At 37.6% G+C, this 236,269-nt stretch overlaps 4 protein-coding genes and 5 non-coding genes across 12 annotated transcripts; 2 read left to right on the top strand and 7 right to left on the bottom strand.

The window, feature by feature from the left end:
- Positions 1 to 5,258: 5,258 nt before the first annotated feature.
- TRNAH-GUG lies at positions 5,259 to 5,330 on the bottom strand. Its single transcript has one exon. It is a non-coding gene; the product is annotated as a tRNA-His (tRNA).
- Positions 5,331 to 7,112: 1,782 nt separating this feature from the next.
- Positions 7,113 to 7,184, bottom strand: TRNAH-GUG. Its single transcript has one exon. It is a non-coding gene; the product is annotated as a tRNA-His (tRNA).
- A 397-nt stretch (positions 7,185 to 7,581) lies between these two features.
- On the bottom strand, positions 7,582 to 7,653 carry TRNAH-GUG. Its single transcript has one exon. It is a non-coding gene; the product is annotated as a tRNA-His (tRNA).
- Positions 7,654 to 8,013: 360 nt separating this feature from the next.
- Positions 8,014 to 8,085, bottom strand: TRNAH-GUG. Its single transcript has one exon. It is a non-coding gene; the product is annotated as a tRNA-His (tRNA).
- Positions 8,086 to 8,406: 321 nt separating this feature from the next.
- TRNAH-GUG lies at positions 8,407 to 8,478 on the bottom strand. Its single transcript has one exon. It is a non-coding gene; the product is annotated as a tRNA-His (tRNA).
- A 1,928-nt stretch (positions 8,479 to 10,406) lies between these two features.
- LOC100893834 lies at positions 10,407 to 48,898 on the top strand. Of its 2 annotated transcripts, XR_972743.2 has the most exons (9): positions 10,407 to 10,537; positions 10,624 to 10,669; positions 37,633 to 37,872; positions 38,840 to 39,031; positions 39,649 to 39,780; positions 40,668 to 41,975; positions 43,444 to 44,187; positions 44,606 to 44,842; positions 44,895 to 48,898. XR_972743.2 is itself a non-coding variant. In XM_003726168.3 (8 exons), the coding sequence occupies exons 1-8, from the start codon at positions 10,457 to 10,459 to the stop codon at positions 44,746 to 44,748; spliced, it is 2,886 nt and encodes a 961-aa protein (XP_003726216.1). In that variant the 5' UTR covers positions 10,407 to 10,456; the 3' UTR covers positions 44,749 to 48,898. The 2 variants fall into 2 exon arrangements, 1 of the variants encoding a protein (XP_003726216.1); XM_003726168.3 differs by having other exon boundaries at positions 44,606 to 48,898.
- Positions 48,899 to 54,798: 5,900 nt separating this feature from the next.
- LOC100889633 lies at positions 54,799 to 80,851 on the bottom strand. 3 transcript variants are annotated; one of them, XM_030979691.1, is made up of 9 exons: positions 80,835 to 80,851; positions 64,641 to 65,687; positions 63,728 to 63,902; positions 63,088 to 63,227; positions 62,358 to 62,393; positions 61,237 to 61,338; positions 59,323 to 59,467; positions 57,949 to 58,127; positions 54,799 to 57,075 (listed from the first exon to the last, which is right to left on the bottom strand). In XM_030979691.1, the coding sequence occupies exons 2-9, from the start codon at positions 65,652 to 65,654 to the stop codon at positions 55,990 to 55,992; spliced, it is 2,877 nt and encodes a 958-aa protein (XP_030835551.1). In that variant the 5' UTR covers positions 65,655 to 65,687; positions 80,835 to 80,851; the 3' UTR covers positions 54,799 to 55,989. The 3 variants fall into 3 exon arrangements, with proteins under 3 accessions (XP_030835551.1, XP_030835550.1, XP_030835549.1); XM_030979690.1 differs by lacking the exon at positions 80,835 to 80,851 and adding an exon at positions 70,294 to 70,565; XM_030979689.1 differs by lacking the exon at positions 80,835 to 80,851 and adding an exon at positions 70,298 to 70,565.
- A 148-nt stretch (positions 80,852 to 80,999) lies between these two features.
- LOC548618 (methionine adenosyltransferase) lies at positions 81,000 to 95,984 on the top strand. The gene is given in 8 exon segments (NM_001123501.1): positions 81,000 to 81,154; positions 86,328 to 86,405; positions 91,295 to 91,417; positions 92,023 to 92,135; positions 92,972 to 93,112; positions 93,961 to 94,362; positions 94,786 to 94,919; positions 95,424 to 95,984. Coding segments are annotated over 8 exon segments (1,179 nt in total). The 5' UTR covers positions 81,000 to 81,069; the 3' UTR covers positions 95,527 to 95,984.
- Positions 95,985 to 101,449: 5,465 nt separating this feature from the next.
- On the bottom strand, positions 101,450 to 185,049 carry LOC581484 (extracellular matrix protein FRAS1). Its single transcript, XM_030979140.1, has 62 exons — positions 184,922 to 185,049; positions 172,445 to 172,534; positions 167,191 to 167,350; positions 166,102 to 166,235; positions 165,195 to 165,278; positions 164,496 to 164,600; positions 162,882 to 162,939; positions 162,045 to 162,178; positions 158,878 to 158,967; positions 158,109 to 158,256; positions 157,386 to 157,523; positions 156,719 to 156,859; positions 152,022 to 152,165; positions 151,381 to 151,521; positions 150,475 to 150,615; positions 149,677 to 149,850; positions 149,022 to 149,162; positions 148,387 to 148,530; positions 147,693 to 147,857; positions 146,570 to 146,713; positions 145,347 to 145,490; positions 142,195 to 142,335; positions 141,720 to 141,860; positions 140,831 to 140,971; positions 139,643 to 140,322; positions 137,720 to 137,879; positions 136,849 to 137,027; positions 136,331 to 136,453; positions 135,336 to 135,677; positions 134,699 to 135,002; positions 133,887 to 134,286; positions 132,859 to 133,154; positions 131,990 to 132,180; positions 130,731 to 130,967; positions 129,960 to 130,140; positions 129,086 to 129,274; positions 128,484 to 128,603; positions 127,569 to 127,873; positions 126,798 to 126,938; positions 126,113 to 126,361; positions 125,569 to 125,661; positions 124,644 to 124,794; positions 123,877 to 124,103; positions 122,088 to 122,355; positions 121,562 to 121,642; positions 121,008 to 121,177; positions 120,180 to 120,303; positions 119,338 to 119,549; positions 118,704 to 118,851; positions 117,647 to 117,852; positions 116,880 to 117,036; positions 116,232 to 116,432; positions 115,226 to 115,413; positions 114,662 to 114,745; positions 112,983 to 113,902; positions 112,431 to 112,558; positions 111,723 to 111,883; positions 110,824 to 110,936; positions 109,949 to 110,115; positions 107,962 to 108,167; positions 107,012 to 107,158; positions 101,450 to 106,246 (listed from the first exon to the last, which is right to left on the bottom strand). The coding sequence occupies exons 3-62, from the start codon at positions 167,261 to 167,263 to the stop codon at positions 105,680 to 105,682; spliced, it is 11,682 nt and encodes a 3,893-aa protein (XP_030835000.1). The 5' UTR covers positions 167,264 to 167,350; positions 172,445 to 172,534; positions 184,922 to 185,049; the 3' UTR covers positions 101,450 to 105,679.
- Positions 185,050 to 236,269: the final 51,220 nt, after the last annotated feature.

Here is a 236,269-nt window from a genome sequence, read left to right as displayed (position 1 = left end):
TGTTAATTGATCTGAATGTATACGCTATCTATCCGAAGCTTTGCTTCGGAAAGATAGCTACATCCAGATTGTCTCGGAAGTGATAGTTTGTCCCATCACCTTCACCAACATTAATTATTTGCTTACCATCTGCTACGTGATTTTGGTAGACAGAACAGTTGAATAATCAGCTTGTAAATGTACAGAATTCAAGAAAATTACCCTACTACATGTACTCACATGAGAACACATAATCTAGTCCTGCGCGTGCGTAGAACTTATCGGTATGTGTATTGTGCATCTCGTTACTTGTGGTTTTTCAGTAATTTTTGTAATGTTAGTTTTCATTTGACTGGTCCAATCAACCCATCCGCTTTTTTTTCTTCCAAAAAGCAATGCCATTATCAGAACTCAAGATTGGCTTTCATCATAGAACTAGGCAATATTTAGTGTTTCAGGCTTTCCAGTGAGAATTGATTTGATAGCTCTTTTGTGCCACAGAATTTACTGAAATTGGCAAAGTTTTTAAAAGTATCTTTTTTTTAAAAATTGCTTGTAAAATGCTTCCATGTATACATTGCATATGTGATTTAATAATTGTTTTGTGTTATTAAGACTGGAGATAGATTATTTATGTATGTAGAGGTGTCATGGTCTAGTGGCTATGTCACTGGACAATGGATCGAATGGTTCACGGTTCGAGCTCTGCTGCGGCACTAATGTCATTTGGCAAGACTTTTATCTAATTTGCCACACTCGACCCGGTCTGCTAGAGAGCCATAAAAGCAGCTTTGCTAAAGCTGGGGTAATAATTGTGGAGCGCCAGGAGTGTCAAATCTGACAGACATGATCACTGTGCAAGAACGCACTATTGTTATTATTATTATTAAATGTATTGCATCAATAGACCACTGTGCAATTGGGTTGTATATCAAACACTACTACCCTTGTTGATTGGTGAAAATGATGTGCTAATGATGTCTTGATTTGTTGACATGCAGCATGTAATGTCAGTCCACAAAGTCCCTTGTGGCTGGCACCAGCAAAGTTCAAGTTGGGTATCAAATTTGTGCAATGTATGTTCATACAAAAATGATAACATCAAATTATCATACATTCTCGTGTTTAATTTTTTCTCTAATTCTCATGATGGTTTTTACAACGCAAGTATCGCTTTAATGATTATAGTGAGATAAAGTGATAGTTTGTGTGAAAAGCCGAGGCCACCATGTATTTACCGTTTCACATTTACTTTATTAGTGATACCGGTAAACAATTAGTGAAAAGCATTCACAAGGATGAAATGTGGAATCGGCGTCAAAATCAATAGTTGTATCTGCTTGCTTAAAATGCTGTAAAACTCATTCAAACCCTCGTGCTTGTAGTTACATCTCGGACCAGGGTATGTTTTCATTTGCAAAGCAAACCACTGCCTTTTAAGTTCTATATATCATCTACTGAGTAGCAAAAGAAACTAATTTCTCAAAATATTGAGATATCGGTAATGCTTTTCTGGATACCGGTATTAGTTTCAACAGTGGATATAATTTTGTTTATTGTATGCATGATGTTGTGGTCTAGTGGCTAGGTCACTGAGCTGTGGATCACAGGGTATTGGGTTCAATTCCCTGCCACAGCATTCAGCAGACATTTAATCTAATTTTGACTCTCTAGACTCGGGTGAGGTAATGGCTGCCTGCAGGAAGAAATTTCTCAAATGCCCCTGTGCTTTATCAGGGTAGTGATGCGAAACTTAGAGCGGTGTAACTATGGTAACTTCATGTATGCACCTATATATGCACCACAATATGACAAGCTTTTGTTTGAATGCAGTCGTTTCCTCTATCATTCTCGAAAGAAAGTCAGATATTTACATTGCCTTTGCTGTTGCTGTCGGTTGGTCCATGCAGTAACTTCATTACCAGGATATCATTGGGTTTTCCATGTTATCTATGACTTAAATACATGTTTATCTATTTATTGTACATGTATTTAGCTGTATCGTGAATTCATAAGTTCACATATTACTATTCAGTCTGCATCATAATATTTTACATATATGTATGTAGCATAGAGAATTCTTGAGTTGTGTTTATTCCATAATTGGTCGCAAGTAGATAAACCAACCAATTAAATGCAAATTCATTTAAGTTTTTAAACAAATGAATAGTATATATAAGAATTTTATTAATTTTAATAGTATTAATGTAATCATCTTCTTTTAACTGTTGGTTTGAAAACCTTGAGTGAATTTTTTATATTATATTATAATATAATTATAATTCTTTCAATAATCATGATTTAATTACTTTGTAACATAATTTATTTTCTTGTAATTTTAACCATTAATTGCCAAAGGGATTGTAAAACTTCGCAGTGCTGGTAAACCTTCATGAAATATGGTCTCAAGTTTAAAGGGGAATGTATTTATTTTTAAGATGTGGCTCCAGATAATGACAAACTATTTGTTATCATACCTTTGATCATAATTATTGCAACTCAAACTTTTTGCATGATCTCTGAGTGTGTGTCTCAAATTTTCAACTGCGCAAATTCTTTCAAGAGCTTTCATCAGTTTGTGTTAGATTTGGTTTTTGGACAGTGATTGAATGTAGTGGAAATTTGTACAGCTTTTAGAATATTTAGACTACCGTAAGGATATATAGTGGAGTCGAATTGAGGCATGTATGGTTATAATACAACATATATTGAAGAAACTTCCATTTTTATTTTTGCTTGTAAATTTATGTATACTTATTATGAGGCACGATGACCATCATGTCATAGAGCTAAATCAAATCAAGGTTGAATTCCCCTTGAAGTATGTGAAATAGTTTAATCGGGATGAGTGTTCAGCTCGTCATGGTTAAATCCATTGTTTTATATTCATATTCTCTTGAAACTATTAAATATTTGAAATAGGTTTAAAGTAGAGGGCTGGGTATATGATGTTTTAATTAATATGTTAGTATTCAAGAAGCAATTACATTGAGGAGAATGTTTTTCACAGTTGCAGCTACTTTTTAATTGGACTTGTAATATTTTATTTCTTTAAAATATTTCCCCTTTCTTTCTCCTTCCTGGCATGCATGGTAACCTGTATTATATTTTGCCATAAAAATGTTATTTGTTTTAATAGTTGACTAGTGAGATATTTTTGCATTAGCAATAGGTTTATGTGTTATAGACTACTTAATTAGAAAATTCTCAGGTATAATAGTTTGATGTATAGTGAATCATGTTTTGCCATATCTGATTTAAGTCCTGTTAAATTTTGAAAGAATCATTTAAGAATCAACCAGAAAATTCTGTTGTTAGATATATTGTTGAAACAGTACGAATCATTGCAAGCTTAAACTGTATTTGTTTTAAATACAAGCTATAAAAGTGATATTTTCTTAGATCATCTTAATTTAAACAAAAATTCTCAATTGCAGTAGTCGTATTGGTGAAATATTGTAAGATGCAATAGTTAAAATAATTTTCACTCTTTAGTCAGTACTTTATGTAATATTTTGCATTGTACATACTTATGATATGTGTTAATGAGATATTATAGTTATCTCAAAGGAGTCAATATACTTACTAATGAATGCTCTTATATGTTTTAACTGTAGATATGATTTTTTTTCTGCAGAAAACATATTTTTTAAGTTTGGTACTTGAAAAGTACCATATAGGTATTTTTCTTGTTGCTTTATGTCTCTCTCTGATTGTTGGTCTATATATCTTGATGTTTGCTTAACTCCCCCCCCCCTCCACCCCACTCTCTCTCTCTCTCTCTCTCTCTCTCTCTTCCATCTCTTTTTGAGTGTCCTTTCTGTCTCTCCTGCTCTCCATCCTCCCCTTTTCTCCCTTTTCCCCAATGTTTTCATTATAAGACTATTTACTTATGCTAATAGTTATACTTAACTAACTTCATCAATAATGCCAATGTTTGCATCTTTTTGTTATCACTTTAATTATTCTTTTATAGACATGTACTAAATCCTACTTACAATATGCATAGATATTTGTGTAAGTGTATGCAGTATGCATGAATGTGTGTGTTTGCACCCTATTTATTTTGAAGTGATTCTTAAGCGTTTATGTGTTACCATAGAAATTGTAGAAAGTAAGAATTGTATTACTGAATTTGGCCCTAAGCTTAGCCTTCATGCCGATTTATTTTGTAGTAGGCATCCTGTAAAGGAACAAATTGACTAGTTCACAAAGTTATTCAAATTTATGTGTACTTCTCCTGCAACTGTTAGTAATGACCACTCTATTAGGGCATGGTCGCATACAAGCATCAACAATATTGATCTCACATCCACTATATGTGTTACTTATAACAGTTTTAATCATTATATATTGTCCAAGTTATTATTCATGTGTGACCAGCAAGAGGCTTGCCTAACAAAGCAACAACTATTGTTTGCAACAGGTCAATGCAATTGGTCTTGGGTATAAGCTTCTACTGATTAAGAATACATTTGTTGACTGGTCTATTTTGTATGGAATTGAAACATGTCTCTGTTTTCTATTGTATTCTTGTATGATGACTGTTAAAAACTGTTTTTATCTATATCAGTGAATGGTCTGTACGAAGGTCCACAATAAAAGATGAATGTTTTACAGACAACGTCTGCCAGTGAACTTATTATATGTCTGTGAAAAATATAAGCCTAGAGTAGTGTTCTGTAGCAGGAAGAAGTTGGTGTCTTGAATATTGCCACTAAATATGGCAAGGAGATAGTTGGCACAACTGGAAAGGAAAAAGTCTGGGTTAAACCTTCAGGATGATTGCTGGAGACAACACAAACACACATTTTGAAGAGATATATTTTCTTTTCTTCACCCCCCCCCCTCTCCCTCAATCTTTCTCTCTCTCTCTCTCTCTCTCTCTCTCTCTCTCTCTCTCTCTCTCTTTCTCTCTCAATCTTTCTCCCCTCCCTGTCATATTCTCTTTTGTATTTCCTTATTTTTAGTCATTTGATGCTCCGTTATAAAATTAAATCGCTTTGAAACCGATATCAAACTTATCCATAACACCACAAGATCTTGTGAACTTTAATTTTCTACGTTTTCTGTATTTCTGTAATATTTATACAATATTATGTCTACCACGGTCAAAATGAAAAATAAAGAACTCGCTTATGAGGGGAGAATATATATATGACTGTGTGTGTTATACAACAATAACAACAACAACAACAACAGGAACAACAACAAACGGTCTAATATTATTTTATTGATGACCAAGAAGAGGAAAAAGCAACAACAAAAAAGTTCAAAAATGCCGTGACCAGGATTCGAACCTGGGTTATTGCGGCCACAACGCAATGTCCTAACCACTAGACGATCACGGCTGGGTTCTGATAACATGTTCAAACTTCAGGTATTTATACGAGCCCGAACTACAGATTTATGCTTGTTTAGCACCTGTTCCCACCTCTCTCTCTCTCTCTCTCTCTCTCTCTCTCTCTCATACTAACAATAACGATAACAACAAAAATGATAATGATGATGATGATAATAATGATAATAATGATAATGATTTTGTTTACCCAGAGAAGCTTCAATGCTGTTCTTCATGAGGGCCCTGTAATTACTATTGCCCCGATTACCCTGGTGGGAAGTATAAAATGTGAATCAATGTCTTGTCAAAGGACGTTAGTTCCCGGCTGAGTTTCGAACCTTCAACCCTTGGATTGAGAGACAAGTGAATGAACCACTACACCACGACAGGTCCACACCTCTCTCTCTCTCTCTCTCTCTCTCTCTCTCTCTCTCTCTCTCTCTCTCTCTCTCATACTAACAATAACGATAATAACAAAAATGATGATGATGATGATGATAATAATAATGATAATAATTTTGTTTACCTAGAGAAGCTTCAATGCTGTTCTTCCTGAGGGCCCTGTAATTACTATTGCCCCGATGATTACCCGGGTGGGAAGTATAAAATGTGGATCAATGTCTTGCCAAATGAAGTTAGTTCCCGGCTGAGTTTCGAACCTTCAACCAGTGGCGGATCCAGGGGGGGGGCCGGGGGGCCCGGGGGGCCCGGGCCCCCCCCCCCCCTTGAGAAAAAAATCATGCAAAATCACGCGATTTTCACCTTTTTGGGGGGTTGGGCCCCCCCCCCCCCCTGGCGCTCAAGGGGGGGGGGGGGGTGCAAATTAAAAAATTTCGAGGACCAAAAAAAAAAAATTGTCACTACCCCCCCCCCCCCCCCCCCCCCCCCCCCCCCCCCCACCCCCCCACTGAGCGACTTTTCGGCCGGCGCGATTTTCAAATTTTCGGGAGCAAAAAAAAAAAAAAAGTTGGGCCCCCTCCCCTAAGAAATCCTGGATCCGCGCCTGCCTTCAACCCTTGGATTGAGAGACAAATGAATGAATGAACCACTATACGATGACAGCCCCACACCCCTCTTTCCCTCTCTCTCCATCTTTCTATCTTTTTGTTATTCACTCTTTCTTACTATCTTTCAAACTACTTCTCCCTATCTCCTCTCTCAATCATTGTGGCTCTCCCGTGAGTCCCCTCATCCCACTCCCGTCATTTCTTTCCATTATGATAAGGATTAGGACAAGATGGATATTGTAGAGGAAAATTGACATTATGGCGTACTTACAAAATGAACTTACGAACTTATGAACATAGGCATACAGATTACATTTCTCAGTGTCGGATGGGGCAGTTACTGTAAAAATGCCAACTTACAAGATCAGCCAAGACTTTATCGATATCCCAAAAGGGAATGTGCATAAGAAGGAAAAAATGCCGTGACCAGGATTCGAACCTGGGTTATTGCGGCCACAACACAATGCCCTAACTACTAGACCCCCAGGTTCCCGTGTTGTGGTAGTAATTGGACTCATTAGAGAGGTAAGTAGTTCCCCCCCCCCCCCCCACTCTCTGTCCCACTAATTTTTTTGTAAAATAAATGTAAATCGCGAAATATTTACAGTAATGGTATTTCATACCTGTACGGTGAACCTCGATCTGTTAAAACTTCTTAAAAAGATATGGTATATGTTTTTACAAAATAGGTGCTTTAATTCGAGCCATTTCAGTTTACAAAATAGATCAATTTTTATCTCTTTGATGTTTATCAAGAATCTAAATTCGAAAAAGGACAACAAAAATGCCGTGACCAGGATTCGAACCTGGGTTATTGCGGCCACAACGCAATGTCCTAACCACTAGACGATCACGGCTTCCACTAATAATTTATGTAAAGTTGTGGTAGTGATTGGACTCATTATAGAGACGTTAGTAGTCTCTCTCTCTCTCTCTCTTCTCTTTCTCTCTCTCTCTCTCTCTCTCTCTCTCTCTCTCTCTCTCTCTCTCTCTCCCTATATCCCTCTCTGTCCCAATATTTTTTTTGAAAAATAGTCAAAACATAGATCATGAAATATTTACAGTGATGGTATTTTTTTTTTACCTAAGCCTCGATCTGTTAAAAACAATTTAATATCGAAAATTGTTTAAAAGATATGGTATATGTTTTTTTAAATAGGCGCTTCAATTCGAGCCATTTCTGTTTTCAAAATAGATCCATTGATATCTCTTTGATGTGTATCAAGAATCTAAAATATGGAAAAGGAAAAAAAATGCCGTGACCAGGATTCGAACCTGGGTTATTGCGGCCACAACGCAATGTCCTAACCACTAGACGATCACGGCCTCCACTAATATGTTTTGCAAAGCTTTGCTCTTGATTAGAATCATTATAGAGAGGTTAGTATTCACACACACTCTCTCTCTCTCTCTCTCTCTCTCTCTCCCTTTATGTCCCATTATTTTTTTGTAAAATAGTTCAAAGTCAAAACATAGTTCGTGGAATATATTTACGGTGATGGTATTTTTTACCTGAGCCTCGATCTGTTAAAAACAATTCAATATCGAAAATTGTTAAAAAGATATGGTATATGTTTTTTACAAAATAGATGCTTCAATTCGAGCCATTCCTCTTTACAAAATAGATCCATTGATATCTCTTTGATATTTGTCAAGAATATAAAATAGGGAAAATGAAAAAAAAAATGCCGTGACCAGGATTCGAACCTGGGTTATTGCGGCCACAACGCAATGTCCTAACCACTAGACGATCACGGCTTCCACTAATATATTATTCAAAGTTGCGGTGGTGATTGGACTCATTATAGAGAGGTTAGTATTCTCTCTCTCTCTCTCTCTCTCTCTCTCTCTCTCTCTCTCTCTCTCTCTCTCTATCCCTTTATGTCCCAATATTTGTTAAAAGTCAAAACAGTTCGTGGAATATTTACAGAGATGGTATTTCTTACCTGAGCCTCGATCTGTTAAAAACAATTTAATATCGAAAATTGTTTAAAAGATATGGTATATGTTTTTACAAAATAGATCCATTGATATCTCTTTGATGTTCTAAAATATGGAAAAAGTAAAAAAAAAAAAAAATGCCGTGACCAGGATTCGAATCTGGGTTATTGCGGCCACAACGCAATGTCCTAACCACTAGACGATCACGGCTTCCACTGATAAATTATGCAAAGTGCTAGTGTTTTAGTCATGCTAGCTCAGCGTTTGCCCACTGAGAACTTTGCGTACGCACATACAACAACTCAACAAGTCGAGGCTTGGTATTGCTTTAAAAAAAAAACAATATACTGCTGTCTACTTAAGATAGCTCATCACCTGTTCCCTAAACCGCTTTGCACCTGTCGCCCTCATATAAGCTCACAACATGTGCTGCGCATGTGGAGTCGCAGAAGAGTCAACGTACGTGAGTGGTCCGTCGTGCGCTCTACAGCAACAGCGCTCCACTCTCATTGGTCGGAACTTTTCATCACGCTTATTCGCATTGCTGTTTGTCTCCCTCTTTTGGCAGTGCATGCGAGAAGAAAAAAACGCCACAAAAAACACGAGTTCGAAAAGTCACTGGTCGGAATTCACTGGTCACTGGTCACTGTTCAATGAACTGGAAATAAACGGGTGATTAAATTCGTACTATCTCTCTCACCTTCATCCATCTTGCTTTCCCTCCCTAGTGCCTAATAACTCTGCCCGATTTCAGACTTGTATTCTAATGAATAGGCCTAATTATCCTAGACGAGAGGCTTAATAATGCTAGGCCAACCAAGAGAAGTGATATTTATGGCCAATCTAAAGGACATGTTTATTGAGTTTGATTTTTTGTTGATAGCTTGACGGTGAAATTGCAAAAAGTTCACTTGGATTGTAAGAACATGAAAAAGTTGGAAAAACCTTTGCAGTTTAAAAATATTGGTATTTTCAATATTTATGACTGAAAACTTTACCTCCTCGTATACTTATGTTCACTCACTTTTAAATATAATTTGATTCAGAGAGAGAGAGAGGGAGAGACAGAGGAGAGAAGAGAGAGAGGGAGAAGGAAGGTGAAGAGTTTTGTAAAAGAAAGATGCAGGGAGAGGGGGAGGAGGAGAGGAAAGAGAGAGAGAGAGAGAGAGAGAGAGAGAGAGGGGGGGGGGGGGGTTAAGAGAAAGCTAGATAGACATTCATTTGTAAATAATAAATGATATAGAGCGAGGGTGTATGTGTATGGGAGAGAGAGAGAGAGAGAAAGAGAGAGAGAGAGAGACAGACAGACAGACAGACGGACAGACACAGGGAGAGAGGTAGGCAGAGAGAGAGAGAGAGAGAGAGAGAGAGATAGACAGACAGACAGAGAGAGAGAGAGGTAGAAAGGCGGTGTTATTTGAACATGTTATTATGTCAACATAAAAACTATTTACGAAACATTCCAGGAAACAATGTTTTCCGCATCTTTTCTAAGTGTGTTTTTTCCGCAAGAGAAAGAAAAGAGGGATTAGCGATTGACGGAGGCCTGGGCCTTTTTAACGAGACTGAAAAACAATTTGGATAATCCGGTTCGATCAGAATTCAACCGAATATACATGTATAGGCCTATTTTATGATGAATTAAAACTAAGCAGGATACTGAAGGGGGGGGGGTGAGAAGAGTCTGAATGTCAAGAAATTTATAAATTTGTCCAATTGGCCTTCATAATTATAATAGGCCAATAAAGGAATTTGGTGAAAAAATGACAATGTAAAAAGCGAAAAAGATGTGTAAGAGAAAAGATAGAGATGGGGTCACAGGAGAGGAGAGTAAAGCAGGGAGAGGAGAAAATGAAAAGAAGAAGAAAAGAAAACATAAGGCCATTATAGGAAAAGCATAATGATAAATGATTATCGAGAAGCGTAAAAAGAAGAAGCAGTTGATATGCTTGGAGGAATAACATACTTGAAAGAGAAAATATTGGCCTACTCATGTCAGCAAGCCCCGCCTTAGAAAATGGGATCGTGAGAAATTAATGAATAATATGGCATGACTCAAGCGAACCACCAAGTTGTTTACCTCAACCCAACAAAAGCTCTTTTTTCAGGAGTTGTTTTCGCCAAAAAAAAAAACCAGCGCGAGAAGCTTGCTATTGTGGTGCGATTATGGGGCACGGTTCAACGGGTTATGGTTAGTGCAAGTAGTAAAATGGCGGACACACGGAGCACCCTTTTGGAGTGCTCCGTAAAAATCCGGCAAGGGAGAAAGGTAAGAGTTCTTAATCATCTTCTTGGATTGTTCTAAGTGATCATTACGATTGGATCTAACACTTCTCCATTTTTCTTTTCTTCTAGTGGAAAACAAGATGGTGTGTGATGTCGAGACAAAGTCCAGTTTCGGGTGAGTGTGCTTGTTTTTGTACCCTCCTTCACTCAGTATCAACTTGTTTTTTGGCACCGGCAATCCGGTCTATTTCGTTCATAATTGGGTACCGTTCCGTGATTCAGAGTGGTTATAAGTTTCTTCTTTCCATAAAATATTTAAAAATGGACGGTTTAAGATACTTTTCTAGTGACATATTTCAAAGCTGCCATAACTACAAAGAGTTTGAATAGTAGTAATACCCTGTTGGTAGACGGCCAGCTGCCCGGCGAAGCCGCGGTGCATGCATGGCCCACATAGTGTCGAAGCACTGTTCACATTGTCTCTACAGATGGGGCTGGGAGACAAGTGGCCATTTTGGCGTTTTGCCATCACATTTTCATTGATGACTGCGCTTGTTATGTGTGTATTAATGGCAGAAAAGAAGAGTAACAAGAGTGTTTTGCCTTTAAAATTGGAATGATCAAGTTGTTTTGAGTAGAGCATGTAGTAGTGGAATCATTGTTAACTTTCAGTTTGCAAATGTTTTGATTGCGTATTGATTAATTGATGTTTGATTTGGTGGGTGAAAAGGTGCATTTACGTCACAAGACTAGAAAATTGATTTTTCAAAAAACAAGTAAAGTAACAGATTTCAGGTATTGACTTTATGGTTTGACAGTGTATATTCATGATAATAGTCCATTTTCCCCTAAAAGTAGACTATTTGTGGTCTAATCCAAGTTAACATTATAAACAGATTTCTTTTTGTAGTTGCTGCTTTTACATGTTATTGATATCCATGTGAATGCACCAGGATGCAATCTGTAGAAAATTCTGTTTTGAATTACTTTAATAGAAATAAATTTTTGAGAAACGATAGTTTGGAAAATGAGATATGATTAGATAGTAATATTTATATAACATAGACTCATTATCAACTCAAATATAGTAAGGGGACAATACACTGTATATAAGACTATATGTTCTAGTAAAACGTAATAATTTCTCAACTTGCAGTCCTTTTGGTAGTTATGATAAGGGAATTTCAGACTCTAAATGGGAATGATACAATACATGTGCACTGGACTTCTGTGAGATGTTCATTCAAATACTGTTATGAAATATATTTTGCTGTAATGAAATTATTCTGGAAATGGTAATAATTACTGTTCCAGAGGAATTTGAATAATAATTCACAATACTTGAACAATAGCAGAAAAGTCAAGCCTACAACTCCATGAAAGCCGATAGAATATAGTCTAAAGAGCAAGAAGAGTATTATCTCATAATTATTACCCCAGAAGACAAAGTTAGCACCCTTCTGGCTCTCAACAGAATACAGGAATGATTTGACAGTAATATGAGTCAGATATTCTGGTCCAAATTTATCCAGCTTTTCCTTTTTTGTTATGAACTGAGCATCAAATTAAGAAAAAATAAAAGATGATTTAACTTGTGCATATATGTACATGTATACAAATTTTCATAAATTTATGACATGGAATATCTGTATCCAAATAAGGGAGTGTACATCATTATACCCCTTCCAAAATTGGGTTTTGACATAATAGTGATATATAATAACTTAATTAAACTCTTGTATCAGTTTCATTTGTTACCATATATGCATATATTTTAGGCTTACAATCCACATGTTCAAAAACTTTAGGACTTGTAGTTGTCCAATTCCCCTTTGGCCAACATCTCCATTCTTGAGCTTTTTATGTATCCCTTCCTTTCTCTGTTGATACTGTAACGATCATTCTATTTTCCCCCTTTTTGGTAATATATTGCATTAGAACGGTAGAACCAGATGCATTTATTGTATTTGACCTTACATGCCTAATAAATGAGGTGTATAATTTAAACAAACAAAACAACAATAACAACTAAAGGAAAATAAGTACAGTACAGGTATGTATCCACATATTTGTGGCAAAATAAAGTTGAATACTCTGGAGGTTTTTACAAACCAATGACCCAAATGTCAATATATGACGCTGTTAACCAGGGCTAACCCTGAGATGCCGTAAACATGCTATGAATTGACTTTTGTACACGTATCTAAAACACAGACAGGACTGCTAAGGTACATATATGTACAGTCTACAAATGTAGCTCATGTGGTTTGTCTGTATTTACTCATATATAACATCATACTTGTTGAAGTATGCCGAAGGTCAAAGGTAGCGTCCATGCATGCTATACAAACTTCTTTCTAGATCACTGATGCTCAGATAAAGAAACATTCTGCGCAAATAAAAACTTAATATGTTGAGAGCAAAAAAAGTATTTAAACAAAAGTAAAGACTGTTTGATTTAACTCTTGTACACATATGAACCATTGTTGAAAGAAAACTTTTTGGTAAATGTAAATATTTTGTGGATTTGGTGGTGTAATTGCAAGATTTTCATTCGGCAAATAAAAACATGTTTCTTTACTTTTAGTTTTTACCGTGATAGCTCTTTTTGCATTTTTTCAGGGCTAAATCGCTCACCATACCAATGTATTTTTTCACTGTCACAAATAGTGATGAGGGATTGCAAAGTTTTTAGTCTGTCTCAAACAGAATTGTCTATGTAAAAATACCATAATGCTTGGTGAATGCCAGATTACTGTAGTTCAAAGGGGGCATCCTCGTCATACAAAATTTAACGAGAATGATATTCTATAGTCAAAGTAAACCAGATAATTTGAGATGAAATATCGTCATGTTTATAGAACAGAAGTACATGTACAGTGTAAATGTTATATTTACAGTGTACGGTAGGTATTTCATATACGGTACTGATTGTAGAGTGCAGGAGTTGTGATTGTTGTATCATCCGTTGGGATTTTAGAGCCAAAAGGGCTTAAACTCTTTTAAATAATATGGCCTGGTTTCATAAAACTTGTTATCAATTACAAGATACAATAATTGTTATAAGCTACTGACATCCTTACACTTTATTGGCTATAAGCAGCTTTGTCATAGATCTACAGTGTATGGCACCTGTTATTAATAACAAGTTTTATAAAAACAGGGCCCAGAGTTAATGCCTTTTTGGCTATGAACAGACATTTTTGTTGACCCCTCATTCGACATAAATTTGCTTTCTTAACTAGTTTCCTTGTTTATTTTATTGTATTCATATTATCTGTAACGTTACCCTTCTACATGTATTGATATATATATTTTTTAATACTCTGTATGTATTGTATATGTTTTTTTTTATGAAGAATGAAATAAATACCATACCATACCATACCATACCATTTTGAGAGCTATAGAATAATGCAGAGGTAAATGCAGTTCTTTATTTTTCATACATTAATAGCAAAGAGAAAATTGTTAATATTGAATGATACTATCATGAAAATTTCTATAAATTTTATAGCCAAAATAAATTTATTTGCTTGCCCCTGGCCATTCGGCAGACATGCCTATATACAGCCATTGTCAGAGTTATTAATAAGCATTTACTGGGATGCAAGAAAAGTTAAAAAAACATTAATGTTCAGTGATAGTTGTCATTGCTAGTGGCAGGAGGAGAATTTCAAATCACAATGATTTGATTCCATATAAATGTTAAACCCCAATTTATCCCATGATAAATTCTACATGCTGCATTTTCTAGGAGTTACTGTTTGATTTGATATTTAGTCTTCTAAAGTACCATAAAGTACCATTATTTGACTATAGAATAAACTGCCATCATATCTTGGCAAGATATGTTTGTTAGAGACTGAGAGTGATGCTGGATATAAGTGCATAATGATAACATGGTGTTAAACCAATGCTTTTTGACATCCCCAAGCTTTTTATCCAACACCTCCCTGTAATATTGTGATAACTATAAATCAGGGACCCATTCCACAAAGCCTTTTTTCAATGACAAATGACAAAAATCAGTGACATATCTGCTGATAACCATTCAGAAGCAAGGATTTTCCTAGCACATAACAAAAACTGTCATGTGTCACTGATGACAAGTTTTGTGAATTGGGGCCCTGCCCTGATGATATTAGAGGGAAATATGAAATGGCTAACTAACTCTCAGGTAGATTAGTGAAATGCAGTGACACAAAAAAGTTATATTTTGTTATATATCTGAGTGAAAAAGTCTACATGTAGCTAACTATTTGCCTAATTAAGATAGTAAATGATTTGATCAGCCCCAAATTTTTTACAATGTCATTCTACTTCCATCTGATGAAATTATTATTTACAACAGTTGTGCATCTTGTGTTCCGGACGCGTCTTTTAGTGCCACAACATCTCGCTAAGTTACCTTCAAAAGTTTGGACTTATTTCAATGCCAACTTTCTGTTTTACTGCATAAGATGATTACTGTAACCATGTAAGATTGTTCAACTTGGCTAAGTTTCAATCAACCTTACTATTATTCTTTCCCCTGCGCAACATTACCATTCATGTTCCCCAAGTATTACTCATGACATTGGAAGGCTGGGTAAATATCTGGATTATTTGTGCTTCCATGCCTCCAAATACAACGTGTGATCTACTGGCACTATACAAGATCATGAACTCAAATATCATTCCAGCCGAATGCGCAACGAGCAAACGAACAGATCGGTCTTGTTTTCCTATATACCACTGCGAAGGGGTGATAATTTTGTAAGGAGGTATCTAGGATTTCTTTCATTGATTCGGTATAGGTGCCAATGTGTTTGAACATACAAAACACACAGGGGCTGTGGTTTTGTTGCAGGGTTAATCGTTGTGTGGGGTACCTCTAATGCTGAATTGGGGAGAAGTGAGCCGGGACGGGATGAAAAGGCACAGAGGGGGGAAGAAAAGAGAAAGAAAAAAGGTTAGGAAGAAAGAAAGAAAGCTAGAAAGAAAGAGAGAAAGAAAGAAAGAAAGAAGAAGAAGAATTAGAGAAGTAAGAAAGATAGAGCGGAGGAAAAGAAAAAGAGAAAAATAGAAAGGAGGGAAAAGAAATAGAGAAAGAAAGAAAGGAGGAAAAAGAAAAGGAGAAAAATAAAGAGAAAAGGAAAGAAAGGAGAGTTCAAGGAGAGAGAGGCAGCTTATGAAATAACCACAATGAGAAAAAGAGATAGGGATAGAAGAGGAATGAAGAGAGAGAAAAGAGAAAGAAAGAAAGAGAGAGAGAGAGAGAGAGAGAGAGAGAGAGAGAAAGAAAGAAAGAAAGAAAGAAAGAAAGGAGAAAAAAGAAAGTTATATCAAGAAGAGGGGTGCTATTTTATGAAGGAGAGTCAGATGCAGCAATTAAAATAAAAGGTAGCTTTGAATCAAGAAGAAAGGGAATATTTGGTTGAGCGAACGTTTAGTCTCTTTTTCTGACTTTTCATCGCAATCGTGACAATAATGGACAAAGTATGAACAAAAAGGTAAGAGAATGAACTAAACAAAATTATAAAAATAAGAGGATAAAGTATATAGAAATATCAGATAAGAATGACAGAGATCATGAGATGGGTACACGGAGAATGACAAGAGGAAAGAGAGAGAGAGAGGGAGAGAGAAAGAGAAAGAAAGAATGGACTTTTTTTGTTGGAAGGTGGGGGAGGGGGGTCAGAGAAAGAGCAAAAACCTCCCTGTTTGCTAAAGTCCAATCCATTGCTTTCAATAAAAAGCCTCTCCTTTGAATCGAAGTGTATATGCCGTGGGCATAGCATTTCAAGGTATTGTGAGGGAAAAGGGAGACTGGGGAACAAAAAAGAGCCTGTCTTTTTTTAGCACTCTCCACGCTCCTCACTCCTATTCTTTCTAAATACAAATAAAAACCAATGTGCATGGTATTTAGTACCAAGTTGGTTTTGTGCAGACATGCTTCAGCTATCAGGAATGATGTTGAGTAATTGTTACTGCATATAACTTGAGGTATATTTGTAAACCGTCCCCTGTGTACAGAACTCATTCCCTTGTAGGCCTACTTACCCCTACAATACTTCTAATGTTGATTTATAATTACTGTCTAAACAGGACATTTCTATGGTCGCTTTTGAGAGCACTAAGAGTAAGAGTTGCAACATTATGATATGTGCCACACTGATAGAATAGGCCAGTTTTGTAATGTAACCAAATTTATGCATACGGTGTATATATGCCTTTGTGAAGTACCTTTACCTTGTACAAATTGTTTCATTCACCTGTTACAAATGAATGTATCTTAATTCTTGATAGTCACCTTTAGTCAAAATTCAAATTGCACACATTAGTTGTTGCTAGGTCGGACAAATATACCCTTGCCCTACCTAGCAACATGTCATATGCAATTTGCATTCTGACTATTGAAACACATTTATTCAAATTAACAGGTGAATGAAATTATTCATATGAGGCACTTAAGTATAAGTTTGGTAACATTACAAAAATAGCCTTTTACAACGTTCTTCAGTATCATACATCTTGTACTGATCACCATTTTCTCCCCCCCCCCCCCCCATTGATATTAAACATCTCTGAGATTTGCATAGTGCAAATTGCAGATAATGAGATAACAATTTCAAAATGGTGAAATATTTTTTTTCTTCATTTGTAACAAGTTTAGAAATATGAAGATATCACAAAATAATTAACTTTGTACAGAATTAATTTTGAAAACCCTTGTGTCCAGCAAATTCTCCTTGTGCTGTAACCGTTCCATTTGTGAGGTCCGTTGTGAAATGTATGAGACATTTGCATGGCAGCCATGTTGTTGTGGAAGCGTGCCTTATGCATGTGTTCAAGTATGTGACAAAATTTCACCCTTGATATTTATAGGGGGTGTTTATTTTCAAATTTTCTTTCATATTGATTAGAGTATAGTTAATTCCTATTTTATTTGCTATTGAATAGTCTTGTGATTGAGTTGATTAATTTTCATATACACAACATTTGCACTTTGGTAATGGCATCACAAATACATGTGCTTTGTGTTTAGGAAAAACTTTATAAAATTAGGACCTTTCAATGTAAATGCACAAAAGTAGGTCTGTTACACATGTAAGATGAGTGTGCATGATGTTTTGTCTGTTTGGGGCTTGTACATAAACTCTGTGTTAGTATATATGAGCTAATGTCCTTCTGGGTCCAAAAAGACAATCTAATAGGTTATACTTCATATATGACAGTGTCACATTTCCCTGTGTGAGGTCAAAGGTTATCTAGGGTTAGATAGGGTCATAGTTCCACATCTAAAGTAGATGCATATCCCTGTTATATGTAGATGTTCTTGGTAGATTCTTTTTTTTCATTGCTATCTACTCTCTAAAAAAAATTGAGTGATCACGGACATCACTCCTCTGGAGAGTGAAAATGTAGTGAAAATAGAGTGAACATTCACTCTTTTCTTCTTAGAGAGCACTCTAAAATCAATCGATTTTCACTCCTAAACAAGTGATCACAGACGTCACTCCCAAGAAAGTGAAAATAGCACAGTTTAGAGCCAATCTGCACCAGTGAAGATGCATGAAACAGGTTTTTTTCTTCAAAATTCACCTTTATAATGATATTCTTTTATGGTTGTGAGTCGGGTCGGGGGTGGGGGGGGGTGGGGTCTGTACATGTAGGTAGGCTGAAAAGAAGAATCTCTCATTCTTTTCAAAGGTGAATAGCAGTGTCAGTTTTTTCAGCCCATTAACTTTGATTAGGGCTCCCAGAGAGCGCGGACATGCACCGTCTCCTCTTCATTTAGAATACCACACTCTGTAGAACTCAAAGGTATTCATTGCATGCTGGTCCCTGTTTCATAAATGGGGTATCTTGCTGAGTGGTGAATGCTTGCGAACGTTCCGAATTTGGATTTGCCAACTTTTTTGACGAATGCATGTTGGCAAAGATCAGGGTTTGCCTTAATGACTGTTCAAAATTTCTTTGCGACAATGAAAACTGTTTGCGAACTTTCTTGCAACCTTTTACAAACCTTTTGCAACCTTTTACGAAACCCTGGCAAAACCCCAATTCCCTACGTTCGCAAGCATTCGTCGCTCAGTGAGATACCCCCTTTAAGATTCGTTATCATTACAAACTGCTATAGATCAATGACAAATTTGGCAATCGTTACCGTCAATGCATTGATTTCAGTAGCTTATACATATGTATCAATTAAATGTAATTTGTTATTGACGACAGGTTGTGTAAAATGGCCCAGGTTATAAAACTGAATAATGAAGCTGAAAGCTGTTCGAATTAACTGATCATGCATTTGATGCAAAGCCTGATATATCATGGAGTTGTTCAAATCTGTTAGATTTTTATCAAATTCAAAGAAAGAATAAAATATTAAAAAAATTAAAGTGTTGGTATCCTCACACAGGTAAAATGGACTTCTATTTTTCTATTTTTCTATTTTTCTGCCAATGTCATTTCAGACTGATGTTGTTTGCATCATGTCATTTTGAATGTTATGAGCCCTTTGAATACCTAAGACATGGATGAAGTAGATTGATGGGTTAGCTGTTGACTCATCTGTAAAGAATTTGGAGGTCATTAAGATGTTTTTGTTTGTCAGAGACTGGCTTGATAATCTCCTCTAAACACTGAATTTTATAAGGTCTATGATTTCATCAGAAAATCTCGCTCGTTATACAGACCAGGGCCCGTCTTTAGAGTTAATATCATTCACAACTTATTTTGATTTATATCAATCACAACTATGTCGATAAGAGATAGGAGAATGCAAACTTGCGATTGATTGGAAGACTTACGAATTGTAACTCTTTGTAAGACGGGGCCCAGATCTATGTATTTCTGAGTATGAATTTTCTTCAATACTTTGGATCCTGGTCCATTCTTCTAAAGAGAGAGCTATTGAAAATGCCACATTTCCTTTTTTTTTAAAATCTGTAATTCTGTACATTATTATATTATACGTGCCTGAACACCTGCATAATTGACAGCAAGTTGCCCCAATATATCTTATATCTTTTATATTTAAATTACACTTTTTACCACACTTGTAATATAATAATTATAATAAAAAGAAATTTCTGGCAGCGAAGTGCCTAAATACCTACAAATTTGACAGCAAGGTGCCCTAATATATCTTATATCTTTTATATTGAAATTACACTTTTTACCACACTTGTAATATAATAATTTATAACAAAAGAACTTTCACAACCAACAACCTATTGAAGTTTTGCTGGGCAAGTAGATATTTCTAATGGGAAAATGGCTACCCTCTCAATTGTGAATGTCTTCAAGACATCAAACCTAATTGACGCGTTTCTTCAGAGATGCGCCCAATACTGTTCATACAAACTTCTGTGATCTCACTCACACTATGCAATCAGTGTAGGGTTAAACTCCGCTGCTGCCTAGCCACAAAGTTTTTCTTTCGTTTTCCATAGACTCTTTTCACATGAGTTCGTTCTGCTGCTAAGATCCAAACAAAACAAGAGCTTGGTAGTCTTAATATTTAGACCTAGTGATGCTTTCTTGTTCAGGTATGTCTCCTCTTATCAAACCGGTTGATCTGCTCTCAATTTAGTATTAAATTTATTATTAAAAATTCATGTATTAATTAAACAAAAATATGCTTGAATAGCGCTACAGTGTACAAGTAAAAAGACATTGCTTGATCCACCATGTACCTCTCTAATTATTATTTTGTCCGTATTAAGTTGATTCTTGACTGGTGCATAATGAAACTAGATTCTTTAGAAATGTTAATTACAAGTGTAGAACATTTTAGAAATGATGTTTACAAGCATTTAACAATATTCAACAATACATGTGTGGGTGTATATTAGCCTATTAGGGGACATTCATCTTGTATGTTGAAACTACTAAATGCTTGTGAAAAACACTGGACACCATGATGCTTAGTGAAAACAAAAAGAAATGAATTAATAAATAAATAAAGTAATTAATTGAAATAGACTACTGATATATGTAGGATTGTATCAATCCTACCATAAACAGGATCCCAAATTGATACAAAGCAAACATTCCAAAAGAGACACTTACATGAAACTTATGATTTTATTCTCTAAGAAAGTGATTAAAAAAGAAAAAGATCTGTATGGTATGGTATCTTAAATCTTTGACATACTTCATCAATACCAAAGAGCCATAGCAAAATTTAAGAAGGGATTCCAATTTTTTTTTTACAAGCTAGCATTAATAATCATCACTCTAAATACTTACAAATTGACACAAAACTCGAAACTGTGTTGTATTTTTCCTCTACAAACTACAAAGTTCTACTGCGTGAATAATCTTGACTGTACTACATAATTGTAAAGTGACTCAAGTGCAGCAATATATGGTGTTTTTTAAATGCAAACTTCAGAATAAATTTGACTGTAAACACTAATATAGGGTATGACTCAAATCACTGATGTGTGCTGTGTTGGACAGGTGGTTCGCTGAAAGCGCTTACGACAAAGGAATACCTCCATTTTGTAGGGGATTGTTCAAAATGAAAGTGGATTTCAACTTGGTGATTATGAACAATAATGCCCTTCTGTACTCCAATGGTGCTACTAAACCCATTTAATGAAATGGGCATTTCTATGATTCATGGTTCTACATAACAAGTACTTGAGTATGCATGGACATGTCCACCCACGATTTATGACAAATCTACTGTTGTGCAATTAAAGATCAGTTTGGACAATGGACATCACTCTATTTAACGTTCTTCTTTGTTATCATGAATATATTGAATTACATTCATACTTGATTCATTTGATACAATTTGATTTTGGTTAATACATGTCAGTGAAAAAAATACACGGGGGCTCGGGGCGAATTAGCCCCCGAAATGCCTAAAAGAGCCCCCGAAAATCAGAAAAGAGCCCCTGTAGTTTGCATAGAGTTCAATGCAAAACAAATTTTAGATTGTTATTTCATGCAGGCAAGCTTGAAAAGTAGCCCCCGAAAAATAAATATTAATTTTTTCCCTGATACATGTCCGGGAGTTAGTAGCTGTTACATGAGTATCAACTTTGAATGTATGCAAGTTTTGTGCACTATCTACATTATATGGATTTTAAATGAATTTGGTGATAGTTTGCTGTAATTGCCTGATGATCATGTCAAAATCATGTCAAAATCGCTTGGACATTAGATAAGAGATGGGACAGATAGAAAGAGAGTTAGAGAGGTAGAGAGAGAGAGAGAGAGGGGGGGGGGATAAGAGCAAAAAAGAAAATCCAAATGAATGTAGGGGAGAGAGGACAAGAAATACAGAAAAAGAGAGAGAAAGAATGAGAAAGACAGAATATACCGAGAGAGAGAAAGAGAGAAAGAGATACACAGCACAAGAAGAGAAAAATGAAAGAGATGGAGAGAAAGAGGATGAGAGAAAGACATAAAGAGAGAGAAAAGGATAGATATATTGGAGAGAGCACATGGGAGAAAGGACTAGAGACAGAGAGAAAGGAAGAGTAAAAATAAAGCAGTTCGAACGCCACAACTAGCGGAGCGGCCAGAGTGGTGCCTTATGTGTGACCCAACTTCCCTGTTTACCAGTCGCCTATTGTTTGCCTGCTTGCCTTCTATTGTCGTCGGAGACTCATGCATTCCAAGCATACATATAGTCACTGGAGTTGTTTGTCAGCATTGCCCGGCCGTGGAACCACCATTGTCCCACCTCAAACCGTCTTGGCTATTTTAAAAGCCTCCCCGTGATTACAGGTGTATTATGATGATGGTCGGTCGAGCGAGCAAGCAAGCAAGTGAGCGAGCTCAGCAGCTCATAGTGTGGAGGCAGTGATTTGCTGCTGCCAGAGGTTAAAGAGAAGGTTGAGTTCTGGGAAGAGGTGAAAAATAATTTGTGAGCGTTGTCATTTTTATAGTATGCAAGTATGGAAGAACATCAGATGAAAAATGGTCCCTGAAAAGCATGGCTCTTAAAATGCCTTAATATTCTGAATATGGCATGTAACATCATAAAAATTGGGACAGATTTTAATGCCACAAGATAGTGTAGCCCCTTATACATCTTTCTGTGTACAGTGCTTGTAACTTTACCAAGACTGGGCCAAATGTTTTATCATCTTGATGATTCCAGAACCTTGCACTTCACACCAATACTTGCTAGATGATCAACCTATTCTGATCGATTTCACTCTATTTCTTTCACAATGCAATTGCATTAGGGACCAGGGGGGTGTTTCACAAAGATCCTAAGTCGAACTTAACTCTTAGTTGGACTTAAATATTATGGAGAGCCATTTGTAGCATTATACTGAAATATATTCAAAAGCAAAAATTCAAGTATTTTAGACTTTTCATAAATTCCACATCAAGAACATGAAATATCCCATGATAATAGAAAATATGAATGATTTGAATTAACATTTTATGCCTTTTAAAATAACTTTTACTAAATAATTTAAAGGATGCTAATGGCTTTCCATAATTGTTAAGTCCAGAGATAAGTTCAACTTAGGATCTTTGTGAAACACCCCCAGAACTCAACTTTATCTTTAACATCCAATACCCCACTTTCCCTACTGTGGCTGGTTAAGAGCATTAATGGTGAGGGTGTGTGATGAGATGGGCATTGGGGATGGTCGGTCGATCGGTGGTTAGCATTTAATCCCTCTCTTACTCGGCTCATTTCATGTGACTAAGCATGTTTTAGGAAGCTTTATTTTAAGCTACCCATGCCCATTTAAGCATCCAAGGAGTATTAACTTTGATCAAAACAATTTTAAGGGAAAAAAAGAATCAAAACAACAATTAAGCGCAAGCTGATGCATGTATAAATTGCAATGACAGATTTAAGTTTATATTCTGATTCTGAGTTTATTCAATTAATACAACGTCGCCCATTCATTCATATATGTTTGAAATTCAACATATTATTTAATAGGATTTTGGAATGCATTCCATCATATTGATTAAGAAAAATAAAGTGTAAGTGAAAAATTACCATATTTTCTCCAATAAAACTTCCAAATGGGTGAGCAATTATTTCATTATCTTTTAAAATTCTAAACTTCATCTGTTGATGTATGAGGATTTATCAGTGCGTTCAATCTTATTGAAAAAATGTGTTAATATAACAATAAACATATTTTCTCCATCACAACATCCTTATAAGTGGGCAAATATTTATGCTATGTGACAAAGATTGTAGTGAATACTTTGAATGAATTTAATCAAAAGAAAATAACTGTGCTGCAGTGAGGTAAAGCCTTTTTTTTAATTGACAATATATTTATTTCTGTGTAATACTGTGGGTGGTAAACTATTGGTCCATATTTCCTGATTTCTTTGAAGTATATATCAAATTAGTCGAAAAATGTCTTTGATGATCGACACACACACACACACACACACACACACACACACACCTCCCTTACTTTCCTCGCCTCTCTACACAGTTGCTCGTTGACCACTTGTGCCATTTCGCACAAAACCATAAGAACCAATTAATGAAAGGATGTCTTTGTGCAACATGATGGCTTAGCAATATTACCCAATTCCATCTCCATGACAACTACTTTAATGCTGGTAACTGGAAACAATTCAATAATCTTGATGTCTTTGGTAGATGTAGATCTTTCACATGGAGGATGCAATGTGGCACCAGGAGATAATTTGTCTGGCATATAAAGATTTAATTTACAATTTAAAGCATCTCCTCAAAAACACAAACATTGACCTGTAGACACTGTAAACAAATTAACTTTATGCCTACTTAACAGTGAAAAATGCCTAAAACTCGGTTTTAAGTTTATTTATGACATTCTGAACAATAATTTCAGGATGTAATGCAAGGCACTGTTAGATTACATTTCAATTTAAAAAAATAATATTCAGTTGTTAGTTATATTTTACACAAATTACATGGATTAGGAAGAGTATGAGAGAAAATGCATGTAGAAAATAGGAAGGAAAAAAGTGTCAATTTTGAATTATCAATATGACAAGAATTTGACTCAATTTTTGCTGCAAGTCACATGCACTGCTCACTAAAATAATTATGTAACTGGGAACCTGCTTTAGCGACCACCTGTATAGATGAGAATGCATGCTCCCACATTATTTTTCATCTTTACCAGAAATAGATGTGTAAAACAAAAATTATTTCAACATCAAATTTTGCCTCCACGTAGATCCCTTTTTAATTGTATGTATGGCAACAAGGAGGGCACGGGTTTACAGTTCAACTACAACACAAAGTATGTTGACTCGGAGTATTGTGAAACATGGCATTTCTAGGTCTGATATACTTGCTAATCTTGTAGGCAGTTGGGATTAGTCATTGGGAAACAGTAATAGTTTGGTTCACACGGCAGCCTGACTTTAAGTTTAGACAACTTTAAGTTTAAGTCATGGTTGTAAACGTCAAAGTTATAGGGACCGCCCAGATGCACTCATGGTTACACAACTTTAAATCTACTTGAAGTTTAATCAACCAGATCTTAAGGTTAGCATGATAACTACAAGCAGGATGGGTCCTCAGTTGAAGACAAGTTATGTACCATGTGGATAGAAATAACTTTGAGGCTACACTAACTTGTAGTTAAAAAGGATGCTTTCTAAGCTTGTAGTTTAAAACTAGAATACTCATTTTTTTAGATTGTGTGAACCCTCAAAATTGTTAGTGAATTGTTTTCAACTTTCTTTTTTTTTCACAAAAAAGTTTAAGCCACAACACAATCGTGTGAACATTGCTAGTAATATCAAGGGCTGGACCTGAGCTTTCTGAAATCTTTGCTTGTGCATTCCATATGTAGCTTAGACTGTACTTAACCCTAAAAAGTGCTTTCTATTTCAAATCACAAGTTAGTATTGTGACAACTAGTGTCGTGACAATTTAACTGGGACATGGTTTATAAACTTTATATAATGTATGAATTCATGTAGGAAGTCTGTGACAAATATGGTTAAATTATGACGATTCATTATTCAATTGATTGATACTTCTAGTTAGAAATATATACATGTATAACAAGACTTTCACGAAATCATCTATTTCAGTACCCTATTGTATGTCCCATAGAAATCCTGTTCTGATTGCATAATAAACGTTGCTGTCAATGCAGTGTTAACACTGCATTCACCAGGTGATAGACGGTAGTATTGACATTTCCTGAAGATGATTTGTCAAAAGTCTATGCAACCATGGTGGCATAAACATTTACAATTCTTTTGACTACTGCTAGGGAAAAGTGGATAAGTACCTTGCAAAGCACCATTTGGATAGTGAGTTTTGTTTCTTGAGATCCAGAAGAACAGTAATTTATATGTTTTTTACACACAATAGACACCCTTCTGGCTTTCAAAAGACGATTTGTTCCATGTGAGCAGTTAGTTGGTTCTAAGAACTTTGTCTATGACATAAATATATTTTAAGCTTAAGATGAGTCCAATCCTTGTTTACACCAAAACGGCCTCTTCAAATGACCCCCAATAAAATGGTTAGACCAGCCTGGTATCATCGACAACAACACCAAAACATCACCCCTAATGGTCCTCAAGTATTTGTGTCGGCTACCTGTGAACTTTAATTTGTTTTGAGACACTTCATAACCAGCCCCATACAGGAAAACAGGTTTAACTAAAGTTCAAATAGCTGTGAAATGCCTAATCCTGACCAGTTTTAGCAAATTATGACTAAAAATAAGAAAGTTATGAATTTTTTAAGTTGGGATCAATCAAACACAAATTGGCAACACTGTGACTTATTGCTCTGTACAGAGATTTCGTACTTTCATTTTCTTTTTTATTGAAGAAAGAATTGATGTTGTTCCCAAACAGGGGTAGAATATGAATATATTTGCAATAATTCTATTTAATGTGCATGTATGATTTTAACAAATTCTTAAAAATTATAATTTCTGATTTTTTTTTTTAATACAGAGCAAATAGTATCAGGGGGAAAAAAAAATTGTTTTTCAGTAGTGTAAATACTGTAGCAGTCCAAAAAATTGACAACTTTTTTAAATGGCGTTTAGGCTGTGTAAATTGGTCCATATAGTGTAGGAAAATTGTCCAAGAAACACTTGCTAGAGCATGTGTTTTACACTCTGAATGTGGCAAATTTTGGGGGATATCTTTTTCATTCTTGTTCTTTTCCCACCTTATTTCCCACCTCACTCCACAAGCTCTCATACCTTGATTATAATTGGTAGTATGACTTTGTAAAATTATTTCTGCATCATTGGTGAACTTTGAGATTTCAGTTGAAAATAAGAATCCACTCTGCATATATTTACCAAATATAATGAACTATACTTAGTTCTGTGTAAACACTGCACAAATTCTCATAATATTGACTCTTCAGAACAACATGCCCTGTTCATATAACATAATGACATGTTTAGCCAGAAAATTATAAGTGTTAACACAACATAAGATCAAAGTATATGACAAGCAGTGATAACCAGGCATATTTTTGTTTATTTTGGATGTACATGTAGGCCTAGGCCAGCTGGCATAAAAACATAAAGATGTGTAAATATTTTGAAGTTCTAATTTATATCATAAATTTCTAATGCCATAATAAAATTCTATATATATCCCCAAATTGAAAAATTGATGAAAACGCTCACAGCTGTTTTTAGTATGCTTATTCATCTTTCACACATTATTTTTTGCCTACAAATAGCAAAGTTAGTATCAAATACTTTTGTGTTTTTCTTATAAAAATGATTAATGTGCAATAGTGTTTTTACAGCTCCTTGATTAAAAATGTTAAGATCCTATTATACTTGAAATATGAAAAATACATTTATATGATATTAAATTTGCAATATGTTCACATCATATTAAGATTAGTATCTAGGTTCACTGTTCTTACAACTTTCAAGCCATCTTTGATAACTTTTGGTGGTTACATTCAATCTTGTAAACCCTTAAGTCCATCAGGAGATGATTACTCATTTCATGGTAAAGCATTAGTTTATACTCAAATATATATTTCAACTTCTTGTATTTTTGAATGAATTATTAAATCTATAATAATAATACGCTAAGGCTCCGCGGGGGGCGCGACGTCTCCGCCGGCCTTTGTATTCTATTGTTTTTTAATGAGATCGCCGACCCAAGTTGGTGCAGCTATCTCCTCCTGAACCCTCCCCTCGGGGTACCGGTGCCCGGTGCCGTCGTCCGCGGGAGAGTCTACTCTAGCGAATTGGCTATACTCCGCCCGAGGTCCTCCTCCGTGTCGACGTCCAGGGCGAAAGCAGACGCGACATGCATAATGCAGGATATGCGTGACGACAGAGATACCTCATGGATATTCAACATGACATCCGTAGACACACGACCGATGACTGTCCACTCACATTAAGTTGCGTATTAAATGCACGACGTACAGGGTCGGGCTTACCCGAGTAAAGCATCTTTCTATAGGATATCCATTGTATAGTAGCTGCACGAGCCACAGAGATACACACGAAGCTTCCCGTCCACGTCCAAACTTAGGGACCTATTTCCATCATTATTGCCGCGATTTTTATATAGGTGTCGTGAATGGAGGTATGAAATGAAAGCTTATTTTGTGATTATTACGGCCATGCTACTAAATTTTGATTATCATTTTCTAAAGGAAAGTTTTCACAAGAAAACCATTGGACTGACAATTCAGTCGCAAGCTGCCTTCAGTCCTCACCCATACAGTACTACACACAGTGCAGTGTAACACCGGCACCGCGCACCGCAGGCTTCCGAGGCCTGCGGCGTCGGTGTTCGAGCTGATCATGGAGTTACGCTGGAGTGTGTGCGAGTTCGATCAGCTGAGCTGAGCTCGAGTCGAAGAGATTTGACACTTTGAAATTGTTATCTGTTGGTTTGCATCACGATTTCAATATAGTTTCGTGAATAGATTTACGAAACCTGAGCTTAGAATTAGTAAAAGTATTACTAATGTCTACGTTTTTAAACGACTGTCTGATTTTCTTGTGAAAATTTTACTTTGAAAAATGATTATCGAAATTCATGGTCAGAAATAATCACAATCTAGATCTATTAATTATGTTACAGTTCTTGCATCAAAGCAATGCATGAAAACTTAGTTATTGAACTAGAAAAATGTTTTTTTTTTAAATAGGCAATTAGACCTATGAAGTATTGAGCCTGAAACCTTCGCCTACTAAACAAATCTCAACAAAGTGTAGGCCTATCCTTTTATGAATTAATGAAAAAGTAGCCCCAGAAAAAAGAGCCCCCGAAAGTTGAAAAAGTAGCCCCCGAAAATTTCCCCAAAATTTGAAATGGAGCTCCCAAAATGAAAAAACTTAATTTTTTGCCTGCGCCCCCCCCTCCAGAATCCCGCAGATTTCCGCGGGTCCTGAGTTGAGTGTATATATAATATAGGCGTGGGGTCCACGGGTTTCAAGGGGCCATAAACCCCCAAAAGCTCGGGGGTTACGTTCTTCAAAGTTGGGGGGGGGGAGAGATCAGATCGCGGCGAGTTGAGTGTATATACAATATAGGCGTGGGGTCCACGGGTTTCAAGGGGCCATAAACCCCCGAAAGCTTGGGGGGTTTAGGCGTTTAGGGTCAGATAAGCATATTTTTAATACTTTATTTGTGACACTTGCGGGTCACTAATTGGCGTGGGGTCAATACATAGAGTTGCGTAGTGTTGCGTACCAACTACGCTGGCCTACGTTACTATATGCTGAGGGACGGAAAGAGGTACGCCAAGGTACAACAATTCAACATGTTTAATTTTTTTCGCGTACTTTCGGCGTAGAAACTTGACGCAGAAAGTACGCCTTTTTACGCAACAGTACGCTACCCTACGCCAGATCGTCAAAGCAGTAAAAGCTTTCTACACAGTAAGCAACCATAAGCAAACCTGTACGCCAGCCTACGCATAACCTACGCAGGGACTATTTTCCCATTAATATGCAGCCTAATTTCTGCGTAGTCGGTACGCCACACTACGGAACTCTACGCAGTTCCAGTGGCTTAAAGAATAACTACAGGTACAGTTGGATCGTTTTTTTTTTTTTTTTTATATATAAGGCCAAATTAAAAAAAAAACATGTTTAGCGTCCTGTTTTTTCGAAAAAATGGGAAGGAGGAGGCCCTTTTTTTTTTTTTTCAAAATGGCCGCTCCGTACATTTTCCCTGACACTCTGGCTATTTTTCAAGATGGCGGCCGACAATTTTTTTTTTTTCTTTTTTAAAAACAGAAATACAATTTAGCAGTGCTATTCATGTTTTTTTTCTTTCAAAAAAAAAAAATAAATAAATAAATAAATAAATAAAAATAGGAGGCGGCCCCCAAAAAGGAAGCAGGCGGGGACGCTGTTTTTTTTTTCTTTCAAAAAAAAAAAAAAAAAAATATATATATATTAAACAATTACAAAAAAAAATTAAAATTTTTTTAAAAAAATTTAAAAAATTTAAAAAATAAATAGGAGGCGGTCCCCAAAAAGGAAGCAGGCGGGGACGCTTTTTTTTTTCTTTCAAAAAAAAATCAAAAAATCAAAAAAATCAAAAAAAATTCAAAAAAAAAAAAATAGGAGGCGGCCCCCAAAAAGGAATCGGGCAGGGACGCTCAACATGTATATTTTTTTAATGGCCTGAATGGCAAGCAAAGTTCTTGGTGGTTTTAATTTAGACAGTCTCTATATATCTATTTACACCCCCGCCCCCCTCTAGAATCCCGCGGATTTCCGCGGGTCCTGCTAGTACATGATATAATCTGTTTAGAGCTAATTTTTTTTAAATTGTTCATGCCTTTCTGGCTACTAAGTACAAACATACTGTTAAATCAGTTGAAACTAAAAAGAATTAGGCACAAATACTAAGACCCCTGTTACACATACGTCTGAAAGTGGACTGAGGCCGGCCCCGGAGTCGGCTCGACGTATGTGTAACACCAACTTTTTTCGAAAAGCCGGACTGAGGCCAGGTGGACTCAGTCCACCTCGGGATGTGGTTTGAGGCCGGCCTCAGTCCCGCAATCGGTATGTGTAACACCAAAAGTGGACTCGAGCCGGCTTATAAGCGGAAGTGACGTAACCTGTATTCTTTGTTTTTATCATTCTATCACTCTCTCTTTCTGTCTTTCCTTATGTTATTCTTTGTTTTTATCATTCTATCACTTTCTCTTTCTGTCTTTCCTTATGTGAAATGTTTTTATCATTCTATCCTTTTTTCTTTCTGTCTTTCCTTATGTTATTCTTTGTTTTTATCATTCTATCGCTTTCTCTTTCTGTCTTTCCTTATGTTATTCTTTGTTTCTTCCTTCTATAACCTTCTCTTTCTGTCTTTCCTTATGTTATTCTTTGTGTTTATCATTCTATCACTTTCTCTTTCTGTCTTTCCTTATGTTATTCTTTGTTTCTTCCTTCTTTCATCTTCTCTTATGTTATTCTTTGTTTTTATCATTCTATCACTCTCTTTTTCTGTCTTTCCTTATCTTATTCTTTGTTTTTATCATTCTATCACTTTCTCTTTCTGTCTTTCCTTATGTTATTCTTTGTTTCTCCCTTCTATTACCTTCTCTTATGTTATTCTTTGTTTTTATCATTCTATCACTTTCTCTTTCTGTCTTTCTGGAGTCTGCCCCAACATCAGCTCGTGAAAAGGCGACGTGAGGCCGGCCTATGTGTAGACGCAAAATTGCGGGCCCGAGATCATGTGTAACAGGGGTTTGATGATCTCGAGGCGGCTTCAAATTGCCGGTGTGAGGCCGCCTCCGGGGCCCGCTTTAAAAGCCGACGCATGTGTAACAGGGGTCTTACATGGCCTCAAACAGATGTGCTTTAACATCTGTCCTGCCAAAGTCCCTATTTTCTTCCTTTGTGTGTGTGTTTGTGTGACTTTTCTTCTTTTTCTATCTCTCTTTCTTGCCTTATATACTAATTTTTCCTTGACTCTCCCACTTGCTCTCCTTTTCCTCATGGTGATAATTATTGTCTGTTTTCCACTCAATCTCTTTTATCACTCACTATATCTTCCCCTTACCCCCCCCCCCCCCCCCCCCCCCCCCCCCCCCTCTCTCTCTCTCTCTCTCTCTCTCTTTCTCTAGCTGCCCCATCCTCCTTCAAAAGGTATTTTAATTCTGTCTTCTCTGTACATCACCATCAACATGCTTCACTAAACTGTCTTTCCTTGCTAAATGTCATTCTTTCTGCACAAATATTTATCATTTTGCGTCTCTTTCTCTCTCTCTTTTCTCTCTTTCTCTCTCTCTCTTTTCTCTCTCTCTCTCTCTCTTTCACTCTCTCTATCTTCCCCTCTCTCTTTCTCTCATCTCTTTATCCCTCATCTTCTCTTCCCCATCTTTCTCCTATTCCTATCTACCAATTTTAGATCTCCACCCTTCCTTAAATTGGATACTCGTCGATCACCTGACCTTTTTTACACACGTACAGTTTACGTCATCATTAGCTCAAAAGCACATGGTCATTTAGATCCTAAACACCCCCAAAACCACTCTAAAAATCGAGTGGGAACACACCCGTGTCCTTCACTAAACGCGTGCTGCAGTGCCTGGCCCATGCATGCAGCCCGCATAGACCCTTATCACCTCCCTCTCCCGATGTGTCAATACACTTTCTGAACATGATCAACGAAGCAGACTTTGTACATGTTTTTCTCCCTGCTCCTCTCCACTCTACAAACACCATAAACAATCCGGAGAATAATCCTTTTATTTGCTTGTTTTTCTAGTCCGAGTCAAAAACAAGTTATTGTGCCCTCTAAATAGCTCGTTCGCTCGCGCAGGGTGAAAAACAAGCTCCAGCGGTCGGTTGGCTGCTCCAATCTGTTGTTGTACGGGACAGAAGTATCAGATTTATCTCCAAGATCTGTTTGCACGAGGCGGACTAGCACTGGTTTTAATTGATATGGTCCCATTCTTCTACCAGACTCCACATGTTGTTCGACATTGTTTGTGTCCTAAATAAAATAAAATAAAATCCTATGACCTTTCCTCCACTAGGAGATTACTTAAAGTTTCAAAACCATTATATCTTTATATTGTTGCATATAGTGTCTTGCTACTCTGTTACACAAGCGTCCATGACATGTGCCAAATAATGAACTCTTTGGATCCTCTTGGGTATATCTTCTTTTCTTTGTTTAATATTTTTTTAAATATTGATTCTGGAGATGGATTCATTTTTTTAAAATTGGGTCATCACATTAATATTTTCATAACAATAATCTGTATTATTTTCTCTCCTGACACCTTTTGTGTTTCTTTTAATTAGGCCTATTATGTTTTTATTAATCTTGAACATGAAAAATTAAATTAGGATTGGGCATTGGGAGAATAATTTGTATTGGTTGCAATTTTGGGCTTTTTATTAAGATTTTTGTTTTATTCAGCATCTAAAAACAATTGTGTGGCAAAGAGATGCAAGGATTAGTGTGATCTTATGTGTTTATATCAATCATATTAAGTCATTGATATAAATAGTTTATTGATTTCCTTTCAGGAAATATGATATGTAAGATTCAGAGAATTCATGCTTTTAAGAATTGTGAATCATTGATGCAATTTTAACTTTATGTTCCGTAGTTAAAACAGGACTTTGTGAAATAATGGGAGGTTTTTAGTTGTGAATTTTGTTATCAACTTTCGTTTCGCCGAATAGAAGTACTGAACAAAATATGAGACGTATTGTCATGTTTCTTATCGATCGCGAGCCATCGATACAATTCATTATGTTTCAAGCAGGCATCCACGAAAACAAGATACATTGAATAGGGGATTAATAGAAGCATAGACGAGGTGAACGGAGGAGGTGGTCCCCTGTGTGAAAGACACTGCACCCGGGCGGGGTCACGTTCACGTTTGATCAAACCCCAAACGGTTGTTTTTCAGGCTGCGCCATTCAAACCCGCTGATCCGTTACAGACAAAGCAAGGAAGAGAGAAAAGGGGGGTTAGCTGGTGGTGATAAACAAGGCCTTGGTGTTTACTGTAATCCATTATTGAAAAGCACTCATAGGGTCCTTCTGCAGGAAGGGACAATTTGGGGGGAGATGATTGAATTGAAATAGTGGAAATTGTGACCACCAACAGACTACAGTTTACCAAAATAAGATAGTTGATTGAATATACTCGGGACAAGATTACACCTGTTAATTTTTTGCATTGGAAAGATCATTAATGTTTGCTTTCGAAATCATATGAATGGTAGTATAAATGGAGAAATGGAGCATTATAAAATTCTACAAATTGTGTAAATAAATATATTACCCATAACATTTATGAAGCTCGAACAAATGTACAAAGTGGAATTTTGCTTTTAAATAACGAAATATTTCCCTACACTGGCTTACCGTACTTTTTTATGAGATGATTTTTTTTTAAATACAGGTATTGTTGGCATTTGTAGGTACAGTACATGGATGTACCATACTATTGCATGCAGATTTTGATATGTATAAGTACATTAACATGTGTATAGATTTAATTTTAGGTTATATTCGGTCTAAATTTCAAATTTTCTGGTAATGAATTTGCAGAAGGAGACACTCAAAGCAAGCAAACAAGAAATATATATTTTGAAGTGGTATCCATACCTATGACCACTCCAGTAACTTGATCTCAGTCATCATGGTGATCAAAGTACAACACGTTTTTAATACCGAAAGAACGTTAAAGGTAGACAGGATTGGTAGTGTTAATGCAAACTGCACTAAAGGATAGTACAGTCGAACCTGCTTTAGTGACCACCTGTCTATAAAGACCACTTTTATTGTCGCCCTTGGGAGGTCTTTATAGAGAGGTTTTATTGTATTAAAGAGAAATAGTCATGGAAAGCTATTATACTGCAGATTGTTTGCAATCAAACCTGCTTTGTATAGACCACATTTTTGTCTCCTTGGAAAAGTGCTTCTCATTAAAACAAGTACCGGTACTAAAGGAACCTGTACATAAGACCACTTGCTCTTAAAGGCCGCTTTTCTTGGCTTCACAGTTTCGATGCCAGCTGGTAATTAATAGGGATGGTTTTGAAAAATAATAGTGCATGTATACTTAAAGAGAAGGTTGAGTTCTGGGGAGAGGTGAAAAATAATTTGTGAGCGTTACTCATTCTTATTATGCAAGTGTGGAAGAACATCAGATAAGACATGTTCCCTGAAAAGCATGGCTCTTCAAATGCCTTCATATTCTAAATATGCATGTAACATCGTAAAAATCGGGGGCCGACTTTTTACGCCACGTGTTCGTGTAGTCCCATATACATCTTTCTGTGTACAGTGTTTGTAACTTTACCAAGTCTTGGCCAAATTTCTTATCATTTTGATGATTCCAGAACCTTGCAATACACACAAATTCTTATATGCTAGATGATCAACATTTTCTGGTCGGTTCCACACCGTTTCTTTCACGATGCAATCGCATTACCAGAACTCAACTTCATCTTTAAACATGTTTCGATTGGTGAGATTCATAGACTTCATACAAATTGGAAGGATGGTTATGAAAGTATTAGCCTACCCTTTCACATGCATATACATGTAGTACTAATGTCCAAAATATAAAAGAGAGATGTGGCTTCCATTTGTTTAAATGTCGACGACTCTCTTCCATCCATCCATCCCTCCCTTCCCTTTCTCTCTCTATCTATATCTATATCTATTTGTCAATCTCCCTCTATAAATATCTCTTTTCTTTGTTCCTTTTTTTAAAAATTTCCATTCCAAAAATAGTGAAACGGCAAATACTCTGGAAAAAACCTGTGCATTACACATGTACACAGTACACAATGAATTTGGAAAACTGTTAAAGTAAACCAGCCATACCCCCTAAACCAGACGAAAAATACATAAATTAGCTCTCTCCCATTCCCATAGTATATATTCTGAAGTATACAGAAGGTTGACAGTGTGTGTACCAGCTAGGCACAGTCTTCTCCTCACGTCTTTCTCTTTCTCTTTCTCTTTCTCCTCGAAAGATATCAGGTTTTGTAAACAATGTAACTTAAGAAACGAAATAGGAAGGCGGCTTGTTTGCTCGGTGCAGTTATCAGGTATTTGGTTTACAACTTTGATCTTGGGATATTTATGCAAGCTGCTGAAGAGACCAAAATCAGTGTGACAGGATGGTAACAGATTTTGCTCTTGATATTTTTTTCTTTTGTGGAAGATTAAAAGGAATAAAGTTACAAGAGCCAGAGAGATGTATTCTTATACACTGCATATATGAACTTATGAACTTCAGAAATATATGGCAGTTTAAATAAATTTTGAATGTTTTTAAATTGTAAATGAAGTTGAATGCCCTTTCATGCTTTTGGAAATAGGTTAATGAAAGATATGTAATCATAATCCAAATCAATGCATTGTTTATTAAACATTAAAACGTTTTGGACACAATGTTTCTGATGTACTATCACATTGTCTCTCTCATTTTTTAGTCCCATCAATTTATTTAATGAATATCTTATATTGTTTTGTCTTTTGGGAATATGAATGACAATTATGACATGTTATCTGCTATTTAATACCATGTGCTGTTGGTGTTTTAATAATTGTTTGATTAAGAATTTACAGTGTTGGCATTTTCCTTCTGAACAAAATATTTAATTGTGACAACAACAAAAAGAGCAATGAAAATTGTTGATAAGGTAAAATATGTTTTTCCAATCAGTTTAAACAATTAATTGATATTTAATGCAAGGTTTGTTTTTCCTATTTTTGTCATGAAATACCGCATGTTCATTCCTAAATTTCTTTTTTCCCTAATTCCCGCAATGATGTCATGGTTGCCCTCTTATTTACCTTCTGGGTAATCCGGATATCATTGTTTAAAGATAACTTCATAAATTTGTGAATTGGCCTCCTTTTCTTGCTTGGCTGCATTCGACTAATGCTTTGGAGTCGTAACTATCACAATTTGAATGAAAGCGTGGAAGGGGGAAAAAAATACTTGTTTACTCTTGACAAACATGAAAATAGCTGAAATGTGTGAAGTACTTCAATGTCAAAACTTTCCCATCATTGGAACTAACATGAACAGGCCGCTGGCATTGTTTGTTTGTTTAGCAAAGATGCATTTAAAAGAGACAAGTGAACTAATTTGTTGATACCCTTCAAGGGTAGGGCATACAGCTAAATTTAGGGCAAGAAGGTCGCTTGGAGGCATTGAATGTCTGGCAGCCTCTCCGTGTTAACCTTTTGATGACATTTTTAGAATTTTTGGCAAACAGTCATCAAGAATGTGTTTACATCTTGGGAATAATAATTACAATCTTTTAAAATGTGATTAAGAGGATTTTCCCCTGAAGGCAACTTCATTTTCTAAAGAGAAAAAGAAAACAAGAACTGCACAACATGTCAAATTCTTTATTTCAATTTATGATTGAGCAGTATTGGGGGGTAAGCAGTTTCAAGGCACTGTAAAGTGTTATTCTGAAAAGACTGAGAATTAATTATTGAGATTTTGATGAATATTGGGTGAGATTTCACATTGAAATTTGGGATGATTATCACATTTTCATTGATATATCTTTTTAATGAATAAATTATATACCATAATGTTTGTTACAAGTCAAACTATCACTAGTATCAACTTAGCATGGTTTCTCATCAAATAGCTTTCCAATATTATAACTTTTTAAGTTTCAACTATTATAACAATACTTCACAAATGAACAAACCATTTACTGTATCCAAAATAAGATTTGAATTACTGCAGGTTGTGCACTGTACATCTCTTAATAAAGGAATATACATGTCATGTCATTATCAGTGATATTTAAAAGAGTTCTGTAAAGGTACAAGAATCAAAGGTGCAGAGAGTGTGGTTATCAAAATATTATTTTATTTATGTAGATGTTGTAAAATGCGTTGAAAATTATCAACTAAGAATCCTGGTCTGAGTGTGCTTAAGAACGGGTAAAGAAACCAACTGTTGGGCATATTGAAGAAATATAAATTGACACATTATATAGAACCAACTTAATAAAAGTACCTCTCTATTTCGTGTATCTTTGTCATGAAGAAATTTTACCAGGACCAGAATGCCCTGTTAATGAAAGAGCATCTCTATTTCTTATTGCTTGAATTTTTGTCAACAACCGAAGTCACTCTGAAGTTTACAAAGACTAGAATGCCTTGTTAATCTCTATTTCTTCTATTCCTTGTATCATTTCATGAACAGCCGAAGTCATTCTGAAGTTCTACAAGGACCAGAATGCCCTGTTGAACAACAAGGAGCTGGGTCGTGAGCAGGTTTGCGTCTCAGCTGCCAACTACAATGGTCTGGAATACTGCTACAGATACCCCAAGAACATCCATGTCCTGACGATCGTTCTTTCCCAAGCCGTCATCTTGCTGTCGTTTGAAACTCATGAGAGGTTGTTGGAATGGTACCACAAGATAAAGAATACATTACCTTCAGGTGAGGATTGCTAAAAGACCCACTACCGTACACTACTTATAGCTACTTGCCCCCTCTATATAGCAAACAATTCCTAATCAGTGCCTTTTGGTCCCCCATGATCCTCTTTTTCTTATGTTAATTGATAGCTGATTTGATGAGATAACCACCTGTCAGTGACCTTGCAGGGAGGTCTCATACCCCTGGCCAAACTAGTGCAGACAGGCTTTAAATTCTTTTTCATGGTTTGTTTGCTGTCTCACCTTGCTTTGTCTCTCTTTCTTGGTATCATACCTTGTTTACTACCTTTGTGTTCCTCCTTGTATGTTCCTCCATTGCTCCACTTCTCATTAATCATCACTTTCTGTTTCTTTCACCTCTTCCCAGTGTTAATTTCTCTCTCTCTCTTTCTTTCTCTTATGTCTCTCCTTCCCTCCCCTTCTCCCTTTTCTCTCTACATCTCTTTCTTCTGTCAATCATCTTCGTAATCACATTACAACTTTCTCCTTTGCCCTCGTCTCCCCCTCCTCTCTCACTTTTCTTTTGCTCATCTCCATACTCACATTATCTACGTTACCTTAACTCGATGTAAACAAGATGTCATTATCCTTCTCTTCATTCTTCTCATATTTATTAGAATTTTGGATTAGTTTGAAATTACCTGAATGGTGGTCCTTCTACTTTAATCTATCAGTTTTAGGATATTTATATGTATTTCAAACAGAAAAAGTAGGATTTTGGGAGTATTATATATTTGAACCTCGAGTCTCGAAATGCTAATCCATTTCAGCAGCCCCTAGTTGTACTATCCCAGGATATTGTCTTTAACTTCTATTTCATTCTTGAAATTAAAAAAAAACACCACTGCATGCAAGCAGTCTTCCCTTTTTCTAAAGTAACTATTTACGATCATCTATTTACCATCTACTGTCAGCTATATATATATATATAATTATAAAATTATTTATCATTAATTATTTCTGTGCAGCTGTTGAATTCAAGATCAGGGTATCGATTCCCAGCAAGGGTAAGCTGCCCTCGGGTCGAGCGGCTTTCTACTTCTACAATAACCACTTTGCCATCACGCCAGAAACTCCAACCAGACTTATTTGTGCCTGGAATCTAAAGCATGTCATCCGCTATGGAAGCTTTGAAGGGGGATTCGCCTTCTCAGTCAAAGGTGAGAGATGTAGACTTTTTACTTTAATACATCCAGCATTGCTCATTTCTAGATCTACTTGGGGAAGTCTATAGTTGTAAGAATAATTGGTAGGATAAAGGATCTTGTAGGCATGAACTAACTGGCGTATCTACCACTTAGAATTGAATGGATATAGATCATCAAGGTTTAATACTTCATATAAGCTAGTATACCTTGATTGCAAAAAGATATTTCACTTAATTATTTTGTCATTGGTTTAGCATTGACTATGCTTACTTAAAATGATTCTTGGAAACAATTATGTGTTTTTTCCCCTGGAGGTCAATAGTATTGTGTAAATCTGTGTAAACTACATGAGTTTTATGATCCCTATTTCAATGGTGAAGTGTTATTTATAGGAATCCTTGTTTATGAAATGTTGTTTACTGAAATCCATGTTAATTGAAGTGTGAAATTTCAGTTTAGGGAGTTCACCATGACTGTGTCTTTAAGAGAATCATAAGAAACACACACATTCCTTCGGCAAATTGTCAACGTCATGTTCTTTTGCTTAGATTATGAAACAATTTGTTAATCCTATGAAATTTGAACATCTTTACAATCATCCATTCTTGTCCTTTCTTTCCTCGTGCTAGTCCTCCACTCTGCAAAGAGCAGCAACCATCTTCTTCTTGTCGATGATCCGGAAATCATCAAGAATCATTTCGATGCTGCCACGCTCAAACACTTGCCAAGTCGATGGTCCACTCATTCCGAACCAAATCCAGGTACAGCAAAAATGTCTTATTTTGTTCTGTGTACTTATACGTGGGGAGGAGAGCAGTTCAGATCAACATTATATCCTACCTTCAATTTGCCTCTTTCACTTTATCACTTTTCTTGACAATAGTTTGCAATCACAAATCCTTTTTCCTGTTTTTCATCTAAAGGATTCCAGCAAGTATTTTCAATGCTAGATCAGATTTTCTTTTCTGCCTAAAGTGTTGACAAATTCTTTCCTCAATTCTTTGGTGCTTAGTTCATGTGAACACAAAATGGAGACATTGTGTGTTCCAAACAAGTTGTACATTCATCCTTTGCATGCCATTAGTGGCAAACTCCGCCCCCCCCAAAAAAAAAATCAAAAAAAAAAATCTTCACATTGAACAGCATGTTTGGCGGCAAAGAAGGTCTACCTTTTTGCTTCCGGAAACCAAAACGACTACCTCTATCATAAGATTGATAACCATGGAAGATATTTTTCCCCCATTTTATCAATGCAATCACTCGAAGTCAAAATTTACTGAAGATTATTTGTGATGACTGCCCCAAAACACAGCGACGTGAAAAGGGTTAATCCTGAGTCTTTGTCATAAACTGCCACTTTATGAGGGATAGTTTTCCAATTTGTTGATTGCTCAGATATTTTTTAGGGTTCTCTGTTGAACGTTGCCTCAGGGCACCTGGGCTCCTTCCCGCCTGAAGAACTATCTGACACTATTAACCTATTTTCACAAAACAGGAAATACCTGTGAACAAAGTTCTGAAAAGGTGCAAGCTTGTGTTTTCCTTTCATCCTAAGTTTCATATACTCTTGTTTTATTGTGTATGGGGACATGTTTTGACAATGATATTAATCTGTTTTCATGTTTATTTCCTTTTCTTTAATTTTCAGCAAATCGTGATGAAGAGCAAGGCACGCTCGCTGCCGAGAGGCAAAGGTTACTCAATGCAAATGCCAAAGACATTAGATATGCTTCAGAACAAAGGGGGGAGCATGAAAGAACGATGGAAAGAATTTTGGAAAGAACGATGGAGAGTAAAGAAAATGAAGAACCGCATGAAGGAGATGCTCTTATGTCTGGAGCAGACCTGAATAGAAATATGCAGTTTCATTCAGATTTGAGAATGTCCAGAGAAGTAATTGAATTGTCAGATATGGGAATGCGAGAGAGCCAGTCGTGGACAAGTGTGGATAGAAGTGTGGAGGGAAGCTCTCAAAGTAGGACAGAAGGAAACTCGAGAAGTAATCTGTCGGGAGAGGAGACTGCGTTTGAGCATGAAATGTTGCTTTGTCCGCAAAAGAACACTCCCATCAGGGAGCAGGAATATGAAGTGATGGCTTCCTTTGATCATTATCGATCATCGATTCATGAGGACGTGGACAGTGGGAGGCCCTGTCAACATCGAAGTCACCTCGAAGGCAACAAAGAGACTCATTCGACGAGTCACAGTAGAAGCCATCGAGGAGGAGGAGGTACGGGTGGAAGCCAGAGATGTATCGAGGATCTTTGCAACACGGGCAGATTCAAACTGCCCCATGCAGCGACTCCGGATGAAAGAGAGTATGTCAACTTGCCAAGTCCGAAAAGGACACTCTCCAATACACTTCCCGCTTGTAGAAGCAAAAGGAGCACGCAAGTGCTTCTTACCTTGCCAAAACCTGAAACCTTGGAAAGCTTTAATTATTCGCCACCTTCTTCCCCTCCACCCCCTCCTCCTGTCCATAAACGAACACACAGCAGCTTCACTTCTCTGAAGGAGACTAGCATCCATGTAGGATTGTATCCAAGTTTAGATTTCACCGGGGACCCCTTTGGATCACTTCCAGAAGATACAAACATTCTTGTTCCTATTCCGTTTGACCACGCCACTCTAGTGAAACCCGTAGGTCCAATAGCAAGGTTAAAAAGGAACTCCCAGGACAGTGAGACTTCATCTTACATAGCCAGTGGATCGGACTATGACAGTTCTCATTACTCCAGTGCAGCAAGCTCGCGACACAACAGCTTCGATCGCGACACCTTCCTACTGAAGCCTCCTCCCGTGCCGCTCAAGTCGGCCAACCTGCGACTGCCATCCATCGAAACGCTACTGTCCAATCACCCTGAAAACTTCAGCAGTGAGAGACTGAAGATTGCTGGACTATCAAGAACTTCATCACCTTTGCAAGACAACCTGCCACCTATCCCACCAAAACCAGGTACAGTGAAATCTCTATCTAAATACTACTCAAGGGAAACAAGAATCAATGTCTTTATAAGCAGGTGGTCTTTATAGACAGGTTGCCCTAGTACAATGAAATCTGGATATAAAGACTGCTCAAGGGAAACGAGAATTTGTTTAGAAGTTAGGGTGACCAGGGAGCTAAAATCAAGAATATCTTTTGGTATTACAAAATAATTTTTGAAAGCATCACTATTTGCTCATTCAGTCGAAGAAAAATGGTTACTTATATGGCAGAGGGGAGATTCATCTTAATGAACAAAAAAATTGATTCCACACACCAATCAATTTTCCTGTTGGTGACTAGGGTACGCTATTGTTACCCTATTCTATCACCATGCAAAATGTTTAATGGCTGAATAACTTTGTGACAAAGAAGAAAACAAAATCTCTCTTTGATCATCGCGACCCTTTTATACCAATTTATAGATGTCCTGAAATATTGCACTAAACAAATTTTGTTTTTACACCTCATTAACTTGTCTGCCAAAGATAAGATTATTTCCCAGACGACTTGCCTTACAGAAATGTATTCGAAGCAGCAGTTGATCATTTACATGTACTTATCTACTATATCGTATACGCCTGTATGTTCTACCAAATTGTGAGATTAATCAGTTCATGATTTACATGTGTTTAGCATATACATGGAAGTTTATGGTCCTATTACTAAATACAAGTAAAATGATCCACAAATTATTGGTACAAATCAGTTGAATGTTTACTGTTGGGCAATTCCACGGTAACGGAAGGACACTCAGACAAGATTTTTGAACTTCAGGTTCATACTAAAAGAACTGTTTTATTAGTATAAGATGTGAAACAGTACAGATATAATACCTATATAAGTGCCTTTAATTCTCCCCCAAAAAATTGTCATTATAGTTAAGTAGTTTAAGAATGTGCATATTAATTATCTCGGTAACGGAAGGACATAAAAATGGACATGGTTTTTCCAGTTAATTAGTGTTTATCCAAACTTTGTGAAGTTGATGAAGCTTTCCACTTGACTGAAACACATTTTGTTCCCCATAGTTTAATACATACTAATAAAACATTTCTTTTAGTATGAACCTGAAGTTCAAAAATCTTGTCTGAGTGTCCTTCCGTTACCGTGGAATTGCCCTGTTTTGCTCATAGACTACATACCATCTATTCTACAAACAGAGGGCAATAACTCCTTTTCTTTATTTAAACAATGATGATGTTCTTATTATGTCTTATAATCCACAAGTTATTGGTACAAATCCGTTCAATGTTTACTATTTGGCTCATAGACTACATCTATGTTAACAATCTATTATACAGACAGAGGGTAACAACTCCTTTCCTTAATCTAAAAACTGATGATGTTCTTATTATGTGCAAATTTGGCTATTTTTCAATTTTTTGAACTGCAATTTCATCTAATAATTACAACTCTTGCCATTTTTTATATTTTTTAGATCATCTTCGTGGTAGACCACTCCCTAGAGGTCCACCATCACCGATCAGTCCGACTGGGTGCCCACCTTTCCTTCCTCCCAGAAAGCGATGCAATACTGTTCCTTCTTTCACAACCGAAGAGGGCGACACTGAATGGGTGGAGTTGCCAGACGAGAAAGATGAAGGTTACCTCATCATGAAGCCTGCCTACGACAACAAGCTCAAATCCATGCACACAAGAAGCAAGAGTGTACCGGACGAGGAAACGGCTCACTCCCAAACCTTGCCACTAACGCAAAGATCCTGGCAGATGCCTTCTCCAAGGATGCAGTCTCCAGGAACGCCAACCTTCTCAGAACCCTGCAGCCCCATCATGGAGTTCATCCCCCAGAGTCCTATCCACAATGCGGGAGACATGAGGATACAAACATTGAAGCGGTCGGCCACCATTGGTGGGTTTGGGCGCCGCGCGGTGCGGTCTCCGAGCTTCCTTGCAGGACGGCGACCTAGCCTGCTGAGGGGTTCCCGACAGAGGAGGTCATTGAGCTCTGATCCTGGCAACAGCCACAGGACATCGGACATCTCGCTGAACAGTGCACCAATGCCGAGGAGGAGAAGGAGCGATAAATATGGGTCTCTGGATATCAGGTCCATGAGTCTACTGAACACCAGGCTTGAGGACTTCAAGGATGAGTGCCAAGAGGTTCCTCCCTCGCCATCCAACACCACAGCCTTCTATCCTGATGACTTCCAACATCTCAAAGGTAAGGCAACACCAAAACTCCTAATTCTACATGTATTTTGTATGAAAGATTTGCATGGTGGGGAAATTCAGTCAGTAGAAAGAATATTCGGTTTTTAAAAGTCAGTAGATTTAATAAAACTAAAGTAAAGATATATATCTTATCTTTGGATTTCAAAGGATAAATTTAGATAAACAAATGATAATTAAAGTGTAGTTTTCAAATTGAATAAATGAATATTTATTAAAAAAGAACTACCACAAAATGAAGAAGAAAAGGATCGCTAAAACTAAAACCTTACTATAAAACTGCGGTTTTCTTTTACTATGACTAATGTCAAAATGAAAGTTATACTATATAACTTATGTATTTTATAACGTTTATAGCTACCTTGCATTCCATAAGTTCCATAACATGGTTCTTTGATCTTTTCTTACAGACGAGCTGGACAAGTTTGCTGGTCCCCTTTCTCTGTCACCTCCAAGCTCGGTGAACAGTCCTTCAAGGAGCCCCCCTCTGACACCTGCTTTCAGTGAGGAGAGTATCCATGATGAGCCAGACCAGATGCACAGTCTTCCGTGAGGATATTGTCTGAAGACATCACTGAAGGAATTGTCTGAAGTTATCCTCCGAAGACGTTGTCTGAAGACATCATCCAAAGACGTTGTCTGAAGACATCATACAAAGATGTTGTCTGAAGACATCATCCAAAGACGTTGTCTGAAGACGTCATATGAATACATCTTGTGAAGGCATCATCTGGAAGTGAGGATATTGTCTGAAAACATCACTGAAGGTATCCTCCGAAAAGGTTGTCTGAAGACATCATCCAAAGACGTTGTCTTAAGACGTCATATGAATACATCTTCTGAAGGCATCATCTGGAAGCATCATCTGAAGGAAACCTAGGAGGTATCATCTCAGGACATCCTGATAAAGCCGTTGCAACATGATCCCGCCTGACTTTCCCTAGAGGGATTGTTGAAGTAACACCATGCAAGTTGCGCTCAAAGTAATCCCCTAGAGATTTGTCATACATAGGCTGTATGACTATGGATCTTGCGTGACGAAAAAGCTTGTCTTAATGCATTCATTGAGTCAGGAGTAGTGTATTCCAGCACTTAGATCGATGCTGCGAAATGTAGTCAAAAGTCTATTCCTGCTCAGTGACTTTAAAGATCTCGTTAGCATACCATAGAATAGGACTGATTAAGGATGGTCAACACATGATTTCACTCTCAGCTGCAGAGCTGGTTACTGTCTGGTTTAATTGGAAAAGGTTCTAGGATGTTCCATCTGCTGCCCTCGATCATCAGCAATGACCTCTGCTCACGTCAATTAGAGCGTATTGCATATGCTTCTGTATTGTCCGAGGATCACACACATACTCGGGCACTCTAATTATTCACAGGATCGGCCGAAATTGCAAAGCAAGCAAAAGAGTAGGTCAAGACACAGCTCTGCATTTGTATGGAAGACACCATAAGTGTATACATGTACCAAATGAGAAATCTTATTCAGTGAACTTTTGTTTGACATCCATCTATTCTTCCGGGATTTCAAACATCACCAAAGAGTCGCTGTATGTTGGTCCCAAGCATCAATTTAGAATATTTGGTACAAATTTAGGTTGACAGTATTATATCTGCTGCAGAAAATAATATCAGGAGCTTCCTTTCCTTGATCTTCAGCTGACAATTAATGATACCTATGAATATTCCATGTAGAAGCTTTGCATGTATCCATGGAAACGTCTGTTACTTTGCAAGGGTACCACAGAATTGGTAATGTTGACACAGATTTTCAGCTGCATGTTGTCTATCTCTCAGCTGTAATTCATATACAGTGATTTGTCATGTTATGATTGGTCACATTTTAGCTTGAAGATTTGTTTCAATAAGTGTTCTTTTTCTTTTTTCTTTCTATTTTCTTTCTTTCTTCCTCCATTTACATGTACTTCCTTTCTTTTTTCTCTCCATCTTTCTTTCTCTCTTTCAGAAACGAAAAGTTGTGACAGAGGTTTCCATTCCATGAAGCTATAACTCTTCACTGGGGGAGGGGTATATTTCGCCAGATGTTATTTTTTTTCCTTTTTTCTAATGGCACCTTTAGCAAGAAAAGAATATAAATTGTATACCTTTATTCCTTACATTCTGAATTCTCTGACGAACCTCGAAGTCCAAGTATTTCATTCACCGTAGAAAAATCTGTTCTGAAAAAGCACCTTTAATTGCCTAGCTATTACACTGCCATTAATATTTATGTTGTATTGAAAACTAGCATTTGTATTCTCACAACCTTTCTATCTGAAATCCTGCCTAGAATTACAGTCATACATAGTTATTTTTAAAACTTGAAGAGACACCAGTTTTAAAATGTATCAACTGTTAAGATTAACCAGATAATGAAAGATCTCTTTACGTATCATTTGATGATTTAAGTCCACAATATATATATATAAACATCCATTAAAGGCATCTGTGAACCATTATGAGTTACATGTAGTATGCTTTCCAAATTTCCCAATATTGTGTTGTAATGCAAAAGATCAATTTTTTAATGTTCAAAGTGAGAGATATTCCTTGAATCATTGTGGGGTTTTGATGTCCCTCAATTTAAGTATTTATCTATCTGTTTGTACATAAACATGACTACTAGCTTGCCAAATGTCTGTATTCAGTTTAAGTTACATTATTAATAATATTAGCACGCAAGTCCAATGTGAGAGTATGTGTTTTTTTATTTTAATGTGAATCCATTTTCAGTGGAAGTTTCATTCTCTTTTTGATTGGACAGTTTTGTATCTTTAAAAGGGAACTAAAATATATTGTTCCAATTATTGAAACTAAGGAGAAACTTCCTTCTGGCAATTCAAGCTACCAGTCTATTTTTTTTTTAATTAAATGAAGAATATTGAGAGAGAAAATGGATATTCTTTAAATTATGCATCAAGGCTTGGAATATTATTAACTAGATATTTAGTTTTAACATTTGAGCTAGTTTCATGTACAAAAGGATTAAATTATTTGAAGTACTATTTTTGTTATTATACTTAACCGGAGCAGTTCACATCTTGTAATGTTATCCCAAGTACAGCATCATTACCCTTGATCAGTGTAAGCAGGAGGACATTTCACATATGGTGATCCTTTTACATCTTCATAATTCCATGACTTATAACAAAAATTATACCATTATCTTGCATGTATCCTTGATTTTATAAAAAAACGTTTTAAGACCCCCTATTTGTCAGGTACGTGCACACACAAAAAATCACTAGGGTCCTGTTTATATTCATAGGATCATAAGTATTAACTTTCTATGCAGACAATATTTTGATACATAAGTGATTATAGAGTGATTTTTAAAGTTTTTATTGCTACGTGTAATCAGGGAGGTACCCTAGTGGTGTAATTGAAGCATTCTATTTTTATATTCAAGTAATCGTGAAATAAATGGAGTGGTTATATTTCTGATACTAATGAAAATCATGTAGAATCTAGTCATGAGAAAATCAATACCAGTTTGAAATTCAGATGAAAATATGCATTATGATAAATTGTGCTCTTATTTTTCGTTACTACTTGTATGTGACTTGTAGCTCCAAGATATAAATGAAACCATTTTAATTACTCCTTTTATTTGATTAAAATATTAATATTTATGGGAATGCAGGGCAGGCAACAATGTAATTCTAAATACATTTGTACATGTATTTTTTTGATGCATTTCTGTGAAATACACAATTTTTTATCTGCAAAGACATATTAAAGTATACCATCAACATTTCTTTAATAATATTGAAGTTGGTTTTTTTAATATGATTTGTGTAATGTCTGAACATTTTAAGTAACATAGTGAAAAGTTTTACTTTCATCTCTGTCCTTTTTTATTTTGGTCTCTCTTTCTCTCTCTGCCCCCCTCCTTTCTATCTCTCTCTCATTTATCTCTGTTCACTCTTCATTCCTAAACTGTGACTGCTAATATATAAACAGTTGGAAATTTGAATTCATACATTTGCGGTTATGAATGTGGTCGACATACAAATTTTATTGATAACTTGATGTAAGGTGAAACCAAATTCATGTGGAAATTCATCAAAAGAGATGTTTTTAAGATCAAGTTGTAGTTTTATTTGTGTGCTTTGAAGAAGAAAAAATGCGTTCCTGTCTTTCAAACTGCCTTGTAGCAAATCTTGCAACCACTGGCAACGACATACAATGTATATCTGATGAATACCAAATTGCCTTCTTCTTTTCCAATATCAAGATCAAAATAAGTATGTACTCTGAATTCTCAGAGTAAAAAATGTGCATCATCTGCAAACTAGCTGCCAAAGAGGTCACAATTCTTCTTTTTCAAAAGCTACATTTTTTAAAACGTTTCATCTGCAATAATCAATGCTTGTATTCTTCTCATTATTTATTATTCGATTTCGAGTACAACTGTACAGGTATATTGTTTTGCACACAGTGATTTTTATAACTGTCTGTAAATCTAGCTGCCTTTTTTTAAATGCAAAATCTTTATGCAATTTTTGTAATGAAAATGTGATTTCCTGACTATATTCAGGCTGTACAATACTACTTCTGTATAATTTTGCTCACGCACGAGAGATAAAGAGCATAGTGATATGTTTTGTGTATATTTTGCAACACTTTTTTGTATTCTGTCCATTTTGTACTTCAAAGAAAGCCGAAAGAGATTTGCAAATAAAACTCTAAAAAGAAAACTTGAAGAAATGACTTTAATGTTCTTTATTTGTGTTGGAAGTGTTTGATGTATGTCGCGGTGGTTATACTGGCCCGTGTGTGAATAAGAGTTTTATAGATTAAGTTCTGGGCCCCGTCTTATGAACACTAGTTCGATTGATCCAACAGCGTCCTGGTCACACGATTGCATTAAGAAAGAAACAGAGTGGAAGTGATCGGAAAAGTTGATCATGTATTACATAAGTATTGGTATATCCTGCGAGGTATTGGAATCGAAAAAAGAAATTGGGTGAGTCTTCCAAGGTGGCACATGCACTCTATACAGAAATGCATATATATATATATATAGGACTTCAAATATGTGGCATGACAGTTGTGTTCCACAAATTTTAACTGTTACTTTTTCAATCATATAGTGATACTTTTTCCTCCTGAAACCATTAATTCAATTAAATCACTATATATGACGGTGGGAAATTATATCAGAAGACGGGATTAAAAAGGCACTTCTGGCAGCTGTAAATGACCTCCATCAAAATTAAAATAACGGATTCATAAGGGAGATTCCAAATTCCTCCAATTTTTACTTGACATTCTCCAATGTTTTAGCTTTGTGTTGCGTGTTTCATGATCCCACTTGACCTGCTTGTTAATGTAAAGCTTTGACTGCCGCAGTCCAGACTGTAAAGCTAGAATTGTTTGGGCCATCGGTGAAGGGAACTGTAGGTGTGTCGTAGCTCCGTAAAGGTAGGATTTTTGCTGTACGGTCTATCGGCAGAGGAAGGAGAGCTAGGATTGTTTGGGCCATCAGTGAAGGGAGAACTGTAGGTGTGTCGTAGCTCCGTAAAGGTAGGATTGTTGTACGGTCTATCAGCAGAGGATGGAAAGCTAGGATTGTTTGGGCCATCGGTGAAGGGAACCTGTAGGGGTGTTGTAGCCCCGTAAAGGTAGGATTGTTGTTGTACGGTCTATCGACAGAGGGAGGAAAGCTAGAATAATTGTTGGGGCCATCGGTGAAGGGAACTGTCAGTGTGTTGCAGCTCTGTAAAGGTAGGATTGTTGCTGTACGATCTATCGGCAGAGGAAGGAAAGCTAGGATTGTTTGGGCCATCGGTGAAGGGAACCTGTAGGGGTGTTGTAGCTCCGTAAAGGTAGGATTGTTGCTGTACGATCTATCGGCAGAGGGAGGAAAGCTAGAATTGTTGGGGCCATCGGTGAAGGGAACTGTAGGTATGTTGTAGCTCCTTAAAGGTAGGATTGTTGCTGTACGATCTATCGGCAGAGGAAGGAGAGCTAGGATTCTTTTGGCCATCGGTGAAGGGAGAACTGTAGATGTGTTGTAGCCCCGTAAAGGTAGGATTGTTGCTGTACGATCTATCGGCAGAGGAAGGAAAGCTAGGACTCTTTTGGCCATCGGTGAAGGGAGAACTGTAGATGTGTTGTAGCCCCGTAAAGGTAGGATTGTTGCTGTACGATCTATCGGCAGAGGAAGGAAAGCTAGGATTCTTTTGGCCATCGGTGAAGGGAGAACTGTCGATGTGTTGTAGCTCTGTAAAGGTAGGATTGTTGCTGTACGATCTATCGGCAGAGGAAGGAAAGCTAGGATTCTTTTGGCCATCGGTGAAGGGAGAACTGTAGATGTGTTGTAGCCTCGTAAAGGTAGGATTGTTGCTGTACGATCCATCGGCAGAGGAAGGAAGCTAGAATTCTTTGGGCAATCGGTGAAGGTAGAACTGTAGGTGTGTTGTAGCCAATAGCCATGTTAAGGTAGGATTGTTGCTGTATGGTTTATCAGCAGAGGAAGGAAATCTAGGATTATTTGGGCCATCAGTGAAGGGAGAACTGTAGGTGTGTTGTAGCTCCGTAAAGGTAGGCTTGTTGCTGTACGTTCTATCAGCAGAGGAGGGAAAGCTAGGATTGTTTGGGCTATCAGTGGAGGCAGAACTGTACGTGTGTCGTAGCTCCATGGTAGGATTGTTGCTGTATGGTCTATTAAGAGAGTTGCAGAACAGTCGAGGGGTAAAATCGTATGTGACATTGCTCCAAGGAAAGGCTTGTTCCTTAGAGTCAGCTTGGGGCGGCGTCCATCGATTATCCTGATGATGAGTGCCTTCCAACAAGCGGTTATTTAGGTTGAACCCTCTTTGGGACATGGCATACTCCGACTCTTGAGGCACAGGATGCTGCCTGTCTTGAGGTACATACTGAGCTCTTCTGGCCCTCCCGTCCACTTCTCTTTTCCTCTTCTTCGCCTCTTTTTCCCTCTTTTTCGCCTCTCGGCACTGCTCCTGTGCTTCTTTTAACACCCGAACTACATTCCTTATTTTTTCATTCAATGCAAATTGAACTTCCTGTCTTTTTTGTTTTCTTGTTTTTTTCTTCATCACTTTCTTCTGTTCCTTTGACATTGAATCAGTCACTTCCTTAGGAATGGGTGCTGCTTTCTCTTTATTTTTCAGAATTGCTGCTTTGAATTCTCTCTTCACCGCTCTCATAGCTAATTGTGCTGAATACTTTAATCCCTTTGCTTTGGCGAGGTCCTGTTTCACACTCATCATCTCCATATCTTGCGTTTTCCTTTCATCCGTGATTATGGCTGCTTCATCCTGCTTTGCCCAACATCTACCCTTCCTCCCACCGAAGAGACGTACCCTGGCAAACGTATGGACAGGGTTCAGAACCTTTTCCTTGCTAGTCTCTTCTTTCTTAATGCTGATGAATTCCTCCTTTTTTTTTAATGGGTTCTTCCTTTTTTACTCTTTCCTGTGAAAGCTTTGGAAGAAGAAAAGAAAAGAGAAGATAACAGCTTATGGTAACATCAGAAATGAAGCAAAATAAGTTACAAAGTTAAACACAGTTTATACTGAAATACTCAATTAGATGTAGAGAGTGCTTATCCAGCATCGTAATGTTCTCTAGCTGCTACATTGGGCAGTCTGATTATTTCCAGTTTGTATGGTATCTTTCAAAGATATATTTTTTTGATTAAAACCAATTTAGATGAAATAGCATTGTTACTATATTTGATTCCATAAAAAATGCTTGATACTTTGATCAAGCAACAACTTCACAATGGGGCTAAACCCAAGGATGTGATATTTACTTCATACTGAAATAATTAGACACAACTTCTGTACCACAGAGCCAGGATTAATTAGTAGACAAACAGCTCTCCATCACACACCATTTTTTGTTTGGCCCTCACATAGTCAAGTACGCATTTCACTAGGTAAAATATGTTTTGACTTCTACCTGACAAGAACAAAATGAAGCACCTTGGCATAGTGGTTCAAGCAGTGATCCTGGGAATGGAAAAACATCAGGATTACAATCAAGACGCACCCACCAATGCCCTTGAGGAACATACAGGATGCAACATAAATAAAACAAAAATATGATGTGCTTTGCTTTGAGGTTTTTGTTATAGCTTTTGCTACAGAAGTGGATAACGGTAATATTTCCTGCCCTTACCTTTCTTTTATTTGAGTGAGGCTGAGAATTTTTCTTTCTGATACTTGCTGTAGCTTCTTTCGCAACTGTTTTGGAACCCTTCTCTGTGACACCTGATAAATTTTCCTTTTTTATACATGTTGTAGCTTCTTCTGCGACTGTTGATGAACCCTTCTCTGTGACAACTGATGAATTCTCCTTTTTGATAATTGTTGTAGCTTCTTTTTTGATTTTTGTTGAATCTTCATCTCTGATACTTGTTGGTGTAATACCTGGGACACAAAATGAGGTTCACATTAAGAAAAACGTGGACCGAAACATACTTTTACTCGCTTAAAATGATAAAGATAGTAATAAAAATAATGTTAACAAAAATAATACATAGTTAAAAGCTCGTCCTAAAATTATTCATATCTTCTTCAAACGATCGTATCTAAACAATCAACATTAGCTTACAATCATTTTTCTCTGATACAATTAAGTGCAGCATGAATTGAGATACAATAGAGCTTTAAAACCAGTTGTAAATTGATTTTAATGGTCCATCGCACAGGATATGTAATGTAATGACTCTGGTGTCATTCTAAGCAGTAAAAAGACTTAAATATGATCAAGAGGGAATAACCAAGGAATAAGTGATGCTATCTCCCCCCCCCCCCCCCCCCCACAAAAAAAAACTGATTTCAAATCCTTTCTAACTAATATTACCCTATCCATGAATAACAACTTGATTCCAAAGCTTTTATTCTGTTGACTTCTGAACTCTCTCATTCCCTTAGACTTAGTTTGATTTATTTTCTTCTGCATTTTATACAAAATATGAACAAAGTTAAGTAACAAAGAAAAACGTTTAGAAAACACTAAAAAGTACTTTCTGACAATGAATCATAAATAAGCAAATATACATAACAATTATCATAGGAAAAAAAAAGATACAATTATTACAATATCCAGTTGTAAAGAGAGGAGAATCTAGCGCTTGTAAAGACTAGATATTGTGGAAGCTTACTCATGTGTTGAGAATGTTTACTTGATGTTGGTGGCAAAGTGATATGCACCCTTTCTCTCACTGCACGAATACATTATATCCCTCCTCTTCCTCCCATACCACCTTCCTCTTTCTATTCCTCAATCGTTTTATCATTATACCCCCCCCCCCCCTATTCCGCCACAATAATGTTTAAAGCAGGGCTCCCACTTAGCCGAGTTGGAGCCTTGAGTTATGGCGAGCTGGCGCGATCTTATGGCAAGCAGTTTTATCATTAAAACATATTTCTTGATATCACGAATTCAATTCTTGATATCACGAAATCGAATTCCTGAAATCACGAAATCGAATTCTTGATATTAATAATTACCATTGCTTTGCACCATAAAATTATTTCTTGATAACAAGAATTGATTTATTAATATCAACAAATAATAAAACGGCTTGCCATAAGATCGCGCCAGCTCGCCACAACTGGAGGTTCCAACTCGGCTAAGTGGGAGCCCTGCTTTAGAGTATTAAAGATCAAGTCGAGTTCTTGGTCCCGTCTTATAAACAATTGTGGTCCCCAAATTTTAACTGTTACTTTTTCAATCATATAGTTGTATCTATTTTAATACGAGGTCATTAATAGAGCCATACTCTCTTGGGGACAGGGGGAATACTCTTCCACACTAACCGCAAAATGATGAAGAAGAAGAAAAAACGCAAATTATGTTTCACCTCTTTTCTCAGGACTCGACCTTCTCTAAAAGGGAATACCCACCTTGATAGCAAACTACTTTAGAGGAGAGCAGGAAATCAGAGAAGTAGACTGGTGAAAGTTTGAATGAAATTGAACAAAAAATGAGAAAGTTATGAATTGATTAAAGTCGTAATCACTAGTACACTTCTGCTGTGAAGTTTAAATGCGGCAAAATATAATTAGACATGTATATATTTGACATTTGAATTAGTTCCTAGATAAATAACAGCCACCTATCATCAATTCACAAAGCTTCATGCCGCAAAATGTTGGGTTGTTATAGTATCCTCTCTAGCTCTCTCCATCTTTCTTCCTGTCCCTCTCTCTCTATATTTCTATAAATCTCTCTCTCTCTCTCTCTCTCTCTCTCTAGCTATAGCTCTCTCCATCTTTTTTTCTGTCCCTCTCTCTCTAACTTTCTATAAAAGATTTCTCTCAAGCTCTCTCCATCTTTCTTTCTGTCCCTCTCTCTCTTTCTATAAATCTCTCTCTCTCTCTCTCTCCATCTTTCTTGCTGTCCCTCTCTCTATCTTTCTATAAATATATATATCTCTCTCCATCTTTCTTTCTGTCCCTCTCCCTCTATCTTTCTATAAATCTCTCTCTCTCTCTCTCTCTCTCTCTCTCTCTCTCTCTCTCTCTCTCTCTCCATCTCTCTCTATCCCCTTCTATCTGTACATCTCTCTTGAAAACTTGAGAATAATTTATCAAAGTGCATATCAAAGAGAATACTACACTCTTATGCTGCATAATTAATTTTATTCAGAACTTGTGAGTATGAATTTCACCATACAAGGGTGAACTTAACATAAGTTTTTTTCTCATTCATATCTCAAATCTTTTACAATGTAACGCTAGGGGTCCTTGTAATACATAACAATGAAATAAAGTATTCCAAGGGGTAAAAATTAAATAATGATTTGTACTTATAACACCTCCTAGTTTGATAGAGAGCTGGACCTTTAATGATTCTTGAAATTAAAATTTAATACAAATAATCAGTAGAAAATATCCATATCAAATGCATCCAGCATTGAGCAAAATGTATGTAATTAAAAAGTTGAAAACGTTGGTGTTGTAAACACACTGGAGAAAGAAAAAAAAAATTGAATTCCTGCAAAAGATGAAAATTAAACTGGAATTGGCATTCAAATTGTTTTTACAAAAAAAATGCAATATTGTTCTGGTTCAAACATTACTTGTTGATGGAACTAATTAACTTAAAAAGAGAAATTAAACAGTTCAGGTAAAACAGGTTGTTGCTTCTTACAAGTTTGACCTACCCAATGTCCTGACATTTGCTTCACGGACATTAACTTATACTCATTCCAATATATGGGGTTGGGTTTAGAGTTGCTTCTGCAACAGTTTGTGTGATGGTCAAATTCGTGAGGCTTAATCTATTAAAGAACTGAGTTGCAAATTATCATCTAATCATTTCACTTTTCTAGAATTATAGAAAGAAAAAAAAGTTTTGAACATTATGAAAAGTTAAAACTGGTTTTCTTTATGGAACATTAACATTGAATTATCTTTATAATTCTACCAAAGATTGTTCTCATTGACTTTGAAGGTAACAATCTTTCATAACATGATACAAAAAGAAGTATCTATTCTTTTTTGTTATCTTTTCTCATTTTTGCTCCTTTTTTTTTAGCTATTACTATCAAAATATAACCAGAAACATTTGAAAATAGTTTGTTGCCGCTGTTTTTCTCCTGAAATCATTAACTCCTCTATCATCGAGATACAACGCAGGGAAATTATATTGAGATTAAAATGCAGGAATAAAATGTCGGGAGAAGGTAGAAACAGGATTCAAAAGGCACTTTCGGTAAAAAATAAAATATAGGATTCATGACGAAGATTCCAAATTCCTCCCATTTTCACTCAACATTCTTCAATGTTTTAGCTTTGTGTTGCTTGTTTCATGATCCCATTTGCTTGTTCTTACGTTTCCTTCTGTTCCGTTTCCTCTTCCCCTTTGGACCACTAAAGCTCTGACTGCCGCTGTGCAGACTTTCTGTAAAGCTATGATTGTTTGGGCCATCAACAAAGCCAGGACTGTTACTGTGTGGTTGCTCCATAAAGGTAGGACTGTATGGTCTATCAAGAGAGTTGCAGAACAGTCGATTAGTTAAATCGTATGTGGCATTGCTTCGAGGAAAGGGTTGGTCCCACGGATCAGCTTGGTGCGGCGTCCATCGATTATTCTGATGATGAGTGTGATGAGTGCCTTCCAACAAGCGGTTATTTAGGTTGAATCCTCTTTGTGACGTGGCATACCCCGGCTCTTGATGCACAGGATATTGCCTGTCTCGAGGTACATACTGAGCTCTCCTGGCCTGGTCTACTTCTCTTTTCCTCTTCTTCGCCTCTCGGCAAAGCTTCTGCGCTTCTTTAAACACCCTAGCTACCTTCCTTACTCCTACATCGGCTTCCTTTCTTTCTTTCAACGCCAACTGAACCTCCTGTTTTTCTTTAGATCTCCTTTTCTTCTTTATCGCATTCTTCTGTTCCTTTGACATTAAAGCAGTCACTTCCTTAGGAATAGGTGCGGCTTTCTCTTTCTTTTTCATTAGTGCTGCTCTGATTTCTCTCTTCACCGCATTCATAGCTACGACTGCTGAATGCTTGATCAGCTTTGCATCGGCAAGATCCTGTGCCGCATTCTCCGGCTTCTCCAATCTCTTGCTTTTTGCCTCTTGTTTCTTTTGCCGATTCAGTGCTTTCCTCTGTGCCTTCTTCTCTGCCTTCTTCTCTGCCTTTGTTGGTTTTTCTTCAGGCGCCCACACAATCTCTTCCATGTTCCTTTCACTCGGGAATATGGCATCTTCATCTTGCTTTGCCCAACATCTACCCTTCCTCCCGCCGAATAGACCTGACCTGACAAACGTATGGACAGGGTTCAGAACCTTTTTCTTGCTAGTCTGATCTTTCTCGATGAACTTGAACTTGAACTCTACCTCCTTTTCTTGAATGGGTTCTTCCTCTTTTTCTCTTTCCTGTGAGAGCTTTGGGAGAAGAAAAGAATGAACAAGATATTGTAACATCAGAAATGAAAGCAAAATAAGTAACAAGTTTAACACAGTTTATACTGAAATCCTAGATTAGATGTAGATAGTGCTTACCGTATTTGCCGGCGTAAAGGCCGCAGTATTTTTGGAAGATAAAACTTTAAAAAGTCGGGGTGCGGCACAAATTTGTACATATGGGACTACAATGACTGGTACTGGAAATTTCTAGAATAACTGTCTAGAATAACACATGTCTTACCAACAATGTTGTGTTATATTGTTGACATGAAGGGCAAAGTTTTATCAATCTCGTATATAAACTTCATAACTTACCAACCAAACAGTGCTGGTAGATCTAGATTTAAGTTCTTGCCATAGCTAAATCAACCTCAATCCTTGCAGCACGCGCGAGCCAAGCTATGGCGCTGAAATTAGCGGCCATCTGGCTTGCTGCTCATGGTGTCTTCAAAAAAGCACAACATTTTTCGTTTTTGTCTACGAAATGTCAAAATCGGGGGTACGGCCTTTACGGCGCTGCGGCCTTAACTCCGGCAAATACGGTATCCAGCATTTTAATGGTCTCTGCCACATTGGGCATTCTAATTATTTCCAGTTTGTATGGTATCTTTCAAAGATAAATTTTGTATGTTAAAATCAATTTAGATGACATACCAATCAACACACACTTCAGATTTAACAATATCAAAGAGCTAATGTTACTAAATTTTATTCCATAAAATATGTTTGATGCTTTGGGGAACATACAAGATGCAATATCAATCAAACAAACTTGTGCTACGCTTTGCTTCAAGGTTTTTTGTTATAGCTTTTGCTACAGAAGTGGTCAACTGTACAAGTACATGCACGTACCTTTCTTTTATTTGAGTGAGGCTGAGAATTTTCCTTTCTGATACTTGTTGTTGAAATCCCTGCGAGGCCTGATGAAACTCTCTTTGTGATATTAATTGTAGGTTCTTGTGTGACTGTCGTTGAATCCTTCTCGGTGATACTTGCTGAATTTTTCTTTGTGTTACTCGTTGGTGCACCACCTGGGACACAAGTGTACAGAAACATACTTTATTCAAACATGCTTACAAAAATAAAGATAATAATAATAATGTTAACAGATTTCATAAAATTACAAGTTCATCCTAAAATTAATCATATCTTCTCCAATCGATCATATCTAAACAATCAACAGTAACTTTTCTGTTTCACACAAAGATATACTTCATTGAAAGATACAATTAAGTGAAGCATGAATTGAGATACAATAGATTGATTTTTGTGTTACATGGCCAAGGACATTTTATGTGATGCCTCAGCTGTCATTTTAAGTGGTAAAAAGATTTAAATATGATTATAAGGGAATAACGGAGGAATAAGGGATGTTAAAAAAAATTTAAACACTTTCTAACTAATACCCTGCCCATGCATAATGACGAGGTTCCAAACTTCTAACCTGTTGACTACCGAACTCTTGCATTCCTGTAGATTTTACGTAGGAAACGCTCAGTTCCTGTAGGCAATGGGTTTCAATTCACACTAATCTGCTACAACCTAAATCAGGGTTCCCACAGAAACTTGAGAACCAAATTTCATGACTTTCCATGACCCATTTTTGCCTTTTTCCATAACCAGATAAGTACCAGTTTGTATGGGTGGGGGCATCCACCATACTGTGTACAAATACCAAACAGTGATATATATAATTCATGTTTTTCAAAGCCTCCGCCTCCCTGATCAACTTCCATGAGTTTCCAGAAGAGTATATTTTTCTATAACTTTCCAGGTTTTTCCATTACCGTTGGAACTCTGTATAAAGGGATTGGGTAACTTTGTCTCAGATTCTGAAACAAAATCCTGGATTTAGCTCATGCTGCAATGATAATTATAAACCTTTAGGTCAGTCTGGAACTCCATGACTTTTACAAGCCGATCGCCTGTATGAGTATCAAGATATATGTACGATTGGAAATCAAAACCAAATTTTGCGTTTTCCTAAAGGTTTTCATAACACTACAGTTTATTGGGGAAAATGAGTATGGTAAAACCGGTCACTCAAAGATTTTTTTTACTTTTTTGAGGCACTTCTTGATCATTTTGAAGCGCAATCTTTTTAGGGCTTCAATATTACACCATATCACAGGCACTGATAACACATAGAGCATGCATCTCAGATTTAACATTGTTAAAAAATGCCTTTAATGCTTCCCAAACTTCTGTTCTAAAAGGTAGACCTACCTTCGCGTTCTCTACAGAGTTTAAGGTATTCTGCATTCTTGTTCTCGGCTGGGTACACCATCTTCCCGATGTGCTTCCTGTCATACAGGCACACCTTGTCGTACGTAAACACAACAAACTCGTCAAACCTCCCGGAGCGGCAGTCCTGCAACGACACATCAAAAATATACCATAGTGAGAAAGGCTAAAGGTCACCTGGAGTTTTAGTGATGGGGAAATGCACCTTATAGAACTGTCTAAATATTTTTCTAATTGCTTTTTTTTGTAAAAGAGAAAATGGGAGAGGAGCTAGAAAGGTAAGTCATAAATTTGCCATTCTGTGTTTGACTGATAACAATAACATTAAAGTATACCAACCATCAAAAACTATTTTGCTCTGTGTATTATGAGTTCTATGTCACAATACTATACTGTACTATGACATGAGCTTCAAATTATTTCCATAAATAGATACTGCAAGTCTAAATTCACTCTAAATTAAACATAAAAGTGACTTGGGAGTAGACTAGACAATGCAATGCGCCTGTAATCCAGCTAACAATGGAAGTTACAAACTGATTCGGCCAACGATGCAGGATCGAAACAGAGTCACGTCTTTCGGATGGTGACGTTAAAAGGTCGGTCCTCAGACGTAAATAATCATATCTGATTGATACACATCTGTAAACACCCAATTAGACACACACACACACGCACACGCTCACGCTCACAAAGAATAAGGCCTGCACATAACCAAAGTCTAACTGGTCAAGGCTGTATGCTATTCTTTACTTTCTTCACACTCATTTACTGCTAACCTATAAAATGCCATTTTTCTGCTGGTATATTAAAACCAAATTAATATCAGGGTTGGCTTCCCCTTTAAAGACCTACCCCTATGCAAATACAACTTTATATCAATGAAAAGCTGATTAAATGTAGATTACATATATAAAGGTATAAAAAAACATTTCCCTTTCACTATTGCACAAGAGCAAATTAAAACCTCATTTTCTGCACCCCTCCAATCTCCAGTTAAGATGACATGTAGACCCATTCTGCTTGCCTGTATGGCTAAGGCAATGAGCCATGATTTATTAATGCAAGGTAATTGTGAATCTGCGTACTCAACAGAAGATCATGTCATCAAGGCAAGCAGATAGCTAGTTTGTGGGTCGACAACTTTCAATTTTTAAAGCTTTAGATTTTGAGTAGCTCCTCTGCCAGACACTAAAATAGCATATAATTGATATTATTGTAATCTATGGTTTACAAGCTTCTGTTGATATATAATTTATCCATTTTATTTGTTACTTCCAGACAAGCTCTTCATCAACAAGTGATCCATGCAAAGAAATGTATTAATGGATACCGTCTCTCTCTTAAAGGTACTATGTCCCTTTTGCAACCAACCTCAAATGCTGCAGAACTTTGCAGGAATTATGAATATGTCATGTATGTCCTATCTGTGAAATTTAAACGTTAGCAGTGTCCTCATATTCAAATTATGCAAGGAAACCTGTTTACTTGCTAGACTTCACTGTCAGACACTATTAGTGACTGACTGGTTTTTTTTCTTCTTTGGTAATAACATACATGAAAGGAGTTGTAAAGGGTACATGAGCATTTGTCTACATCAATAACCCACTTCTTGTGATGGCCAAGATTAAACTGATTGAATCTTTGCGCAGCATAAAACGTATGACCATTCGGTACAATTGTCTGAAAATCAAGACTATTACTTTTGGGCTCTATAGCCCTAAAGTCGATTTGACAACTAATAGTCGTTATTTTCCCACTTGAAGACGTTTTCAAGCCCCACCTTTTTTAGGGAAGTTCTAAATTAGTATTATCTTTCAAATGCAGTTGGAATTTAACTTTTTCATTTTTTTGGCCTGCAAATGGGACATAGTACCTTTAAGATCCAATACTTACAAAATATCTGTGGCCTTTCTTGCTGCAGTTACTACAGTACAGGTCTTTCTGCTTGGTTCTATGGTGTTGGCTGGAGGGTCTAACTATGGGGCCATGCTCCGTCTAGACAGGGAGTAGAAGGGGAAATACCTGTTATTTACATATACGAGATTGACATAATAAAATCATTCTAATGTAAGGGTGGAAAAGAAATAGCATAACAGATTTTTTTTCTCTTTTTTCCCAAAAACATTAAGATAATAAATGCAGCAAATGTGAACAGAGAATTTGGACAAATGGAGAAAAGAAGGAAGTTCAACGAAAGAAGAGAAAATTCGCTTTTACAAGTCGAGGAGCTGTGATGACTACTTTGCTAAAAATTGTTGAATTTTTCCAGTATGGTGAGCCCCACGATTAGAAATCTCATGTCATTGCTGATTTTAAAAAATTAACATTTCTTTGAAACACAGGTTTCTTAATAACAATATCCAAATATACATGTTATTTTTTTTGTCCAACAGTTACATTAGCAATATAATTTATTTCTAATTATTTATCATTGAAATGGCTCAACCCGTTGAACCGGCATTCAAACTGATGTAAAGTGGTATGTTCTCCAAAAATAATCATAACATTTATTCTATTTACATGTAAGATGATAAATAGAAAGATACTAGCAATACAAAGGTGCTGTGAAGTTTTTTCCCCCTCAAGTGAAATACTAAACAAATGAGAAGTGGAAAATAGTGTAGATTCAATCCTGGAAGGTAAATTCTAATAACGGCAACCTGCACTGCACGTGTAACACCTATGAGGACTGTGTATATATGATACACTCTACACACACGCTGTCTCCAAACAAAGCGTCAAGATCGATATGCCACGAACTATATTAGGTGGAAGGATTCTAGCGTAGGGGATTGTAGAGCTATTATCTAGCATTCATTGCAGATATTTAAACTACAGTTCACAGGACATTGTGGATAGAATACCAAACGATTTTGAACATATAATTCTTTTGATAGTACAAGGAGAACAACATAAGAATATATTTCATAACATGTTTCTTTCCCAATTCCTTTTTGCTACCCAAAATGTACATGAGCTTTAATGTCACAAATTAAAAATAATTAAGAACTTACTGTTAAATGATACTGTCTCCAAATGTCTGGGCACATCTGTTATGGAAAACAAAATTAAACACAAATTATTCAATGAAAAAATTGACCAAACACACACACACACCGTATTTTTAGGGTTGTTTTTAAATCTTAATACATACATGTAACAAAGAAGTTTGTCAGTGCATGAGTGTAATTAAGTTTTTACAGATACACGCAGGTATTAATCAGACTTGATGGTTAACATCTTAGGGCCCGTTGCATTAAACTTACCATTGATGGTAACTTTGCCATGTATGACAACTACCATGGTAACAGGACTCAACAGCCAATCAAAATCAAGGTTTCCATGGTAGTTACCAATTAGGTCAAATCAATCCAAATTGATATCAATCGCAAACAGATTGCAAATTTGCCATTGATCAATCATGGGCACCATAACACAAAGATTAGTTTGATTGCAATTTTACAATTGACTATAATGTCCAATCAATTGATTGAAGGCCTATGATTAATTAATCCATTGCACAACCAATTACTGAGCTCTGTGTTACAGGGCCCACATCTATTGCAATTCTTATCAAACAGGGTTCTGGGAAGCGTTTCACAAAACTTTTCATCAGTGACAAATGACAGTTTTTGTTATGAGTTACTGAAATCTTTGCTTCTGATTGGTTATCAGCAGATTTGTCACTGATTTTAGTCATTTGTCATTGAAAAAAGGCTTTGTGAAAGGGGTCCCTGGTCATACCTTCCGCAGATGTCCCTGCATCTGGCATCGGGTACACCTGGCATAGCGGATGTGTCGCTTGACCGGGCAAGCTCTGGACTGATGACCGGGCATGGAGCAGTTGAAGCAGAGCTGATCAGGGCAGTTTCGGTCAGTGTGACCTATCCAAAGAAAACACAATCATTAGAACATGCTCCTCAGCGGTTCAGGGTTTCCAAGTCGGTGACTAAATTTAAAGGGATCCGGTAACTTTGTCTCAGATTCTGAAATAAAATCCTGGATTTAGCTCATGCTGCAATGATAATTATAAACCTTTAGGTCAGTCAGGAACATCATGACTTTTACAAGCTGATCGCCTGTCTGATTATCAAGATATTTATGATTGGAAATCAAAACCAAATTTTGCGTTTGCCAAACGGTTTTCATAACACTACAGTCTATTGGGGAAAACGAGTATGGTAAAACCGGTCACTCAAAGATTTTTTACTTTTTTGAGGCACTTCTTGATCATTTTGAAGCGCAATTTTTTTAGGTCTTCAATGTTACACCATATCACAGACACTAATAACACGTAGGGCCGTGCATCTCAGATTTAACATTGTTAAGCAATCAATCCCCTTAATAGCAATCAGGTAAAACAACAAACAAACAAAATACATACCTCTTGTCCCACACAGTACACATGCGGGAATATGAAGAGGCTTTGGACATTCTGATTTAAGGTGCCCCATCTCATTGCAGTTATGACACCTGATGTGCTTCTGTCTCGACTGCACAAAGTAACGGCCCGGTGCTACATTCTCTCTGCCTTTCCACTTGCTTATCCTAGAAGTATCCTGTGAAATAGAAGCATTTAGAATAAAGAAAATCAATTACTTTTCAAATTGGATCTCACATTTCAAACTTAAGTGGTTTTAATGAATTTACTGTCTACTTTGTTTCAAAGTTAAACAAATTTGTACCACTCAATTTTTTTCACTGTGATCCTGGAAGAGTTAACAGCTGGTCTTACAATTTAAATGTCAATGCCACTGTTATGCAACAAACATGTATCATACTCGAATTTCTAACGATCAAAATAAAAATCATTTTCTAATGTAACAGTATGATAAATATTGTTGATTATTATGGCATTCTCAGCAATTTATTTATTAGACTGCCAATGTGAATGAATTTGAATTTTTGTCATTTTTTTTAATCCAAAGAAAGCATTCACTTATTCTGTAATAAAATAAAAAATAATAATGAAGAGATGTAGTCACGTCAATTATAACTTATTACTCAGATATTTTAAAAGTCATTGATTTTAATTTCAGTGGCTATGGTAACTTTGACCTAAAATTCTACTCTGAGTTAGTATCATAGAAAAATTTCTAACCCTGTTGTGATGGTTTTGTTCAAAGAAATCAAAGGGATACATAAAATCTACAATCAAAGTCAAAAACACATACATGTATAGAGAAAGATTTGGGATAAAGTAGACAACCAACTGTAGCTATTCTGGCACTGCTCAAGTAAACACAAAATATGAAAAGTGACAAGAGGTGATGAAAACCAATGAAAAGATCCCATACCTTTTTATCAGGTAAAGTCTGATCTCCCTTTCCTTCAAAGTGGACGTGCAAACCTTCCTCTTCACTGCACGACCCAATGACCATGCAGTCCTCCTCCCCACTGCTGAGGTCGATGATCTCGACGCCTTCCTTTAACATCGCTTTGGTCTTCATCCGCTCCGCCTTCCACCCCAGCTCAGCGCTGTCCTTTTCCCTGTGGACATCCTCTAAGGCCATACCTTTGCTATCCAGGAAGAACTCACCGCCATCCTTTAGAGGACGCTGTTTGGGTTTCGCAACGTCTTCTTCGCTTCTCTCCGACGAGTCCAACACCACAACAGAGCTTGACGAAGAGTCATCAGCAATGACCACCACCTTGGAAGTTCTGGACGAGGTGGCTGAAGGTTCTGTAGCCTGACGTGCAGAGGAAAATCTAGTCCGATCTATCTTGGTGACCTTTGTCCTATCCTCATCATCATCGGATGTTTTCCTCCACGATCTCTTCCTAGGGTTCCCCTCTTCCTGTTTCACCTTTTCTTCACATTTTATCTCTTGGGCTTTGGTTTTCACATCTAAGAAAATTACATCAGATCCTGAATCATCCTTCACGATGAAAACAGCTTTCTTCTTCCGGCTACTTTGTATGTCTGCAATACCATGTTTGGTCTTAGTTCTGAAGCTCACGTTGTACTTACTATCATTTCCTACTCTTCTCCAATTATTCTCCAAATCATCATCGTCGTCATCGTTATCGGAAGCAACCAGAAAGTCAGCAGTGTCCAAACTAGTCTCACCATTGTCGCCATTTCCGGGATTTACAGCTGGTGGGCTTTTCTCTATTCCAATATTTGACTCTGAGTCCCCTTGCGCGGTGCTTTGAATATTGTTGTCATTGCCGATGTTGTAATGAACCTGTCTATAGAGGGCATCCTCTGTGTCTGACTCTCCTGATCCCGAGTTCTGTCCTTCTGTCAATCCATAACGCTCCAACTCCACATCCTCCCCCGTTTCTTCACAGTCATCTCCACTATACATCTTACCAGGAAATGGACTTCAAGATGTTAAAACCTGAAAAAACAGAGGTAAAACATCAAGTTTGAGAAGCTTTCAGTCTCATCTGTATTGAAACCATGCATCATTGCAACATGAAATACTAATAAAGATTAAACGTGATGATAATGAAATGTCAAATCTCATATCAATAATTATTCATATTCTGGAATCAAGAACAAGACTATGTAAGAAATAGAAAAACATTGAAATATAGATCTTTACATCCTACCATGCCTTTGTCTACATGTATATTCCTAGTGCTCAATTCATAAGTATTATTTCAACTCATGCAATTTTTAAATCCACCATACCGTCATTAAATGAGACCTTCATCATGGACACTGCAAAGGTATACACAGTCCATCGTCTTTTTTGGTCAATTTTTTTTCAAAATCAGATCCCTAAGCCAGCCTTTTTTTAGGGAGGGGGGGGGGGGGGGGGGGGGGGGGAGGGAGAAACAAAATGAAATGAGAAAGAGTAATTGGCAACTCGAACTCATTTTTTTTTTTGCATTTCAGCCAGAACCAACATCGCAAACTCTCACAATAAATTACTAGAGTAGAGGTCAGCGTTTTTGTAATGTTAATCACACCTTCACTAATTAGCATAAGGAACACGTAGAATAGGCCAGTTTCGTAATGTATTCAGAGACCTTTAAATCGCATTACGTAATCGGAGGGTCGGACAAGCAAAGAACTCGCGGTGCGTAGCAGACTACACTCTGCGTGCATACCATACATGACTGTGTTCGCTAGGTGTGATTGTATCGTTTGTTTTCGCTATTTTGAGAGAGAGAGAGAAGAAAAAGGAGGCAGTTTCGAACTTGAATAATAAATATCTTTGAGATGTGATTTTGTTCTTCATACATTTGATCTTTAAAATCGCTGAGTCTTAGGCAAGAATAATAGAAAAGCATTGCTGGTACAGAACTAGCGATTCACATCTTGCAGCTAAACCTGTTCGGCCAAGTCCCCGGAACAGGCAGCGCACGATACCCCCTCAAAAAGAAGAAAAACGAGGTCGATGATACAAGCGACATTGGCTTGATAGCCAGTGATGAAACAGAAAGCGAAGCACCAAAATATAAGTTAGCTAGCCGATATCGGTAATTTCCATTCAATTTTGCATTTACCTTAGCTTGAATCTGAGTACAAATTTGGACGTAGAAATGAAAGAAGTGATGAACTATTTTCTACTCGTTCGCACACACAGTCACCTCTGCTTGCAGAAGCGTGCGCGCGTACCACATGTTCGTGTTCGTGTAGGCGCGATTCACATTTTCAAAATGAAAACAATTTTACGGATTAAAAAATGTTTGTGAAACGCCTCGATACGGACTATTTCAAGGCGGACGAGAAACGGCTAACGAGAAGCAAGCACTGACCGCAGAATCAATATTATTAACAAAAGCAACGAGAAATAATGACAATAAAGGTAATAATATAATAATATATATATATAAGGTCTTTGTTGATAAAATAATATTTATAAAATAATATCGTCCGATGACAGAGAGCTAGAATAAGAATGATGAATAATGATAAAAAAATAATTTTGAACGGAAAAAATGAAGAAAAAGAATGAACAAGGAAAAAGAATGATAGAGCAATGGAAAAAGTGAATAATAAAAGTAGGCCTAATAATAAAAAAAAAACCTTATGATGGCAAGGAAGAAGAATCAGGATGATGAATAATTTTATTGTTTAGAATAAGATTAGGAATTAAGTTTGATTTTCATAAAATAAAAGTTAATAGTATTAGACTACTATTATGCCGGACCTTCGTTATTCAACTTCAAGAAGCAATTATTATTATTTTAAAAAAACATTTAGAGGTCTAAAAATAAAATTGTTATTACATTTTCTATTAGATCTAGTCTAGACTTCTATTTTTTATTTGTTTATTATTTATATATTTTTTATTTTTGTTCAAGTTGGTCTTTTTGCGTCGGTTTGACCTGTATAATGTAGTCACGAGTCGCTATCATGAGCTGCCGAGAGCTTACTAGAGGGGGGATTGTACTCGGTTTCTCCAGGCCACATAATCTATGGCCATCGGGAAATATCAATCGAAAGTCTTCAAAACTCTTAAAAGCCTTCAGTTTTCGACGATCATAAATGCATGGTCCGCCATATTCTCTACTAGATAATTGAATATGTCATAGGTCCCAAAGTCAGGAATATCGTCAAACTTAAGGGAGGTATGTAACCAGTTCACTTAACGAAAATCCTGCCCGTTGTAATTTCCCCATACAGTCACGTCTACCGAGTGACACGGACCCCGTAGGTCAGGGGCTACGGGCAGGCTAGTCCGCTACTGCGGACGCTAATTTAACGAGTCTTTTCTCGGGTGTATACCGTAGTCGATAGGCTTGAGTCGGTACGGTCGATCACACCGGGACCCGACCGTTGCCGTCGGGTCCCGGTTTCGTTTTTTGAGAACCGGTGCTCCGAAAAAAAATAATGAAATATGTAAGAAATTGCAGTTTTGCACACCACTAAAATCAGTCCACCCTAAAACTTAAGTATTTAATTGTTACCAATCGTATTCTAGCTCATCCAGAATCAATCCGAACTGCTGATATAAATATGGGTTGCAAAGCAGTTCGCCCCATGGGGTTGTTGTTGCCAGCTGCTAGCTAGCTACTGTACTGGCCGGGTCTCTCGGCAGAATTAATAAATCAGGTTGAAAGAAACATTAATGTTTGAATAATAAAACGACTTTCTAAAAAGTACTTCTTTACAATATACCGATCGAATAATTTTTAAAAGACAAAATATATATTTTTTCTTTGATTTTGAACACCGCATGCTTCTTTTAAAAGCTGAAAATGACTTGGTAATCACAAGAAGTTTCGATACGGATAGCTGTTGCAATGCAAGTTCAGACTAGTCTCGGAAAAATGCGCAGTGCTCCTTGTTAGCTATAATGCGTGCCAGAACGAACCCAAACAAAGACGTGATCGTAACGAGAAAAAAAATCATTAAAAACTACGAGAGTACAATTGGAAAGACAACTACTCAAAATTATCGTAAGCAGATACATAACTTGGAGGAAGAATACAATAGTTGTCCAAGAAAAGCCACTTAAATAGTGATATTTAATGAGTTACTATAGGTACAATCATTATCGGAAGGGCCTGCTGCAATATATCTAAACGTGTTTAAATTGAACACGAGGCAAATACCGCCCTCTACGGTAAAAAGCAGTATAACAAAGGATTCGAGTATTTGCAGCAGGCCCCTTGCGATAAAAATGTACCCAGTTACTCCTCGATTATCACAATTTCTCTGGCATTTCTTGGGCGATTATTGAATTCTTTGTCCAAGTTATGTATCTGATTATGGTAATTTTGAGCAGTATATCTTTCCAATTGTGCTCTCGTAGTTTTTAATGATTTTTTTCTCGTTACGATCACGTCTTTGTTTGGGTTCGTTCTGGCACGCATTACAGATAACGAGGAGCACTGCGCATTTTTCCGAGACTAGTCTGAACTTGCCTTGCAACAGCTATTCGTATCGAAACTTCTTGTGATTACCAAGTAATTTTCAGCTTTTAAAAAAAAGCATGCGATGTTTAAAATAAGAGATAAATATTTATTTTTGCCTTTAAAATATTATATGATCGGTATATTGTATAGAAGAATTTTTTAGAAAGCTGTTTTATTATTCTAACATTCATATTTTTGACCAGATTTATTCAACCTGCATAAATCAAAATGGCGGCTCGATTGTAGTCTTTATATTTTTGCTCGAGTTTTTTACTTTTAGAGGCACGATAATGGCACTAAACATCGCCAATCATGGATGAATATAATGTCAAATGGAAGAATATTCCAATCTGTGCCGAGGTATGCATGTGTTGATTTATTTGACTGATAAAAATGTCACTTTTAAGGGACATACTGATGATATGCGCTTTTTATAGAGGCAAGTGACAAATCCTGCGAGCTGATTTCGGGACACCGGGTCCCGACCGGTGCAAGGCCGTCGGGACCCGGTTTATGAAAATCCCGACATGACTCAGGCCTAAGTCGAAACTCCTCTTTTTCTTAGAAAATATTGCAGCTGCCTGAAACTCAGCTTGATGAATGGCAAGTTGAAAGACATTTCCGGCCAAAACAGAAATTCATATAGGTCTATATACACGCAGTTTTGATAGAAAGATATGAATGCAATTTAACGGCAAGAACCGACAGTCTAATACACAATGCACAGATTCAAAATGGTGATTTGACAAAGCTTGTCGGGCTTGGTTACAGTAACCGCGCATTACGTAACCGCCGAAACTGGCCTATTGGAAGATAAGGAAATCAGTTTCACCCTGGCCCTGCCTCTGGTATCAAAATCTCACTTTCTCAGATTTTATTTTAATTTCTTCATCCTGGCCTTAACCCTTGTCGTTGACCGATTTCAAAGTGTATCGCACAAAACAGCGTAAAATTTAACTTTTCATCCACCAAATGATTACTAACACTTGCATTATACAATATTCAATAGGCCTACCTGTATCAACGTTATCGCAAACAATAAAATCACAATTTACTTCTACAGCTAACATTATGGTAGGGTATCCGAATTTCTATGTTAATTGTTATCGTGTAGCCTATGGAAAAAAATACCTACGAACACAGAATGTAGCATATGGGACTGAAGACTGATGTGAAGAGTGAGCGGTGCTTCAGACACTGGCCTTCCTACCTAGCTAGTCGATATATGACGGCATGTCATTCAGCAATTAGCCGCAATCTGGTCCATAACTCATGATGTTCCATGAAATTTGGCTTTATTTAGGCTAATATTTTGAAGAAAAGTTAAAATCTACGACCGAAACTTCGACCGCGTGACGTGATCCAATAGCAAAGATCAAGCTGTTCCTTATAAATATTCATGAGGCTGCGAAAGATGAATATGCATGAAAAATTGCTTGGCCTCCGATCCGAGCACAATTTTGCCAACACAGACCCTGCCCAAATCAAATCAGAGGCTACGAACGAAAGAGACAGAAACTTCGGTGTAGTAGTATTAATACTACAAGTATTCATCGCAACACAATGTTGAATATTGGACTTAATTTAAGATCAAAATGATTTCTACAAAAAAGAAAGAAACATTCTTATACCTCAAGAACAATTTACATGTCTGAGTGAGGTTGATGTAGGGCTGTAGGAACGAAAGGAAAAAAAGTATTGCGATGACAAATAGACATAGGCCTAGGGAGGCCTAGTCCTTTTCATAATAACACAATTTTCTTACAAATGTACTTCAAAAGGTACAGGCACTGCATGAAGTCCTATGTGATAGCGCCACGGGCAGTAAATTCAAGGAAAGCAAAATTTCATAATCTGTCGACGCAAATATTATGATTGAAAAGTACAAGATGAGATAATGAATAATGATTTACGGAACTGATATGAAAGAAGAAAGAAAGATCCTATGCCTTTATATGGTCCAGAATCTGACCGATTTAAAATTTGTTTTTATTAATCTCCACAGAGGCGGAACGCCCGGGGAGGGGGGGGGGGGGTATAGTCAGTTCAGTGCCGCCCCATACTTATTTAACTTTATGTGGCCCCTTTTTCTTTTTATGTGCCCGTTCCACATTCTTATACGTAATAGGTGCCCCTTAACTATCTCTGATAAGCGCCCCCTTCATCCACTTTTACTTTGATAAGGACCCTTTTCTCTTTTTAAGACGTGACACTGCCCTTCTAATAAGTGCCCCTTTTCATCTTAGATAAGTGTCACTTTATTATGACACGTGTCCCTTATCCTTTCCAGTGAGGAACACTTATTTTTTTTGCCCCCGAAATTAGAAAATCGCGACGACCGATGATTCGCTCAGTGGCGGGGGTAGTGAGCAACAATTCTTTTTTTCCTCTTTTTTTGCCCCCCGAAATCAGAAAATCGCGCTTACCAATAATTCGCTCAGTGGGGGAGTGGGGGGGGGGGGGGGGGGGGGGGGGGAGTATAATTTTTTTCAAGAAAAAAATTGACGGGGGGGGGGGGGTAACCAACTTAACATCCCCCCCCCCCCCTGCGTACGCGCCTAGGCCCACCCCTATAGTCGATTATGACTTAGAGCAACGTTATACCTATAATTTTCCCCAAAACTTGCTCGCATTTATACTTATAGTTGATTATTGTGTAACTTATTTAAGGTCTTTTCAGTCTTTCATGATGAGATTGTGCTTAAAACCCCATTAGGATTGTGTTTTTCCTCTTTATAAATATATTTTAATTTCGCAATGCGACCTCACAAATGCTACATTTTTTGCCTAGTTCTGTAGGTCTTAGTTGAGTATTCACACCATTCACACCAACTGCAAAGTATGATGCATCTTGGACCATGTAAAGAGAATATTGAAATCATGATGATAATGTAATCAGAATATAGGGATTTATATGCTTTGACGTTTTCCCCTTGTAATTTGCAGGTGCCCACTTTTCCCCCAGAAAGTGACAATATCCGTTGGTTCCCCCCCCCCCCCCCCCCCCCCCCCCCCCCTAACACACACTTTGGAAAACGCCCCGCCTCCCCTGGATCTCAACCAACGTCGCGCGATCTATTTTGCGTGGTCCCCGAAATTCTACGCCAGGCGAAAAAAAAAGGCTGGGCTTGGCGTACCATCGCTGTGTACAAATTAGTGTCCCTTTATAGAATCGAGGATCACGCCATCTTCGGCTAGCAGCAGGTAGGGGATGGAGAGATTGCGATATAAAAATGACACCGTCCAGATTCTGGAATATATAGCGTCAATTGTCAGTATGTGAGCAGGTACATACGTACGATTGATTGATTGATTTTTATTCGACAAGCTTCAACATACAACAATATACAATAATAACAGATCAAAAAAATCAGCTTGAACAGGATAACCCACGAAAGCTCGAGAGCTTATTTCCAGTGGGGTCCCTTACAGACATGTATAAAATTAATAAGTTAAAATAGTAATATTTACAGACAGATAAGAAAATTAAAAGAACTACTTATTAAAGATAATAATAATAATAACAACATTAAACTGATGATAGAAACGATATTAAGTACAAGAAGAAAAAGAAGAAGGAGAAGAAGAAAAAGAGGAGAAGGAAGAAGAGGAAAATAATGATGAATTTGTAGAATTTCTATAACGTACGAAAACATAAGTATATACAACATGAAAAAGTATGAACCGACAGAAGAATTAAAATTTCAATCATATAACATGTCATTCACTTCTCTTCTCTGACTGTCAAGTATTAGGTATTCCTTTAATTTCCTCTTAAAATGATCATAGTTTCCTATTTCTTTTACACCATTGGGAAGGGAATTCCAATGTTTTATGGCATTGTAATAAAACGAATTTCCAATACTACCTACTCTTTCAGGTAAGTTAAAGTTGAATCGTCTATTTCTTGTATTATAATCATGTACGTCAGTAACAAGATCGAAGTTGGATCGAATATAATGATTCGACCTAGTATGATATATTTTATGCACATGATGCAATACGAGTTGTTTTGATCTTTGGTCGACTTCAAGAAAACCAGCTTTAGAAAGTTCGCTGTAGCCAACATGAGTTCTTGGACCAGAACAGTTGATAAATCTCACCATTTTGTTCTGTATAATCTTCAACTTCTTTTGATCTGACTTGTTTATGTTACTATACCATGCAGGGTTAGCATAGTCAAATAAACATTGAATAAGAGCAAAACAGAGTGTACGTCTTGCTTTTAAATCCATACAACTTTGATATCTGTACAAAAATTTCAGACGAGAATTTGCTTTTTTTACAACTGATTCTACTAAAGATGAAAATGAAATTGCGCTAGCCAACTCAATGCCTAAATACTTCACAGACCCTTTTCTCTTGATTGCTTGATTATTGTGTGTCACTTTGAATTCAAATGACTTTTTAGAACTACTTTTAGAACAAAATAAAATGCTTTCTGTTTTTCCCAAGTGTAAAGAAAGCTTATTATCAGTCATCCAATCGACACACGTAGACAGCTGTTCACTGAGCTTTTCCTCAATATATTTAGGATCAGGATTTGAATAGAGTAGTACGCTGTCATCTGCGTACAATAATAGTTTGAAGTCTTTTATACAAATACACATATCATTTATATAACTTGAAAATAGAATTGGGCCTAAAATGCTTCCCTGAGGAACACCGCAAGTTATAGGCATTAGTTTGGAACGAATATCATGAATGGCCACTACTTGGTGCCGATTAGATAAGTAGGATCTAAACCAATCTAAACTTCCCTTATCAAAACCCATTAGTTGTAACTTCTTCAATAAGACGCAATGATTAACTGTATCAAAAGCTTTTTGCAGATCAAGAAGCACCATACCAACAAAGCGCCCTTGGGAAGTTTCTCTCCTCAAATAATCAGTCAAATGAATTAGACATGTTTCAGTCGAATAATCATGTCGAAAACCAGATTGAAATTCATAAATTATATCCTTTTCTTTGAAGTATCTTTCAATTTGAACACAGACCGATTTTTCTAGAATCTTTGATGCTACGCTTAAAACACTAATAGGTCTATAGTTGCTAACATCAGTTTTATCTTTCTTTTTATAAAGTGGAGTCACTTTTGCTATTTTCATATCCTCTGGAAAAGTACTCGTCAAGATAGATAGGTTCATTAAGTAACTTAGAGGCTTAAATAAAACCTTCGCACCATCTTTTAGAAATTTAGCTGGAATCAAGTCTAACCCAGTACTTTTTGATACATTCAACTTACGTAACTCTTTGAAAACAAATTGTTCACTGATTGGTAATAACTCGAAGCTGTTTTCACGTACACCTTTTCTTTCGTAAAAGTCACGAATACAATCATTGTCTGCGCTGAAAAAGTCTTTGGAAGGGGGGAGTTTGTCTACTAATTTGGCAGCCACATTTGTGAAATGAGAATTGAATTCATCAGCGATGGCCATCTTATCATGACATAATTTCCCATCAATTTTAATGACAGATTCTTGTTCTTTTCGCTTCTTATTTTTCAATCCTAAGCTTTTTAGATTCTGCCAAAGTTTTTTCGAATCTTGTTTATTTTCTTCTATCTTGTTTTGTAAGTAAACGAGTTTAGCCTTTTTCACCTCTCTTTGGACCATATTTCTTAATACTCTGTATCTTTTATAGAGCTTCTCATCTTTTGCTCTTTTCCTCCATTTTTTGTATACTATATTTCTCTCTTGAATTAGGGAAAGAATATCTTTAGTCACCCAAGTTTCTGATCTTTGTTTTATTCTTATCCGTTTCAGTGGCGCTATCATATTCAAATTTGAGATAAAAACATGTTGAAATATTGACCATGCCTCATTTACATCTGTACAGTCAGTTATTCGTGACCAATCAACAACAGATAGTTGAAGATTGAAAGACTCTTCTGTATATTTTTTCATGGATCTGATATCATTAGTCCTGTGATGACCTATAGCCAGTCTAACATTTTTCCGTGTACAGAAAGTAAAATAATGGTCGCTAATACCTAGATCAATGACACCACTTTGACTTATTTTATTTTCTTTGGTACAACCAACATGATCCAATAGAGAAGAACATGTAGGTGTAACGCGTGTTGCCTCTTTAATGAGTTGACTAAACCCATGAAGACTCAACAAGTCAATATATTTTTTAGCCAGTGGCGATTTGCGAAGAAGACAAATATTCATGTCTCCTAAAAGAATTATTTCGTCATCCTTCTTTAATGTATCAAGAATATTGGACAATTTCTCGATAAACAAATTGTTTTTCGGAGGTCGATACAGAACGCCAACAACAATTGGTTTTGATCTTGGTATAAGCAAATTTATCCACAGGGATTCCGTATCTCCAGTACTTATAGCATCCATAATATTAAATGCAATATCATTTTTGATATAGAAACATACACCACCTCCAGAGCCAGAGGATCGATCATGGCGTATGATTTTATATCCGTTTATTTCAATTTCTTCATCATTTATGGAATTGTTTAACCATGTTTCAGTGAAAGCAATAATAGACAGCCTTTTTCTTTTAAAAAGAATTCTAAGTTCCGATATCTTGTTTAGAATAGACCTCACATTAAGGTGTAAAAAATGAAGACCTTTAATTTTAAACTTTTCTTCAAATTCTTGAAAAAGAGAAGTGTTTTCATCTTTGAGGTTTGGCTGAATTATTCTTGCTATCGCTTGCTTTTCAGGTGTAACGCGCGTTACCTTAAAATAGTTTTCTTTTAGACTATCCTCGTTTTGGCTTTCTTTCTCTAAACAATCGTCAGTAAATATTGATTCACAAAAAGATGGCAGACAACATGTTAAACAATTCCACTTCTCATCAGGGCATTCATAATATAACCTGTGGTACTCTGAAAACCTGATAGCTTGACAATTAGTGTGAAACCATTTTTTACAATAAGAACACAGAAGGCCGTGTTGATTACATTTGACTGGCTTATCACAGTTCCCACAAGGGAACTTATATTTTCGACCGTCAACTATAATTTTCGGATCATCACTAGATTTTGTCAAACTTTCACTTAATTCAATACCCTTCTTACAAATTGAAGATAATTCGCCCAGTCTTTCATGTTCACCTTGGATGGTCTGAAGGCTGGTTTCAGTCGTGACCTCTGTTTGACTGCACTGAAATCCAAAGATCTCCCAGAAACAGCTTCGGCGTAGGACTTTACGGGGCTGCTTTTTTCCTCATCAGAATGAAGACTCTGGTTTTCTCGGTAGATGGCTTGATGCCGCCTTGCTCCAGGTTCACTGCCTGTAACTTGATCGGACGACCGTTGAGTCCAGCCATGGCCTCGTGTTGTCGATTGGTCAGCACTGTTGATGAGGTGTTTCAGGTTGCCTGCCAAGATTCGTTGACCGGCTCTGTTGAGGTGAACGCCATCACGCCCGAGATGCTGCTCGCTGATATCATTGTTGATGATGAGGCCCCATCTGTTCTCGCTGGCTGCCAACTCCATCAGATAGTTGATCTCATCAACCCGCTTCTTGTCCGCTTCACTCTCCCCTCTACGATGGATGATCGTAGAGACTGAGACGTTAAACCCCTCGGCAGCAACAGACTTGCCGAGGTCTGTGATTTGGTGGCAAACTTCACCAGCACCCTCAGAGATGTTGTTGGTGCCAGCGTGGATGATCAGTTCTCCCTCTGGCTTGAGAAACTCGCAAGGTGAAGAGGTGAAGATGTCTCTCACTTTTGCACCGGGAATAGAGACGCACTTCACGTTCTTGATGCGGGAGAGATGTCTTCCGTCAATGTGTTTAATCATGGAATCACCGACCACAATTACATCTCGTTTGTTACGGATCACACTATGTCGGTGGCGGTATCCCTCTATCTGCTCATGGTATGTTGGTGAAGTAGAAGTAATACTAGTAGGTGTTGACAAAGATCGGCCTGAGCTGTCATCAGTTGCGTCGCTGTCAACAGTTGCGTCGCTGTCATCAGTTGCGTCATCAGAGAGAACTTCAGGATGGGTGATGTTGGTTTTGGAGAACAACTTCAGGTGCTTGGCCTTGTATTCATGAAGTTGATCTTTCATTGGCATTGATACACTCTTGGCACTGTTGTCTGATTTCGTGTTATCGGATAATATTTCAAACCGGTTATGCGTTGCAATTGTCGGGAAATATTTGGTGGTAGGCCTAGATACTTGTTGTTGTGCCTTCAGATTCTCTACATACAGAGTTCGACTGACATGACTAACGACTGACCCCCTGTGCCCAAAAATAGACTTAGTGATAAACTTAGCTATACGTGGCGGTACCAAGCAAGCTAATACTGTACTTCAATCACACAAACGAGACCGAACACAGAATTACATTACTAGTAAGAGTTTCATTTCTAAAATAATTGTAATATAATCTCATTTCTAAAATCAAGCGATTTTTTTTTTACACGATTGATAAGAATATAGTGTTTTCATATTTTCTTTGTAAAAGTTATGTTGTATTTTTTATTTGTGGAAAAATATTATTATTTCGAACATATTTGTTTCTTTTGTTTTGAGTGGAAAAATATTTATAAATAAACTAAAAACAAAAATTACTCCAAATGGCCAAATATCGGTCCGTTTGGAATTGGTGTAGAGTCGGTTTTGCGGTGTAGATGGGATAGGATGGCAATGAGACTGAGATTATTATGAGAAATTGTGAAAAAAAATGTATATGTATGCTTCCCAGTCAACCTGCTACTCCTATGCACTTTAAGTTTAGTATCCAGGAAGAAACGATAACGTAGGCATATATAGAATAACTTATAAACAGTTTCATCACACAAAAAGAAAAAAAATCATCGATGAAAAAAAGAATTATGATTTTTTTATATATTGAATCGTGACCAGTGATGGTATTGTAGGACTATTTTCTTCCAAGTCTTTGTAAGTACCATTATTACCCCCCCCCCCCCCAAAGTCCCACCTTCCGAGTTTTCCCACTTGTTCCACTGCCCATAATTATAGCATATACATTGATCTCTGGATCGTAGGACGGACACTATTTCTCTATAGGGCGTGGCAGCTAAACGTTACCCGTCAAAAACACACCATGGATTCAGGGAAAGAGGGCGTGGCAGCTAAAAGTAAAAACAAACTTTGGAGGATCAACTTGTTGTTTAGACCTCTTCTGGGCATGGGCCTATACGTCTTTGATTAGAGTTCTGTTATCTGCTCGTAAATATTGTTTCAGGATTTTGTAAGAAAACCTAGTAGATTGTTGGTAGAACCATGGAGCTGTAAAGTAGAACTATATACAGGTTTTGATACAAATTGATCTTTGCAACCCGGCCCCCCCCCCCCCCCACTCAGAGGTCGGAATGACCGCATGCGTGTTGCCAAAATGTCCGGTAAAGGGGTACTTTTCGTGCGACAAAGTCCGGCCCGAGAATTGTAAAAAAAGGGGTGTATTTGACTTTTCACCCGGAGATTTCTTTAAAAAGGGGGTGTTTTTCTTTTTTTCTCTCATCTCTTTGGACTCCTGAGAAATTATTCCGAATTAAGGGGGGTACATTGAGCATTTTTCCTGATTTAGGGGGGTCTCCAAGGCAGGAAAAGCACGCGAAAAGCCCGCGAAAGGGGGGTTCGGAAATGTTGGCAGTCCTCAGATAGGGGGTGCTTTCAAAAAAAGGGTACGAGCATATGCGTACCCTGAATAACACTGAGTGGGGGGGGGGGGGGCCGGGCTTTGCAACGCTTGAATTCACAGTGAGCAGCGCGCGGATGAGCTTAAAGGTAATACAAAGTTTTGGTAAGGGGGTCATAAATTTGGTTTAAATGAATAATTATATTGGAAGCATTTGCGATCCTACAATATTCAGTGATCGTTGTCGCGGTTGAAATCGAGTCTAAAGTTATGAAATTGTAAATAATAAACTCTTTATGTTGTATAGCTCCCTCTCAAGGTCAAGGTAATAATTAAGCTATAAAACAATGTTTCTTGACTGAAATCGACTGATTTGCTATTCCCGTTTGGAAATTATTATCACAACTACATATTCTGAGAATTTCATGGTCGCAGCTACCATTGTACGGCCGTAGGCGCTATTTGAAATTTATCAAAATTTACCGGGAGCACCGGTAAATTTTTATATTCGATTTCTCTCGAAAACAGAAGTGTTTTAGGGGCTAAATTTTCTAGTGCTTATAATACATCCACAGGGGCATCCAAATATATCAAAATTGTAAAGAATCACTATCTACCTAACTTTCGAAATTTCCCAAAACTTTGTATTACCTTTAAATTCAATGAGCAATGACCTCCATGCAGGATCCAGGTACGCCGGCAATCAATAGAGGGGTCAGTTAGGGGTGTGTTGTCCAAGGGATTACATAACCGTGAGTCGTACGCATTTCATATATTTATTCAGTATGTTTGCACCCCCAAACCAGGAGTGGTTCTAGATTTTTTTTTTTTTTTTTTTTTGGGGGGGGGGGTTGATCCACCGCCCCCTCTTATCGATTTTTAACTGGTTGGCCAATAAGTATTCAGAGTCTTTGATTGGGAAATATAACTGTATGCTAGTAAGGTCCTTTAAGTACCCTACTTAAAATAAATATATATTATATAGACTATATATTTCATACAAAAATTATTTCATGCAATATTTTAAAGACCCATTGCACTACTTATAGCTACTTGCGCCCTCTATAATATCAAACAATGCCTAAGCGGGGGCCGTTTGTCCCCCATGGTCCTCTTTTTCTTAAGTTAATAGAGAGCTGATTTGACGATGAGATAACCCCCTGCCATTGACCATGCAGCTGCTATATTCTAATCCCTCCTGAAAATCGCGCAGACCGTTATTTCGACTCAACATACCAATACAAATACAAGACTGTCAACTTTGGGGAAATGCTTGGAGGGAGATCGTATGCATTTTTTTTTTTTTGCTTAACGGGAGGGGGGGGGGGTATTGGAAGGGGGTAGTGACTAGTGAGCCTTCCCCCTCCCCCCGTGGATCTCCACTTGTTTTAAAAATTCACAATCCTTCACTGTGGCGAGACACAGTCTCCCCCCTCCCTTAGCTAACTACAATGGTACATCAACTCATCTCCGCAGTGGCGGATCCGAGGGGGGGGGGGGGCTGCCCCCCCCCCTTCTGGGAAAAAAACGTTTTTTTGGGGGGTCGGTGCACATTTTTAAATTTTCGAGGACCAAAAACAAACAAAAAGTGCTCACTACCCCCCCCCCCCCCCCAAATGAGCGACTTTTCGGCCGGCACGATTTTCAAGTTTTCGGGAGCAAAAAAAAAAAAAAAAAATTGGGCCCCCTCCCCTAAGAAATCCTGGATCCGCGCCTGCATCTCCGCCCTCCGAGACGCTAGAGAAAATCTACATTTAATGTAGATTTTCTCTAGCGTCTATCCTATACATACGACAATGATGATTGAGGTGTGTAAACTGTTTTTAAGCAGGCGTGTAGCCAGGGGGGACGGTGGCCCCCCCCCCAAAAAAAACAAAAAAAAACAAAACAAAAAAGAGAGAGAAGAAAACAAAAAGAGGACGCAGGAGGAAAAAGGAGCAGACAATTGAATATAGACACATTTTTAATATTCAGACAAGGATTAAGAGTCATGAATGGTACTGGATATCTTTCTTAAGTTCTTCGTGATAGGCTACATGCATAGCCCTTTAAAGATAAAGAATAAAAGAAGAAGAATGTTAATCCAACCTATGCCCTCTCATCTCTATATCTTCTGATGATCAAGCGCCCAGGCCAGGCACTGAGCTTGCTGCTGATTGAGTCAACATCCAATCACAAGTCTCCGTTCAAGTCAGGTGACAGGCCTGACATGGGTAAATGGTCGCGTAATTCTTTGGTCTGTCTCTTTTACACGATAGCATTCGAAGAGAGAAGTACGGTCGCTCGTTCTTTCGCTGCAAGCTCATCTTGTAATTCCACCAAAATGGCTCAAGAAAACCACAACTCATCCGTAGCCGAGGGAGACACCTTCCTCTTCACATCTGAATCCGTAGGAGAGGGACATCCAGGTGAGCAAGGCTTCTAAAGTCGAAAATGAAGTGATTTTTGCGCGCTAGAGAGACCGGCTCATCCGAAATTCCCGGTTACTGCGCTGCATTCCCCAATTCAATGCATGCTCACGTACCGTACGCGTACGCTTAGCGAGCTAGCTGCCTTGGCGAGCCCGTTCACAGTTCAGTGCATGTGCATGCATTGGCAATCACAATGCAGTCATGTGTCGTGTGTTTACGTTTAAGGCGCATGCGCAAGTCATTGACTGTAAGTACAAGTTCAATTCAATGATGCAATGTACATCATGTGCACATGTTTATTGTCATGATTGTGTGTGGATTTTGCATGTTGTTGCCCATCCATATTTTGTTATGTATTCAATCTTTTATTTATATCTTTATCAACATGATCAACTCCTAATGCTCATGCATCAGTGATTATTATCTGATTATTAGAAGAAAAAAAATTGTCCACACTTTTGACGACCAAACAACAACATGATCATGTCATGATGAACACATAACCAGTAAATATTAGGTAAAATCCCAAAGAAAAAGAATTATTGTTCTTATTCTGCTATTAAGACTTCTGCAATAATATCAAATTCAATAAATGATCGGGACAGATTTAAGGTAATGTTGATCCTTTTCAAGTAAAATGAATGTTTGGATTGTTGAAGTAGTCTAGTCTATGTGAACAAATGTGTAAAATGGTTGTAAAAGCTTCCAGAAAATCAAAAAAGGAAGGTATTCAAGGTGACAAAAACAGCACTAAATATATTTGTTTGAAATCTTAGGAATAGATCTCTCACTCAGTGTTTAATATTAGAAAATTGAATAGGCAGAAAGGAAGGGTTCCTCAGAGACTACGGTATATTAAATACTAATTCTGATAGTCGTAGATCTAGAATCTCTATTCACATTTCTATTCAGATGTTTATTTTTCTTGTTGATCACAACCAAATATAGGTCTAAATCTGTGTTCTCTGATATTTTTTGATATCCTTGAATTCAGTTTAAAAATACTTTTGGAGCTTTCAATATGTACGAATCGCTTACCGCTCCAAAGTATTTTTCTTTTTCGATGCTTGAATTTACCTTTTTGTCCACCAAATTTTCATGGCAAAATTTTACTTTCCAGTAAATTGTATCATAATTTGCAAGAGGATGTTGTGTACATGTAAGACACATTTCTGCAATAATTTTCAAAAAAAATATGTTTGAAGTCAAATATTTCTAAAAGTCTAAGTGGAAAATGTGTATTGGCACAGGATACAACTTGCAGGTGTCCAATATGTGTGGAGCAAAGTTAGTTGGGTACTGAAGTTAACATCTTTCAACTATAAATTTTGGGTTGAGCCAAGAGGTTTTTGTCCTAAACGATGTTGTTTTTTCTGGATTTTTCTGGATGTTCATGCACGCATCTTCTAGAGTACGGAGACACACCCCCTTATATTTTGTGACGTATTATACTTTTATTTCTAAACCTTGCTTGGAGCTTCCAGGTGTGAAATCTCTCTTGGCTCCTGCAATTCTTCTTTTGTTCTGATAAGGGAAACTTGCATGTGCTTGTTCTTGAAAGAACAAATTATTGATTATACAGCTATTATGCTTACCCCTCCCCCTTTGGGAGACATGTGCCTGTGTCACTACTTGAAAATGAAACGTCATCAGTTATCAGTTTATCACTGAGTCTTCATAGTAAAGCACAAGAATCAATAAAGACTGCAGTAAAATAAATAGCTAAATTCATGCCGTGCTGAGCTGGAATCATTCCAAACTTTGTAAACATTGTAGAAGGTTAGATCATAAACTGATTGGACTTTTGGCAGCCCCGGTTTTACCTCCCACAACTATTCTCATTGGGTTTCTCTAAGTAGAAGTGCAAACACAGTGAATGATCATTGTTTAATATCACCAAGAAAAAGGTAATAAGATAATGCAATCTGGTTTAAAGTGGTTCTATGTGACCTTTCAACCCTTCAAAATATACATAAAAACCTGCTTTAAGACATCACATGTACTCCGTAGTTCTGTGTTGTAAGTTCTATGAACGTGCTTTAGACACCTTTGGTCAAAGGCACCTTCCGCTCAGTTCAAACATCAACTAATGAGGATGAAATAAGGCCCTACCAGATGGGATAAAGACGATAAGATGGCTTACCAAAAAATGCTGGCTCAGCAAAAAATATTTGTCTTGGCATGGTTAGTCACCTTAGAGGATTACCAGGTCTTTTTCTTGGTATACTCTAAAGAAAAGTGGGTGGTTTATTTGTAGATTGTGACAGAAAGATAAAGAGTGAACTGACAAGAGAATTAAAAACTAAAAAGAAGGTTTTGCCAAATTCAAAGGAAGAAAAGAGATCTTGAATAGAGGCATATCGTGACATTATTTTTGAGGAAATTTTATATTTTAGAGGGGGCGTTTTGAGAGGTGGGCCTTCCATTCGACTTCGAAATGCACTCATACATGATGCATTTAACCTTCCAGAATTGTTTTAGGAAACGAGTTATGTTAAAAACAGTTTGAAAAGAAATGAATACCTAATACTTACTCATACAGAAAAATTGCATTGGTCATTTTTGATGGATATTCAAATTGATGTATACATGTACATGAACAACCACTTCATATTTGAAAAATTTGTGATAACAAGTTATTATTAAAGTTGATTGATTTTGTAGTCGCCTACAGTATATCTGAAATAATATCAACAACGTGGCTTTGTTTGAACAGTTTATGATTTGTATTTTAATAGATGAAAACAAACAGTGGTTGAACTTTAACTTCTTGGCCACCTGCCAAGCTAAGTTTAAAAAAATGTAAACAAAAAGTATGCTGCGCAATCAAACTCGTCTATTAACGATTAGTCATTGACGTTGGCGTTTTCTAAAAAAGCAAAGCATATATTTACAAATACGAAACCATGGGTATGACGTTTATCAACTTTAAGCTGACATCGGACCTACTTTCAGAACTGCTGAGCCAGCAAAGATGTCGCAATGTTTTGTATTTTTAATTTTTTTTTTTAAAGAGTGTAAATTGACCTATAGAAGAACAATTAAAGCAAAGTTCATTTGCTTGTATTTTAGTGTGTACAGACCATCTTGTGATGTTATTTGTATGAGATGCAAGTCACCCTAAAGAGGGGAAAAAATAACCGTTAGATTTTCTGAACTGACGAAAGCAATCTAGAATATGTTTAGCAACATAAAATTATGCTCGATTGGAAATCGATAGAAGCCATATATTCGTCCAAAATAGGCAGATCAATTAGATGTTGTGACCAGTGAGGCAGTTTAAAGTTGAGCTTGAAAGGATAGCAGCTTTACTGCTAAAGAATAGGCAGTGAGTGCGTTGTTTGCATGGTTTGAATGCCTCAGCAGAGTACTGGAGTATTTTGCAAAGTCATAGATCCAGCCAGACCCATGTATTGAAAGTAAAAAGGGGTTGGGATCTTTTATTGATTCCTCTGCACCAGTAAGGGTTTAGCTTTGCTTTGTTGCCCTGTGTACCTCCCCCACAAAGGTCTCTGGGTGTGGGCAGCATTGTGTTCTCTTTCAACATCTTGATGTCTTGTTTTTCTCAAAGTCAAAGAATTACCGATAGTATTAATGGGTTGTGATGCGGCAATGTGCAATGTTGATATTTTTCTTAAGTCCAGGGAATTACACATGTGAAAGAAATCAACAAATAGGTGGCCGGCTTTCCCTTAGATTCTGCATCTCTATTGCACATAACCAGAACAGCCAGGAACAGCCAAATGTTCATCATCGGTGTGGGCAGTATGTTTTCCATCTGTCGGGACTCTTGTGGATACGCCTTCTGCCAAGGGACCACCTAATGACTGCACTAGGAGAGAGATAATCCAGTGCGTAAATAATTCAGGGAATCGCTTGTGTACATACAGGCTTGAATTGTTTGATGGCAATTTGCATACAACTGGTCCCAGTATTATTCACAAACACAAACTGTGGAGTCATTGTTTAAGTTACTTGTTGTATGGTTTTGTCTTCACCGTTACAAGGTGACTTTAAGACTGCATCTTTAAAAAATGCAATCGTAGCCTTGAGACGTCTAATACTTCTCTACATCTTTAACCTTCCTCGATTCTCAGAAAGCGAATTAGCTCTGCCTCTTTCAAACTTGTCCGTCCCTTCTCCTCAAGAACTGTATGGTCATGTGCATCTGTTTGTCTCGTTTGCCCAACATCCATTTTTGTGTCTTTCTTCTTTCTTTCCGTTCACTTTGAGCTCTCCTGTTTTCTCTTCACTTTGCCTGAACCCTTCACCAGCCAGCCTGGCATCCTGTATCTTTCTGTTGCTATTGTCCAGTGACTGGGAAGATGATGTGTGTGTGTGTGTGATACCCTTCGTGGAATGTGGTACTCAGGAGGAGGCCCATTTGACCCGATGCACGTGGGTCACTCCTGCAGCTGCGGTTGCTGATGATGATGATGTACTTTCCATAACTTAGCTGTATCTTCTACATCTCTGCATTGCGTTTCCCGACTTAATATTATGTGCAAATGTACCACAAGTAAAACAAAATATAAATTAATAAGTATTAAAGGCAATTAACCAGTCTAGCCACAACAACATCAACATGGATTTTGATAAACTAATCAGTTGTTCTCAAAAGCTTTTGCAGGATTAAATATTGGGAAGAGATTTCCTGTAGGGTTAACATTTTTGTAGTTAATGAACCATTGCTCTTTTGTAGTTATTGAACCATTGCTCTTTTGTAGGCTTTATTGTTGTATGATTTATTTTCATCTCTTTCCCCGCATTGAAACCATGAAGCCGGAAAGACATGATAAAGGTAGCATTGTTGAAGTACTTCATGTGAGATGAACTTCATGAATTTGGCCGAGATCTTTTTCAACTCTGCTATTAGTGGATCATGTTTTGCTCCAACTTTTTATATCGGTGTTCACAGTTGCCAGCTTTCAGACTATTGCCTCAGATCATGCTTCTTGATCATAGGCCCCAACCCCATCCCATTTCTGACCTCTTTATAACCTATACATTGCCTATGGGCTCTATGTATGCATCATTTTGCAGGCTAATTATGTATCTGGTATCCCTATGTGATTGACATTAAATTTGTAGCACTTCATTCATTAGCTGAAATCATGAAGTAAAGCTTTTATTTATTTTGCATTCCTTATTTTTTCTCTTTTCTTTCCAGACAAAATCTGTGATCAAGTCAGTGATGCCGTCCTGGATGCCCATCTTGCTATTGACCCCAATGCAAGGGTCGCGTGTGGTAAGTTCATTAACCTTGTTTGACCTTTAACCTGTGTGCTTCAACATGCCAACTACCTCATTCACTCATTGCCATAGGCTTAATACAGGGGTTATCTGGTTCCAGAAATACATTTGAGATTGCATAAGCATATGAAAGATGATGACAGAACCACATTGGGAACAGCTGTTTAAAACACCCACAAGGGTTTTGTCACAATCAAAAGTTATTATGACTTGCATTTTATAGTTATTCTGCCACAAGCCCTTCCTCCATTCCAATATGGTCTTGTGTTTTCATGTTCTAAGATGTGTTTTGCTGAGTCATGTCGAGCTAAAGAGACTGATGCATCATCTCATTGTCAACTTTTGTTTTTGAGGGTAAACAATATTGGTCTAGAATGTGCTTATAGTAACAAGACTTACAACACATGACCTCTCAATTAACATTTGCATTGGACTAAATTGCAATGTCATGTCCGGTATTATAAAGGATCTAGAATAAACTTCTCTTAATCAAGTTTATTTTTTGTAATAACACACGACCACACAATACCGGTAGTTATATTAAACTAAAATGCAATGTCATGCCAGTATTAAAAAGAGAAAATAAAACGAAGTGTAAGCTACATATGATATAGTTGTCCAAGCCTTTTATTAACCGGGCGCCGGGCGATTTTTACCCTACGGTCCCTGACTTTTGGCGCCCGGTAAGACGGGGAAAATGAGTACCGGGCGCCGGTCATTTTTTATTTCTGGCGCCCGGTCTGGGAGAATTAACATTTTCTGTTTCATAAACTTCCACATGTCTAGCACTAAATGTTCACAAATGTGACAAAAACTTACTTGATACAAGTTAAACGTGGACTGAATGAACCCTAACAAATCATTATAATGAGAATCCTAATTAAAATCGCCCAGAAACAATTGCAGCACGAATACGAGCGGCCGCTATTTCCTACTCCTAGCGGAGAACGGAGCACACAATACAGGGGATGTACACCACTCAAAGACGAGCGCATTTCCCCAGCCCAGGCCATGCATACACACACAAATGACATCAGTGCTGTACTGCAGTACACACACAGTGTCAGTACAAGAAAGTCTCGATGTAACTTCCAAAAATCCATCCGAAAAGCCAAATTTTGCTGTCAAAAATGCGGAATCGGAGCCATATTTCCAAAGCTCACGGGGGTTAAACTCAGTTTTAAGAAACAGTTTCATCAAAATAGCGCTAAAAATCAAGAAATCAGCGATTTTGTTACCAGTTTTTTTGCCTATCGCATGCCCTTCGAATGTAATGGTATCTTCAAAAAAGCAAATGAAAATCAAAACACCGGATCTGCTGATGCGTTGACTTTATGTACAAAGTTGATTGCAACTCCAGACTTGCCTTGATTCAGCGGCCCTCGTAATCATTGACTAAAATTCTGTGATGTTTTGAATAATGGACTTTTCTGATAAAATAGATAAAAATATTTAACAAATCTTTTTTTTTTAATTTTCTAATTATTATTATATTATTATTATTATTTTTTTTTTTTTATTTTATTTTTTTAAGTGACAGGTCGGTCGTTCTCAATGATTAAATGCGTTTTTATTCAAAGAAACATGAATGCAATAGCATTTTATAGGGAAAATAACAAAAAAACGTAAAACAGGCATAATCTTTTTTTTTCACCTAAAATATGTTTTTTCAAGCTGAATAATATGTTTTTTTGAAAGCGACAGGTTGGAAGCTCTGCATTGTCATTATAGATCTGGTTTTTCTTAAATATTTTTTTTATAGAAATAATTTAATTCCCCCTTCCCAACATTTTTAAATTTTTGACATTTAACGGCATGAAAATAGTATCAAACATGAACTACAACAACTACAAATGACAGATTTATCTAAGGTATGAGTGATTTAATATTAGAGTGCTCAAAATTTAAACTAGAAATTAAACTACCGTATGTATAAATAAAAGGTAACGTTTAACAAATAATTTAAAAGAAAACGGTACATATTTTCATCAATTCTCGAAACGGCTCCTGGTCCTGGAAAACGGCTCCCGGTTCTCTAAAAAAAATAAGGACCGGGAGCCGCTTTTTCAGATATTTGGCTCCCGGTCTGCTTTGACTTAATAAAAGGCTTGTAGTTGTCTATTTAAAGGTATTATGTCCCATTTGCAGGCCAAAAAATGAAAAAGTTAAATTCCAACTGCATTTGAAAGATAATACTAATTTAGAACTTCCCTAAAAAAGGTGGGGCTTGAAAATGTCTTCAAGTGGGAAAATAACGACTATTAGTTGTCAAATCGACTTTAGGGCTATAGAGCCCAAAAGTAATAGTCTTGATTTTCAGATAATTGTACCGAATGGTAATACGTTTTATGCTGCGCAAAGATTCAATCAGTTTAATCTTGGCCATCACAAGAAGTGGGTTATTGATGTAGACAAATGCTCATGTACCCTTTACAACTCTTTTCATGTATGTTAACCAAAGAAGAAAAAAAGCCAGTCAGTCACTCAATAGTGTCTGACAGTGAAGTCTAGCAGGTTTCCTTGCATAATTTAAATATGAGGACACTGCTAACGTTTAAATTTCGCAGATAGGACATACATGACATATTCATAATTCCTGCAAAGTTCTCCAGAATGTGAGGTTGGCTACAAAAGGGACATAGTACCTTTAATAGCTCCTAAACAAATTCAATGTCTGATCATGTTATGAGGTAGTAGAATCCTGTATTTCAGATATTCCCCAGGCTGGCATCGTAATTTATTTTTTCCTGACCGTAACTGTTTTGATTCACCATATGTAAGCCAGATGGTAGAAATCCCATGCAACTGATTTCGTCATCTTTAAATCATATCATGCGATTGACAGCAGTATTTTGAATGATGATGCAACATCTGATCACTTTTGTGAGAGTGGAAATATGGTTTGGCTAGGTTCCAACAGATGTTTAAAGGGAAAGTCCACCCCCAAAATAAGTTTGTTTCGATAGAGACAGAATAATAAGAAAATCAGGTGAGTGAAAGTTTGAGCAAATTCTGAATGAAAATAAGAAAGTTATGAATTATTGAAGTTGTGATCAATCAAATACAAATTGGCAACTCTGTGACTTATTATACGAGCTCTCCTTCATTTGCTTTGTGCATAATATTCCATAAAATCATGTTTTCTTCGTTATTGATGCCGGAACATATATTTGTTCCTTGCAGGGGGAGTATAGAAACATATTTGCAATTATTTTATTTAGGGTGCATGTATGGTTGAAATTTTTCTTGAGGGAAAATGAAAATTTTAGATTTTTTTAGTACTGAGCAAATGGAAGTTGAACTCACATGATATGTCATAGAGTTGCCAATTTGTGTTTGATTGATCACAACTTCAAAAATCCTAACTTCCTTATTTTTAATCGGAATTTGCTCAAACTTTCACTGACTTGTTTCTCTCATTTTTCTACTCCTAAAACTAACTTAATTTCAGGGTGGACTTCCCCTTTAAGTATACCTGTATGTACTTTACCTCACATACGCATAACTCTGCGAATCTGTTGAAACAAATCACGCCTTCAACTCCAAATATTTGTCTCTACTATGGTGATACGTACTCATGTGAAGGACGTGTCAAAAAGTATTGATATTTTATGAATTGTATTCACAAGTCTTGAAAGGGTATCTTGCTAATAAAAAAGGAAAAGACAGAGACAGAGAGAGATAAGGAGAGGAGAAAGGCAGAGACACAGAGAAACAGAAAGAGAGAGCTCATTTTTTTATCCTGAGCTTATTACAAATGATGAAATAAAATTAACAAACATATACCGCTACTGGCTTTTTTGCAGTATTTGAAACAAAAATCTTGTGCAAATGAAAATACATTGTACATGTCTATGGTGTAGCATACAAATACTTTATTACATCTGAAAAAGGCAAATGTTGTTTTATCTTATTTTTATCTGTCGCTCAGCAGGTGCTTCGTGATGGATATGTTAAAAAAGGTGTGGGTACAGGTAACTGTGCAAACATGGGGAGATTTATTATTTGTACTTGTTTGCTTTGAGTGGTATTGCTGCTCGGTAAAATCACTCAGTAGTACAATGTCAATACAATCCGTGCATATTAAATTACTACCTGTAGTTTATGGTAATGATTCAGCGTAAAAATAGCCCAAATTAGGATAATATGGATCCATATAATGCAACAGCTGTATGAAATTCATATTCTATATGTGGTTTACTTGTTAAGGCTGTTAAAGTAAAAGATAAACCAATGAATCAATCTTAGCCATACCAGCAGTCAAACAGACTCATTATTTCAGTCATTGATTGCTGTCGTACGGAGCAGCTTGTTTATTTTTTAAGTTAATACTTTGAACTACATCCAATTTTGTTGTTGATATACTATATATTACCAGTTTGTTTTATGCAGTAAATCCATAAATGAATAGTTTGTTTTATGTTGTATATCCGGATATGTTTCATATTAAATAGTTACATATTAAATGCGTGGTTATAAGCTCCAAAGAATTGTTGTAAAAGAAAATTGATTTCGGGCAATTGCATGCAATTGGTTCTGTAAGACATATTGGATTTTCTTCATTTATTTCCCCCCAAAATGTAAAATTCTCTTGACTTACCATTGATAATCATATCTGATTGATACACGTCTGTAAAAACCCAATTACACACACACACATTAATGGTACCAAAATTAAAAAGAAATCATTCAATGGTCATATCAAGCAATTACTTCTTTTCCCCCTCCATTTTGGAGGAAATAAATTGAAAGATAAATCATAAGGGATACATTGCACGGGACCGCCCTTTACACTCACAATTTGTCTCTACAGAAATTATGTCATCTAGTTTTGGCATCAAATTTTTCTGATTTGCACCATTTTGTTTTGTTCTTTTTATCCAGAATGTGCCTCAAAGACAGGTATGATCATGGTGTTCGGAGAGGTGACCTCTAACGCCCATGTAGATTACCAGACCTGTGTCAGGGATGCCATCAAAGCTATAGGGTATGATGATTCTTCTCAAGGTAAGACTTATTTTAGAAACGATATACATCAGCGAGGGTGCTAGTAGTTGTTATGATCATCTTGTTTGGGGAGGTAACCTCCAACGCCCTTTAATAGACCTGTGTTATGCATCAAGAAAAAAATAAATGTCTTGAGATCTATCCTCTTACATTACAACCAACAGTTTTACAAGGATTGACCTCGTCATTTTATTTAAAAACAACAAGCAAGTCGAGTCTTCAAAAGTCAAATTGTTAATGTATTTTGATTTTTTTTTAAAGGGGGTTATGCAGAGTACAGCTGCTCTTAACAACATCAAAAGCTTGCTGGAGTTTTATCTGATTAAGCAGCGATGATGCTAAATATTAGATGCAAGAAATAAAAAGTGTGGAGTTTCTGTGAACAGGTTTTCATCAGGAACATTTATATCTAACTCCGTCTTAGGGTGGAAGCCAGTGTCAGGGTATCTGGACTGTATTAATTTGTCAAAATTGATTACAATGAACGTTTTCTTTTTTTCATGTTGCTTGTATATTTAACAGTTCGTTTGCGTAAACCCTTCACTCCATCCACCGCCCTCTATACTGACATAGCAACAAACATTCTTCTCACTTCTCCCCTTCAGGTTTCGACTATGATACTTGCAATGTTCTAGTAGCCATTGAACAGCAGGCCCGAGAGATTGCAAACTCAGTTCATGTCGGAAAGGCTGAGGATGATATAGGTGCTGGTGATCAGGTAATTTTTTTAAATTTTTTTCTCCCCAAACCCCCACCCCCAAGCTCCTTCTCTTTAGGGTGTGGATTGTTACGAGGCCTAAGGAAGCCATCCGAGTACAACATCCAATTTTTTTGAAGTATTTGGCATTTTTCTATATGTAAATTAATAAATGATGGGCAAAATCCAAGAAGGGGGGGGGGGGGGGGGTAAAATCCATCCCCTCTGCAGAGCTGCCAACTAGTACGGATTTTCCGTAATTGGTACGGAAATTAACGACCATTACGGAATGTTGTCTCAAATTACGGATTTAAAAAAAAAAAAAAAAAAAAAGATTTTTTTTTTTTTTTTTTTTTTTTTTAATGAATTAAATATGATTTATCGTAGCGAGTGCTGTGAATAGGAGCCATTTTTCATGATAAACTGTGTTGTGATGACCTGAAATTCAATACTTAACATCTTTGTGTGAGTAAAATCACCAAAAATTTCAGATAATCATGCGTCCGCGCAGTGTTGGCGTGTCGTTTTTTTAGATTCATAGCGCCGCATAAGAAATTACTGATTTATACCCCAAATTACTGATTTTGAGCCTTGTGATTACTGATTTTCTGTTCTGGAGGTTGGCAGCTCTGCCTCTGGCTGAGAGAGCCCCAAAATAACCTGGCATTTTTAAGGTAAAAACATAAAATATGTTAAGATGTTAACAGAATGAGGATGGAGCAAGCTAGGGTAATAGTGGTACTTTGTAAGGCTGCTTCATCATCCCTTTGTATAAACATGTGCATACTTAAAATGTAGCTCTTTAATTTGTTTTTATTGTTACCTATGATTTGACCTGGTCTTTGTCTCTCTTGCAGGGATTGATGTTCGGTTATGCCAGTGACGAGACGGAGGAATGCATGCCCCTAACATGTGTCCTAGCTCATGCTCTTACACAAAAGCTGGCTGAAATCAGGCATGGCGGAGATAGGAGGCTACGTCCCGACTGCAAATCACAGGTATGGTTGTACAACGCATGGGGGGTGTTTCACAAAGATCCTAAGTTGAACTTATCTCTAAGTTGAACTTAACAATTATGAAGTGCTGTTAGCTTCTATGAAAATATTTTGTAAAAGTTATTGCAAAAGGCATAGAATGTTGATTCAAATCATTCATATTTTCTATCATCAAGGATGTTATATGTTCTTGATGTGGAATTTATAAAAAGTCTAAAATACTTCAGTTTTCGCTTTTGAATATATTTTATTTTAAGGCTACAAATGGCTCTCCATGACTTTTAAGTCCAACTTGGAGGTTAAGCTCGACTTAGGATCTTTGTGAAACACGATACATGTCCTACCTCAAAGTGAATTCCGAACTTCAACCCTTGACCAAAAACCATACCCTAATTCTGAACCTAAAAGAAAGCCTGGTTTCCACTTCAACTTTATATCTTTGACAAATAAACCCTTGGCAATCATCAGGTTACCCTGAAAACAGCAAACATGGTCAAGATTTATGTCAAAGTTCGGGTATTAGAATTCCAATTGAGAGGAGCCCGATGTCAAGTACTAATTTTGTACTTGCACTGCATGAGAAAATTCTGTTGTATAATCAGAACAATCATGTAATATTTGGTTTAGAATCTTTAAAGGTCACTTTTCATAGACCGATTTTAAAATACAGAGTACTTCGAGAGAAAATCATAAATGGACAGAACGAGATGATAACAGTAGTGGTGGTGGTTGCAGCCGTTTTTTAATAAAAAAACAAAAACTTACCATACACAACTATACTATGGGGAGGGAATGTTTATTAAGTAAAACCGTGTGGGGACAAACATTTTGTATTTTGTTCTTTCCACCAGGTTACCGTCGAGTACAAAATGGACAGAGGAGCCTGCGTACCCCTGCGCGTCCACACCATCGTCATCTCCACTCAGCACTCTGAAGACATCACCCTCCCGGACCTCCAGAAGCTTCTCAGGGAACAGGTCATCGACGTGGTCATCCCCAAGAAGTACCTAGACGAGAACACCGTCTACCATCTCAACCCCTCGGGTTCTTTCCTCATCGGTGGCCCCAAGGGCGACGCCGGACTCACCGGCAGGAAGATCATCGTCGATACCTACGGAGGGTGGGGCGCCCATGGCGGAGGAGCTTTCTCTGGCAAGGACTTCTCTAAGGTGGACAGGTCAGCCGCCTACGCTGCCCGCTGGGTGGCCAAGTCTCTGGTCAAGGCTCAACTGTGCAAGCGTGTCTTAGTCCAGGTTGGTATTGCAATCGGGTTCATTGGGTGATCATTTAAATACCTTGAGTCACATCGCCAAACCAACTTCAAAGCTGACCGATTCATGGCGTTGGGGGGATATAATTTCTTTTTTGTCCATTCAATTGTTAATTTGGTTTCAGTTTTTTATTGGTATGACCGTTGTGTAAACTGTAAACACAACAGTAGAGGAGCTTTGAAAATGATAAACAGATGTCCAAGAAAAAAAAAAAAAAATGTAACCAAACCTGTAATGCAGAATTGAAAAAATGGGAATTTTGGTAACAAATTATATTTTACACATTTACAAGACAGTGTTCTTTTACCCACCAAATAAAAATGTAACAATCGATATTCAGAATGTCTATTATCAGGGGCTCTAGATTAGTTTTTTCATTCTCGTCTCCTTAATTTTTCCCTCTAGGTTGCATATTCCATCGGTATCTCAGAGCCTCTCTCCATCACTGTTTTCCACTACGGCACATCGGAATACTCGGAGAAGGAACTCCTGCGTATCGTGAAGACCAACTTTGACCTCAGGCCTGGTGCAATTGTCAAGTAAGTCCACCCTGAAGTCCTAGTTTCATGTCAGAATGAGTTCTGTAAATGCGTGTTGCATTAACCCAAAACAGTTAAGTTTTCGAAAATTCTTAATAATTTGAATAAGCTTTTCTTCCTCAAACAATTTTTGCTAATTTTCACTTTTTCATAGTTTAACATTTTGTTGTTGATGTGTAGAGTAAAAGAAACGGTGTCAAGGAAGGAAAAATATTAATCACATTTCTACTCGAAAATAGTGATTATAAATTTCTCTCTGAGTTGCCAATTTAGAGACTTCAATGATTACTTTTGTTATGGGTTGTACTTTCTATATCAATTTGGCAATTTTTCATTGAAATCATGATACAGAATTTGCTGCAGGTATTATAATTTTTTCTTCTTCAGAAATCAATTATTTCTGTTATTTTTAATAGTGCCCGTAAAACTTTTAAGGATGACTTTGCTGATGTATCGAAAGTACCTTTTAATCAAAGAAAATACATTCCTTGATCTCCTCCACAGGGCTCTTGATCTGAAGAAACCCATCTACCGAAAGACCGCTACCTTTGGCCATTTTGGACGTTCTGAATTCACTTGGGAACAGCCCAAGAAACTTGTTCTCTGAGCGACGCCACTAATGGACTCATTTTTTTTGTCTGTATTGTCCCATCATGGATCTAGGGAAATGGGCACTCTTTAAATGGACTACTTTCTACAGGTGGAATGTTTAGAACACTAACAAAGCATGTTGGTGCCTACAACCTGTGGCAGAGACAGATTTATATATATATATGTATATTATATTGAAACAAAAAAAAACAATTGAAATTTCTAAAAGACAAGACTATTGTAATTTGAAATTTTCCCCTTCTTGATCCCCTCTTACAAGGAGAAATAATTGAGAATATTTTTTTAAAGGAAGCATCTACACGGCAATGCATGTAGGCTAATATGAATCAGTATGGGGTCCTTTTAATATTGTGCTCAGTGCCATTTTGTCTGTGATCTTTGAATATGTTGGTATATTTGAGGAATTTTCTTTTGACCTTGTGAATGTGTATCACATGATGGGTAGTATTCCATGTTGGGCATTGTGCGCTCCTAATGGAATGAACTTTACATGTCATTATTGCACGAAGAACTAGGAATGTTCTAGGAATGAGCTACCCTTAAAAAAAAACACACACACACACACACAGACACACACACACACTGAATTGATTGCCAGGGCATAGTGAATGATTTTGAAGCATATCTTCATAAAATTTCCGCCATTCCTTCTCTGATTAGGTGGCAGTATGTCTCATTGAGCGAGTGATTGATTCTTTTGTGTGTGCGTGTGTGTGACAGAATGCCTGAGGAGTTATGAACTGTGAATAAAACCCTAATGCTACATGAATGATTTTGTTTGTTTAAAGAAATAATGTCATGACGGAATGTCTGGAGCAATGATCCATTCCACCTTACAGATCATCTCTAGACACAAATTCCTGTTAAAAGTTTTTTATAGTAGTATTTTTTTGTTGTCGCATTTTTCTCCTTGTGTGATTCCGACACCATAATAAAGAGTATTCACTTTATCATGACGTAGGATGTAACTGGTCATGTAATTGTAGCTTTGGGGTTAAACATATATGGGAAGCATCGATAGCAGGGACACAATTGGAATCTTGGATTTACAAATGTGTTTTCATCATTATAGAAAGTTTATTTTTTATTTTTTCCTGTTGTATCGCAGTCCTGTCTTTTTATATTAAAGAGAATGATATTTGATGACGAATATTAAGTGAGGGTGTTGTATATATTATACATGTGACTGATAATTAGGCAGGTATTCTATTATTGTTTCTCTCTAATTAGATTTAATGAAATATATTAAGATTAAGTATTTGTGATTTTTCAGTACTGTTTCTTTAATACTGTCTTATTCAAGGTATTAATATCATTTCACATTGAAATTTTTAACCCTTTCCATCATCCCTAATCACATGTTATTCGGGTGTATGGAATTTGTGGGTGTATTAATCTGAAATTCTAATTTATTCCGTCAAATGCAGTCTCGGCACCATGTCCAGTGCCCACTACATTAGCTTTGTATGTGAACAATTCTTAGCTGTTTTAGTGCATTGGTAGTTTATGCATGCGTGCGGTAAGAGAGGAGTATGCACCAGTCTTCATGGTGTTATGTAACGGTCAATCTGTGCCCAGTGATTCGAAATGGCTTGAAATAGCTTGCTCTTAGTAATGCAGCTGTGTAAAATACAAGATTGTTTTGTATGTTTGAAGCCCCAGTGGTTTTAACTAATATACTTGGACTCCAAACAGAACGTTTGTTCTTCTTTTGGTACAGAGGTATATGAACCATCACATTGAGATGTTCCTTTAAAATAAAAGAAAAGAAGTTAAAATGTGCCCATGTCAATGATATGTGGTGGTCCGTTGGAAACATTCTAAGAAAAGAACCGCGGCCTCTTGCAATAAAAAATCGTCTTTAGTTGCGTGATATGAAACCAACTCTTTTAGCATGTGATTTTTACAGCAGGTCCTCGATTTATAAATTATGATTGTGTGAGGGTAGCTACAAGCTGGGATTTACAATGTACATGTGCCAAGTCAGTCAGGTTATTAGTAGTGAATGGTTTGCTTCCAAGGCCAACGAGTCAATGCCAACAGTCGTTATTCTAGCTTGAACTTGTTAGAGAGTAACTTGTTTCATGCGCCCCACCCACTCCAGTGACAACCTGTACATAATCTGTATATGCATACCACTGCACTTGTTTTACAGACACTTTTTGTTAGGGTGTGGGGTTTACTCCACCAGTGATCCTCAATTCAATGTTAGAACCTGTTTTGAAGGGAGCCTGTATATAAAGACCACTTGCTTCCCTCGAGTCACTCAGAGTTGTCCTGGCAGGAGCGACTGTATCGTACATTCGTTGATTTTATACAATACTAGAAATGTGAGTTTATTTATGTCTAGTTATCATCATCAGAATCGGTGTGTTAGGTTAGATATTATTTGACGAGATTCTACAATGATCCCTCTCTCTATGAGTATTTGCGAAATGGAGTAAGGGAAGAACTCTGAAAAATGTCAGAATAAAAGATTCTATTCAGAGTTCCTTCTTCTTTCTCCCACTCTGTTCTTACCTTCTGGAGTGCATGTCCATGCTTTCAAGCAAGGAAATAACGGAGCTTGCTTGTAAAAGTAGACCCCCTCTTACATTCGATGAAGGACCCGCGTCATTTTTCTGCGAAGCAGCAAGACATTCCAAATATGGTCTCTTCTAGTCTTCTACCCCCATCCCTTGTCTATTTCAATAGTTCATTGACCTCTCTGAATGTGCCTTTGATCACGATTGAGTTCTCTACCTAGGAGAGCTTCGGAGTAAATAAACATGCTATGTGTATAATGTGTACTCATTGTATTAATACTATTTCTTTTTCTAAAACAGTTCAGGTGTTGTGGCACATAGATGCTTGTATTCAAAGGTTTTTACGACCAGTGTTCCAGGAAATACACGTATTTTGATTTAACAATGATATAAGAAATAATATGGAATGCATACTATTCCTTACTCTATGTTGTCACACTATAGAGCAATTATGTACATTACAATTAAAAAAAGAAGAAAATGAACTATCAAATTTGGTTTTATGCGTCTTTACTTTCTTACCCGTGTTGTCGTGAATCGCAGTCCAAATTACAAAGATAGATTGAAGATCAAAAAAGAGCCGCTAAGCAAGATTGGCGATGGTTCAAAGGATCTTTTTAATAGTGTACATGTGCAGATAGATTAAAGCGTCTGTTTAGAGGCAGAATGGCGTCAATTCATATATTTTAACACAGTTGATATCCTTCTGGCTCCAGATGAGATGATCAATCGAGACCGAAACTTAGGAATTAGGGTGGATGAGTGGGTATGTCATTGAGATGTCATTGAGATGATTGCCGTCAGCTGATAAAGAGGCTGACAAAGTAACATTGTTATTGAACAGCATTTGGTAACATGATAAATACAGTTTGTACATGTATGTCGGACCAGAAAAATAGAATCACATTTGTATTGACATTTGACCTTTGGGCGTGATTCATACCTTCACGCAGTTACCAATATGGCATGTTCCTCAGGTTCTGTATTTAGGAGAGCACTATTGATACTGCTAAGGCTAAACAAGACGGTTTTATTTTAAAAACAATACAGTATTATTTTAAAAACAATGAGATCACCCACAACATATACCGGCACATGTACATGAATAGCAAATAAATTAACACACCGACACTGGAAAAGACTTAAAGGGGAAGTCCACCCTGAAATTAAGTTAGTTTTAATAGGAGTAGAAAAATGAGAGAAAAAAGTCAGTGAAAGTTTGAGCAAATTCCGATAAAAAAATAAGGAAGTTAAGATTTTTTAAGTTGTGATCAATCAAACACAAATTGGCAACTCTATGACGTATCATGCGAGCTCAACTTCCATTTGCTCAATACTAAAAAAATCTAAAATTTACATTTTCCCTCAAGAAAAATTTCAACCATACATGCACCCTAAATATAATAATTGCAAATATGTTTCTATACTCCCCCTGCAAGGAACAAATATATATTCCGTCATCAATAACGAAGAAAACATGATTTTATGGAATATTATGCACAAAGCAAATGAAGGAGAGCTCGTATAATAAGTCACAGAGTTGCCAATTTGTATTTGATTGATCACAACTTCAATAATTCATAACTTTCTTATTTTCATTCAGAATTTGCTCAAACTTTCACTCACCTGATTTTCTTATTATTCTGCCTCTATCGAAACAAACTTATTTTGGGGGTGGACTTTCCCTTTAAGTGTACCGTGATTTATAGCTCTATGTATAACATCAACCTCAAAAAAACTTTACCTGACATTCTATAAAATAAAGGATAACATAAAACCCTGGGTACATAGGGCTCGCGAGGATTGTCAGACGTGGGTTTCATGCGAGCTCTATTCTATTCGAGAGCATACACTAAACTCTACAATATGTTTTACTGTTCACTGAAAATGTATTTAAATTGCAATATCTCTTTGTAGAAGTAATACACAAAGCTCATGTTTTGAATACAGTTATACTTCTCTCTCTCCTCCTCTCTCTCTCTTCCCTCTGCCTCTCTCTCTCTTCCCTCTGCCTCTCTCTCCTCTACCTCTCTCTCTTCCCCACCTCTCTTCCTCCCTCTCCCCTCTACCTCTTTCTCCCCAACTTTCTCTCTCTCTCTCTCCCTCTCTCTCACCCTCTTTCTCTCTCTCTTCCTCCCCCCTCTACCTCTCTCTCCCCTACCTCCCTCTCTTCCTCCCTCTCTCCCCTCTGCCTCTCCTCTACATCTCTCTTCCCCACCTCTCTCTCTCCCTCCTCTCTCACCCTCTCTCTTCCCTTACATCAAAACCAAAGCAGGCTTTGGTGATACACACAAACACACACACACGATTAAGGAAAAAGAGATACTCCCCTATAGATCATTCCATAATGTTTACAGTGACAATAATAATTGCAAATTTGATAAAAGTTGATAATATTGAGATGGTCTGAGGTTTATGAGTTCAAAGGTTTATTTGCTTTCCGATACCACTCTGGAAACACAGCGATAATCCGTCCCAGTTATACACGCAAACAAAGTGATGTCATAGACGAATTGTCAATGACATGCCGAACAGTTAGAAATCTCTGTCTGCTGATCTCAAAAAGTTTGTTGTCAATAAAGGGCCTTGAACCTTGCAGGCTGCAGCTGTTTGATGTATTGATCATTGTTCTAAAATATCTGTGTCAAATATGTAAATTTAACGTATTGGATAAAGCTTCATTATTGACAATTATGATTACTGGTAATCATTATGACGATTACAAAGTATTCAGCATACTTGAATTTTATCATGTTTTTCTTGTTCCATTGCTCTCTCTCTCTTCTCTACCTCTCTCTCTCTCTACCTCTCTCTCTCCACTCTCCCTCTTTTTCTTTTCTCTCTTCTCTACCTCTCCCCTCTCTTACTTTCTCTTTCCCTCTACCTCTCTCTCTTCCTCCCTTTCCCCCTCTACCTCTACCCCTCTCTCTTCCTCCCTCTCTCCCCTCTCTCTCTCTTTTCCTCCATCTCTCTCCTCTACCTCTCTCTCCTCCCTCCCTCCCCTCTCTCTCTCCCCCTCTCTCTCTCTCTCCCTTTCTCCTCCCTCCCTCCCCTCTTTCTCTCCCCTCTCTCTTTCTCTCCCTCTCTCTCTCTCTCCCTCTCTCTCCTCTCTCTCTCTCTCCTCCCTCCCTCCCCTCTCTCTCTCTCTCTCTCTCCCTCTCTTCCTCCCTTTCCTCCTCTACCTCTACCCCTCTCTCTTCCTCCCTCTCTCCCCTCTCTCTTTTCCTCCCTCCCCTCTTTCTCTCCCTCTCTCTCTCTCCCCCTCTCTCTCCTTTACCCCTCTCTCTCCCCCTCTCTCTCCTCTACCTCTCTCTCCTCCCTCCCTCCCCTCTTTCTCTCCCCCTCTCTCTCCTCCAAAACAAAGGGGGATACAAAAATGAGACACGATCCTTATTTTTCGATTCGATCCTCAGATAACCCTTTTTTATTCAAATATGACTACACCACAAATGGCAAATACAGTAGGCTTGAGTAAAACGGAGGCCCACAAAGGTAGTAAAAAATATTTATCACATGATCAATGAGCCATTTTTTAAAAGATCTATAAAAACTCGTCAATATTATTTTTTATAAAAATAACATTTGTGTTTTAGATGTAGTTTTGTCGACAACTTTCATTTTAGAAATCGCGCGGTAGGAATCCATCAATAATATTGTTTCCTACTGAAAATTCTGAAGAATTTCGATATCCATACATGATTGCGAAAAATGTAATCTCTCACAATTTTATCATAAAAATGATGGTTATTTACATATTCAGCCTAAAAACTTCAAAAGACAGTCATAGTTGTTACAAATATAACGATTCAAGTCATTGTATGTGGTCATTGAAAACTCCATAGGGTTACAAAATGCTTATAAATAGATTGAATTGAATACAGATAAATCACTAATAAGACAATAACAAACAATTCATCAAAATATTAGGTTGCACTGGGGCATATCCTATGTTAACATGTATACATACCATAAAAGTGTTGTCAAAATACCCATTTTTCAAATTCTATAAGCATGAACTCAACTATAGACATGTACTCTGAAAAGGAGAAGGGTCTTTCATAAAAGATATGTTGATCTCAAATATTCCCACACAAAAAAAGAAAATTCAAAGATGGGGGATGCATGTACAGCCAGAGAATGAGATGAAGACGGCACATGCGGATAAAATCAAACATAATATCTAATAAAAAGACATAAATCTAATAAAGCAAGCTTCCCGAATCTAAGAGCTGTTCAGCAAGCTTTAGAGGCCATTTTCTCACGACTGTCTTAAGTCTTAAATTTGTGGACATCTCATTAAAACATGTTGATTCTATATTTCATGTTTCAATGCAATGTCAAAAAGGTTATACTTACAGCCGTTTTAAGAAAGGGCCTCTCACTAATGAAAATAGAGCATTTACTTGCAAGCTAGATAACAAAAACCAAAAATGCATCAAATCTGGTACCTGAGATCGTTAAACATGAATGTACTTGTAAGAATTACAAAAACAAGCACAAAAATATAAAATGTTATTGAATTTGGGAATAAATTCTTCATTATAACTTTCTCCTAATGTGATAGATTCAAAAGAAATATATAATAACAAGCAGCCATTCTGAATTGTGCAAGAGTTGATAAAGAACTAAAGTGGGTTTGGTGATAAAGGATCAATAAACCTGTTAGAACATTTGATGTTCATGAGTTTCCCTTAAAGACAAATAGATTTTGAAAGAGAAATTAAAGGCCACCTGCCTCGCTTAAAAACATATCAAATAATCATAAAAATAATCATAAAAATACCACAGAAAACTCTTTGCTATAACTTGCAAAAGAAATTTTTTGATGCAATGATAATAAATAATAGAATGAATTAGAGAATTTGAAAAGGATAATATTAAAATAGATTAAATCTTGAAGATGGTTTGTCCCTTTTGCAGACCTAAAAACCTGAAGTTGCGTGAATCCAGTAGTGTATTGAAGAGGTCTGTTATCAGGAACCTCCTATCAAATGTTTTTAAAAAACTACGGAAACTGACTTTCCACAAATATATCTTGAGTGTTTAATTCCAGATATTTATTTTCTAGTCTCAAAGAATGTATTTGTACGTAATTCATAATTAATTTCGACCATTTTATCTGTTGATTTGAGAATACCTTCCTCTACGGCAACATGAACAAAACAGCACTAAATTTCTTATGAAGTATTTTCAGAACCTATGAATGAAAAATTTCAAACAAGATATCGGAAGGATATCTTTTAAACACTCGCCAAGTTTCATGAAGTTTGCACAAGTCTGCAAAAGGGACTCACTGCCTTTAAGGAGAAATTTTTATTAATTTGCTGTACATAAATAGGTATCAGAAGGGGTTACAAAAAGTTATAAATTGTTATATTCTATTAGACTGTACCACCACTATATAAAGTTTGATGTTATGTCTTTATCATAATATTGCTATATAAATCAAAATTGAACAAAATAATTAAATCACAAAATCATACACCTCTATTTCAGATAATGTCAATACACAACGAATTCTACGGGTTAGGATTAGATTACTAGAATCCAGTTTCATTCTGATTTAATTTTTCATCCTCTTCTAATAAATCATAATGAATGGGAAGGTGACAACTTTAAAAGGTCTATACTAGAATCATCTAGTAGTTCATGCTTTAAAAAAAAAAAAGGATTTGAACCAAAGTCAGTGCATGGGGGATATTAAAGTACTGATAAATATTTTACAAAGTGGGAATAAGGGGATAAGAGGATAAGGGATGGTTAAAACCTGTGTAGAAAAAAGGTACACCGAACTCTATAGGTGGGAAAGAAATGTGAAAATAATGGTACCGGTATGTCACCAACAACAAAAAAACAAAAAAGTTCTTTGTTTGATTGGGAAGGGGAAAAAGGAAAAATAATTTTACGGATTGCAACACCAACAAAAAAAAGGGGGGAAAACGGTATGTTGATATACACTGTATTACCACATTAAATGAATACATTTACGCATCATTAATATTAAAACTTAACCCTATAGAACCATTTGAATTCAAGGAAATATATTGCATCTGCGGCTTCTGCGAGAGCTACAAAACTTTAAAATGCATAGGTTTTTTTCCTGACAAAACAATTTCGTATTTTCAATTGAAGCACCATAAACATTTGAAATGCAGAATTCATCATACACGATTTCAAGGTCCATAAAAGACTGATAAAAAGCTTGTAGAAAGTTGGAAAGAAATCATACAAAAAAGTAAACATAAACAAACTTAGTATCAAACATATATATATATTTACTGCAGTCATTTTGAATAGCAAACGCCTCTTTATGCTGCTTGACATCTAAAAGCAATTGTACATAGTTTTTTACACCACAGTACGACTAATATCTTATACAGCTATTGAATAACTTAATCTCGGTATCTCACAGAACTACATACATAAAAAATGAACATGATATTTACAAGATCAAGCACCCATTTTGCTGATTCGCATAGCACCATCAAAAAATCAGTCTTGCTTTACGACAAAAACAAGATAAAAAACTGCAAAAACAAGGCCACGTTTATCAATATTAAATACATTCGTAGCATGTTCAAGTCATACGAACACAACAATTCAGAAAATATCTCGAAGCAAAACATTTACACCTAATAGATATATCGCAACATATAGATAATCCGCTCTATATATTAATTGATCTACAAGAATAGAGGTACTATACAAACAATTCATTGTCAAGCATGAGAAATTAGATTTAAAAAATAGCAAGCGATAAATTTCTTCCATCTCACGATCAAAAAACGCTTACTTAGTTTGTGAGTGACAAGAAGGCTCCCATATCTTGAATAATGATTGATCGGAAGACATACTAATTAAACAAATACAGGTGTAGAGAGATTACTGGTTCTCATCAAAGACACATCGATCTGCAGCATGATTTGAATAATAACATCCTCTGTAGATGCAAGAAGATTATAACAAATATACCTGTGGATTTTGTTCGATATGTTTAAATCAAAGAAGAACAGTTATCATCATTGCATTGGTCACTGTACCATTTATGCTTGAGAACAAATGAATTATAATCTCAAAGTTATGAAAGTCTTTGTAAATAATTAAAGCGGTCTCTTGCTGTAGCAACAGAGGGACCTGCTGTAATAGAAGTTAGCGGTTTGGCTGTATGGAATGAGGCAACCTTTGTAGATTCACAGAGTTAAGGAATATCTTCCGGAGCGTATTTTCAATCCGAAAAAAGTTTTATATCCATACTGTTACCGTGTCTGCAGCACAAATATCTCATACACAGCAAGAGGTAGAAAACATAAGAAATCAATCGAGCATTTAACACAAAATTCTATAACTTCAAAGAGAAATAAACTATTTAAAAAATAACCTCAAACTGAACTAGATTTTCGTTAATCCATCCCTAGCGTTCTATTCACTTATCTTTTTTCCCCTACATTTGTATGTAGGATTATCAAACTAATCTTGAAAACAGAATTGTAAACATTAACAAATGACTTGGACAAGTTTGGCAGTAATGTATAGAATGCTAATAATATTAAATAACTTCGCTAAATATTTCAACAATCTAAATCAAACAAAAAGAAAAACAACCATATATTATTATGACAGGGGTCAAACTTCTGTTCCCCCCTCGCCGCTATTTTGACCTTGATATTTGGCCTCTAAATTGACCTTTTTAACTTTGGCCTGTGACCTATATAAGTTGTCAGGCTTGTAAAGATTTAGAGTGCTGACTTTGACCGACTTTTGAATGTCCATTTCCATTTCCATTTCTTCATCGTCCAGCTTCGGATAAGCCGCTTTGACCGACGCCAGGCTCGCTCTAGACGCGGCTCGGTCTCGATTGTTCGGGACCGGCTCTGTCTTTACCTCCTCTCTCCTTCTTCTCCGTTCTCTTCTCCTCCTACTGATGAAAAGTATAATGATGAATATTACAAGAACAATAGCCACTAATACTGATGCAATGGTTGTAATGTTTGAATCGATACCCTGATTTGGTTGAACTACGAGGTCTTCTTTGCTGAGTAAGAGAGGATGCATGTTGGTTCCGTTGGGCGTCTTGTTGCCAGCAGCACGTTTGTTAATGGCACCCATCGCGGAGCGTTTGTATCGGGCCGGTCCATCAGTGGGTCCTATGGTGTAGACGACTTGCATGTACCACTGGTGTCCAGAGTTGACCTGAGGGTGTGAAGGAGAGAAGAGAAAAGTGAATGATAACTCCATTGATGAGAGCATCTCACTCTTTTATATTCATCATCATCATTGCAAATGTCACATTGTTGATTGAATGCTATCAACAACACACCATTATTCACAATCACGGTGATCACTTATCATTGTAGGCGATCGTCACAGTAATGATAGCAGCATAACTTTAAATATTGCTATCACTCTAACCCTTAACAACACATCAAAACCACTACCAAGTCATTTTACACCCTCTTCATTACCGTTCCAACAATCAAAAACGCTATGGTGATGGCAATCACCATTGCTACTACCATCATCAACTACTGTTGCCATCAACATCATCATCATTACCAACAACTACATCACCAATACCCCTGTCACTAGCACTACTGTCATCATCCACTAATGTGATCAACCACCACTACAACCAACATCATCTTTACTACCAGCACCACCATCATCCCCACCACTACTACCACCATTCCCAACACCACTACCCCCACCACAACCACCACCATCACCACTACAACCTCCACCAACACTGCCATTACCACCACCACTCTCAACCACTATACCACTATTAACTCCACTACTATCACTGCACTCTACTATCAACACAATCACCACCAATCATCAACATTCACTACCACCAACACCACACCATCCACAATACTCCTAAGTACACCAATACGATCATCCACCAACACCAACACCACCTCCTTCCCCCACGATCGCCTCTCATCTCTTCCTCACCTTGTACAATGGATCCACGTTCATAGTAAACCCGTCCACTCCAGGCATCTGGCTTACGACTTCATAGGATAAAGAGTTTCCTGCAAACTTGGCATCGAACGGCACATCGTTGAAGTCGGGATGGACTGCGTCCGGGTTCCCGCGATCCTGAGATGAACAAAATTCACAAAAAAATCTTAACCAAGGCAATCCTTCGGGAGATTTTTAAAAAATGGCCACTTACTGAGACAATTTCATACTTCATACATCCATGGGGGAATTTCACAAAACTTGTCATCAGTGACAAATGACAGTTTTTGTTATAAGCTACTGAAATCCTTGCTTCTGATTGGTTATCAGCAGATTCGTCACTGTTTTTTTTTCATTTGTCATCGAAAAATGGCTTTGTGAAACGCCCCCCAGAAGTTCACATTTATATTTGTCACACCCTCCTGGGGTAGAACCCTATGAGGATGCATTAAAAAAATAACCCTGACTCTATGACTCTACGATTTTGTATGTCAACCACAAAGGTAACCACTTATATGTTAACATGACAATTTTGAATAGTGAGGATGCCATCATCATCATCATCATCATCATCATCATCATCATCATCATCATCATCATCATCATCATCATCATCATCATCATCATCATCATCATCATCATCATCATCATCATCATCATCATCATCACCATCATCATCACATTTGTTTAAACTATTGTTCCTCATTATGTTTAACAGGGCCTCATGGAAGACCAACATTAATTGGTGATGAGTCACCCTCTCTAAATATCAGAAATAAATCAATAAAAAAAAAATCATCATCATCATCATCATCATCATCATCATCATCATCATCACCACCATCCTCATCATCATCTCTACCACCACTACCATCACAATCATCATCATCTTCATCATCATTGTTATTGTAATTACAAGTCTAGGGCCGTAATTAACTCACCAGGAGCAAGAACCTTTCTCGAAGGTGAATGTTGTCCTGCATACAACCAAACTGTGGTCCCTCTTCGTAGACCGTTCCAGATGGGTCGTAGTACGGCACATGGCCGTCATTGCCGGTACAGATGAAGAGTTTCTGGATCTGGAGCTTGTAGGCCCGGTCCAGATCCTGGTCCGGGTTCCACAGGACCCTACCAAAAATGGTTTGTCCTACACAAGACAAAAGAGGGCAAAAGGAAGACAAAAAGTTTAATTTTAATACCATAGGTGACAAGACTCTCTTATCTGTTTTGAGGACAGCTATCGTCCACTTTGGTCAAATGTGCTTACTTCACAGCCATGCACAACTACTCAACAAAACAGTCTAGGAATTCAATTGATAAAGAATAAAGAATTGCAACTTTTACTGTCTGTTTGTCTCAGAAATCAAACCATTATCAAAGAAATATTTCAAAATGCATAATCAGACAGTCTAGCTTTAACTGGTGCTTTTTTCATTATCAAAATAAAAGTAGAAGTTTTTATAACCCGTTGATTCGAACATTTACAGTGATGTTACTATCACATGTTAGACCCAACAGAAATTGGGTTTCCTAATACACTACACATACATTGAAGCATTGATAACACAGTACGAAGTTTAAAGCTTATCTCAAGAACAATAATGAGGCGATCCCAGCCAGAAAAACAACAGTTCGCCGAGTCAAAGCACTTTTAAGACTAAGCTCAGTGGAATGGCAGGGTTTATATCTATCAAACTTCGGCCCTCTCGTTCTTTCGGAACTTTGGAATGGGGGATTGGCCTTATCTTGCAAAAAATGAAGAATCAAATTAAGATTGCTACGACTATCAAAGGACTTCATATAATTTAAATGGGGCGAACAATAACCTTCAATATTTACTCGACATTCAATAACCTTAAGTGCATTTTCAAAGTTTTATGACCTCATTATGGCGAGAGACAAAACAAAACAGAATTGGTACCTCATTAAACACAACTCATCTCCATAACCGAGTAAATACATGTAAACTCTATTTGCTTTGAACAGAAGAGTACTTCAAAAGAAAGACGACCAAAAGCAAACATCCCTAAGTACTGTGTCAGTAATTTGTAATATTATGATATCATTGTATGCATTGGTCACACAACTATACACTTGTAGACGAAAAAAGAAAAGAAACCAGTATTATCATTAATAAAAGAGGGCTCTCCACACTAACGGAATCTGTTTTGCTGATTCTGCAACTTTTTAAAGTTTGGAATATGGTTTACTTAAAGGATATTAAGGGTGATTAAACTTAGCCAAATAAAAAAAGAGGTGGCAGTTTTGTTTAAACAACCTTGGGAACTATAATAAGTCGGTCAACAGTTTATGAGAGGTAAATTGTAGGTAGGAGGTCATACGTTTGCATTGCTTTAAGTTCTGCTGAAAATCGTTGAGTCAGCATTTTTTCTTCTTCATTGTTTGACATATCAGCATAGAGACATGAGTCAGGGGAGAAAAGAAAGGAGGTGGGGGGGGGGGGGGAGATAGAAGAGCAGAGTAAAGATTGGAGGAAGAAAGAAAAGACAAGAAGGGGGGAGCTGGAAGAAAAATAAATTGGAGGCAGAAGAGCTAGGGAAGGAAAGAACAAAAAGAGGAAAGGAAGAATTGAAAAAGGATGGAGGGGGTAGATAGAGAGAAAAGGGGAAAATGAGGGAGAAAGAAAAGGGTGGGAAAAGGGAGAGGGAAAAGGGAGGGAAACGAGGAGGGAAACAAGGATGGATACATTTGGAGATGGGTAAGGGGGGGGGGGGGGAGGATAGGAAAGGAGAGAAGAAAATATAGAAAGGGAAGGTACAGATACAGATTCATATAAAATGAGAATGGAGAAAAAATGGTTGAGAGAGATGAAAAGTTAAAGGAAAAAAACAAAAGGAGTTTAAAAGGAAGGAAACAAGGTGATACAAAATTAAAAATAGATAATTTATAGAAGAATGAAAATAATACCTTTTGAAAATGCTCCTTTATAATCCATCTCCCCCAGTGTCATGGAAGCCTCGACAGGATTCATCATGAAAACCTTCTCATTATTCATCAGATGAAACTCGGTGTTTAGAGAATAGACAACCGGTACCGGTCGATTCGTCTGCTGGAAGGCTATTGGCACAACGAACCTGTACAACAAAGGGGAAAGTAAACAAAAGAAACGCCTTTAAAATACACATAGTACAAAATGATGACAGATAGAGTGAACATCTGTGTTCAATATACAAACACCCAAAGGAGGTTCTGAAATATCCACTACAAACACTCACATTTCATGAGCTACATTGTACATCCCTCGTAAATCAATGTCTTCAAATTAAAAACATATTTGTTCAATTGACAGATTCTATTTTGTAGAATTGATTAAAAAAAGGAGCTCTGAACCAGCGCAGCTGAATATATTTTGTATAAAAGCGCCGCTATATAACTGTTTTATTATCATTATTAATGTATTATTATTATTATATGAAAATCATCACAATGAATCAAAGCAAAGGTTTAGAATTATTTGCTAAAAACTAGTGGACAAGGTACTGAATATATATTTATTCCCAACAGAAGTTAGTTTATCAAACAAAACGGATCGAATAATTACTCCTTAGTTCACAGTAACCCAGCTACTGCACATATCACCATAGGTTAAAAGTTTACTCCCAAAATAGTTACATGCTTTGTAAATGTACACCTCGTCTACATGGTATAAATGTTTGTGTAATGCCATCTAGTAAAACGGTGTTTTACCCACTAATGAGGCCATCCCGGTAATAACAAAAATAAATAAATACTTGATAAAATAAAGACAAAACTCTTTGTAAAATATTGACTTGGTGACTTACTTCTCAGGTGGGTGCCCAGTGCAGACGATAGGCATATCAGGAGCTACATGGTATGACTGGGTAGGTGTCACTGTGCATGGAATCAACTCTATGATGTAATCCCCTGAATAATCCTGAAATAGATGAAAGAGATAAATGAAGAATAAGCATGTTTTATTTGCATTGCTGTTTTTCCCTCTTATCCCCCTTCTCTGCATAATTCTCTCTGTCTCTCTCTGAACCTCTGTCTACAAGTAGGTCTCTTTTTTTTTCTTTTTTTCTGTCTCCCATATCTCCTTGGTCTCTTTCTGTCCCTTCCTTTTCACCTCTCATTTTCTCTCTCTCACTTTCCCTCTCTCTCTCTCTCTCTCTCTCTCTCTCTTTCTGTCTCTCTCTCCATCCCTCTCTCTCTCTCTCAAATCTCTCTGAATCCCTGTCTACAGTAGGTCTCTTATTTTCTCCATCTCCCACATCTTCTTGGTCTCTTTCTATCCTTCCCTTCCATCTCTCTCATTATTTTCTCTTTGCTCTCTCTCTGCCTGTCTATCTCTCTGAACCTAAGTCTACAGTAGGTCTCTTATTTTCTCCGTCTCCCACATTTTCTTGGTCCGTTTCTGTCTCTTCTCTTTGTCCCTCTCTCATTATTTTCTCTCTCACTCTCTTCCTTGTCTTTCAGTGACTCTCTTTTCCTGTTGTCTCTGTAAGATACTGTACATATAAAACAGATATTGCCCGTTTGGTGCACAAAGGGCATTAACATGTTATTATGTATTGTATTTTGTTGGAAATGAAATGAAATGAAAAAATAAAAATGAAATGAAATGAAATGAAATTAACATGTATCACTTCACATACAGATAATGCCCTTTTAATTGGCTCCAAACAAACAATAACCTGACTGGAAAGAGAGTTTCACGTACCTTTCTGTTGTAGGAGCTTGTGGCTCTCCATAGCTGCTGTGGACTGTCAAAGGTTCCTTCGCTCCAAAGGAGCTCCAAGTCAAAGGCCACACCAAGCTCTAAGGGTGGGACTACACGAGACTTGTAGTTCTCAAGGGTATGGTGGTTGACAACAAATAGACCTGAAAAGGGGAAAAAACAAAACATTTATTTGTTATTGAATAAAGATAAATTCCTGATTAGATTTTACAAATGCACAACAATTCAATGGTCCAAAGTATTGAAGACCTCTGAAAAAAAAATATTAATCTCTTGTGACGTTATGTTGGGCAAGGTATCAACATTCTTAGTATTACCAAGACTGTGATAAAATTCAATGCCATGTGTCCCCTTGGTAAACAATCCCCATAGTTAAAAATCACCAGTTGATATCATCATCATCATAAAATTTTGCTTTGTCCCGTGCTGTGGTGTTGAGTGTCCTATTTCTTTAATGGTCTTTCGGTCTTCAGCATCTACCTGGGAGAGGCAAGGTGCTCTCATATCTTTTCTTTGAATGTTGATCTTTAGTTTATCTATTTCTTTATTTAAAAAATTTATACAGGATGACAATATCAACCAATGCTGTTTTTCATATTGGTCCTGTATATACCTTTGACCAAAAAAATTCTCTATCATCCTCAGTACTACGAAAACTACACCCAATTTTCATCTCCATGTTTCTCTTACCTCTAAATTTTGTTGTGGTTTTGAAGTCGATGACCAGGTTGCCGCCATCTCCAATCCATATCCTTAAGACCTGCAGTCTACCACTCAGTACGCTCTCTGTTTCCAGACCAGTACGCCAAAGAATTGTACTAAGGAAGAGAAAAGTGGAAAAGGGGTGAATTGTATTTAGTACGATTGAAGGAAATGTACATGCCTCCTTATCACATTCTACTCTTATCTGTGAAAATGAGTATTTATATATAATTTGACAAGAAGTCAGATTTTCATTACCACAACTAAAGGTACAATAATGCCGCATCTTTGATCTTATTTCTGGAAAACTCTACCTAATTTTTTTCAATCAACAATGTTAACTACATGTAGTTATAATTAATCATTTCTTTTCTGTTGCAGTCGAGAAAGTGTAATGGGAATGAAGAGTATTGATTAACAAGGGGAGAGCAAGAAGTAGAGAGTGAAAGAAGGAGACTGTATTCAAGCAAAGCTGGCTCTTGATTTAGTAAAGACAACTAGCTTTCGAAGTGTTGTTTAGTAGTATTAATTAGTATTCACCTGTAGAAGAATGAAAACTCCATCTCTGTCCTATGGTCCAGTGAAGCCCATCCTGTAGGAGCCATCACATAGATGTAGGAGACGTAAAGAGGAACAGTCACTGTCAAGAAACTCTTATCCCCGTCCCTGACCTCAAAGTCCGAGCTAACAGCGCCCCCACACAGGTCGATGAGCTCAGTCATGTGATAGTAGGCATCAAACTGCCAGGTACAGCTCTTAAGGTTCAGGTTCTTGTAGAGCTGTAGGGTGCGTTCCTCTCGGACGTTGGGGTCGAACTGGTAGGGGTAGTCGTACCCTGGACCCATCACCATGTTGTCATAGTCGACCTGGTCCAGGAAGGAGTACTCCTGGAGGCTGTTGCCATGCTCGGTGTTGATGAGGTTGGAGCAGATGTGGGCGGAGCGGTAGACAGGCTCAGTCAGAAGGAGGCGGATGTTGTGGATAGCGATGGTGGAGACGATGGGTAACATGCCGTCCTGGTGGGGAACTTCAACCGAGACGTGCAGGGAGTTTGGATGCTCCTCTTCCGAGGGTCCAATGTACTGCAGGTTGGCGATGAACGACTGCGCCTGGAGTCCCCGCGAGACGCCGGCCGTGACGGGGGTGTGGCAGATGCCGTTCTCCGTCCCGATGGTCACTATGTTGCTGCGGAGCGGCACGCCAGGGCGCCCTCTCATGTCGTAGGGCTGAGAGACGCAACGGACCTGGAAGCGTCGGCTGAAGTAGATGCTGTCCAGGACTTTGTGGTTTGAGCTTGAGAAGGGCGTCGTGTCTACGATGCGCTCGAATGGGGTGCGGGTCCCGTCGTTGTCCATGGGTGTGGAGACCTCCCAGTTGTAGCGGATGCTGGAGATGTTGATGCCGGAATCCAGACACATGGAACGCGTCATGGAGTACTCCGGGAAGTGCGGATCACATGGCTGAGAAGGAAAAAAGGGATGACATAGATATCAACGACTCTTACAATTGATATAAAGTGTACACATGCAACAAAATATTATGGACGTACACTGTACATATTTATACAGTTTTAATGCAGAGACATGCAAATAAAACTTAAATCATATAATAAAGCAGGGAACCACCACAATTATGCCAAGGAAAACACAGAGTACAGAAAGTTTGCAACAGCCCATTTCCCACTATCTTCACACAAAAAAAGATCACACCCATGTATATGTCAGCAATACATGGATTAAATATCTTCTGAACTTCAAAATATTGAGCCACAATTTCACACATACTTCACTAAGACATGATAATGTACACAATCAATTAACCTACCTGAATGCTGCTACTCCATATGTTAGTGTTAGAATGTAAAAATGACACGAGAAATCACCTAGAATTAGGCAAAAATCAGATAAATTGTTTCCAAGCTTCTGCAACTAGGTGGAAATTAATATACTCCACACAAGAAATGCAAAATTCCATTAGCATAACCCTGTATATTATTACTTTTCCCCAAACTTTCAAATGCCTATTTCTCAGATTTTTGTATATCAAAGGCAACATGATTCTTGATGCATGAATATCAGATGGTTCTCCTAGCCTGAAAAGAGCCCCAGATATTTTGAAGTTAATTCAATTAAAAGCCTGTAAAGGCATTTCATCAAATCCTGAAAATGCCATTCTTAATTCTGAGGTTTAGCTCCCATTAAATGACAAGAAGAACTCACTGTGCAGCAGACGAGTGGATAGCCAGGCGAAGGATCAATGTCCAGAGCTGAACCGATATTGTCATAGTCCATCAGCGATACAACCTGAAAAGAGAGGAAAATAAATAAAAGTCAGCATATGACAAGTATGCATTCCATGCCATTGATCATTTTCAAGTTTGGTAAAAAATATAAGAACAAAGCTTGGTTTTGTTAGAATTGGCAAATGCCATTCCCACCTGATCTCAATATATAATTTAGAAATATTTAGAAGAAACTCGTGGTGATCATCATTTCTTACATCTTTGATTTCTTGCCTAAATTTTTGGTCCGTTTTGGAGCTTTTTCCAAGGTGTAATTAAAGTAACGGAATAGATATGAAAGAATACAAAGAGAAACCAATTACAATGACAGAAATATTGATGAATTTCTGTGCTTCTTCTTGCCAAAATAGAAGTACTCTGGACTAAAAGACTCATGCTGTGTGAGTCGGTGTTCATATCCTTGCACACATACATTTTTGAAGAATTATAACTTAGCCCTCCCATTTTCTCAAATGAATTAGATTTAAAATAGAAGACTTACCACTGGTGGTGCAGGGAGCACAACACTACCGGCCGCCTCCTCGTCGATCACTGTGACCGTTGCCGTGGAAACAGGGCCCAGCAAAGCATTCTCCGGGCCTGTGGGTCCCAGGATGATGGAGAAGGTCTCATGCCACTCCATGTCTCCATTGTATAAGATCTCGACCTGGATGTCAATCGACTGAACAGCTATAGACAAGAGAAAACAAAACAAAGGAAGAGAGTTAGAAGCTGCTTATAAGTGTCGGCTTCGATGGTGATGTAGATATACATCTTGATGAGGGCTAGTCAACCTGTTCGAAACGTCGAGCCCGTCCTACCACCCATCCTCTCCTTACTGCAACCCATACTGGCGCTATAATTCTTTTTAGAACTATAAGCTCAAGACAGATTACACCAGACCTTCTAGGACTACCACGGTCCTTTTTTGGGACTACACAAGAAAGATTACCAACAGTCCTTTTCAGGACTCCCAAATCCTCCCCTCTCACGTGGTTGCAACCGTAAGCTTACTGTATCAAGGAAGAAAGTGTACAGTCATCTTCTAACACTTACACATGTACATTGGTGAATCAGTACATCATTTTGATAAGCATCAAAAGATTGCCTGGGATAAGTGACGGAACTGTCACAGCAGTTCCTTATCTTGTGCTATAGTTCACTCATACAGAACTCTTCCTCCACATACAGGTACACTATGTCTATAGTATAGAGTCCACATTACATTCTGGAATCACTTTTATATTTGTTTCAGGAAAGTTCTTTTTAATAATTGTCCTTTCCGTCCGGCAGAGTGTTACTTGAAAGTCAACAGTAGCAGGGGATATAGGCACGACTTAAAGTTTTTGTTATAAGCTACTGAAATCCTTGCTTCTGATTAGTTATCAGCAGATTTGTCACTGATTTGTGTAATGTTTAATTGAAAAAGAGGCTTTGTGAACCAGGGCCCAGGTGAAGCCATCAACTTTTGATACCCTGAAGACTACCTTCTCAGTAAGTCCACCTACCTGGCTCAAATCGTAGGATCTTAGAGTAAGGTTCATAGTCCACTCCTGACTTGGCTGACCCGTCCCTGGTGCTACACCTCACGCTGGACGTCCGATTATGATCTCCTGTCCGGATCACCCTGATGTCCACATAGTTCGTGGAGTCTTGACCGCTCGGCTCTCTGACACTGTACGCCATCCGCTCAAACTGGAGTGTAGGTGCTGTAGCATAAAAGGGAATGGAAATTTAGTTATAAGTCTTTCAGAGTAACCACTTGTTTGTGGGGTGCCTCACCAATGACTACCTATTGAATTAAACCAGAGAATTCATGTAAGGCAAGAAGATGATCACATTCATGTTGATACCATTCTAAAGGAAGTAACTACTAAGAATCCCTCTGTAGAATCAAAGGGCCAAGAAAATATTTGACTTGAATTAGCCCAAAATGTTTCAGCTGCTTCTCAACAAATATCTTCCCTCCTTCTCACCCCCTTCCCATCCCCCTCAAAGGATATAAAAGGAAGTACTGGAAACTACAGAGAATCCCTCTGTAGGATCAAAGGGCCAAGAAAAGATTCTTAAATATGCCCCAAATGTCCCAGCTGCTTCTCAACAAATATCTTCAAAGGATAGAAAAATCAACATAATCGAACCCTGCTCAAACATACCATCTTCACTATCCGTCACTGTAATAAGGGAAGTTTTGTTCTCTCCTATTCTCGCGTCGCAGATATCACTTCCGTACGGCATCGTCAGCTTGACAATAAACGTCTCGTCTGGTTCATACGTACTGTCTTCTACCAATCGTACAGTGCAGTTCTTGATCTGTAGAAAAATAGGATGAAATGATGATCATTTTCTGTTTCAATCCTTCGTTCTCTCTTCTATGTCATTTGCTTGATATTCTTTCCTCAAATTTTAAGAGCCGAGTCATATCAATCCATTTGTTAGAATGAAATTAAGTGAAAATCTGTTTTATTCTTAAACTCCCTCTCTCTTGCTTTTCCTAGCATATTTTAAATGTCTGTACTATCGCAGCAAGATGAAACAGGAGGGAAAAGAATCAATACATACAACACGATAATTATTCACCATTACAAATACCATCTTACGCCTGAAACATCACCATAATAAAAATTGAAACCTGCAATACCATCTGACACCAACACAATCAAAACAGTATCATAAAGACAAACACCAAAGATGAAGTCACCCCAATAGTCAGAATATCATGATAAAATGATAGCTGAGTTAGAGAGGGTATAACGTGAACAACTCATAGAAGGAAAACTGTGTAACAGAAAAACATTTCTGTTCTTAGAAGCTCTTTGAGGATTTGGCGTTGTATAAGTATGGTTTTCTCGCAGAGATATTTAAGTATTATTTTTTTATTTTTTTCACCAGAGCTTTTTTTCTATTTACCAGGGCTTAATACCTTTTCTCCTGGAGCAAAGACGATTCTGAAATCATCCGTATTGAGTCTCTCGTCATAATCCATCATGACCTGAGCTGTCTTCTGACGGGTGAAGCATCTCACCGATGATTCGTACGATAGATCACCGGTCCTGATCACAGGTACATGGACCACACCCAACTTCTCTTGCACGGTGACCTTGGTGGTCAGGAACTGCATTGTGGGTACTGAGAGTGAAACAAGGTACATATGCATTATATATTAGAGAATGTATATCATAAACTATGATATTAACAGCATATCAAATCTTTATTTGGCTAGATTTGCCTAAAAAGTTACTAAGTATTCAGAAAAGATAACAATTAGCAATATCGCAATGTAGATATCTATTGGCACCTATTTGCCAAAAACAAGTTTCATATAAAAAGACATAATCTATATGTATTTTGATATTCAATCTTCTTTCAATGTGTATTTCAATATGTGCGAGAATGAATAAGAAAAGGATTACCTTAAGATCTGATGGAGAAAGGACATGTACAAGTATGCATTCAAAAGCAAAAGGAAATTCATGAATATCATTTATTCCTAAAAGAGCACAAGCTGGGAGATTGATCCCCAAAATGCGACTCGTCGTCATCAATGAGAGACAATTTATCTATCCACCATGTCCTACAAACAGAGTGTTGTTCAGTTGATTCTACAGGATAATGATTCCACATATCAATAACTCAGAATTCAATTCTTTACAATGGACAAATTATTTGGAATAACCTCCCACCTAATCTCAAGAATAGTAAGACCGTAAAAGAGTTCAAACAATTATTTAAACAACACCTCCTGAACACATAAATGATAAATATTTTGTTGATGTTTCCTTTCTTTTCTTCCTTATCAAATGTCTTATATTTTCTTACAATGTATAATATGTTATGTCTATACTTTTAAGGGGTCAATAAGCCAATTAGTGCTTTTCATGACCCTGCCACTATTATTCATATGTATATGTTATTGATTTGTAAATTGTTTTAAAAGTGGAAATAAATTGAATTGAATGGAATTGAATACAAGTACATACCATCATCGGCAGTGTCATTGATGACTACAATGGCCTCTGAAGGCGTTCCTAGTCCTGAGCTCATCGCAGAGCTCAGGAAGACAATGAATGTCTCGTTGCCTTCCAGATGAGGGCTAGCAGAGTCATCCACGATCGTGATACGACAAACCTAGTTCAGATAAAAGCATGGATTTAGTTAGAAATAATTGATGAAATTTAGAGGGAAAAGGGTAAAACCATTTATATTCTGCCCTAAAAATGTTATCTTGCATGTTTACAACACAAAACTATATGTGATAGGAATGAAAACTTATTAACAGAATTCTTAATAAATACAAATTTATTCATGCAAAGCCTTAATGAAAGGACAGTCTATAAGAATATAAGTAATTTTGTAACCATTATATTACTCTTTCTTTAAATTTTAAGAGACATTGGGTAAAACTGCATCTTATGATAATTCAAAAGACAAGCCCCAGTCATATTTTCCCAAACCAAAATTGGAATTTAATGAAAGTTTGAGTTAAATTGGATAGAGCAAATGCTCAGATACATGTAAAACATGTTGTGGCCTCCCATGAAACAGAACAAGGGTACCCTATAAATAAACAAAATGCAATCAAATCAAGTCAAATTAAAATCGACCCCAGCTTACCTCCACTGTCTGCTGGGGGTTAAAGGTCAGCATATTGGCGTTAGGGACGAAGTCTTCTCCCGGCGAGGCCGACTGAGGGAAGGTGGACTTGGGTGCGCACCAGACCATGGAGGTGTACGAAAGGTCGCTGCCATGGCGATAGACCTCGATCTCCACCGTCCCAGCGTTCTCTCCAAATACATAGTTGGAGTGGCCGAAGAAGATGGTTGATTCTAAAAGGAAGATGAAAATAAAATAAAGATAAATTACAAAGTATATCCTATTGGGTCATAAAGTATAAAATACAAGTTGCTCAGAAAGTAGCAGCTGGAAGGGACAGGACCCTTTCTTTCATTCAGTTTCCCCCAAATAATCATAATTGATGCAAGTTTGATATACATATATATATATATATATATATATATATATATTATATGCCAGTTGAATTTATCTTAACAAAATATGACATAAAAATGTTAAGAAAATATTTGTCTACAGTCAATCAAAGATGAGCATCTGTCTCAGTACCTAATATCAGTAACCCTAATCCTAAAGGATCTGGAACCATCTGCTAGGCTCAGCAGTCAATGCAAAAGGAATTACCCACTTCAAGGAGGCTGCTCTACCCTCCATCAGAATGATGCAGCCCCCTCTTGGTTTCACATCATATAAGCTTACCAGCTTGGTTTTTACTTGCACTGGGCTTAGCATATTTCACTGTAAATTGACAAGTGCTTTGTCCACACACCATTCCAGCACTTCATGACACTCCTTGTAGTTACTCGCCTCACCTACCATCCCAGTTTAGCTTCCTTAATGAGCTGCCAAAGTACTAAGTATGGTTACCATGTTAACTGACTTACCATCATTAGGTCCATCGATGATAACGCTAGCTCTTGCCTTGCTTCCTATCCTTGTGTGGAAGGAAGGCATAGACAAGGCTATCTCAAACTCCTCCTGCTCCTCAAACAAAGAATCATCAATGATCTGAAATAATAATAATAATATTAATAATAATATCTGGTTCTTGTATAGCGCATATCACATTATATAATGTCTCTATGCGCTTCCAAAGAGCGTTTGGAAATTATTACCCTAGCTTTAGGCCTGGCAGCCGTAATCAGCACACAGTGCATTTCAAGGAATAATCCTACCAGGTACCCATTTACCTCACCTGGGTTGAGTGTGGCAAATGTAGATTAATGAAAGATAAAGGGCCCAGGTGAAACAAGATACATTGTGGTCTAGAGGATAGGTCACCATACTGAGGATCACAAGATATCGGGTTCAAATCCCTCCCACAGCACAAACATCCTTTGGCAAGACATCGATCAAAACTTGCCAAACTCGTCCAAATTGTCTACCAGGTTCAATCATACTCTTGCAACGAAGTGTGCACCGACAATGATTGCCCTAGCTAAATCTGATGAATAATATCCAAAGCTTTTTTTAAGGCTTTCGGGATGTTAAACTGTGCGATGTCTAGAAGAAAAAAAATTGAATGATATCATCATCATCAAGACAAGATAGAAAATGTTTTTATTACTGCTCAACTTGAATTTGGAAGACAAAAGAAAGAGGGGAATGTTTTAAGTTGCCGTGTTCTTTCCATTCAGCTGATAACAATCACATAGACTGGGAGAAGGATACCTGAACAAATTTTACCAGTTACCTTAACATACATCACTCACCTTGATGTCGCATGATGCAGTGTTGACTCCTTGAGGGAAGACTACCTGGTACTGCAGGGCCATGCCTCTAGTCTTGTAATCAGACCCTGATTCTAGCCCAGTCAGGCTGCTGCCTGTCGCCGTGCGAGGGATGGTGAAACAGATCGCCGACACCGATGTGCTCGAGTCACCTTAATGAAGAAGAGAGGAAAATAATTGATCGAGATTCAAAACAAAATGAGTCAAATTCCCATGGTAATTATATATTATTACTATTCATTTATATATTGATGTCAGTAATACCAACAAATATAAACAAAATGGATGTTTATCAATGTACCAGTATGCTGTTTTGAACAATAAAAAAAAACTGTTGAGAGTCTCTTGCAGCTTGGAGATAAAGAACGCTCTCTGATTTTTACGCATGACCGTGTTGTATTTTGCATAATAAAATGTTAAGTTGACTGCTCTTTTTTATATGATGGATAGAAATGGAGAAATGCTCAATTCTCCTTTGGAATAATAGACACAAGCCACGCCTCTTAGTAAAGAGCCAAACTAAAAACCTCTCTTACCTTTCCTTACTACTGGAGCGAAGAGGAAGCCAGCACTTTCATCGACATGATACTCAAGATCTGCAAACTCAATACTAGGTTCTGAAGAAAGAAAAAGAATATACAAAAAATGACAAAAAAGTGTTATTAATAATAAACAAATGATCTTGAAAATCAGATGACAAATCAATGACATCTGATGGCAATGAAAGCAAAGTTTGTACAAAAGGTGCTTGATAATTGATGTAGAAATAGTTAAAGGCAACAACACTGTGGTTCTTTCTATTGAAAGAACTTTTTAATCGATTGACAACCACAAGCGTCTCCTAATTATTGACCAACATAAAGGTATAATCCAAGCAATTGCCTTTAAAAAATACATAGCTGATAAATAGTAATGAGCCAGATTCTAATAATATCTGTCTGTTAGCATGATTCCCTTGCTCTTAGTAGTACTTGTGGAAGAAGCCTTCATATAAGTTCCAGGTAGTCCGCTGTGTGTACCATTTATAAAGAGGAAGAAAAGTTTGCAATGGAGAACACATACCATCTTCAATATCATTGATTGAGACAATGGCTCTGGATGGTTCTCCCAGCAGCGCATAGGCCGGTGTGCTGAGCACCACGATGAAATCTTCCGGTCCCTCAAAGATGGCATCATTGTTGATGATGATGGTGCAGGTCTTGGTCTCCTCTCGCTCCTCAAACTGGACCTGGCCCGAGTGTTCCACGTAGTCGTTCTGGCCCTGGCGCGGGTTGGTGCGAGAGGAAGAGGTGGCGGAAGCAGACTCGGTGCTGCACAGGACAATGGCATACTAGGAAAAGAAGAGGGGGAAGAATAAGTAATGATTCTTGACTAATCTCTCTTCTTTTCAGTTGCTCTTCATTCCTCTCTTTATCTTCTATCTCCCTTGCATTTTATCTTTCTTACTTGAATCTCTCTCTCCATCTCTCCCCCCCCCCTCTCTCTCTCTCTCTCTCTCTTTCTCTGGCGCTCTCTCTCTCTAACCCCTTTTCTCTTTCTTCTTGCTTTAATTGTGTTTCACTCTCCTAATCGTCCTCCTTCCCCTCTCTCACTATATATCTATCTCTCTCTCTCTCTTTCTCTCTCTCTTTCGCTATAAATCTCTCTCTCTCTCCATCTCTCCCCCTCTCTCTTTCTCTCTCTCTCTCTCTCTGGCGCTCTCTCTCTCTAACCCCTTTTCTCTTTCTTCTTGCTTTAATTGTGTTTCACTCTCCTAATCGTCCTCCTTCCCCTCTCTCACTATATATCTATCTCTCTCTCTCTTTCTCTCTCTCTTTCGCTATAAATCTCTCTCTCTCTCCATCTCTCCCCCTCTCTCTTTCTCTCTCTCTCTCTCTCTTGCGCTCTCTCTCTCTAACCCCTTTTCTCTTTCTTCTTGCTTTAATTGTGTTTCACTCTCCTAATCGTCCTCCTTCCCCTCTCTCACTATATATCTATCTCTCTCTCTCTTTCTCTCTCTCTTTCGCTATAAATCTCTCTCTCTCTCCATCTCTCCCCCTCTCTCTTTCTCTCTCTCTCTCTCTCTCTCTCTCTGGCGCTCTCTCTCTCTAACCCCTTTTCTCTTTCTTCTTGCTTTAATTGTGTTTCACTCTCCTAATCGTCCTCCTTCCCCTCTCTCACTATATATCTATCTCTCTCTCTCTTTCTCTCTCTCTTTCGCTATAAATCTCTCTCTCTCTCCATCTCTCCCCCTCTCTCTTTCTCTCTCTCTCTCTCTCTGGCACTCTCTCTCTCTAACCCTTTTCTCTTTCTTCTTGCTTTAATTGTGTTTCACTCTCCTAATCGTCCTCCTTCCCCTCTCTCACTATATATCTATCTCTCTCTCTCTCTTTCTCTCTCTCTTTCGCTATGAATCTTTCTCCTCTCTCCTCATTTGGACATCAAATTTGTGCATACAGGTATAACATTGTAAACATTCATTCGCCTCTCACTCTTTTTCACAGACACTGCATGATTTTAGGGATCTATTTAACAATGCTTCATCTTTGCTTACATCTTTAAAAATTACTTAACACTTAATTTGAACAATCTTTAAACATTGAAAAATGATGCTTAAACATTGCTTCAACATTGCTTCAACATTGCTTCAATTTTGCTTTAACATCGCTACAAAACTACTTCAACATTGCTTTAATGTTGTTTCAGCATTCATAATCCAATTCAATCCAAAAGATATTTTATATATCACCTTTTCCTCGCAGTTACAAAGAGCTGCACACACGCTCCACAATGTATGGGCCACTTAAAACAAAAGATAGTCAATTCTCAGAGATTATGTAGAAATAAAAGCAATTCTATACAGCTTTCCTACCTGATTGACATTGCCTGTCCTCTTCAGTGTCACGCTGATGGTCCCCTGCGTCTCGCTCACGTTGTAATGGGACTTCTCAAAGTGGATAAGGGACCAGCGAATCCTGTACACCGTGCCCAGCACCATGTTGGGATGCGTGTCTGAGACGTCGAAGATGAAGCTGTCGCTGGTCTCGACCTCCGACCCCGGGCTCAGCACGTAGCGGATCAGACCGTTGTTGATGTCCTCTGTAAAGACAGAGAAGGGAGAATAAGTTACTTTGTCTGAAATATCTCTTTAAAGCCTTCCTGTACTAGTTTGGCCAGGGGGATTAGAACACCCTGCAAGGTCACTGACAGGTGGTTATCTCATCAAATCAGCTCTCAATTAACATAAGAAAAAGGGGATGGGAGACCAACAGGTACCGATAAGGCATTGTTTGCTATATAGAGGGCGCAAGTAGCTATACATGTAAGTAGCGCAGTGGGGCTTTAAATCATTTTTTGTCTTACAATATTCTTGTTACTATTCTCATGAAATCATACCCTAAGATATCCTTATTAATGAATAGGAGAGAGAGAGAGGTTGACACGTTCTCATTCAAAGAAATGCTTCATGTGATAATTTATATTTTTCAGGGAGGATGGAGGGTGTAGGGGCCAGTTATCAATTACTTTCGCTTCATAGCTAAGAACATTTGCTATATAGAGGGCACAAGTAGCTACAAGTAGTGCAGTCCCGCTTTAAAATGTCTGTTTGATCAGAAAGTAAAGGAATTCTTCTCTTGCCTTGAGTAAACGTAGCAACAGGTGTCCTAGGCGTCAGGGTGCTCTCTAGGTACCCATGCCTTGGTGGTGAGGTGACGGTGTAGACCAGGGACCGGTCGGGCGTGTCCGTATCCATCGTCTGTAGGGTGCGGCTGGTGATCACGCCCATAGCCTGGTGATAAATCAATAAATAATATGGTTATTTATATAGTGCCGGTATCCGTCAGGTTGTGACGCTCATGGCGCTTTACACATACTACCCTGGTCGTAGCCGAGCTGCCTAAGTAACTAGCGTTCAAGCATATCAGGTACCCATTTACACCTGGTTAGAGAGTGGCAAATGTAGACTAACGTCTACGTCTAATATAATAATAATAATAATAATAGTGGGTTCTTGTAATGCGCTCATGTCTGTCAGACTTGACACTCCTGGCGCTCCCGATTATTACCCTGGCTTTAGCATGGCTGACATACGGCGCTCTATCATGTCAAGGAATACATTCCTGCCAGGTACCCATTTACTTCACCTGGGTGGAGTGTGGCAAATGTAGATCAATGTCTTGCCAAAGGACATTAGTGCCGGCGGCGGGACTCAACCGCGGACCTTGGGATCGACAGTTCGGCGACGCATCCACTCGACCACAATACCTCTACATATATAAAATGTGTGTAATGGTGGGCATTGCATTTGACAAATTGAGAAGTTATGAAGTACATGTTAAGTGTTCATGTTTGATCGTGAAAGGTCTCACTATCCTTGCATGTGTTGAAAGTGAATAAAATTAGGTTGTCATGGTTATCCAATAAAAATAGATTCCGGAATATGTTCAATGTCTGGTAATATACATGTAAATTATAAAATAAATGCTTACAACTGTCTATTTTCTCTAATACAAGACATCTCACTTGTGGGTGGCTTGCAGAATATTTGTGGGTGGTAACTTACCCTGTCATCCACATACTCCAGGTAGGAGAGACCGTTGTTGGTGACTATCCTTGGAGTACCATCGTCTACTGGCATCACTGTGATGTCAAACACCTGACAGAAACAGAACAATATCATAGTTAAATCCTACAACAACAACAACAAATGGATTACTTTATGATACAAAAATATCTGTATTTACATGCAATGCTTCTTCAAAACATTCTATTTTTGATAGGAAAGATGTTCTCTTCTTTTACATCTTACACAAATGAAAATTGTTAACATAAGATTAGAATCAGGGAGAACATTTATACAACCCCCATTCCCTGGAGATTATTTAGGCCTTATGGCCACTCTGAGGGCTTATGACAAATTAAACTAAATTCCTTTCAACACGCTATAATACTCTTCTCATTCTTTCCTGGGTATGGAATTGAAATTATACATGTATATTACTATCTTTGATAAAGGACATTAGTGCTGAACCCACAACCTGCACATCCCCAGCCAAGTGGCCAAACCACTCAACTACAACACCCTCAAAACAGATACAAACCCATACCTGTGGAGCAGAGGTTGTCTGAAGCTCCAATCCCTTCTCAACGACAAACATGGGGTTGGTCCCGTCCGAGACCATGAACTGGAACTGGTCCGAGAGCGTGTTGGTCCCGTCGTGATTGTAACTGATGCGGTTCTCGTAGATGTCGGCCATGGAGAAGGTCAGGGTCGGGGCGTAGCGCACATTGTCCAGGGTGAAGTCCACCGTGCCGTGGGTAGGCTGGGTGAATACGGTGAACATGATGTGATCCTCCTGTTATAAAGAAAAAATTATTAAATCAAAGCAAAATAAGTCTCAAATGTGTACACATTTTAATAGCTACAAGCATGAATAATTATAAATATCACTGTTTGGAACACAAATATTTATTTGTTTATATTAATCTTCTTTTTTTGGGGGGGGGGGGGGAGGGGATACCATATTTTAAAACTCATTTGATTGCAGAATTACATTTACTAAAATAACAACAGTTCATAATGTAGACAATGTAAAGAGTGAAATGCGTTGCACAGAAGTAGCCAAAAGAGAAACTTTGGAATGCGTTTGCTGAAATGCAATCTATTGTCTGTTGAGACCTTCGGCCAAACATATAGATATTTTTTTACTTGATCATCTTTGAGGTCATCTTACAAAATGAAACACCAAATAAATGATACTAAGAAATACAGCAAGTTTGGGGAGGACTTACAGCAGTGTCTAGATCGATGGCTTTTAGCTCAAACTCAGTGATGGTCTTCCTTACTCCCTCCTGGACCCGCATCCCAAGGTTGGACACCAATGGAAGAGAGTCATCCACCGGGCTGATGTTGATGTAGAATGTTTGCGTCACCTGGTAGATGAAGAAGAGGAGATTTGAAATTTCCTACTTGTCAATATCATCTTGATTCATTTAAAAATCAAACCGATAGCTATCAATTCGCACATGCAATGGTAAGATGCACACAAAAACATATCTGCTGAGAGCAAGAAATATGTTGACCCATTTTATAAACACTTTGGTAATTTCCTAGCTCATAGCAGACAATTTGAGATCTAGCTGACAGTGGTATCAGCCCGGAGTATGTATACATAGAATGATCAAATCAGTAAATAGCTGAATATAGGACAGAATGATCCCATCTCGATGCAATAATAGATTCATAAAGAATGCATAAATATTGCAATAGACGTCAATCTGTTCCACACTGAGCACTAGATAACTTCAGGCTACACTGATGGGAAATGCAGAACAGAAATGTAATCTCCTACAAACAATCAGTCCAATTAAATGATATCCTTGATTAGTTGATTGCCTATTAAAATAAGGGATGTTAAATTCTAACTAGTACTGATCCCATTTGTTCATTTCCACTGAGCAGAAAACTAACCAAATGGGTGGAACTTAATCCTATCAATCAACAAAATGTTAAAGCAAGCTCCTTATGGCTTGCAGATTCATGATATCTTGATAAAAACCTACCTGGTTAGTCCCATCATCCACAGTGAACGTAAAACTATCCATCATGTTCTCATCAGGACTGGTATGGACATAGCTGATGGCTCCTGCCGCCAGGTCCGCCTGGGAGAACTGGGACACGCCCGATCCAGGGAAGTCCGAGTGCTCCACCCGGCCGTAGTTGGGCCCGGCTGTCACGTAGTACATCAGGTTACCTGGGATGCTGTCGTCGTCAGTGGCGGAGAGGGTTGCCGTGTTGATGGTACGCGAGGCACCCTCCTGGACGGTGAGAGGCTGGTTGGCGAGGATGCGGGGCGGGATGCGATCCTCTGTCAAGGAGAAAAAGTGGTTTTAGTGGTAGTTATTTTACCTGACTGCTAAGAAAGCATAATTGATTGTTAGTAATGCAACAAAATTATCACATGTGATTGTACTTTTGCATCTTTACAAAATGAATTGCTTCAGCATGACTGATAAATGTACAATTGTTATCTTTTCTCCATCTGTGCTCCAAAATTGACAAATAATTGGCATAATGAGATTTCAAGAGCCAAAGGTGACATTATACATATAGCTCCCTACATCATGTGTACATGTCCCTGAATTATCTCTTTATGAAATAGATTACTGTTTTAGGACTAAATAATAGGGAGGAAGTGCTTTCTTCAAGGGATAAGAACAAATGCTATTATTATCCCAGGTTTAGCACTGCTTCATAAGGTGCTCATGCATACAAGGAATTTCTTCCTACCAGGTACTCATTATACCTCACTTGGAAAGAGAGTGCCAACTGTTGTTTAACCAACATACATTACTGCCCTGGCAAGGATTTGAACCCAGTTCATTGTTATCCATGCTTACAACACTCGACTACAGCACCTGCAAGTTAGCTGGGATCAGCATGATACTACAGGTGAACATAAGAAATCATTGCAGTACCTAGTACGGTGATGATGAAAGATTGGTCGATGAGGTCATTGCCCTCTTGATCACTGATAGTGAACTTGATGACTACTGTCCCAGCCGGTTCACTTAGGTCATGAGTGTACTCAATGTAACCTGGAAGGAAAGATGGAAAGAATTAGAGAATTAATACAAATATTCAAATAACCCAAACTTTCAAAAGGCTGGATGTTGAAATATATTGAACATGATTAAAGATACTTTCAAGAAATCTACTCTTACATGCAGGTCATTTTAACAGCATGTTGTATTGCCCATAGAAGTCCTTGTAAAGATCAAACATTTACATGGGCACGGCTAGTGAAACACCTCAAAGTTTAATGCTAAACTGTGCTTTTGAAGCACAGTCTCATGTTCTATAAAACCAGAAACCTTTTCAAATTTCAGGAGTGGCTGAAACTGGCAACAAGTTTGATGTCACCAAATAATTGAATCACAACATTAAACGACAAAGCATCTTAGAAATATAATAGGTTTCTCTTCACAAAATGGCCATTGTTAATGATCCTTGAAAGTTTATATTGCAAATATTTCAAGTTTGATAGTACATGACTAGATTATAAAAGGATAACACTCACCATTATTGATGTCATTTTGCCTGAAGCTGTTCTTCTGAGATGTACTGCTGATGTCAAACTCCTTGCTAGGGGTCACGAAGCGTAGCTGACCGACGTTGGGGTCAGCAGCAACAGTGAATAGAAGCTGGGCATCTTCTGAATCTATGTCCGAGGCTCGCAGGGAGTCCGGAGTGATGGTGGTGGTTGAACCTGTGGAAAGGCAACAATAAATTGGTATTATTATCAAATTGTTATTATTATTATTGTCATTATTATTATTATAAAATTGTTATTATTATTATTATTATTATTATTATTATTATTATTATTGTCATTATTATTATTATCATACCTACAGCCACTTAGTGTAATGGTTGGCACTATGAACTTCTTTACCCATTTGCTGCCCCAAGGAGTCTTATCATTGGTTACTTTAACATTGAATTCTTATAGACATGACACATATATACATTTGCCACTCTCCACCCAGGTGAATTAAATGGATACCCAGTAGAAATGGTAGCCTGGCTGAAGCCTGGGTAATACTATGATTGAGGGACTCTCAGGGAGAACAGTTTTAATGCTGTTTAGGCTATCCCGAGTTAAAAAAGACATCATATTGTTATCATCATAATCACCATCACCCTCATTATAATTATCATGGGCTGTTCAAACATCCTGTATTTCTAAATTGCATGTATAACACATGTATCTTTGCACAAAGATAAGCTTAACATTCTTTGAGAAATTCAAAAAGATTTATGAAATTAAATTTTGTATCGAACAATTAAAAAAGCACTGTGATTGAAAGCTGTCTTACAAACTCATGGTGATGCAGTCAACAGACTTAATGGTAGTGTAAGGATCAACTCTAAGATATCACATACAAACGTACCTATCTGGACCCTGAGGCCGGTGTTGGTAGCCAGCCTTGGTGTCTCGTCGTTGACCAGGCCGATGATGACATGGATATCTTCCTGAGCCGTGTAGAGTCCATCGGTCAGTGACATCCTGAAGGTATCAGAGTTGACGTCCGAGCCGTCATGGACATAGATGATCAGCTCTTGCAAGACATCCTGCAATAAAAAAGAATATAAATACCAGAATGACTTTAATGCACGCAGACCTCGGGGACGCCCTCCAACGAGATGGAAGAACCAAAGTTCGGTGCGATGTGGGATTACCCACACAAGAGGCAGAGCAACAAGCCAAGGACAGATTAGAATGGAGCATGATTTCTCGTAGGGAAGCAAGGGGACACACCGTCCCATGCACCTAGGTCAGTATAAAATATGTATTTACTTCAAAATTTGTCAAGTTTTCTTTTGGTTAGTACAACCCTAAGGAACCAACCAATAAAAGTAATTAGACTTTTTTTTCATGAAAGCCTATGATTTACCAATTGAAATACTAATAGCAAAAGAGAGGGGGATACAGAGACATACAGTGCAAATAAACAAAGAGATGGAAGGGATAATAATAGGAGAGGAGAGAACAAGCAAGGTCAAGAACTAATATGAGACTGTCACCAGTGAGGGTTAAACATTGGGGAAAATTGGGGGGGGGGGGGAATCAGGGGGAAAAAAAATCAGGATTTTTGTTGGGGGGAAAACAATAATCGGAAAACCGATTTAAATCACGTAATTATCAGGCCTGTGAAACTGACCTCATAGGTGAACGTATCTCCTACACCCAAGATCTTGCCAGCGTAGATAGGATCCTCTAGGAAGTCCCTGCGTCTGAGGTTACCGTGCTGAGGGTAAGTCACGATCTCAAAGAGAAGGTCCTCCGTGGGCGTGTCCAGGTCCCGAGCGTAGAGGGTCACATTGGCAATGATGACGCCTTCACCTTCGGGCACGAAGGCCTGCTCGGTGATGATCACCGGCTCCTCGTCATTCACAAGCTGGTGGAGAGAAAGAGAGAGATTGGAAAATGGTGATTTAAAAATAATAATAATAGGAATTTCTATAGCGCCGTCTACCTAGAAATTCTATTCTGAGGCGCATTTATTATTACCCCGACTTTAGCCTAACTGCCATTACAGTGCTCCAGCATTTCAAAGAATTAAATCCTGCAAGGTACCCATATTGTGGTGAGTCTGTGGAGGAGGACTTCATGACAAACCTACACCTGACGACATTCTAATGTTACTTTTCCCTCAACAACGTAAAGGCCTTGATATCAAGTACTTGAAGTTCATGTTGTTGCCAAGGAAGTAAAGGGACAGTGTATGGCATGGACAAAATACTATAATCATTAACACACAAATCCTCTCTCTCTCTCTCACATGGTGCACCCGCAAGCCTACTGTATATCATCATCATTGTTCTCACCACAACAATTATCATCATCCACCACCATCAACACCATTACCACTACCACATCACCATCTTCGTAACCATTATCATCATCATCACCACCATTATTATCATAATTATCTACCACCACAACCACTAACATCATAACCACCATCAACATTATCATCACCTTCACAGAGCTGCCAACCTTGTGCGATCAAAAAAAGGAATCATGAAGGCAAAAAAAGGAATTTCAAGCAAAAAAAAAGGAATTCATAAAAACGAAACTTACAACCACGCGCGACACACTTCCAATGCAGAAATGTTCATTCATCATGCTGTTTTTTCCATACAAGCAGGTAATTTTTTTGATGGTTATTTTGGTGTTATCGGCGTTTCATTTTTTTTAGAATATTTTTCTCTTCAAGTATGTTTTAAAATTAGTTTTCTATTGAATTTTTGATCAAATCACCATTTTAGGGCAGTTGTGTGACGGTATGTAAAAAAAAAAAAAACGGAGTAATTCTGGCAAAAACGGAATGGTTGGCAGCTCTGCCTTCACCACCCTCCTCCTCCTCTTCATCCCCACTTCTTTCTCAGTGCCTCTCAACTTGAACAATATTCCTACCTGGATTGTAATATTGAATCTCATCTGTGGGGACTCGTTCTCTCCATCGGTCACGTGAAAGAGGAACCCATCGTGAACAGGTTCAATGTTGCGATGTATGTTGTTGACGTAGAAGATGACACCATCCAGGATATCTTGGACCCGGAAACTTGTGATGGGGATACCGGCATTGGACTGCTCCGATCCAGCACCTTGAAATAAGCAGATGATGTTATTAAAGTCAATGATATGAGCCACAATGGTTTTCTAGGATATGATGTATAAACCATTGAGTACTCGGTACAAGATACATTTAACTATAGCTGGAGTCTGGGAAATGCTTATGTTGTATACCAACAAGTTATAATTTCCAACAGGTGAAACGCTTTATGTGAAAGGTGCATTGCAACGACTGTACTCAGTTGATTGTAAGACTACTGAAGATTGAAACAAATGTCCCTATCTTCCTGCAATTCCTGAACCAATTCTAGTAGCTTTGGAGCATTCACAAAGGGGCACATTCATTGTTTCAGTCCAGTATACTCAGCTGAAACACAAGAAATACAAGCTAATTTCTTGCAGAATTCCACTAGTAAAGTGTCTTACATGAATTATTGTTAATTTCCAATTGGTGAATTCTTATAACATTTTATGAATAAAGTCAAACCTACTTTAGTGATCACCTGAACAAAAAGAACATCTGTCTATAATGAGAATTATCTGGTTTACTTTAAACAGCACTGTAACCTGTACCAAAGGTACCAGTTCATAAAGACCACCTGCCTTTAAAACAATTTTTCTTGTCTCCCTCGACAGGTCTTCACCAACAAGTATCATTGTAAAGCAAGAGAAGTACTGAGAGAATGGAGGAATGGTAAAGATTGACTTACCGGCTCTGATATTCTCCACGTAGCCAAAGTTTGGTAGCGTATCCATGACGATGGAGAGCTGAGTGACGCGGGTATCCAGGTCCGTGGTGCTGAGGTGGAGGTTGCTGATGGCCTCCCTGCCTCCCTCCGTCACCTGGAGCTGGGTGGGGAGGGAGACCAGAGGGGCGAGGTCATTGACGGGGGTGATGGTGACGGTGAAGGTCTGGCCCTGCAGGGAGTTACCGCTGACGTCACTGATGTTGATCATGATGACCTCACTGATGGGCTGGCTACCGATCTCTCCTTCAGAGACATATCTGGGAGAAAAAGGAATGATCAGAAAACTGTACTATGACTTCTATAAAGGCCTTAAAGCCCCACTGCACTACTTCTAGCTACTTGCGACCTCTATATAGCAAACAATGCCTAATCGATGCCTGTTGGTCCCCCATGATCCCCCTTTTCTTATGTTAATTGAGAGCTGAGTTAATGAGATAGCCACCTGTCAGTGACCTTGCTGTGTGGTCTAATCCTCTCTGGCTGAACTAGTACAGCTGGCCTTTAAATCATTGTGTGAGCAAGGAAAGGTTACAGAGAAGCTTCCCTGGTGTGAGCCATTGCTTCATCTATTACTCTGTATGAAAGAACCTGTTCCTCGTATACCATAGTATTAAGGATTAAGGATCACTCCATCACCTTATCATCCCGATTCTTGAAGTACCTAGTTGAAGCTAGAAGAAGCTAGTTGAAGCAGTTAAATCATAGTCCTACATGTGAATATCTACTGTGCATTTTTCATTTTTCACTTTACATGATTACATCACTTTGATAAAATTTTGCTAGAGAAAAAATAAACCCACATGATTTAAGAGGATTTCTATTATCAAACTTCAAAATCGATCCTTCACAGCTCTTATATCTTGATGAAATAGAAAGATTTTGACCTTAGGAAATGGGAACTGTACGATAAAATACATGATCAATGAATCACAAAAACTTCAATGATTCTTACATGTATATCAACAAAGTAGAAAGTTGTGGATGGTTACCTTATTGAATAGGAGTTGATATCAGTCTGGGTAAAAGTAGACCCGACATGGAGATCTTCGTACACATCCCCCACAACTTTCCTCTGCAGACGCCCGTTATGGGGCTCCGTCCTCAGCTCGATGGTGATGCCATCGGCAGGCGTGTCATCGTCCTCGAAGGCCAGGTTGTCATGGGTTACGGTGACTTCGCTGTTCTCCGGGAGGTAGAGGGAGAGGGATGCGGTCCGGCTGACGAAGGGGTTGGTGGTGTCAGAGAAGGAGATGATGACGGTGCCGGTGAGGGTGGCGCTGTGGCTGCCGTCCGTCACCGTGATCTCGAAGGTGTCCTGATCGGTGGCCGAGTCGTCGTGGATGTAGTGGAGGGTGTCCTGGATGAGCTGGTCGTAGGTGAAGGTGTTGCCTGGATATTGTAGGGCAGGAGAGGAAGAAATCACATCGGGTTGGGATTCAGTATATTTGAGAAATTAATTTAACAGAAAAAAAACATGAAGCAAATAATAATAATAATAATAAAAACGGTGCTTATAAAGCGCTTACCACTGAAGTCTCTAAACGCTATTACAAACAAAATACAATGATAAACAATTATATTTTAAACAAAACAAGAAATTAAAAATAAACCTATAAATAACAATACATATGAAATATACATCAATGTGAACAGAGTAAGTTAATCATCAAAAGCAACTTAAGAATTCTCTTTCTTAGTCAAAATGATCATGTTTGTACAACTAGTGCATCAGACGGTGTCCATAAAGTGCTCTTAGCTATACATTTGATCAGAGATCACATAGCTGTTACATAATACCTACCAGTTTCCATGTTGATAGAGCTGAACCCGCTCTGGAAGAGCGTCCCGTGCCTGGGTGCCTGCTCCACCCTGTAGACCAGCTGCGACAGGACGGTATCCAGGTCCGCGATGTCAGCAAGATACTCCCTGACGGATACGATCCCGCCCCGGTTCACCTGGAAGAAAGGGTTGGCGTCGCGGAAGATGGGCGGGGCGTTGTCTCTCGGGAGGAGGCTGATGGTGAAAGGGAAGGGCCCCAGTGTGTTGGCTGAAGCATCTAACCCATCGGTCACTGGATTATAATAGAAAAGAAAATTCATGTCATATGTTAATCAATCATACCTAATCTAATACACTTCTGTTTTGCTCTCTCTGTCTCCCTCTATCTCTCTGTCTCTCTCTGTCTGTCTGTCTCTCAATCTGTTTCTCTCTCCCTTTCTGTCTGTCTATCTGTTGTCTGTCTATCTGTTATCTGTCTGTCTCTCTCTGTCTCTCTCTATCTGTGTGTGCAGTATTCACAGACTTTGTGGATCATGCTGTTCAAAAATTCTTCAGACGTCTCTGTCGGTTCGACCCACTGGCCTCATACCTCTCTTCAAGCAATTTCTTTAAGTTATTCATCAGAAGTGCTATTCCATTTTCCTCTTATCCCCTTAATCTTTTCTGTCAGTACCAGATTCTCCAACCCTCCTCTGCATATTAATAACTGGTAACACGATAACATCCACTAGTTTAAGAAACTCACCCGAGAACTCGAAGGTCACATTCCTGGTAAGATGGCCCACCTCAAGAACGGACGGACGGTAGAGGATCCTCCTGGCGTTGATGTCGGCCTGAGTGAAGATGGTGATTGGTAGGAAGGGTGCATCCATGTTGACGATGTTCCCGTCCCCTTGGCCGAGGGGCGTGGTGATGTTGTAGATGATGTTGCGGTCGTTGCTGTCCGGGTCGGTGAAGGCCAGGTAGGTCCTGGAGAAGGGCGTCAGCTGGTCCTCAAGAACCTGCAAGGGCACCAGGATGTGAACGATGCATCATTGTGTTATATCAAGACTACAGACAGTGAAAGAGCCCTGCCTTATCTAGGAGTGCATTTAAACTAGTGTCGTAACATCACAGATATTTCCAATTCTGTTTAACTGCTAGTCAAAACCGGACGGTTTTCGGTTAAACAATTGTTTTTTGTTTTGTTTTGTTTTTTAAATTTTAAATTTATAAATCACAATATTTACAATGCATAAAATGTCAAACTGAGACAAGATACAATGATTAAACCGATGAAGCTCCGATTCACAATATTCTTGGACATTTGGGCCATCTGAACAATAATTTTTCTGCATATGTAGTGCTTAATACATCGGCAATGTCTGAGTTTCTAAGCGCTTTACAGACATTTGATTACCCCGGTTTTGGATTCTGGCTTGCCCGCATACAATGTATGCACATTCTCCACTCCCTGGGGAGCATTACAGCAAGAGCTATTAGGCTCAAATTGCTAAGCATACTACATTTTGTACATTGGCTTTCGCATCCTACCGGGTACCCATTTAACACCTGGGTGGAGAGTGGCAAATGTAGATCAATGTATTGCCGAAGGACATTAGTGCTGCATCGGGACTTGACCACGACACCTCTACAATGAATCTGATTTACTTACAGGCATGCCTAGAGGTGGAGTAACCCTTGGCTCCAGCCTGGGTGGCTCGTCGTTACTGGGCATGATCTCAATGTTGAACACCTGGCCTGTCAGGACGTTGGGCGGCTCAGCTGAATCGGACACCTATGAGATGATATCAAAATAAACTTTATTATCACATTCCTCAAAATTTAGTTTCATGTTAAAATACCATATAGATATTGATTTTTTAAAAGAAGATTTTTTAATGCAATTTAGTTTTTCTTTAATTTTGATAGATATTTGATGCATCTTATGATTCAAGTCATTTTCAAGTCATTGAAATGTACTAAGATATTACTTTTATTCATATTTGGCTTACTTTAGAAAGGTCAATCCAACCACTCATGTAAAACTCCCATATTGTCTGAACTGACAATGTGGATCTAAGAACTAGTTTGTCTTTTTCTGAAAACCTTACCTTTTTTTTCTCATATTATCTTTCTATGTTTTAGATTCCTTTGTAATTATAAAGATTCCACTATTTTTCCAGAACTGACCTCAAACATGAAGAAGTCTGAGAAGGCCTCGGCCCCGGAGTTCTTGTAGTAGATATAGCCCTGGTCAATGTCCCTCTGCAGGAAGGTCATCATGCGCCTCTCCATCACACCGTTACCAAGGTCAGTCCAACCATCGGCCACTCCTCCCTGGGTGACCGGGACCACCATCACAATGTAACCTGTTAGGAGAGAAGGAAAAAAAAGAAAGAGTGTAAGAGTAAGGAATGTTCTACATGCAAGCGAAAACAATGTCATATGTTTGTACACTGGAGACAACCATGCAGGTATTCTGTGCTACATTTTGCAGACATACAAGTAGATGCAAACATTACATGTTCCTTCAGACAATAACATCATGAATTAAATGTTTATAATTGATTTCTATCCCCTTTCTCAGTTTCACATGATATGTCCAGGTGCCTTGTCCTTGTGCCAATTTGTGTGTTTATGAGTGTTAGATGTGTTTTTACATTGTTGGATGATAAATAAATTGAAATTGAATGTATGAAGTTTAATGCCTTTGCCATTCCCTCCTCACCGGAAAGGTTATCGTAAAAGATGTTATTTGTATACTAGTTGCAAGGAACTGATCAATTGGGAAAGTGAACTATTACCCCAATCATATCTTAGTAGCCCTATATAGACAGGTGCTCCTAAACACCTGGGTGGGGAGTGGCAAAGAAGGATCAATGTTTTGAAATAAGAGATGTATTGCCTAGCATGGATTGAAAGTATAAACCTTGAATAGAAAGTCAAGTGAATGAAACACTACACCATGACACTTCGACTTAGGTCAAATGAAGTACATCCTAGTATAATAACAACTTCATCTAAAATGAGGATAAACAAAAGAGTAATTCCTTGAACTCACCATGCCTTGGGTTGTTGGTGGGAGGAGTAAGAGTGTAAATGAGTTCAGAGTCTGAAGAGTCAATATCTTGAGCTCGTAGGTGATCGCTGGAAATGAGCAGAAGACCGCCCTCTCTCACCGACCCCTGAATATTGTTCACCAATATCGGTCCACGGTCATCCTGGAATGGTATAAGAATTGTAGCACATGTAGTTAAACAAGCTAGCTTTCATTGTTTTGTTTGTACTATTGTAATGGTCTACTGTATGGGATCCCTGACTCTCAAATAGTGAGATTGCAACGGGTTCAAAACACCTGTGCAAGGCTGATCTGTGGCTGTTCTAAATTCACACGGATCACCACAATTTTAAGAAATCTACATTGGTTACCAATACGCCAGAGAATAACATTCAAAATCTTGCTGATTGTATATAAAGCACTTCTTGGTCAAGCTCCCACTTATATCAAAGAACTGTTGAATTTCAAACCTAATCAACACAATCGCAACTTGCGCAGTTCCCGAGATACTTTGTTGCTACAGATCCCATCTATCAAAACAAAAATAACGCTAGGTGATCGAGCATTTGCTTGTGCAACCCCAAAACTCTGGAATAACTTGCCATTTGAAGGAAATCACCATCTGTAAACGTCTTTAAGTCAAAACAGAAAACACATCTTTTTAATTAACTGTACCGTAAATCTAAGCATATCAGGAGCTCTTGTAGTGCAGTATAGTATTAATGACTGCTTTGAGAGAAATAGTTGTTTTTATAAGCTCAAGGGAAGGTTAGAATTGTGCTATTACCCGAGGCCCAATTGTAACCTTCCCGAGAGCGTATAAAAACAACTATTTCTCGAATATTAAAGCAGTCATTAATACTTTTATATGCTGAAAAAAAATTGACTAAAAAATAAAAAATAAAAAAGTTTTGTCGAAGATGGGATTCGATCTCTTGCGTACAAAAGGTGATGTAACTAAAGTCAGCGCCTTAAACCGCTCGGCCAGCGCGCTCTGTCACCATATATCGCAGTTTTCTCTAATATATACATTAAAATGGATTGAAAACGGCTTCGCGTGGTAGATGCTTCGCCGCTGCTCCATTAAACGGGCCCTTCTTTTACTTTTGCAATGCATATTGGCACGAACTTAGATCAAGATCTATCGGCAGATGTTGTTTTTTTGTTTTTGGAAGTTTATTTTCGTCTTCATGTCAACAATGCAAGATAAAATTGTCGGTAAGATCGATCGAGATTCAATTGTATTGAAATTACCGACCAATTCTTCGCACACGTGCGGTATCCTCGATCGCTCAGACCATTTTTTAACATGTAAACCTATGGGGTAACCATGGAGACTGACCTATTTTCCCAATAACCATGGTTATTGGGATTTTGAACTGTTTTTTAACCATGGTTGCCGGGAATTTTCGGGAACAGTTAAAGTTTATGAATGCAATTTCGACCAATCAGATTGCTGGATTACTTAAGTGAGGTATATAATAGAATATATACCTAATGTTGGATAGTTTCTGCGCTCTATAAATGTACTATTATTATTATTATTATTATTATTTGTATCTGTTACATCATTTTTGGGATAAGGATATCTGGAAGTGCACTAAAAGCACATACTTCAGATTTTAATACTCTATTTTACTAACTAATTACATCTGCATTTTCATCATCATTATCTCCCCCTAGTTAGTATCCTATGAGACATAAACTGATACAAGAGATGACATATACTGTATATTAACTGCTCCCAATGAATACAAACAAATTTGAGGGCTTGAAAAAATGTTGAATTAGAAATGCAATGTGGAGGTATAGAATTCAGAGGCAGAGTTCTAATTCCTGAAACGTAACAGCTCAGAACTGCATAAAATATTGATGTTTCACTTATCACAGTGAATAATGTTGCATATATTGTATAGGCTAAATTACCCTAGGTATAATGTGGATATTGAAGAGCACATTGAGGATGTTATGACCATCTGAAACTTGCAAGACGATGACATCATATTCCGTTTCGCTCCCGTCATGGACGTAGTTGATGTGGCCCATCCTCAGATCCTCTAGGCCGAACTGCCGAAGTCTTGACCTATCCGGGAGACGGATCAACTTCCCGTGTTTCGGACCGTCGATGACCGAGATGACCACCATGTCCGCGTTATCGTCATCGTGGATCTGGAGGTTCTGTCCCGACGAAAGCTGCCCAATCTCGCCTTCGATGACGACGAGAGGCTCGTTGCGGGTGACGTACGGCGCGTGCGGCGAGACGATAACAATCCCAACGTCCTCCGGTTCCGAGAAGAACATGCGATCGCTGACTTTTATGGTGACGAACCCGTGCAGGGTGCTCTTTGCGTTATGCGTGTACCTCACTTCACCAGCGAGAAGCTCGGGGTAGGTGAAAGTATCGCGAGCTTCCATGACGATGCTGTTCCCACGATCGATCTTGACCAGTTCGCCATTCGTTGGAGGGCTGATGAGGATGAAGAGGAGGTTGCTGTTGCTAGTGTCGGGATCGAAGGCAGTGAAGAAAGATGTGTCTAAGACTTGGATGCCTCCAATACCGGTTGTGATGGAGCCGTTCACATATAGTGATGGTGGGTAGACGTTAGCTGTAAATAAGAAGAGAGAAAATTTGATTCATTTCAAGTAAAAAATGATTGATGCACACCTTATAGAGGCTTATGGTTGTAATGCCATACGAACACGTACAGTACCATGAAAATTACAATTATTTTCAAAAGTTAGAGTTTAATGTATGTAACTGATGATACATTGTATGTGTTCATAAAATTGTATTATACACATGTACAATATTCACAAATTTAGAATTACCAATGTAAGGAAGGTAAGATTGTTGAAGAATACTCTCGTCTAAGTATATTTTTCATGCTATAATATGAATCTTCTCCCAGATTCATATATATAATGTGCATGTATACTTAAAGCTAACATCTGTTAATGTGGCCGAAAAATATAACATTAATGCTAATTTTAAGTCAACCATGAAATCAAAGAAACTGAGAACCTATTTAAATTCACTTCGGTCATGTCTATTCAATTTACCCACAATAAACCTGTATGGCATAGAAAAAAGATAAATGATCAACTACTGTATACCTTCACAGACGTTATTGAGAGGGTTGGCATAGTAACCGTCTCCGCAATCTTCCACACACTGGCTTCGCAGTAGGAAGGTACCGAGCATACAGGTCACACACTCAATGGGCGTGGCACAAGCTACACAGCCCTGGGAACATTCTGGGAAAAAAGGGAAAAACAAGATTAATGGTTTGATACTTTTGGTGGGATTTGAATGGGTGAAGGGGGACTAACATTCAATTATTTATTTCTCTTTTACCCCCCCCCCCCCCACCCCTTCTTTCCTCCTTTTTATTGCTTCTTCTGTTTCCTAAATATACTTGTTCTGATTGTGTGTGATTTTATTGAAATTGTGGAAACAAAAACTGAACCGAAAAGATAAACATGTAAATGTAAGTAGCTTGACAATGATTGACATCAACATTTCTTATTTTAGGTGAATATAAAAGTAAAAATTGACATCTGATAATTCATATCCAACAATGGTGCTTTGTGCAAGTGTATTTCAGCAATGTTAAGCATTTCTAATATTTAATTATCAAAGCCTTTGTAAGTCAATGCCTTTCTGATAGATACATTCATTTATTCATTCAACATACATTCTACTGTACATGTATGTACTGTCAACAAGAGTTTAGTACCAGTTTTTATAAAGCATATAACAATGCCAGAACATGGATGAGTTTTACTTGTATCAATAGTTGTAGTTGCAATACAGTCAAACCTGCATTAGTGACCACCTGCCTACAAAGACCATGTTTTATCTTTCCCTTGAAAATGGTTTCTCATTGAAACATGTACTATAGGCACCTCTAAATAAATACCCCCTGTCTATAAAGACCACTTTTCCTTGGGTGGTCTTTATAGACAGGTTTCACTGTACATTAATATCCAAAAGATTTCTTACCTATACATGTGTGTGTGCCATAGTCACTGTAGTATCCCACAGGGCATAGCATTACACACTGTGTATCTAGAAGAAGACGTGGAGGTTGGCAAGATGTACAGACACCAGACCCTCGACAGGTCAGGCACTCGTCTCCGCATTCTAAATAGGACATGTGAAAACAATCATGAGTTACAGTAGTTTACTGCAGTCCAAGATTTGCTACAGGCCTTAATTTACTAAAGATGAAGGTTGAGAGTTTGCAAGTGGGATTGAGGTTAGGTTAGGTTTAGGGAAGGATTAGGTATAGTCTGGGTCCTGGGTCAAGGTAAGGAATTGCAACTGGAGGATCGTCATCACAGCACAGATTCTAAAATCATTGTTTCAAGTAATGTATTCATAACAGGTTCACTCAACCCTTTTATGTGACAGAAGGAAAAGTAGGTCAAGAGAGTAACATCAATGAAAATGATTTTGGTAAAGTGATGTTTCTTACCTCGGCATTCTCCCCTGTTCTCATAGTAGCTGTCTCCACACGTCGTGACACAGGACCCATCCCTAAGCTTCAGACTATCCATACACTGGGTGCAGTCGTTGGGTCCTGGACCATTGCAGGAGTTACAGCTCCAGTCACACTCTGAAAGAAAACAAACATGGATAATAATAATAATACTCAGTTTTTATATAGCGCTTATTACAATCACTAAGCGCTTCCAAACTTGGAGATTATTACCCCGGCATTAGCTGTGCTGCCATTACGCCGCTCTAGCATTTCAAAGATTTAATTCTGGCCACGTACCCATTATCAATGTTAAGTTTTAATTGGTCACATGATAATATATGTAGATGCACACCCTCCCACCCTCTGAACATACATTATGTATCTATATTACTAATACGCAAAATCGCCGCGGGGGGTCCAAACGGGTACAAAACGGTTCCTCAAAAACGTCTTTCCCCGACCCCGCCCGCCTCCGCCGTGGCGCGGGGAGGGCGGCACAATTCCACGAGGTCTGTCTCCCGTAACCCGCGTGCCACGTCGACCCCGCGATCGACGTCCATGCCGTTAAACGCGGTTTCGGGGTGCCGGGGAGGACGGGCGGACGAGAGCACGGCGGGCGTCGTGGATTGCGAGGAGGCGACGAACCCGCGAGAGCGAGTCGGCAAGGCGTGCACCCGCCCTCTGTCTAATTATCAAAGAGAGACGAAGTGACACACGATGGACGAGAATCCACTCGCGTCAACGGGTGTAGCAAGTCTCATTGAAAAAGCTGCGGCGTATCCCGAGTAAGACCTCTTGCTATAGGGTTCGCTTTGTAGCATGTAAGAGAAATACACATTAACAGACGACTCACCCGGGTGATGGGATGTAGCCAATATGTACGCTCAACGGGTTGAGCTTACCCGTGTTATGCGTCTTTCTATAGGATATGCTTTGTAGGCCAGGCGCCAACATAACAGTGTACGTGTATTACACGCTCTCAGGTCACACACATGCACACACCACAGTCGATTCGAGTCGAGGCGATTGCGACAACTGGCGCAAACCATGGACCTATTTTCACGTAAAATCTTTACTCTGAAAATAATTATACAAATTCTGTGATCTATGCCAACATAATCATAGTCCAAGATTCTGTTTTATTGGTCTTTTCATGAAAACTACATGGAAATCACAACAAGAATAGCGCAAATAGATCTGTGATAGTACGCCTTCACGTGACAGTTCAGTTGCAAACTGCCTTGAGTCCACAGTGTATTGCCACGGCAGCTGAGCGCCGCTGTCGGCGGTGCTGTCGGAGCTGAGTGTGTGAGCATGGAGTAGCGGTGACCGGAGTAGCCAGGTCTGTCCGTGGGTGTAAGGAGAGTCTAAACAACACTTTGAAATTGCTATTATTGCCCCGATTTCAATATAGTTTCGTGAATAGATGTATGAAACCTGGGCTTGGATTGTGATTATTCTGGCCATGTATAGTTGTATACTGAATTTTGATAATCATTTTTCACAAGAAAATCAGACAGTCGTCATGGTCGTTTAAAAACATGATAATACTTTTAGTATGATACAGTTCTTGCATCAAATCAATTTTTAAAGTATGGGGGGGGGGGGGGGTCAGGTAACTCAAAGCGATTTGAGAGCAGGCGTGGTGTCCACGGGTACAAAGGGCTGAACCCCCGAAAGCTCAGGGGTTTTAGGCATTTAATTACGGTCAGATGAGCATATTTTTAATGCCTTATTTGTGACACTGGCAGGTCGATCACTAATTGGCGTGGGGTCCATAGTAGAGTTGCGTACCAACTACGCTGAGCTGAGAATACGCTGGCCTACGTTACTATACCCTGAGGGACGCAAAAAAGTACGCAAGATGGACGCAAACAATTTAATATGTTTAACAAAATTCGTACTTTCGGCGTAGAAACTTGACGCAGAAAGTACGCCTTTATTTACGTAACACTACGCTACTTAACTAAACAAACTGCATCTTTAAATGAATTAATGAAAAATTAGCCCAAGAAAAATGAGCCCCCGAAAGAAAAAAAAAAGTAGCCCCCAAAAAATTTCCCAAAATTTGATATAGATCGAGTCTCCGAAAAAAAAAAATCTTTCACTGGATTCTACGCTCACAGTCCCACACACAGTCGAGTCAATTTGTGCACAAACTGTCCGATTTTTGGCGTAAAATCTTTACTTTGAAAATAATTATACACATTTTGTGAATAATGCCAACATAATCATAATCCAAGCCTCTGCATATGTAGTCTTTTCATGAAACTACATTGAAATCACAACAATAATAATGCAAATAAATAGTAATTATCGAGATCCTATCTGACATAGTTTGTTTTACGATGCGCCATTCATGGTCAAACAGCATATATTATAAAAATTCTCTATATAAAGATAATCTAAATTTTTTGTTGGATAGCACATAGGCCTCTATCTATCTATCTATTTGGCCCCCTCCCCTAGAATCCCGTGGATTTTCCACGGGTCCTGCTAGTCAATGTACTAATTTAAAAAAAACATATGAAGAGCTTGATTCCAAAAGGAGCTAAATCCACATTTTATCAAAATGGAATTATTTGTCTTAAAATACTCATTTCCTACATGGGGACAAAATGCACTATATAACGTTCAAAAATTTCACCAGGAAGTATGAAAATATTTAGGTACAATATCATGTTTCATTCCAAAAGGAGCTAAATCCACTTTGGGTACTTCTGAGTAAATCACCTACAGTATTTTCATTTCTCCACTTTCCCTTTAGCCATGTACCTTCATGTTGTTATTTATGTTAAAGGTGTCACCCTGGACCAATAATATATGATAAGAAAAAAAATCTACCAGTTATTTCTGATTTTTACTAAATTTTTAGATTTTGTAGATTTAACTCCTTTTGGAATGAAACAGGGTCTGACTGTATGTTGAATGAGATTCAAGGTCTAATTCCCTATGTCTAATATCAATCTGACAGTGTGTCCAGAAAAATGCAACAAGCACTTTTTGTCATAATCTCAGGTTGCTCACAATGCTACTATCTTTGATAAGTTTCAACTGATTATTTTGAGTTTGAAGTTATGTATTCTCTTGTAGGGACTTTAACAAAATGAGAGGGAAAACAATCTGGGTCTATGATCTAAATTTACCTCTGCAGAGCCTCGTGACAGGATCCAGGTAGTACTGGTCAGCACAGACGGAGGAGCATTCTCCAAACTGGAGCACGTCAGAAGGATCTCGGCAGACGAGACACTCAAAGGCGCTCACACACTCCAAGCAATCCAGGTGACATGCTGAAAAAGATTGTAAAATATCAGAATTTAATTCTACTTTATTCTTTTCTCAGAAATAGAAATATAGTAACATTTAGATGCTGACATCTCGGAATGATAGGAAATGATGTTATAAAATGTGGGCAAAAAAGATTTGATAGAAAGTAAAATGAATGGTAATGATGTTGACAAGAGTGATGGCAAAGTTGGTTTGCAACCAAGATGTATATATAAGGCCCTTGGATTCTGTCTGTTTAATGGTTCTGTCTCTCTCATGGTTAAGCAGCAAAAGTTCAGATCACATTTAGTTTGTTCAAAAACAAATTAGTTGATAACTATAAACATCAGTTCATTTTGAAGAACATTGTTGAGTGTTTTTTCATACAGGTCTACTGGTATTGGTGATAACCTGTTGATAGTTGTGAAGTCTCATTTATTTTGTCAGAGAACACATAGATTGTATTAGCTCAACTGGGGGGTGTTTCACAAAGATTTGAAGTCGAACTTAACTCTAAGTTGGACTTAAAATTTATGGAAAGCCATTAGCATCTTTGAAAATATTTTGTAAAAGTTATTTTGAAAGGCATTCATTGTTTATTGAAATCATTCATATTTTCTATCATCAAGGAGATTTCATGTTCTGGATGTGGAATTAATAAAAAGTCTAAAATACTTGAATTTCTGCTTTTGAATATATTTCATTTAAAGACTCCAATGGCTGTCCATAATTTTTAAGTCCAACTTAAAGTAAAGTTCTACTTAGGATCTTTGTGAAACACCCCCCTGGTCTTTTTGAATAGTATAGAATGTTGTTTAAAGGCCGGCTGTACTAGTTTGGCTGGGAGGGATTAGACCACACAGCGTGGTCAATGCCAGGTGGCTATCTCATCAACTCAGCTCTCAATTAGCATAAGCAAAAGAGGATCATGGGGGACCAATGGTCACCGATTAGGCATTGTTTTCTATATAGAGGGTAGGACAGTGGGGCTTTAAATTGACAAACATGTGGAGCTATGTGTGCAGCACTTTGTAACTGCTAGGAAAATGCGCCATATCAAATATCTTTTGGATTTGATACAACTAGATTACGATAAACTTACCTTTGCATATCCCACCATCATTGAAGTAACCCCCATGGCACTCCATGGAGCACATGTTGGTGTGTGTTAGGACATGACCAGCGTGACAGGAAGAGCAGTCAAAGACACCTGGTGAAGTGCATGTCCTGCAGGATGAATGGCATTCTGCAAACAAGAACAGTTTATTTACATGTGAGAATTTATAAAGAATCTAGTCATCGGATACATGCAGACTCACACACAAACACACAGACATGTACACTATATTTTCACGTCTCTTCTCCCTTGGGAGTATTCCTACCATATAACCTTCAATATAATTTCTTTTTTTAAAAGATTGATATGTTCGAAATGAAGAATACAGTGGTTGTGTTCACTAATGAATTTAGCAAATGTTTCTGTAGTTTGTTTTTATTATTGGCAAAGACATCTAAATAAAGGTACATTAATTCTTTATAAATTCTTCTGGTAAATATACCTTAATGCACCTTAATTCTTTCATCAGACATCAATTTGCTTTAATCTCTGTCATGAAATTCTTCACTGTTACTACTAAATCTAAATTCCTAAGAAACAAAATATGATTAATCAAATTCGGTTAAGATCATTTCCTTTCAATTCCAATCGGTTCAAATATAAAGCGTATTTATATTATCTCTCAAGATAAAATGCGCTTTAGAAGCCTAGATTATTATTAATTATTATCAGTTTATTTCAAAAATGTTTATTTTGGAAAGCGTTCATTCTTAAAGCAGGTCACATTTACACAGGTTGGCAAGGTTGAGTATTTTGTAAACACCAGGGGGGTGTTTCACAAAGATCCTAAGTTGAATTTATCTCTAAGTTTGACTTAACGATTATGGAAAGCCGTTAGCATCTATACAAATACTTTGTAAAATTTTTTTTTAAAGGCATAAAATGTTGATTCAAATCTTTCATATTTTCTATTATCAAGGAGATTCTATTTTCTTGAAGTGGAATGTATTAAAGGTTTAAAATACTTGAATTTTCATATTTGAATGTATTTTATTTTAAGGCTACAAATGGCTCTCCATAACTTTTAAGTCCAACTTAGAGTTAAGTTCGACTTAGGATCTTCGTGAAACACCCCCCTGATCTAATTAAAGTGTTGTGATTTTTTTACCTCTGCACATGCCGGATGGATCCAGATAGAACCCGGTGCCACAATCGGACACGCAGGTGTCCCCCAGGGGATACTGGCTGCTACCCCCTCCACCGGAACACTGGGTGCATCTACTACCCTGGCCCTCGGGATTGGCGAAACAGGTGCCGCACTCCAAGTTGCACTCTGGGGAAGAAAGGAAAAGTATGTTTGCTCCCATTTTAGAGTTGGATATTTAGAGAAGACTACTCAAGGGAACCATGATAAGGCATAAATATTCATAAATGAAAGCTAAAACAACAACAACAAGAAGATAGGAGGTTTTAAACAGATGGTTTTCATCCACAGGTGGCGGGAGGGTATGTTTCCTGAGATAGAGTGCTTTGGGAATGGGAATAAAATTGTCTTCGAAAACAGGTGGTCCATTTTTAAAGATGCACGCTGTAGTGAGACAAACATGTTGTTTTGATGACTGGTTGGCAAAGATCTAGGCCCTGTTTCATAAATATTGTTGTCAATTACAAATACTAAAAACCTGTGACAAATTGGCTCAGAGCCAAACAAATGTGATGATTTCAGTAGTCCGTCATTGATAAATATCCGAATGAAGGTTTCTTAATTGTTTAATTAGGATATCTGTTTCCAAACCTAGCAGCACAGATGGGGCTAAAAATAACAATTTCTTTGCACCTCCAAGAATATGCCACACCCTTACCTTGACATAATCCCAGAGAGCCTGGGTACTCAGATGAGCCACACCCGGGGGCACAGATGCCCCTCTCTAGGGAGTCAGGACCGTTACAGGTGGCACACTGGTTAGAGTCGGGTCCACTGCAGGTTGCACAGCTCGGATGACACTCTGATGTGACACAAAGAATAGTAAGAATTAGATATACCATGCATTCTGATATAATATACATCTTCAAAGAAATGACAAATATGATAGTATCTTAGCTCAAAGGTATAGACCAGTTCTGGTCATGCAATTGCATTGTGAAAGGAACGTTGTGGAATCGATCAGAAAAGGTTGATCATCTAGCATATAAGGTGTATTGGTGTGTACTGCAAGGTTTTGGAATCATCAAAATGATAAGAAGTTTGGCCCAGTCTTGGTAAAGTTACAAGCACTGTACACAGAAAGATGTATATGGGACTTCACAAAATCTATCCAGGCTGGATAGATATGATAAATTACCCAATATATCAATTAGTAGGAGGTTTCCCGGCAAAATTTGTATCATCATGTATTAGTCAAAAAATATTATTTCATTTTTTGAGAGGGGGGCATTTTCAAAACTGGTCTTTATCTTTAAAATGGGTATTACTTAGAAAACAAAATAATAAACTTACCGACACATATCCCACCAACATCGACCTGCCTCTCGTTGCAGCTTCTTACGCAGTATCCGTGGTTCAGGATTAACGGAGATCGGCAGGACAGACAGGCATCGATGAGAGAATCAGAACAGGCCAGACAGGATGGGTTACAAGCTGCAAGATAAGGAAGAGAAGACAGAGAAATAAGGTTGTGCTTGACTTCTACCATTACTAAGGACAGTAGTCGTGGACAAAAAGTAGGTTAACAATTTTGAGTTTCAAACAGGAACGAGGTATGAATGAATGACAGACAAAATGCAAATGAAAGACACACAGCCTTGTCCAAGTTTGGAATAAAACATACAAACGTCAGAAACAATAGTAATGAATAACTGTAACTCAGTCATATTCTTTCCCAGATGTACATATAGAATAAATAGTTTATCATCTTGATAATTACTGTTGACACTAAAGTCCTATAATTCAAACCTATACAATCAAATCAGAATAAATGGATTCATTCATCTTCCAATTTAAGGATGCAACTCTTGACTAACTTGAAGAGAGTCATATACTTCCTTGATCTACAACAATACTATTGTATAATAAGTATATATGTAAAGCGCTTAGAGACATTTGTATCAAGGGCTATATAAAAGCGGAATATTATTATTATTATAATACTTACGTAGGCAGATCCCATTTGCACTTGGGAAGTATCCCTCGATGCAGGTGGGTGAACATGCCCCTTGGACCTGACCCCTGAAAGGTGGTCTGCTCTGCACCATCTCTGTAGCTGCCCTGCACGATGTACAGTCAGCTGGGTTTGGACCTTCGCATTGATGGCAGGAGGAGTCACAGTCTAATCAAGTTGGGAGGGACACAAAGGAGGCTTTTAAAGATCCAGCACCAAAATACTTTTTATACAACAAATGTGTGGATATGTAAAAGGTATTGTAAACAGTATGTCTTTCAGGTATGTCAGATAAGCATTTGGCATCTTTAATTTATTGATTGAAGATCTAAGATCACATAAATTAAATTGAATCATATCAAGATACATGTATATAATTAATAATAAACTTTATCAAATCATTCATATATATATATATATATATATATATATATAAAGTGCGAGAATTCTCAACTCTGACATGACAACGGGTGTTCCAGAATATGTAGGCGTGAAGAATATGTACTTGTAAAGTACAGCTACGTCTCACGTTCCTAGACCATTTTCTTCACGCCTACATATATATAACGTAAAATCTAATAATTTATATCAAATCATCAAACATCAAATGAAAACAAATGATATAAAATATGAACATATCATATATCATATAAAATCAAATCTTATTACTTAAATCATAATTCCATATTGAATTACATCACATCCAACCGAACCATATTGAACATGGTATCATAATCAAATCAATTAAATGACATATCCTATCAACACCAAACCATATCTCTGAATACTTACCTAAACATTGTCCGGCTTGGGTGTAGGTGCCAGCAGTGCAGTTGGATAAACAGTAGCCATTCATGAGGACAGACTGGCCTGGACATTGAGTGCAATGGTCAATTCCTGGTCCATTGCAAGCTAGACATGCCAAGGAACAAGCTGGAAAGAAGAAAAAGGAAATTACATGAAGTGAACCATGGTTCCATCTACATTTAGCATTGTATCTTTGATACAGGTAGATGTATATTCAAAAGACTTACTTCTTAAAATTGAAAAGAAAGAGAATTAACAAGTTCCTCCACGTTTCTTTATTTCATCTCCTAAGAAAAATACACTTGCATCTATCCACTTTGCCAGCTTTGTCCTTTAATGTTCACCAAATTCCTTGATCGACTCTCCTCCCTCCTTTCTTCAAACTTAGACTTTTCTTTTAAACCTCCCTTCTCTCTTTTTCCTCCCCTTTTCTTATTTTTTTAACTCATTACAACCCCATTAATTCTCTTTAAAACTTTCTACTCTGTATCCTCTATTCTTCCCCTCTCACCTTCCATCACACTTCTTTCATTTTCTTATCTTCTCTTCCTACATCTTCTTCCTATTTTCCTCTTTTCTTCCCTCTCCTCTACCACAATCAGTCCCTCCTCATCCTATCCTCTTCTTCCTCTTTTCCTCTATTCCTCTATTCTTCAGTCTCCTATTTCCATCCACCACAATCAATCCCCTACTCATCCCATCCTCTCTCTTCTCTCTATCTGGGGCCCTTTTCACAAAACTTGTCATCAGTGACAAATGACAGTTTTTGTTTTAAGCTACTGAAATCCATGCTTCCCATTGGTTATCAGCAGATTTGTCACTGACTTTTGTCATTTGTCATTGAAAAGAGGCTTTATGAAACAGGTCCCTGATCATCTACATGTATCTTACCTTCACAGTGCCCACTCCCTGATTGATAGTATCCCAGACTGCACTCACTGACACAGACCCCATCCTGCAGGAAGTTATTCCTAGGGCAGGTCACACACCATGGACTGTCCAGAAAGCACAGCTGACACGACGGGTCACAGGCTGTCAAATATTTAAAACAAATAAAAAACAAAATTGGATGCATTTAATGTTATCAGCAAACCAAGCAGGCTTCCGCATAACTTCTCTGTGACATTTCATGTTTTCATCTGTAAAAATGCTGATTAACAGGTCTTACAGTCTTGAGAATTACATGTACATTGATTGATATTTCTATCAACCTCAATGAGTTTGTGATATTTTTCTGGCTTTCATAAATTCATCTTTATTCAATTATTAAAGAAAGTTGCATTTATGATTCATGTCATTTAAGAAGGATGGCTGTAAATCACCAAGCATGATATTCTGAGAGTCATGTATTCATTTATGATTTAGATTTTCTTTTAATATGTACCATATCCTATGCCTTGTTTGATGTTTTGCACTTCACAATTATCTCTTCCTTTATAAATAGTCTTTGAGAGTTTGCTCTTAGATTTGTCTTCATACTGATAATTCCTGCAGATCCTCAAAATCCATAAAAAATAAAAAATGGTACTCACGATAGCAGTGGTTCTCTCTGCGGTAGGATCGTCGACCGCACTCCGGCACACATCTGTTATCTTGTATCATGTGACTTGAGTTAGAACAAGTAACACAGTCCGATGCCTTGGGGCCTGTACAAGCTGCACAGCTGGCATTGCATTCTGGGGAAAAAGAAAATGACAAATCTTGTAGTCTATCTATCTATCTTAGTATCTTCTTCCGGTTCGGAGGTTGATTGCAACATCTCTCCATTTCACTCTATCTTCAGCCATTCTGGTGCACTCTTGCAGTTTTAGTCCACTCCAGTTCTTGACATTCTCTTCCCAGTTGATTCTGGGTCTCCCTCTCGGTCTAATTCCTTTTACTCTTCCTTCCAATACATCCTTTAAGAGGCTTTGGTGCCTTTTAACATGACCAAAGTATTTGATTTTTCTCTCCTTAACTTATCCTACTAGTGCAATTTGTTTACGCCCTGCCATGTGCAATATCTCTGTTTGTTTTCATTTGTTTCCAGGATATCTTCATCATTCTTGTAGTAGATTTTGATATATTCTTCAATCTAATTAAGTGAATTAGTACATGTAGGAAAATATCTGTAAGATTATCTAGTTTCTAGTTTCTAGTCCGATGCCTTGGAGCCAGTACAAGCTGCACACCTGGCATTGCATTCTGGGAAAACAGAAAATGACAAATCTTGTAGTAGAGTGTGATATATTCTTCAACCTAATTTAGTGAATTTAGTGTATGTAGGAAAATATCTGTTGGATTATCTAAATTAATTCAATTCAATTCATTTTATTCCATTTGTCATATAAAAACATACATAATTATAACATTGATATTTACAGATAAGTAAAGAACATACAAATAACATAATGAAAGATAAACCTAAAATACAAATATATATACGAATGAAGAAACAAGCAAAAAAGAACAATTACATGTAAGTCTTATTTGGTGTTGATTAAAAAAGCAAGACAAATAGTTAACCTGAAGATGTTGATATCATTCGCAATCTTGTAATAATATTATTCTAACAAATAGTAATTAAACATCTGAATTTCAATGTACATGAACACATGAACATGTACAAGAATATATTTCTTAATTCACAATAACGTCTCTACACACTTTACATATACATACATACAGTACACGTACATTATAACAATTGTCATATTAAAGATTCATTTACGAACACACAATGTGTACACGGTGTACACGATTGTCTGCAGACCATACAAAGACCTGAAGAAGAAGCCAATTCTCAAAATGAGAAGTATTTCTTATGCATATGGAAACTACTGAATGATAGGTGAACCACAAAATGATCTGAAAGTATGGATAACCTTTTTTTATTTGCTTTTTTTGGAAAATTTGCAGCTACAAATACCTTGTTGTTAAATTTGGTACTAAACAAAACCCCTCAAATTGTCCTATAGTTGCCCCTGATTCCAAAAAAGTACACAAGGTACAAGTTCAAAGTCATGGGACATACGCTAAGACAATAAATAGATTAGCAGCGGCATGAGTGGGATTCTTTTCTACTATTTTGAGTTTTTGACAGGATATAGGAGAGACTGAATGTCGACGATTCAAAAGACAAATGTAACCATATAACCACACATACCACATGTGGGTGTCATCCCACATTGTAGCAACATAATCTAAATTCCATATCAGGGAGTAACCTTCATAGACTAGGAAATAAAAGAGTCTGGGAAATAGTTATTGTGATGTTAGTGTACTTTCAAATAAATGAATAAATAAGTGGTAATATGGAGAAACAGATTCAGGAGGGTGTTTCACAAAGATTGTAAGTTGAACTTATCTCTAGGTTGGACTTAAACATTATGGTAAGCCGTTAGCATCTTTAAAATTATTTTGTAAAAATTATTTTAAAAGGCATAATCGGGAGCGCCAGGAGGGTCAAATCTGACTGGCATGAGCGCTATACAAGACCCCATTATTATTATTATTATTATTATAAAATGTTGTTTCAAATTTCATGGAGATTTCATGTTCTTGATGTGGAATTTATGAAAAGTCTAAAATACTTCAGTTTTCACTTTTGATTATATTTTATCCTAAGGCTACAAATGGCTCTCCATAGTTTTTAAGTCCATCTCAGAGTTAAGTTCAACTTAGGATCTTTGTGAAACACCCCCCTTCAGTGATAAGATTCTTTGTTTAAATAGTATTTAGGAGGAAGAAAAAGTCAAAGGATGGTAAGAGAGAGAAGTGGAGTCTCAAAGTCTCAAAGATGGAAAACAGAGAGACAGAAAGAGAAAGGGAGAACAAGCAAGACAGAAGAGTTGAGGTAAAAAAGAAAGAAAAGAAAGCAAGATGAGGAAGCAGAGAGATGAATATGAGAATAAGAGCAAAAACATGTACACCGCCATCGAGAGTGGTAACAGAGAACTTGAAACTTGCTGGAAAAGGGTGGATTACACTTGTAATTGGAATCCTTAGCGCAGGATTGAGACACAAAAGCATCCAGGTGATCCTGCAAAGCTATGGGTCTGGAATCTTTATCAAAATATCCCGCCCTGTCAATCACTGTCAAACTGAATGTCAAGATTGTTTTCATGAAGATGCTTCAATTTCTTTATCACCAGTAAGCTTGACACACACACCCCTGAAATCCCCTTCCTTCTTTATGCTTTGTAAGTTACGCGTAGGTGGCAAGTGGGTTACTCTTCTCTGTATTTTCTCTTCCTTCTTCCATTTCTACCTCTATCTGTTATCTTCTCGTCTCCTTCTCCATCTTCACTTTCTCACGCTTCTTTTGACCCTAATCCTTTGTTGTCTCTTTCTCTATTACACATCTCCTACTTCTTCTTCTTTTTGCCTTAAATCTCTTTCTCTCCATTTATTCTCATAGTCTATTTGACTTTTCTGTACGTTTGTCTATCTGTTCCTGACTTATTTTTCTGTCAGTCAGTCAGTCAGTCAGTCAGTCAGTCAGTCAGTCAGTCAGTCAGTCAGTCAGTCTGTCTGTCTGTCCGTCTGTCTGTCGGTCTGTCTCTTTCTCTCTCTGTCTCTCCATTCAAGTCTGTCTGTTAACGGTACAACCTCCTTCTTCCAACAACATTAAAGCAAAAATTTCTGTTTTCTCATTTGCTTGCTTGCTTACTCTCTCTCTCTCTCTCTCTCTCTCTCTACCTTGCTCTCTCTCTTTTGCTTCAGAATCAACTCTTTTTTTTCCTGCCTGTATCTCCTTGTCCCTGCATCTGTCTGTCTACTATCCTCTTCCAAATATCCATCCACCCCCTCTCCCCCTTTCTCTTTATTTACTCTAACAAAATCACAGACTTCCTCTGTCCCTCCCATCACACCACGAAACACCCTAGACCCAGTCAAAACAACCCCTTCTCCTGTCCCAGCTAGACTCTCATTAGGCCTGTCTTCATCAGCTTCAGATTGCCAAATATCCAGCTATTTCAACTATCCCGATCACAAATTATCCAGTTAGTTTGCATCTTCATCAGCCAAAAGTTGCAATTAGCGGGATATTTAGTCGCGATAATCATCCCAAGATATCTTGGGCTAGTTTGCAAAATATCACGCTATTTGTCCGGTGCATCTTCACCAGCCTGAAGACTCGCACTTTGCACGAACTCTGAGCAAAATAACTTGAGCTAATTTCTCGAACCCGAGTTTCAAGTTTCGAGCCGATGAAGACGCGATTTGTAACTTCAGGATTATTTCCCAAATCAGAAATAGCGGGCTATTTGGCAATCTCGAGCTGATGAAAACAGGCCTAGACTCTCATTTCCAACTTGTTTTCGTCTACATCAGATCATCGCCCTAATCCTGGCCCGCGTGAGACACTAATTAATTGAATCAAATACTCCATAAATCAGCTAATACGTAGGGGACTGACTTCTACAAATCGAGTAGTATATAATTGTTCTACCGATGTCCACTTTAGATAAACTCATTAATCCCCACACCAATTAAAGGTTTTTGGCAACATTGGATAGGGCCAAGAGCTTAAGTGTATTTACATGTACGTCTGTAGACAATGTTTTGCTTTAAAACCTTCAGACATACACCCTTTCTAAATGTAAAATAACATTTTCCAGCAGTGATATGTCACATTTCATCAGAGAAATAACTCTTAGCATACACGCACATTTAGCAATCAATGAACCTATACATAAAAATATAACCCTATATATAAATTCCCAACAATTTTCCTGCCAGTTCTGTTTAATATTCATAACGTTTTAGTCGCCTGAGCTGGAAAGTTGCTAATGCAAAACATTATCGAAATGAAGCAATAAGGCAGAAATTTAAAAAAAAAGTGTTTTGATATTATTAAATTTACTTATCTCATTAACTCATTTGGGTTTGTAGTTTTTATAGTTGTTGTTGTTGTTATTGTGTGTATTGTTTTCTTTTTATAATACACTTCTTTGAATGCATGTACAGTTAATGAAGCAACAGCATTACCATGTACATGTATTATAAGTAGAAGGCAGATTGTGATTTTTTCAATATTAACATTCATTTAAGCTTATCTGTACTAGTTTAAAGGAGGGATTAGACCAACGTGCAAGGTCACTGTTCAAGTGGTTATCTCATCAACTCAGCTCTCAATTAACATAAGGAAAAGAGGATCATGGGGGACCAGTGGTCACTGATTATGCACCGTTTCCTATATAGAGGGAGCAAGTAGCTACAAGTAGTACAGCGGGGCTTTAAATACCTTGACATGTCGTATCAAACTGGAAGAAGCTCGGTCCGCAGTCGCTGACACAGCGTCCCCACTTGAGCAGATCGCCTTCCCTGCATGCAGTGCAGTGGTATTCGGTTCCCCCGGAGCACATGGAACAACTCTCGTGGCAGACTACAAAGAGAAATGAAAGAAGAAAGGGGTTTATGTGATATTCACTTCTAAATACCAATCCAGAAAAATTTATGCATGTTTTTTAAAATTCTGGTTTGCCATTGACCCAAACTCTCAAAAGCCTGATTTTGCATATAAGTTTTATAACCACAATGCAATACTTTGAAATTGACCCTTAACCCCTTGACCTCTCACCTTCACACCCTTTATCCAAGGCCAAGGCTAAGTAGCCAGGTCTACTGGCCATAACCCAATTAGAAATAATAACAACAATTTATAAATTTTTTGTTTTGGGCTGCCCACCAAACTGTAGACTGACTTTCCAAAGTCACCAATCGATCCCTAACCCCTTGAACTCTCACCTTCGCACTCTGTCTCTGATGCTTTGAAGTAGCCTGGTCTACAGGCTGTAATCCTATTTGAAATTACAAACCAAATTAAAAAAAAAAAATTGGCTGCACACAAAACTGTAGACTGAATTTCTAGAGTTTTAAATTGACCCCTATTAAACCTTTTGACCTCTCACCTTGGCATTCTGTCTCAGAGGCCTTGAAGTAGCCCGGTCTACAGGACGTCTCGCACTGACCCTCTTGTAAAAGTCTTCCCTGACGACATGACGTACAGCCGGTGCCATCACAAGACATACATTCTAAAGGACATTGCACTGCAAACAGGTAATTGGAGAAATACAATCAGTGGACCTTTGGTGTAAATATCGTCACTTTAAACCATATCAAATTATATAAATTGTCCTACATTTATGTGTAGCTGATACATCAAGACATATTATAGCATTATACTTTTTACCATCATCATTATTATCAATTTCTGGTGTGAAAATACTTCTTATTTTTTGGTCCCGATGGAACGGCATGAATTGATAAAACACAGTCCAAAATTTTGATTGCTGGTTATTAAGACATACACAACATATTTCATACCGTACAAATCGCTTACAGAGATACATGTACACTTCAGTTCAGTTTATTAATATCATCATTTTGCAGCCTGGGCTGAATTGCATGACAATTTACAATTAAAAACATATCATATTTCTTTCACAATTGTTTCTAATAATACTAGTTAAAATACAATATAATTAACAAAGACAATGAATTGTCATCAATACTTAGTTCACTTTCACCTATTACTTTAGAATTCAAAGCTAAATACAGTGTAGTTATGATTTGCATTGCCGACTTCGTTTGCCTCTCTGGGGCAAGTGGGGCAAGTGGATGTTTGCTCTTACCTACAACACACTGAGGGCAACACGTCTGGGGGTTGGTCTGAGGCACCGTCCCGACGGGGCAAGGTGGGCAGTCGACCCTGAAGCAGCTGGCTGCCCCATCCATACAGTTACACGTCCTGCAAGGATCAGGCTGCCAGGTTTCATCAGCCTGTTAGAGAAGGGAGGACAGGTGGAATCGGTGAAAAGGGGGAGGTTGAAATAGTTGGGAGTGACATGACAATGTTTATTTATGGATTATTACAGCAATCATTATGATCACCATCATAAGTATCTTCACCATCATTAGTATCTTCACCATCATTAGTATCTTTACCATCATTGCATTTATCATTATCATCATCATTATATTTATAATTATCATCATTGCAATCATCATCACCATTATTATATTCATCATCATCGATAACCTCATCTTCATCATTAGCTTCATCATCACCACCACTACCACCACTCTCATCCTTATCATCATCATAATCGCCATCATCATCATCATCATCATCATCATCATCTAATATTATCATCATCGTCGTCGGCGTCGTCGTCATCATCATCGTCTTCATCATTCCTCTTTCTCATTTCCCCTCTCCTGCTCTTCTTCCATCCTTCTCCTCTTCTCCTTCTGCTCCTCCTCCTCCCCATGCTCCTCCTCCTAATCATCATCACTACTATCAATATCATCAGAAGCATTATATTCGTTACCACCACATATATGCACATTTAACTAAGCTGGTACACTAAACAATTTTTTTAATTAATGTTTAAAACTCACTGAATATGTTATCCTATTATGTATGCAGTATCCCTGTGATATGTGGCATTCTGGGCAGCATCGGCCTTGCTTGTGTAGTAACGTCTCACCCTGTTAAAGAAGAGCGGCAAAAGAAAATAGTCTGGATTAAAATTGTGGAGGTATTTTGATTATTTAAAAGAATTGAAATTGCATTTTATGATAAATTGTACAAGTTGATAGAAAATTTACAAAGGGGTATGAATAATTTAGTTATTAATTGTATTTACAGATCACTGTTCCAGGAAAATCATATTCCAAGTTGTATATATTTTCATTCTTAATGGGTAAAATAAACAATTTACATTTGGGTCTACACACCGTTTTCTTTCAATCATTGAGGCCTACTCGCCATAGTAACCCCCAAACCACAGGTAAACAGACACAAATAAAATTATGAAAACATCAAAATGCAATTCAGACGTTGATGCATTTAATTATTAGCATATGGGGGGGGGGGGAGGGGAGACTCATTCCTTCCTACGTAACATTACCATTTTTCCCCCTGTACAAATGTTTTGATTCATCAAGCAAATATGAGGCAGTAAAAATCGCAAGGGAAATTAGATTAAGCTCAGGGGAATCCTCGTCTGAGAAGTGATGTCAAAATCATGTGACTTTACGGAAACTTCATTTAAAGGGGCTTCCACAATTACGTCAGAGCAGGTAAGGAAATATGATGTTTTTGATAATTCAATGACTCAGTGCTATTTCCATGTTAAGACAAGTAATATTCCCTCAAACTATTCAACTCTGAGTGATTAAAGGTGCTAATAGAAAGACCATCGAAAGATGCATGTATTAGATGTGTTTCATGATCAAAATGTATGACGTTGGAACCACAAAAGATGAACCATACTGTTTCCGGGGAAGACTGTATTGAGTAATCTTACACTTTAAAGATCGACCATTGATTGAGAAATAGAACAGTAAATATTTTAATCTGGTTTGATGTACTGCATGAATCAATTAGAAGTGGCTTCCTAGTCAAAAATAATCTCACTAAAGCAAAGTTTTTTTTACTTAAAACTGGTCCCTCATACAATGTGAACTACAGGTTTCACAATAATATTCTTCTCTACTTCATAATAAGAGATAAAGAAATATAATGATCAGTGCAAAATAACTTTCACAATATATGCTCATGGTACAATAAGAGTGAGCAATGCACACTAATTTCAAGTTCAAAAGGGTAGCATGCGAAATAACAGGCACACATGTATTAAAGTTTATAAAGTTATAGTAGATAGATGATCTAGTTTCCCCCGCAATCACAAGATATCTTGACCACAGTGCTGAGTCATTCCCACCGATTCATCATTTCTTGCTGATTTAGACAAAGATTTTTGAAGCTTCGTGAAGACTGCTATTTATACTGGGTAACCATGCATCAAGCCAGCTACAAAAAGACTTCTGAACGAAAATACGATCCTTTCATGATGGGAAATATTGAGGAAGTTTTCAATAAAAGGCCATTTGTAATTTGCAGGACATGTTGAAACTGTTTTGTTTCTCAATGAATCATCTTGTTGGCTAGTCTCCACGGTTTTCTCTCTCTCTCTCTCTCTCTCTCTCTGTTACCCCATTCTCTCTCTCTCTGTTCTCTCTTTCCTCTTTATCTCCTGCCCTGTGTTACCCTCTATCATAATTCTTGTTCTTCTCTATCAATCTCCATCTTAATCTCTCTCTCTCTCTCTCTCTCTGTTACCCCTATTCTCTTTTTTTCTCTTTATCTCCTGCCCTCTGTTTCCCTTTATCATAATTCCTGTTCTTTTCTATCAATCTCTATCTTACCCCCCCCCCCCTTCTCTCTCTCCCTCTCTCTCTCTCTTCTCCTTCCATACATAGCATATATTTGATTTATTCATCTTTCTGCCCTATCCCTCTCTTCCCCATTCTCCACCTCTTACTCTCTGCTCATACATAAGTATTTGCTCTTTATATATCCTTTCCTTTTCTATCTATAAATTTCCTATATGTATTTCTTCTTTACTTCTAGCCCTCTATCTTTTCTTCTATCCCTCTGTCTTTTTTCCTTCTCTTTGTCCTATCACCTCACTATCTCCATGCCCATCTTTATTAGCTATCCCCCTCTCTCTCCCTCTTTCAGTCTCTCTAAGTCTCTCTCTCTCTCTCCTTCTCTACTTCTCTCCCTCCAAACCATCTCTCTATCATCCCTTTCTGTCTGTCTTCTGTCACTCTCTTCCCCCCCAGCAGGCACTCCAGGAAGAGGAAAAGAACAGTCTGTTACAAAAATGTCATTGAGTGAGTAATAGACAGAAGTTTGTGAATACGGACGACAACAATACATCTCTGATTCGCCCTACAGCACTTGTCTGGTGAATGGGATCCCTAACAGATCATTACCGATGGCTTTTACGATGATATGATCAAATGATTAAATGATCTATGACCACATGCTTTCAAAGAGATTTGTTACATGGGAGTATAATCATTACATTATGTTCAATCAATTCATTCATCAGAAAAGATGATCCCGAATAAAGCTCTCTTTGTAATTGTGTGGTATCTCCTTGCTTTTTCCCCCTACCCTTCTGCATTATATTCCTCATGGTGAGTCATTTCAATTTAAAATTCAAGCAATTTGAAGAGACAGGTAAGTACTGGCAACAGCAAAAATTGTTTTGAGCTTTCTTACTCTTTTCATTCTGAAAATAAAAGAATTGCTCTCATAATGTTCGTGTACATGTATCTCAAATATACAAATATTATGAGAAGTACAGTAGGCTTGCTGTCGCACCAGAGAGAGGGGGAGGATTGGGGAGTCCTGAAAAGGACTCTTGGTAATCTTTCTTTCTTGAGTGTGTGTAGTCCTGAAAAGGACTGTTGGTGTAGTCTTGAAAAAGATTGTTGGTGTAGTCTTGAAAAAGACTTTTGGTTATCTTTCTTAGCTGATAGTTCTAAGGAGAACCATAGCGCTGGTTGAAGAGGATGGATGGATGGTAGAAGTGGCTCTCCGTGACTCAGTGACTATCCGTCGTCAGGATGAGAAGATTTCTTTCAAACCACATTTACCTGACCATCACCATCATACAATACTTATTGTTATCAAACATCACAAAATATGTTATTGCTCTTAAACTAATCTACACTAACTACAGTAAAATCGTAATTACTACTGAACCTACCTCTCTGCATTCCGTCCTGGCACATTCTGCTGGATAGCAGGCTATCAGACCCTCTTGGCAGAAACAGAACTCGCAGTCCGTAACATTCCACATGTCACCTGTATACCACCGTACTCCATCAGCCTCGCAGGTAGCTGCGTAAAGATCAGAGGTCAAAGGTCAATGGTGTCGTTTTAGCTTTTTTTCCATTTTGTTTAATCAGCAGAGAGATTGATTGACTTTTTTCTCTCAATTTCATATTTTGAAATTGAATCTGACAAGTATGGTGACATAAGGTGAATAAGAACAAAATATGCTAAAGTTTGAACATGAAATTTTATTGCGTTTCAATACTCAAAATCGTTCAAATTCATGTATTATATCATATAGTTGGTTTTACATTTACTTGGAACATGTATATGTATATTTGAAGGAACGAGGTAAGCTAGCTGTATTATTGTACGTGTATCTCCAAATAAATCTCATTAGACCACACATTAATCCCATACTTTTATAGGGACATAGTATAAATATTTTTTATTCAAAAGTTAGAAACAACATCAAATCATAGAAATGTTGTCTAAAAATCGCATCTGCATAAATCCTCTTAAAATGTCATGCTTCAAGTGCATGGCTCAAAAGAAGAACACAAAAGAGCTAGGAATTCACTTCACTATTGATGATTTTTGAAAGATCAGGTTTAATCAGTCCAGGAAAAACATAATCATATCTTTGAAATCTATGAACAAGCTCAACTGGGCTAGAACCCACTCACAAAAATTATTTAAATACATTTATTGGTGCAAATCCTCCTCAGCCCCCATATATTGTTGTCTTTTCCCAGTATATTTTGTTTACCTTCTGTTGATACACATTCTGAACAGCACTGCACATCTCTTCGTATCCTTTTCTCTCCCTGAAAATAAATACAAATTAAAAAGGTAATAGGTGATAGCCCCGTCTTATAAAGAGTTGATATCAATCGCAACTTATTTGCAATTGATATCAATTACAACTATGTACATAAGAGATGGCAGACTGCAAACTTGCGATTGATTATAGGATTTGCGATTGATTTGGATCCATCGCAACTCTTTACAAGACAAATATGGTAAATAATAAAATAAAGATAAATGCATTTTGGTTTGTGTTCTTATTCATAGTCATCAAATAAGAAGAATTTCACTCTAACTCATAAAATGAGATCACTTTTGCTCGGGTCGGTCTTCAATATAAAAAGTGCTTTCACATACATGTATGGACGAATGAAAGGCACAACTGGGACCTGCTGAAGAGATGATCAAACATTTGCTCTAAAATTAATACACAAAATGTAGGGTTAAGGTTAGGGTTAGGGTCGGGCTTAGGGTTGAGGTTAGTTTTAGAGTTCAGGTAAGCAAAGTGCTGGGTTCAGTATCTAACTAAGGAATTCAGTTAAAGTGGAAGACGTTGAATACAGCTTGAAAACAAATTGTCCCCATGGAGTGATCTTTGGGAAGGCTTGGGAAAATAGGGTCTTAGAGACAAATCATTGAATCAGGTAATTACATGTATATGTGTTATTGTTATTCTTCAATCATTTTGTCATATTATGCCATAATACTTGGGCCTCTACCTTTTCTGGCTGGGAAACAAACAGGCTTCAGAAAAATAAAGGAAAATAAAAACATAACATGCTGCAATTCGTGTATTATGATACATACGCAGGAAATGGGGAGTTATAGGCAGTCACGGCATGGATATCGATTTGGGCAGGGCCTCCGTTCGGTTTGGAAACATTCTATATCCTTTCCACTCATGATTTAAACTTGGCACCTGTTACTAACGATGTTACATACAGACTTAGAGAGTTCAGTAATAATTTGTACTCTAATTGCTTGAAAAAGATGGTAAAATTGATAGCTTAATAGTTCAGGCTATTAAATTTGGAAGTATTTTATTTCTTCTGACCGCATGGATGTAAATTCGCACCTGTCACAGGGCTGGTTACATGTGCGTGTTTACGGAGAAAGGGAGTTCCTAGGACTTTGTTTACGTTTCTTTACATTGCTGGATGATAACGGTACAGCTGATAGCGCAGATCAACTCTTGGCCAGGTACAGGTTGATTAATTGCTTGGGGAATTTCCCAATACTTTATTATATTTCTTGAAAGGAATAACACAGTGAAGTCACATCCTTTCCACTGAAACAGATGCATATGCTTTTAATATTGACTTCTATTCCTTTGAAAAATATATTTGGGAACAATATTTCGATTTAGAAAAAACCCATTGGACATTATGACATTAGTATTTCTAATAAATTTCATCATTAATTTACTAATAGGCTGACAAAGTGGAATTAAAAAAGGTTTTTATGAGCCTCCTTGAAAATACAATGACATTTCAAAGCACTAATCTATTTAACGACTTCATCAATGAAGATTAATTTAGTTCATGGATTAATTAATGAGAGACCTCGATCTACTTACAGGTGCACAGGGAAGGTTGTCCACACAAGTCTCATCTACACAGCTGACTGAACCGCTTTTACAGAGGCAGTGGGTACACACCCCGCTCTTCCATGATGCACCATCCTAGATTGGTAGAAGAGAATGAAAGAGGGAGAGAAAGAGAGACAGAGAGAGAGAGAGAGAGAGATAGAGAGAGGGGTGAAAAACAATTAAAATCATGGAATATCAATAAAAGTGAAAAATTTGGCGACAAACAGTGATCAATAATTTAATTCAGGCAACAACAAAAAGAGGCACCTCGCTATGCAAGTTTTTCTGGTGCTTGCATCACTACTATATTTTAAGATTGATTCTTCTTTTAATATAGCATCTCACTGTTATACGATTAACAACTAAATTATTCACACCAAACCCTTACAAATTTGATTCGTTTTTGTATTTTTTGTAACTCAAGAATGAAAGGTGGATGGGTTGAATTAGGGCCTTTGTTGAATACTGTTAGATTTAAGCTTTAATTTGTCACATTCTAAAAAAAAAAAAAAAAAAACAATAATCATTTAACAATAATCATTTTATCAACTTAATTTCATATGTGCAAAAATTAATAAGGGTATAAATAATTCAGTTGTTCGCTGTATATGTTAAGGGTTGATCGTCGCTTGCCTCTTACTTCAATCAGAGATTTTACAGAACACCTGATATACTTTCATAACCTACCTGATAGACAGCCCCATCTACTACACATGATCGCCCCACACACTCTGGACAGCACTTCCCTTCTGAGACTACTGCTTCTTCATCCTGGAGGGGGTAGACAGACAGACAGACAGAGAGAAAACAAAAAGAAGTTTCATCATATTATTCCTAAGATTCAGACAATAATAACAAAGATGATATCGCAGAGGCTCTTGACTCTCATACCAGAGGTCCTGGGTTTGATCCTAGTGAAGGGGTTGCATCCTTGGACAAGGCGTTTTCCCTACAGTTGTCCCTCTTGACCCAGGTTTATTAAATGGGTACCTAGCAATGCTGGGAATAATAATATTGCAATGCAGGGATTTCCAGAAGAGCACTATTCATACTAATAAAGATACCCTTTGTAAATAAAACAAACTTATTAATCTTGATTTATCTGTATTATTTATTCTTACGGGTGAATTTCTAATATTTTGAAATATATGCTCTCTGTAACACTATGTAATTTTGTAGAAAAGTCTGATGATTTAGTACTTTGACAAAATGAAGTGGCTTTTAATATGGTGTTCTTTCGGAATAATCAAGAAGTTATTTTGTTTGAAAGGTTCAACATATCAAGAAATGATGAAGTTAAATTACAACTCTTCGCAGAACTGTTATTGTGTCATCTTGCTTACAACACTGATACAAAAAGGTCAGAAAAAGAAAAAAGAATGGTATGGCAGAGCTAGTTGAGATTGAAAAAATGGGAGCAAGTCACAGTAGGCTTGCAGGGTACATTTACGAAGAAAACTGTTGAAACTTCTCCATGTAACAATACTAGGAAGTTTTGAACTGCTACTCTTTAAAAGCACAAACATACCCTAAAACCATTACTCCCTCTTTTTTTCACCAGAAAAAAACAATAATATTTGGAATATACAATTACCTGAGAACAAGTTAATGTTGGGCAATCTGCTACGTAGCACTGTGACTGGCCATTATTACATGCACACTTTGCACATTTGACTGGTGACCACTGTTCCCCGTCATGATAGCTGACCCCTCTATCAGTACAGGTTCCTGCAAAAGGGGTGAGAAATGATACCAGTCAATATGATTTTACATGTTTGATTTCATGCACTTTTATATGCTACTAGTACAATATTACACTTAAATTTCAATTTTCAATGACAAATACATTTTACAAATTGAAAATGTTGAAGATGATGAGGATTACGAAGGTGATAAAATGATCAAGACTTCTAATGATGATAATGATAACGCCTGTAAGTTGGTGATGAAGTGGATGGTAGTGGTGGTGGTGATTTTAAATTATGACAATTATTGTTTTGAAGATAAAAATTATTGATGAATAATGATGACTACGACGATGATGATGATGACGATGATGATGATAGCAAAGATGGTGATCATGATCATGAAGAAGATAATGATCATCAAGATGATGTTTATGATGATGATAATGACAATGATTGTTGTAATAATGATGACGATGATGGTGATGGTGATGACAATGAATTTGATGATAAAGATGAAGATGACAATGATGGTGATGATAACAATTTTGATGATGAAGATGATGATAACGATGATTGAGATGGTGGTGGTGGTGGAGGTGGTGGTGGTACTGGTGATGATGTTGATAATGACGATGAAGATAGCAAAGATGGTGATCTTGATCATAAAGAAGATAATGGTGCTGACAAAAATAATGATGATGAAAATAATTGAGATGACGATCATCAAGATGATGTTTATGATGATGATAATGACAATGATTGTTGTAATGATGATGACGATGGCGATTAGGGTGATGACAATGAATGTGATGAAAAAGATGAAGATGACAATGATGGTGATGATGATGATAACGATTTTGATGATGAAGATGATGGTAATGATTGTGATGATGAAGATGATGATAAAAATGATGATAATGAAAATAGTTGTTGTGCTCATATAATTATGAAAATATACCAGTTTACAGAAAATAACACCAACATCTAAAACATACTTCCTGATCTAATACAGCTGGGACAGCACTCTCCCTCGGATTGGTATAACACCTCACCCGCTCTGCACTGCATGCTGGGACAGGTTTGGTTCCGACACGTCACCTGACCACTTATACAGTAGCATGTTGAACAAGGCGATGGGCTCCACTGAGAATTATGCTGCAATAAGAGAAAGGGAAAAGGAAAATAATTACTTCTTATTGCTATGTATTTTTTATATTTCAGAAAAATGTTATAAAGCATTTTAAGCATGTTGATGGCACCTTTGATAATTACATGCAGGCTTCAATGAGAGTAAAAAGAAAAGAAAAAACATATAGTACCACTTCCAATTGTTGATTTGGTTGAAAACGGTACAAGGGGAATGTAGAATACACAAAATCAAGAGAATATTGGGGGTTAAAGATAAAGAATATATTAGAGCAAAAAAGACAAGTCAGAAAAGAGAGATCAAGAAGTGTAGGCACTGCACTAGAAATTGGGATTCAAATCATAATATGGACCTGAACAAATAAACAAAGATACTATTCAGTCACTCTATCTAAAATGCAACTTTCCCAATCTGATCAGCAACAACTATTCCTACATGAACATAGCAATTTTATTTCAATAGATTGTTTCCAAATATGATCAACACCAACTTGAAATGACTAGAAGAAAAAAAAAAGAATGTTAGTAATAGTATGGTGACATCTGGAAAGAATTGATACTCTTCTTCCATGGTTCATCAACATTTAGCTGATCTTTCTTCCTTGGCCCTCTTAGGGCGCGTTCATGCTTGATTTTGACGGCCAGAATCAGGCATCTGTTACACGTTTAGTTTAAAACACGCTTGCGTTCATGCTCACTTTTGTAGAATCACCGAAAAACGGCGATCACGATCGCCGATCGTAAACTCACAAAAAGATGCGTTTACAATTTGTAAACGCGTTTAAATGGGGTCAACGCACTGACCTCTAGTGGGTCTACGTAGCATGCGCACACAGGTTTGCGAATCCAGCTGAAGGCCACCCAAGGAGAATTGCCTGGAGAAGTAAGCATGAACACTACATCGTGGAACTGCGATCACGATGAGCGTTTACAATGAGCGTTTCAGATCGCTCATTCTGCCTTCAAAATTTAAGCATGAACGCAGCCTTACATACTTGACTTCATGGCCATGGCCATTCTAAAAATGCAAACTCTTAAAGTAGCTCTGCCACGCCCCCCCCCCCCCCCACTCAGTGTTATTCAGGGTACGCGTATGCATGTTCCCTCCTTTTGAAAACACCCCCTATCTCTGGTGCATAAAGTCAATACGAGCCAGATTTTTGTGTAATATGGGCCGGACTTTGTTGCGTGAAAAGTACTCAGTTACCAGAGATTTGGGGAACAATGTGGTCCCTTCGACCCCGGAGTGGGGGGGTTGGGGGGGGGAGCTCTGCTTTATACCCTCTGCTTGACTTTGATGTTGTCATGAATGTCATTTTCTCTCCTGCTCTCTTTCAATCATTTGTGCTTGAATTGAAACAAGAACCCCCGCTTAGAAAATGCTTTGTAATCATTCACTTTTGACGTAACACTTTAGCTTTAAAGCCCATATATTATGTATGGTATCTGTAAGCACCTGAATATAATTTGATGTGTTTTATAATCTTATTATGACTAGTTAGAAAGAATCAATTCTTCTTCTTCTTTCATGAATTTTTGTGAATGTTACACATTCCCAGAACTGACAAAATTCTGAGCAACTTTGGTTTGACTAGCATTAACAAACTCTGAAAACAGGAGCTAACAACATTGACAGGAGCCCCGAACCAGCACTTGGTCAAATAAAGATATGAAAACATATCTATCTCGTCATGGAGCTGAATCAACAATGTGATCACCAGCATGGGAAAAAGCAGAGTAGCATACCATAAAAATGTTAAGGTAGAAAGAGAGGTTGAAGCTTATCTTAAAGTTGGAAGGCCAGTAGAGGATTTGGTCAAATCAAATATGAAAACGTATCTCACTATAGAGCTAGATCAACAATACCATTGCCAGATGAGCAAGAGGAAAACACCAAAATATGGTATATATAAAAGTAGCCTATGGCTTACCCTACAGTTGAGTGGCTAAAAAGAGGATTTGGTCAAATAAAATATGAAAACATATCTCACTTTAGAGCTAGAACAACAGTATGATTACCGTAAGAAGAAGAGAAAACATAGAAGTAGCCTATGGCTTACCCTACAGTCGGGTGGCTAAAAAGAGGATTTGGTCAAACCAAATAGGAAAAACATATCTCATGATGGAGCTAGAACAACAGTATGATTACCAGAAGAAGAAGGGGGATATATGGTATAGTATAAGGGAAGCCTATGGCTTGCCCTACAGTTGGGAGGCTAAAAAGAGGATTTGGTCAAATCAAATATGAAAACATATCTCATGATGGAGCTAAATCAACAGTGAGGTTACTAGCTACCAGGAGGGACAAGAGAGACTATTCATAGACTTGACAGGTATCTACAAACACAGAAAGAGATAGAGGGAGGGAGGGAGAGAGACAGACATACTGAGAGACAGAGAGAGAGAGAGAGAGAGAGAGAGAGAGAGAGAGAGAGAGAGAGAAGAGGAAGGAGGAAAAAGAACAGAGAACAAAAAAACAAGGAGGCAGAGAGAAATAGAGGAGGACAGAGGAAGATAGAAAGAGAGATATAAGAGTGGGGTATAGAATGATGAAGATGAAAAGGGGAAATTAAGAGAACAATTAAGACAGAAAACAAGAGTCAGAGTGTACCATATCAAGACAGAGATAGAGAAAGCATAAGAATACAAGAAAATGAAATAAGAAAGACACACATATACAGAGAGAACAGTCCAAACAAAAGAAAATGAACCTTTTCCCTTAAACTTTTGCTCATAATGAGCTGTACTATTATGAAGGCTAAGCCCAATATTTTTGCCAAAAATACTTGGACAGGGAATGAGCATTAATTAGTATGCCCCATATAATAGGTACGACAGAAAAAGTTCCATTAAACCTATAAACTTATAAAGCGAATCTAAAAAGAGAAACATGGCCCACCTGATCATCCATCTTTACTACCCAAACCAGGCAGATTTTTTTTTTAAAGTGGACCTGTCTTGCTTTGACAAGTTCACTTACCAAGTCATATTTTGACCCAATAGCCCTACTTGTTCAGGGCACAAGACTTGTCATCAGAAATTGAATTTCTCTTGGTGACATGCTATAAATAGGCCTATGAGTATACAATTATCTTGCCATCATATTGGTTAGCCTAGGGTGATGCGACCATATGGGCAGGAATAATATTGTTAGAAAGAACAGAATTGGGTGTAGTCAGCTGTGATGAGTTTAATATGTTTGGATCAAAAAATCTTGAGAGAGGCCTCAACAAAATTGAATATATCAAATGAAATTATTTCTAGGGGTAAGGGTAAATTTCAAGAAATATTAAATCATCTCTCCCTCCTTCTCTTCCTCCCTTTCATCTCCCCCTCTTTTTTCCCTTCCAATTTTCTCTGTCTCTTTCTTTCTTTTTCTCTGTCTGTCTGTCTCCCTGATTCTCTCTCTCTCTCTCTCTCTCTCTCTTGTTCGTTGTTTGAATGAAGTTGTAACATACCATATTCCTAATTAGATCACCCCACTCACGTTTGCTATCATTTGCTTGCGGGCAAAGTTATTTTCATGGTTTAAAATCAATAAATACTGAAAACATAATGAGAAGAAAACAGCAATTAGGTTTTTAAATCCAAACATACCTCCCCCCAAAAAAAAATCTACCTCATTTGAGAGTAAAAATGGTCGCCATTGTCACCCATATAAACATACAATTCTCAATTGCATTCCAGGTAGGTTTTTGCTACAATAGGAGGAGATTCATATCTTAGAATTGAATCCACAAATTACAAGCATGTGGAGGAACAGGGGTACAAAGACTGTTCAGTTCTCCTTTTCTCTTTTGGCAGAGAAAGAAATGATTTGATTATGTTGCTATGGAACAAACCAAGATGATTTATAAGGAGAGGGTACTAAGGGTAGTCACATGATGTGATTGGGACATAAACCATTTCACTGTCTAGAGGTTTGTAACTAGGCAAAAATATGGATATAATCAGGTTTTATTTTGAAAGTAGGCCAACCATGTCAATATGTTCTTGATAAATATATCATACCAATTAGGGGATAACAAGAAAAAGTCAAAATATTGAGGGGGGGGGGCAGAAATGAGTTTTTCTTTACATGTTGTACTTCTTACAAAAGTTAAAAGTCATATAATTTAGAAGCCCTCCCTCTCCATCTTCATCTCCATCTCCTCCTCCTCCTCTCTTGCCCTCCTCTTCCTCCTCTTTCTCCTCCTACCAAGCAAAACACCTTATTTCTCCAGGACTTTTTTATGGCGTATGTCAGATTTCTATACAGAAATTAAGATCCCCCAAGAGCACTTCATACATTGTTTCATTTTTCATCATTTTCAAAGGCTCCCTTTGAACTTTCCAGAACTGAATTGTTCTCTGCCCCCACCACCAATGGACATTTAAATAGCTACATTTCTCTTGAAGCGGGTAGACGGAGCATTGAAATTGCCTACATGTAGTTAGAAGGCAGATTTACAACTTACATGTTTGGAAGTTGTGCATTATTCCAAAAAGTACTTTCTGAACATGAAAACCACATGAAGGAAATTAACCTTTGACAATAATACTATCATATTAACCAGGGAAAATCGAAAGCAGAATCAAATTTCCCCATATTTAACAAATGCATCTCCCTGTTCTAAATTTGTATAGAGAATCTTACCTGATCTAAACAATGTCATCACTGTATTCTTTCTTAATTACCCTTGGTATACAAAATTCCTTTTTGTTTAAAAGCTGTCACACAAATATTAGAAACCCTTTCTGATGAATGAACTCAGTGAATTAATTCCATTCCTGACTCATTTCTCTGATTTTCTGCATTAAGTCTCATTGATTAAAATGTTGAGGTGGACATCCCCTTTAAAATCCAATAAGTACCTGTCCATAGCACTTGTCTAATCTAAAAAAAACACTCTTCTGATCTATTGATTGATCAATCAATCAGGATCTTAATCTGAAAATTTGGATGAAGTTTGAGAAGAACAAGAGGAGGAGGGGAGGAAAGGGAAAGGGAAAGGGAAAGGGAAAGGGAAAGGGAAAGGGAGAGGGAGAGGGAGAGGGAGAGGGAGAGGGAGAGGGAGAGGGGGAGGGGTAGGGGTAGGGGGTGGTGATCAGACTGTAACTTACCCCAACTATTTCTCCCTGATATTCACACGATCCTGCTCCAGAGGCACACTCCGGACAGCATTTATTCGCTGATATTCTCAGAATCTCACCCTGCAAATCAAAAGAAAGAAAACAATGAAAGAAATACACTTATAATGACATCAAACACTTTTAAACCTGTAACAAAAAAAAGACATCTGATGATATTAAAAGCAATACATACAGTACACTTTTCAATAATCCTGTTATATGCGTTAATCCCATTCTAACTAATTCAATGTCATTTCTCTCCATGCAATATTTAATCATAATTATATTCATAATTACATTTATGAAGTCTTTCAATCAGGGGCATCTACATGTACACCTTAAAAGTTCCAAGACCTATTGCTGAGGGTTTCACATTACACCAAATATTGAATTTGTCCTCTTTTCATACCAAAAGACTTGTTTGGGTTGGAGCGAGGAGTAACTTATCCCATACTGTTTTGCAGATAAATTCCAGATGAGGTGAAAATTTGAAAAAGCCAGTGGCCATGACCAGATTTACTAGCTTGGACACCACAAAACTGTTTGCAATTACTCCCTTACCCCATGTTCACACTACAAGAATTCATTGTATAGTTAGAAGAGAATTGTATACATGTAGCTGTATGTTAAAGTAATTCAAATGTTCTTTCTACTCCGAACGTCATATAAAAACGCTGTATAACAAAACATTGTAAAGCGCATGTTTGAGCATTGTTTCAAATGCAAGAATTGTATAGGCCTACATGTAGCTGTATGTTAAAGTAATTCAATGTTCTTTCTACTACAAAAGTCATATAAAAACGTTGTTTAACAAACGTTATATAGCGCATGTTTGAGCATCGTTTCGAACGCGAGAATTGTATAGGCCTATATGTAGCTGTATGATAAGTAATTAAATTTCTTTCTACTTTAAACATCATTTAAAAACCTTGTATAACAAAAGTTACAAAACGTTATATAGTACTTGTCTGAGCATCCTTTTGAATGAAATCTTGACAAAGAATCAGGGTCCGGTTCTAGTCTGAACGCTATATTGGCAAAAATCGTATAACCGGGCGGGGCTTATCGTGAGCATGCACTGATGAGTGGCCTGCTGTCATTAAGCAACCTCTTTTAAAACTAGTTTCTTCACATGACATTTCTTTATTATACTATGTTCTTATCCAGTCTTATGACCCCATTCACAATACGATGATTCTTTATACAACGTTTCGAACAAATTTGATGAAGTCTGAACGGGCTATAAGTCCAGCCCTACGAAACTCAGCTGCTTGGTTTTGTTTATCTAGAAAGAAATACTCTGGAGTGGAGTTTGCTAAAAAAAACTGTTGATTGAAATCAAAATTAGATTTGTGAGTTTATGGCAGGATGGATTGTTGAGGAAAATGCAGAAATGATTACTGGAAATTTGTCCTAGAAATTGGGCTCGTAAATCTTTTCGGAAGCGTAGGGGTCAGAGGGGAAGTCCAAGCACTCCGTCACCTCTGGTCAAGTTGACCTCTGCGAGACGCCATTCCAATGCAAACAATTCAACAGTGCCCCTGAAGAAACGAAGAGTCCCTGAATAACGATGATATTGCTAATAAAATTTTGCATTAATGAAAGTATTAATTCAACTTGTTATATTTCCTTGCTACACATTGAGCTCATTATAATCAAAGTGTCTAGCATAGTTACATGCCATGGCCAATAAATTTTCATTCAACAACATAGCTCACCAAAACAGGATTATCGATAGACAAATAACATACCCATACATCTAAGTTATATTTCTTTTTAATTGAATATGATGTGGGAAACCGTACTGGCTGACCGACATATAGCCCCTTGTCAAAATGTCAAAGATATGCCTTGAAAGGTATACTGTTGGTTTCTCAACTCTGTTAGAATTTCAAACATGTGGAAATTGTTAGGATTCTATGTAAACTTCAAATATTCTGAATTTTCACTGGCACAAGTTCATTTCTTCCTTCTCTCTCTCTCTCTCACGTCCAGCGCTGCCCTTCCAAAGCGGCCTAGGCAGTGGACCTTTCCAAGATCTCTCATTACAAAAACTGTCAGATCTAAATTTCAGACAGCAAACACAATTACAGAACTTTAACGTTGCCGCATAAAACTCTTTGGAGCATTCCCTAGACAATGTCCAAAACCCTCCAAAAGAAAATCAGAGTTTGTAATAGTTAGCATAAAGCTATTCTCATGCTCAAATTGGTTTTACAATACCATGGGGTAATAGATAAAAGTGACATGTTGAAAGGGTATTGGGTATTGAGTATACAAAAGGGTATACAGGGGCATAAAGAACTTGACCCTACATGTGTAAGTTCACCATATCATCACTATTTCGTTTTCTTCACAACCCTTTTTCTCATTTTCCCAAATGTGTACAATGAAAAAAGATACAATGCTTTTCTTTTGTGTGTCTTTCTCATATTCCCCTACAATCCCTCTTTGAGTAACAATTTCTACATTGCTTCTTAATCAAAGTTAGCACCAAAAATAGTAATTGCAATGTCTCCAGCAAATGTGCAACATATTTCTAATTAAACTTTGATAAATTACTGTACATTTTCCTCTGTTCGATGTTTTTACTTCTATCTTCCCTTTAACTGTTACATTTATTATACTATTTGATAATTATCATAGGCTTAAATACTGAGAAACCTGTATTAACTGCTAGCTCTGTACCCTTAACACAGGAGGTGATGGGAAAAACTGCTCCAAGAAATCTTCAACACAACAAAGGGAACAGGACGATCAATCAACAAACCAACGATTACCAGACAAACTCAAGACCTGCATGTTCTCCCACAGACTATAGTCCAAGTTCACAACAGGTCTACAAAGCAATCACTGCTAATTGGACCCGATTCCTACCCCTGGGCTAACTACTGCCTTTCTTCAATTCTATCTCTTCATTTCCTGCCATTTGTTCATTTGTTGATCCAAAGGTCTACTGTTCTTTGACAATGCCAGAGACATCCCTGGAAGTCTCTAATGGCTTTCTATTTGATCCTGAGGCAACCTGAGAAAATTGGGAAGCAGGTTACAGAACAACTTGCGGCTGATATTTGAATGAATATTGAGTTTTTACCAACACAGAACCAATTGTCCAAACATGCAACAGAAAAGTTAATGATCATAATTAAAACCACTTGACATAATTGTGGGGTTCAGAGGCCAACAAACAATCACTGATGAAACTGAAAAAGAGGAAACAAAGAATTAATACACATTTATACCAATTTATAGTCTAATGTACATCTACAGCCTCATGAATATTTCTACAGATTATTGTAAACCGTAATGCAGTGATTGTAGGGTTCAGTTCATTCTAAAGTTACACTACAGTTGTTGCTCAATTCATCTGACTCTGATGATTTGACATTGATGTAGCTCACAAACAATCGATAACTGAAAATTGCTCAACATTTTGAAGCTAATGACCTAGTATCAAAGATTCAATTTCAATAATGCAGGCCTTTGACGAGGCTTATTCCCTAATTCCCTTCCAGAAAATGTTTCTTTACCTGTAATTATGAAACATACTGACGAGAATATTACATTCAGAGAAAAATAATATCCAATCATCCTGACCTTGGTTCATTAAACAAATATGGGATAATTGTCATCCAATTTTGCTAGGTAAGCTTCGTCATAAAAACTGATACTCGCAAACAAATTATTGATCAGCTATTACCCAATTACATGATCACTACCCTTTCAAATTTTGTACAAAAGATCGAGAGTCTATATGTAGCATACCCACAGCATTGTATTCAAAATGGCTGTGTATATTTGTGGGTATCAATTATCACTGATAATTTGTAGACGCTTAAACCGCTTCGGCGGCGGAGAAGAAAGACAAGAAATACGGGAAAAAGGAATGATAATGAGCCTCGAAAATGGAAGGGTTGTAAATCATTTTGGATACAATAGGACTGCAACATGATAACTGGCAGATACTCTTTTGATACGATCTTTGATAAGTTCATGATGATCACAGGTCGATCAATGGCGAAGTGCGGTATATCCCCTGCCTCCAGGGATACAGGTAGAACGGTTTTTCAATCCATTCAAGAAGTGGCTATTCACAGCGCATAATCAACTTTTCGGTAACAGAAGAGTGTCCAACTCCTATACTTCAACACAGAGTTAAAGAAAAACTTAAATTCTGGTAAAAAAGAAAGAAAATGAATTCTAACAGAATCAAACAAAACTTACACTGAATGTTCAAGATTAATGTCGTTTGTCAAACAATTTTGGTAGAAATTGTATACTGGCTGGGTAATAGGCAAAGAGCGATAAGGAAATCAAGGTAAGTAACCCCCGACACCAATTGTGTAGTCCCATATACATCTTTCTGTGTACAGTGCCTGTTACTTTACCAAGACTGGGCCAAATTTATTATGATTTTGATGACTCCAGAACCTTGCAGTACACACCAAGACATGCTACATGATCAACTTTTTCTGATCCATTCCACACCTTTTCTTTCACAATGCAATCGCATGACCAGAACTCAACCTTATCTTTAATGCCCTTCTGGGTACAAACATACAGTATACAATACAGAGTCTTTGACTTGAACAAAACCATATTCACAGACAAACCAAGCCAGCCTGTTGCTTTCTGGCATCTTTACAAACTGATGCAACATCTTTTCTCATGATCTCGTCAGTCCATTTCCTTTCTGGAATCTCCAGGTGTAAGATGTACTCATCAGGTTCGACTGATTTCCTGATAAGCTACACTGAGTCATTCTGAATAGTTTCCATCAGAGTGAGTCTGGTAAGAACTACAAGTCAAATCCCAATCCACAACTCAAACTCAAACATAATTCTTGATGCTTCAACATTTTGCTCCAGCCACAATTGCTCTAGACTTTATTAGGGTTACAATGGTGCTTTAAGTTTGGACTTCAAAATTCTTTCTTAACATTGGCAGTACCTACATGTACGATTTGGATCAATCATCAATGAAAAGCCATACAATGTAAATCCTACAAAATTGTGCAGAGAACAACCAAATTCCAATAAGTTCATGACATTTCAGTTCATATCTGTGAAAAAACAAGAATTATGACATATCTTCAAATCCCTATATCTACTAGGAGGCTCAAATTTGTGTGAATTGGAGATCATATGATGATCATTCAGTCATCTCGTTAGAATCCTCGCATTTTGAATAGGGCTTATCTGATTCAATTGACATTTACCCTGCTTTCATGCATTTCTACAAGAGTGCTACACAAACCCTACAGCGATTGGAGACTTTCAGAAATTTCAGTAACATAGCGACACGATCTAACAAGTACTCCTCTGTCTTGGACTGAAACCAAGCGAGGGGAACTTGAAAGTGACCTTTTCCCTGAATATTAGCCTTAATCCTAGCCCAAATCCTCAAGTAAAGGGAGAAGATCCCGATCTGCAGATCCCCCATTTCGGGGTGACCTCACCCAGGGGCTTACATTTCTCCTTCCTGAAGCCTGAACGCTACCTGGCGATGGGGGGCATGGTTGTGATATTAGATCAAGGTTTTTTCTTTCTTTCTATGTGGGCTAAGTTAACACTTACTGATCTAATATCTTCTACTTCTAGCACATACTTTTTAACATGGCTTTGATGTGTCTTGTGCTTCCTCCCCTCACCTTTTCAAATTTCAAACCTCAAAAACACTTGAAAACTGAAAAGATTTTTTGTAAGGGACGGTGATATTATGTCTTCTCAAGATACACAATTTTTTCTTTTAGGTGAATGTACCCCCGTGAAGCTTATGCTATAACCTTGTACTGTGCAAATAGGAGAACATTTGCTAATATAACATCCAGAGTATTACAAAAGGTAATTCCCCTCCTAATCTCTTTTTTCTGTAATGCTTCTCGACCCTGCACAATCTTCAGCTTAATACATTCTCTGGTCGAATAATAATATCAGATCTCACATTCCATTTGGTATTATTGGATTACAATCTATATTGACAACTCTCCCCCGATTTGGCCTTAGTTCACTATGAGATCAGGTAAGGAAAAGGTAGGAATTATAATAATTTTCTCGAGAAAGCTAATCACATCATGAACTGCGTACTTTACCACCTTCAAACCAATTATGCTAATCAGACATTGCCATCAAAAAGTTATTATTTGTCAATCTCTGATGTAACAGAATTTCAATTTTTAGTTTTCGCTTCAATAAAAATTCAGGTTAAAAAATGTGATGGTGTTTGAAATCAACACCATTTCCCCCCCAATTATGCCAGTATTTGTATTCATATATTCATTTGTTTTACATACCATTGCATAAATAAATATATAAATAATTAGGACTGAATGATGTGGCCCCATCCCAAAATAATGAGTCCCCAAATAATGAATCCACATGAAACCAATTAACAGCCCAAACCATCTAGCTATGGAACATGACGTGAAGTGTTTACACTAACCATTATCCCGATTCACCCTAACTACGATTTCATTGTACGCAATCCTTTCACAGAAAACTAAATCCCATGTTATTCTTTCTTCTTTATCTAAATAAACATATCTCCAGTTAAGGAAGTCGATCTATGACTCGCGGGCAAGCTTAAATATTTATGTCCCCTGAACATCCTGCACCATTGAAAGCCCATGCTCTACTAGACAAGAGTGAATCTTTTAAAGATGTTCTTACCACCCCCCCCCCCCTTCTCCCCAAAACAAAATTAGAAGAGAAAAACGAAATAAATAATAATTGTGGTTACAACAAGCCCTCTGTATGTTTATTATCCCTAATTGGTTGAGGTCCAATCACGTCTCTGGAATTCATTTGAAGTGCCCTGGAGGGTTTATTTCAATACTTAATGGAAATTTGTAAAAAATGAAGTGAGTGGCATAAAGTTGCTTCAGGTCAAGAGCAGGATAAGGTTGTGTAGTCTGGAGCAATGAAGCCCATTTCAAATAAAATATGACAAAATGTACTTAAGCTTTAAGGAAATATGGAAAATTCATGCATAACATACCATTATCAAAATACTGACACAAAAGCTAATTTGAGATTGCAAGCAAATACTTATCTTTCAGTGTACAAAATTATAAATTGATCTCTTCTGTTCTGGTTAGATTCGCATGTTTATTAAAATCAGGACGCACAGACATTCCAGAAATCAACTTCAAGTCAATTTCAATACATGGTGCGAGTACTGCCTAGAAAAGATATGTTTGGATTATGTAACATAATCATTGTCAATGTTCACACATTCCAAGGTTGATAAGTCTTTGTGATCATGTTTAAATTAATGTCACAATTAAAATTAACTATAAACTAGCTACAGACTTTTAGTGCAAAAGTTAAAATGAAATGTAATTTACATGTTTTTCCTCTTTTTTCTTCTTTTGTCTTTGTTTATCTTCAATTTTTCTAAAGGTACTGTTTGGGGTAGTCTACCAACGCAAACTATACACTCCCAAGGTGTGTAGGGGTGCAAGTTTACACCCCCATCAAATCCATAAAGCACCAATCTCTCCCTGGCTGGGGTGTATGACCTCCTAAATGTCAACTTCAGGGTCAGAAAGTTAATCTGCTGACAAGAAAGGCTTGGAGAATCTGAGATTGATTTCAGCCAGGTATAATTACACCACAAGGAGCCTTAAAACAGAAATTTATTTTTTTTCCCTTCTGTCTTTGAAGAATGAAACCACCCTGATCTCATGAAATATTTAATGTTTTCTGTTATGTTCTCTAATATCATGGACCTACCACAAACCCTGTTCTTTTCAATAGGTATATTGTATGTTTTGGTTGAGGTTTAGATGAGCATCTTAGCATTCAGATTTACAGGCAAAACATAATTTGTCAGTTTCATGTGTTCTAGCATTTAGATCTTAATTCAAAGCATATTTTGTTACTCTATTTCTGTCAAGTTTTAGATGCAAAACATGTTTTGACTAATTTACTTGAAACATTCCTAAATACTGAACATTTCCTGTGTAGGTAATTGTCTATACATACAAACTCTACCATGATGCTGCATTAAACACTGTGCGGTTCTAGTTGTTCTTCGGAAGTTAGAAGCTAATTATCAGCTGTTTTTCACTAAAGAGGGTAAGGCAAAAGACTGCCTACACTTTTAGGAGTTCTGTTATTTTTTCACTTCTTAATGGTTTCTAAAGAATGCAACTCCCAAAATTGGTCCCTTAGGAACACTATTAGCATGTGTAAACCTTAAACAAACAAATAAATATCTTACTTGGCTTCAAGTCTCATTCAAACTCATTCTTGTTTTCAATTGGGCGATACTCGATTGATCTGCCCAAAACTTAGGCTACATCATGGAGAGTATAAGATGTGCCTATAGGCTTTGACCTCATAAATACTTTGAATGTCATGAAAATTCGGTGACAACTAAATCTACATTTATAACAACAAGTACACACACATTTTGGAAGAAAACCTAGGCAGTGTTATGATACGAGCCAGAGAAGAAGAAAAAACGTGTTGCCCTCCAATTAGAGGAAGCCATCAGTTTCCCTACAGTTTAGAAGCCTTCCGAGGCAGCAAGCTCATAAGGAAGCTCTAAGCAGCCGGTTAAGAAACGAGGGTTCACAATAAAGTTTTCTGGCACGTCAAACACGTCTCATTTCCGCCTCTTCAGAGCCAGATAACATTTCACAGAGTTCACTGGAGATAAATGAACCATGATTTAAGAGAAGATGTTAGAAGGAGAAGAAGATAAAATGGTCGACAATGATAGGAGAGATGTTGGTTCTGACACTTACAGTGATGATTGTGAAACTTGTGATGCATCTAAAATTTCATGTGATAAATCATTAGATTTCTAACATTGAAGCCATATTATAGCGAAAAATGCACTGACACTTCAAATGTAGTTGTAAACTTTTATGCAACTCAGATTTTATCTAAAAAAAAATGTATCCCCCTATTGTACTCCCTTTACAGGGACTTCACAGGGACTAATGATAATCCGAACAAGGGTCTGGTTTAATTAAACATAGGCCCTCAAAATTCACTAAGGACCTTGAAAATTCAAACTGTGAACACGGGAATTTTGCACACAGATCCACAATATTTTTTTGGCCAGGCCCAAAGAAATTGAAATGTAAGCATGAAACCCTGCCCCTCTATCTTCCCCCCTCCTCCACAACAAGTAGGAAGAAGTATGTAGGGAAAGCTTAAAAATTAAAAAATTTGGTGTAGCGGTAGACATGTAATTCACTATCTCGTAATTGGATAAAAAGTGTGTGCATCTTTGTTCAGATAAATTTTCTTCAAATCTTATGTACCATTATTCTTTTGCCATTGGCTTTTTTATGCTGGAGATTAAAGTGTACAGAAAAGATTAAAAAAAAGTTTAAGGTGCGGTTTTATTAGGTTTTACCAAATTAAAACTTATTGAGTAAAAAAGTGCAAACTCTGAAATAGAATCAATAGATTACCACTGACATTGGCTAAATCATGTCAAACAAATCACATTAAATATGTTTTTGACCAAATGCGCCCATTTCATGAGAAATTGTTTGCCAAAAACATCCGCCCTTAAACCTTTTTATAATTGGTTGGCCTGATTCGGTAAGGTTTGAAATGAAAAGGTTTGGGCGGGATGTTGCCAAAATTTCCTCCTCAAAACAAAGATCAGGGAAGATGAGTTAAATATTTCTGAAATACATGTTTTTCTAGGAAATTGAGTGGTCAAACATCTTTCTAATGTCACTACAAAAACTGTGAACCTGACCGCAAAGACTTTCCAGTTAAAAGCAATTTCATTACCGGTACCCTTTTGCGTTGACTTAAAAAGTAAGGATGAGACGACGTAATATGTCACTGAAATGTTTGCGCATTGCACTGAGTGATGAGAAAGGGTATTGCTATTACCTTAAGATGATTTTTTCTTAAAGTCTTTGTTTTTTGATAGTTTGACAAATTCATAAGGATGACAAACTGATAATTTGACATAAGACACCATTGAAAGTGTCTGACGTATAAACCTCCAATACCACATGGTATTCATTTTGCATAAAAAACATCAGGGTTTGAGAACCAATGGTGGGGAAAAGAGGAAACAGGGAAAGAAAAATTGGAAACAGGAATTCTATTCGTATTTTCACCCACGTTTCCGGAGGCCAGTTTCTGGTCAATGTCAGGGAGCTTAATCCCCGGGATTATCCTAAGCTATTTCAGAAGATCTATACCCCTGAGTGACACTGAGGAATCTAATATCATCTGCCAAGAGTTAGAAGGGTGTTCCTTTACACTTGTGATGGTGATAATATTGATAATATTCTGGGTTTGCACATCAACGATGCCTCAAAGCACATACAGATATCATTACCCCAGTCTTTGGATCCAGGCTTGCCTGCACACAATATCTGCACATTCTCCACTCACTGGGGAGCATTCCAGCCAGGCACTATGTTGGACGCTAACAAAAGTTGAGCAAAGTACAATGACTGTAACTGACTCCGCTGGATGCTGAGGTGCTCGCTCTAAAACATCTCACAAAATTCAACAATCTTACTCAGTACGTCCATTCCATTATTCTCTGTTAACACTATATTTTACATAGACTTTGCGCCCTTCTGGCTCTCAACGGTAATTTGAAATATGACATGATTCTCTTAACCTTGACAAGGTTTCTTTCTTTCTTGGATAGTTTGTGATGGAAGACATCTGGTCAAAGGCCAAAGGGAAAAGAAGGTCATTTCCAAGATAGGATACAGACCGTATCACTCGGGACAGTTTCAATAAAAAGAAGAGACAGAACGTAAGAAAGTAAAACAGGACTCCCATATGACAGTACTATTTGTGGTGAAATTGTTTGTTATTTTATTCTTCTAGACATTTCTAATATGAAATGTAATTTTTTGCAGAAATGTCAACCATAGAATGAACTATCGTTTGTTCTGTATTGCAAGCTAAAATTCTATGTTTAAAAAATAAGGTAATCATCACATAATGTTGTCATTTGACTTAATGATCACTCCCGACTCTTCTAAAAGATAATGAAATACATTTGCGCATTCCTTTTTTTCATCGAAAATGCTTTCAAAGATGAACTAAAAAATATTACAACAAAGGGGAAGTGTTCCCGACCTTATTCTCAAGATGGCCACCCAACCTGTCATCTCTCAAGCCTGCTCCCTCGTTAGAGTCTCAAGATGATTCCCAATTTGCACTGAAATCTGTTAGCTTGAGACATGGACTTGACACGCTCGAGAAAAGAACCTGTGATCCGTGCACGTTTAAAGTTTGCATCTTGACAGCAACGAGGTTTAAGGTTAGCCTTTGTTTAGAAAGATGATACTGGAGGGAAAATGTGTTCTTCATTTATTTTGTCTCCCCTCTCTCTTTCTTTCTCTCTCTCCTCTCCTTCCATCCCTCTCATCCCTCTGTCTCTACTCTGTGTGTGTGTATGTCTGTCTGTCTCTCCTTGTCTCAGTCTCTGTATGTCTTTCTTCTCTCAATGTTTCTCTCTCTCTCTCTCTCTCGATCTCTCTCTCTCTCTCTCTCTTTCTCTCATAGGCGATATCATGAAATGTACAAAAAGTGGACCAGTCAAAAGAGTTTGCTTTCAGCCCAGTAAAATTGTAAAGGATTGTGGAATTACACTCGAAATTCAACATGACCTCAATTGACCTTAATGGCTCCATGTGATATGACCCCATCCAGTATGGGTAATTTCTGGTCATTATTCTTGAGCTTTGATGAGATCCAGACATGGTGGGCACTTCACTGGTATTTATCCCCTACTTTACAGGCACATTCCCTGCCACATAAATGTCACACTTGATGAGGTGTTTCATGAAACCAGTTATCCCTCGTCCAATCAGCAGGTTGTAGACACATGATCTGGCAACGACTGCTACGCTTTCATTTCTGTATTTTACCAGAATTCCCAACTTCAACCATGGACCCTTCACTATATAACTCTAACCCTCAATGTAACCCTGTATCTTTGACGACATAAAGCCACTACAAGTGTTTCTACCTTCTATGCAGGAATGGTTTAACGATATGAACTCTTGTTATTTTTTACAGTCAGGTTATCAAACCACCCTTGTAAACCTGCATCCTTCATTGCAAAAGCAGCAAGAAGTACTTACTATACTGAATTTGAACCCTTGACCAAATCTTTGAAGGTCAAGTCCTTAAACCATTAGACCACCAAACCACTTCTCATGCATCCCTCTAAATTCAATTTCTTTACAGAACAGCTAGGTAGTAGACTGGATAGTGGACATATATCCTACAAGTTCAATCAGTCTGGCATAGATCCCCTAACCCAATAACTAAGGGCCCAATCCTCTAACCACTAAACCGTAATATTCTTTCTTACCCTTGTGAAGTCACATTCTGGAATTTCCCCAAGACAGGAAACAACATACAAGGATATATGACTAAGATTGGAATTTGAACCACTAACCCTAAACCCAAGGACTCAGTCCTCTAACCACTAGACCTTAATATTCTTTCTTACCCTTGTGAAGTCACATTCTGGATTCCGACACTGTTTGGGTGTACATGAGATGATCTCCCCAAGGCAGGAACATAACGTACAAGGATCTGACTCCCATACTGTGTTATTCTGTAGAAAGAGAAAGGAAAAATAATCATTAGAAATCAATTAACATTCGGTTTAACCAAATGTCTTTGGTATAACCAATATTTTTTAATCATTAACAAAATACGATATCACTATTACAACATCATCATCCTCATCATCACAATCATCATCGTTATCATCATTCATATCATTCTCATTATCATCACCATCCCATCAGCATCATCATCATCATCATCATCACCACCACCACCAACACCATTATATTCAATTGATTTGCTTCTCTTATGAATAACTCTGACAAGTGATAAAAATGAACACTTTGCCTCTTTCGAAATTGACCCGATATTCCATCTTTAACAAAATTGGAAGAAATCTAATAAAATGCTTGAAGAATTGTCTATTGGCTTTTCTTTTTGAGGACGGCTAAAGGACGGTCAACAACCCTCCTCCTAATCAACAACCTTTGAAAACATCGTTGAACAACTCTCATCAGAAAGACGGCAAACAATGATATAAAGATCAGACTGCCCTCGATGGGAATCGTTTGCCCTGTAATTTTCATGTTTCATTCTTCGGACCATTTACTTTCAAAATAGGCAAACAGATAATACGTTGTCACAGGGGATGCATGGTCCATTCGGGACAATTGCATGTACACAGTCAATGTTGATATTATGTCTGCAAATAAGAGTTGTGAAGAGGCAAGGCTGAACGTCCACCTTTATGAATGAACACTGCAAATAGTCCAATGCCTTGGGGTGTAATGATCGCACTAAAAAGAGAAAGAAAGTTCCCGCAATTTGAATTCGCTTTGACCATATGCCAAGCCTTCCGTTTGTTCCATTGGGTCATACCCTTGTTCCTGAAAGGTGCGTTCACATATTATGGATCACAGGTTCTTTACTCAAATTGGGTATGGTGTCACATCTGGGTAACACTGAGTCAGAATAAACTGGTAATGCATGTCCTGTCCATACTCGCAATATTTAATATCCACACTAAGCGAGCTACCAAACGTTATATTTATCAGAATTTTACACTGGTGGCAGCGGTGGGATATATTATACATGACTAGAAATTATGAGTGATATTTTATCTCTTACACTATTTTTACAGGGTAATATAAACTAAAGTGCATATTAGTAGTGCCATGATGGACAAGCATTCAAAAGTATAATTGTTAGGATTAATTGTACCCAAATTTGTATCTGTCTATTACATTACTTTGTATTTGCATACTCTCTTGTTCTAAAATGGAGGGGGAAAAGAAGGCACATGGAAATGCAAATTAATGTGATATAAAAACCATGAATGTCAAGATCGTATACATGCAATAACGGGAATAAACTCACATCATTTTACACAGAGTTAACCCCTCTGGCTCCAAACGGATAAAATATGAACTCTCACTAAAATACATTGCAGGATGGACGTTGTTGAGTTGCTTTTCATAACTTTTGTTTCCATATTTTACCAAGGTTCAGGGAGAGGACATTTGTAAGTGTTGAGTAGGAAAGAAAATATGGATTCTTGCTAGTGTTCAAACATTATCGAGGGTTCAAGTATTATTTACATTCAACAAGCACTAGGAGAGACATCAGTCACTAAAGCAAATAAGAATTGTGGAACCAGGTGGCATGAATTTTCCTGCACAAACCATCCCATTTTAGGGAAATTAATGTTGCATAGAAAACTCAAATTCAGATGACTTGAAGAAATTATAACTCTTCACAAATCTCTCCAAACATCATCTACTTTAAGCCAGAAAGGCACTTACTCAGAATCGTAGGACATAATTCAAGTCCTTTGATTTTTAACATTTTTCGCTAAAGCATATAATTTTAATGGGGAGTATCACCCTGCTTTCAGTAATATTTCTCACGTTTATTATCTTGATATTTTTCACCCTTCCAGAAATTAAAAAACAATAATCTGACCAAACACCCAAAGTACCTAGAACCAATGTTCACCTTTCTTGTTAGTTTCTGATTCTGAATCAATTCATAAATACTCTATCTTGTTATATGTGTGAACAATTTCCTACACAACTCAATGGACCAAAGTTTGAATGGAGAGTTCAGAGTCACATTGTCAGATACACCCTTGACTCTTCAGGTTCCACACATATTTCTCGTCTGATTTATGCCACTTTTTAATCTTTTCAGGAAGGTAATCGGGAAACGCACCTTCCAAGGCCCAAAAGTTCACCCTCATTCCAGAGAATTGTGAATAGGTATTTTGTTTTGATTATTCATGAAGTGGATAGAAAGTATGTAATGTCTTCAGTGACTGAAAATGATTATCTCAATCCCGCTTTGATTCATGATTGGGTTATAGACTTGCAACATGCTCTTTGGATAATGTCTCTGGGTTTCGGGTTGAGCCATAAAAATGTCACAAGAAATACAGCGCGTAAACTTGAGCGAGGGCCTAATGTTACGACCTCGCTTGGTGACATTCAAAGGATTCTGTAAGACTGTTGACTTTTGTGCTGAGAAATTTATCGAGTTCATTGTCAATGTCATAGTATTCGTGCAGAAAGATACCAATTTGCAGTGGAATTTATATAATGATCATATAATCATAAAAGAGCCAGCCTAGAAGAATTGATTACCTCAATGAAAAATTATTCAAGTCCATGATTTTTGGGCTGTCAGAAGAAATCATGTAAAGTATTCTTTTCAGGATCTGGACCTTTTATTTTCTGGTCATTAATGCATTAAGTTTGCTTAAAAACATTATTTCCTATGAGTGTTTTCCTTGGGATAAAATTCACTAAAAAGAAAAAACATTTCGTGGGAATCGTCAGTCATTTGGCAACCAGACATAAGACAAACAGGCAAAAGAAATTGTGTTCAATTCATGAGACAGGAAAACATTTAGATATGAGACAGATACGATGTCCAGCCGTGAGAATATTGAAAATTTCCCATGAGACATGAATGACAAAGACTATTAAATTCAGTGCATCTCGATCGTCTCCAAAAACAATGTGTTCCATGAATCAATCATACCCAGTTTATTTTATATAGGCATGGGTTATCAACTTTGATACTAGTAATGATTCACAAGCTAGGCCTCCACCATTGTGGAAATGTAGGTTATAGTTATCGTTGCAAAAACTGTTGAAGTTATTGAAAAGGCAATACTGCATCCCAAGACTCAAGACAGTGCTACCTCAGACATGAAACAATACAAAATCCCAATACAAGACAAGAAAATGTCTTCTCAACATGATTGCAAAACTTTTGATGAATCGACCTTGGCCAAATTATTTAGCCTTGTCCATCACCTAATACAAATGTGTGAGCAATACAGTGACTTAAAGATAAAGACCAGTAATGGTCATGCGATTGCATTGTGAAAGAAATGTTGTGAAGTCGATCAGAAAAGGTTGATCATCTAGCATAGAAGTACTGCAAGGTTCTGGAATCATCAAAATGATAAGAAATTTGGCCCAGTCTTCATAAAGTTACAAGCACTGTACACAGAAAGATGTATACGAGACTACACACACGTGCTCGACACGTGCGTTTTCATCTCTCACATACCAATAGATAAACTAATTTACCAAATATATCAATTAGTAGGCGGTTTCCCGGCAACATTTTTATCATCATGTATTATTCAAAACATATTCTTTCACATGATTGGTAATAAGAGCTTCCACTTCATTTTTTGAAATTGGGGCGTTTCCAATACTGGTCTTTACCTTTAATTTGTAAGCAAGATATAACTTCTATGAATTATACAAGACAGTACAAGAATTTCCCTTCAGTTGAATTCATGGAGGTTTTTGTGCTCATGTTTTCAAGCACATCACTTTAAAACACAAATCATATTTTAAACGTTGTTTGAAACAATAAATATCAATAATCTGAACATGCTGCTTGCCATCGCGCCAGATTGGACCCAAAATCTCAAGATAAGATCTTGATATCACAGACGATTTGCAATAGGCATCCTCCCTTAACGAAAAATGATGTGGACGTTATATTTTTGGCAAACAGGAAAGAGAGGGTTCCCACACAGGGTTTGCCGCACCACAGGAAGCCTTCACAAAGAATTGACGTCCTATTAGACTGCCCTCATCAGATCATTACTCAAGTGAACTGTAGAGACTCTCGGACTCCAAGAAGTCTTTGCAGAACTTTTGCCCATTTTTGTCCATCGTTTGTAGCAAATAAGGCGTACGGGTCAGTATTTGAGTAGAAGAAATATTCATACCATTTCCACAAGACTTAAGATTGTTGACTTTAATACCTAAAAACTTGTGTCAGTTGTATGTATAATAAATGTGAATGAAGACCTTATAGATGCTTGAACTTTTGTGATTGATGGTATCTCAAACTTTATAATGTTAGTTGTTGTCATTTTACAAGCAGCAACCCATACCTTAAACATTGTCTTTCGACTCAATGTTTTGCATGATAATATAAATGTACATGTATCTAGTCTTACGAGGGTATACTGGCTCAGTCAAACAGTCAGCCGTACCTGTTCATGACATATTTCACTAAAATCAACGATTTGGGCCAAGATATGCCAATGACAATTCCCAAATTTTCGTTTGGCATGACAACAACAATTCTTTCCTTGGAAATCTGCAAAATCATGATTCTTTATAATTCCATCCTAATCTTAACAAATAAGCCTTCAGAATGTCATTAAACAAAATTATAGGCCCATATTACATATTTTAGGTATTCAATCCCCATGCTGTGCTAGAATTCTCATTTCTGCTTCAAACCAACCTTGACCAATTACAATGCACATGATATTCGGCCAATTCAGGGCGGCCCTTATAATTAGCCAGTCCCCGGCTCCCTAATGAATATACCCAGTACTTAAATCAAATGCCACTTTATATACAGGTGTACTTTGACAGCTCCAATTAGTGGAGAGCTAGACTATAGACTGAACTGGGAACTGACCAAAACAGCAGGATGCTCCGGACTTGATTGACCTGCCTCTTGACCAAGCAACCTAAACGTACCAATGGACAAGCAATTTCAACCTCAAAATGCCTTTTAAATTTTCAAGCAAATCATAATAATTTTGTTTGCAGTATATTGTATTCTTTGCTTTGGGATTGTTGGGTTCCTTATCATGATACAGGGAGCTCGGCTAAGTAAAGCCAGGGTAATAATAAATCATTCACCTCTATATCTTCCAGAAGAGTGGCTGTCAAATCAAACTATTGTCATATAAAGACAAACTTTAAAAGCCTGGACACCAGTCTAGCTCTCAAAACTCCACTCCAAACTGGACCACTGAGAATGACCTCGAGACAAAGCTGACCTTTGGCCAATGACCATGGCAATGACCACTCTCCAGCCACAAAGAGGGTCTAATGACCCTGAGATCACAAGGCCGATGGTTGGATAATTTCAGAAGAATCAGTAAACACCCTCAGGTCGATCGCAATAAAAATATACAAAGTGCTGGGAAAATATGGGTTCTTTTGGATCATTTGGGGTATTGGGTCTGTATAAACCTTGTGGTTGTAAAGCTGGGCACTAAACGATATTGTTTGAGAGAATTTTGATGCAGTCCCTCTTAATAGTCCTTTCAACAAAATAAGATCCACCCCCTCCCCCACCGTACTAAAATAATCTACTTATTGATTTATTTGCCTGAAATGGAAGAAGAGAAGAAGCAGTTATCAATAGAAATAATGATCAACTGAAGGTGTATTCTTTTGCTATGGTGACCAAATATTATGAAACTAGATATTTTCCAAAAGTCATGTAACATGGGAATAATGGCATAATTTCACTTTTTAATTTTTTCCTCATAAATTTGAAATTTGTTTGTGTTTCGATAATAATAATACAGTGCTTATGTAGCACATATCACTGCCTTAGCTGTCTATGTGCTAAGGAAAAAAAAGTAACAGAAAAGACAAGTGCTGTAATTGCCCAACCTACTCAGTCAAAATGCTGTTTAAACAAGTATGTTTTGAGGATGATATTTAACTTATATGTTGTGGACAATTCCTTCAGGTGAGATGGGGTGGTTATAGGGACAAACGACAACAAATGACAATTCTATGTTATTCTTCTGATGTTAACGATTTAGGATATTTCCTAAGTTTTTATTGTTTCCGCTGATTGATCTGCAATTCACACTGATAAAGACAAGCAGCTCTCTATCGCATGTGACCGGAAGAGCTAGGCCATCCTCTATCATTCGCATCTATTTGATTGAAATTAATCCTTGCTATCTGGGCCCATCTTCCCACAAATCTGTTTGCTTACCCCTCTAATGAACAAACTTCTCTATCTTGATCTGCACAGCATACATCATTAACCTTAATGTCTCAGCAGAATCTAAATTACTAAAATCAACTAGCAAACAATAATATCTTTGAAGGTTTGTGGAGTGCATTTCCTCAAAATAAACATGTAGAATTCAGTGAGCCCCAGAAATATCATGTACAGACCCCTAATATATATATATATATACCTCAGTCAAACCCACGAGATCAAAGTCAGACTAAGGACGGACTGAACAAAACAAAAATCATTACCCAATACTGGCCAATAATTGATTGGTTTTAGAATCGGTTCGGACAGTGCTTTGGCCCCTCCATCTCCCTGGTTTGGCGGTGTGAATGAATTATATTGATTGTCAGCCATAAAATCCAGGTGTGATTTTATGAGGTTGTTTGCCCTTTCGAATTAATGAAATAACTGAGGTTAATAGAAATGTGCAACTTTAGCTAGGATTTTAGCATGTATATGTAAGATTCACAAATCCTTTTCATCACATTTCAATTTGAGAGCTAGAAGTAATACCTATTGACTATTTAAGTCAAGAAATTTGAAACCTATACCCCCTACCCCCAAAACAGTATTCTGCTACATTCCAAATAGCATTGAAAACCTTTATTACCTCTTTCATCCCGAAGTTTTATGACAGAGAGTAAAAAGAAACTTTCTGAATGCTTTCATGCAACTCATCATTCAAACTCTATTACTTGAAATACTAGCTTAGACACAGACAAGAGGCCTTTTGTTGCATTATAATATACCAGTGAAAAACCTCTGAATTGAAAAAATAAGGGGGAAAACGGTGAGAACTAATTCCCTCCTGCAGATCATTTAAAACTTGAAACTCTTCTGCAACACTCTAAATACTACCACTGACATTATATATCTCAAGCTGAAAACCTTCGCTTCACTCTGTTTCTGTCCCAAGTGCCACAACAGTAAAAAAAAAGTAGAATGTTCTCAATTCTTCAGCCTATCATCCCCATCTCAGTAACACTAGAATTCATGAAAACAGGATACATAATTTGAAATACCATTTAACCTCCACTTTACCCTCTTGCCACCCCAGGTGCGAAAGCAAAGTGAGAAGAGGAATGGTATCATTTCTTTAGCCTATCATCCCAATCTCACTTACACAAGAATTTACAAGAAAATGGATACATTATTTGAATTACCCCTCAAGTCTTAACCTCTCTCTTACTCTCCTATCATCCCAAGAGCAATGGCAGGCGGGGGAAAAATGGAATGTTCTCAATTCTTTCCCCAATCATCCCAATCTCACTTACACAAGAATTCACGAAAACTGGATACATTTCTCGCTTGATGGTTTACTCTATCAAGGCCGATGAAAGAAACCATCGGATTGTATAACAACTTTGTCACCCAACAGGGCAATGATGTCAAGGAAACAAGGCTGTGACGATATGCAACCAGGGAGTCTGGAAACACCACTCTACATTTCAGTCATTCCGAGGTGACAGGATAGGGTAAAGTGTTCAGGATTTTTATGCCTGAACGTTTTGGGGCAGCAATATATGTAAGAAAACACCAATTATGAATTATTATGATGATAATAATACTATTACAATGAAATTTATTCTGGATCAAGAGGTTGACACACCACTAAATTTTTTTGCAATTTGCGAGAGCTTCCTTGCCTTTTAAAGGTAAAGACCAGTTATGGTCATGCGATTGCATTGTGAAAGAAACGTTGTGGAATCGATCAGAAAAGGTTGATCATCTAGCATCTAGCATCTGCAAAGTTCTGGAATCATCAAAATGATAAGAAATTTGGCCCATTCTTCGTAAAGTCACAAGCACTATACACAGAAAGATGTATATGGGACTACCCTATATCTCTCACAGACCATGAGAGAAACAAATTTACCAAATATATGAATTAGTAAGCGGTTTCCCCGGCAAATTTGTTATCATCATGTATTAGTCAAAACATATTCTTTCACATGATTGGTAATGAGAGCTTCCATTTCATTTTTTGAAATTGGGGCGTTTCCAATACTGGTCTTTACCTTTAAATTGTAGTGCTTAATGATTCACAAAAGTTTATAGTTTTACAGTAAAAACATTCACTGTAAGATGGCAATGGTGAAAACTGGTCCAAAACAAACGACTTAAACGTTATATACTATCCATAAATGTCACACCATGTATTGGAGTTAGCCATATATCCAAATGGACATTAATTTCAAATCAAATTCAAATTTACAATCCTATGGAGGGTTACGAAGGCAAGCAAGCTTCATCAGTCAAGACTTCACACTTGCAAGACTGTTTGTAAACATTATTGCAGAAGACACTCTCGCATGGTATAAATCAGTGGGCTTTTCTGCAAAGCCGAACAAATATTTTGACACTCCTGAAACAACTCTCCACTCACTTCGTAAGACCTATGCTCCAATACTTCATAATTGGTGAAGACCTTTTTTTTTCATTGGGAAAATACATTGAAGCATGTACATCGATCTATCACACTTGAGAATGGTAATGGCTCTGTATACAAGCTCAAATGGATCACTTCATAATAATAAGTGTTTGGATAAATGTGTCTAAATGTTTACACATTGGTGTAAGGCCTAGATAATGTTTTAGCAGGATTTAGCAGGATTTAAAAGAGACATTCTTGCAGCTATGTTGCAATTTGTGAGAAACAGCTCTTGTGAGTAGTTGATTATGCATTGAAGGGGAATCCAGTTTGGGGGTTATCTGAAATGGATCACTTCATAATAATGAGTGTTTAGGTAAATGTGTCCAAATGTTTACACATTGGTGTAAGGATCAAGAAGAGCTTTAGATCATGTTTTGGCAAGATTTAAAAGAGACATGCTTGCAGCGATGTTGCAATTTGTAAGAAACTGTTGCTGTAAATAGTTGATTATGCATTATAGGGGAATCCTATATGGGGGTTATCTGGACCATGACATTACAAAGAAATGACATCTTTATGAAATGTCAATAAACTGAGTTCTGAGCCTTCAAAATGGATATTTATGAGAGGAGCATAGAGGCATCCTGCACTGCTCGGCCGCTGTATCAAATGTGGGTCTGTACTGAGTGAGGGATGCAACTTATCGTCTGGACGGTAAGACTATGCAACAAGGAGACACCATGTCCATTGCTTCCAACCAAGTACAACAAACAAATGCCAGTTGAGAGCCAGAGGGGAATTAACTCATATGATTTAACATGGAGCTAACGTCCTTTCAGCTCCAAGCATACAATATACACCACTTCAGATATTTCTTAGCGGGTCCACACCACTTTGAAATACGAGTCCCACAAACTATTTCCAATTCTGTAATTGAAGTAATTGTCCATCAACAAAATAGGGAAAAGAAAGAAAATATGTGGAGTGGAATTTGAGGTTGATGTTGACATTGGATGGGAATGTTTATTTATGAAAAAGTCAAGCAGTGAGACATGATCACTCCTCTCTTTGGATTTCGATACTCTACTTAAGGATATTTTTTCCAAGGAAATGTTCAAATCATACATTTATTGTAATAGTGCAGACTACTATGTGTGTGCTTGGTTTTTATGGACATGCATAAATTAGATGTGATTTTTTGCAGTTGGGAACAACCATTTCTGTTACCAGTCACCATCCAAAAAATCCAAATGAGGTTTGAACTCGGGTCTCTATGTAGGTGTACCAGAAAGCTGACCACTAGACCAAAAATCATATTTGAATTGCCCCCAATTAATGTACAAACTACAAATTTATGAAGTACCGGCAGGGACTTGGAGGGTACCGGTAACAGTATGAAAAAAGTGTTAATGTTAATCTATTTGACTTTATATTTAAACCTTTTTTTTTTACATTCATCAACTATATTTAAACAAAATCTTCAGAAGAGGTATGAAATTAGAATAAAAAGGCTGTTCTTTAAAAATGTGATTTCTGTAGCAAGCAATAAATGTTACCTTTAACATAAACTATGTTCGTTATAACCTCATACATCTGTTCCATGTCAGCCTAGGTCTTATATGTCTCCTCAGAAAGGCAAAAGGGCAAGCCTCGTCAGAACATAGTTATAAATCATCAACAAAATTATCATGAGGGTATCTTGTACTTATCTTGGGCTTGCCACTCCCAAGGGAGAAATGAGCCATGAATGCAATATTGAACTTAGAATTCCTGAAATGATTTGACGTGAACCTTTGTGTAAAGAAGGAATTTAAGCAGAAAATAAAGCAGCTGTTAATCTATTTGAGTTTTGTTTAACCATTTCTAGCCGGAGTCACATCACTGTACATTGAGGCCTGCAACAGTTAAATGTATACTGTGTGTCCACTCATTTTGTCCAGTTACATGTACTTATGAATTTTATTATGACCAATTCTTGTGTTATCCCAAGGAGTTTCAGCTCACAATATTTTTAGGATTTACACTTCCCAAAGTAGTATCCTCCCCCCCCCCCCTCCCCTCAGTTAAAGTTAATGCAAATGCAAGCACAACAAAATACCTCTTGATGCTGAAAGGGGCATAAAAGACTTATATATTGCAAGTAAATCACTCATAAATGGGAGCATACATATCTGGTTTCCCTTTATTATAGTACAGGGGGTCTTGTAGGTTACACAAAGAAGAATTTTGTAATAAATCATTCAGAAATTGCATATTCTTTGCTTTAAGCTTTGAAATATGAAAGGGTGATAAATTGTACCAGTATGTGTTTCAAGATTGCCATAAAAATTCACTCACGAAGCAACGCTTTCAGCAAAACAGTTGTTATTACCATGGCTACAACTACTTAATCTATACTTCTTTTGAAAATTGGACAATATATTTATTTGAATGTAATGTGCTAGTAGTAATAAGTAATATAAATCATATAGTTTTATATAGCATATCTTCTCACAATATCACGTCATTTAATACGCTGATATACATTTAAAAGTTTGCATAAATGATTTTCTCAAAGTTATGCAAACTGTATCAAAAATATTCCCAGAGATAATGATGAAAATGGTATTAATATCATCCAAATAAGACTGATTTCAGTGTATGCAACATTTGGTTGCATTAAATTAAATAACTGTTTAAAAATGTTGTCATATTACTAATTTTTGTTACAAAACAAATAACTGATTTCTTTTCTGCAAATCTGTTCGATGCAATGTACTACAGAAAGATTGAATTTTTAACAAAAATTATTTTAGACTGCAAATAAATATGAATAACATTTCAGCATGAATAACTAAAATACAGTAAGAGATTGAATCATCATTCAGTCTCATCAATCCCATTCAGCAGGGGAAAAAAAACATGGGGGCTCGGGGCAAAGTAGCCCTCGAAATGCCCCAAAAAGCCCCAAAAAGCCCCAAAAAGTCAGAAAAGAGCCCCAGAATTTTGCATAGAGTTCAATGCAAAACAAATTAAAGAGTGTTATTTTCATGCAAGCAAGCTTGAAAACTAGCCCAGAAATTTGTAAAGTAATTTTTCCCTGTACCATTGGCATCTCGCTCCCAGATTCGAAGTTATATACATGGGAATTTATTCTGTAATTTTACTACCATTGTAATAAGGTGCTAATGAGGCTCCAGAATCAATAGAGTTTTATCTAAGATTTGCTCTTTTCGAAGGTTAATGTGTTTATGAGTGACAATCTTGAGCATTTATTGCTTTGGAATCGCTTCTTATCTTCACAATTTATAGAAACAGGTGAGGAATCGTAAAGATTAAAGTGACAAAAGTGACAAATTATGTCACAGCTAAGGTACTTCTAGTGAACTCCTGCAATTTAAAGTTTGAGGTCGCTTTTAAGGTCATACAAAACGGTAAAAATGAGCAATAGCTGTATTGAAGAATGATTTCTACGTTTTTTAAAATACCAAAGAGCACAACATATTATGGCTTTTTTTAAATTGACTTGTTTTGTTTTCACAGCTGCCATGATGAAAAAAACACTCTGAAATAACATTGAAATTTCTAGTTCTACATATCGCAAAGTGCAGACGTATTTTACATTTCCCGGTAACTCATCCATTCCCATATACTTTATGAAATGCAATGTTTACCAAGCAATTCAGATCAATATTTATCTGTGGAGATTAAATAGATGAGATATAAAGAGGAGTATGTTGTGGACACATGGAGGCTAATGGTTCATATTTCCTCAGTAATAGGTCTCTAAGTTTGTTTTTCTGTTCGATTATTGGTATAACAATATCTTGTTTATGATGGTTATCGCAAATTTGAATGAGGGTTATAAACTGATAAGATTTAATGAGTTCTAATGGACTTTTTTTCCTGAACAGCTTTAAGCCCTTCACAATTGAGCCATTTTCTTCAACAAGATGGGAGTTTGTTTGTACTTTGAGGTTGACTGAAATTCAACTTGAGATAATTAGCCTCATTTATTCTCACAAAGACTTTCCATACAAAATCATTTCATGCGGATGCTTGTCATTTCATAATATGTTTTCCCAAAACTTCACCAAAGTTTGGATAGGTGGAAAATTGGGTAGGCCCAGTTCTTGTATGCTCCAAGCACACCCGTAATACTCTTTTGAGTCTTTGTTCAAAATCATGAAAGCGCTTATTGCAAAAATAACACGCACCTTTCGCTCTCTTTGTACCCAAAGTCATTGTCCCATGCCCCATCCATTTCCATAAAAACATTGGTTATTCACGTCATATTTTGACACCAAGCATAACCAGATTTTCGGCTTTGAGGGAATATTTATCGAAAAACAAACCACAAAAGTGGGGCACTACGCTGCATTAATTTTGGTGGCAATTTCCTATACGGAGGATGGATAAATCTTTAGGAAAAACACGGTTGGTGTTTATGTGAAATCAAATATTGTTTAAAGGAACTTGTGACTAAACATTGAACTTTTCCCCAATTTATTCTTCTCTTTTTTTTTCTTCAAAGTATTACAGGTTTAAAGTGGAATGCTTGAGGTGTTTTCATGTTGTTGAAGAAAAATTAGACTTCCTGTTGAAAAATGATGAAAGTTCCTAGGTAATCAAGAAAAAAGAAAGGAAAATTTGTGAATGTCACCTTCCAAGTTGGCCACTCATGAATCCCCAGCTAAGTGTGGCTTATGAACCCTTTCCTTTTATCCTTTCTCTTCTTTGTTTATTTTTCTCTATCTTCTCCTCCCTATATAATAATGGTGCCCCTAACTCCCTTCTCTCCCCATCTACCCCTCCCATGTCTCTTCCTCCCTCACTCCCCCTTTCTCTCTCTCTCTCTCTCTCTCTCTCTGTTATTTCCCTCTCTCTGTCTGTCTATCTCCCTCTCTATCTCTCTCTCTCTATTTCCCTCTCTCTCTCTCCTCTCATGATCTATTCCAGGTTCTATTACCACCCCCCCCCCCCCAATATTGAAAAGACCACCTCCTTACTTCTTGCCTGTCTCTCTGTCATCATTCCTTTATCACATCTCTCTCTCTCTCTCTCTTTGCTTCTTTAACGCCCCACCCCACTCCCTATCCACTCCTCATTATATCATTATCAACCTGTTAACATCCTTTTCCTTTTCTTTTTCCTCTCTCAAAAGTCAAGTTCAATGACAGTGTGATTGAATCTGACTTGACTTCAAGTGTATCAGAAATCCAATTAAGCATAAAGTACAGGTTATCAAAATAGCATGACCTATTGCTGACTTCTCATAATACATCAAGTGTCACAGTCTGCAAACTGATCTTCTTTTCAAAGCTTCACAGTCATGCTTTCGTGAAATGCAATGCCTTTCAAGCATGGTGTAATAAAATCATGACTATTTATTTAAAACACCTGTTACAGAGAGTAATTGCCCTTTCTAAACATCCTTTCCAAGAACAGCTAAAACTTTTAAAAAAATTTTACTTGTGGAAAATAGACTAGCACAAATTATTAATCAATAAGTGGGGATCACAAACCACTTACTTAGTATTCAAAAGAAAATATAAAATCAAGAAAATAGTTACAGCGTGTCTCTAGGAAATTACTCAGAATTTCATTTCAGACCTACATGTTTTCCTTTTTAAAGACCTACCCAAACCAAGGTAGAAATGAAAATTACATTCTCTTTTAAAACTTTCAAGGAAAATTCATGTGATGTCAATTCATATGATAGGATCATACAGTATCATCTTTAGATTAGCCTTAGACCTATACTTTTACGCTAATCTTGATACTGCACAGTATTTGCAGTTCTCAGCTCTATTAAAGAGGTAGGCTTATATAACTCCACGCTTCGCCCCAGGAAAGAAACATCCATAAATTTGTATATGGTAGTAATTATAAAGCGGTCTATTCTACACGTGAAAGGTTAAACGGTTGTCAAAAAAAAACCTTGCGAATCCCTAACCGTTTCTGAGCAAGAGTCACATGCAGAGTAAAAACATCCTGTTATCTCATCAAATACAATCACTTGAAACCTACACCCAAGGTATTCACACTATCTTGACATTTTGTTGAATGGTTGCCATAGTAATGGTCTAGACTATCACTCTCTACTTTTCCACCCCAGCCTACCTCCCTCTCTTTCTCTCTCACTCGATCTGCTATATCCATCATGCACCCCCTTCACTATACTGAGCAATTTAGAATGCTTGATGAAGTACATTCCCTGTTTGTTGTTGTCAATTTGTCTTGTGGAAGGCACTACATCCCTGAAAGTATTACAAGTTTCTTCCTGAAAATTCCAAGACTTTCAAGTGGATTTAACATATATTCATATACAAATCAGTTATACACATTTTATACTCTTTAAGGGCAGTTGAAACATTCCACGCTAAAACATTGCCTGGCAAATACTTGTGATTGTTAGCTATAACGTAAACCAAGAGTATCCCCACTTCTAATGTACAAAGTAGTACAAAGAATGTTGTATACGAAAATCAAGTTTTCTCATGTAATTTGGATTTGATTTCAAGAAACAGTGCGCTAAAGTATTACATATTGTCTATGAGTGGAAAGATCTCTTTAAGAAAACGTTGCGTCTAAGTTAGGGAAGAGTGTGACATCTTCTGACTTAATGAATTCAGGCCTTGTCTCTCAAGCTGGCGCTCAGTCATCCAGCCACAATAGGAAATCCCTTTGGTCCTCTTTACCCCCATCCGTGACCCGACATTGACCCCTGTGTCTTTGACACAAGCTCCACCCCTTCCTCCCTTTCAGACGAAGAAGCAACTTTGCGCGCTTCCTCCCATATCCCAGCAGGAAATCTTCCTTGAGCTGTAATTCTTTTCTTGTTGATTCACAAGTTTATGCAAGATGAGTCTCTGACGCAAAGTTATGACGTGTGTTTATAAAGCTATGAGAAAGTAGTAGTTTGACTCACTTATCAAATAGACAGGTAACGCTGTTTGAAATTAAATAGCATCAACAAGTCTAGAACGCTGCGGTTTAGAAGGTCCTCGCACTGGGCTGGAGGCCAATTTTCTCCAAGCTGTTTTACTTACATAGTGATCAATTATAGTAATTAAAAAGCGACTTTAAAAAAAGCCATTAAAGTTAAAAAATAGGACATCACTACTGCTACATTGTGGGTGAGACTCTGGGCCAGAATATTTGGTGCAAAAGACAGAGGGCCTACACAACGGCAATGAACTGTTATGGTCATCAGGTGAATATCAAGACATCTTGATATGAAAGGAACATATCACTTGCATGTACACTCTACATTGTGGAACAGCACATAGCCACACACAAGTTACTTCAACATTTCAACACAGAGACTGGACAGCAGAATATGTGGTAGTCATGATGAGCATCCATAAGAGTAACCAAAGCTACTCCTATGGATAAACTGAATACCAGTTAAATCTTTATTAAGAGTACTGAGGGCTACCGACTGACAATCAAGGAGTGGCAATATTTTGCTTAACCCCGTACTATAGGTGGGGTTAAGGGGGGGTATTAGCCCCACCTATAGTACGGGGTTAAGCCTATTCCACTTTCTGTTCAGACTGGTTTTTACCAAAGTGGGCTAAAGTTGGCTAACCCCACCTATAGTACGGGGTTAACTAACCCTGCAAAATAGCAGGGCTAACTCCGCAATTGTGGTGCTAACTCCTGCTAACCCCGCAATCGCGGTGCTAAGCAAATGAATGAGAACAGAAATGAAAAATAGTCCGGTACTACGCAATGGGGCGTATCGCAGCTGGCCAGATGCGAAGTATGTCCAATCATAACATACACGATATCCGGGGTTAACGAAATGCAGTGAGAACAGCGGGAATTTTCTTATTCCGGAATAGGCGCTAGTGCGGGACTAAAAACAGCGAGTGTGAAAAGCCAAAAAAATAGTCCGGGGTTAAGGATAGTACGGGGCTAAGCAAAGTACGGGGTTAAGCAAAACCAGTGTGAAAAGAGTATCATGGTGTCCTGAATACGTTCTGCTGGAGGAAACAAGCTTGATTTCAACCACATTTCTGGGTGAAAATAAGGGGTATTCTGTTTCCTCTAACAACAGAACATATCTCAAAGTGTAAGAGGACAGGTGTATTCAAACAGAGGAAACTTTAACTTACCCTAACTCCCTTATGCTTTAGGTAAACCTGTCAATGAATGGACAAATGGGCAGTTGTGGACAGGTTGCAGAGATTTTTTTCTTCGATATAACTACATGTATGGGGTCTTCTGATGACTGAAGAGCAAAGACAAGAATTTTACAACACCTTCTGAGGGCACTTCTCTAACTTCTGCAGGGAGACCCGTCAATAAATGGACACCTGTGACAGGTTGTATGAAGCGTCATCAATATGGTCTCATGTTGACAGAAGAGCATTGACTGGAACACAAGGAATGTGTAACTATCACTTCTGCAGGGACATCTATCAATGGTTGGACTCCTGAGAAATGGCAAGTGCACTTGGTGTCTTCAATACAACTGTGGTCCTCCAAGGACAGAGGGTCATTGAGTTTGTAACAAATAATTGGTAACTCTGACTCATATGGAAAGATCTGTCAATGAATGGACACCTGCGAAAGAGCAAGGGCAATATGTGTCTTAATTAATACAACTATGTGGTCTTTCAAAGACAGAGGATCGTTGAGTGGGTTTCAACTAATTGGTAACTCTTACTCATGTTTGTAGATCTGTTAATGAATGGACACTTGTCAAAGACCGAGCACAATATGTGTCTTAATACAACTATGTGGTCTTCCAAAAACAGAGGATCGTTGAGTGGGTATCAACTAATTGGTAACTCTTACTCATGTTTGTAGATCTACCAATGAATGGACACCTGCGAAAAGGGAAAGTGGAGTAGGCGTGAGTACCAGCATTGCTAATACAGGAAAGAATGGTGTTGGGAGAGGGAAATCGTTTACAGCTTGTTCAGGAAATGCAGAATACAAATCTATTTAGCAGAACAGGTAGAAATTACATCTTGGTGGGCGCTATGTCATAGATATTTTAATGTTCTTCAGCCATATCTTTTACAGACAATTGCAAACATAAATCCCAAGATTTGGTGTACTATATAGTACTTATATGTATGATATAGGACATAAGTAGGGCAAAACTTAGAATGAACTGTTTCATAAGCATCCAATACATCACTGCAGCACAAGACATGTCAAAGCTAATACCAGCAGATGTACACTACACAGAATCCCCCAGTCAAATATGCCCACAGACTCTGCATATATTTCAAAGCCTGAAAACTATACCTGGGCACTTTCTGTGTATTTTGTTTGTTTTAAAAATGACTAGTACAGGAAGAAAAGCTACACTTCACATCGGAAATGTTTCGCAGCTGAGAAGGAAACGGGAGAAGGATTAAGCACTTGACAGAGCAGGCACAGGTGTATAGAGTAGCCAGTCGTAAGGCCCGTTTTCATTAGCTCAAGATCTAAAAAGTTGCGTTCTAGCCCTGATCCAGGGAAAGTAGCGAGGCAACAATTAGCCTATAACTGATTTAAAATAACCGGCTACTTCAATGTTGCGCTTGGAATTTTAGCTTGAGCTATCATCACAAAAAACAAGGGCTTGTACATGAAATAGCTTTCTATTAAATAGCGATGATTGCCGCCATCTGGTGAAAAGGTTTGTCCAAATTTTCTTTATCAAGACCTAATGATTTAATTCATAAATCAGATATTTGGAAGTGTATAGATCAAATTTGTTATCATATAACCTGCAGCTACAGCTAATCTGTCCCGTTTCGTGTGTATAAAATTACAGTCGGACAAAAATGATTGGAAAATTAGAGTATGGATTTAGACGTTTATCTTGATCGTGTCTACTGTCACACACTTGAGCTTATTTGGGCTGATGGAAATGCACCTACAGAGCAAGGAAGGGCATCTGAAGGACAACAGGAAGTATATATTGCTTCTTGATTGGTCATGAGTGAAAAAGACAATTCAATATGAGCTGGAGAATGTGTCAAATAAGAAGAGACAACCAGTGCCGGTTCGTTGTGGTCAAGGTTAGAATCAAAGGATCTAGACCAGGTATATAAGGTTAACTTGAGAGGGAGACACATTAATGGTGACTTATCCACTAAACCATGACACCTCTATAACTATAAGCAATCTTTGTACAGTACACGAGTACCAGGTCTAAAGGCACCTGCATTCTCTTTCTCTCTCTTTTTTTTTCTCTCTTTCTCTCTCTCTCTCTCTCTCTCTCTCCTCTCTTTCCTATCTATCCCTCTCTCTCTCTCTCTCTCTCTCTCCCTCTCTCTTTATTTCTCTCTATTAATCTTGTGATCCACATCTGAATCATGTCATCACATTGAGTCGTCGAGGCCTTGAATTTTCATCATCTCAGTGAGAAAGGAAGCACGGGCTATCAACGCATTCCCAAATCAGGCAGAACAGAACTCACTCCAGCTATATAAAGATACAATTCTTTTCAGCGGCTAGGCCTCAACAACTTCATGAGAGACAGAGACAGAAAGAGAGAGAGAGACAGAGAGAGAGACAGAGAGAGAGAGAGGGGGGAAGAGAGGAAAGAGAGAGAGAGTGAGAGAGAGGGGGGGGGGGGCAAAGGAGAAAGAGAATGAGCAAAAAAGACAACAGAGAGAAAGACGAAAAGAGAGAAGAGAGGAAGAAAGAGAGAAGAGAGGGAGAGAGGGAGAGAGAGAGAGAGAGAGAGAGAGAAATAGGGAGGGCAGGTGAAGGGTAAACCAGTATAGATATATTTCCGGTTCATTGCAAAGAGGGATCAGCGTTCAATTTCATGCTCAATTGGAGCCTATTATGACAAATAGAAGCCACTAGTCCTGCAAATGAAAGCCTTGGACTAAATGTGAATAAATCGATATCATAACACAAATAACCCTTTAAATGTGAGTCAAAAGGCTGAAATCAGCAACAAAAAGACACCATTAGATACTTTTTGATCTAATTTCAGTTAGTCGTACAAGTAATAATCGGTTAATCTGTAAGATATTCCTCAAAGTGTGAACCATTTCTTGCAAAGAAGCCTGCCTTATCCTACATCATTATACATCTTCACATGACCTAGTTAACAACAACCCCCAAAAAAAATTATAATAATTTTAGTTGAGTGTTCATAGAACCCAGACATACAGGTAAAGGTACCTGGTTTGCATCGGCAGCAGCACCTGACAATAGCAGAGCTAACATGGAATGTGTTTTTGAGCAACATATATTTCACAAGAGCTGATCTTTTAAATCTATCAGGGATTTAGGAGCTCAAAATCCTGATTCCGAAAGCCCAGTATACAGGTTGAATGAGGTTCGTGTTTAGAGCATTTGCATGTCATTCAGGTACAGAAATGGAAGCAATGAAAGTCATTTTCATCCCTGAAACATTCAGATGTATATACAGCAGAATATAGTTGATTCTTTTTTTCTTGTATTATTTGAAGTACTATACAGAAACAGATTTGAAATAGATAAGCTCATCTCTATAAGTCTTTGCAATGAATAACATCATGACAAATTAATCCATGATGAGTATTGCACAATGTTTTTTTTAAGATGCACCTAGACCTTTCAATGACCAGAATTATTGCAAGCTCCAAGATCCAAATGATGGCTACTTATACTGAATAATCTTGCATAGACTATCTGTTATATGATAGCAAGCAACTACTTTCAAACTGCTCTTTGTAAGAAAAGGCCCTGGGATGGCCAAAGACAGACATCTGTTAGCATAGTGGTTTATTCTTTCAATTATGTTTCCCTTTTGCAAGCTGCGAGATGTATTTTCATCACGATTCTATAGTTATCAAATTTTACATTTCATTCCAACTGTACAGTAAAAGAGGATTCTCCTTGAACATTCAAAAATCATTTCTACTCAGTTTCTCTGAAGATATTTTGTCACCGCAAGGACCCCACAATTAACTGCAGGTAACTGATGACACTCTCAATGTCATTTGCAACGGCAATCCTTATTGAACAGTTTTAAAATAGATATATTGGGATGAGCTAAGAATACCTCACCTCATCTGGAAAACATATGGGTTTCCTTGGCAGAACATGGCAAAAGTAACGCCCGATTCCGTATGTTACTCCCCAAATAAGGATATTCCCTACAGGCAGTAATTTCTGTTCATTAACTGGGCTTCCCGATAATTTCCTCTCGTTTTTAATGCATGTAACGAGGAAGGGATTACAGCCAATCAAATGTCATTTCTGGTGCGATCTGTGGAGGCAGTGATAAGGTAGCTGCCATGGGATAATCAGAAATGAAATTAATTCCGAGGGTTGCAGGCCCATATTATTGTCAATCACTGCTAAGAGGTCTCTCTTTCTCCTTACGCAAATGGAGACAGATAACATTTTGGCTGACGATAAGTTGCTCTTAATGTGCACTAATGATGTCTCCTTCTAAATGAGTTAGTAAAGTTCAACCCAACTTCACATGTACAACTCCTTTGATAAACACCTAAAACATTTAAAGCAGCAAAATACAAACTATTTATGCTTTACATCATTGTACTTTTAGTTGCTTCTCTCAACACAGGTGTTATTGGGTAACTGGTAGAAAGTCCTTGAATGCTTTGATTATTGATACTTACAAAGCGTAATCCCGCAAATGTTTGAACTTAAGACACTTTCAGGATAGTCCACAAAATATTCATGAAAGTTTCAAAGTTTGAAATAATTAATTCAACCCACAAAGTGTTTGCAGTTTGCAATTTTTCTGGCTGCAAATGCAGCCATCTAGGGTGGTGTTCAGTTTTATTTACACATGCCTTGGAATACATCTTATGGAAGACATTTTGCAATAGGTGTTTATAAGGCCTACTTATCTAGCTTCTTCTTGAACTCAAAGTGACTGAGCAAAATGGACAATCAAACTCTGTCCACTATGATGTGAGTGGGTGATTTTGAACTGAGTAAGTATTCATTTCCTCCATTTTATTGGGGTAGCGCCACTGGCAAGACGTACCTACATCATTGCTTTGGGATGGGGTTGTTGAACCCGTCATATCCCAAACACAGCTATCAGTCCTCTTCCTGGACAGCTTTCTAAAGCCTCGCAAAGTCCCAACCGTAATCATCCCATTTTAAGGGATCCTAGGCCATTTCATGGACCTACATCAGATCATTCCGAGTGGTAATCACTCCATTTTCTCCCCAGTAATGACTTTCAACACATCGTCTCAGGCGGCATATTAGGTGACATCCACAACCTCATAGCCGAGGTCAGAGGTCGTCGGAGCTTGCAGCACTCTCCATGACAGGTGCATGTTGACCCTTAATTTCGAGGGTCACCGCGTAGATCTGGGAGCTGTTTGTGTTAAGCCTAAGTGGTGCAGTTGTCTTTGAAATGAAAACCAAAACTTGGAGGAAGAGACGATTTAGAACTCTCTATTAGATCAATGTCTTTGCTTGTTCAAGACCATTTTCCCATGAAAAAGAAAATATTTTTATAAGGCATAATTATTCTCTTTTAGGCCCATATTACATATTTTTCCTTTTATAAACTTTGAAAAGGGTTTCTATCACGCTTTTCAATTGATTTTGCTGATTAATATATGAATTATATTTCAGTACACTCAAAACTAAATTCTGTGGGCCTATTTGGTGTGACTCTTTTATGAAAACTTCTATTCATACCTCTACCACCTCCACCAAAAAAAGTAAATAAAGATAACTATAGTTCAATGGAAAATATGCATTTTTTGGTACTTCTGAAAGATAGGCACTTGGGAACAATTACAATGATAGTGTGAAAACCCAGTCTTGCTTTATTGACAAACTTAAAACTTATTCAAAGAGATTTTCTGGCTTTAGGAGTCCTGGATAGCCACCCTCGAGTGTACTCGACCAGTTCCAGACCTATGTTTGGTCTGTATGGGAGGGCTGTAAACCCTACCCTCTCCCCCGTCACTTCTCTACGCCTGAGGAGAGTCGATCTAAAGGCCTCCTTTTACAGAGTTGCGGAATTTCCAGTTTTGACATTTCCAATGCACAATCAACAATCGTACACTTCAGAAATTGAATGACTGGAGATCACGGGGGTGGAACGAGCTGCTGGACTCCTCTTAATGGTGGTCCAGGGAAGCGGGGATATAGTATTTCATTTTCATTCCGAATCAGGGGAAATATTTATTGCTCGTGGCTGATTGGAGAGATACAGTATCGGGTGGTATTTACATTGAAAATATGCCACATTCACCTGAATGCCAAATGCACAAATCAAGGCAAAAAGACTGCTCAATGTCCATTCCATGCAAGTAACATTTACTAGATAGGCATGACCCAGAGTAACTTTGGAAGGAGAGTGCATTTGCTCCACTTTTAAACGTAGGTCACAGGATAATAGAGATATTAAAGTGGGTGTAAGCGCTTGTGGCAATTGGCAATTACATGTTTTCTGAACATTTTTATTTCATCCTCTCCATACATGTAGGACTTATTACACTAAAGATTTCACATTGCATCGTTTGCTTAGAGCCAGAAAAGCATTAGTTCTTTATTAAACTATAAAAAGTTAGCTCAAAGTGTACGAAAATTCAAAATCTAATACAATAGCAATTACAGTCTAAAGAAAGCTGCAGTGCAGTCAATTTTAAACTGAATGGCACACCACTCAATAAACATAAAACATGACTGATTCCATTTATTTTCATAATCAGCATCAACACAATCTCTATCACCATCATCACTATCACCTACACCATCCCCATCATCATCTTTAACTTTATCATCGGGAGATTCAGAACCATCGTCATTATCTTTACAATCCTCCTCATTAACATCAACATTCCTTCCATGATCCATCATCATCATCACTATCATAAGCAACAGTATCATCAGTTCATTGAAGGAGTTATTACAATAAGTCCTTGGTTCATTCATAGTCATACACAGCACCAAAGCACAATATTAACATCCATGTATGTCTCTCCATTGTAGCAAGGATCACACACAATCCCAACGGTATACTCAAAATTTTCCAAAATATTAATTTGTCTTACCTGTTTGATCGAATAACAGCCATGATGATGAAAGTGCATGAAAGGAAGAGAAGGAGATAAAGAATTAATCATTAATAGAAATAGCTCATAATGCTGAACATTGTAGGGAATACAAAATATATTCATTTTTTAAGACACATACTTACAGAAGCATGATAAAGTGGAATCAAACCACTATATATATATATATATATATATATATATATATAACATTTTAACACCCCTTTGGATATCAGGAGGTAGAATATACTTTCTTATCTTACAAATTTAATTCAAAGATACAATAAAAAAGATATAATTCTGTCTCCTTAAAAATACATCACGTTAATGTTGGTCTTCATCTGTTGTGAAGATGAGAGGGCCTCCGGTCCTGAAAAGCGCTATATAAGAACTAGCTATTATTATTTATTATTAAGATGTTGTGGTGACAACTGATGTATGGGGTCTAAAAAGGAGGTATAAATTCAAGACGTTAAATATCCAATGAAAGCCTATCGCTTGGACCCTGCAAGTAATGACTTTCATGCACCAATGACAAGACATGGATCAACATGCCCTAGGTCAAGAGGTTAAAGGTGAAGATATGAGAGGTCATAGATGGTTGGTCATATATTCACATCATGAGGAATGTTTTGATGTTTTCAATGGTTCCCTAGGGATTCATGTTGTTTCTTACTGCATTTTACAAAAACCTCTTTCCAACCATTTTCATTCTATTAATCTCTTAATTTCTCTCTCTCTTTCTCTCTCACTCCCTCCCTCAGCCTCAGTCCATTGCTGCCTCTAATACCCTTTTCTAACTGCACTCTATCAGAGTCACACCGATGAAAATACCGAATGAATTTTCCTTATGTAAACAAAGGTGAAACCGCAGTTTTCCCCCTGTCGGTTTCTAACTGCCGGTGAAATTCACTCGCTGTGGCGAGCCCTTGCCGGAAGTGAAGAATTATTACGTAATTATTAAGCCCGCGCTCCATCTAGCTAGCATGCAGCTTGTTCAACCATAAGTCAACAAACACAGCTGGTTACGGTAAAGCGCGCGTATACTGCGACCTTTGACCATTTTAATCGCTGTTTTAATCGCCCTTTTCTCCCGAACGTATTCTAACTGCATGTTTCATCGGTGTCACACCGATAGAATGAGAATTTCTCCTGCTCTAGAGCAGGAGAATTTAATCGCCTATTTCTCTTCTTTTCATCTGCTATTTAATCGCCTTTTTCTCCTCTGTTGCTTTCTAACTGGCACTTTCATCGGATGCGTCCGGATGCATCCAATGAAAATCGGTGCAGTTAGAAAAGGGTATTAGTCGTCTCTTTAATTTTTACTCCCTTAAATTTGTTCTATCCCGACTCTCATTCCTCCCCCCCCCCCTTTCTCTCCCTTTCTTATTTGATATGCTAACTCCTTTCTTCTCTCGATTTATTTCCATAATACTTTATACTTATCCCTCACCCTTACTTAATCCCCTCCTTTTGACCTATATTCCCTCCTTTAAACTATCTTTCTCCCTTTCCCCTGTGTTTTATTCCTCTCCTTCCACATACCACCTACTTATGTTCCACCTGTTTGTTTTTAATCCTGACTGAAATTTTGGGGTTGTATGAAGTACAAGGACATCAGCAACAGGTTTGATAGACACAACACCAATCCAAAATCGCAGAACACTGTCCCTGCCCATACTCTTGCCACAGATACAATATTTGCATGTGCAGTTCCAGCTCAGCTCACTCACCACAAGAAACGATATGATATATAGTCACCAATTTCAAAAGAATACCTTCCTCATAAAACAGTAGGGAAAAATTCTTGGGATACAATGAACAAAATCTATATTTATTTTGGTCCATGGACCATGAATCAATCGTCCATTGAATTCATAGGCCTTTGATAAATCCACACAATTAAACAAGTTCATAAAAAGCATTGAGATTTCATATGCATACCGGTATACTCATTTGACAAAGCTTACTTTATATCCAGAGGAACAAGAAAACCTTGCCTGACAAAGCAACAATTAATGTAATTTGCATTCTAACTCAAGAAATATCATAATGTAAAAGATAAAATGCAAGAGCTTGGGACAGAGTGACAAGGACAAGCACCCACAAATTGCAGTTGTGAACAAACAGGTCTATTGACAAAACTGAGTGGACACGGTTGAGAAATATTGAGCAAATTTTGGGTGCATCTTTTCCAAACGCAAGATAAGATAAAAAAAACTAAACTTCTAAAGCATTGAAGAATAAAATCATAACACGCCTCATTCCATTTCTATCGGATCATTTGGATGGCAACAGAAAGTATAAGGGAAAGAAGGAGGGGAACAAGTTTGTGCCGACTTAGAAAGTTAATTGCTTTATAGCAGTTTTCTCATGGAAAGCATTGACAGAAGAATGCGATTTAATGAATATATCTTTATAGATAAAGTATAACCATCCCTACAAGGGCATACAAAGGGATGCATTGCGGTTGTAATGGCAGGGAATACTTGATCAAAAATGTTCAATGAAATACCTTGAGCAGATTTAATTTCCCAAAAACTAATGGTCCACTCAAGGAAAAATCACAAAAAATGTAACACTTCATTTAAAATTGATAATGTAAAGAGCATAATTGCCAAGATAACAAACCAAGGTCAAACAATCTCAAGAAGATCTAATACATGTATGCCATTTCAATGACAATCATTCAAATCTTTTAATTCGTTAGAATCATACAAGCTTTACCTAATGATCCAAAGCATTGAAATCATTCAACAAGAACATTTCTGGCAACTTACAAGTAATTGAAGTAACAGGGGACATTTCTTACTACACTTAGCGTTTTTCCTGGTAATTGTGTGTCCTACAGAAGGGTGCTTACAGATGCACAAATGGATATACATCTTGAGAAAATATTTTACAGTTTTGTGAATTCTTTGACTACGTCTACAAAACATTTTTCAGTCCGATTGTTAACAATGATAGCTTAATTAATCCAACATCAAATCTAAATTGATTAGAAATCAAATTTGACAAAATATGCGCCCTTTGCTTGGAACGTGATGGTATAAAAAATCCTTAAAGAGTCAAATATTGTGCATAATAGTTCCAGATCTAACAAATTTAAAAGGTTTCAGACTTAAGATGCTCAAAGATAACTTCCTGACAAGATGGAGCCAAGATCTGTTCATTAGGCAGTATATAGCGACTTAAAATCACATGAAGGGCATCGAGATGTATAGATTTGTGATAGCAAGAAATCAAAACAAATATCTGTGAAATGAAGCTTAATTCTAGAGAAGGATAAATGTACAACTTGTTAAAATTCTGATAAAGAAACATTTTAAGTGTACCTTTTTAACATTATGGCAGAAGGAAATCTGAATTGTCGTTCATGTAGTAAATCTTACTTTAGGTGGGCCTACAAATGCATGGTAGGGTCCTCTGAACCAGCAAAATTTAGGCCTATACGGTAGAAACAAACCTTGAGGAGAAAGATTAAATCCATTTACACAAATATGTGTATGTGGGACCAAGGGCACTGATCCTAACTGAACACTTCAATTGCACTTCTAGCAATTTGTGACAAGAAATTATGTGAAAATCTTATTTAACATCTCTACAAGTGCTCAGGGTTACTATTTGAATCATTCAGCACAATATTGGATTTTGCTTGGTGCCAGGACTTATCATCAGTGATCTACAATACAATGGACTGCATTGCTTTGAGGGACAGCAACCCTGAGAAACTTTGAAACTGAAAGGATTCTTTGAAGAAAAAAAGTAAATTATAACCCACTGGCTGTATCAATGCCAAACCAAATACTTTAATTTTGTCCCTTAGAAGGTGGATCAAAATAACATTCATTTATTGCTAAAGGCTAGGTTTACATGACAGTTTGTAAGTTTGGCTCTTGGTTTTGAACTCTAAGGTTATCTCAAAGTTTGATCAGGACTGTTTGGAGACACTTGTGGTTTCAGAAATTTAATCAAAGATTACTTGAAGTTACTCATTGTTTATTCAAAGTTTTAAACCAAAAGCAATCTTATGGTTAACACAAAACCTACAAGCAATGAGGATTCTCTCTCAAAGTGATGTGTCATGTGAAAGCAAATAACTCTTGAAGTCTGATCAGCTTATAGGTATAAAAGGACTTAATGCCTGGCTTGTAGTATAACACCTTCAAGCAGTCATTGTTTTGGTGCTGTGTGGACCCCATCATTGCTTGTGGGTCTTTGCATAAATCTTAGAGGTTTCACAAACTTAAGTTTGTGAAACCTCTAAGATTTATGCAATAACAATGTTACTATAAGCATATTCCACGTCAAAGTATTCAGTATGGCATTGATACAGCCAGTGGGTTATGACTTATGACATACTTTATTTAAAGAATCCTTACTAGCACGGCACTGTCATAGTAACATAGCTCACAGTGTTTCCTTTAAAAAAGTGGATTAAAGTAACATTCATTTGATGCCAATGAAAGACACACGTTTTGTGATCCCTGATAAGGATCTACAAAATGTACCATTTGCTTTCAAACCCGGCGAAGAATCACGCTCCTAAGTCTCCCACAATTGGAAAGTACCTTAGGGCTTATGTGATACTCTGATACATTTTATTCATGAATATAAATTCCCTCTCCAGTGATACGAACTGCCCTGAATTACAGAATACAAATCATTACGACTTCTTGAAAGAAACTGCCTTAGAGGTACACTGTAGTCCTTGTGAATTAAACCGGCTCTCATAGGTATTGTTGATCTCGTATTGAGCTAAACTCCTTGTCGCTTAGGTTATCAGATTGGAATCAAAATTATGAAAAATAAATTAAGAAATCCACAAAATTCATTCTAGTTTTGAATATTCAGTGTAAGTTTGGTTGGATTCTGCAATATAACAAAAACGCAATCATTACCGGAAGGACTTATCTTTAAAAAAAAAGAATCACAGTGAATTAGGCAAGGAGTTGGGTTTTGAGTGGCAAGTGCAATGTTCACTAATAGCAGAATCATTTTGATGTTGTGACTTTGAGCAACATCTGGGGAGATCGAGCCTGACATTTGTTCCGTCACATTCTTGGCCCAATCAACACAAAAACATAGCCTCCTCATATGGCAGTTCCCTATGGTTTTCAAAATCATTTCACAGAGATTTCAAACCTCCTCCGGGGATCTTTCCCAGAAGCTCGATTTATAGCCCTGCAAATTGGCAATCAATTCTCGACATGAGGCCTGTCTTCACTATCTCGAGATTGCCAAATAGCCCGCTATTTCTGATTTGGGAAATAATCCCAAGTTTGCGATCAGGATAGTTCAAATAGCTGGATATTTGGCAATTTCGAGATAGTGAAGACAGGCCTATTGGCTAGGAAGGGAAAGACATGCATTTGAAGAAAAGGTTCAAGAATAAAAGGGAATAAAAGATTCTGACAAAAGTACTTAGGGTCAAAACGTCAAACCCCTTGAAGATCTACAGGGATTGTTCTTTGTTTGGAAAGCAAGGACCAGAGCTAAATTTAACCTTGCCTAAATGATGGTATTATGCCTTGGGTAAATAAAAGATCGGTTGCCACTGCTCCCTGCCAATCTTTGACTTAGGATTTCGTTTTCACACTCTGTGTTGCTAGCCTTGGTGCGGCATTGGGGGGGTTGGGAGTCTTCACACCTGGAGTGGAAGAATTCTTTGACTGGATTCAATCGAGCAAAGTCATTGAAGGTGAACTTCTCCAACCATTCACAAAGCTGCACGCAGGAACTCTGCCATACATGAACTCTGCCATACATGATACAGAGCTTGAAGGTTGATGTGGATGGACACTGTCTCAGACAACATAGGCATGCCATCACTGTGCAACGTTGCAGACACTTCTGCAGAGTTTCTGGGAAACCTTCAAGTTCAAAATAAAAAAATTTAAACTGGTGTAGTGACCTTAGGTAAAAACTTAACTCCTGATTACCAATCCTTTTACTGGAACTTGTATGTCTGATATGATATGCATGATATCCATGATAGGCCCTAATATTAAAACCTGCCTCCTATAACTTCAAGCCCCAAAGATCAAGTAAGTTAATTTCACATTGTCAAATTTTCTGGAAAGAGGCTAAATTTCTAGATACTTCAGAAGATTTAAATGCACATCTTTTTTTCTTTTGCCTGATTTCACTTCAGCTTTACATAAACATGAACAATGAGAGAACTTCATAAGGATCTTGAAAGTCAACATCAATCTGAATCGTGTGCGTCCCTGGCACCTCACAGCGATTGCTTTATTCATCCTTTTGAATTACTATTAACACCTCAGCGTTTTATACACATCGCTAGTTTTGAGTCACTAACTGCAATTTGTTTGAAAGTTGTGATACAAAAGACCGATACAAGTTAAAATAGCCCCTGCCGTGCTAGCTGGAAAGGGGGTAGTAACCCATGTGGTAGGTTCAAATTGGACTCATGATAAATACAATATTTGATTATAATCATGTTGAAGACAAATTTGGTTTAAGAAATGCTAAGAAATATATGCAATCAAACATGAATATTCATACAGAGTTCATTGTGTTTGTAGCTTTGTTACATATCACTATCAGTTGATTAGTTGTTTTATTTGGTCTTTGTATGTTTTCTCTCTGCCTCTCACCACTTTCCTCTCGTCTCCCTCTCCATCTGCCCCCCTCCATGCCCCTCTCCATCGCCCTCCCCTTATCATCCATGCTCTCAACCCCTCTCCATCTCCTCTGAGTATATTTACTGTCCATCCGTGTAACATCAGTAGGATCCCTAGTATCAACTGATCAACTCAACTCTCCTTTTCGTCATCTCTATTTCTTCATGAACAGATGCCCCCCCCCATCCTCCCTCTCTCTCTCTCTCTCTCTCTCTCTCTCTCTCTCTCTATCCTCTCCCCACCTTTTGGCATTTCTCTCTCTCTCTCTCTCTCTACCTCTTCCATTTAATACTGTCACAAGAAATTGATCTATCCATGTAACATCAGTCACTACCAACTGGTCAATCCTCTATTTCTTCATGTCTTCTCTTTATCGTCTCTTGAGCACCCCCCCCCCCCCTCTAAAAAAATATCTCCTCTCCATCTCTCTTCAGTGAGAATCTCCTCCAAGCATTACTGTCATAATAAATCTGTCCATCCATGTAACATCAGTTAAATCGCTATCAACTGGTCAGTTCTACATACCACACAATGTCCTGATCGTCGTAGCAGCTGTGGACCAGAACGCTATCATCTTTTATCTTTGCCATCAATACTTTCTTCACCCCCTCATCCAACCAACTCCTTATTCCAACCATGAACCATGAGCCAACCAAGTCAACACACATACACATAGATGTACATATAACCGTAACATTTTCAATTTTTTGTGTGTCAGCTTCAGGCTCCAAAATCATAAATTTTTAATTTCTTAATAATAATATATACTGTTTTCAGGATCGTGCATAACATGTTGAAATAACATCTTTCAAAATGTTTTTTGAGATTATCATCCTGATTCCTGACCTATGTTCCTGCATTTATTGTAGCTCTTTCTTTCTTTTTTTACAAAAATAGGCCTAAAATATGTATAAGGAGAGATTATAGGGTCCCCTTTCTGCCACATGAAATGGCTAAATAACTAATAATTCAAATAATATTTTTTTTAAAGCATTCAAAAATCAGTATCACAAATTATGATTCCAAAGAAATTAGCCTACAAACTAGTAGTGATCGTCCTTCCTCCTGTAGGTAACAACTTTGACAAAATCAAAAGTTTACACAAGAAATATTGAGACTTGTAGTTCATCTCAAATAAGTAGGTTAGGGCTTGTGAGGTCATTTATCGTTCTCCTTTTAGACACCTCTCTAAGCATAACATGAGCCTGGGTTACCCTCAGGAATCAGGATGGAGGAATATTAATTTCCGATACTGAATACCTAACTTGTTTGTTAAGATCATATCTCCCAATGAAATTGTCAATTTTCCTTGGGCCATGGCTACTTACATGTACATGTACTTCAAAATAGTGACACCATTTAGGGATGCCTTTTTGTTTTCTGAACAATTTCCCTCAATCACCTTCTAAATAATTTTTTTTTTCAAATTCAAATGAAAATGGCAAAAAAAAAACACATATGGAGCTACACATTTTTATTTGCCATATTTATAAATTACCTATTGAGGAAGAAATTAATTAAGTTTTTTGAAGAAGTTGTGGAAACTTTCATAGGGATTTCTTGAAAAAATTGGTTTCTTCAGGGTCTACAATTGCAGGATAACTGGCATGCGTCTTCTCAAGCCACTTTGTTTTCAATTAAATTAATAATATGTTTTCATGAAAAGGCAAGCTCCAGCCTTCATAAAATGCTCTAGGGAACCAGCAGGAGACATAAATCTAATCAATATAAATAGTTAAAGATTATGATGAGTAATTCCACCACTTTTATGGATCATAAGCACCAGATTAGTACAAGAAGTACCCTACAGTATAACCCAGAAAAGATTATGGGCTCATGATAGTGTAAGCCCCAGAATCCCATTTGGTCATTCCATCTTCCAGCTACATGTCACCATGACAACATCCTTGTGTTGGAGAATGGAAATGGGTTCACTCCTGACCTCACATGAGGTCAACTTGTAATAGTCTGATTGCCAGACACTGTTGGAATATTCCCAAGCTATGAATATGAAGGAAATTGGTTTAACTGAGACTAGATGAGACCCATTCAGACTATTCCTTCTCTATCTCATCATGTTGTAGATAAGATGGAGAGCAGATAGTCCACAAACTCTAGAATCAATCAAATATAATTCTAGTTTTGGCTTGAAAAATCTTTAGGTCTGGAAGTCAGACTACTGTTTGATTACTTTGGGAGATTTGGGAGCCATTTGGGCTGGCAGCAGCTGACACAGTAGCCAGCCTTTAGGGCAGGATTGTGGGCAGTGATTACATAAGCCTCCTCCTGTTTCCAAGGGATCTGATGGTGTCAGATTACCATGTGACCTTAAGCCAGGTCACTTGAGGACACTGGAAACAGTAGCGAAAGGTAAATAAATGTCACACCCACTTTCTACACAAACTAAGGGCAATGTCCACTCAAAGAGGTAAGCACAAGGAGTGGACCTTTTGACATTTTCCAGTCATGACAGAATACTGACATCTTCATTTGTTTCTTTGCCATTTCCAACAGATGCAACGAGTTAGAAATATATTAACATTGAAACTGATGGTTTGGGAGAATGAAATTAATCACAAATTCACAGATGCAGAACTTAAAGAGTTTAAAGAAAAATAAATTTACACTGGCATAAAGTGTAGTAGTATCACTGATGCAAAATATAAACATGATAGCAATTTGTCCTGGTGTGATGACCAACAATGTTAGTTGATGATAAGCATAGACCCCATCAATCTTAATCCTACTAAAATGACCACAAACACAACAGCAAATATTAGGTTCTCTTTCATAACTGACAGAAGAAAGTTTAAAACAGATTTCCTGTAGGCACGACTATAAATATAGAGTGCCCTCCCCATCACTGGACTTTTTAAATCGATTTCAACCTAAGCTTAGATACAAATTACAATCTAAGTTGTCCACTTGCTCAGAGAATTTTTGAAGATCTTCTGGTAATTGCCAATGCCCACATACATTCTGCTATCTCCATCAAACCCCTCACTCTTGACTTAAGAAGAGTTACTAATCTTCCTATTACTCATCAAGAATTGACCATCACCCCCTGGGCTATCATCCTAAAGAGGATGCGGGCCCAGATACCAGCCAGAGAGAGAGACTCCACCATCCATCTCGAGCGCCGGCGGAATTCCTTCGCGGAGAAGTGATGAAGTGTTTCAGACAAGGCTGGCCCTTGTAAAGTGGAGCTGTCCACAGCAGTGAATGGACGTGATGGAGATTACAGACTTAGCATCTGATAATCGGTCTCATCTTACCAGCACATCCTCCTCTTGGCATCACTCAAGAATCGAAACTGTGCTGGGGTGATGGTGTAATGCATTGCTGGATGATATTTGTGATCACATATACATCGCAGCCACATTCGAAAGCCATTATCTCATATATGGCTAAGTTTAGAAGATAATGCAAATTAGATTGTTACTTGTTTATCCATCAATCATCAAAAATGATCTCCGAAAGCTTAGAAATGTAAAATATATATATGAGAGTAAGGTTAGATCCATCTTCGTTTAAGACATGACATTTTTACTTTGAAAGTAAAATGTACATGAGCAATACGATAATAAATCTACTGACGGTTGAAACATTTAAGAACCCTTCACAGTAACCTAATTCTACGTCAGGACAGGAGTATCCTTGCGAAAAATTAACCAAAATATTAACAGATACCTATGTCCAAACTCCTATAACTTCTCTAACAAGTACACTCTAAAACCTGAAATGTTAAATCCCTATTTAAAAGGGCTGAGCAGTGACCACTTTTTCTAAATGGTAGATTAACACTTTGGACATGCTGGATTCAACACCATAAAGGTTGAATCTAGCAGGTAAAGCATCAATCTGACATTTTGAAAGAGAGATCACTCTCATGCCTTTTTAAATGGTGATTTAACATTTCAGTTTTTAGAGTGTACCTCTAGAATTTAATTTCTGTAAGTTAATGGCAGTGCAGATGCAGCTCTAGATACTAATATTCCGGATGAATCTAGTTCATCATAACATCTATGACTCACCCTCTATGGACTAAGACTGTATGAAAACACAGACATTGCCCAGACAAAACACCTGAGTAAAATGCCAACACTTGGCCCATTCACACCGCTGAAAACCCATTTAAAAGAGCAATAAGTTTAAGAACTATATTCACACAACTAAATAACTTTACAACACCGTAAATTTTTGCTTGCTGTCAAAACATTCTGGTTTTTGGCGCATGTTCCTGCGATATGAAGCGGAATGGAGGATAATCATGTCAGCAAGCACCAGCAGACTTTCGGCCATAGTTTCAAAAATCTACAGTCCAGAGGTGGATTTGTCAATTTAAGTTTGTTGTGTTAATGAGTTATCGCTTTGCAGGTTCCAACGAGAATCTGGAACATGAGAAAAACCTAGGGTTTCTGCTCGTAGTGTGAATGCTCCTATTTGAAAAATACCAAACAAATCACCAAGTCAATTCACACTTTTGTACTCCTGCTCTGTTTGTTTGTCACATTTTCCAATCAGTGCTATTTACGCCCAAGGACGATTGCACTAACATTTCCATTTTAATTAGCTCCTTCGTTGTTAAGAAGGAATCTGTTTATTTGCCCAAGAAAATGAGACTCTGTGGGAGCCATGTGGATTACTGTTTCCTACTCTTGAATTCCAAACAGGAGTTCATGGGTCTCCATTCCCAGTAATGTGCTTATGTCCCGAAGACAAGGCATTTCACCACAGATGTCTACCTTCACACAGGAGTAGAGATTTCTTTCTTGAATTATCACACTTGCTATTATTTGTCATCAAACTAAAAACTAGGTGTTCACATTGAAAGCCTATATGGATATTGTTTGATATGTAGCACACAATAACAACATTTCATTGTGTTATCATCAAACAGTACAAATTTCGAAAAAAATAAAAGCTACAGTGCCTGTAGGTAAAAGAGGCATGAATCTTTCCCCTTTTGGACCACTTGAAATGTTACTGACTATAGATACATGACTTGATTCACATTTTAAAATATATTCATGCAGAAAAGCCGTTTAAAACCGTTAGTTGGTACTTTAACAAAAGAAAGCTAGAGTATATGAAGTAGATAAACATTTACTGTCAGGAAATTAAGCATTGTGAAGCCTGAAAATGTGGACAAAGGCAACTACTCAGTAGTAGCCAACAAACTTCCAAATCTTTTGAGAAAGTCGAGACACTCCCGAGCCCCTGCAAGACACTCCCTGAGTCTATGCAAGGAATCTGTATGTAGGGCAGCATCACCCTAATCTCCAAGCAAACTACTTCATCCAAGGTCTCCTTTCTTAAAATATCCTACCCCCAAAATGGAAGAGTACTCTACTTTTGACGGTGATCTCCTTTAAATCACTACTTAATCTGAGCAATAATAGTTTTCAAACATGTACAGCAGAAAGGGCACATGATTTCACCTATCTCCATGTTCAAATTCTTAACCATTTTCATTACTCAAGATTTTATCATGACCAATAATCACTCCGGGAGCACATAAATAAATTTAATTCAAAGTACCGGTACTGCGTTATCTCTTTTTATAGATACCAAGGTTTTCCTCCTTGTATTAAATACACAATGTCTGTTGAGAGCCAGAAGAAAATTAATTATTTATTAACTAATAAGGGGATGAATACCCTTCTAGTTTTCAATAGATGACAAGTTTTAAACGAAAAAGGAGATTAAATCTCCTGAAGGATATTATTACTATTTTGAAAAGGGAAAAGGGAAACCCTTTTTCAGAAGGGCAGTAATTCAATGTGATCGAGACCTGGATGTCCCTGAATCAAAAAGGATTATTACATAATAGGAGTCGGTGTCCTCTCATTCGAATAAGTGTTACATTCAATCATTGACCTAAACTTAGTTGGTTTCAATTTTGGCGAAGCAAAAAAATGTTAAAGAGAAAGAATCGTTGACATGATCAATCATAATCAATTATCGCAAATGTCTAGATTCCCTATTATTTCGGAGTATATTTTACATATGCATTGCATGTGTGACAAAAGTCGACCATGGCTGTTCCACGACCAAAGCATACAAAGAGTGAACTTCAACACCCGACTACTACACACACAGTAGACATGTGTTAACTTTAACACCAGACAAAAGTTAACTTCTAAACCAGACTACTACACACACAGTAGACAAGTGTTAACTGTAACACCAGACAAAAGTTAACTTTAAAACCAGGCTACGGTACTACACACAGTAGACAAGTGTTAACTTCAACACCAGACAAGAATTAACTTCAACACCAGACTACTATACATAGTCCACAAGTAGATGAGCTCTACAACTCTTTTAAACTAGACGGCAGACTATTTCCAACATGGTTGACAAGTCGAGTAAGCTCTAAAATCTATGTCACGACCCTTCAGGAGTCATTACCTGTCTTTAATAGAGATATAGGCCATTGCTTCCCAAACACACTCCTACGGTTTCCTACGCTACGGAAGTCGTTCCCGACCGAATATGACAAAAATGTTTACGCCATTAAAGCCACTTTATGGAAGGCGAGCATCCCATCCGCGCTCATATGTTTGGGGGGGAAATGACTATATTTAGTGAGTTTTGACACCTTGAGCCAGATGGCTAGACTTCCTGTGTGTTTACAGCTCGAGTTTTGATTCTTAGTAGAGATTCAGTGATAGAAAACTATATTCCCCAGCTCCGTGTATGGTGGATAGCCAGGGCAAGTAAAATGGTCAGCTAACACTAACTGACTCGAATATGCTTGTTCTTATTCTTCATCATAAGTAAGGTATATTTTTATTGCTACATAATTCCGATAACTACTTTTGGGCCATTCCATGGTAACTCGCGTTACACCTAATGGGTACATTGACACGATAATGTGCCCATATCTTTAGAACTGCTAGGATCTACAAGATACTTTTTTCAAACATGGACAGGGTAGATATAGAACAACTGAATGAAACAAAAAAGAAAATTGAAGAACAAACATTTTTAGATTCTTGGATTATTGAATTTCGGTAACTCGCGTTACAAAAAAGGACATGGTCAATTCTATGAGACCCTCTTTTGGCAAAGTCTCCTCATACTAGACAATCTTGACAAAATCTTTCCTACTTTAATTTGATAGTAGGTTGTGACTTACTAAGATCACAATATTAAAGATAAGAAACAATGGACTAGTAAAATGCAGGAAGCAAATATGTCGGTAACTCACGTTACGGTAACTCGCGTTACATTTTGTCCGTAGGCCATTTTCACCCCTATGTAATAGATTAAATATCACAGGACCCCTTAGAATATGGACATATATTCATCTTTTTCCATTTAGCGAAATTTTCAGGAAAAAATATTACAAGAATCCTGTGTAATCTGCAATAAATTGTTTTTTTTTCATCTACAGTCCCACATGTACGTTTTTGATGATGGTTTGAGATCTTAGGAAATCAACAAAAATGAAAAATAAATTGTATTGAATTTGAAAGGCCCTAATGTTTTATGAACATCCATGGCATAAGGTTAGTGATAAATCAAAGAATTAACATAAGAGGTACATTTCTTTTTTTGATGTCATGTCCTTCTTCTCATGGAATGGCCCATTTTGTCATTTGGAATGATGTAATTTTTATTTCTCAGTGTCAATACAAGTATCGGTATGACTGGGGAATCACCGGTCTGAGAAGGTGACCCTTTGGTAGTTGATAAGATCTCCTTGGATAATCAAGAGGGGGGATTCGTCAGTGTGTTTGGAGAGCAATTTCCTGCTTCACTTTGCGAGAACCCCTACCATCCATCCTCTCCCTGCCCCATCCCCCTCCCCCCCCCCCCCCCCCGGCCAAATGACTTCTAGACATCTATCATATCATCCTATGATATCCATCTGACACAATTACACATCATGAGAAGAGGATTTACTTCATTTCCATGTACGAAAATGTAACTAGTATGAATGCTATCCTTTCCTATCGATTTGTGCAAAGTATGCAATGGTCAATCCGTCTTCCACCCTCCCTCTTTGTCATTCTCTCTCCCTCCTCTCCATCTCTCGTTTTCTCTCTCTGTCTCTCCCTCTCCCTGTCTATCTGTTCCCGTCTTTCTGTCTCTATCCATATATCTCTCACTTTCACACACACACACATATTCTCTCTCTCTCCTCTCCTTTCTTTTCCCCCACTACGACCCCTCCTTCTCATTCTCTCTCTATTCCCCCCTCCCCATCTCCGACTTCATTTCTCCTTCTGTAAACCTTCCCTACCGTTCCTGTCCTCCAAATTTGTTCTTATGTCAGCACTGATCAGACCTGAAGACGTTGCATGACTGTCTCTAATCTAAAATATCCCTCCAAACCCACTCTAGGTCTCCACACGTCACATGGTATAGACCAAATTGTTTCAAATTGACTAGAAAGAGGATGCACCACGTATTGCTAGATCAAAGACAGCAGCCTGACTTGGGCATTCACACGAGAGGAAACTTATACAGTATTTGTATATATATAGAAACGTTTTAAGAATCACTGAACGTTCTCTGCAAACCCTCTCTGCATGGGTCTCTATATAGGCACATGGTATAGACCAGATTGTATCAAACTGACTAGAAAGAGGATGCACCACATACTGCTAGATCAAAGACAGCAGACTTGCTTGAGCATTCACACAAGAGGAAACTTATACAATATTTTGTTTCACATTGATGCATTATTTGACGTTTCCTTATAAGACATTCAGATGCTTGCCTTGTCTGAAAGAGATCGCATGATAAATACCCTAGTTGTTATCGATGGGAACTGTAAATGAATTTGAAGTGATTTGGTGTTTTTTCTATCTTTATAACATCATGGGTGTTACCCATGATGTTTTGATGTTGCTCTTGTCTAAGGGTTTTAATGATGAAGCGGAGCACTGCTAATGAAAAAGACATTTGGTTGTGGTAAAGAAAGATTTATAATATCAAAAGCTTTAAAAAAAAGTTTCTGTGTCAACGGCATTTGAAAGACAATACTAATTTAGAACTTCCCTCAAAAACGAAAGGGCTTGAAAATTACTTTTAGTGGGAAAATAACGACCATTAGTTGTCGAATCGACTGATGATTGCAATCACCTATACTGGTAAGCAATAGTCTGATTTTCAAAATATTTAAGAGATTAGTGGATTGCAGCTCAATTTGTCAGCCTTGCATCATTGAAATAAGGCTATATGCCAGTCACGGCTGCCTGAATCAATGGAGTTGATTGAAGTAGACATATATATCGAACTTAATCTGAACAATTACAGAAGCTTTAGCCTCTCTTTCTTCATATACAAAAGGTATTTAGGGTCCAGAAGTCACAACTGAATTGCACCAGAAGTTAATCTGCAAAGTAAGAATCCGAGTGAATCAACAGATAATTGGATGAAGGTTTGATTCTTCTTTTTTCTCCTCATCAGGTATTATTATTTATCTTTTCATCTATTTTATTTATCTTCCCCTGTCAATCTACATTAATATCTCTGCCAAATCCAAATTCTAAATCTTAAGTTCAAGCCACCCCCAATCAACCCCTCCCCCGACCCCCAAACCCAATGACAGTGAATAACATTTACTTCTGTTTTTGCTTTCCTATTTTACTTCATCGGAAACAGACATACAAGTATATGGAAGTTTTATCTGATTGGTAAATTATGCTTAAGCCTCTCTTTGAGGCTGTTCACACCGCAATGAGATAGCGCGGTCTATCGTAGCACCCCTTTTTTCTAGCGCGCGCTAGACCGCGCTATCTCTCGTGGACCACCCCCAAGAGGTGCTCCAGTGGCACGCCGTTTTGGCTCGCCGTGGCGGCTCGCCGTGGCTTGCTGTTGGGCAGACCGAAACAACGTTGTACCTTCCAAACCGCAGAGATAGCGCGGTCTAGCGCGCGCTATCTCTGCCGGTGTGAACAGCCTCTTTTACTCCAATATAGAAGGTATTTACTATTGTAGGCCTAGAAGTCACAGGCCAATTGCATCAGAAGTTTATCCGAAGAGTAAGAATACATGTGAATACCCAGATTAACTGCACTGCGGTTTAATTCTTCATTTTCCTAATCTGGTATTTTTCTCATTCTTATCCTTGTAATTTCTCCCTACTCTATCCTTGTCCGTCAAGCCCCCTTCTCATGGACCCCCTCCCCTCCCCTCCCTCATCATAGATACCACCCACCCCCTCTCTCTTCCTCTTATGCCCCTCCCCTATCACTCTGTCATGTTTGTGATCAATCTGCCTAGTACTCCATGGTTTCCAAAATTAAGACCATATCAAAGACCGAACTTATGAAGTATGAGGATGAAATTCTTCTTTTTCATAATTTTGTTTGAATATTGACTCATATCGGTCATAACAGCTAAATCCTTTCCCTATTACTCTGTATTTGTACTTTTGTATGTGGGCTGACATTAATGATTTGAGTAATTTCTGTAAGGATTTGGTGGTTTCTGAGGTTAAAAACAGTCATGGAGCAGAGTCAATAAAACATTCATTCTTCTAATTCTAAAAAAAAGGAGAGAATAGGACTTGGTTATAGTTCTAGCTCAATAACTCTTAGACAATGGAGAAAAGATCAATAGGGAAAATATAGTACAACTAAGGCTTGTTTTCCAGTCAAATTTTGCAACCATCTGATGAAACAAATCCTCACAAGGGGTTCTCTCTTTTTTTTTCTTTTTTTTTTCCTTTTTTTTTTTGGGGGGGGGGGGGGCTCTTATAATGATTAATTATTATAATAATTGTCCCCTATAGGCTGTAACCAGTTTTTTCCACCCATTTTTCCTTATTGGAACAAATGAAAATGAAAAATAAAAACTGAAACTGAAAATGAAACTGAACTTTTATTCTATATCACTCTGATTTCTGTTCTCTTTGTCTCTGTCTCTCTTTCTTTCTCTCTCTCCGTGCCTCCCTCCCCCTTTCTCTCTCTTGCTACATATTTTGTAAATTCCATTGTTGCATTTGTGATGATGATACTAATTATTCCACCTGAATACACCCAGTCTTTGATAATGTTATAAATCTCTTGTTCCTAAATTCATTGAACTCTCATGAGGAATAATCAAAGGCATTCATGTTATGGGAAAGAACACGGAAAATGCAAAGAATTCAACTTTCACGGATTACATGCATACAAAGATAAACAAACAGCATTCATAATCAGCCGAACATTGAAGCAAAACGTTTGATTTTAACATAATGAAACAAGAAAAAAATTCTTTCATGTTGCACTCCATAGCATAGTAGCCTTGGAATATTGCACGAAATAATTGTACAAATAGCGATTGAAACAGGTAACTTACAAAGCTGTTACAATTCATTGAAATTTTAGCCTTGACCGACCGATGACATCGTTTTGTAAATATTGCATGAATAGGCCTAGCTTCTTTTTTTCTTCACAAGAATAACCAAAGCATTTACAATGGGGGTACTGACAGTGCATAGAATGCCTGGGTGATATATCTACACAATAGTTAGATCCCTAGGATTTTCCTTTTCAATAGTTTGGGGGTATAGTATCGATAAGTTTTGTTTTCATCCAAAGAATTTCAAGGGGATGAAATGCTAGATCTGCTCTAGAGGCATTCCAATACATATTAACTGGTTCCATTCCTCAAAAATATCTACATTTTTTTTCTCCAAAAAGAGATCTCTACACCTTTTCACTTCTAATTTTCTTCCACAAATGCATATATGTCAGTGGCAATACATATACAAATTAACTGGTTCATTGATGTGCACAGGCTTTACTTGCACATAAGCTTGAAGCATATAAAGCATGACCACCCCTACATGGTTGCTTTCACAACAAATCTGCATCAATAACAAATGCTTTAGAATGTCATAAAACGCATGAAATATTGTCTAACATGTACATTAAGCAAATACAACAGCCCCTCTCCCCCTCCAACTTTGCTTCCTGTTACACACACATAAAGAAAATTAAATAAGACAAAGGGTGTTTTTTCCAACCTAGAATAAAAGATATATCTTCTTCTTTTCTTTTTAGTTGAGTCCCCCGATTAGTCCCCCGATTAATGGGGCCAAGTTCCTGCATCATGGAGCATTAAACCACAGTCAGGGAATCGTGACGACTTAGGAATTGTGAAGAATATTTATCACTTTGATTTTATAAAGTATATTTTGTGAAGGGGGGGGCGGGATCAAGTAGAAGCTATTGGGTGTATTTGTTCCATACAGTCATTACCAACTACACCTGTACATCTAAGGTCTTTGTAAATCTCATTATTTATACTGGTAAGTTAATAGCCCTACTAGAGTTTAGGAAAGACTGACATAAATACGAAGAGAAACACTACACTTGATGTCAATTCATGTTCACAAAATCAAAATACCATAAAACTTGGAAATCAAATGACTAAAAACCTTAGGTTTTCCCACTTACAAATCAAGGTAGGCTACTGTAAGAAAGGTATATACCGCAATCCCCAAAATGAGATATTTGAATATCCTGCTTCAGAAGTTTGAAAAGTTCTGTAATTGGGGGGGGGGGGGGGGGGGGATTTAGAGGATCCCTGGTAAATTTTGAATCCTTTTGACTACATCTGACTGAACAGATTCAATGCATCTACGTAATTTAAATAGGAGTTCTTCAATTTTGGAAAATCTGGGAAATTGGTCCTTGAGAGTTTTAAAAATTCTAACTCCGAATTTGTATTGTTCACATGAAGTTTCCAAGATAAACTTTGACAGAATTAATCCAATAGTACTTATTGGCAAATCCTTTGAACAATCTGATATCGAGTGGATATGAAAACAGCTACCGTGCTTGGAAGGAGTGATTGTTTAAAAGAATAATGAAAAAAGAAGAAGGTAGGGTCTTTGTAAAGACACTTCCAACCCAGCTTAATCTTTAGCAAAAGCTCATTCAGTAATCTTTTTGTATTATTACTTACCTGTATAGTGAAGCGATGACAGTGGTAGAAATCCAAATGGTTGGTGAGTGTGCAAGAGAGATCGGACGGTGGATCAGAGAGAGGGAAAGAAAAAAAAAGAGGAATATACACATTAGTTCCTGACAATTTTGATGAACACTTTGTTAAATTTCAAAACCAAAATCCATTTAAACAAACATCCTATGGCTAGAAACTCAAAAGATAAACCATTGTACAATTGTATCATTGGCCTATAAAAGAGAGGTGTATTTGAAGCACATGTATGCGTTCGCTGTACAAATATTTAGAGAGAAAAATAAATAAGATAGGAAATAGATAAAAAGCCAGACAATGATAATGAAAAAAATCCTTGCTCCTCTTTCCCTCTGTTTCTCTTTTTCGTTCGTTCTTTTTCTTTCTTTCTTTCTTTCTTTCTTTCCTTCTTTCTCTCTTTCTCTCTCTCCCTCTCTTTCAATTTTGTCTGGTATCTCTCTATTTGTCTGTCTGTCCGTTTCTTTCTGTGTCTGTTTTTTTTTTCTTTCTCTCTCTCAATCTCTTTCTCTCTCCTATCTCTTGTTTTGTCTGTCTGTCTCTGTTTCCATGTTTCTCCCTTTGTCCGTCTATGTCTCTTCCCCTCCCCCCCCCCCCCTCTCTCTCTCTATCTCTTTATGTCTATGCTATTTCCCCTCTATATCTCTGTTGTGTGATTCATCATACCCCCTGTATACCAACCTCTCTGCACCCCCTAATGACCCCTATTTAGTAAAATTCTGCTAACTTTTCACACCTTTGTACGACAAAAAATATATACTGGTATGCCACTCCATACCCCATCAGCATAAAACACTTTCTCCACTCAAATCAATTCTTTGCAGTTCACAACTGACATAGAAAAAGTAAGAGTCCTCGCAAAAGGCTGCATTTCGGTGAAAAACTATCTCTGAATAAACTCTTGAGAGCAATTACAAAGATATGTTGTTGTTTTTTAAACATCACAATGGTCCTACAGAAGTAAATATCTTAACAAAAAAACAGTTACAGTCTTTGTAGTTTGAAGACAGATAGTTAACTCGAGGCATTTCACGGACCAGTTTGAAATTCCAAAACCCATCGTTAATTAATAAATCTTGCTAATCGTCTTGCAGGGATTCTATCTTCTCTATACCAATGATACATTACCAGATTTTTGCACTACCATTTGATTAAAAATTCATGCTCAGAAAGTACACAGAGCAAAACGCTGTTTACAATTTCCAATCGAGAGGTGTTACACATATTTATTTGGCAAATTTGTTATGCCAGGTTCTCTCACGAATTCAATATCAAAATGAATTTCATGCTTAAGGATGGTTCATCAAACAATGTGCTGTGTAGATATGCTCTATATACTCAAATATTAAATCAACATTTCAAAGGGCCAAGGGTAGACAATTAACATTTCTAAAATGGTAGATCAATTTTTTAACAGCTAGATTCAACCTTTATAGGACTGGTTCCATCATGCTAAAAGTGTAATCTACATGTACATGGATATCTACCATGTTAAAAATGCTGTCACTCCCCTTATATCACGCCCTTTTAATGTTGATTTAACATTTGAGTTTTTAGAGTGCATTGGAGTATGTGTAGGTCTCAAGAAGAGAGTAAATAGGTCTCTTGTCTCATGTGTACATTCGACCATTCTTCCACTGACATATAAACTAACACTGATGTGTAAGAGCTTTGAACATACAAAACACGTTCTGACTATACAGCAAATTCCAGAATTTAGTCTTCAAGATTTTTGAAGTAGATACAGAGAAAATTTATTGTAAGAGCTTTGAACATACAAAACACGTTCTGACTATACAGCAAATTCCAGAATTTAGTCTTCAAGATTTTTGAAGTAGATACAGAGAAAATTTATTTTATGTACTGTATATATTGCCTCATAAGAGCCCAAAATGTGTTAATTCATAGACATGTACTTTAACATAGAGTTAAAGCTAATCTTAAGCTCTGGTATGGGATTTGTATGTCGAGAGAGCATGGCCATATACTCAGCTCCTATGCATTTTCTACCAAAGTTGTTTGGCACACTTTATTTATTTTTAACGTTCAGTGTAAGTTTTGTTGGATTCTGTGAGAATTTATTTTCCATAATTACCAGAACTCAAGCATATCTTTAATGCCCTTCTGGCTCTCAACAGATGATCTGTACTTGCAGGAACTTTGTGTTTGCAAAGTGTAGATTTAGATTTTTAAAAAATAATTGCAAATCTAAGATGAAGTCGTTTTGAAATCTCCACATTTTTATTAATTGATCAATGCAGACGATTCTAGCAGAATTCTCAACCATCTCAAGTTCTCAAAGAAAAAGAACCAACAGTGCGAACTCATCGTCAGTACGTACACAGAGGGAGGTCAGTTAGACCGCCTCTCCGTGGCTTGACCACTTGAAAATAAAACCACTTCGGCCTCTTGTGGACAGACCCCATTGATTTTCAATGGACATCGACCACGTCAGTTGACCAATGGATCGGGATACCCTACCCAGTTTATTGTGCCTCAGAAATTGTGTACTTTTTCACTTGAGCTAGAGGGAGGGTCAGTTCCGATTCCCTTTATTTTAACAAGGGCCTATAGTAGGCTCGAATAGATGGGCACTTCAAGCTGTCATACCAGGATATGTATACAAGAATTGTATAGCTACACAACTGTTATACGATAAGTTCATGTAATTATCTGTTTCCAGTCTGAACGTCGTGTAACAAAACGCTGTATAGCGAAATGCACGTCTGAACATATACATTGTAGCTCCAAATGAAAAGCCATTGAAGAATAACAGTTCCCTAATGACGACAGAGACTGTTCTTACAAACCCATTCCAGTTATATAATTTGCATGTAGGATCAAGAAAACTAAATGACTTATACCGTAACTAAAGGGACAATGGGTAATGGTCAAATACTGGTAGAAATTAGACTAAACACAACCATTTGCTTGGTTGGCTGAAGATGCAAAATAACTCCAGACTCCAGATAATGCTGCATCTCTGTTATGAGCAATTCTGAGAAGACACTATTGCATAAGGAACATCATTATAAGAGAAAGAGGGTCATTAATAAGTTGCTTGAGTCTTCAGGTATTTTTATGCCTCAGCAAACCGAGTGAAACCGGTACTGTCAGCTGAGAGCAAGAAGGAGGGGGGGGGGGGTCTTAAATCAGAGACTTTGACACAGACTTAATGTCCTTCTGGACTCTCAGAAAGGGATATTAATTATGCTATAAATATATAGCAATTACCACACATCACATTGAGCACATTATCAAGATTCAACATGGCTTCCCTGACATGTATCCCTACCATTTTCCTTCCGTATAACCGCACCCCATCCTAAAATGGTCAAGATTCCCCATTTTGGCTCTCACAACCCAGGTGTAGATTACTGGGTGCCTGATCAGTAACCATTCAGGTTTTTAGGTTGATAAATTGATACCTTAAAAATCTAGAGCACGCTATGGGATTTGACTGTTATGTAAACCAGTGGTATTTTTTTCTTCACATTTGCTTTTAAAACTTAAAAAGTTCATTTGAAGGTTTCTTCCTTACAAAATTCAAGACTGAATGATCAAAGCATCTATATTTTCCATTGGGGTGTCAGTGCCACTTTGGCGAGCATCAAAACCGCAGTAAACTCATACTGCATGTGTATGCACTGCAGCGCATCAACCAGTTCTTCGGAGGAAATCATTTCAGACAACTCCTGTCACCGTACGTTCATCTCTCGTCAAATTTCAAAAAGCTCATGATCCTTTTTTTTCTTCATGATATGTCAAAGTTTATCACATAACCAGAAACACATTTTGTCTGTTAAAGGCAATCAACACATGAAGCATTTTTGGCAATTTGAAAGAAACTGTTTGCAAGTCCTTACACCTGTCATTAAAGTTGTGCAAATAGTGGAATACTGTTGTTATGTACATATAGTTATATACAGTAGGACCAGCAAAAGAATCTTAAAGGTTTGAAATCTTTGCAAAATCCTACAACGAAGGCATATGAGCATATGCAACATGTAAAAGAATCAAGATAGATTATGAAAATAATTAATTATTGGGTTTTGATACTGATTAACAAAATTTTAAACAAATTTTCATGGTATCTTTGTAATGATATCTAGCAAGTTTCGTTTACATCCATGTGAGCAATGAGGAAGAAAATTCCTATACACCTTTAATACCATGTAATTATATAATCTATCCAAGACCTCAGCCTTTTCTTAAAACACTTGCTGAGCAGTTGCTTAATTACATAATTGACATGGATAGTTTCTTTGGCTCCAGAAGAAGAAGCAAAGAAAGATAATTCACATTCTACAAAACATTAGCAGCAGTCATGTTTTCCATCAGTTCATAGAGCCTCAGATGTTGGACGACCGGAGTGCCCCAACTGTCTCTGACACCTCCCACAAAATTTCCGGACACGGCATCACCCACAAGGTGCAACTGGGGATGTTGCCAATTTGGCTTCCAGAAAAGAATGATTACATGTCCAAGATCATTGAAGAAGCGACAGACATCCCGCATACATGTACAACTGTATAAGTAACTTTGATTTGCTACTTTTTTTGGGGGGAGATGGGAGTTTGTTTCATCAAAATGATTTTAACTTGGTCTGTTTGCATATCATCATGCCTACCAATATACTGCTATTAAAACTCTACAATTTGTTATTCTATTCTCTTGACACATTCATTATTTAACAAATGCCACCAATAATAACAACAACTTTTTTTTTTGGGGGGGGGGGGGGGGTAGAAGACACTGAAACTGTGGTAATCTGATCTTTTGATTTCCCATGAAACAAATGTTACATATGACACCATAACAAATTATTCTTTGTTTATACCCGATGGAAAAAAGTTGACAAAACAAAAGTTGACGACCATGAATCGGCACGTGCGGCTTTGCCCTCAAAGCAACCATTTTCTAATGAGTAGGTCTAGACTTCGTTTCCTCTGGCTATTCAACATGAGGGGGCATTTTACACTGCAAGTAAAAAAAATTTTTGTTTCTCACATCCGGATTTTCCCCCTAAGATTTGCTAGACAACTACCAATAAACGTGACCAAAATAAATAAATTGATAAACACCTCTACAGCATAGTTTTTCAAAATGCCACCTAAAACACCACCATTTTTTGGAGTGTAAATGTTCGCTCTCAAAACACCAGTGAATTATTCTGTTTCTTTGGTCATGTGACTCCCCTCACTTCGGTGCTAAAGCATGCAGAGCAGCGACAAGTGGCACATGCACACTAATCACCAAAAACAAGAATTGCTAAAAGACAACTTTTTTTAAAATGAGTTTTCTAGTAGTGTCAAATAGTAGTTTTAAAAAACGATGGATTTTAAAACTGGTTTTTCTGCAATGTCAATGGGTCTATGTATGGAAGAGTATACCTGCATGCCTGTACAACAGAAAACCAGCTTTGTGGATGGGATAGACTAAAGACTTTCCCTTAAGACTTTGGGAAAACTTCTTATAGGCTGTGTTTAAACTTGTTATGTCATGTTTACAATCTTGACAATGGGGGATTTACACAACAAGGAGGGTTTAGTTCCTGTTTCCCTCAATTTCTCCATCCCCTTTTTTCTGATGGATGTGGTTTTAAGTATGATGGATGGGTTTGGAATATGGTTGATACCTGTGGTGACCATGAACATGATTCCTCAGGCTCTGAAAGACCTCAACCTGAACTGTTCAACCTGAAAACTTATTAATAACATGTAATGTCATGAATAGTTTTTAACTATCCCAGTGGGTATGTAATCCAAGCCATTGAGCTCTAAACTTGAACATGCAGAGAGACAAACATCACATGATAATAATACAGTAATAATAATATTCCAATTTTATATAGCGCTAAATACAAATGTTTCTAAGCCCTTTACAGATGACATGTGGATCTCCCAGAACCAAAACATGACTGGAATAAATTTTCACTTCAGAGTTGTGAGCTTTAGAGGGATCTATAAGCTTCAGCAACAATTGCCCTACACTATTCCAATTCAAAACCCAGTAACTTATCCTATCATGACCCTGTAAATCTTAGTATATTGTGCAACCCTAATCTGAACGTTATACCTTGACAATATCAAGCCTGAGAAAATGTAACATGAGAAAAATTAAAGTCACCATTCACCCTTTAAAACTGTCAAGGAGCAACTTTTTCAACAACAACAACCAATTGATGCAAATCTTACAAGAATTTAAAAAAAATTCTTTAGAACATCAGATGCATACACATATAACCTCCAGACTGTACAGGCGTTATGGCATCATTGAAATGTATACAGGTATGGCGTCATGTCACTCACATCACGTATGCATAAAAAGACAAAACTGGGGCCACTTATCAGTTTCTTTTCTTTCCACTCCATCTCTTGACAATTGTTGAACAAGTGTCATGTTCGTGGCCCTCTGTTTACTTCTGGGATTACCAACACCTATAGGTATAGGTCTGGATTGGTGACATGGGGTTCATTTTATTTAAAGATGAGGCCTGTCCACATCAGCTGGAGTTTGCCAAATAACCCGCTATTTTAACTATCCAGATCGCAAGTTAACCAGTTAATTTGTGTTGCCATCATTTCAATCACGGAATTAGCATGCTATTTGGTCTTTTTCCCAAAATATGCCGCTATTTAGGAAAAAGCGGGCTAATTTGCGCCCATCATAGCTACATGTAGTTTTTGATGAGCGTATAGGTCTGGTGAAGACGCAATTTCGAGCTTCGGGATAATATCCTGAGTCTGAAATAACGGGTTCTTTGGCAAACTCAAGCTGATGAAGGCAGGCCTATAGGGACAGAATTCCCACCTGCAGATTAAAAGTGGGTATACTATTGTCCAACATGAAGAACTAGTAGAGGGAATCATGATTGGAGCTTTAAAAAAGTGTTTATCATCATTAAGTATTGTAGTCTATTCACAGCCATTCTCACTCTTTGTCAATCTGTCTACTTCTTTTCCTCCCTCTCTCTCTCTCTCTCTCTCTCTCCCCCCCCCCCCCCCCCCCCCCCCCCCCCTAACGCTTGCTTTCTAATTTATCTGCCTTTTAAGTGTGAAGTGATGAATAAACACTATGAACATGACTGACAATGAGAGCGGACAAAATATACAGTTCCTCAGGTAGACAAAGGAACATCCCTTCACAGCTATTATGTAAAAAGGTGAATATGCATGTGACACCTGTTCTACACATTTTTACATAATAGCAGTGAAGGGATGTTCCTTTGTCTACCTGAGGAACTGTATATTTTGTCCGCTCTCATTGTCAGTCATGTTCATAGTGAAATAAATGCTCATTTCTAGCAACAAACCTTAGTTTTGCTATGTTTTTCCTGTCACTACATGCTTTCTCCTTCTTATTCCTATCCAAATGGCTACACATTTAGTCAACTTTGTCAAGCAATCATGATACATGTTTTTAAGAATCGGTAGCAAGTAAAGAGACACTTAAATGAAGGTTTAACAGATCATAGGGAAATAGTTTGAATAATAAATTTTGCATAAGAATCTTCACCCTGTAAGTTTTCCCTTGGCCTGACTGTCAAAATAAGACATTGAAAATGTGTCTATTCTTAGAACTAGGAGAAGAGGATTTTGAATACAAAGTGCATGGAAGCGTAATACTAGAAAATCCTATTACATTTTCTCTTTCTTGACATGCAACTTTTAGGGAGGGCCGGCTGGTTGCACATACAGTAGTAAGGTTTAATCCAAATCTCTTTTTTGATACCGTTGTAGCATGCACTGGTAAATTACCCATGTCTGTATCGATCAGGCTTCCATGGATGTTATATTGGAATATACAGGTGTGAACCATTCAAAAAGAAGAATATAATTGGTATGTAGTAATCCCGGCAACACAGGCTTTATTCTGTGCGTTTTTTTTACTGGAACCGAAAATAATTCAAAACTCCTGTAAAACCAGAAAGTCGCAACATGGAACTTTCACTAATTGGTTTAGTACAAGTCATGTGTATGCCATTTTCACAGTAAGAACTTTTGCAAATTTCAAAATTT

This window comes from Strongylocentrotus purpuratus, unplaced genomic scaffold (genome assembly GCF_000002235.5).
Source record: "Strongylocentrotus purpuratus isolate Spur 01 unplaced genomic scaffold, Spur_5.0 spur5_scaffold_10, whole genome shotgun sequence".
In the NCBI taxonomy this organism is placed as follows: domain Eukaryota; kingdom Metazoa; phylum Echinodermata; class Echinoidea; order Camarodonta; family Strongylocentrotidae; genus Strongylocentrotus; species Strongylocentrotus purpuratus.
This window is presented reverse-complemented; position numbering and strand designations above follow the sequence as displayed.

Excerpts from the sequence above, each read along its gene's own strand:
- LOC100893834 (XM_003726168.3), top strand. The coding sequence starts at position 10,457 with ATGGTTAGTGCAAGTAGTAAAATGGCGGACACACGGAGCACCCTTTTG. Across the intron at positions 37,873-38,839 it reads AAAGAATACATTACCTTCAG|CTGTTGAATTCAAGATCAGG; the intron begins GTGAGGATTGCT and ends ATTTCTGTGCAG. Across the intron at positions 39,032-39,648 it reads ATTCGCCTTCTCAGTCAAAG|TCCTCCACTCTGCAAAGAGC; the intron begins GTGAGAGATGTA and ends TCCTCGTGCTAG.
- LOC100889633 (XM_030979691.1), bottom strand. The coding sequence starts at position 65,654 with ATGTATAGTGGAGATGACTGTGAAGAAACGGGGGAGGATGTGGAGTTG. Across the intron at positions 61,339-62,357 it reads GGAGACAGTATCATTTAACA|ACGGAGCATGGCCCCATAGT; the intron begins GTAAGTTCTTAA and ends CTCCCTGTCTAG. Across the intron at positions 58,128-59,322 it reads ACTCTGTAGAGAACGCGAAG|GTGGTGCACCAACGAGTAAC; the intron begins GTAGGTCTACCT and ends CTTGTGTCCCAG.
- LOC581484 (XM_030979140.1), bottom strand. The coding sequence starts at position 167,263 with ATGCAGTGCAGAGCGGGTGAGGTGTTATACCAATCCGAGGGAGAGTGC. Across the intron at positions 116,433-116,879 it reads AGTGACGGATAGTGAAGATG|CACCTACACTCCAGTTTGAG; the intron begins GTATGTTTGAGC and ends TTTATGCTACAG. Across the intron at positions 106,247-107,011 it reads ACGTGGATCCATTGTACAAG|GTCAACTCTGGACACCAGTG; the intron begins GTGAGGAAGAGA and ends TCACACCCTCAG.